This window comes from Felis catus, chromosome D4 (assembly GCF_018350175.1).
Source record: "Felis catus isolate Fca126 chromosome D4, F.catus_Fca126_mat1.0, whole genome shotgun sequence".
Classification (NCBI taxonomy): domain Eukaryota; kingdom Metazoa; phylum Chordata; class Mammalia; order Carnivora; family Felidae; genus Felis; species Felis catus.
The window spans coordinates 63,727,421-64,015,778 of record NC_058380.1 but is presented as its reverse complement, the minus strand read 5'-3'; the positions used below and the strand labels follow the sequence as shown (position 1 = coordinate 64,015,778).

Below are 288,358 nucleotides of genomic sequence, written 5' to 3'. Positions count from 1 at the left end.
ATTCCTTCATTTCATCATTTTGAAGGGAGAAAAGGAATTAATGAGGTAGAAAAAATTAAAATTAAAAAAATTAAAATTAAAAAAATATTAAAATCAAAAAATTAAAAATGCACAAAAAATCGAATAAATGATGCTAGATCCTAGGTGTGTTTTTGTCTGGGTGTTGAAAGTGGCTTGATAGATTAGAGAAAAAAGGTGGGGGGGGAAGGGAAATTGTTTAAAAATTTGAAAAAGTGAATACACTGTAGTAGACTAAAATAAAATGATGGAAGTAAAACAGAATTTGATAAAAATTACATAAAAGTAAAAAATATAGTAAAAAAATTAAAGAAAAAAATTTTTAATAAAAGTTGAAAATAGGGGCACCTGTGTGGCTCAGTTGGTTAAGCATCCGACTTTGGCCCAGGTCATGATCTTATGGTTCGTGAGTACGAGCCCCGCTTCAGGCTCTGTGCTGACAGCGCGGAGCCTGAAGCCTGCTTCAGATTCTGTCTCTGTCTCTCTGCCCCTCCCCAGCTTGTGCTCACTCTCTCTCTCTCTGTCAAAAATAAAAACTTTTAAAAAGTTGAAAATCAAAATGAATTTTTTCTCTTTCTGCATTCAAGAAAAAGAAAAGAAACGAAAAAGAGGGAAGAAAAGAAAGAAAATTGAACACATGGACCTGCTAACAGATTGAAATACAACTGAAATTACTTCGTTTTCCCCTAGAAGTCAGACTATGAAGTGCTTTATAGGCCATAAACCAAGGAGGCAGTGAGACTTGTGTTCTAGAAGAGGGAGGTTGGCCCATTTGGGTGGAGCTTACTGCAACGCCTCCATTCTCCACTAGATGGCACTGCTAGCCTAAGGGGGTGGATTGTTGTGGTGCTTGTAGGTGCATATGTGCATATGTGGGAGCAGTGAAAATGGCGTCGCCCAGCTACCCAGTCTCTAGCATCAGAACTCTGTTCTCCCAGATCAGCTATCACGCACCCGTCCTTTGTCTTCAGCTTTCGTCCACTCCCCGCTTTTACACTGTCTGTGACCAAGCTCCAGGTAGTACCCCTCTCCTGAGTTTGCCTCAGATGTGGCTGTTTTCCCTGGCCCCTTACTTCTGAGGGACTGCACCTTTGACCCGTTCTGCCTCTCTGCGGAGGGTCTCACCGAGCAATGGCCGATTGCTGACTGCACCCAGGAAAGTTCACGAGACTGTGCTGCTGCCGGTGCCCAGAGACTGCAGCAGGTGCCAGCCCGCCCCAGAAAAAGTTCACAAGATGGTGTAGCAGTAGCGTTTCAGGGATTATGGAAAAATCACAACACACATCTGGCACCAGGCTTCACCCTTAACAACCTTATTCCAGCACCAGTCAATGTGGCTGTTTTCTGGGGTCTGCTGGGACCAGGTGGCCTCAACATTCTCTACCAAATGTCCTTCCATCAGTGGAACTGCTTTTCCCCATGTTGCCCAAGAACCTCCCGGACCCCACTCTGCTCCTAGGGATTTGCCCTTCCCACGAGAGCACCTCCAGGTATCAAGCTGCAAAGTTGCAGATTGTGCGCTCCCCTTGTTTACAGTCAATGGGATTTAAACCCTCCCCTTTCTCCTTTCTCCCTTTTTAGTTTATTCCCTGTGGCTGTTTCCAGTTTCCACTTTCTCTCCAGCTGTTTTTGGGGAGGGGTGCTTTTTCCATATTCTCCCCCCCTCCCCGTCTTCATCCTCTCTCCGCCTGCAAAAGCAGCTCCCTGCCCTGTGCGGCTTCTCTCTCCCCAAGTTCACCTCTCCGTGCTGTGTACCTGCTGAATTCTGTGGTTCAGGTTGTGCATATTATTGTGTTAATCCTCAAATCAGGTTGTGCATATTATTGTATTAATCCTCAAATCAGTGCAGGATGGTTTAGTGTTGGCCTGGCTATATTTCATGGATGTGAGACACACAAAAAACTTCCATGCTGTTCCACCATCTTGGCTCCCTCCGATAAGTGGAATTTTAAATAGTCACTGGATAGCATACTTTTTTTCTTTTACATAGAACTCACTTTCCAATTTATAATACTTCATTGAAATTCCAAGTATCCCAGGGGAACTTTTTCCTACAGTTCATTCACTTTTCATTGATTTCATCTCACAGAATTGCAGTGAGGATTTGAGGAATAAATAGAAGAAAGAGGAGATTCATTGAAAATTAAATGATAGAAAATGTTCGTATGTCATAACATGTCACAATAAACTTATTAGATAAGGGTATTACCCTCATTAAAAATGAGAAAATGTGCATTCACTTGTATAGTACCATACCAATATATGAAATTATCATATTATACATAAGGATTTATGGGAGTCAGCATATAGTCATACTCATGACTATGATTTGTTATAGCAATGTAGTAAGGACACTTAGCAGGATCAAAAGGGGAAAAGACAAAGGTAAAGTGTGGAGCAATCCATTTGTAGACCTCCTATGCTTTCTCTCTCTCATAAGCAATTGCAAACATTGCACTCATAGCTGAGCAACAAAAATACAGCAGTAGTGTTTGATGTTCTGCCTAGGGAAACCCAGTAGAGATTCAGTGCCCAAGTATGCCTTGGGGACTGCTCATGGAGGTGCTCTCTGCCTAACACACACTGAATTTCCAGAGGAAAGCAGGTTTTTAGCATAGACCACCTTGTGTGTACAAATAGTTTAGGCACAGTCAGCCACCCTTATCAATTAGAAAAGGTTTTATATCACTGTGTGGAACCATCAGCCAAATCCCAGATGCTAACCAAGGGTTAACCTCATAAGCAGTCCTTTATAAGGGTAACAGTCTCAGGCTTACTACATTAACTCTTTTCTGCACACACCTTGATTTCTATCTAGTTTTCTTTGGCCAAGTATTCTTAGAATTCTTTGGATGCCTCCTATGTATTGAAAAGTTCAGTATGGTATTGTGACATTAGCTAAGCACTTTGGGTTATTATACTAGGTCTACAACTCCAATTAAATGTAGTATACAACTGTCTCCCAGCTAGCACCTCATACAGGTTTTCAAAAAAGCATAAGGGGCACCTGGGTGGATCAGTCAATTAAGCGTCCGACTTCAGCTAGAGTGATGATCTCACAGTTTGTTGGTTTCGAGCCTCGTGCTCGGCTCTGAGCTGATAGCTCAACACCTGGATCCTGCTTCAGATTCTTTGTCTTCCTCTCTCTCTGTCCTTCCCCAGCTTGTGCTCTGTCTCTGTCTCTGTCTCTCTTTCTCAAAAATAAACATTAAAAAAATTTTTTAAGCATAAAAGTATGAATATCTGCAAAAGTCATGATGTGAAAATACCCATCAACCTAAAATCCTATGCTTAGCTAAATTTCTTGCATTACAACGGGTGAAATAAGTGTTGTTTTCAGATTAAAGTAGTTTACTATACTACAGATTATACTTCAGGCACATCAATCAAGAAAACAAATGGGATGCAAAAAAAATTGAGTAGAATTATTTGTAAGCATTATTGTAATTCTTAATAAATAACAGGTGTAAACTACATGAAAATGGTGAAAAAATTATAAGTAAAATATTAAATTAAAAAAATGCAGAAGGTGGAAAATTATTTAAAACATTCTAGGGTTCTGTCACTTGCAGAAGTGAGAATAGAGAAATTGACTGGCTTTTTTTTGTAAAGCTATTAAGTTTTTAAAAAGACGTTATAGTGCTCACTACATAAATAGCAATGAAGGCATACTGTCCAAATCAGAAACACAGAATGGATGATAAGGAAAGTTTTGTTAAATCAAAAGATATTACATAACAAATAAAGAATGTATAAAAAAAGGGAGAAAAGCATTGAAACAAATATATTAATTTCAAACAATGTAATATATAAATTGAAGGCAAATGCCAAAAATTAAGAAATACAGTTTAACAGAAAAACATAAAACATATTATAGTGTGAATTGGTAGAGCCATTGTGGAGAACAGTTCCTCAAAAAATTAGAAATAGAACTACCATATGATCTAGCAATCCCACTTCTGAATGTATATCCAGAGAAAACGAATTGCTATCTCAAAGATAGATCTTCACTTTCATATTCATTACAGCATTACTCACAACTGTCAAGATGTGGAAAGAATCTAAGTAACCCCTGACAAATGAATGGGTAAAGAAAATGGAGATATATAATGGAATATCATTCAGTCATTAAAAAGAAGGAAATCCTGCTATTTGCAACACCATGGATAAACCTGGAGGACATTATGCTAGAAGGATGTCCAAATGAAAATGACTTTCTTCATGTAATCAGGAAAATTTAATGGGAGAAATCTTTACTTCTTATCAGTAAGTCATGTGTTCCCCCCAAAGCTTCAAGCTTTCTGTGGTTGGGTGATGTCATATGATTAGTTCTGGCTAAGGGATTGTGAAGAGAAATGATGACCTCAGTTGAAAGCATGCTTAAGAACCAGTGCACAACCCTCTAGCTTTCATTTTCCCTATCATGGGAACCACGGTATCCTCTTGTTGAGGAAAAGAAGCAATCCCAATTGCTGAGTAATAACATGGAAAACTTGCCCCAAGAGAGTTTCTCACTTTTTTTTAACATTTAGCCTGAATAAAAAGTAAATTTTCTGTTGTATTATACCTATGATGTTTGTGGTTATTGATTGCCATGTGGTCTAATCTAACCTAATCTTTCTAAATTAAGAGAATGGTTCTAGCTAATAAACCACAACGAAGACATATATAATTTAGCTTGAATAATGTGTCCATCTAGAGCAAATCATTGTAGCCACTGATATCTGATGAGCCAGATATTAGCTATGTACCTACTTTTGTGGAGGTGGAGACAGTCACATAATAAAGCCTGAAATGTATCCCTCCCAGGAGAAACAAGTCTTGTTATCAGAAGGAAGGGTTCTGATGATGGATAGGAAGTAACAGCAAATAACTACTATTCATATCCCAATTTACACTATTGCTATCAGCTGAATTGTACCACCTCAAAATTCATATGTTGAAGCACAAACCCCCAGTAACTCAGAACGTGACCGTATTTGGGAATAGGGCCTTTATAGTGGTGAGTTAAAATGAGGCCATTAGAATGGGCCCTTATCCAAACTTACCTGGGGAAGAGGAAATTTGGACACACACAGAGACAACAGGAATGTATTCACCCAGAGAAAGGTTCATGTGAGGACACAGTGAGAAGACAGTCATTTGAGAAACAAAGAGGCCTCAGGAAAAAGGAAACCTGCTGACACCATGGTCTTAGAAATCTAGTGCCCAGTACTTGAGAAAATAAATTTCTGTTGTTTAAGCCACCCGATCTGTGGTATTTTGTTATGGCAAACTAATGCACCTATACATAAAAATAACAAAATTTCCCTAAATAACTTAATGCTACTATCCCAAATATAGCCCCAAACATGCTCCGTAATCTGCCCTCTTCAAAGTAGACAACCCACATATCATCCATTTATTGTACCAGTTCCAAGTTCAAGAACTCTAGTTAATATATATTTCTGTAATCACTCTCAAGTGTTACTACCCCCTTAGAGTCCATAACCTATGGCTAAATGATAAGATTTACAGAGGAAGTCTAATAATCATGAATCTATATTAACAAACAACATTAAGATACACAAAGCAAAATACCTTTAGCATATATACTAAACCTGCTGATACTCAATAGCTACAGGAATCTTTAAATAATAAAAATAGGCAGAAATCTAGGTAACATAAATTATATAATATATATATGTTACATGTATTAAGACATGTATTAAATTATGGGCTGACATAATTAGGACATATATAAGACATTTATTAAAGCATGAACATTTCCAATACAATGCATTCCAAAAACCGATCACATATTAAAACAATGTTTGGTAATCCTTCAGATGGGTTTCAAATGTATTCAAATATTGATTCCCTCAGCTCTCTGGACAGGTTGGTGAACAGCATCATCTCTATTAATCTTGATGTGGCACACGATCATTGAAATTTACTATATATGCCACAATGTGAAAATTATTGAGAAATAACACAGAGAAAACCTCGGTAAATTCCAAATGTGTAATTGTTCAGGCTGCACTAAGTATAGTATAATAAAAATTGAAATGGCCATATTTTCTCAATCCTGAAGTCTATAAATTTTCACTTTTTAAATTTTCTGAAATTATGTTTTGCAATCACTTTTTAAAAGTTCTAGCTGCTGGGCAGAGGAATAAGTCATATATAGTGGTCAATTCTCGGGCATCTGCGAATTAAACATAGTTTTGAATTAGTTCTAAGCATAGCTGTCTTTTTAATTTAAGTATCTGTAATAGTAATACAATAGAATGTTAAAGTGTGACTCTTTCCATCTCAGTTTTACAATTTCTGGGCTGCAGTGCCAGCAAAGGGAACTTAAATAAAGCCCAACAGTCTCCGTGAGTTAGAAAAAAAAAAGTGTTAAAATGTTGGGGTGGCCAACATGGTCTCAGTTTGCTGGGCAGAATACCAGAAAGGACAGAGCTGCTTGCAGAAAAGAGAGCTGAACAGAGAGAGAGCAAGCTCAGGAGAGTTTCCCATGAGTCTTCAGCTGAGCAGTGATAAATATATCACTCTGAGGAAAATTACCAAAAAATTACCAGGAGGAAATAAACAATGGAAAAGCCATTTAAGTGGGTAAGGAAAAACATTTCAACAAATGGCATTGGAACAACTAGATAGCCATATGTGGGGGGGGGGGGAATGAACTCCTCAATCCATACCATAATCATATACAAAAAAAAACTTCAAATGGATTGCAGACAATATAAAAGCTAGAATGATAAAATGTCTAGAAGACAGGAAGAAATCCTACTCAGCATAGGTTTGGCAGAGGATTCATTACACAAAAGCACAAACTATAAAATAGAAATTTAAATAAATTGGACTTCATCAAAATTTTCAAAATTATTTTTCTGCCCTTCAAAAGATACTGTTACAGAATGATTAGGCAAGACACAGACTGGGAAAAAATACCTACTCAGCATATGTTCAACAAAGGACTTGTATTTAAAATATATAAAGAATTCTGCAACTCAATTATTTTAAACAATTGAACAAATACTTTACCAAAAAAGGGTGAGAGGTGGATAGCAAATCTATGAAAAAAAGCTCAACTTCATCAGTATTAGGGAAACACAGTTTAAAATACAGTGAGATGCCACACCTCACACACACTGCACAAACCTTGCAAGCATTAGCAAGGATCTGGAACAACTGAAACTCCCATATACAGCTCCTGGGAATCTAAACAGTGTTCCAAAATGCTTTGGAAAACAATTTGGCAGTTTATTTAAAAGTTAGACATACACCTACAATATGACCCAGCATTCTGCTCTGAAGTATTCATCTGGGAGAAATGAAAGCGTATGTCCACACAAAGACTTACACAGTAATATTCATGACATCTTAGTTTCTATTAGCCAAAAACTGTAGACAAGCCAAAATCCCTTCAGGAGTACAAATTATGGTTATCCATACAATGGAATACTATTATTCAGAGATAGAAAACAATGAAGAATGAACACTGCAAATGAATCTCAAAATATGCTGTGTTAAAGAAGCTAACACACACACACACAAATGATAAATAATGCATGATTCTGTTTATATAAAATTCTAGAAAATTAAAACTAATCCATAGTAACAGAAAGCAGATCATTGGTTTCCTGGAGAGGAGGGAGTGGAAAGGAAATGAACTATTGCAAATGAGCACAATGAAACTTTTAGGGAAGGTATATGGTTATTACCTTAATTGTGATAATGATTTCACAGGTGTATACATATGTCAAAACTCTTGAATTGTGCACTACATATGTGTGTATGTGTATACATACATATATATAATTCCATTTTCATATAAACTTTTTTAAAGGGTTGACAATTCCACTACTCATCTTAAAACTATGTATGAATACATTTGCAAACAATCCAAAATACAATACCAGCACTTAATCATTTGTTAAGGCATATGAAGTGTATTTTATCAAATCGAATTTATTTAAAGACTATCAGAATGATTCAGTAAAGCAGTTTCTTAGAGAAAAAAGTAAATCAGTATGCTGATAGATCCTGAGAAGACATTGGAAAATTAAATGTCATGATATTCTTAAAATCTTGTCTGAAGAAAAACAAATTCCAATCTCAATCTAAAAATCCACAATAATCTAAAGCCAAGTATAAATTCCAGAACATGTTAAAAATTCCAGTCATCCATGTGGGTAATCACATAATTTATTGGCTGTGCAATATTTTTAATGGTTATCATGTTGCACTCTTAAGGAGAAAAGAATATGTAACATTATTTTTTAGGATGACTTAATTATTTACTTTAAAAAGTAAGTAACCTAATTTCAAAAATCATTCAGTTTCTTTAGAAGTAACAAGAAGATTTCATAATATAGTTGTATACAAATTACATTTATACAAATTAATAGCTATGGTCTGTTGCAGCTTGCTGATGAGAATAACTGGTACCAGACTAGCACCCCACCCACTGTAAACAATTAGAATATTGCAAAAAATATATAAAAGCCTTTGTTTTAAGACATTGGATGACAAGGGCTGTGATCCCTAAAAAAGGGAACAAATAAAATGCACCTGTGATCTTGCAGGCTTTGTAGATGGAGGCACTTTCCAGATACCAGTATAATGAGGACAGAGAATTGCTGAAGAGACAGAGGGTACAATTTGGGAAGAATTACTGAGGATGTAGAGAGGGGACAACTTTAGAGAAAAACTTCAGAAATCTGCAAGTAATCTCTTTGCTGATAAGCTCATCTGACATGTCTTCACAATGGGTGCATTTTATTAAAGTAAACTATAACTCAATAAAGTTGACTTGAAAATCTTAAACTTTCTTCTATGCCAGCCATAATGTTTTACTCCACAAGAGATAAATTACAATAACCAAAACAAAATCTAAATTCTGGGAATCAATTATAGATGAGTAACATAGAATCTCTTTGAAGAAATATACCAAACATTTACTGAAATATAAAAGATGATCTGGATAAATGAAAACACATAGCATTTTCTTCTAATTGCAGTGTGCATATACCAATAGCAGTCATGTCAAAATATAATATTTTGTTCCATTTTAAATAAGAATGGCTTCTTATATGGCAGACATCTTTTTATTTCCAAATTGTCCTGCAAATTTACATTAACCAATATCTGCTGAAATGACCTTTCCAAAATGTACCTAAAAGGGGTCTTCGCAGGGTTTGTCTCATTTGTAATAGAACTTAGATATAGTAATTAATGTTGATACTGTAATTTAAAATGAAAATTGACAAGGCTAAGCCTTAGAAGTCACAAAATTTTTGACAGTTCATAGAATTTATGAGTGCATAATCTCATATTTAATCATTGTATAGCTAATGAATTATTTTATGCAAAAATTTGATTAAAAATCTAGGAGACCATTTTGAAAGATAAAATTATATACATTATAGCAAATTATTTATAATATGAAGTACTGCTTCTCCTGCCCCACCCCCCTTTTTTTTTATTTGTCATTGTTTTCTTGCCTTAAACTCAATGAAGTCTATTGGGTGAGCTTCTCCCAAATATTCACATCTTAAAATTCATCAATCCAAAAATAGCAGTCAGTCTTTTAAAATAGTCTAGCTTCATTACTCAAATGTGTTTCTAATTTGAAATTTCAAGCATAGAATAGAAATAATTTATTGAGGTCTAGTCACATGCAGGTTCTCAGTAGCTAATAATAAGACTGCATTACAAGAAATAACCTCAATATTTTATTATTCAGAGTTAAGTAGCATCAAATCTTAAATTTTTGGTGCATTGTAGGTATCCTCCCTTTATCACCTATCAGTGTGTCTATATGAGGTGTCAGCACCAAAATGAGACGGTTGAACTGCTTCCTTAAGAGGACTGACAGTGTTCAGATCTAGCAAGTGAGGCAGAAATGAAGTCTGTGGTGAAACATTGGGAGACTTCAGTTCCTATCAAGGAGAAGAAAAAGCAGACAATTTCAAGATCAAAAACTTGGGATAATCACAAGAGAATAAACGGACCGGTTCTAAGTAAATGTGCGTAGTCTAGGGGAAAAAAATGTTCAAATGGCATTATTTTGTAAGGCTTTTTAGAAGCTCCCTTCTTTAAACAATTCTGCCGTACATAAATAAACCATCTTCTGAACACAGAATTTAGCAAACAGATAACCTACATATATGCCTATAGCCCTATTCTATTGGAGTAACTGTAAACATGAGATAGTAGAAGAGGAAGAACAATCCAAATTCCAATATTTTTTCAATGTTGGCTTCTTAAAGGAGTGTGAATATTGCTTACATGATTCAATCAGGATAATCTGGCATGATAAAATAATAGTATTCATAAACTACTACAGAAAATTCATATTTAGTCCCCAGAAAATACAGAACTTCATTCATATGCAAAGAAATTTTTGTTTCATAGCCAGATCCTGGAGGTGCTTTCAATGGGCAAATTCATCTGTGGAAAATAAAAAGAAGATGATGTAGGAAGTGATGTACCAACCATATGCATTTATTTACATTTCTGCCATATGGACTGGATTTAAGCCCTCTGGGTTAAGGGTCAAAAGTTATTAGAACTACTGAAAGTTCTGCCTTTCAGATCAGAGGCACAAATATACCTACCAGGATTCAAAGTGTGACAGAGTGGTTCAACAAGTGCTTTTCTCTGTCTCTCCATGGAACCCAGGTTAGGCATAGGAAGAAAGGAAGCTTTGAACACATGGAGAGCAAAAGCAAGAATCATTGATGATTTAAAAAAAAAAAAAGATGATGAGACTTTCCTGAATGGCCTTTCAGGCGTAAGATTTAGAAAAGTAGTATCTGGAGCAGGAGAGAAATAATCTGTTCTGAGGTAGAAAAGAGTGCATCAAGGAACTGAAAGAATCAATTTGGCTAGGGCAGAGTGAGGACATGAATTCTATGAAATGAGATGTACAGGGTTGGCAGGAGTCAGATTACACAGAGCCTTGTGGCTTGTGTTAGGCATGGGTGCACAGGACAGTCATGCAGGATTATTTGCAGAAGTCTAAGGCTTACAGATATAAGCAGGAAATGTATATTATTTTCTTTTGTACCTCTTGCACTATATGTAAATACAAAAAGGAAACGTTCATGCCTCTTGGTCAATCACATACTTTGCTATTCTGAAAGGTATCACAATAGTTGTGAACTTGTTAATTAATTAAACTCCATTATATTTGCCTTATTTTAGTTATTTCCTAATGTACCTATAGGATACTCAGAATTATTAAAGTAGGTATAATTTCACCAACTTTGAAAAATCTAATAGAAATTAGTTAACTGTCATTGTAGCCTCTATCAAATCTTATCACTCCTTACAATCATTAAAATTCCAATGGTCCTTTTGTGTTTTGTGATTTAATAAGCCCTACTAAAATGCATACCCTAATTATACACTTCACCTAACTCATCAGTGTACATACTACAAGTGTTCATTCAACAGTCAGAGAATTATTTACTGCGGTCTTGAATTTATAGCCAAATAGCTACAATTTAAGGAAAGCAGTTCTTTGCAATGTATAATGTTAATGATGCATGAGAATGCTTACAGAGGGCTGAACTAATAAAATCCATTTCATATCAGCCCATTAAATGTGTTTCCTTGGTTCAAATTGGCAAACCAACCAATAGAAGAGAACAAAACAGAATAAGGAAATAAAACATCTTGAAACAATTGTTATTCTTTTAAAATAATCTTTTGTGGTTTTAACTTGTGTGCTCTACAGTGTGATTTTTATTGACACATATTTTTCTCTAGTGTATCACTAGCTGGTTTAATGTTATGTATTTATTGCTATTTTATAGCACCATTTCAAGTTTATAGAATATCTTCAGAATATGTATTTCATAAGTATAAGTATATTTTTCTTGTTAACCTTAAAAATAAAATAGCCAGTTATTTTACCAGCAAAATAAGTTTAGCAAAGGAACTACAGAGGACTGACAACTCAGAACACACAAGCCATGTGAAACCACAGGTAAATCTGAGTAACAAAGGAGGGGACAGTTACCTTATAGAGAAAAAGGAGGGAGTGGGAGGGGCTACTTTGAACTAAAGTCCATTAAAGGAAAAGGATTGGTAGGAGGGGTGATGATTTCTCATTGGCTGAGTTGTGGCAGCCTATGGCTAGGCTGATGCTGGACAAGAGAGAAAATAAACTAGTTAAAATTCACTTAAAATATCTGCATTTGTAATCAATACAGTTAAATGGGAGGGAGGAAACGGTTAGTGAATACTGATTTAGGAAATTAGGAACAATTGGTGTTGAAGAACTTCCCTCTATAGGCTGGTCAGAGAAGCCCTTTCCAACAAGGTGTGTTTTAATGTGAGGCTAAGAACAAGTGAGTCATTTGAAGAATGGGGTTGAACAGTGATATAAGCTGAGGGGAAAGCCCAAGTTGCAGGTGGGGGAAAGTCTTGGGCATGTTTGATGACCTACCTACTGATGTCCAGTGCATCTGAAGAGTAGTAAGCAGAGGAGAGAGCATCTCTGGAAGAGGTATAGAGGACCCACATTGGTTCCACCAGTTTCCTCACAACACCCACTTTTCTTCTTTCCTCTAGCTTGTGTTACATAATGTTACCTCCCTAACTCCTCTACCTTCCTCAGAGAGAACCAGAAAGAAAAGTCACTGTTGTGTCTAATTAGTTTCATCATATGTAAGTTCTATTTATACAGTCATTTGCACTTTAAAATATGTTGGGACAGGGGCACCTGGGTGGCTCAGTCATTTGAGCATCCAACTTCAGCTCAGGTCATGACCTCATGGTTTGTGAGTCGGAGCCCCACACTGGGCTCACTGGTGTCAGAGCACGGCCTGCTTTGGATCCTTGTCCCCCTCTCTCTCTGCCTCTCTCTCTTTTCTCTCTCTCTCTCTCTCTCTCTCTCTCTCTCTCTCTCTCTCAAAATAAATAAAACTTTTTAAAAAAATAAATTTAAAAACTATGTTCGGACATTTGTCCTTTCATTTGATCCTTATATCAACTTACTGAGGCAGCTGATTCAGGACTTCAAACCTTACACTAGACTTGATTGAACACTAGGGTACAAATTTTTATTGTTATGTATTTTTGTTATCCATTTTCTAACACTGGACTGGTCGGCCTCTTGTGTTTTCTGTATTTTGTTTTCATTTTCAAATGTAATTGTCTTACCTTGTAGTGCTCAGAGATTTCTACCTAGAGGAGAATTCCTGGTGTTATCACATGTCCTTCGGGGGCAATTTTCAACCACCACATTTGCTTGTCAGCTTGTTTTTGTGACTGTTTTTGACACTCACACACACAAAAAACCATTTTCATCACAGATAAACCCTTAAGATTCTATAAAAATTCTCTTAGTTTTACTCTGGAAAGAGAAGTTGTGAAATATTCAGTCATATCCTTAGCTGTTCTCATAGAGTCTTCAGTGTGTATGTCTAGAAGGACACCCCAGCATAGAGGAATTGCTCACACAGGACCACTGAAAAATAAAGCCCATGACTCTCAGCCTGCCATTGTGCAGGAAATTCTGTGCTAACTTGGGATTCTTCTTCATAATAAGCTCCCCAAGAAGATACAAAGTAGCAAAATCGAGCAATTGCCCTCATATTTCATAGGTCCTTACATTACTATGAAAAGTAATAGGTAAGAGTGGTAGTCATATAAGAACACAAGAACCTTCTGACCTTCCCCATGGTGTTTTAATATACTTGGGTTTGCTAAGTAGGAGAGGTTATTTTCCTCTTTGTTCTCATTCCTAGAATTCTATTATTTTCCATCTGGTAGAAGTAGAACCCTGGAATGTATATATTTACTTCATAGATAGGGCCAGTATATACACAATCATTCAGTCATTTATTTATTTTTATTGAGATATAATTGATATCTAACATTATATTAGTTTCGGGTATACAAGATAATGATTCAATATTTAAATATATTGTGAAATGATCACCACAGTAAGTCTAGTTAACATCCATCACCACACATAGTTACAATTATTTTCTTATAGTGAGAACTTTTAGGACCTATACTCTTAGCTACTCTCAAACATGCAGTGTAATAATATTAGCCATTGTCACCGTGCTGTACATTGCATCCCCAGGACTTATGTCTTTTATAACTAGAAGTGTGAACCTTTTGACCACCTTCAGCCATTTTGTTCTGTGTGTCTATGAGCTCATTTTTTTTTTATTTTTTATTTTTTGTTTCTTAAGATTCCACATATAGGTGAAATATCACTGTATTTGTCTTTCTCTGACTTATTTTGCTTACCATAATGCATCCATGTTGTTGCAAATGACAAGGTTTCTTCTTTCTTTATGGCTGAATAACATTCCTGTGTGTGTGTGTGTGTGTATGTGTGTGTGTGTGTGTGTGTGTGTGTGAATTCCACATTTTCTTTATTGCTTCATCCATTGATGGACACTTAGGTTGCTTCCATGTCTTGGGTATTGTAAATAATACTTCAGTGAACATGGGGGGTGCATATATCTTTTTGAGTTAGTGTTTTTGTTTTTGCATAAATACCCACAAGTGGAAGGGCTGGATAATATGGTAGTTCTATTTTTAATTGTTTGAAGAACCTTCATACTCTTTTCCATAATGGCTTTATTAATTCACATTCCCACAAGTCCATACCCTCACCAACACTTGTTATTTTTGGTAATATCCCTCCAATTGTGGTTTTGATTTTCATTTCCCTAATGATTAATGATGTTGAGCCCAATTATTCATCTACTAGTTGGAACCATTTTGAGTACCTTCTATTCTGAATCCTATTCAAGGTGCTGGGAGCACAAAGAAAGATTTATAAAGAAAAACACAGAGACATACTAGACAATAAGCTAAATAATTAAAACATGCAAGTATTGCATCCAAATAGGCAACATTTAAATTAGAATATAATAAATGCAGGGGCGCCTGGGTGGTTGGTTGAGTGTTCGACTTTGGCTCAGGTCTTGATCTTCCGGTTCCTGAGTTCGAGTCCTTCGGCCGGCTCTGCACTGACAGCTCAGAGCCTAGCGCCTGCTCTGGATTCTGTGTCTCCCCCTCTGTCTACTCCTCCCCCGCTCACACTCTGTGTCTCTCTCTCCAAAATAAACATTTTTTTTAAAGAATATAATAAATGCAGCAATAGTAGTATGCACAGGACAATTTGGGGTCACATGATAGTTGCCCTTGACCCAGAGTATCTGAACTGAATCCTGAAAGATGAGTGCAATGGACTAAATGTTTCCTCCAAAGAACAGTTATGTTAAAATCTTAATCCCCAATGTGATATTTGAAGGTGGGGCCTTTGGGAACTAATTCAGCCATGAAGGTCGAGTTCTTCTGAATGGGATTAGTGCCCATATAAAAGAGACTCCAGAGAGTTCTCTCACCCTCTTTCTGCCATGTGAGGACACAATGAGAAGACAGCTGTCTGCATCCTGGAAGAGAGCTCTCGCTATAATTTGACCATACTGGCTCTCTGATCTTTGAATTCTAGCCTCAGCAACTGTGACAAATTTCTGTTGATTATAAGCCACCCAGTCTATGGTACTTTGTTAGAGCAACCTCAGCTAAGACAAGTAACAGATTAAAATTAAATTAAAACACTTGATAGATTTTATGTTAAGAAATCTTATTAAGAAGAAGCAAAGACATTATATAAGGAGGCAAATTTCAGGAATTAGATTATCCAAGGACAATTTAATGACATACCACAATTAGCATCAGTGTCTAAAATAACCTTGTATTTTAATTTTTGCTCTTTTGCAGACTTTCAGGTACAAAAACATCCCTGTATATGTTTGTATGCAAGCAGCTCTGTCGAACTTTATAGAAAATAACTATAGTAAAAAAAACTTTTACTTTTGTTTTATTCTATCAAAAGTACATAAAATAAATCTTTTTGTAGTATCAAAAAAGAGAGAGAGATTTTTACCTAACCCTGCTGCTGTATTAGTTATCTAAATTTTACTTTGAAGGCAAAACCCAGAAAGTGGCTTCTTAGCACCAAAGTGCCCAAAATCCAATCTCCCTCTCTTCTTTCACCCCATAAACTTACATCTCTCTGTGTTATATTCAAATATTGCTCTAGGGAACACAATATGTATCTCTAACCTATCACAAACACACAAAATCTGCTTAGAGTTAATACTCTCCTCCATCACAGAAGATATAAAAATATTGCCAGACTGTGTTTTATGCTATTATTGTCATGTTTTCATTTACATTACTCATGCAGTACACTACACAATGTTGTGTTAATATTTCTTTCTTTAAGCATTGTTTTTTTCAAAACATTTACTAGTTTTGATAATTCAATCCTTTCTTGTATCTGATGTACTTTCCTTTAGCCCAAATAATTTTCTTTAGCACCTCATGTAGTATAAGTTAGCTGTCAAAGAATTGGGGTTTTTTTTATTTAGTAGTTTCTCATTTTTATTTATTTTTATTTTTCCCATTGTTTTTTAAAGTTTTTATTTAAATTCCAGTTAGTTAACACAGTATAATATTAATTTCAGGTGTACAATATAATGATTCAACACTTCCATACAATACCTGGTGCTCATCACAAGTGTACTCCTTAATCTCCTTCACCTATTTCGCCCATTTCCCACCCACCTCCCCTCCGACAACCATCATTTTTTTCTCTATAGTTAAGAGTATGTTTCTTGCTTTATCTCTCTCGTTTTATTCCCTTTGCTCATTTCTGTTATTTCTTAAATTCACATTTGAGTGAAATCATATGGCATTTTTCTCTCTCTGACTTATTTCACTTAACATATACACTCTAGCTCCATCCAGGTCATTGCAAATGGCAAGATTTCTTTCTTTATTATGGCACACACACACACACACATATATATACACACCACTTCTTTATCCATTCATCATTCTTTTTTATTAATTTTATTCTATTTTTTAATAGTGATGGTTTTATCAGTAATTTATTAAAAATGACTTTAATGAGTACAATAGAATGTCATGCTGAGTAATAATTATTCTTTTCATCATGAAATCAGTATATCCCAGTTAGTACCACTCTTTAGTATCCAGGCCTAGTATTCTTTGAATATTATTTAATGTTGGGGCACCTAGGTGGCTCAGTTGGTTAAGCATTCAACTTCAGCTCAGGTCATGATCTCACAGTCCGTGAGTTCGAGCCCTGCATCGGGCTCTGAGCTGACAGCTCAGAGCCTGGAGCCTACTTTAGATTCTGTGTCTCCCTCTCTCTCTGCCCCTCCCCTGCTTAAGCTCTGTCTCTCTCTGTCTCAAAAATAAATAAAAACATTAAAAAAAAATTTTTTAATATTTTTAATGTTTTTTTTTTGTCATTTTCCTCTGCTTTTTTTTTAATTTTACTGTTTATTTTTTTAAATTTACATCCAGATTAGTTAGCATATAGTGCAACAATGATTTCAGGAGTAGATTCCTTAGTGCCCCTTACCCATTTAGCCCATCCCCCCTCCCACATCCCCTCTAGTAACCCTCAGTTTGTTCTCCATATTTAAGAGCCTCTTATGTTTTGTCCCCCTCCTTGTGTTTATATTATTTTTGTTTTCCTTCACTTGTTCATCTATTTTGTCTCATCTATTTTGTCTCATGTGAGTGAAGTCATATGATTTTTTTCTTTCTCTGACTAATTTCACTTAGCATAATACCCTCCAGTTCCATCCATGTAGTTGCAAATGGCAAGATTTCATTCTTTCTGATTGGTGAGTAATACTCCATTGCATTATATATATATATATATATATATATATATATATATATATATATATATATATACCACATTTTCTTTATCCATTCATCCATCAATGAACATTTGGGCTCTTTCCATACTTTGGCTATTGTTGATAGTGCTGCTGTAAACATGGAGGTGCATGTATCCCTTTGAAACAGCACACCTGTATCCCGTGGATAAATGCCTAGTAGTGCAATTGTTGGGTCATAGGGTAGTTCTATTTTTAGTTTTTTGAGGAACATCCATCCTGTTTTCCAGAGTGGCTGCACCAGCTTGCATTCCCATAATTTTATTTTTTTAATTTACATCCAAATTAGCATATAGTAAAGCAATGATTTCAGGAGCAGATTCCTTATTGCCCCTTACCAATTTAGTCCACCCCCCCCCACAATCCCTAAAGTAACCCTCTGTTTGTTCTCCATATTTAAGAGTCTCATGTTTTGTCCTCCTTCCTGTTTTTATATTATTTTTGCTTCCCTTCCCTTAAGTTCATCTGTTTTGTCTCTTAATGTCCTCATATGAGTGAAGTCATATGATATTTGTCTTTTTCTCACTGACTAATTTCGCTTAGCATAATACCCTCCAGTTCCATCCACATAGTGGCATATAGCAAGATTTCATTCTTTTGGATTGCCAAGTAATACTCCATTGTATATATATACCACATCTTCTTTATCCATTCATCCATCGATGGACATTTGGGCTCTTTCCATACTTTGACTATTGTTGACAGTGCTGCTATAAACATTGGGGTGCATGTGCCCCTTCAAAAAAGCATACCTGTGTCCTGTGGATAAATGCCTCGTAGTGCAATTGCTGGGTCATACGGTAGTTCTATTTCTAGTTTTTTGAGGAACCTCCATACTGTTTTCCAGAGTGACTTCACCAGCTTGCATTCCCACCAACAATGCAAAAGAGATCCTCTTTCTCTGCATCCTCGCCAACATCTGTTGTTGCCTGAGTTGTTAATGTTAGCCATTCTGACAGGTGGGAGGTGGTGTCTCATTGTGATTTTGATTTGTATTTCCCTGATGATGAGTGATGTTGAGCATTTTTTTCATGTGTCAGTTTGGCCATCTGGATGTCTTCTTTGGAGAAGTGTCTCTTCCTGTCTTTTGCCCATTTCTTCACTGGATTATTTGTTTTTTGGGTGTTGAGTTTGATAAGTTCTTTATAGATTTTGCATACTAACCCTTTATCTGATATCTCATTTGCAAATATCTTCTCCCATTCTGTTGGTTGCCTTTTAGTTTTGCTGATTGTTTCCTTCACTGTGCAGAAGCTTTTTATATTGATGAGGTCCCAACAGTTCATTTTTGCTTTTGTTTCCCTTGCCTCCAGAGATGTGTTGAGTAAGAAGTTGCTGCAGCCAAGATCAAAGAGGTTTTTGCCTGCTTTCTCCTTGAGAATTTTGATGGCTTCCTGTGTTACGTTGAGGTCTTTTATCCATTTTGGGTTTATTTTTGTGTCTGGTGTAAGTAAGTGGTCCAGGTTCATTCTTCTGCAAGTCGCTGTCCAGTTTTCCCAGCACCACTTGCTGAAGAGACTGTGTTTATTCCATGGGATAATCTTTCCTGCTTTGTCAAAGATTAGTTGGCCATATGTTTGTGGGTGCATTTCTGGGTTCTCTATTCTGTTCCATTGATCTGAGTGTCTCTTTTTGTGCCAGCACCATACTGTCTTGATGATTACAGCTTTATAGTATAGCTTGAAGTCTGGGATTGTGATGCCTCCTGCTTTGATTTCCTTTTTCAAGATTGCTTTGGCTATTCATGGTTTTTTCTGCTTTCATACAATCCATTCATCATTCAGCAGACACTTGACCTACTTCCATAATTTGGCTATTATAGGTAATGCTGCTATAAACATCAGGGTACATGGATCCCTTTGAATTAGTATTTTTGTATTCTTTGGATAAATACCTGGTAGTGCAATTGCTGGATTGTACGGTAGTTTTATTTTTAACTTTTTGAAGAACTTCACATTGTTTTGCACAGTGGATGCACCAGTTTGTATTCCCACCAACAGTTCAAGAGGGTTGTTTTTGTTTCCCTGAAGATGTCTTTACTTAAAAATTTTTTCAGGACTTTAATAATGATGATCCATTGTTATCTTTTCTTCCTGCTTCCACTGTTTCTGGTGCAAAGTGAGCATCATCTGTATTGTCCCCCTGTAAGTAATGTGTTCCTATTAAACCCAGCCAGTCATTTGTTTTTATTTCAGTTATTAGAATTTCATTGCTAGAATTGTCACTTTGGGTTTTCTATTTTTCTGCTGAGAATTCCATCTAATTATATTTATGAGTTATGTATATCATTTTTAATTTCTTGAATATATTTATAATAATTGCCTTAATGTTCTTGTCTCTTAATGGCAATATCTGGTTACACTCTGTTTTGATTTCTATTGACTACCTTTTTTCTAGAATATAGGTCACACTTTTTATGGGTCTTTTTTTGTGTATGTCTAGTGATTTCTGATTGAGTAGTGAGCATTTTGAGTGATATGTATGAAGAGTCTATATTCGTTATGTACCAATAAAGAGTGAATTTTATTCTATTTATTCTCTCCTCCTTCAGCCCCTAACTCTGTCTTCTTCTCTCAAGCCAGTATGCCTAGGCTTTCTGCCCTCAGAGCTGCATTTGATTGCCAGCACCCTGCCCAGAAGTTACAAACACAACACTCACCTGCAGCATCTCATCTTCGAACAGTAGATGCCTCTCTGGTTTCTGCCTGCAGTCTGTTGTTTGCTAGTGTTTTCAAATTTCAAATAGGTTTGCTTTTATGATATTACTTTATTTCCCCCTGTGAGAATGTTGGTACTAACCAGTGACTCTGCCATTACCCTAGAAACTCTTTTTATAAATTATATATTTTTCATTTGATTGAATCTTGAATAATTTGAATTTATTAATGATGAATCTCCATTTTGTGTATATAATCAGTTAAGATTTATCTAGTCTTATTTTTTGTTTTTGTTTTCCAATCCCCTCCTGGTAGCTGTTAGCATCTTTTGCTCAGAGTGCCTCGCATTAATAAGTATATGATGTAAATGTAATTACCAATTCAGTTATCTAGCTTCTTTACTGTAGATATGAGATAGCCAGAGCTATGAGTAACCTAAGCAGTGAACTTTATATTTGTGCCCGTGTGTGTGTGTGTGTGTGTGTGTGTGTGTGTGTGTGTAAATTTTACCCACGTCTAGGTTCCTACTTTCAGCATTCTGCATAGATTAATCTACAATAATGAAACGCAATGTAGTTACCTTAGCTTCCTTCCTTAAGCTGGCCTGCATTATGTCAGGAATAAACTACCCCTGCCCTGTTGACTTGTGTTTGGATTTGTTACAGCATAAACCCTGACAAATCTTATTTAGGTTAAGAATTTTAGTTAATTTACACACTATAAATTTATCCATTTTAAGTGTGCAGTTCAGTAAGTTTTAGTAAATGTATAGATTTGTGCAACTGTCACCATTATTGTTTTAAAACACTTCCATCACCCCAAACTCTCCTTGTCAGTATTGTAGTCAATCCTCACTCCCATACTCAGTTGAAAGAAAACAAATACATGTCTCTATAATTATGAGTTTTTTAGAAATTCTGTTTAAATAAAATCGTATAGTATATAATTTTTATCTAGATTGTGTCACTTAGCAAAATATTTTTGAGAATTATTCATGTCATCATATCTATCAGTAGTCTATTCCTTTTTATTGCTGGGTAAGGGTATTATTTTATCATATGTATGTAATGCATTCACTAGTTGATGGAAACCTGGGTTTTGCCAAGGGTTTTTTGTTGTTGTTGTTGGTTGGTTAGTTGGTTTTTGGTATTATCATTCATGTTTTTAAATGTTATACATTCAAAATGATAAGAAGATGCCAGTGCTATCTTTGCAGTGTGATCCAATATCTTCCTTTGTGTGCAATTTTAATTTTTATACACTTATTTCCCCATAATGGAAATTCTTAAGAGATTTCACAGTGTAAGTACATCCATTCAGTTTCTTTAACTGATGTTTCTGAAGTGTAAATGATCCCCTTCCCCTCTAGGAAGAATTATAGTAAGTTTGTACACTTGTTTTAACATTTCAATATTTAAACCACTTGCAATCTGTGACAAGAATTTACTCTGCTATTTTTGAAAGTCCTTAATTAAGCTTTCCCCCAAATTTGACATGTAAAACTCTATATATCTTATTTTTCTATAATGTCATTAAGAGTATATAGGTCACAATCTGTTCTCCAATAACATTTAAAGAATATGATGCTAGGTGCACCTGGGTGGCTCAGTCAGTTGAGTCCAACTTCACCTCAGGTCATGGTCTCACAGTTCATGAGTTCAAGTCCAGCATGGGGCTCTGTGCTGTCAGCTCAGAGCCTGGAGCCTGCTTCAGATTCTGTGTCTCCTCTTTCTCTGCACCTCCTCCACTTGCACTTTGTCTCTCTCCATCTCTCAAAAATAAATAAACGTTAAAAAAATTTTTAAAGAATGTGATGCTCAAGCAATGAATTACTATCACTAACAAATTATGCCTGAAAGGTCTAGCTCGCACTAGTGACCATTAACTTAAATTAGTACTACATATCTTCTTACTTTTCCATAGACCCTTACAGTTTATGTTCTGCAGGTGGCCTTGCTTCAATCATACAAATGATTATCTGTGAGACCTTGCAGGGATAAGGGAAGTTTTAGAGATATACCATGAACAGGTTCATTAAGCTTTTACACAGGAGTATACATATTCCTTCCACTTACATTTTATTAACCCACATTTTATTGGCCAGAGCAAGTTACATGCCTGCTTTAATTAGTTGCATGATGTATAATTGCACCAGGGAGGACAGCAAATATTGAGAGCAATGGCATAGTATTTTAAACAGGGTAATGACATGATCTTATTTATATTAGGGGATGAATTGTAGGAAAACAAGAATGGGGGTTTCCTGGGTGGCTCAGTTAGTTGAACATCTGACTCTTGATCCCTGCTCAGGTCATGATCCCATGGACAAGATCCAGCCCCAAGTCGGGTTCTGTGCTGACACAGCAAAGCCTGCTTAGAATTCTCCCTCTCCCTCTCTCTCTCTGCCCCTACCTGCCACTCTCTCTCATGTGTGATCATGTGCATATGCATGCTTGCTCTCTCTCAAAGTAAATAAACATTAAAAAAAAGAATCAAACAATGAACTTTGATATATTTCAGAAGTCCATGAAAAGTATGGTCATGGCTTATACAGAGGTGCTGGAGGTGGAGAGAATTTAATGCATGGTAGCATCAATGTGACTTGCTAATGTGGAGGATCAAGGAAAAGGATAATTCAAAGATGACTCTTAATTTTTTTTTTGTTTTCAGTTATTTATTTTGAGAGAGAGAGAAAGAGAGCAGGGGAGGAGGGGCAGAGAGCAAGGGTGACAGAAAGAATCCCAAGCAGGCTCCGCACTATCAGCACAAAGCCCAATATGGGGCTTGAACTCACCAACCATGAGTTCACAACCTGAGCCAAAATCAAGAATTGGATGCTTAACGAACTAAATGACCCAGGTGCCCCAACTCTTAAGTTTTTAAACTTAATTAAAACTTAATTAGCAATTCATTTGAGAAAGCATATAATCCAGGAAAGATGATTCACTATACAAGAAAATGAAACGTTTTTCACAACTACTATAAAAAAGGTACCAAAGCATTAAAGAATATATAAGACCTATGCTATACAAAGTGATACAAGGCCAAAAAATATGAATATTTTACAAAGTAATTATAGTGCTAATAACACATAAGGAAGAACGTATTAAAATGGGGAAAATATAGACTAATAAACTTAAGGTAGATTTATGTGAATAATCTGAATTCATACTAGCAAATTAAAATCCAGGGGTGCCTGGGTGGCTCAGTCGTTTAAGCGTCCGACTTTGGCTCAGGTCATGATCTCGCGGTCCGTGAGTTCGAGCCCCGCGTCGGGCTGTGTGCTGACAGCTCAGCCTGGAGCCTACTTCGGATTCTGTGTCTCCCTCTCTCTCTGCCCCTCCCCCACTCATGCTCGCTCTCTCTCCCTCCCTCTCTCTCTCTCTTTCTCTCTCTCTCTCTGTCAAAAATAAACTTAAAAAAAATAAGACACACCAGTCTTTAAAAAAATAAATAAATAAAATCCAAAGAACCTTAAAATAATAATGTACAATGACTAAATAGTGTCTAATCCAACAATGCAGGTATGATTCAAAATTTAGGAAATCTGTAATAATCACAAAAATAGTTCAAAAGAGAGTATAAATCTTATCACCTCCTACCCCTGTTTGTCCTATGAAATTTACCAAAGTCTTTGTTCTTAGAATTTCTTCCCAGAATATTTGCCTAACAAGGTAGATAGAACAATGAAATTCAGCTACCTTCCACTCAATTTTCCTAGGCCAAATCTCTAGTGAGTAATTTATGTCTCAGTGATCTCCAGTCTAATTGACTCTCAGTTTAATGGGCCCCAAGCTTCTCCATGCAGGATTGATTACCTTAGAGTACTTCCACGACAAGGCAATAAGTGTTTCTGCGTTGTTTCATTTAACATTTTTTGCTACTTTTTTCCCTATCAGTAGTGGATGAGAAAATTGGAGATAAATATATAATGTAAATACTGAAGCCAACAAACAACTATATACAGCTATTGATGCTATTTGTTTATTCCTTTATTCATACATTCATTCACTCACATTTATTTATTCACACACTCAACGAATATTTACATTGTTCCTAATATGTTCCAAACAAAATGATAGGTTCTTTGAGTGACATTTCTTTCTTGGAGTGAAAAATCTTATTTTAAAGTTCTATGCATCTAAACATAGAGACATATTTTTTAAAAAGAAAAATAATAAGGCTTAAATTAGGTAGAAACAAAAATCACAAGATATTCTTGATACATAGATCAATAAATTGATAGAATATGGGATGTAATAACATAGCCAAGTGTTTGGCTGGTATCTTATAAGTGGACCACATAAGCACAACATGGGTATCTTGTACTAAGAGTAGAAAACAGAGAACAGAAAACTAGCTTAATTTCTTTGTATCAATTGTGGTTTCATTGAAAAATGGATGGGTCAAACATAAATTATGGCAATATATGGAGGGGTTAATAAGCAGACTAATTGTAAAGATACAAGGAGGATATAGGGAAAACACGAGATATATTGTAGCCTCTCCTGGGTCTAGAGACAGCGTGGTTGTTACCACCATTAGATCCAAGAGCTATGAAGAGAGGGCATTTCAAATAGTCTTGGAGAAGGGACTGTAAGAGGGAGGCAGCTAGCCTAAGACAACCCAACAGAGAGGATATTGGAAGAAAAAATACCCAGAGTTCACTTTCCTTTTTTTCACCACCAGTCTCCCATGGGGCTGCTCAGTAGCCAAACCTAATTAGACATGAGAACAAAAGTTGGTATAGTCACTAAGGCAGAGAAGAGGAGGGAAGGAGAAAATGGATTATTTCCACCAAAACCTGTTCAAATATGCTGTAAATTTGTAAATATTAAACTTGTAACTAAATACTATGATTATATTATCACAGTCATGAGTCATATCATACAGTTGAAAACTCATAGAGCATTTATATTATAATACACTAATATCTGTCTAGCCAGAACTTATATGACTTACTGCTGTCATTAGAGTATCATGTTCCCTTGCACATCTCCTACCAATAAATAGAAGCAGGTACCTCAGTACAGAGTCCACATCTACATCAGCAAAATATTGTCTTGATGACTCTGAGAATTCCACTGAGTGATACTCTTTGCTTCCACCTTATCTTGGGACAGAAACACTTCTCATCAGCCACCAGAAAGAACAAACAACTGTGCAAATGAGATAGAGACCTCATTTATGAAAATAGCTGACTGAGAAGTTGCCTCAGAGAAGAAACTCTCTGTCTCTGGTAATGCTAGAGTCAGAGGTGTCTATGCAACATGCCTAGGGTGTCTATGCAACATGCCTAGGACTGAGCCACCTGCTCCCCGTGTTGCCATTAGCCTAACATAAATCCTGCTCAGTTTGAGATGATTCTTAAAAGTCCTATGAAGAAAATTATCCATAGCCTATCCTCTTCAGCTAAGGATATCACCACAAAAAGAAAAACGTTTACTTTTACTCTGTAGTTTATCTTGGGCACAGTCCTACCCTGACTTTACTGCCTTCTAGGTGGAGATCCACTATTCTTCTTCAATCCATTAAACATTTATCTCATTTATTGAGATAGTTGAGGTTTAGCTCTACCATTTCACAACTTTTTTTATGTTTATAAGGCTTCTCTTTAGAAAACAATAATATCTATTTTCCTTGAAAAATCTGATAATACTCTAGAGACCCACCAAATGCAACTTGAAGTAATTAGTCAAAAATCCTATCATAACATTTTTCTCCTTTTTCATGCAATTGTTCATGAAATAGTCATTCATTTTGTTTTTACTCTTTGCCAAACACTGAGATGGTAGTTGGAGCCAGAAAAACATATTCCCTCTCCTCGAGATTTCAGAATACTGAGAGAGTCAGGCTTAACAAAAAGAAACAAACAAAAAAATTCTAGTAGACATTTGCCTCACTTATTTTTAACATGTGGTGGTATCTGTGGTTTTCTTGGAGAGGAAAAAATGCTGTCTATGGGAGTTTTCACTTTGCAAATGACAGATTAATTGAACCCTGAGGGATAGCATAGAAAGAATCAGAGATGGACAGAGGAAAAGAAGGAGGTAGTGGACTTATTACACAGGATTAGCATTTGAAATGCTTAGGGTTGGGACCAGGATGTAGCTGTGAGCACTGTAGCATAAGCTTCATCTATAGAATGACAAGCTGCAAGCCTGGATAAGTAGACAGGGAGGTGAGTCATGAAGGACCCTGTATGTCACTAATACTAAAAATTGCAGGTTTTATCACTGGTTTACCAGTATACATCTTTAAAGTTATATTCAAATAAAATCACATTTTATAACAGGAATAGCTTCCATCTATCATCACCAAATGAAATAATTGAGATAATTTCAGTTTAATTACATTCAAAATGGACAAATTCTAAAATGTCTCTATAATTTAATCTAATATCTATCTTTTAAATTAGCCTGTGTTATGGAGTCCAATGTCTTGAACGTATTAATTAAAATAATGGTAACATTATAAAATATTGAAGGTTGCAAAATGCACTATCAAGCCATTCCAGATGTATAAAATAGTAATTGTATGTGCTACAGTGGGAAAATGCTAATAGGAGCAATTGAATTTCCTTCAGCTGAATCATTAATAAAACTCTGCAAGCAAGTTAGATTTAAATATATGGTTTAATGGTGCTGATTATCTTTAGATTTGTGGTTTCTCCCTAATGATAAGAACAATATGTGTGACATTTTTCGATAATAATTATGAAAATATTACTAATTATTACTAACATTTATTGAAAGTGTCCTGCATGCCCAGCCCAGCACCAAGCACTTTCTATTACTTATCTCATCTCATTCTCATAATAACCATATAAGATAGGTACTATTATTAACTGCATTTTAAAGGGGAAAAATCTGAAACTTAGTCTAAATAAATTACCCAAAGTACTTTAGCTAGTCATTGTAAAAGCTCTGATTCAAAGTCATGCACTTCTGCTTTCTGAGGCCAAGATGAGGAAAAGACTTGAAGTAAGCTCACTTTTCCTTTATCTATAGTGATTCATTTCATGTTTTATAAAATATAGCAATCTGCTAAATTAGGAAAAAATAAAAAAAAACTAATACTGAAATCTGTTAATGTGAAATAATTTCTTCTTCCCCCTTAATAAATCAATTTTTATTCTGAAGCATGACAATTAATGAGGTTTATCATGGTATGCCTAACTATGGGCTGTTATTAACAGTCGTAAAATTATCAGGACACAGCATTTGACTTGATAACCTGGCATGAACAAATTTCCAAAGATTGATTTTTATGGTGCCTACATTAGTGCTCTCATTCATTTGTTCTTAGTTGGTTGACTGCTAATTCCAGCAAAAGAGAAAGAAGAAATTCTTAAGGCTGCTTTTCCCCCCTAGAACAATAAAGCTTTGGTCCCATTACATTAGCATGATGGAAGTCTTTGTGGCAATTTATTTATGCAAAGTTCATATTCCATAAAAATTGTTTAGGTTTAAAGCAGTTGTTATCACCAATTAAAGATGTTGTGTAATGGAAGGATGAATTAATTTCCTATTCGGACTTGCTTTTTAGAAGCAAAATAGGCATTTCCTATTACTGAACATAAGAAACTTGCTTCCCAAACATAGCTTACTTTTTCTAGATACAGATTCAATACCTCTCACAGCAAAAAATGTTTGAGGTTTAAAAAAAACTCATATGGATAGCCCTAAGAATATGAGGATGATCTATACGTAGGGGGAGGGAAAAACCATTTAATCTTGCCTACTGATATCATACAACAGAAGACAAGCTGTATTTCTGTGTTGCTTAGACTAATGAAAACATTTCCTTTTAAGAAATCATGTAAAGAGCTATCAACTGTTCCTCTGCCACAGCAGAAGTTAGAAATTTTTTAAGGTGAGTTTTTCTGCTATCAATGGCCTTTTAAAAAGGTCATTATGGGGCACCTGGGTGTCTCAGTCAGTTAAACACCTGACTCTTGATTTCAGCTCAATTCATGATCTCACGGTTAGTGAGTTTGACTCCCACATCGGGCTCTGTGCTGACAATCCAGAGCCTGCTTGGGATTCTATCTGTCTCCCTGTCTGCCCCTCTCGCACTCTCTCGCTCTCTCTCTGAAAATAAATAAATAAACTTTAAAGTAAATAAAAAATAAAAAAATAAAAAATGATCACAATGCCATTATAATCTTATACTTTGCTTACTGTATAAAGACTCTAAATATACAATATATTTTACAATATATACTTGCAACATTAATAAAAATAAAGAAGGTGTATACTTTGGGCAAACTCTTAATGCTCACTATATATGTGTTATTGGACACACACATTTAAAAAAATTTTTTTAATGTTTATTTATTTTTGACAGAGAGAGAGAGCATGAGCAGGGGAGGGGCAGAGAGAGAGGGAGACACAGAATCGGAAGCAGGTTCCAGGCTCTGAGCTGTCAGCACAGAGCCCGACGCGGGGCTTGAACTCACAGACCGCGAAATCATGACCTGACTCTTAACCTACTGAGCCACCCAGGCACCCCAGACACACACGTTTTAAACACATAAGTATTATGGATAATAAAAGGTTCCAGAAAAAGGGTCAGGAATCCAAACCAGAGGGATAAACATTAAGGTTGGGAATACAAGTTAGGGGCCAGGCTGAGAAGGATCATAACCTACTGGTTATGGTTTTCCTTTCCTCTCCATCTCAAATACCACATTATTGCACTCAACTGTAAATCCTGCCCCTACCCTCAACTCTCCTGCCACATACCCTCTGCATAAAACCAGCTACTGTCCTATTTTACTTTACAATTTTGGACTGCTCTAGATATTCATAATTGAGTATGTATCTCTTTAAATTCATGGCATTGAACTTTAGCTAAAGTCCATGATACTTCTTGAGAATCCTTTCTTGCTTGACTAGTCATTTTCATCTGCCATTTTCCTCAGTGATATCTTCAAATTTCCAGTGCTTTCTCAAAACTACCTCTCCAGTTCCTTACATGTTCAGGGTGCCCTGTAATTTAGCATTTGAGTGGATATGCTGTCCGATTATCTTGCCAATAAACCTATTTGCACAATCACATATTTACATACTTCCCCTCATTTCATCACTTCTGCCAAGGCCCGTGAATAGCATTCCTGGGCTTGAACATCCATTCTTATCATATACTACTGCTAAGAGGCTTGAGGTGTCTTCATGCAGAAAGCAGCCCTCTGAGAAATGATCTATCATTCTGGCCACCACCACAACACAAAACAAAAGAAACAAGGAAAACAAACAAACAAATAAAAAACATCATCAAGGATCCTTACTACCCTTTCCCTACCTACAATCACCCCTGCCAAACAAAGATCAAAACATGTCCTGAAAATGTGCGTCCCTTTTCCAGTTTTCATCCAGGTGGAAGCACTGATTTAGTAACACAAGTAGCACATGAGTCAAATAGGCTCAGATGTAAAGTACAGTCGACCCTTGAACAACTCAGGGGTTAGAGGCATGGACCCGCGCCTGTCCCCCATGCCCATGCAATCACAAAACTCAGTATAACTTTTGACTTCCTAAAAGCTTAACCACTGATAGCCTACTGCTGATCAGAAGCCTTACTAATAACATAAACAGTAGATTAACACATATTTTTAGGTTATATGTTTTATATACTGTATTCTTACCATAAGCAAAGCTGAAGAAAAGAAGGTGTTATTAAAATCATAAGGAAGAGAAAATGCATTTACAGTACTGTATTTCATTTATGGGAGGAAAAATGCATATGAGCAGACCTGTACAGTTCAAACCCATGTCATTCAAACATCAATGGTATTTTGTGTTTTGTTTTTCTGTCCACATTTGAAATTCATTTCAACCCATGATCTTAACAACAGGGACAAGTGAGTATCCCTAAAAACCATAAATCCAGGCAATGGATTCTGAAAAACAGTAATGAATTCTGAACACTCTAGGGCAAAGAAGGGCCTGATATGTACGAGAGGGATGAGATTGGCCCATGGGCAATAAAGCATACAGCCACTATCATCATGTGGAAAAACCAGGATTAAAGAAAATAAATTGCTACCAAAGAATCTGAAAGTTGTGGGCAGTGAGGCAGAAACTAGAAATGAAGAAATAAGGAGGAAATCACATACATGAAACCAGTGTTAAAAGGTGTTGGAATTAAGGGAAGAGAAGGGGCCTGGTGAGACTCCTCATGGTGCCGGATCACATGTGATTTTTCTGGGGGCCTCTGATTCACGCTTGCAGAACGAGAGACTGGTTGACCTATTTGAAAGTGACCAACTTAATTGCTGCCTTTTCTTTTACATTTAAAATCTTTGAAAATGGCACAGGTGAGTTGGGCTTTTAGTTCTGTTAATATCCTTCCTGATATAAGGAGATGTTAAGAGATCGCCATCCTTAATCAGCTTCCTACTGATACCACAGAGCTCATCAATTAGCCAAGGGTGTGTTCCCCTCAAATCCACCATGTGTTTTACTCCAGGTACCAGCCACCATTCTTTGTGTATATTCTCAAGCCATAGTGAACTGGGTTAGACTACTTGAGCTATGAGATAGCTTTTGTCTTGCTGACCTAAGACATCTATTTATTTATTAATTCAACAAATACATAAGGAGTGCCTATGTTTTTCTAGCTATTTTGTGTATGCTCAGGGTTACATATACAAAGAAAACATGTATAATCCCTGACTTCATTAAGGTCACAGACAATAAGGGAAGAGAGAAAGTTAATTGAGTAGATAGATTAGCTAGCCCTTTCTATACCAGTATGACCAGAATGGAAAGAATTTAATCCAAGTTGAGGAGCAATCCAGTGACAGTTTTAGTGATTCCCTGAGGTCTTAAATGAGGTAGGAAACATCCATCTGCTCATAATCACAATAATTTAGAGGTGGGGAGTGAGAGCCAGTAGAAGAAATAATCTTTTCCATATGTTAAATTACACTATATTATCTCCAGTGATAATTAGCACTAGTTTTCATATGATAAGCTTACTACATAGGCGAATCATATGGAAACAAATGTCTCTAAAACACCAGATAGTAGGTTTACTGATCTAGAACTGTAAGACCCAGATGGATTAGAGCCCTTTTTTTCCTCAGGAACCTGTGAATTGGGGAAAAGGGAAATGTCAATGCTCATCCAGATGAAATCCAAAAAACAAACTTCCTTTTCTAAAAAATAGGAAGAAACAAAAAAATTAAGCTTACTCCTATAGAAGAGATCGTTTTTCCTGAGAGAAGGAATTGGGCTGCCACCTGAGTAGGGGATTATAGTGGAAAAGGAGAGGGCACCTGAGGGGAGAAATCCAGATCAGGAGCAAAAATACTGCACAGATGATCTCTTCTGTTAGGGCTAAGTTGGGAAGTACTTTCCCTGGAGATTTTATTTGTCTTCCCGGTCTCTAGTTGCACTTTTCCTATCAGAGGTTTTTCCATTTCTTGTCTCCAAGGAGTAAGGGAATGCAATAAGGGTAATGTATAAATTAGCCAATGTGCTAGCCTTTATTCTTTATACCCCCTAACTCCCTTCTGAAAGTATTCAACTTTTTGGATTATCTCAGTAGTTAGATGGATTCAACTGATGTAGAGATTTGGGGTCAGGATTGTGAAAGGAGGGATGGGCACATACTGCTCAGTTTTCCCTTCAGCCCTTGAAGAGTCACTGGGTAAAGGAGCAGGCAACTCTTGGTGGATAATGATCCAATATCCTTGGAAATTATTGGTATCATGAGAAAAATTCAAGACCCAGAAAGTGCCAAAGAAATTCCAAGCATAGGGAATTATGTCTAAGTTTTATGACTTCTCTGAGTAAATGAAAACCATCCTTTGACAAGATAAAGAGGAGGAGCTGAGTAAAACTCAGATAAAAGGATAATAATTTCTTAAATGGTACTAATAGGGGAAATTGTGGGAAACATGAGAGCTCACAGTCGCATTCCAAGCTCATTTGGACTCTCCATTGTTTTGATGTTCTCTGATGCTGTCTATGTCAAATTCATGGCTAAATTCAAATCATGTCCATATGGTCCTGGGCTCTTTTTGTCTGGGACAGGTTTTAAAACAGACGCCAAGACAAAAAAAGGTGGAATTTAACAATCCATTTGTTGAGCATATAGCTGCTTAATTCTTTTTTTTTTTCCAACGTTTATTTATTTTTGGGACAGAGAGAGACAGAGCATGAACAGGGGAGGGGCAGAGAGAGAGGGAGACACAGAATCAGAAACAGGCTCCAGGCTCTGAGCCATCAGCCCAGAGCCTGATGCGGGGCTCGAACCCACGGACCGCGAGATCGTGACCTGGCTGAAGTCGGCCGCTTAACCGACTGCGCCACCCAGGCGCCCCTATAGCTGCTTAATTCTTGCTGAATAACTTTGGTTATGAATATATCTTGCCAGTCACAAGGTTTGCAGCAGAAGGGAGAAACCACACCTAAGAGGAAGGTTTCAGGGTGAGAACAGGAACAGATCCACACAAGTCTCTTCCTCTCCCTCCTAGAGGAGAAGGAGATGTCTAGAATAAAGTTTCCAAAAAAGGCATGGCCAATCCAAACCAGGAATCCTGTGGTCAAAAGCACAGCCTGTTTGATGAGAGGGAGGAATGGTGGTAGTTCTAGATAGTTCTAGAAAGTTCTAGAAAGCAGAGTTGCTGTGAGGATGGTAAAAGTACTATAATCAAAATCAATTATTCCAGATATCTTATCTAGTTGAGAAAGAACACGGAGGAGGAGGACTCATTGCTACTCTCCCAGTTCCCTTCTCCTACCCTCACTACTGCCCTGCTCTATTGGGACTGATTAGGGCTGAGAGATGTAAGAAGGAGGCAGATCTCCATTAAGAGTCAGGGCACAATTCAGGACTTAATGGTCAGAGAACTCAGTGAAGCTTCTGACCAGCCTATGGCTACCTCAGATAGTGTTTTAACCTCTGTCTGTAGACATAGAACATAGAAGATACTCCCAAATGTGGGAGGGAGGGAGGGAGGGAGGGAAGGAAGGAAGGAAGGAAGGAAGGAAGGAAGGAAGGAAGGAAGGAAGGAAGGAAAAGAAAGAAAGAAAGAAAGAAAGAAAGAAAGAAAGAAAGAGAAGGAAGGAAGGAAGGAAGGAAAGAAAGAAAGAAAGAAAGAAAGAAAGAAAGAAAGAAAGAAAGAAAGAAAGAAAGAGAAAGAAAGAAAGAGAAAGAAAGAAAAGGGAGAGGAAGGAAGGAAGGAAGGAAAAGAAAGAAAGAAAGAAAGAAAGAAAGAAAGAAAGAAAGAAAGAAAGAGAAGGAAGGAAGGAAGGAAGGAAGGAAGGAAGGAAGGAAGGAAGGAAAGAAAGAAAGAAAGAAAGAAAGAAAGAAAGAAAGAAAGAAAGAAAGAAAGAAAGAAAAAGAAAGAGAAAGAAAGAAAAGGGAGAGGAAGGAAGGAAGGAAGGAAGGAAGGAAGGAAGGAAGGAAGGAAGGAAGGGCAGGCAGGAAGGCAGGAAGGCCCGAATATATCTGAGGATTCCATGGGGTACATTTAAGCCAGGCCAGAGAATGGGAGTTGACTCACAGACCCAGTCCTTCTTTCTCCAAAAATGACCTCAAGCTTTTTCTTTGTGATATTTGTTATGTTTGTCATTTAGTTTTATTTTTTATTGCTTTTGTTTCTCATCAGTGGTGTTTTATTAAAATGACCGTTGTTTGCATGGAGTACAGGGGGAGGAGAGCTACTTAAACCAGGAACGCCTTTATCCTGAAGCTAGACCTCTGATTTTAACCGTGTTCTTGTAGCTCTCAAAGTGTTTCCAACAGGTTTCCTCCTTGAGGGATTTTACCCATAAGTCATCAGCTCTACATTATGGACCTGCTACCCTCTTAGCTACCTAGTGGATAATCTCAATTCTTTTTCTTTTCTTCTTCCAGATTTTGTGGCTCTATATTAATCATTAAAAGTGCAAAGTTCTCACCATTAACAATGTACAGAAATGCTTAAAACTAATTTAAGGGTTGGGGGTTTCCTAGGAGGATACATATGAATTTATAAAACCTCTGAAATACTGATCCAAATGAATCCACTTGGGGAAAGGTTTACTTTAAAATTTTTTTTGAGTTGTCTGTCCCTAAGGTAACTGGAATTTCTACATAAGTCAGTAGGAATTCCTCATGGATTTTGCAGTGCTTCAGTGTGTGTGTGTTTTTTTATTATTTCAAAGACAAACATTTCTCAATTCTGTCAATCTTTTGTGGTATAAGATGGCTTATTTCACAGATAAATTGTTATTGTAACTCACAGTGGAATCCAAAATAATCCAAAGCACAGTAGTAGTACAATCCCCTGGAGAACATCGAGCCAAATAAATCACATTTTGTAGCATTTCTCACTTCACCAGGGAAACATTTTTATCCAGGTGAAATAAGGATAAATACCATAGGCATTCATAATTCATAGGAGGACAATATGGGAACTAAGAAGGTGTGTACAAGAGAATTGCATGCCTTAGGTTGACTATGGAAAGCCCTCAAAGAAATTAAATTAAGAAAACTAAATTTTCCCCTGGGTAGTTATGTTCTAAGCCTTGGTATAATGGGTTGCATCACAGATATTCTTTTTAAAAAGGCATGCAAGGAGCAAGCAGAGAAAAATGATATTGAAGAAGAGCATTCTCCCTGGTGACAGACAATACAAGATCCATCCCAGAGTCGAAGAAACACTTGGTTTCAAAGAAGGAACACTTTCAGGGCGGTTAAGGAAGATAAAACCTGGAAAGGTCCACTGACCTTGGCAATTTGATAAGGGATCATGGGAATTAAGGCAAACTTTCTTCTTTCCCATAATCCCCTTGAAGTATCTCAAAGCAGTTGGTTTTGCAAGATCAAATATTTGGGTTTTTTTCTGGGCGCCTGGGTGGCTCAGTCAGTTAAGTGTCTGACTTCAGCTCAGGTCATGATCTCACCATTGGTGAGTTTGAGCCCATGTCGGGCTCTGTGCTGACAGCTCAGATTCTGCTTCAGATTCTGTGTCCCCCTCTCTCCCTCTCCCGCTCATGTTCTGTCTGTCTCTCTCACTCTCAAAAATAAATAAACATTAAAAAAATTGTTTTTAATATTTGGGGTTTTTTCTTCCCTAGCTAATTGATTTTACATATTTTCCTTTAAAAGATGCCTTTAGGCCTCAGACTCTTTTACTCTACCATGTGTAAAGAGCAGGAAAAGGAGAGGTTTATAAACACACACACACACACACACACACACACACACACGCACACACACACACACGCACACACACACACACGCACACACACACACACACTAGAGAGACAAAGAGACAGAGGGGAAGAGACAGAAAGAGAGAGAGACAGAGAGAAAGACAGAGAGAAAGACAGGGAATTTACTGCAGTGAAGGACCAGAATCTAGATTGTTTTAAGTAGCCTTCAACTGTATTAATTTTTTAAACATTTTTTTCCTTTTCCTTGGAGAATGGTGGAATATAGAAAAGCATATAAAGAAATATAGGTAAGTTTAATATGGGAGTGGGAAGACAGAAAATAAAGGAAACTCACATCTAATAGACTTCTTTTCCTGTGAAGTAGAAAGGTAAACTTCAGAAAATATGTAGTAGATGTGGGGTTTAAGAAAATAAATACGAATTTACTTAGTAATTTAATTTAGACTAACTTATTGAGGGGAATTATAAATGGAGCCCAACAGAGATAAATAGTAACATAGTATGAGTGTTTTGGTTATTCACAAATCCTTTATGTCACGGATGCAGAAGATCCCCCTGCAGTTGTATTAATATACGTCCTGATTACTATGTCAGGTTTATCTCTGAGCTGCATCTCTTGAAGGACTTTTTGAGAGGTTTGCATGATAATTTACCTGTAATGTAATATAAGCCCAAGTGGCAGAATGTCTGCGGCTGAAAGCTGACAGAGTAATGAGTAAACCATTTGTTTTCCAAAGATAAGCAGTGCAATTTTGGTAAATAGTTATGTAGGCTCTGAGAATGCATACCCCCCCACACACACACACATCAACTACACATACACACATGTTAAAATATGTGCATCCACAGTCTAAAGGTAAATAAATACAAAATAACATTAGCTTTAGAGTGGTTTCATTGAAATATAATATGTAGAAGAAATGGTTTAACAGACAGGCTCACTGTAATTTGTTCCAATTAGACCACATCTACTGTGGTCACTTCTGTGAGTCATTTTTGGAAGGATTACCAGAATAATTAAAACAACTGAGATCGTTTCCTTTCTTCTAAAAAGAAATTCATGGGGGATATAGTGGCTCTTTCCAAATATTTGAAGGACCATCAAATAAAGAAGAGGTAAGACTTACTTAGAGCACAAAATCTAGAAGTAGAACCAATGGGTAGAAGTTACAAGTTATAGTCAATACAAACTGAATTTTCTTAGACATCGTTGTTTAACAATAGAATGAAATTTCTTATGAGAAAGTCAACTCTTTGCAGCTGAAAATGAACAGGGGGATTGACTTTTTGCTGGACATGCTCTCATTAAAAGGATTTGTGGTGAAGAGAGGATTATTTGTAGGGAGATCCATTATAACTCTAGGATTTTGTGGTGATTATATGTGAAGCAGTACTATGTACAATTTCTGTGTGCATAAACAAATATATTTAAGTTTACTCTTAGGCCCCCTTGCATTCCATCAATAAATGAAATAACTTTCTTCAGTCATGATGAAGGTTCTGAACACCATGTTTAATAAGAGTGTCTTACATTTTTACAAATGGTGTTAACTAATCAAAGAGTAGAACTTGGCTGTTACTTCATTTTTAAAATTTTTTTAATTTTTGTTTATTTTTGAGAGAGAGAGACACACACACATTGTGAGCAGGAGAGGGGCAGCGAGAGAGGGAGACACAGAATCCAAAGCAGGCTCCAGGCTCTGAGCTGTCAGCACAAAGCCCAATGCAGGGCTTGAGCTCATGAGCTGTGAGATAATGACCTGAGGTGAAGTCGATGCTTAACTGACTGAGCCACTCAGGCGCTCCTGATACTTTTTTATTGAAGTACAGTTGACATACAATATATTAGTTTCAGGTGTATAACATAGTATTTTGACAATCATATACATTATGAAATGCTCACCACAGTAAGTGTAGTTACTACCTGTCACTGTACAAAGTTATTATAATATTATTGACTATATCGCCATGCTGTATTTTTCATCCCCATGACTTATTTGCTCCATAACTGGGTTATAAAATAAATGTGTGTTTAATGAAGAAGTCTCATATTGATCAAGTTATAAAATAATATTTCTCTGTTCTGCATATAAAACATTTGCCCATATTTTGAAATGAACTTTGTGCATTTCATTTTTAATAGATCCAGAATGGATCCAAAGATATATGAAATGTTTAATAAAAACTCACATTTTTCTTTATACCTATGGAATGTATTTTATATTAGAACACACATGAAAATACTACATGTCAAAGTTTTAAAACAGCTTTAAAAGTTACCTAATTTTTTACAGTAAAGGAGCTCATGAGTGGTTAAAACTCCTTTTGCTCCAAGATATGATAAATATCTAGAGAATCTCTTAAGATTTAAAAGTATATATATTTTCTAAAATGATAAACCCAATCAAGATGTTAATGAACCCTAATGATTATAGAAAAAACATGTTAGTAGAAACATTATTAAAATACAGGCTAACTTTATATTGTCACTTCAAGGCACAGAGTAGGGCAGTTGGACACAGTTGGAACCTACAGACTAAAGGTCTTAATAACATTGGGTGGACCAGGATCTTGAGGCAAAAAAGAAAGAGTGGGAGAAGGAAAGAGAGATGAGGAGGATGAGGAAGAGAGGAAGGGAGGGAGGAAGGAAGGAAAGAAGGAATTGAGACAGTGAGTACAGGCAGGCATTTTTATCTGAACAGCTCTGAAAAGAAAAAAAAAAATGTGTAGTATTAATTAGAGGTTCATAAACTGTGCTTCACTCTGGCCAACTCAGGTATGAGAGTGTAGCCCAGGATGTTGTGTATATCCTGCTTTTCACAGAGATATTTTTCATACTTTATCATATCATGAATGTTTTTTATGCTCAAAATATAATGGTCAATATGAGATATATTGACATTGGCCCTATCTTCAGAAAATTATAAACTAAGGAGAAAATAGAGATGAATATATGTAAGAACAAAAGAAGATGGGACATAAACATACATAATCTAACTCATTTCATTTCAAAGCTTGTGCTAAAATACGATTATTATTTTTAATTCACCTTATTTATCAACAGGACATGTATGCTAATGCACGTTTTTCATCACTAGAAAACAAATTAACCATTAAACCTATTGGTAGTAACAGGCGGTTAACTTACATTAAGTACTTCTTATGTGACAGAAACATTACATGCAGTTTCACATGGGAATCTCACAACAATTCCAGGAAAGGTAATATTAACCCCTCTGTTTGATGAGAAAATGAAAAACCTCATGATTAAGGAAAGTATAAGTTTATTCACCCAGCTGCAAAAGATTAGCAGCTGGTTTCAAATTACTTCAAGTGTGTTTACTCCAGTGCAAGGCGATAAACACTGATGCAGGCATTCTCATATTCCAGTTAGCGTGACCCTATATTTTGGCTTGCTCAGGGCAGTTCCCTCTCCGCCTGTCTTCCTTGTGTAATTATAAATAGGGCCACCTTTCACTTTCAAAGTGTGCCAGTTTGGTAACACACATATGCTCATTGTAATAATACTCCATATTGCTAGAATCCACATATTTCCCCTTCAAAATTCAGAACAGTATACAGGCCTTTCTGTGTGCGAGCACAAGCCCATGTGCATAGGCATGTGTGCCTGTGAGTGTGTGTTTCACTAAATTATAGGAAGGGATGAAAAATGACCATAATGTAGCAATTCTTTTGTAGAGTTGATGTTCTATTCCTCATTTTGAAGAAATGTATTTAATAAAACCTGAAATAGGAAGTAGATAATTATGTGCTGAATCTGGATTGCAAGTATAATCAACTTGAATAATTACAATAAAAACTTAGTGATCTGTCTATAAGATAGGCCCTTAATGGAATTCAAGAAAACTTTTTCGAAAAAGGTAGATTAATATTCATATGCCGGTCAAGTGTGTACAGCAGTCATATTAGGCCTACTGAATATTGTTTATTCAGGAAACGATAATGTTTATCCTCTAAATTTTGATACTCCAACATCAGATAATTTAATGTAATTGTTTTCTCCTTTAGATATATGAGTTTATAAGTAGAATGATAAACATATAAGTTGAAAATGACTGAATATACTGTACAGAATCAATTTTATAAAATTCTAGAACTCTAGAAAATACTAGACCAGTAATCTAAATATTTGTATACAAATGTTGAATGAAAAATATACAAAACTTAATTTATATATATATATACATATATGCTTAATGTAGTCTGTATATCTATAATGTACATAATTTTACTAAAGTCTATTAAATATATAATTTATAATACACATATATATTTCCCATATCAGCATTTCATATATTATTTGTATAACATGGAATGACAGAAACTAACATTTATCGAGCATTATATTACGTGCAAGGACTCTCCCAACTACGTTACATTTATTTTATTATCTAACCCTCATAATGACCCTGTGATTGTAACGTACTATTAAATTCATGATCTCAGGATTAGAAAATTGAGTCATTCCCCAAGATGATACCATTATTAAGTAGTAGGGCCTGGAATCAAATGTGAAATTCATAGACATATCTTCTAGCTTAAAAACTAGTATTAACTCCTGGGCACCTGAGTGGTTTATTCGGTTAAGTGCCTGACTCTTGATTTTGGTTCATGAGCCTGAGCCCTGCATCAGGCTCTGCACTGTGAGTGCAGAGCCTGCTTGGGATTCTCTCTCTCCCTCCACCTCTCTCTGCCCCTCCTGTGTTTGCCGCACATGTGCTCATATGCTTGCTCTCTCTCTTTCAAAATAAATAAACAAATTTTAAAAAATAGGGAGGCTTCTGGGAAGATGGTGGCGTAGGAGGACGCTGAGCTCACCGCGTCCTGACGGTCACTTAGATTCCACCCACACCTGCCTAAATAACCCAGAAAATTGCCAGAAGACTAGCAGAATGGAGTCTCCGGAGCCAAGCGCAGACGAAAGGCCCACGGAAAAGGGTAGGAAGGGCGGAGAGGCGGTGCACACTACACGGACTGGCGGGAGGGAGCCGGGGCAGAGGGGCAGCCCACCAGCAAAGCAGAACCCCTGAGTCTGGATGGCAAAAGCAGAGGGGCCAGAGGGAGTGTGTTCAGACAGAAAGTGAGACTTAACATCTGGAAGGTTATAAATGAACAGATCTGCTCGGAGAGCGGGAGGTCTGAAGGACAACTGGAGGGAGGGTTGTTGAGCCCCGGACAACAGAGCTCAGGATTGCAGGGAACAAAGGCGCTTGCCAGAGCCATCTCCCTCGCCCATCCCCCAGCCAAAATCCCAAAGGGAACCAGTTCCTGCCAGGGAACTTGCTTGCACAGCGCGCAAACACCCAACACTGTACTTCTGCGGATCCATCCCTCCGGCGGGTCTGACTCCCTCCCAGTGCCAGTGCTGCAGGGCCCCTCCTGAAAGGAAGCGTGCACCTTGTGGATCCACCCCAGCTAATACACAGGATCCCCAGCACCACAAGCCTGGCAGTGTGCAAGTAGCCCAGACAGGCCACGCCACCCCACAGTGAATCCCACCCCTATGAAAGGGAAAGAGAAGGCACACACCAGTCTGTGGGGGTAGACATCAGCTCTGACTGCGGCCCCACCCACCAATGCAAGTTATTCAAGACAGCACAGGGGAGGTGCCCTGCAGTTCCACACCACTCCAGGGACTATCCAAAATGACTAAACGGAAGAATTCCCCTCAAAAAACATCCAGAAAATATCGACAGCTAACGAACTGATAAAAAACGATTTAAACAATATAACAGAAAGTGAATTTAGAATAATGGTCATAAAATTAATTGCTGGGCTTGAAAACAGTATAATGGACAGCAGAGAATCTATTGCTACAGAGGTCAAGGGACTAAGAAACAGACAGGAGGAGCTAAAAAATGCTATTAATGAGCTGCAAAATAAAATCGAGACAACCACGGCTCGGATTGAAGAGGCAGAGGAGAGAATAGGTGAACTAGAAGATAAAATTATGGAAAAAGAAGAAGCTGAGAAAAACAGAGATAAAAAAATCCAGGAGGATGAGGGGAAAATTAGAGAACTAAGTGATGTACTAAACAGAAATAATCTACACATAATTGGTATTCCAGAGGAGAAAGAGAGAGGGAAAGGTGCTGAAGGTGTACTTAAAGAAATCATAGCTGAGAACTTCCCTGATCTGGGGAAGGAAAAAGGCATTGAAATCCAAGAGGCACAGAGAATTCCCTTCAGACATAACGTGAATCGATCTTTTGCATAACATATCATACTGAAACTGGCAAAATACAAGGATAAAGAGAAAATTCTGTGAGCAGCTAGGGATAAACGTGCTCTAACATATAAAGGGAGACCTATAAGACTCGAGACCGATCTCTCTACTGAAACTTGGCAGACCAGAAAGGAATGGCAGAAGATCTTCAATGTGCTGAACAGAAAAAAAATATGCAGCCGAGAATCCTCTATCCAGCAAGTCTGTCATTTAGAATAGAAGGAGAGATAAAGGTCTTCCCAAACAAAAACTGAAGGAATTCGTCACCACTACATCAGCCCTACAAGAGATCCTAAGGTGGATCCTGTGAGAGAAAGGACCAGAGACATCGCTACAAGCATGAAACCTACGGACATCACAATGACTCTAACCCATATCTTTCTATAATAACACTGAACGCAAATGGACTAAATGCACCAACCAAAAGACATAGGGTATCAGAATGGATAAAAAAACAAGACCCATCTATTTGCTGTCTACAAGAGACTCATTTTAGACCTGAGGACACCTTCAGATTGAGAGTGAGGGGATGGAGAACTATTTATCATGCCACTGAAAGTCAAAAGAAAGCTGGAGTAGCCATACTGCTATCAGACAAACTAGACTTTAAATTAAAGGCTATAACAAGAGATGAATAAGGGCATTATATAATAATTACAGGGTCTATCCATCAGGAAGAGCTAACAATTATAAATGTCTATGTGCCGAATACGGGAGCCCCCAAATATATAAAACAATTACTCACAAACATAAGCAACCTTACTGATAAGAATGTGGTAATTGCAGGGGACTTTAACACTCCACTTACAGAAACAGATAGATCATCTAGACACACGGTCAATAAAGACACAAGGGCCCTGAATGATACATTGGATCAGATGGACTTGACAGATATATTTAGAACTCTGCATCCCAAAGCAACAGAAAATACTTTCTTCTCGAGTGCACATGGAACATTCTCCAAGATAGATCACATACTGGGTCACAGAACAGCCCTTCATAAGTATACAAGAATTGAAATCATACCATGCATACTTTCAGACCACAATGCTATGAAGCTTGAAATCAACCACAGGAAAACGTCTGGAAAACCTCCACAAGCATGGAGGTTAAAGAACACCATACTAAAGAATGAGTGGGTCAACCAGGCAATTAGAGAAGAAATTTAAAAATATATGGAAACAAACCAAAATGAAAATACAACAATCCAAATGCTTTGGGATGCAGCGAAGGCAGTCCTGAGAGGAAAATACATTGCAATCCAGGCCTATCTCAAGAAACAAGAAAAATCCCAAATACAAAATCTAATAGCACACCTAAAGGAAATAGAAGCAGAATAGCAAAGACAGCTTAAACCCAGCAGAAGAAGAGAAATACTAAAGATCAGAGCAGAAATAAACAATATAGAATCTAAAAAAACTGTAAAGCAGATCAATGAAACCAAGAGACGGTTTTTTGAAAAAATAAACAAAATTGATAAACCTCTAGCCAGGCTTGTCAAAAGAAAAGGGAGATGACCCAAATAGATAAAATCATGAATGAAAATGGAATTATGACAACCAATCCCTCAGAGATACAAGCAATTATCAGGGAATACTATGAAAAATTATATGCCAACAAACTGGACAACCTGGAAGAAATGGACAAATTCCTAAACACCCACACGCTTACAAAACTCAATCAGGAGGAAATAGAAAGCTTGAACAGACCCATAACCAGCGAAGAAATTGAATCAGTCATCAAAACTCTCCCAACAAATAAGAGTCCAAGACCAGATGGCTTCCCAGGGGAGTTCTACCAGACGTTTAAAGCAGAGATAATACCTATCCTTCTCAAGCTATTCCAAAAAATAGAAAGGGAAGGAAAACTTCCAGACTCATTCTATGAAACCAGTATTACTTTGATTCCTAAACCAGACAGAGACCCAGTAAAAAAAGAGAACTACAGGCCAATATCCCTGATGAATATGGATGCAAAAATTCTCAATAAGATACTAGCAAATCTTATTCAACAGCATATAAAAAGAATTATTCACCATGATCAAGTGGGATTCATTCCTAGGATGCAGGGCTGGTTCAACATTCGCAAATCAATCAACGTGATACGTCACATTAATAAAAGAAAAGAACCATATGATCCTGTCAATCGATGCAGAAAAGGCATTTGACAAAGTTCAGCAACTTTCTTAATAAAAACCCTCGAGACAGTCGGGATAGAAGGAACATACTTAAAGATCATAAAAGCCATTTATGAAAAGCCCACAGCTAACATCATCCTCAATGGGGAAGAACTGAGAGCTTTTTCCCTGAGATCAGGAACCCGACAGGGATGTCCACTCTCTCCGCTGTTGTTTAACATAGTGTTGGAAGTTCTAGCATCAGCAATCAGACAACAAAAGGAAATCAAAGGCATCAAAATTGGCAAAGATGAAGTCAAGCTTTCACTTTTTGCAGATGAAATGATCTTATACGTGGAAAATCTGATAGACTCCACCTAAAGTCTGCTAGAACTGATACAGGAATTCAGCAAAGTTGCAGGATACAAAATCAATGTACAGAAATCTGTTGCATACTTATACACTAATAATGAAGCGACAGAAAGACAAATAAAGAAACTGATCCCATTCACAATTGCACCAAGAAGCATAAAATACTTAGGACTAAATCTAACCAAAGATGTACAAGATCTGTATGCTGAAAACTATAGAAAGCTTATGAAGGAAATTGAAGAGATATAAAGAAATACAAAAACATTCTGTGCTCATGGATTGGAAGAATAAATATTGTCAAAATGTCAATACTACCCAAAGCTATCTACCCATTCAATGCAATCCCAATCAAAATTGCACCAGCATTCTTCTCGAAGCTAGAACAAGCAATCCTAAAATTCATATGGAACCACAAAAGGCCCCAAATAGCCCAAGTAATTTTGAAGAAGAAGACCAAAGCAGGAGGCATCACAATCCCAGACTTTAGCCTCTACTACAAAGCTGTCATCATCAAGACAGCATGGTATTGACACAAAACAGACACACAGACCGATGGAATAGAATAGAAACCCCAGAATAGACCCACAAATGTATGGCCAACTCATCTTTGACAAAGCAGGAAAGAACATCCAATGGAAAAAAGACAGTCTCTTTAACAAATGGTGCTGGGAGAACTGGACAGCAACATGCAGAAGGTAGAAACTAGACCACTTTCTCACACCATTCACAAAAATAAACTCAAAATGGATAAAGGACCTGAATGTGAGACAGGAAACCATCAAAACCCTAGAGGAGAAAGCAGGAAAAGACCTCTCTGACCTCAGCTGTAGCAATTTCTTACTTGACACATCCCCAAAGGCAAGGGAATTAAAAGCAAAAATGAACTACTGGGACCTTATGAAGATAAAAAGCTTCTGCACAGCAAAGGAAACAACCAACAAAACTAAAAGCCAACCAACGGAATGGGAAAAGATATTTGCAAATGACATATCAGACAAAGGGCTATTATCCAAAATCTATAAAGAGCTCACCAAACTCCACACCCAAAAAACAAATAACCCAGTGAAGAAATGGGCAGAAAACATGAATAGACACTTCTCTCAAGAAGACATCCGGATGGCCAACAGGCACATGAAAAGATGCTCAACGTCGCTTCTCATCAGGGAAATACAAATCAAAACCACACTCAGATATCACCTCACGCCAGTCAGAGCGGCCAAAATGAACAAATCAGGAGACTATAGATGCTGGACAGGATGTGGAGAAACGGGAACCCTCTTGCACTGTTGGTAGGAATGCAAACTGGTGCAGCCACTCTGGAAAACAGTGTGGAGGTTCCTCAAAAAATTAAAAATAGACCTACCCTAATACCCAGCAGTAGCACTGCGAGGAATTTACCCAAGGGATACAGGAGTACTGATGCCTAGGGGCACTTGTACCCCAATGTTTATAGCAGCACTCTCAACAATAGCCAAATTGTGGAAAGAGCCTAAATGTCCATCAACTGATGAATGGATAAAGAAATTGTGGTTTATATACACAATGGAGTACTACATGGCAATAAGAAAGAATGAAATATGGCCCTTTGTAGCAACATGGATGGAAGTGGAGAGTATGATGCTAAGTGAAATGATCCATACAGAGAAAGACAGATACCATATGTTTTCACTCTTATGTGGATCCTGAGAAACTTAACAGAAACCCGTGGGGGAGGGGAAGGAAAAAAAAAAAAAGAGGTTAGAGTGGGAGAGAGCCAAAGCATAAGAGACTCTTAAAAACTGAGAACAAACTGAGGGTTGATGGGGGGTGGGAGGGCGGGGAGGTTGGGTGATGGGTATTGAGGAGGGCACCTTTTGGGATGAGCACTGGGTGTTGTATGGAAACCAATTTGACAATAAATTTCATATATTGAAAAAAAATAAGTTTAACTCCTAATTCTCCCATAATATTCTGAAGTAAAATAACTTTTCCCATTTTCCTTTCCAGCATCATGCTGGTTCCACATCCTCTGATCTATTCCTGTCACCCACTCTGGTCTGTACTGTATGTTATTACTCATAAGTAGAACCAATACTTCCATTGAGGAAGAGGATTTTTAGGTTAGTTTGTTCTCCTGTGCAATTTTCTTGAAGTTCTCATAAAATTCTCCCAATTTTATTTGCTCCTTGTCTTTTGCTTTACTAAAATTTTATAGTCATATATCTGAGCAAATATTAGATTTCAGGCAGTCTGGGTCATTTAAACATGTCTATTCTGCAATATTCTTGTTGCACCTATTTGGGAAAAGATTTTCCTCTCTCCTATGTGAAAAGACCATAGAGAGGACATGGTTTATGGGCTTCCTCACGGGGATGCTGTCAGATTGTGAGAAGTATGTTGAAAAATATCTTGCTCCATTACCCAGAAATAAATTATCTCCCATGACTTACTGCAACATGCTATTAAAGGTTTCTTGTAGTTACGATTAGCCTTGGCTTTTGTAACTTAACACAGTTTTAAACATAATGTGTTGGGGAATGGGGCATGTGTATATATGTGAGTTATACATAAGCAGTTACTGTATCTATTATTTATAACAATGAGAATCCTTTTTAGATATTAAATGTTTCCTGGAATCATATGATTACTCATGTCTCAGTTTTATGTGAGATAAGACAAAATTGGAAATAAGTAAAATTCTGCCAATTTTCAGACCAAGTAATTGAATGTACATGTTTTTCAGCCCATGCATTTAAAACATAGTATTTTAGGGGCACCTGAATGGCTCAGTCAGTTAAAAGTCCAACTTCAGCTCAGGTCATGATCTCACAGTTCACAGGTTTGTGCCCTGTGTCGGGCTGTGTGCTGACAGCTCAGAACCTTGAGCCTGCTTCAGATTCTGTGTCTCCCTCTCTTTCTGCCCCTATTCCCTTCCTCTCAAAAATAAATAAAACATATAAAAATAAAATAAAACATAGTATTTTATACTGAATGTAATCAGTATGTTATTTGCATTAACATCTATTAACATTTATATCTGTGTACTTCCAAAGATTGTCTAATTAGATGTCATGGAGAGGTAAGACCTCCAGATTTTTTATTCTTAAATATTTAATAAGAATCCTATTTTCTTGCTCCCCTGAAACCTTGCCTGTTTTCCTCAAATGGGCTTTCCATGGTTCTTTAACTCTGAATATGTAATTGCATCAGACAGGCCTATAGAGGAATGAGGCATGTACCCGGAGGATCTATGATGAAATCTTTTAATAGCAAGAGACACTTCTGGTGATATATTTGAAACCATCTCTAGTTTTCTGCTCAAAAAACTAAGTTATTGACACAACAAAAGGAACGTTAAAATGTTTGGGTTTTGTTTTTTTTGTTTTTTTGGTTTTTTTGCCAACTTGCTCAGTATCATTTGAGCACTACTAAATCAGATTAAAAACAGAGAAAATTCATTTCGACTAGGGTACCTGATATCAAATGTAACTCCAAAGTTTATCACAGAGGGGAGTTCTTTCTTGATGGAAAAATAGAAACAATAGTTACTCTTGTTCTCTAGGATGGCCATTTATGTCATTACCATAAAAATATATTCTAATTTTGAATCTTATTTTTAAAACAAATATTTGAAACATTACCCACTGTAAAAAAAAAAACCCTGAATACTCATTCTAACCTCTTGTGAGAGACACAAATAATATAAATTCTCTCCAATGAAGAGATACCGACTTCAACAGGTAAAGAGGTTGGAAGTTGCCATTCTTGTACTTAAAACAAGAAAAATCTGGACAACTGAAAATCACTGACTTTTCTTGGACCCATTAGAGAATTGAGGTTTCAAGGCAAGGTACCACTCTGAAAAAGGAGAGACAGGCACATCCAGAGGAACACTGGGGAGATCTGCTGACCTGGGGACAGAGGCTCCTAAAACCTGAAACGGGTAGGATCACTTAAATGGTAGTTTTAAAGAATAGTTGGAGGCTGAGTGTGCACCGACAGGGGGCAGGGAATAATAACCATTATGAAATACACTCAGTGACTTTTCTATAGCAAAAGCCTACACTCTGGGGGGAAAAGACTTTACCAGAGCCTTTTGCCAGTTGGGGAAAGGAAATTCCTCCCACTCCAGCCACCTCCAGGTTTTCTGTATCTCTTAAGGGGAAAAAAAATAGTTAACAGTGGTCAGGGGTTCAAAAACTAGATTGGGAACACAGCACTTAGGGAAATGAGGTGAGAGGGAGTTTTACCACTAGAGAAACACATGTGAGGGTCATGGCCCTGAGATACAGGCTCACTAAAAGATTTAATCAGAAGATTGCAGAACCCTCCCTCTCCATCTCACCTAACCACAATACCAAAAAGGACTGGGTATAATAATGGCAAATTACAACTGAAACTGGTGTGAGGCTCAGACCTTCTCTGAGGAGTACTTATGGAAGCCCGAAGTCATAAGGAGACAACAACAAACACACAAGATGATTTTACAGTCTCTGTAATCCCACCCCCTGGATGCTTGGGTGGCTCAGTTGGTTAAGCATCCAGCTTTGGCTCAGGTCATGATCTCACAGTTTGTGGGTTCAAGTCCCAGATTGGGCTCTGTGCTGATGGCTCAGAACCTGAAGCCTGCTTCAGATTCTGTGTCTCTCTGCCCCTGCCCTGCTCACACTCTGTCTCTCTCTCAACAGTAAACATTACAAAAAATTTTTCAGTCTCTGGAGCCTCTAGTTACAATAAAAATTTTAAATGGCTCAATTTCTAGCCAGAATTTATAAATCCTCATAAATAAATCCTCATGCTAAATGCCCATTTTCTTCAGTTCATATTACCTTACCCATTACAACGTATCTAGCTTTCAACAAAAAATTACAAAGCATGCCAAAGGCAAGGTAATATACAGTTTTAAGAGACAAAGCAATCATCAGAACCAGACTCGAAATGATACAAGTGTTAGACTGATCCGACAGGGAATATAAATGATCAACATGTTAAGGCTTCTAATGGAAAAAGTATACAACATGCAAGAACAGATCACTAATGTATGCAAAGTGTCTCTAAAAATAATAAAAGTAAATGCTTGAAATTAAAAAAAAACACCAGCAAAAATGTCCTTTATAATTTCATCAATAGATTCAAAAAGGCTGAGGAAAAAAATCAGAGAATCCCTAATTTGAAATGCAAAGAGAAAAAAATAATGAAAAACCAGAACTACCTTCCAAGAATGGTGAGACGGTATTTTTTAAAAATGTAACATACGTATAAGTGGAATACCAGAATGCGAAGAAATAACAGAGCACAAGAAATATTTGAAATAGGGGCACCTGGGTGGCTCAGTCTACTTAGTGTCCAACTCTCAATTTTGGATAAGGTCACGATCTCACGGTTCATGGGTTCCAGCCATGCATTAGGCTCTGAGCTGACAGTTGGGAGCCTGCTTGGGGTTCTCTCTCTCTCAAAATGAATAAAATCCTCAAAAAAAAGAAAGAAATATTTGAAGTAATATGGCAGAGAACTTTCCAAAATTAATGATGACTACCAAGCAATAGAATCAGGAAACTCAGAGAGCACAAAGCAGGATGCATAGCAGACAAACTACACGTAGACATAACATTTTCATACCAGTGAAAATCAAAGACAAAAAGAAAACCTTGAAATATGGTGCATGAGAAACTTTGATCAATATAAAGAAAGGAAAAGTATCAGAGAAGGAATAAATAAATAAAAAAGTATCAGAGAAGGATAAATAAAATATTTTATTTGTTATTTTTTTAATGTGTATTTATTTTTGACAGAGAGAGAGAGAGAGAGAGAGAGACAGAGCATGAGCGGGGGAGGGGCAGAGAGAGAGGGAGGCACAGAATCCAAAGCAAGCTCCAAGCTTTGAGCTGTCAGCACAGAGCCCAACGTGGAGCTCGAACTCACAGACCACGGGATCATGACCTGAGCTGAAGTCGGACGCTCAACTGACTGAGCCACCCAGGCGCCCCATGTTATTCTTAACTGATCTAAAAGTTAAGTGTTTCTTTAAAATTAATTGTAAGAATATATTAAGTGATTACAGCATATGGACACTTTAAATGATTGACAGACATAAGGAAGAAATGGAAGCAATTAGAAATATTTGGGTATAAATCTAACAAAGTATGAATAAGATCTGTATGTGGAAAACTGTAAAACAATAATGAAAGACATCAAAGAGTATCTAAATGGATATATGTTCTCTGTTTCTGAATTAGAACATGGAATATTGTTAAGACCTCAATTTTTCCCAAGTTGATCTAAAGATTCAGTATGGACACCAATCAAAATCTTAGCAAGCCATCTTGTAGATATTGACAAACTGAAAAATTTATCTGGAAACACGGAAGACCTAGAGCAATCAACAGAAACTAAAGAAGAGAACAGTTAAAGGACTTATACTGTGTGATTTCAAGGCTTAAAATAAAGCAACAGCAAATAAAGCATGACATATAAAATAGTGGGATGTAATAACCAGAATTGGACCCACACAAATATAGTCAATTTTTTTTGTTTTATTTATTTATTTTGAGAGAGAGAGAGAGAGCACAAGCAGGACAGGGCATAAAGAAAGGGAGAGAGAGAATCCCAAGCAGGCTCTACACTCTTAGTACACAGCCAGTTCAGAGCTTAAATTCATAAACTGTGAGATCATGATGTGAGCCGAAATCAAGAGTCACACGCTTACACAACTGAGCCACCCAGGAGCCCCTGTAATCAAGTAATTTTTAATAGAGGAACAAAAGCAATTCAATGGAGAAAGGATAGTCTTTTCAATCTTTGGTGCTATCCACATGCAAGGAGAATATCCATATGCAATGGTGGATATCCATATGCAAGGGGAAAAAAAAGAATCCAGACATAGATTTCACATATCACATAACAATTTACTCACAGTGCATCATTATAGCATGCAAAAGGATAAGCTTCAAAAAAAAACATAGGAGAACATCTTTTGTGACCTTGGAGTTTGTGGTAAGTGTTTAGATACAATATTGATACTATGATTTATGAATGAAAAATCAATTAAGTTGGATTTTATTAGCACTAAACATTTTAAAATGCATATCTGATAAGGGAAAAGTAGCTAACATATACAAAGAATTTATAAAACACAAAAAAACAAACAACCCAACTAAAAAATCAGCAAAATATTTGAAGACATTTGACCAAGAAAATATACAAATGTAAAATAAATATATAAAACACACTCCACATCATTTGCTATTAGGAAAATGAAAATTGTTAAAAAATGAAATATGACTCCATGTCATTTTATGCTACAGAGAAATCATTCATGAAAGGAAGAGTACATCAATGCAGCAAACTTTATTGTCTTATTTTAAGCAATTGTCACCAACACCCCAACTTTCAGCAACCTGATAAGTCAGCACCATCAAAATTGAGGCAACATCCTCCACCAGCAAAAAGATTATGACTTGCTGAAAGCTCAGATGATGATTAGCATTTTTTAGCAATAAAGTACTTATTAATTAAGGTATATACATTGACATTGGTGTTTTTTAGACATAATGCTATTACACACTTAGTAGATTACAGTTTAGCATAAACCTAACTTCTACATGCACTAGGAAAAAAATAAATTTTTAGACTAGCTTTATTGCAATATTCACTTTATTTCAGTGGTCTGTCACCAAACCCACAATATCCTTAAGGTATGAGAGGACCGATAAGCAATGACGCTCCAACAGTAACGTGTGCATCTAGAACTTAGAACTTATTTTCTAATACCATTCTCCAGTAAAAGAAATGGGGTCCTTGGAGATATGGCTGATTCTACCACTCAGGCAAGAAATATACATTGTCCTGGAGCACTGGACAGTAAGGAAGTGTTCTAAAATATAACAGAATAAAAACACTGGTTGGAGTATATAAACAAGACATAGTAATCAACAGAGCCCCAAGTGGTCAAATCTGGAACAGTGTAAGCAAAAATAAATAAATAAATATAGTATTGTATTATAATCCAAAGTATAAAATAAATATTCATGAGTCCATACCAATATAAATATATGATTGAATCAATAAATACTTGGAGCAAAAAATAGACAAAACCCCATGGAGAAGAGTGGCAAATGATTTATTTAGATTTTTGGCTCACAAGAAGGTGGAGCCTAACTCTCCACTTCTTAAGTAAGAGCCACACATAGTAAAATCTTTCCACAGAGTAGGGGACATGGGGAAAAGGAATTACTTTACAATGAAAAAATATAGCCAACACTGTCACAGCCTGCTGATCAAGGTTAACATCAACAGTGATAATTCATGTTGGCAGTGCATACCCTAGATATGATGTATTGAGAATGACACTTTACCTCTGTGGTCTTCCTCACAGAAAAACAATAAATCTAGTCTAATCATGAGAAAAATATCAGATAAATCCCAGTTGAGGGACAGTCTATAAAATATCTGATCACTACTCCTCAATTCTGTCAAGGGCATCAGAAATGGAAAATCTGAGAAATTGTCATAGTCAACAGGGTCTTAAGGAGACATGACAACTGAATATGTTATCATAAATGTTATACTGGAACAGAAATAAAAACTAAGGAAATATGAATACACTACAGACTTTAGTTAATAATGATGTATCAATATTGTTTCCTTTATGGTGATAAATATACTAATGTAAGGTTTCAATAGCAAGTGAAATTGAGTATGGAAACTCTCAAGTCATCTATGTATATATGGAAATTTTTGCCATGGTTTCCTAAATCTAAATCTATTTTAAAATTAAAGTTTATTACAAAAATTGTTTAAAGATACCCAAGAACAGCTTATCTTTTTTTCAAAGATACCCAAGAACATATCTGTATGTCAAAATTTACACTCAAATTACTAGACAATGATTTTGAATAAAAGGGACTATTGTCTGAATTCTAGTATGATAGATGTGGGATAGACCCTATTATTCAATCCTGTGCCCCCTTTTATATAAGTTATGAAGAAACTGAGCCCATGAGAAATAAAGAGGCTTGGGTCAAGGTCGTACTTTTTGTATTATTTCTATACAAAAACTGAATTCTTCAAGATGAGATTGTTACTTTTCACTTTTCCAAAACCCTCTAGTCTAAGAATTGCTGAAATACTTTTATTTTTTTCTGACTTGGACATTTACCTGAGGTTTACACTTTTATTTTATAAAGAGTACTTATGAAAATAAATTCTTAGAATAACTTTATTAAAGCCAAAATAATACTAATCATAAATTTGACGGTATTGCTTTCCAAAAAAAGGAATGTCTCCTCTCTTACTCCTTTGTTAACATCTATATGTAACTATACTCTATAAAATATTACTCTACAACTGTATATTTGCATCAAGAAGGTTTTTGAATAAATAATTCTTTCTCATATATTTGGAACTGTTGAAGTCTTTGGAATAACGTTTTCCCACTATTATTCAATTGAATTAGTTTCCATAAAGAAAGGATCTGCTTGTACAAAATTTTGAAAACCGAAACATATTAACAGCAGCCCTATAGCTTTATGGGGGCTTCCAAAATATTCTAGAGTAGCACGATTTTACAACATTTCTAGAAATCCTAATCTGTGATTTCAAATCAGTAAGGGGGTATTTTGAATCTACTAGCGGGTGAAGGTAAACAGAAAGCGTGTAATCCTTTTCCCCCTCTGAGGGCTGGGATTTTCCTAACTGCTGCTTTCTTTTGGCAAATGATGTAACAGTGCAGATATCTTCCTAGCTATATCACAGGGAAGAGATGACAATCCGTCATTCAACACTTACAGCGATACCTGCATATGTACAAACACAGGTGGGCAAAGAATTTAATTTTTTTTTAATTTTTTGAAGTTTGTTTATTTTTGAGAGACAGAGCATGAGCGGGGGGCAGGCAGAGAGAGAGGGAGACAGAGATTCCAAGCAGGCTCCAGCCTGTCAGCACAAAGCCCAACATGGGACTTGACCTCACAAACCCTGAGATCATGACCTGAGAGCAGAAGTGGGGCGCTCAACCAACAGAGCCACCCAGGTGCCCCAGAACTTCATTTTTTTAAACCATAGAATCATTACATGCTTTTAAGTCTAAGATGAACGACTGGTAGTGAGAACTGAAACAGTTCAGAAACTGAAAGCAGTTTGTCTGCCTTTCTGTATTTTCCTAGCATTTGCACATAAAATATTCCCGTTAGAGCAGTCTGCTTATGTTCTGTATGGAATTCTCCTACTGGGCAGAGGTGTGCGTGAAGTCTTCTCAAGAGGTGCTTGGCCTTCCTTTTCCATAGTTACCTCTCTGTATGTGGTTGCCTTCGCCTCACACACTGAGCATGCGTCTAATGATTTGAAGTTGGGAAACAAGTGTAGCTTCCTTCCCATCCTAAGTATAAGATACTGGAACTTCCCAGAAAGGAACATGGAGAGGCAGGTTCTTTGAGTTTCCATGGCATTTCTATGGTAAGAAGCGATGAGGAGATGAAATGTAATTTCATTGTGATACAAAACAAATGCATGTCCTTTACACTTACTTAGTCCATAAGTAAATCCTTTATATTATAAAGGATTGTTGTATGTGTAAAGAACAGAAAATAATTCATTTTTAAAGGGTTTTAAGTTTTGTAACTTTATGAGTAGGACCAAAAAAGATCAGTGTAGACATATGTTGTCCACCAGATGAAAATAGATTTTATAATGCAAACAGATTCTGAGTGATGGCATGATCTGTAATGATATTTTACCTGTATTCAGTTGTTTAACCCTGTCACTATTCCCGCAATTTCTAGATGAAGGAAACCATTGCATATTCCAAGCAGGTATGCTCACCGACATGATATTAATGAATAGTGGCACCATATCAGGTTTGGAGGAGGACCAGCCACAAGGAAGTTATTTATGTAACTTATTATTCCAGGCTGCAAACCAAGAGGCAATGGCTCTTTAACAGCCAGAGCCAAGAATTAGCAGAGCAAGGAATGTCTTCTTCCTGACAAATCAATAGTGTGAGGCTTTTCACTTCATTCCACTGGAGTAATTAAAACATTTGTATCCAAGGGGATCCATAGGACATGATGCATAACAAATTTTAGCCGCCATCCACCACCATCTCTAAACAGCACTACAGCCAACCATTTCCAGAAATTGCAGCCAAAAGGGACAAGTGAAACATAAAGCAGTGTTCTTCATTAATTCATGCAGAGGAGCTCTATAGTGATGGCATATGTTTCAGTGGTATATTTTCTAATCGAAATGCAGTAATCCATAAAGTGTCCATAGGAACAAGCAACCTAAGGTTTTATCGTATGCTCACAGAGAATTGTTTTCAGAGTTACGGTTTAGGAGGTTCACAATTTTGACTTCATGGGTTAAAGAAGTCTCAGCTGCTGTTTAACTGCATTGTAAATGATCAAAAGTAATAATGCACATAATTAAAAGAATAATGCAGATCTTTTCATTAAAAGGCCTTCTTTTCCATCCTGGTCATCTCCAGTCACTCTCCTTAGATGTAATAGTTTGTGTTTTCCTTATGCCAGTGGTTATTTCCATCTCTCTAAATCAGATATGTGTGTACAGCTCTTTATGGAGTTATTGATTTTATAAATTATGTGTTGCTTTCCTACTAGGATAAATAAGAATTTAGCTTAATTATACTTCTCTCTCCTTCCTTACCTTTTCTCTCTCTCAATTCTATATATGTCCAGATATTAGGAAATTGTTCACTCAAACCTTTATTCAGAAATGAGACACCTAATATATAAGCCCTAAAACTCTCCCTTATTATAGGCCATTTTCTTTTTCAGTTTGTTTTGAATAAGGTAAAATATTTTGAGGAAGAATATCATATGTGCTCAGTTGTCCAAAATGTTTAAGGAAGTCTGGTGTATAAGTAAAAACAAGAGGCAAAGAAATATAAGAAAAAGTTACTGACTGTTGCTAAATATGACATCAAAATATGTGTTAGATATCTTTATAAATATGTCTTTGAAACTCATTTTTAAGGCAATGGAAAATTATATTTTTATGAAGAAAATATTTCTTTAGAATTAATAAAACGCTTAAAAGATTATAATATTATATTATACAAATAGTACTTGAAATTTGGACTAGCTTTTCCAGTGACAAGATTATGTATGAATTTAAAAAGTGCTGCATACCAAGTCATTTAGATGGAATTGAGGATGATGGCTCTGAAAACCTATGCTAGATGATTTGAAAGTGGTTCTAATGGTGACAAAGACAATGTTGTAGAAGATGCAAGTAGAATCTGAATAAAATTTGAGAGTGAAGAGAGCAAATATGTATTTATATATTACATAAATGATTCTAAGAAATTAAATATTTTAAGAAATTAAATATTACAAGAAGAATTTGACATATTCACCTATAAATTTATTTGTAGTAAATCTAAAGAATTTCTCATTGTAAAAAAATGTGGGTTTACTTTATATTTGGGTTCTCTCTCTAAACATCTGCTCTACAACATAGTGCTGATAGTCAATAATGTTGTAATGTGTAAACTTCAAAAGTCATTAAGAGGGCAGATTTCTCATTAAGTGTTCTTACCACAGAGGAAAGGAAGGAAGGAAGAAAGGAAGGAAGGAAGGAAGGAAGGGAAGAAGGGAAGAAGGGAGGGAGAGGAGGGTGGAAGGCAGGCAGGCGGGGAGGAAGGGCTAAATAAATACATACATACATTTCTGTTTTAAATCACCAAGGGGGAGGGAGAGGAAGGGGGAAAGAAACTCATTTCACTCCTTAGATTTCCCCTAAATTAGAGCCCCAGCACACTCACTGAAGTTCTTTGGATTAGATCAATGCCTTTGGATCCTACTGGTCTGTCATGTTGATGCAAAGCAAGGGACTGCAGTTACTGGGAACCATTGTTAAGGAATCTATATACCTGCAGGCTGACCCCCTCTGCCCATAGTTCTGTTAATCCCGTTCCCTCTTACTAAGTTCCAGACACCCAGTCTGAATCCTGCTTACTTTTCCTGGAAACTTTAGGAAAAAAGTCTGATACACATATCTTGTCTGCCATTAGTCTTTGTCCTTCCTTGGTGAAACCTTCTTCAGTTTATCATTTATAAATGAGCAGTAAACATGCTTATTACCTAAGATCATTGTGAGAATTCCATGAGTATTCTAAATATAGTCCGGACCCAACACAGAAACTTTGACAAATGTTAGATCTCTTTCAACTTTATACTTTCTCATTTTTATTAAGAAACTCTATGGTACAGTCATTAAAAGTGGAGATCTATATGAGAAGACAGCTTTCATTTTGAATCTTGGCTCTATATTTTGTTAACTGTGTGACAACCACAAGTTATAAAATATGTCTAAATCAACTCTTGTATAAAATAGAAATTATAATAGCATCTCCCTCATAGGTTTGTTGTGAGAACTAAGCAAAAGTCTACACAAAATTTTGAGATATTCAGGTTGAGTATCTCATTTATCAAAATAGATAACACTAGAAAGATACATTTCATGGGCCAGTAAAAGTAGTAGTTGAGAATCTAATGTCCCGTTCTGAAAAATGAATATTTAATATGTGTCTTAGATACCCCATTGACAATATGAGGTAAGGAATTTGATATACAAGCCTAGAGTTCAGAGAACATTTAAACTGAAAGATGAAAAGTGTTTGACATCATCAGTATATAAGTGTTATTATAAAGCATAAGACTAAATGAGATTATCTGGGAAGAGTGTTTAGTTAAAGAAGAGAAATCCTCTCAGGATAGTTGGCTAGGATACTTTAGTGTTGAACGTTGAACAGAGGAAAAGTTGTCCCCTGAGAAGACTTTAAAGTAGCAACAACAACAACAACAACAAATAATAATAATAATAATAATAATAATAATAATAATAATAATAAAAGGAACAATGGAAGAATGTTACAGACTGCTTCAATCAGAATTCACTTGCAAATAACAGAAACCAGTCTATCAGTTTTAAGCAAATTAGAATTAAATGCAGGAAATTAGATGCTTACAAACTTGATGGCTGGGCTCGTCCTACAAAAATAATTCCCGGAACAAGGCAATTAAGGTTTCCTATCAAGGGAAGAGTTTCGGAGGTCATAAGAAACATATAGGCATGATCCTTCTGCTTCAGGATCATACTACCGTAGCCACAGATCAGTTGGTTTTATAGTCATGTTATACTGTGAAAAACCACCAGGTCAATTGGTTTTAGAGTCATGTTGCACAAGCAAAAAGAGTGCTTCATGCTCTATGCTTTGCTCCCTCCATCAATTTCAAATTTTAGACTCACTAGTGCATCTCACTGGCATTACTTAAATCTCTATGTCTGTAAATGGATATATACAGAAGTCTGGAAAATATGGTTTTTAGCTTTCTACCTACCTAGTACAGGAAGGTAAAACAGAAGACTATTGGAACAGATATTAAGGAGTAAATTTACTATAGGTATCAAAAGAGATGCAAGAGGAGAGAGCTGTTTCAAGAAGATGTGAGTAGTCAGCTGTGTGCAATTTTAGTAATAAGGCAAGTAAGATGAAAACAGAAATAGTAATTGGATTTGGCATCGTGTGAGGTTCTCAATGATCTCAGCAACAGCAGAGGAGGCTGAAAACTTTAGGGAGATGGAGTAGGTTGAAGAGTGAATAAAAAGAGAGGGAATTGAGACAAGAAGGGAAACAACTCATTTTCAGAGTGTCTTGTGAAAAGAAGCAGAGATATAGGACAATAGTTGGAGGTGAATGGAGAGGTCAGTGAAAAAGTTTTGTTGGTTTTGTTTTTTTTTTTTTTTACTTTTTTTAATGTTTATTTATTTTTGAGAGAGAGAAATAGAGTGCAAGCAGGGAAGGGCAGAGAGAGAGGGAGACACAGAATCCAAACCAGGCTGCAGGCTCTGAGTTGTCAGCACACATCTTAAAGTCAGATGCCACCCAGGCACCCCTTTGTTGTTGTTGTTGTTTTAATGTTTGTTCATTTTTGAGAGAGGATGAGTGGGGGAGGGGCAGAGAGAGAGGGAGACACAGAATCTGAAGCAGGCTCCAGGCTCTGAGCTGTCAGCACAGAGCCCACCATGAGACTCAAACCCAGGAACATGAGTCATGACCTGAGCCAAAGTCTGACCCTGAACTGACTAACCCACCCAGGTACCCCAAGTATATTGTTGGTTTTAAATAGGGAATATCGGTAAAATGATGTGAATAATTCATTAGGGAAGGGAAAATGATGTTCCAATGGAAGTAAGGAATAACTACAGGATAAAGTCTTTCTATTAAAGGATATCCTATTGATAACCAAAATCAGATCTTTTCCAAATAGAGAAAATGAAGGGAGAATGGAAAAAGGGAATCCAGAGTGCTTACAAGGAACTGAATATCATGATTGTGAGCTTGACTGGATAAAAAGAGAAATGAAGACAGAACATGAGGGATAAATAATAGAAGTTGAGTAGATGAGTAAGTTAGAGGTCTAAATCAGGCCAAAATATTTTGAAGTGGACCGACTAACATTGAGGATAAATGGAACTAGCCTGACTAATGTGTTTATGGCTAGTGGTTATGAGCAGGTCTAGGGCATGATCATAGGAATGTGGGGCTGAGGAGAGTTTAAGAAAAAGTTTGTTGGAAGTGAGGAGGTCATGAAACAGAGAACCAGGGGTAAAGTATGTGTTATCTTGACCTAATCACTAATAATAACAGTAACACAAATGGAGAATAAAATGCGGATCTGGGGAGGGGGGAAATACAGAAAACAAAAATATCTTTAGTGAGTGAGTCAAGATGGTTTAGAGGTCTAGACATACAGGGAGAGTAGTTACAATGAGAGTAGAATAAAATGGTATGAGCATCAAAGAAACTGTGATTTTGAACAAGGAAAGAGAAAATACATATATGCTGAATTTAGATTTTTTGTAAGGACTACAAATGATAATCTGTGTAAGGCACCATCTCGAACACACGCGTGCGCACACACACACACATCCACGACCCATGGATTGCACTGTTAACTAGAAAATCTCATTTCATGGCATAAATACAGGAAGATTCAGAGCAAGTAAAATTTGAGCTATTATATGTTACTTTGTAATAATACTTCTAACAAAGACAAGATAATCGAAGAATTTTTTAATTCTGAGTATTAGTTGGCATGCTTTCCTTCCTACAAGGAATTCCTTGATGATATTGACTATTTGACTGATTTCTATGTTCCCAGCAACTGGCACAATGTCAGGCACACTGAACCAGTATTTGTTGAATTCAGAGTCCACAGAGTATCAATTATGTGAAGAGATTCTTCTCAAATTAATGATGATATATGGGGAATTTGAGAGAGCCTAAATTAACCATTGTACAACAAGTGGAAAATGTATTATGCTATAGCAAATCACAAGAAACTTGAATAACATTTTCACTTATCAAGCATTATACTCTTTGTATTTCAGTGTCTAGTATATTTCCAATTTACTAAAATAAATGTGGATTGAAAATGTGATGTATTATTTTTGTGCATGTAATAGCAAATAATTATTATGCATATTTTCAAGAAAATAAAAAGATTGGACCCCACCTGACCCTGGAAATTTGTTCAGACAATCTGTGTTCATGGTTCATTAGTGATATGCTCTACCAAGCTGGTGAATAAATAATCATTTTCATTCCCTTTCATTGCTTCTCCTGCTTATGGAGGCCATTAGCAGATAAGAATGACATTAATGCACGTTTTGTATAATAAAAATTCCATGAACCTAAGAATCTTATTTTCGCTGTCAAGGGCCTATAACCACAGTAGGGGGATGATGAATAAGAGATAAAAAGCCAGAAATAGCAAAATTCAATACAATTTTTAAGTGAAGTGCAACCAGAAATGTGGGTAAAGAAATACAATTATATGCTAGCAGAAGGAGACTGCTGATAATTAAATATAAATGTATAATGCATATATAACAAATATACATAATACAGATGAATTGTGTGGACACAATATGCATGCACACTTATATGTGCTTATATATATATATATAATAGAAAGATATTAAATTATATTTTAGTGTGATTACATGAAGAACAAAATAATTTTCTTAAACCTTTACCCGACAGATTTTATGGATTTTTTTTTTTACCTTTAGATCTAGGTAAAGTTAGTTGGCACAGAGCAATTAATGTAAAGCAGACCATTTCAAAGCCTTACACAAATAACGCACATACAATTCAATAATGGCACAGATAACACTGTGCTAATGGAAATTACCTCCCTGATTATTGTCTTATTGTCTCTATTTCCTCTTATATTGGTGGAAATAATTGGTGAAGACATTGACTTACTCAAAAATAAATGGATCATGTCAGCTGTTGATGGCTTGCCTTAGTAAATGCAATTAGGGATATCAACTGCTTCCTCAATTCTATAAGAGTAAGAAACAGATTTCAACTAAAACGGTCATGTTGCAAAGAGGAAAATCCTATTGGCTTGGTAAGTGATATATTTTTAAATATAATGTACAGGAAAAATATCTTTGAAAAATATTTTTTCATATCATCATATTCAGCCACCTGTGTGATTATTTTGGTAAGATTAATAAGAAAAGAGACTGTGGGTTCCATGTTTACTAACGACAAGTATGCTCAGAGCTTTTTAGGATAGGACCTGAAACAAAGGCTTAGAGTCTAATAATGTGCATTGACTTTCACAAGGAAACGTCTTCTTAACACCACAACACCTTTGAAAGCTTGGAATAAGCCCCTGCTCTAAACAAGGAATCAAAACTAGCAAGCTTAGCTAAGTATACAGGATGGGCCCCAGTTGTTCAATTTTGTTTTAGGTTGGGGTTAAAAAAATGAATAAGAAATTGTGATTCCTTTGTGTTGGATCTTGTTTTAATGAAGAGCTTTTCAGGGGAAGTAAAATGACACTTAGGTTTCTCAAAAGAAATACAAAGAGACAGCTGATTTTTTTTAATGGCTCATAAAGATGCAAATGACAACAAGAAGAACCACTTGAAGTAACTTCAAAGCAATTCTTTTTCTGCCAAGGGAAATAAAGAACTAAAGCAATATTAACACAATCCACATTACAATGCCAACTAAATTTTATAGAAATGTCAAAATATTTGTATTTATTTCCTTTTTAAAAAAATGTTTGTTTTTGAGAGAGAGGGTGCCAGTGGGGGGAAGGGCAGAGGGAGAGGGGGACAGAGAATCAGAAGCAGGCTCCACACTGAGGGCAGCCTGTTCGAACTCAGGAACCCTGAGAGTATGACCTGAGCCAAAGTCAGACATTCAACCGACTAAGCCACCCAGGGGCCCCTTTATTTTCATTTTAAATTTGTAAATATTTTAATTATAGGAAGAATAATATAACAGGTACTAATGCAGTCACTATCTAAAAAAAACAAGCTAACATAATAGAAATTTTCCTTCACCTTTTTTGAAGGAAATATCACATTTTCTTGTTTCTTTTTGTTTCTTTTCCTGTTGATCTGTAGAGATTCTTACTATATTCTAAACATTAATCTTTTTTTCTTTATGTGTGTTGCAACTAATTAATAGTATTATATAAATTTTACTTTACATATTTCTTTTTTTTTTTTTAATTTTTTTTTCAACTTTTTTTTATTTTTATTTTTGGGACAGAGAGAGACAGAGCATGAACAGGGGAGGGGCAGAGAGAGAGGGAGACACGGAGTCGGAAACAGGCTCCAGGCTCTGAGCCATCAGCCCAGAGCCTGACGCGGGGCTCGAACTCACGGACCGTGAGATCGTGACCTGGCTGAAGTCAGACGCTTAACCGACTGCGCCACCCAGGCGCCCCAACTTTACATATTTCTAAATTTTGTGTAGCCAAATATTAATTATTTTCTTTCTAGCTTGTATGATTTATTCTTTGCTACTTGAAGTCATTACTTTTTAAAATGAATTTGGTATATTTCTCCATTTATTTAGATCTTTTTCATGTCCTTCAGTAAATATTATTGCTTCCTCTGTAATACCTCTGCACATCTTTGATAAATTTATTACTGGGTATATTATAGTTTTTTGCTCTCACGGATGGTATGTTTTAATTTGTGGTCTAATTTATATTTGTAACATAAGCATGTTGTAGATAGGAGTAGCAACCTTGCATCCAGGCACCTTGCTAACTTATTAATCCTAATAATTTATAAAATCTCTTGGGTTTTAGGAATAGAATATCATTCAACTGCAGATAATTACAGCTGGTCTGGTCCTTGATTTTTCAGCCCTAGTGACTTTTGTCTTTTTTATTACTGTGATATAATAACTTTATACTAGTTAATTCATTAATAATCATGAAATATTTTTATGTCATTATAATAGTAAAGTTTACTATAATGAAGTTCGATAGGAGTGGTAATGGCAGTAATTCTGAGGTTTTAACAGCAAAAGGGACTCTATCATTTCATAAGTAAGTGTCATGTTTTCTCTAGGCATTTGGAAGTTTCCTTTCATTAGATAAGAAAGGACCATTGTTTCTAAGTTTCCAAAAATTTACGATGATGAAGAAAAATCAGTACTGTATTGTAACAACATTTTTCTGCATTTTTTTGTATGTGGCCATTCACCTTTAATCTGTTAATGTGGTCAGTTACTTTAATAGTTACCATTAAACCATTTTGCATTTCTGGAATGAACTCTTAATAGGTCATGATGTATTTTTTGTACACATTTACAGATCAAGTGCATTAACATTTTTTGCCTATGAATTTAATTTCTTTTGCTGTTCCTATCTCATTTGTTAAAAATTTTATATTGGGCTTATATAAATAAAATATTGCCTACAAAACAATGCAGGTGAGATGTTTTTAATTATGTATTATTTGGGGTTTATATAAAATTAAAACATGGAATTTTTTGGATTGTAATCGATTTTTTAAGATTTTTCCATTTTTTGGATGCTCAACATTACTCATCATCAGGGAAATACAAATCAAAACCACAATGAGATACCACCTCACACTTGTCAGAAGGGCTAAAATTAACAACTCAGAAAACAACAGGTGTTGGAAAGGATGTGAAGAAAGGAGAACACTTTTGTACTGCTGGTGGGAATGCAAACTGGTGCAGCCACTCTGGAAAACAGTATGGAGGCTCCTCAAAAAAATAAAAATAGAAATACCCTATGACCCAGAAATTGAACTACTAGGGATTTATCCAAGGGATACAAAAATGTTGATTCAAAGGGGCACATGCACCCCAATGTTTATATCAACTGTAAACAATCACTATCAACAATAGCCAAATTATAGAAAGATCCCAAATGTCCATCGACTGACAAATGGAAAAGATGTGATAATATGTATACAATGGAATATTATTCAGGGATCAAAAAGAAGGAAATCTTGCCATTTGCAACAACGTGGATGCAACTGGAGTATATTATGCTAAGCGAAATAAGTCCATCAGAGAAAGATAAATATCATATGATTTCACTCATATGTGGAATTTAAGAAACAAAACAAACGAATATAGGGGAAGGGAAGGAAAAATAAGATAAAACCAGAGAGGGAGGCGAACAATAAGAGACTCAAATACAGAGGGTTGTATTTAACTGAGGGTTGCTGGAGGGGTGTTATGAGGGGATGGGCTAAATGGGTAATGAGCATTAAGGAGGGCACTTGTTGGGATGAGCACTGGGTGTTATATGTAAGTGATGAATCCCCAAATTCTACTGCTGAAATCATTATTACACTACATGTTAACTAACTTGGATTTAAGTAAAATTTAAAAATTTAGAAATTATAATAAAAAGTGGGAAAAGTCTAAAAAAATTTTCCATTTTTTAAAAACTGATTTGATAACATTTACCATTTCATCTATATTTTAAATCTCCTGGCATAATAAAGTTATTCAAAGCATTCCTTTATGATTTCTATAGATATGTAAGGACTCTGTTTTCATTATTAATATTCTTTGTTTTCATCACTCTGTTTTCCTGTCCAATATTTCTAGAAATTTATCTATGTTCTTAGTCTTTTTATACTCAATATTGTTTCTTAGCTTTCATTTTTTAATCTATTTATCTATTTATTATTGTAAATAATAAAGCTTGTTTAGTTTTCACTTTCTTCTTGCTAATATGTTTTTCCAGGGCTGTCCATCTCTTTCTGGTACATCACAAATCTTTAGTAATATTGCTATTGTCATTCAGTTCTATGTTTCCTAATTTCTGTATTTTTCCCTACAAATATGCATTCATTAAAAATATTTAATCAATTTTTATCTTTTCTCTTTAAGATAAATGTATGCTTTAGCTTGCTTTGAACTAGCCTTTTTTAGACCTTATTTTGTAATGGCAATATCAAGCAAAGAGACTATCTTTCAAAATCTCAAACAAAGAGAAGCTGAACATAATGCTTGCTAAACCAGAAAGAGTTGCACTTGCAAAGCAAGTCTCTCCAACACTGCAAGTACTGATTTTTTATAGGGTTGAAGTAGCAAGTTCAGGGACTAGTGGCCTTTGAGAAGCAATATTGTCCTAAACCTAAATGACTTTCAGCTTTGGAAGCCGTGTTACTGTTGTGACCTTGTTGTTGATGGGCTTCCAAAAGCATGGGATCTGTTTCTGATTGATTGAGATGAGTTTTGAAATTTCTTGTGATTACTTATTCATGGCCTGCAACTATACCCAAGGAACTCTTTCCTTTAGGAGAATAGGATTTTTTATCCTGAGAAGCACTAGCTTCTTGGTTAAAGAATCTTGGTAGCATTCAGGGGTGCCTGTGTGGTTCAGTGGGTTAAGCATCTGACTTTAGCTCAGGTAATGATCTCACAGTTTGTGAGTTTGAGCCCCATATTGGGCTCTGTGCTGACAGCTCAGAACCTGGAGCCTGCTTTGGATTCTGTGTCTTCTTCATTCTCTGCCCTGCTCCTGCTCATGCTCTGTCTCCCTCTCTCTCAAAAGTAAATAAACATTTTTTTTAAAAAGAGAGAGAGAGAATCTTGGTAGCATTCATAAATCAGTATTCTGGAATTTGGAAATTTCTAAAGGTAAAAGTGACTAAATGAGACTCACTGATACCATATTAGGAGTAAACTAGATATGGTTTACTAAATGGTTAGGATGTGGACATAGGCAGAGCAATAGTGATATATACTGGCAAAATTGTAGATATAATAACTTATCTAATTAACATTTAAGTATAGATATGTTTAATTAACTTCTGATTCTTCTTTCTAAAGATTAGTAGAGACACTCCAAAATAGCTATAGCAAATAGGCTTGTATTGACTTGATCCTAGAAAGACTTTATTTTCCCTCCTCATTTGCCAGTTAATGCTCTATCTTAGCCTGCTTAGTGTGTTTCAACATGATGACTTTCATGTGTCAAGGATAATTTAGCAATTCAGTGGACTTTTAATTTCTCAGAAATAGCTCAATAGTTGGAATTCAAATGCCCTCTATGCTAATTTTGGTAATAGCTGCTGTCTCTGGGTGCTATACAGTCAACCAAAGAGTCTTACCCCTTCTCCCCCCCACCCCCCTCACCACACACACACACAGAGCTTAGGGTCTCATCAAACTTAGGCAAGTTTCTTGGTTTTCAGGCTCTACTCTGCCTTTGTAGGGCAAGTGATAGAAGAATTTTTCAGAATTGGAAAAGAATTCTGGAAGAATTGAATGATCGATGACTCTTAATATTTCTTCCAATTCAACAAACTTGGAAAAGAAAAAAGATACATTAACTAGTGTAGAAGAACATGATCCAACTTTATGAACCATTCCTTGAGGAATCAGAATGATGGGCTTGAAGCTGGGAGCGGGGTTTCTCTCAAGCAACATAGGAATGATATTAATTCACTACTGACAGGTAACCTCACAAACATTACTCTACATATTTTTCACCAATTTACAATCAACAGTGCATAAGCATACCTATTTCACTGCATCTTTACAAACACTAGAAAGGATACCCATTTCTTTACTTTATGATATGTACATCCATATATACACGTATATACACATATATATAGATCTTATTAATTTGAGTATCGCTATGACTTGGTGACATGAGACATATGGTTGGAAAGCAGAATAGGAAGGTAACGTCTTACTGAAAGAGGATGGAGTACTTAAGGAGTGAGGCAAAGTGCCCCTGAATATCAAGAAGGTAAACTTGTATGGAAGTCAATACCCTAGATCACAAAGAGCACCACGAGAGGACGTGATTAAGGTTGAAGAGCAACCAAAGGAATATCACTGAAAAATTGTTCTTCAAATCTGGCAAAATGGAAAAGTTTGTGATGTATTTTAATATCAGTTATAAAACTGATATAGTGTGAGAAATTTGTGAAAATTCCGAATACGTGGGTATTTTATTCTGCTTAAGAAAACTATTTTAGGGGCGCCTGGGTGGCGCAGTCGGTTAAGCGGCCGACTTCAGCCAGGTCACGATCTCGCGGTCCGTGAGTTCGAGCCCCACGTCAGGCTCTGGGCTGATGGCTCAGAGCCTGGAGCCTGTTTCCAATTCTGTGTCTCCCTCTCTCTCTGCCCCTCCCCCGTTCATGCTCTGTCTCTCTCTGTCCCAAAAATAAATAAACGTTGAAAAAAAAATTTTTTTAATAAAAAAAAAAAGAAAACTATTTTATAATTACTTATTCTGCTTACAGTTTAATCTCTTGGGAAAAGAATAGGTAAATAAAATACATTCTGCTTAGGATTCAATTCTGAGCAAAAAAAAAATTATTTGTAAAATGTAAGTAAATGAAAGTTTGGAGAAAGTGAATATTTAATTTTATCCTTTGGGTTTAAGGAGGTAAGAAAGGCTAGAGATATTCATACATATATCTAAGATTGGAAAAAATGCTAAATACTCTAAGCAAACATAAAGATTTCATGAGAAAGCTGTATATATCTCACTGTTACACCAGAAATTACAGTAAAACATTGGATTGTGAATAACTTGTTCTGCAAGTGTTCTGCAAGACGAGCAAACATTTCTAATAAATTTTAACTTGATAAACAAGCAATGTCTTGCAATGCAGATAGTACATGACATCGAACATCACATGATCACAATTGAGCCAATGGTTCTTTAAGTTCACTTTGATATAGAGTTGCTTTGGATTATAAGGATATTTCCGGAATGAATTGCTGTGTTCTTTATTCCAAGGTTTTATTGTATTCTGATATTTCAGAGTAGTTACTAGATAAAATACATTGAAAAATTTGCAAAGCAATGTGTCACAAACAAATCCTCTTTGTTGTCATTAGTAATAAGACTTAAATGAACATAGTAAAATATTCAAACAGCTCAAAAAAATCATTTCTCACCATTTTTTCTAACAAGAAAAAATAAATTTTTGTGCCTTTCTAGACTGCCAGATTCACTTCTAAAGATAACCATTAACAAGAGTTTCTTATACTTTCTTACAGAAGGTGTGTGGGGATATCTAGATATTTATCTAGATACCTATCTATCTAAATATATGTATATATGTATGTATATATATACATGCAAATAACATTTGTCATTTTATGTTGTTACTTTGTTACATTATGTTGCCACAAGTAAAAGGTCACTGAATGTACTGTTCAATAGCTATTAGAAGGTAGGGTTATGTGTGATTTTAAGTACTAACTCAGGGCAACACAGTTGGTTTGGGTAGAAATCCAAACTCTGCCACTTGCCAGCTATGTATCCATGGGAAAATTAATTGCTCTGTGTTTCATTTTCCATATTTATAAAAACAATGTGTGGATGATAAGATAGTAGTTACTTCATAGGGCTGTTCTTAAGATAAAACGTGTAAATTCATAGGAAACACTTAGAATAGTGCCACATAATAAAAAAAATACTCAATAAAGATTAGCTACCATTGTAGTATTATCCTACTTTTCACACTTATTAATGTATCTTACAGATTTTCTCCTATTTGCACATACAGACAAATCTTTTTTTTTAAAGGCTACATGGTATTTTCTACTCTCTGATTACTGGACATTGTGGATATTGTGATGATCAATAAAACAGTATCATCATTAGATGTTCATTTTACATGAATGTGCAAAAATATACTTAAGATAATATTCTTAAAAGGAGAATTACCAAAGAATATAACACATACCATATGTGAAAATAACGGCCCAGAGTAGATAAAGAGCGACACCAATCTCTACAAGTTATACCTAATAGTTTATGATGTATTGGAAAAAGGATTGTGGAAAATACCATAAATAACAATTTTTTTACACTTATGTTTGGAATGCAGACCACAAATGCATAGCCAATGTTTGTGGTTGGTTCATGGTGACAAGTAGAAAAATGAATAGGAATAAAACACCTAATATCCATATTTTCCACCTCTCTTCTTTTTCAGGGATATGGCCTTCAGATGAAAAACCTGAAAACCTAAAATCCAGTATGTACAAAAAAGACAATGTGTACCTTCCTACATGCTTTAGAAACTTGTGGATAAGGTTATTTGATGACCAGTGAAAGCTATCTTGAGGTGAAAAATGCCCTGCATCTGAGATTGGAGGACCAGGTAAAAGTTTTCTATTTCTCCTAATGATCTGCTAGGTGTCTTTTGCCAAGCTAACTTTCTGAGTTTACTGTCCTCAGTTATAAAATAAAATACGAGAAAGAAGAAAAATAAGATGTATTGCCAAGGATGATTTTGAGAATTAAGTAAACGTAGCAGTCCACTTGATAAACAAGCAATGTCTTGCAATGCAGATAAACCCTTATCTGGGTTTTGCTTTCCGTGGTTTCTGTTGCCCTACTGAGGTCAACTGTGGTCTGATAGCAGATACTCCTGAGGTAGCATCACTTTCTGTTACAACATACTAAGTCCGTCACCTCCCTTCATCTCATCACACGGGCACGTGTTATCATCTCACATCATCACAAAAAGGGTGAGTGCAGTACAATAACGTATTTTGAGAGAGAGACCACATTTACCTAACTTTTATTACAGTATGTTGTTATAAGTGTTCTATTATTACTTATTGTTGTTAATCTTACCATGCCTAACTTACAAATTAAACTTTATCATGGGTATGTATGTATGTACAGGAAAAAATAGTATTTATGGGGTTTGGTTCACTCCACAGTTTTAGGTATCCAGGGAGGGTCTTGGAATGTATCCCCCATGGATAAGGGGTAAACACTATGTTTATAATTTTATAAATAACAGTTGTTACTGCTCATGATAATTTTGAAGACTAGGAGAAATGTCAAAATAATGGCTGCCAAAAGTACTCTTGATTTTTTTTTAAAAGCAGAGGGAAGTGAGGCTAATGTGTTAGTCTCATATGTGTATAAAAAAATCTCTAAATGAAATGTAATAGAGGTTTTAGAAAGACATATTGTGCATAAATTCACCTACACAAGTCATAATAGACTAGCCTCCTTTCCTTTTCTGAGAGGACTACTAGAATAATACACAGGAAATACGGTGTATGTAGTATATCTGAAATTTAGGAAGACATTTGAAAAAATCTCTCAGGATACTCTTGTAGACAAGATTAAAACATAGCTAGTTTACTCAGGAGTGACCAGAATCATATGCACAAAACAAAAGTCACTTGATAATCAGTGGAACAAGATAGTGACTTCTAAAAGGGTATTATTTTTATTCCTTTCTACCGGAAGTCATATCTGTCACTTCTTGGAAATAGAGAAAAATACATACCAATTGGGGAGCTGATATGAGAGCTTAAATGTACAGGAGGCCACGTCATTGAAAAACAGACTGCGGAGCCACAAGGATTCTCACATGCAGAACATAAAATGTGTCATGCAATGACACAGAAGATCAAATTAACAAAGAAAAGTTTATGATTACCACAAACATAAAATGTGGAGAGAGACAAATCAGCTGTGTCAAGAGTGCAAAAGGCAGGGATGCTATATGGCAGGGGAGGGTTGTGTAGGTAACCCATGTTGAATGGCTCTCCAAATGCTAACAGGCTGTGATACTACACCATAATAAAAATATAGTGTCAAGATTGAAAGAAATTATAGTCCCTTTCGATCTCAAGTTGCTAAATTCATGTGAGAATTTTTTGCCCAAAGCAAGAGACTGCATTTTCAGAAATACTGATAATCCTGAGAACGTTAAGATGGAAGAGAATGGAGTAGTGGGGATGTTAAAAGCACGTATGAGATCTACTTCAATGAACTGGAAATTTTTAACACAAAAACCTGAGAGAAAGATATTGGCTTTACTTAAATATCAAGAGAGCTACGGGGGAAAACTAAAAGGGTTATACATAGTCTATATACTATTACTGTGGAGAACAAGAACTTATGTGGAGAGTTTACAAAACTAAAATGAAAAACTCTTGCAATGGTTAGGATTATTTCGTAACTGGAAAGGGCTGCCTTTGAGTGATAATCTTTCACTGGAGTTGTTCCTGAGGAAGGGGGATAGTCACTTACAGAAGTAATTTCCATAAGGATTGGAACCCTCTTATGTTTAAGCTTGTATAGTTGGGTACCAACTACTTTCTTTTTTCTTCCTTTGTCTAGTTTTTAACTGTCTTTTTTCCTTGGCTTTCTATTTCCATTTTCCGTGTGCTATACTGTAATAGACTGATTTGAAACATATCATGCCAGTCTCATCTTTTATGATTCTCTTCCTTCAGCTCTTTTCTATTACTCTCTGTTAAGGCTTCATAAGGATTTATGTATTTGCCTTAAACTTTGCTGCCTACAGGCATATGCTTGTATCCTTCATCGATCTGTTGTTTTATTGCTAATAAGCCATATTTTTTAAATGCCAGATTCGACATACTTTTATCCCACTTTATAACATTTCTAGTTATTATTTGGAACACCACTCAATAGCTTACTTTTAAAGTTAACTATTATAATACAAGTATATGTCCTGGTGAACAAGACAAAAAATCTCTGATGTTATCATTGGATTGATACGAGTTCACATTCCTCTGTAGTTCATTTAGTTGATAATCTATTATTTGATGAAGATGAAAAGGTAGAAATTTCCATAATTCATAGTGTGCATGCTAATGTAAAATTCCTACATATTTTCATACACTATATATTTTTTAATTTTTTGAATGTTTTAATTACTTTTGAAGGAGAAAGAGACAGAGCATGAGCGGGAAAGAGCAGAGAGAGAGGAAGACACAGAATTCAAAGCAGCCTCCAGGCTCTGAGCTGTCAGCACAGAACCTGATGCTGGGCTCGAACTCACGAACTGGGAAATCATGACTTGAGCCAAAGTTGGACGTTTAACCGACTGAGCCACTAAGGCACCCCAATACACTATATATTTTTTAAGTTATGAAATTATTATACTTACAATGTTTGAAAATTCAAAAAGTATGAGCATAAAAATTTAGATTACAACTAAGAGATAAGTCTGCTTACTGTTTAATTATATTTTCTGCCATACTTTTTTCTATGCCTATTTTAACTTAATTCACACACACACACACACACACACACACACACACACACACACATGCTTTCTACTTAGTTGTTTTACCATTACATGCATATAATTTATCCTCTGCTTTACAACTCTTATAGACATCATTTTAATGAGTGCAATATATCATATATCTGTGTCATTTTTGCATTTAGGTTACTTTCATTTTTTATTATAAATAGTACATCTATGAAGAAATTATTGCATAACACATTTTATGTATTTAAAATTATTTCTGAACCAGAGTATGAAGATTTCAAAAGCATTCATGTGCACTCCTCTCAAAGTTAAGAAGGGTTGACCTGGAATGCTGATAAACTAGAAATAGTCCTGCATTTGGAATCAAAATACCTGGACCCACAAATCCAGTGTTTTAATCCATAAAATCTGGACAGTATTTGCTATACGAGAATTATAGTAATAATCAAATGAGGTAATATTTGTGAAAGTACATTGTAATAGATAAGTATAGATCATACTCCTAATTATTATTTGCAAAAACAAATATCACTTTGATGACCAATGCAGGTTTAAGGAAAATTGTTTGAAGACAAATCTATGCTATGAGAGTATACAGTTTTGTACTTCGTGCGTGACATTTCATACTGCAAATTCTATAAATTGTTTTCCTAAAAAAAGATGAAATTCATGCTTATACAAGATATTGATCCTCAGAGACCTACTCATGGGTTTATTACCTACTCTCTTTGCTTTCTGCTTGTCAGTTATATAAACTCAAATTGAGCAATATCCAATTTATAACATAATTATGAAGCTAATTTAATTAATATTTTGAAATTAAATTAGACTGTAGAAAGGAAGGTATGCAGGAGTAATTTTAAGTAACATTAGAAGATTCTTCACATAAAGGCTCTTTTTTCTTTTTTTTAAATTTTTTTTCAACGTTTATTTATTTTTGAGACAGAGAGAGATAGAGCATGAACAGGGGAGGGGCAGAGAGAGAGGGAGACACAGAATCTGAAACAGGCTGCAGGCTCTGAGTGGTCAGCACAGAGCCCGATGCGGTGCTCGAACTCACGGGCCATGAGATCATGACCTGAGCTGAAGTTGGACGCTTAACCGACCAAGCCACCCAGGCGCCCCATAAAGGCTCTTTTTTCAGCAGGTAAACTGACTCCCACCTATCCCCTAATCTTTATATGTACTAAACTTATAAGTAGCCTCAGATCAACTTTCCCCTTACTCTTACTGTATTGACCAACTCCCTAGGTGAGTTAGCACAAATGGTTGACTTTTAGAGTAGATTCTAAGAATCTGCGACATTATTCTTTACTAAGCTTTACTAATTGTTTCAAGAATAATCACAAGGCATGAGCAAAGCAGAATAGGATACAGGGTCACCAGTGCTGCTGCAATCCTGGTCCTTTCTTGCCCCATTAGATTGCTCTCTGACTCAGATGTAACATAATAGTTTTCAAAGTAATGTAATGCAGCCAAGTCACTTACATGAAAGGGAGCTATTTTGGTCTTGAAACATCTCCCTTTTATTCTCTAACAGAGAATTATGTGACATATTTGAGGAAGCTATGTCCCATAAATACAGAGATTCCAGGATTATATAGTATAGGCAAACCAAGATAGACCAAGTACATCTTCCTGGAAGCATTTCATACATGCACTCTCCCACTAGCAAGTAACAATAGTTTGTCAAAAGATCTAACAATAGCATATTTTCAAGGAGATTTGGCCATGTAGTTTGGTTAATTGGTTGGTTTTCCTGCATGCCTTCCAAAGGTAGAGAGTGATTGCCGTCCCGCTACTAACCATTTCCTGTCCTCTAGGTCTTAGCTTTGTATCAACATTACTTCATGGAGTGCCTGGGTGGCTCAGTTGGTTAAGCATCTGACTCTTGGTATCGGCTCAGGTTATGATCTTGCAGTTAGTGAGTTCAAGCCCTTCATCGGGCTCTGCACTGACAGCACACAGCCTGCTTGCAATTCACTCTCTCTCTGTCCCTCCCCCACAGGCTCTCTCTGTCTCTGTCTTTCAAAAAAAACACTACTTCAATAAATATTTATAGAATACCTGTGTTGCAGCAAAAATAATTCTAGATGATTGTGATATAAGGATAAACAAGGTGAGTAAGGTCTTTCCACTTGTGAGGCTTATATTCTAAGGGAAAGAGACAGGTAATAAGAAAGTAAAATAGATGAGATCATTGCAAATTATAATATAAGCTATGAATAAAATGAAATAACAGTGATATTAAAGAAAGAATGTGGGATGGGGCTAATTTTGGTTGTGAAGTCCATGAAAGCCTTAAGGAGTTGTCTTTGTACTCAAACTTTGATTGCCCAATATCAAATCAAGGGCCTAATACATAAATTGGAGCCCTACCTTTAAAGTTGATATAGTATTATATGTATGTGATGAATCACTAAATTCTACTCCTGAAACAAGAAAAGAAGGAAGGAAAGAAAGGAAAGGAAAGAAAGGAAAGAAAGGAAGGAAAGGAAAGGAAAGGAAAGGAAAGGAAAGGAAAGGAAAGGAAAGGAAAGGAAAGGAAAGGAAAGGGAGAAAGAAAGAAAGAAAGAAAGAAAGAAAGAAAGAAAGAAAGAAAGAAAGAAAGAAAGAAAGAAAGAAAGAAAGAAAGAAATTACCTGATATAACCCAGGTTTTTTTCCCCAAAGAAAGACTGATTTGAACTACAGTAATCCTAATTTCTGGTTGTGATCCTACTCCCAATATTCTGATTGCAAAGAGTCCTTATGCTGCTACTCTAATGTAATCCAAGAATTGCTTAACATCACTACTTCTGCTAAATCCCTAACAGTAGGCTGAATCTCTTGAGATGGAACTAGAGTTCATACACTCCTTTAGTTATCACACTTTGATGCTATTGACTCGAATTTCTACATACATCACAAACCCATTCATCCCTCACTACCTCTACCACTATTCTCTCTCATAGAGAGCGAGCCAACTCACTCTCATCTAGCACCTAACTTCTATCACCAGCTAGACTTCCTGTAACTGTGCTTAACTCATTAAACTCAGTTTCTCATATAGCTGATGAGTGACTCTTCTCTAAAAACTGTTTCTATTTGGGGAAGTTCAAATGTACAAAGTACACAAATTAGTATAATGAACTCCAAGTACTTATTAACAATTACACAGGTTCTTCCATGCTCTACTCAGTTCTTGTAACTTACCTGATAATTGTAAAATGACATAATAACATTTACTGTTATTTTTATAGAAGTGAAGCTCATGTATCTTTGCTATTACAAAGTTATCCTATTCCCTTTCCATTGCTTTGCCATTGCATGGTGCTTTATCAAGACTTCTGCTTTCAGAATCATCCAGGTGGGAAGCAAATCTACATGGGTGACAAATTCCAGGGGACACCCCAAGTGTTTAATTTATCTGAATATTTCCCAAACTGCTTCACTTTGGTTCCATATAACATTGAGGCCATCATTCTGAAGTTAAAGTGAGTGGTATGCCAGTTACCCCTGAATTCTCTATGAGTGGTTCCTTTAAAGGAATCTCTTAATTCTCTGGGGGCTTGCCCTTTACTTCCCCACAGGTATGAGAGTTATACTGCTCTCTACATCATCAAGGACAAGAAAGATAACGGTTCTCATGGGTACATTATTTTTTAAGCAAGTTACCATCTCATGTCAACTGTACTTTAATAAAAAACAAAAACACCCAACAGATTTGGAATACTCATGCCTCCAACAAGTTAAATAAATTAAGTAAATGGCATTAAAATAAAAAGAAAGGGCACCTGGGTGGCTCAGTCGTTAACTCTCTGACTTTGGCTCAGCTCATGATCTCACAGTTCAGGACTTCGAGTCCCACATTGGGTGAGCATGAGCCCCGCTTTGGGTGAACACAAGCCCCACTTCTGGTGAGCCCCACTTCTCTCTCTCTCTCTCTCTCTGCCACTCTTGGGTTTCTTTCTCACTGCCCCTCGCTCACTTGTGCCCTCTCTCTCTCTCAAAAAAAAATAAAAGGAAATAAAAGGAAAACAAAAGTTACCATCACTTCAAATATTTTTGAGGTGTGACTTTTAGCCCCAGATTTAAAGTTAATAGGATGAAAATTCCATAGCTATGAATAAAATTAAGTAATTAATTATGAATTCATAATTTATATAATTCATGGAAGTTATGTCTACAGTGTATTGTATTTACTTAGGATGAAGAATATCTGAAGGTATGTTCTAGTTAAGCTTTGCTAGTTCCTTTAAAAAAAGAAGATTTCTTTATCACTGGGCAAAGGGGAAAGGAAGCTTAGGGAGGTGAAAAAGCCAGAATGAATAGGATAAAATAAAGAAAAGGAAATTTAGTCTATCAGAGAAAAAAAATAGTGCACTGACAGTGAAATCTGACATGTTGTTGAGTAAGTCCCTGTGCACATAATGGGAACAGTATCTTCTGGGTAATTAATGGTAGTCTGATCTCATTGAAAGGGCATATAAATAGGAAACATGGAAAAAAGTTCTACTTTCAATTTTATTACCTATATAGGACTCCTATATGAAAAGGTCTTAGAACATTTGTCTGGGCAACATAGTGCATTTGACTGAGTAAAGTTATTTATCCCTGGTCACCTTTTCTAAACATGAAAAAAATATTTCTGTATCTTACTTCTGAAACCTAGCAAATGGTGAAAATATTTTTCTTCTTCACTATTTTTAAAAAGTTTTTGTTTTGGGGCGCCTGGGTGGCGCAGTCGGTTAAGCGTCGGACTTCAGCCAGGTCACGATCTCGCGGTCCGTGAGTTTGAGCCCCGCGTCGGGCTCTGGGCTGATGGCTCAGAGCCTGGAGCCTGTTTCCGATTCTGTGTCTCCCTCTCTCTCTGCCCCTCCCCCGTTCATGCTCTGTCTCTCTCTGTCCCAAAAATAAATAAACATTGAAAAAAAAAATTAAAAAAAAAAGTTTTTTGTTTTTACTCTGTTGTATTTAGCCAAAGGTGGGGGGGGGGGGGGGGTGGAGGGGAGAAACATAGATGAATCAATATTTTAAAGTGCTACCTTGTCTATAATAATTCCCTGACCTAGAAAACTAAATAATTTATCCATGACATTAATTAAAACTCCTTATCATTTGAAATGCTGTTGGATTATCTTCTTGCATATTTAAGAATAATAAGTTTTACTTATGTGTCAGTGAGAGTGGGCTAGCTATTTTAAGAAACAATACCCAAACCCATCTTAGCATCCTCTGCACAGTGAGGGTCTATTGATTCCACAGTGCAATATGGTGTATATTTGGCATGAGTGGATAAGAGTGCTTTATTCAGTGCAGTTATTCAGGACCCACATTCTGTTTATCTTTTGATGCTGTCATCTATAGAAGAAAATAAAGTAGATTGAATATGTAGAAAATTATTTTTCCCCAAGGCCTGTAAGTGGCATACATTGCTTCTGTCAACATTCCATTGACTTGAACTCTTCACATGGCCTAAATTAGATGCAACCGAATTGAGATTTGTAGTACCAAAAATGTTTCATGAAAAAAGCATTTGGTTCATAAAACATAAATCTTTAATTTTCAAATCTGGAGCCCTGTTCTCTAGTCAAGAGAGAATGGGCTAATTTTAGTAACATGCAGGTAGCAAATAAGTGCTTAGACTCCTAACGTTATTTTTTAACTTAAAATCACAAAATGTAGAGATTATGCTTTTCTTAAAATATTCTAATATTTTATTAAATGTGTATACATGGTCCCCTCCTTCTGCTGTTCTGCGCTTGAGTGTCAGCATGACCTGTGACTTGCTTCTAGAAAACAGAGTATGTGAAGTGAGGGGATGTATGCGATTACATGTAAGTGAATATGTAATCACATTACATAGGGCTGTTGCATCCATCCAATTTGCTGGCTTCTATCTCTCCTTTACAGGCTCTGAGGAAGCAAGTGGCAATGTTGGGAAACTTCATGTGGAAAGAAACTGTGGGTGGTCTATAAGAGCTGAAGGCAGCCTTTATCCCACAGCCAGCAAAAAACTAAAGCACTCAGTTTTACAGCTGTAATGCGTTGAATTATGCCAACAACCTGAGTGAGCCAGTCACCCCTCAGATAAGACAAAGCCTTGGCTGACACCTTGACCGCAGGCATTCAAAGGACCCAAGTAGTCTATGCCTGAACTCCTGACCCACACAAACTGTAAGGTTAATAAATATGTGTTGTTTGTTTAAGCTGCTGGGTTTGAGGTGATAGTAGTATTATGCAGCAATACGTCGCTAATACCCATGTCAAGGGCAAGACTCAAAATTTTACATAAATGAGGACCAAATACTTTGAGTAAGAGGGGGTGTTGTCCCCATTCTTACCCAAGAGGATTGTAGGAAGGAAAAACTGGCAAGGGATCAAAAAGTGAAATATTCATGCTGTGTGTCTAACTTTTCTCTTCAGCCAAGAAAAGAGGCTGTACTTTATATAAATGGAGTTTTTTTGAGAGCACAAAGAAGCCTTATCCTTCTTTCCTGCTTACTATCCTGTAAAGACATCACCTTTTAGTTTGTCTCTGCACTGTGCTCATTTAGCCATGAGGTGTGTGTGTGTGTGTGTATGTGTGTGTGTGTGTGTGTGTGTATGTAAGCAGGGGGAGAGGAAGGAAAGAGAGAGAATGAAGTGCAGAAACTTTTTTTTTTGGCACTTATGCTTGAACTGGATGAGCTTAGCAATTATAATCAACAAGGAAATAAATCTGCCTGATTTTGAAAGTAAACAGGAAGAAAGAAGAAAATTGTTCTTATTTTCAAGATGAAAATCCCTCTGTTTTTAATATTAGAACATTTGTAGAAACCTTTATGGATGTTCCTGGGTATTAAGGAAAAGATTCTCACTCCTAATGGAAGATTTGTATTGGTCTGTATTCAGCAGTAGAAAATGAAAACTTCTTTTTAATGTGTAGTTAGTAAATGAAGTGTGAAGCTTCCCTTTTAGATTAATGCAAAAACAGTTCTTAAGGCTTAGTGCCAAAAGGGAGAGAAATAATGAAATGACTCACATACAGCTTCTCCTGAAAATCAATGAAAGAATGGAGGTGCAAACAGTGCTAGGGAAATAAATAAGAGCATGTACTTTACAAACTTAGTTAAAAAATATGAAATTCGTATTATGGAATGAAAGCAGCTTCTTAATCTAAAAATTATCAAGCTTCAAAAGAGAAAAGAAAAAGGTTTTTGCTAAAGGGCATCAGGAAATAAACTGATCCTAGAGAAATATTTAAGTGACTTCCAGAAAACACTGAAAAGAGAAAATGTGTTAGAGGAAAGGTGAGTAAAAGAAGCTGTTTGTGCTGAATCTCCCATTGTTCTTGTCTTGCGCCCTTGTCATAGACTATAGACCCCATTTCAGGCTCCTTGCCTTTCTTCCAGTAGCTGCCACCACCAATTTGATCCTTCATTGTTCTGAAATCCCTAAGTCAGCTCCTGTGAGTGAAATGCACTCTTTAAGTATATCCTTTTTTTCCTGCTCCTAAAGATAAACACTAAGCCTTTTGTTTGCGGTTTCTCTCTACATGAAGTTTAGTTTTTCTTTACATTTTTATGGAAAGACAGAAGCTAACACAACTACAGATTTGATTACCTGGATGTAACACATAATCCTCAGCAGGCTGTATAGTTCGAGAGGTCTGCTAAGGTGACATACAAAATTTGAAGACTTCCCAAACTCTCCCCAGTTCCTTAGGAACCATGATGGAGTTCCTTCTCCACATGCTCTATCTCTATTCTGAAGAGCTTTTCTAGAATTCTTGACAATCCTCTTTCCTTTTCCTGAAAGTAATTATATTTGACCTCTCCATCCCTCTCTCACTCTCGCTCTTGCTCTCTGTCTGTAATGCCATGAATAAACAATACAAGGTCTGAAGAGATGGACTTGACAGCTAGAAGGATTTATTTTCCTGTTTGTATTTTTTTAAGGTACTTTTCTGTAATTCATCTCAACACACAGTGAAAATCACTGCTCAGTGCATCTGATATAGTCTTATCAATTTTGCTTTCTCTTTTTTTCTCATTTGGAGATATTTTCTCTAGCTCCTCCCTTTCTAATATTACCATTTGTTCTCTAGCTATCTCTAATCCATTCGTCTATATTCACTTTAATTATAAAGTGCTACTTTGCTACCTGTTTTTAACATGTGTGTGTGTGTGTGTGTGTGTGTGTGTGTGTATAGTTCCTTATCTAAGAATATATTTCTCTCATCCACCATCATTCCTAGTGCTTGAATATATTGTTTAAGTTGCATTATGAATATTTTTGAGTTTCCCCTTCAAAGGATATTTACTCATTCTCTATCCTTCTCTGTTCCCTGGAAGTATGACTCATGACTCATATGGACTCATTGCCTTTGGCTTTCAGTTGAGTTCAGCCAATGGGAGACTGTAGCAGGAGATCAGAAGGCAAATGGAGAATGAGATCTGATCCTGGCTCTCTGTCTACAAGGTCTCGGTGCTGGTTGAGCCTTTAACCAAAAGCCAGATGGCCTGTAACTTTGCCTTCCTCCCTGTGCTACAGTCACTCTCTATGGGTTCATTCAGTTTACCCATTCAAACTGGAAGTGATAATGGTTCTCCACTTTTTGCTAACCTGAGGGTGGTTCTTCATTCCTTTTTTATTTACCTCAGCCCGCCCACACCAGTTAAATTGTTCCTTTATTAAAATCTGCTCTAAACATCCTGTTTGTGCTATTTGTTTCTTACTGGGATCCTGACTAATATAATAAGTGGCACCAGGAGTCACCTCAGAAAACAGAAGGCAAACCTCTGAAAATACCCACCTTCAGGTGGGGGTAGGAGTAATATTAGTAATCTCTGGCATTAAATGGCATCAAAATTGGCAGCTATAACTGTTAGCAGCATAGGATAAATTTCAGGTGCAGAGCAAGATATTGGGAGATCGAGTGGCTGTGGCACTTAATTGCTGTGGTAATGATAGTAATTATAAAGTTTTAGGGTCATCTGGTAGCCTAGATATTATATACATTAAAGAGAGCAAAAAAAAGAGAGGGAGTAGGGAGAAAGAGAGAAAGGAAGGAAAGAAGGGAAGAAGGGGTAGATGGAGGGAATAAGTGGAGGAAGGAAGGAAAGAAGGAAGGAAGGAAAGAAGGAAGGAAGGAAGGAAGGAAGGAAGGAAGGAAGGAAGGAAGGAAGGAAGGAACTAAAATCCTTCAATGCCCGACTGAGAACACAGGTGGAAAAGCAGGGAGCATCTATGGAAGCTTAAAAAAATTTGCTCATCTCCTGTAGTCACAGAGACAATATACCTGAGGATCTAGCCCAGGACCCAAGTAGAATTGGAGACGTAGGTTAATGCTCTACCCTGGCCAGACTTTAATGCCTAAATAAGAACAATGTTGTGAAAAGAATGACTACTCTCATTGTCTACCAAATAATTTACTGAAGGAAATTTTATTTTCCCTTTTTGTGACTTTGTTCTCAGTGAAACATACTTACTAGGGAACACAGACATTGTTTTGACAAATTGGAAACTGAGACTGCTTCCTCACCATGCTAGAACCCTCAGGCTGCTGACCAATGAGCAAAAAAGGGGATTACCAAGGGGAAAGAGGATTTTTTTTTTATTTTTTTTCAACGTTTTATTTTATTTTTGGGACAGAGAGAGACAGAGCATGAACGGGGGAGGGGCAGAGAGAGAGGGAGACACAGAATCGGAAACAGGCTCCAGGCTCTGAGCCATCAGCCCAGAGCCTGACGTGGGGCTCGAACTCACGGACCGCGAGATCTGACCTGGCTGAAGTCGGACGCTTAACCGACTGCGCCACCCAGGCGCCCCGGAAAGGGGATTTCTGACACATAATGGGGGAAGACAGAACTATATCTGGAACCAGGAAATTCTCTAAAGTATCTCTTGGTACTCCATGTTCAGTAATAATGGTCAACGAGAAACTGCAAAGAACCTTTACAGATAGGGCCTCCGTAGACTCATCAGATCCTGCAGAAATGATTTGGAAACCTGGGAACAAAGAAGCTATGATTATCACCTTGAGTAATAAAAGATTTCAATCTCCCCACTATTGCTGATTATAAGGGACTTTACTATCCTCATTATTTTCCTTTATCCATACCCATATCTCTTTAAATAGTCCATTAAAATCTCCTCAAATAACTCATTTGATGGTGTCATCTGTTTCCTTCTTGGATCTAACTGATACATACCAATTTATTTAAATAATCTTCTGTTGTTGCACATTTAGATTATTTCCCCCAACCCATGTTTTAGATGACCACTATGCACATCTTAATAGCCAAATATTTTTTCTCCATTGAACCTAGGTTTATAGAATTAGATTAATCAGATAATAATGATATATTATTATCTTTGGTTTTTCATGACCCTTTTCATTTATTGAATTCACTTACTTATTTAAATTATTCATCTGGGGGCACCTGGGTGACTCAGTCAGTTAAGCATCCAACTCTTGATTTTGGCTCACATCATGATCTCACGGTTCATGAGTGTGAGCCCCGCATTGGGCTCTGTACTAAGTATGGAGCCTGCTTGCATTCTCTCTCTCCGTCTTTCTCTGCCCCTCCCCTACTCATGCTCCCTCTTTCTCTCAAAATAAATAAACATTTAAAAATAAAGTATTCATCTGTAAGATAATATTAGTGAACAATCCAACCCAATCCAACCCAATGAAGAGTAATTTAGAATAGTAAATTCTATTTACTACACTAAATTTACTAAAGAATTGTAATTCTAGGCGTGCCTGGGTGGCTCAGTTGGTTAAGCATCTGACTCTTGATTTCAGCTCAGGTCATGATCTCACAGATCATGGGATCAAGCCCTGCATTGGGCTTCTTGCTGACAGCATGGAGCCTTCTTGGGATTCTCTCTCTCCTGTTCTCTCTGTCCCCCCCCTGCTCATGCATGCTTTCTCTCTCTTTCCCTTTCTTTCAAAAATAAATAAGTAAACTTATAAAAATTTTAAAAAAGAATAGTAATTCTGAAGTGTATGTACAAATGTACCCCTCCCACATTCAATTCCTCTGTCTTCCCTGTGAAATTTCCCCAGAGGTAATCAACATCCTGAACTGTGTATTTATTATACTTACATGCCTTTAGTATTTATTTGTATCCAATGTCAAAATTATGTATTTAGTTTTATCTATTTTTGAATTTTATAAAAACAGTTATATAATCTAAAAATACAGGAAGAGATATATATCCTAAAAGGACACACAAAGGGTTAACAAATACATGAAGAGATGCTCAACTTCACTAATAAAGAAATGAATATCCAGACAGCATTGAGACATCATTCACACCAATTTTGATAGAGAAACATTAGGAATTCTGAACCTATCAAGAGACAGAAGAAGAGTTATGGTAACAATTCAAAGTCTTTGGAAAATAATTTAGCGTTTTCTTACAAAGCTGAGTGTTTCGATGCCCTGTGACCAAAACTTCCACTCATACATTTTCCACTCATACATATATTTGGGTAAACATTCAAAAAGTATCATGTACAAAATGTTCATTACAGCATTGCTCATTAAAAAAAGATGTAAATATCTAAGCACACATTGACAGGAGAGAAAGGATAAATGTGAATAAATCTGGTAAAGGTGTTCATTTCCCAGGTGAAGTGTTTCCATGTCTTTATTAATCAGGTTTCGTACCTGGCCTGAAAGCTAGATTATCTAAGGATATCCTGATAGATACAATAATAATAGTAATAATAATAAGATAATAATAATAACGGTAGGATAAAGAAAAAGGTGTGTTCTACGTCAAAGGAACAATTTATTTATCTAAAAACCTTATCTAAAAGGGTGCATTCTTTTTCACTGTCATCTGCCTTAAAAAAAATGAGATTTAGTGTCTTGTTACATTAATGTAGTTGTTACAACTACTAACAGACACAATGGTAATGGTCATATTAACATTAAATAAAATTTGATCTTTTCATTAGAAAAATAAAGCAGCTTAGGGATAAGTAGAAACATTATTATGCATTCATAAAAGATGTTCTTGAATGGCATAATGGATCCAAAACCTAGGCTATGATTACTGTTAGAGAAAGTCCTGAGAGTCCTGGCCTCTGAGTAGAAGATAGAAATGAGACTATATATGGTCCTGTGTGAAGGGCAATTTCTTTGGCTGTCTAAGAACATCCATTTATTTCTCTTCTGTCCATTATTAATACCTCTTCCTGACCATGCTCCACATCATGAGGGATGTAAGATATAGTACAGGAAAAAATTTATGATTTTTATTTATTTCAGCTCCTTCTGTTTTGTGTCCTGTCATGGTTGGTAGTATTGAGTTTGTTACTTCTAGATGAACAATAGCCCTTTTAGGATTCCCTGATGAGATCCTATACAGGACTTACACATGCACATCAACAATCCTAGTGTTCTGTAATAGAAAAGACCCTAGATTAGGGATGTCTTAATTTTGTACTAATTCTGAAATAAACAAAATGACTTCCAGCAAGTTTCTTCATCACATTGTCATTGTTTTCTTGTTGGAAAAATAAGAAGACTGTGTTCTGTGTCTGATAAAGATGCTTCCAGCTATAAATCATTGCCTGTAATTTTTAAACCTTCTTACTATAAACCCACTGTAATGGATTGAATTATGTCCTCTAAAAATTTATCTGTTGAATCATTATATTTATAATTCAAACTAATATAACACTGTATGTTAATTATACTTGAATATATATATATATATATATATTTTTTAAAGATTCAAAAAAATTCATATGCTGAAATCCCAACCCCGAGTACCTCAGAATGTGACTTCATATCCTTTATCTGGTCATTACCAAGGTAGTTAAAGTTAAGAAGACATCATACTAGGCCCCTAAAGTGTGGGCCCCTAAACTGATATGACTGGTATCTTTATTATTTTTTTTAAAACAAGTCATGTAAAAGAGACACACACACAGAGTTGATGTGAATAGACACAGGGAGAAAACAGTCTACATACTAAGGAATACCTATAATGACCAGAAGCTAGAAGTGAGCCCTAGAATAGGTCCCTCCCTAGTGTCTTATAGGGAATGTGGCCCTGCCAACAGCTTGATTTTGGACCTCTGGTCTCCAGAACTGTGAGATAATGAATTCCCCTTTTTCTACCCAGTTTGACGTATTTTGTTATGGCAGCCCCAGGAATCTAATACACCTACTTCTAGGCATCCCTTCCCTGACTTTTTTCATAGATCCAAAACCCTTTGCTCCACCAGCACTGTGCTGCAACCCACACTCTCACCAGGGCCCAGGAAAGGGAAGACCAAAACAAGAGGTTCTTCTACAATCAGTTTCTGTGAATGGGAACTGGATTATGTCACATATTCTTTCTTTGTATCTAATTAAATAAAATATATTTATTAACTGCTGCACCATAAATTATTAAATCATTAAGAAATCCTTGAGAAACAAATGCCCATTCAGCACCTACTATATGTCAGAATATCCCTATAGTAATTTGTTTCAAGGGTATTAACATAACATACACCTGTACACAGTGTGCCTAAGTATATATGCAAAGCTCAATAAATAAGTCAACATGTTTTATTATAAAGTTAAACATATTTTAATAATATTGTATAACAAGTATGACGGACATTAAGTATGTTTATTGCATGTAGGTATTGGGAAAATCTGGAAGACGTTGGCCTTCATGCCAGTTTCTCTCATTTCACACTGACTTGTTTTTCTTTTCTTTCTAGAAGACCATAGGATTGTGCAATATTTTATGGCCTACCTTTTTGAATTTTCTAGTTTCACAGTGTTAGTTTGGAGAAAGTCATGAATTACTGTTTTGGTTTGTCCAACTGAATTAGTACTTTTCCTATGGGACTAGAAAACTGCTTTTCATAACTACTGGGTCCTATAGTAGTTGAATTTACAGACTTTTGAACTCTTTAATATTATAGTTTATACTGATTAGCTATAATTTTATTTTTTCCAACTGAAAGTTTATGAAGTCAGCACTTAGGATATTGTTATAGACTGAATGTTTGTGCCCACCCCCCAAAAATCACATGTGGAAGCCCTAACCCCTAATCCCTAATGTAGTGGTATTTGGAGTAGAGTATTGGGAGGTAATTGGGTTTAGATAAGGTCTTGACTATGAGAAGTAAATGTCTGTTGTTTAAACCATGCAGTCTCTGGTTTTTGTTATAGTGGCCTAAGCTGACAAAGACAGGTATGTTGGACCTATGATATGTTATGTCACTAATCCCCAAAACTGTGCTGTGTGATTGTTAGGATCTTGCTTTTAAAAATAAACAATAAAGATCAGAAAAAATAATTAGCCCAAGGTTCCCCAGATCATAAGTAATTGAACCAGGATTTGGAATCCAGTCACTATAGTTTAATATACTTTTTGTTTGCCTCATCATAAGTGACATAACTATGTCACTACACTACTTTCAAAAGCAAAGTACATATATATATATATATATATATATATATATATATATATGTCACTACACTACTTTTAAAAGCAAATTATTTCATTTAGTTGGCTTATATACTTTTGGAGGAAAGTGATTATTATAACCATCGAAATCTTTGAAATATTGAAAATAAACATTACCACAATGATTCAAGGACCCCAGACTTGGAAGTAAATACTGGATTTACCTTTACTGCCATGCTGGGTATCATATCAAAAAAAAAAGGAAGTGTAGCTAAGGATCTGACTTCACTCTGGTTCTAGCAGCCCAATTAGCATTTCTTTCATTTTGCAACGTGTACAAATCTTACCTGCTCTCTCTGCCCTTCTTATAATACTTCTTTTTATTTCTCCTTAGGAAACATACTTGATTTCATTACAAAAATTTAATTTTTAAAGGAATAAATGTTTCAGGTACTTTCTGTCTAGAAATGCAAATTGGTTTATATTCAAAGATTTTAAGAAGCCAAGTTTCAAAGTCTCCTTTTAAACTGATCTGAAACCTGAAGAATGAAATTATACACTAGAATTTCTCTTATAAATGTGATCATCAAAGAAACCCATATGCTGTTTGGTTCCTATGTTATTAAATTTCATAATGGACTTTGAATGAAGAAGGATAAAAGTGAACATCATTAAAGCAGATGATTCATGCAGATTGGGTCTTTAAAGACAGTTACATATTGGTGAAAGATGTATCAAGATGTACTTATAAAGTAAAAAGAAATAAAAAATGTAGAACCTAGAAAAATGTAAGATTGCATAACCTAGACACCAATCTTAATAGGAAACAACCAATTACTTACAGTAATTAAATAAAAGAGGAAAAGATAGTAGGCATTTATTTGATAATGTAAAATGCCAGACACTGGGCTAAATGACAGACTAAACTTCAGTTATTCTGTCTTCATTATCTTCATTCATTCATTTGTTCATTCAACTAACTTTTATTGAATAATTATGGAGAAAGAGACAGTGATGCTAACCAACTCTTCAATTTCCTTTCCTAAATTTCCTAATCCCACTTGCAGTTAAGGGGAAACATGTGACTAGTTCTGACCAATTCTGACTAGTGCTGTGAGCTGAAATAACATGTGTTCCTTCTGGGCTAAGGCAATGAAAAGCCCCTGGGCAATTCTCAGTTTCTTATTTCTCCTGCTACATTAATCACAGAGAAGGTCTCATATTTGAGGTGATGGATCTACAATTCTTAAACAACCTGAATTGCTGAAACATTACGTGGATGACAACTGGCCTTGAGAGTTGCCAAATCAGCAGTGGACTCATCATGAGCATTAAGTGAAGGTTTTGTTTCAGCCAGTGAGATTTGGGGACTGTTTGTTACCATATACCAATTCAGTTTTTCTTAACAAACACCCATAATGTTTACTCAGTTATCTGACAAATATTATTGAGTACCTTCTAATTATCAGGCCATGTACTAGTTTCTAAGGATGTGGTGGTTAAAAAAAAAAAACCTGACATATGGAGCTCTTAATCTAATAGGATACAGATATTAAATAAGTTCTCAAATAATTGCTTAATATCCTATATCTCACTATTTTTATTAATTTGCTCCTACTAATTAATTTTATACTATTGCTCATGTAACATAAACCATGCCCAAATAAGAATATACCTTGTTCAAACCTCATTCTGCAAAGGAACTTATTTAACTCATATGCTCATTCTGACTATAAAAATCTTGACTATAATTGTCAGACATAAACATCAAGATCTATCAGATAACCATCCGGTTAAACATTTCTCATCTGAAGTTTTCTAAAAATAATACATGACTTTGTTTACCAAAGTCCAATCTTAGGCATTGCCTCCATTCGACAGGAGCATATTGTATGTGATACAGTTCTGATTTTAACTTCCACTCCTTTCTCTATTTACACATATCTATAAGTATTTATAGATAATGTGTGAATATTATATATATATATATATATATTCTTTTTTTATCTACATTAGCTAAATATGATTTGGTGTCTTCAGTTCTAACCTATTACCAAGTGGATCATTCAAGTTTCTTCCCTTGCTTCTTTGTAACCACCTAGTTCAACAGTGAGAAACCTGGCTTCCCCAGTCCACCATCCAGTTACTCATTTGGTTGATTCCAGCATACACATAAAGAGGTTTCAACATTGTTAGCCCAAGGCAAATAATTTTAGCAACTGGACTGTAAGACTCATGTACAATTTCCTTTGCATTAGTCTTAGTCTGTACTCATTTCCAAAATTGTTCTGATCAGCACGTTTTTTTCCCACCCCCTTCAATGAGATTGTTTCACAAATTTATAATACAGTTGGATCATTTTGTCACAGTTTACATTTCTTCCTGGTATAACCTAACCTTGTACATGTTTTAAATTTGTAGGTATTAAGTTTAGCCTTTTGTGCTCTAAAGTTCAAGGGATTTTGGCAAATGCATAGTGTGATGAATCCACCAGTAGTGTATCATACAGAATAGTTTTATCACCCTAAAAGCTCCTCTGTACTTCATGACTCAACCCTCCTTCCTTCCCAAATACCTGATAGTCGCTGATTTACCTACCATCCCTATAGTTTTGCTTTTTCAGAATGTCATGAAATGGGATCATACAACGTGTAGCATTTTCAGACTGGCTTCTTTCACTTAGCAAAATGCATTTAAGATTTAGCAATGCTTTTGTGTGGCTTGATAGCTCATTCTTTATTATAGCTGAATAGAATTCCATTGTATGAATGTACACATTTTGTTTATCCATTTACCTATTGAATGGCGCCTTGGTTGCTTCCAGTTTTTGCTGCTTATGAGTAAAGGTTTTGTAAACATTCACATGCAGTTTTTCATATCAGGTGGGTAAGTACCTAGGAGAACTATAACAGGAGTATAAATAAGATTATGTGTACATTTTTAAGAAACTGTCAAACTGTCATCCAAAGCAGCTGTCCCCTTTTGTATTCCCACCAGCGTGAATAGAGTACTATTTGCTCTGAAGCCTTATCAGCAATTGATATCATCAGGAGTTTTTGTTTCTTTTGTTTTTTAGATTTTAATCATTCTAATAGATGTGTATTATTGATTCTTAATTTGCATTTTCCTAATCACAAATGGCAAAAGACAGCAGTCTATAGCTTGTCTTTTTATTCTTTTAACAGTGGCTTTTGCAAAGTAGAAGTTTTTAAATTTAATAACAAGCAGTTTGTCAATTTTTTTTTCTTTCATGGAGCATGCTTTTGGTGTTATAACTAAAAACTCATCATGAAACCCAAATTACCTAGGTTTCCTCCAACTTTTTTTTGAAATTATATACATTTGCACTTTGCATTTTAGTCTATGGTCCATTTAGAGCTAATTTTTTTTTTCTTTTTGCTATTTATTTTTGAGAGACAGAGAGACACAGAGCACAAGTGGGGAGGGGCAGGGAGAGAAGGGGACACAGAATCTGAAGCAGGCTCCAGGCTGTGAGCTGTCAACACAGAGCCTGACGTGGGGCTCAAACCCACAAACTGTAAGATCATGATCTAAGCTGAAGTCGGATGCTTAACTGACTGACCCACCCAGGTGCCCCTAGAGCTAATTTTTGTGTAACATGTAGGGCCTGTGTCTAGGTCCCTTTTTAATACATATAGACCTACATCGTTTCAACATTAATTATTTAAAGACTGTTTCTCCATTGATCTGCCTTTGTGCATTTGTCAACAATTTATTATTTAGTGTGGTTTGGTTTCTGTCAATTCACTTCAGTTGATCTGTGTTCATGTTACCTCACCAATACCACACTGTTGTAGTTAATGTAGCCTTTTAGGAAACCTTGAAATTAGGTATTATGAGCACTCTAACTTTGTTCTTCAGTACCATATTGCTATTCTAGGACCTTTGTCTTTCTATATATAAATTTCAGAATCAGTCTGTATATGTCTACAAAATAGTCCTGGAGTTTTGGTTGAATTGTGCTGAATCTACAGATTAGATTGCAAAGAATTATTATACGGACAGTATTGAATCTTCCAGTCCCTGAACATGGAATAGCTCTCCATTTATTTCATTCTTTTTTTTTTTATCATTTTGTTTTGTAGTTTTCTGCATATAGATCCTACACATATTTATTTGGGTTTATATAAAAGTACTTTATTTTGGGTACTATTATAAACATTTTTTATTTCAATTTTCCAGTGTTCATTTCTGGCTTATAAGACAGCAACTGATCTTTGTGTATTAACATTGTATCCCACAATCTTGCTATACTTGTTTATTAATTCCAGAAGGTTTGGAGGGGTTTTTTTTGTAGTCTTTAGGATTTTCTACATAGACAGTCATGTCATCTGCAAATAAAGGCACTTTTCTTTCTTCCCTTACAATCTGTATAATTATTACTTTTCTTCTTGCAATTAGGTAGCTCTTCCACTATGATGTTTTATAGGAGTGGTGAAAAAGGATATCCTCACCTTGCTGACAGACATAGCGGGTAAGTGGACATCACATCATCATTAAGTAAGGTGTTAGCTATAGATTTTGACATTTTCTTTATTAGGTTAAGGAAGTTCTGTATTTCTGGGGTTTTTGATAATATTATCATGAATGATGTTCAATTTTCCTTAATATTTTTCCTGAACCTATTGATATGATTATGTTGCTTTTCTTATTCAGTCTATTACGATGAATTACATTGATTGATTTATGATTATGCAAGAAGCTTTGTAGTTCTGTAGTGAACCCCACTTAATCATGATATATTCTTCTTTCTACATAGTGTTGAATTCTGTTTGTTAATATTTTGCTTCTATTTTTGGAGAGATATTGGTACATAATTTTCTTATGTTTTTATTTGGATTTGATATTAAGATACTGCTGGCTTAATTAAATCTAATTAAAATTTCTGTTTCTATTTTCTATGAAAGATTATGAGGAATTAATTACAACTTCTTCTTTAAATGCTCGGTAAGATTTATCAGAAAAAAATCTGGGGGCACCTGGGTGGCTCAGTCAGTTAAGCGTCCAAATCTTGATTTCGCTTTGGGTCATGATCTCACGGTTCATGAGTTTGAACCCCATGTTGGGCTCTGCACTGACAGCCTGGAGCCTTCTTGGGATCCTCTCTCTCTGCCCCTTCTCTGTTTGCTCATTCTCTCCCTCTCTCTCTCAAAAATAAATAAAATATTTAAAAATGTATTTAAAAATATGTCCATGATACTCTCTTTTTTTTCCTCTAATTTTTATTAGTTATTTCTTCTGTTTACTGTAGCTTAATTTTCCCTTCCTTAAAATTTCATAATGTAGAACCTTAGGTTATAAAAAAAGAGAAGCTTAGGTTATAGATACTAGATCTTTCTTCTTTCTAATTTATGATATAAATTTTCCTCTAAGCACTGCTTTAGCTGCATCCCACAAATTTTGTTAAGTTGTATTTTTATTTTCTTTTAATTTTATGAATTCCTCTTGAAACTTTTCATTGACCTTTGAGTTATTTAGAAATGTGATGTATAATACCAAGAGATTTGGATATTTTCCAGCTGTCTTTCTATTATTAATTTTTACATGGAGTCCATGAACTGTGAAGATATATATATGTATATATAGTATGTATGTATTATATATACTGTGTGTATATGCATACACACACACATACACACACACACGTAATTTTATGTATTAAAGTATGTTTAATGGCAAAAAATGTAGTCTATCCTAGGAAATTTTCTACAAGAACTTGAGAGATATGTGTATTCTGCTGTTTTGTACATAGAGTATTTTATAAATGTCAATTAGATAAAGTGATTGTACTGCTCAGGTTGTCTACATCCTCATTGATTTTTGCCCACTTGATATATCAATTACTGATAGAGGAGTATTGAATGCCTCAAATATAATAGATAATTAGTCTCTTTCTCCTTTCAGTTTTATTAGTTTTGCCTCATGTATTTTGACACACTGATGTTAGATGCATACCTGTTTGGAATCATTATGCCTTCTTGGAGAAATGAACCATTTACCCTTATGCAATGCCCTTTTTTATCCATCCCTTTTAATCCTGCTTATTCTTAAGACTGCTTTGTCTGAAATTAATATAGATACTCCAGCTTTCTATTGATTGGTGTTGGCATGATACATCTTTCTCTATCTCTACCCTTAACTATCTGGGTCTTTGTATTTAAAATCAGTTCTCATGGACAGTAGATCTTGTTTTTGTTTTTGTTATTTTGTTGTTATTGTTCTGCTCTGACAAGAGTTTATAATAAACATTTTTAGACTACTCTATGCCCACCATCAAATAACACTATACCAACCCATGTGTAGTGCACGCACCTTATAAAAGAGTATTTCATTCCCTGATATTGCTGTCACTCATTTCACTTATCCAAATACTAGGGGCACCTGGGTGGCTCAGTCAATTAAGCATCTGACTCTTGATTTTGGCTCAGGTCATGATCTCACGGTTTTGTGAGTTCAAGCTCTGTATTGGGCTCGGCATGCCAACCTCATGGAGTTTACTTGGGATTCTCTGTCTCCCTCTCTCTTGCCCCTCACACTCTCTCTGTCTCTCTCAAAATACATAAGTAAATTTAAAAAAAATTCCAAATGCTGTAGTTACTCTATACATTTCTACTGTTATTTATTCAAAGAGTTATATTTAGGTAAATTAAGAATAAGAAAAATAAAATATTTCATTTTACATTCATTTATTTCTTCTCTAGTGCTCTTAATTTCTTTATGTAGATCCAGTTTTCTGATCTATATCATTTTCCTTCTGCCTGAAGAACTTCTTTTACCATTTTTTTAAGGCAGGTCTGCTGGTGTTGAATTCCCTGGCTTTTTGTTTTTCTGAGAAAGTCTTTATTTCTCCTCTACTTTTGAAAGATAATTTCAATAGAAAATTCTATGTTGGTAGTTATTTTTCTTCTTTCAACACTTTAAATATTTTACTTCATTCTCTTTTTGCCTTCATGGATTCTGATAAGAAGGTACTGTAATTCTTATCTGTTCTCCTCTCAATAGGTAAGATTTTTTCTCTTTAAGTTTTCGAAGACTTTTTTTTTTCTTTGTTTTTAGTTTTCTATAGTTCAAATATGATATGCCTCAGTGTGTATTTTTGTTTGTTATTGTTGCTGTTTTGGTATTCTCTTAGCATCCTGGATCTGTGGTTTGTTAGTCATTATGTTTTTCTAATATAGTTAGCAGACAGTGTTATATTAGTTTCAGGTGTACAATATAGTGATTCAACACTTTCAGACATCACCAGTGCTCACTCAGTATTGGCCATTATTAATTTTGGAAAGCTTCTGGCCTATAACACTTTATTTCCTGTGCTGCTTTCTCCTTCTTCACATTTGTGTATTCCAGTTATATGCATGTTCAACATTTTTTACATTATCCCAGTTTTTAGGTGTTAATTTTTTTTTCATTCTTTTCCTTTGTAATTCTCTATTGTCCTATCTTTAAATGAACATGGGGTGCCTGGGTGGCTCAGTAGGTTAAGCATCTGACTTTGGCTCAGGTCATGATCTTGCGGTTTGTGAATTTGAGCCCTGTGTAGGGCTCTGTGCTCACAGCTTGGAGCCTGGAGCCTGCTTCAGATTCTATGTCTCCCTCTCTTTCTGACCCATACCCCACTCATGCTCTGTGTGTGTGCATGTCTCTCTCTCTCAAAAATAAATAAACATTAAAAAAATTTTAAACGAACAGATCCTATCTTATTTCTGTTACAATGTTTATTTTATTTCTAGCATCCTTTTTCATTTCTTTTTAGAGATTTACTGGGTATACTGCCTATCTTTTTATGCATTTTTTTTTCAGTAGAGCCCTTAGCATATTAGTCCCTATTTCTTTAAATCACACGTCTGATAATTCCAACATCTGTATTATATCGAGTCTGATTCTGATGAGCTAGAAGGAAGGATCTTTCTGAGATCTTTGCTGTGAGAATCAGGAGCTTGTAGGGGACCTGGTTTGGGATGGTGGGGGGGGGGGGGGTGGGCAGGAGGGAACCATGGTGGGGTATCCCTTAAGAATAAGACTATAGCCCTCAGAGTTTCTCACACTTAGGCTTATCTGCACCTGGTCTCCACAATTCATCAAAATTACCAAATAAATGTTCCTATCTATTTATGGCTCAATGGCTTCTGCTCTAAGTAAGTGGATCTCAGTAGTGATTCTCTGTATTTACCCATCTCTCCATTTTAGGGTCATTAGTTCTCCCTGTAAACTCAATTCCCTTAGGAATCCAAGGAAAGTAATTTTCTCGTAAGGGTGTCCTGATGACTACTAATCTCTAGATAGCAGAGCCAACCTAATAATTTTTTTTAAAAAAGAAAATTTAAAATATATTTTATTTAATGAAACAGTCTTATAAAGGTACATCAAGGGGCACTTGGGTGGCTCAGTCGGTTGGGTGACAGTCTTCGGCTCAGGTCATAATCTCACAGTTTGTGAGTTGGAGCCCCAGTTGGGCTCTGTGCTGACAGCTTGGAGCCTAGAGCCTGGAGCCTGCTCCGGATTCTATGTCTCCTTCTCTCTCTCTCTGCCCCTCCCCAGTTTGTGCGCGCTCTCTCTCTCTCTCTCTCTCTCTCTCTCTCTCTCTCTCTCAAAAATAAACAAACATTAAAAAAAATCTTAAAATAAATAAATAAATGACTAAAGGTACATTGAAATGAATTCTAGAACTTTGATTCCTAATACAACAGACTACCTTTAGAAGACAATAGTGGCTAATTTATTTCTACCCCAACTTCATTTTTGTATATCATTTTATGTCATTGTATCATTATACAAGATTAGATAACTTTGTTATTTAATTTAAAAGTTGATCAAATTACAGTGGATTCAACCAAGACTAAATTTTAACTCATGGCTTTAGTTGTACATATTTCTGCATTATTCACCAAAAAGGGACAGATAATAGTTTTCCATTATATGATTCTTCGAAGGCTCTTATGCCAATATTTTTCAATAAACTTAATGCTAATACTCTTCTTTCCAAATGGCTGATTATTTAACCAGAGGGAAAGTATTAGATAAACAGCCTAACACTTAGAATTAGAAATTAGTATAGAATTAGAAATAATTGGGGCAGTAATTTTGAAAAATCAAGTTTTAGGTTACTGTTTCCAATATTTTCACTGGCATTAAGGAATCTTTATAAATTGTGAACCTCATTAACTAGGGCCATCTTAAGAGCACTCCAGGATTCTGCTTCGTTATTATGCAAGCAGCACAAAGATCAAAGAGGGAGTAGCCACCTTTATTTTAAAGGATGTTCTAAATTAAATCGTCTAAACTTCACACCAGCACATGTCCAGTTTCCCTAATTAGCATAACTATTTCTTTCTCCAGGAAACATTTTAGTAACGCTGGCTGAGTGCATTTTTCACATTCTGCATTTTAAAAATTGTACTTATCCTGACAACCTATTTTTGTGTTCATCTCCGTGAAGAAATCTTTCTACCTCCCTCTACAGACACACTAAATCTCAATGGCTTTCCTGTGCATTGATTGGGTATTTCCTTTACATTTATGTGGTCATTACATCATACATCATACAGCAGATTGACTTGGTTTCACTATCTTTTCATTTAAAGTGTTAAGAAAAAGAATCTGTTTTTCTCAGCGCAAAGGATGGATTAATTCACTTTGATTCAATCAGTTGTAGCCTTGAGGTGAATAATGTCACATGGTCTGAGGCTGTCCCTTTCACACCATAAGGAATCATCAGTCCAAGAGGTGGTTTAGATTGCAGAGGACAATGATGGCCATCTTGCTGTATACAGGGACTGAGAGCTTCTAACAAGTTGTTACAAGTAATTTCAAATTCTATAAAAGATGAAAGGAAAGATTTTCTGCAAAAATGGTATAAAGGGAACATTTTGTATTGTCTCAGAATTAAAGGTAGAAATCCAAAACCGAGTTTAACAAACTCTTAATTTCTCCCATATTCTAGAGACAGGTACCAGAAAGTTAAATGGTGTATTTTCTAGGATTCACTAAGAAATGCTCAAATTGATCGTTAAACTATGACTTTAAACCATTTATCAAATGGTCTTTAAACCATTTATCAAATGGTCTTTAAACCATTTATGAGGGGCACCTGGGTGGCACAGTTGGTTAAACATACTAATCTTGATCTTGGCTCAGATCATGATCTCACGGTTTGTGGGTTTGAGCCCCACGTCATGCTCTGCACTGATGGTGCGGAGCCTCCTTGGGATTCTGTCTCTCCTTCTCTCTGACTCTCCCCTTCTTGTGCTCACTCTCTCCCTCAAAATAAATAAATAAACTTAAAAAAAATAATTTTTAAGCCATTTTATGAAAAAGAGAGAGAGAAAACTATTTAAAATAGGTGTTTTGAAATAGGTAGCCTATAAGAGTCATGTAACATCATCCTAAGGAAAACTTACTGTCCTCTTAGACCAAGAGACAGGAAAGTCAAGAGAACAACTAGAGTACAAAATAAGTTTCCCTAGGAGAAGAAGAAATCAGCAGTTCATGCCTTGAACAGAAAACTGCTTGTTTAGAACAGTGGCTGATCGACACCATGTTTTTATTTGCATTGAGGCATAAAGAACAGAGTCAGAGAGACATCAGGTTAGAAAGACAGAGCCTGAACTTTCACAGTTTGACCTGGAAAGATTGTTTTTGTGGGTTTCCCATGAGCCACGTGAATATGTAATAATAATTGAGCATATAACCATTTGTCAGTTTCTGCACCCATAAAGGAAGAAACGTTCGGCTAAATTAAAATGACTAAACACGATTCACAAGCAGCTCTTCCAGGAATAGCAAGGAATGAAACAATGGGCACAGGGACGAATAGTTCTAATAAGCTTTCCCGAAGAATATACTTGTGTAACTATTTAGCATTTGGATGCCAGTCCCTTGGAACACATTGATACAGACTTCAAGAGTGCCACCAGATAACACGCCTCTGGTCTCTTTCATATAGTTCTATGTCCCCTTTACCTGAGCCCATAGAAGCCAAAAATAAAAACAACAGTGTGTGGAAGAAAGGGTTGGGTGGGGGGGAATAACAGAACAAATTATCTTCTTTCAAGTTTAGGTCTCTCAGGTCATAGTTTAGATCTGAGCTAGACTGGGAAGCAATGGTACAGGAGAAAACCCAATTTCAGTACAAGAATGAAATTTTAAACTCACTTAGAAATAAAATTCTTAGTACTTAAAAACAACTGGAAAGAAGGGACATTTGAGAGAGTATATTTGAAGGCAGTAAACTGGAGACAATAATAAAACTGGCTTGTCTATACCCCACTAAAATCAGACTGTGAAACATACCAGTTTATTATAAGAATAAGAATCTTGAAAATCAAAAGTATGTGGCAAAATAAATACATTAAAAATATGAAAAACATACAAACCCAATGAAAAAAATGAATAAATAACCATGATATATAAATGGGAAATGACTTTGAGTACACAATGGCTGTAAAATAAGACACAGAGAAAACATAGTTTTGGCTACCCAGCATTTAAACTATCATTAAAAGTTCAGTAAACATCCATAGATTTCTATTTTTTGTTTCTCAGTATCAAGTTACTAATTTTAACAGTATCATTAAAGGAAAAAAATTCTTATTTAAATGTCAGAAGTTCTTAGTCTGTATTCTTTAGTTTCTTAGATATGTGGTTTTAAAAAATCAGATGTGTGTATTAATTATCGGCCCATCATTTGCTTACAACATATCTTATTTGAATTTGCTCATTGAAATTCAGATTACGTGAATATGCCCATTTGTGTACTTTTGTCAATATATATGCAAATTTTACTCACCACCCCTCCTGAATCATTGATGTCAAAGGGAGTGTTACTTTGAATTAGTCAGCTCAAGTGTCTCTTCTCCCTCTCAGATTCCAGGCATTATCACAGGTATTTTATTGGTTCGGGGTTGTTTATTTATGTTCTTGGTCCTTTTGATGGGATGAATTTTATTAACAAACTTCCCAAGTTTCAGCTTCCTAGAATAACCTTTCTTGGTCATTGTAGGCAATTCTTAATGAACTGTTCACTTGATTTCTCGGAATTTTAATTTTAATTTTGCATTGCCCCCAACTTACCTCACTGGGAGATAGAGAGAAATAGAGAAAGAGAAAAGAGAGAGAAATAAAATCGATCCAGATTTATGCTTCAGGGGAACAACTGATATTAGAAATTTACTGCAAATTTTAGTGTGATTGTGCTTTCTTCTGGCAAGAATATCTGTTTTTCACAAGGTTCTCAAGAAAATGTGTGACTCAAAAATACTTAAGGATCTGTAGTCCATAACTATGTAGTCCATAATTTTTGTCCCTTGTGCTGTATAAATCAGGTTTTGTGACAATTTTATGAAATACATTGGTTAAGAAAGCATTGAAAATATTGATAGATATTTCTAAGTTGCTTTCAAATTGACAACCATACAAATATTTTTTAGAGTGCTTGTTGACCTGTCATCCCTAACCACTGGTTGGGGGTTATATTGAAAGAAAAACACAAGGATTTTGATAGGGGAATTCTTCCATGTTTATTTAAATTTTTATGAATGTATTCACTTGAGGATTAACATTTTTCCACGTCATTCTTGCCTCTCCTTATATACTATGTGTCCTCTGACCATTTTTCTTAGGCAGTCTGAATGTTTGAACTATTTAAAAGTGAATGAAAAAGAGTTCTATGAATGCGGCGGGGGCAGGGGGTGTGGGGGGGGGTTCCTTTTGATCATTAGTCATGATCCATGAGTCCAAGCTCTCTCATACAGACTCAGTTCTCTCTCCACCACTACTGTGCTGGCTACGGTTATGCTGAAAGAAAAATAAGCACCGTCAGTGCCCTAGAGATACAAAATTCATCATAGAAAATAGGTGCAGCCATTACAGAGTCTGCTACATAGTACTCAAGAAAATATACATTGAATGAATGATTTTTTTTTCTGAGCAGCAGTTTGTCTGTGAATCGGCGTAAGCCCAAGTGATAATATATTGTTCAGAAGATCCACTTCTTTTTTGTGTTCCCCCAGCACTTGTTTATATTTTGTTATATTATTCTCATATCTAATTTAATTTTATTGCACTTATTCCATTTTAAATTATAGCATTCACTCATTAATATTTGGCCTTCACCTTTCCATGTGGATCTAAATTTTTCAGGTCTGTAACTGTGACAAGCCTCATATTTGAAAAATCCCTCAAGTGTTAGGTCTTAGTTTATATATCTTTTAAATAATGTAAATTATCCATTCACATACTACTTTCCAAAAATGCATTTCACTTACTTTAACATATGTAAGCACTCTAAACTCTTGGGACAAGAAACCAACTAAATCTATAGTAATAATATCTGAAACAATAATATTGTAGAACATAGGTCAAAGAATTAAGTTTAGGAAGTATGTTCAATTAATGGGAGAGCTGGTAAAACCTCATTATATTCAGTGTGACTCTGCTAAGCATAAGGTTCATCTTTCGGTCATCTGTAAGAGATTTATTAGCCTTCTAAATTTTTGTATTATGATATTTAGTTTACAAGGACATGCCCAGGGACTTTAGTAATGGAAACATTTGTTAAAATTACAAACCAATAAAAAGGAGTACAGATGAATGAATCTCAAACTCATTTTAGCAGATGCTGTTTTTCTATTTATTAACTTTAAATGACTCTAATGCTGATTTTCTTAACAATTACAAGGTGAGAATATGTCAATATGAATGATAGAGCATTTGTGGTACCAAGTACTGTAGTGAGTTAAATGGTGCCCCCCCCCACCAAAAGACAGTTCAAGCCCTAATCCCTAGTACATGTGAGTGTGACCTTATTTGAAAATACAGTCTTTGTAGAGGTAATTATGTTAAGATGACAACATGCAAGATTAGAGTAGATCCTAAAGCCAATGACTGGTTTTTTTTCTAAGAGAAGGAAAGGGAGATCTGGACATAGACACAGAGGGAAGAAGGTCATGTGATGATGGAAACATGGTGATGGAGCTGTAAGCCAAGAAATGCGAAAGACCACAGGCAACTATCAGAAGCTGGGAAGAGGCAAGAACTTTTCCCTTGAGCCTTTGGTGGGAATATGGCTGTGCCAACACCTTGATTTTGGATTTCTAACCTCTAGAACTGTGAGAGAATGACTTTCTGTTGTTTTAAGCCACAAGTTTGTGGTAATTTTTATAGCAGCCCTAGGAAACTACTATGTATACCAATCGTACTAATATATATACTAAACGTAGATGTATTGTGTTCACACATATATATACATATCCTCAAATAGGAGGAAATGAATATTTTTATAAAAACAGGTATACACTGATAAAAATTAAATGGAAGTTCCAAAACATCAAAGAAAAAAGGTAGAAAAGATTTTTTTGTATAATAACTAACAGTATTCGAGTATCCAATATGGGCTATATATTGTGACAGGTACTAGGGATACAAAAGCCATGGTCTAGAGGTAGACAAAGATACATAAATACAATAAGTATGATTTCTTATAAATGAAGTGATGGAGGCTTATACTGAATCTTCTGGGAACGCTAGCACCGATCGCTTACTTGCAATGAGAGCAAATGAAGTCAAGGAAGATTTGCTGGTGACAGGGACAGGGAGAGAGGAATTTCTGAGCCAAATTATAAATAAATTAGCCAGGAAAGTGGTGTGCATGGAGAGTGGGGAGAAGGAGAAAGGCCCTATAATAACCCTGCAGGGGCACCCTACTGAGCCAAAAGCCAGGAACAATGAGCCAATAACAATGGTGAGATCCATGTACAGAGAATTAAAATTAAGTGTAGGGAGAGGGGATAGACAAGGCTGGAAAAGTAACTGGGAAAAGAATATAAGACTATAAACCAACTTATTAACAATGACATGGATTCACTGCATGGTTTATGGTTTGTTCTTAATTTCTTATATATACCAATTTTACAGTTTTAAAATCTCATACAATAAAAACATATTACCTATGAAATAATAAAAATAATTTAAATACAAAACATATAAAATATTATACAAAATTTGTCCCTTCACCAATAAATTCTGTGTGACCACTGAAAAAATATTAGAAGAATATAAATTTGCTATATGGTTGTCTTTTGAGTAGAAGGAATATGGGTGATTTTTCTTTTCTTATTTATGCTTTTAGGTTTTCAGAAGTCTCTGCACTGAAGTATTACTTTCATAATTAGACAGACAGTTATTTGTTTAAAAAATCTATAAGCATAATACCAATTCAGTGCCTAGCCACTGATTTAAGTGGGATAAGGTTTATTTTCTGAATATTTCTTGTTTAGCATTTTATCTTCTGACTGTCTTCAATGCTTGTCATCACTTCTGGTCATTCTTTATCTTAGTTTTGCATTTTTTATTTATAAAAAAGGTGCTAGTTACCTCATTAACATCTCCTCTTTTTACTCTGAATAGTAACATTCACATCTGACTCTAGGTTTCTCCCACCATGACATATCTAGATTCAAAAGCTCTATATACTTGTGTTGCTTTTTTCAAATCTTTTAATCTCTCCATCAAATTGCTCAGAACTCTTTTGACAAAGGAATGAAGATAACTGAATGCTGAATCTATTTCTTACTCATTTACTGAGTTCCAACCACAAGATGTAAGAATCTAAGTGTATTCCTTTCTGGATTTGCAAGGACCTATATTCTTATGTTGTAGATTATTATGAAACTCTTGACTTAATAGAACATTAATTTGTCAAAAATAACATTGTTTTTCTGCATCAGACAACACTGAATAGGCCAAAATACATAAAGTACCACATGGGAAAAACTATTTCTGAGGGAAAAATTATTTTTTTTCAAAATGCCAAAGGAAGTTGAGTTTGAAGTAGTAAATTACCCAGTCTAATGTCTGGTGCCTTCTCTGATTCACCATAATTTTGTTAACTGTAAGGATTGTTTTCCACTCTAACTTGAAGTTTTCAAAAATTTTCAAAGATTCATCTAGTTGTTACTGCTTTCAGTTATAGTTTTGCCATAAAATAAAGTGTTTATGTAAATAACACATGATTATGAGGCTCATAATCATGGCACCTGAGAAAAACTTTACATTATGTTACACAGAAATAGAAAGGTTTGGAATTGATTCTGTTCTCTTGTTCCTGGGCCTATTACTGGATTTCATTTGTTATTATAATTTTAATGTATATCTGGCTGAAAGAAGCACATGCTTGGAACATAGGAAGGGAATAATTAAAACTAGTGTACCGAATTACATTCAATATGATTTCACTCCAACAAAACTAGTGTTTCTTTAGAAAAAGATGCATATAGCAGGAAAGAATATCCAATGGAAAAAAGACAGTCTCTTTAACAAATGGTGCTGGGAGAACTGGACAGCAACATGCAGAAGGTTGAAACTAGACCACTTTCTTACACCATTCACAAAAATAAACTCAAAATGGATGAAGGACCTGAATGTGAGACAAGAAACCATCAAAATCCTAGAGGAGAAAGGGTTTCTGACCTCAACCGCAGCAGTTTCTTACTTGACACATCTCTAAAGCAAGGGCATTAAAAGCAAAATTGAACTATTGGGACCTCATCAAGATAAAAATCTTCTCTACTGCAAAGGAAACAGTTAACAAAACTAAAAGGCAAACGATGGAATGGGAATTTATAGCAGCACTTTCAACAATAACCAAATTATGGAAGGAGCCTAAATGTCCATCAATGAATGGATAAAGAAGTTGTGGTTTATATATACAATGGAGTACTACATGGCAATAAGGAAGAATGAAATCTGGCCATTTGTAGCAACGTGGATGGAACTGGAGAGTGTTATGCTAAGTGAAATAAGTCATACAGAGAAAGACAGATACCATATGTTTTCACTCTTATGTGGATCCTGAGAAACTTAACAGAAGACTATGGGGGAGGGGAATGGGAAAAAAAGGTTACAGAGAGGGAAGGAGGCAAATCATAAGAGACTCTTAAAAAACTGAGACTAAACTGAGGGTTGATTGGGGGTAGGAGGGAGGGGAAAGTGTGTGATGGGCATTGAGTTGGGATGAGCACTGGGTGTTGTATGGAAACCAATTTGACAATGAATTTCATATTAAAAAAAAGAAAAAGATGCATATAGTTTCTAAAGTACACATTAGCATAGGTTAAATGAAAATATTTCTTTTGTTTCTTTAAATTGCCTAATACACTGCCATTCCCTTCTGGGCATTATGTTTTGTTTAAATGCTTTTGCACTTTAAGTATGCTAAAGCTGTAGTTCCCTAGAGCATACAAACCAGTAAAATTTAATATTCCAAACAACACAATGTATACCTTCTAACCTACATTCTGGTAAAGTAGTTGTAAATACATGTCATGTGTTTTAATTTCATGTACTTTGATTTTAGTTTTTTAGATTTGTATCTGCTATGGGTTTTTTTTTATTAACCTTTTAAGAAAAAGACAAAGAAAGAACTTGAAAATTATGCCATCACCAGCTAGTCAATCTAATAAAAAAAATATTGATAGGTTGTTGAAGAGGGCATCTTTTGGGATGAGCACTGGGTGTTGTATGGAAACCAATTTGACAATAAATTTTATATATTAAAAAAATATTGATAGGTTGTACATTAGTTGAGAGATTGTCATACACTTGGCTGTTTTGATTTTATTTTTAAAGATGCAATTCTTTATTTAAAAAGTGAAAATTAACTGGTTTTAACCCAAAGAACAGGTCTTTAAAGTTATTTGAAGTACAGTATTTTTTTTACTAATTTTAACTTTTCCAATGCTTTCAAATATGAGCATATTGTAGTGGGAAAAAAGGTTAATTTAGAACACTGTCTAAATGAACCTTATTCATTCTTCAGAACCAAATTCAGAGATTTTTTTCCCCAGGAACTTCAAGTTTATTAAGGCAAAATAATCCTGTAGTTTTGATACATAGTGGCTGCAAGCTATATATCTAGCTTATGTTGTTCAGCTGATTTACAGAGAAGCCCAGATTCACAGTATGATAACTTATTCAACATTTATTAATTACCTACTATTTTAGGTTACTAAATATAGCACAATCAACAAGAGATACAAGGCTGTCAGGCTTGTCATAGAAATATTGGCTATCCATGCAATAAATAATAAAATATCATATAATCATAAGTTCTCTACAGGTACTGAAAATGCAGTCATGTAATTGTGATTGAGTTGTTTTCTCTAAGGACCTGATATTTAAATGAGAGCAAGGACTTAGCCATTCAAAGGACAATGGAAAAAGTTATTCCAGGCAGAGGGAAAACTTAATGCAAAAGCTTTGTACTAGAAAAAAGATCAGATATACAAAGAAGACCAGTGTTGTTGAAGTATATTCAGTGAGGGGCTGAACCATATGAAATTAGATTACAAGAAAAGGCAAAGGCTTTATAAACCAAGATAAAGAATTTGAAATGCATTTGAAAGGAATGAGGAATTAGCTGATTTATTTCTTCTAAGTACCATCTGGTTGCTCTGTGAAAGCCCATTTGAAAATTGAAAACAGAGATACCGGTTAGAAGTCTATCATAGTCTTTGGTGCAAGAGTAGACCAGGTCCAGAGCATATGAGAGGAGCTGGACAGAAGTAGATGAGATTGAGTATTATTTGGAGATAGAGTCAGCAAGACCTACTGATGAATTGGATATAAAGTTTAAAGAAGGAAAGGAGATGAAGATTTATTTTCTTCTGAAGCACATGAGTATATGCTTGTAGAGTTCACCGCTGTAAGAAAGAATCGGGGATAAAACAGGTTGGAGTGGGGCTGTAACAAGAATTGTGTTTTGACCATGTCAGTTATGCACTTTTCATCTCAAACAGGAAGGTCAAGCAGAAAGTTGAATATAGGGGTCTGGAGTTCCAAGGAGAAAACTGGATATGCATTGTAAATCATTGAAATATAGATAGTCTTTAAACCCATGGGACTGGATGAAATCTCCTGAGGAGATTACATGGATAAAAAGAAAAATAGCGAAGAGGGACTCGCATAAAAGCTTGTATTATTCTAACATTTATGTGGACAGCAGAAAAAAGGAAGCCAAACAATCATAATGGGGAATGGCCTTTAAGGTGAGAGGAAAGCTAGAAGAGAGAAGTATAATAGAAGTGCAGAGAAAAGTTGATTCAAAAAGGAAGAATGGTCAGTTATGTCTAATATTGCTGGAATTTAAGATATGAAAGGGAAACAAACATTGGGTTTGGTAACTATAGAGGTCATGGATGACCTTGACAACAGCAGTTTGAGAAGAGTAGTCATGATCAAATCCTTACTGGAACAGGTTGAAAAAAGAATTGAAGAAATAGAACTAATGACTAGAGATAATTCCTTCAAGTTGTTTCTTTTAGGAGGTGCAGCAGAGAAATGTGATAGTAATTGGAAAGGAATTAGGGTCAAGATTAGATGATATTTTGTTAGACTGTAGTTTTTATGAGTTTTATCATTGTTATTTAAGACAGACATTGTGAAAGCTTTTTTAGCTGTAGATAGGAAAGTTCCTATAGAAAGGGAGAAATTGAGGACAGAAAATAGAAGGGATCATTTCAGGGGAAAGAGCCTTGAGAAATCAAAAGGATTTAGGTCTGAAGTGTAAATAGAGGAGTTGGCTTTTGATATAAGTCGCTAGTATATTCATCATTTCAAGAAGAAAGATAGGTATAATATTCCCATGATATATTCAAGAAAAAAAGGGAGAAGAACGAGGAAGGGATTTATTTCACAAATCTCTGAATTTGTTTTCAAAAAGAAGCAGATAAAATGGAGTATTCAACTTTGCCCTACCAAATGTTGCAATCCTGAAATAGTGCTTGTAGAGTAAGAAGGTGAAGCCTGAACGAAAAGATAACAGTTTCCCCAAGAGCAAGGTAGTAGCTTTGTAAATTAAATCCTGGTGAAGACTAGGATTCTATTAATGTGGCTACAAAAGTGATCCATGACAATGAAACCACCAATGCTATAAAGCCATACAATAACAAAGGCAGTGAAGTAAAAGAAAACAAACAAGCCTGAGAAGAGAATTGTGAAATGTGCAAAGGCAGTAGTCACAGAACAGAACAGAACTTTGGCAAAGGAGCGCTTTTCATGGGCTCTAGATTAAACTCTCAGATAACAGATGAGAAAGAGAAAGCTTTATTTGCTTGCAGCAGGAGGGTCAGTCCAAAAGTAAGAATGTCTTCTGTCTGTTAGCAGAGGGTTTTGTTGTAGTTATAGTTTTTCTATGTTATAGGCACATTAGTAGGTCAGGAGAAAAGAGAAACAGGAGAGGAACATGGGCAGGGTAGGTTGAGGCAGAGATTAGTTAACAACCCTGGATTTCTAGAAACGGGTGACTTAAGGGCAAGCAAGTTTAGTCCAGGCCAAGTACATTCTGCAAATTCAGGTTTTTCAAAAAATAAACAAGCAATTTTAGTAAGTTCAGAAAAAATATACTTAGTCTCTGGTTTATCTATCAATTCTTTGTCATGTAATGGTTGTAGAAAGTTCTTAACCGTTTACATTATGAAGAGCAGTTGCTGGGAGTTGCTGAGGTAGTCCCTGGAGAAAAGTGATCTTGAGCCCTTCTAGGATTAAAAGGAAAGTGCAAAGGGCAACAAACACTCCTCCAAGACTATCACTATGTTCTCATTTTATATTTAGCCTACCTTGAATCATAATGATTTTTTTATTATTATTTCTCTATGGATTGAAAGTTTAAAATATAAGCCCACAAACAGGGTGACTGCTGTTTGTGGGCTTTTATTTGTATATTTTTATATGTATAAATACATATATATATAGGTTATTTTTACACATATAAATATATATGTATAATATATTATATATATTATATATATGTATAATATATTATGTATTTGTTATTTTATGTGTTATATTTATAAATATATATATTTATATCTTGCTGGCCTAGCATACTTGGTGACAAGTCAGTCCATTAAGGGATAAATTGGACTCCAAATGTAGAAGTTTTAAGAATGGGTATTGCCCTGAAAAATAAGATTACAGCCCTTCTTTAGAAGAAAATATTTTGAAATTAAAAAAGAAACAAAAGCAGTATTCATTTTTTCCATCATAAAATAATGAAGAAATATGTCTTCTGAGTGTTTGATGATTTTTCAGTAATAGCTAACAAGCCTCTTATCCATCATTTTTATTATAAGTTAGAATAACTTTATGAGTTTATAGAGGCAAAATGAAATGGATTAAATTCATGAAAATATAATATTGATTTCAAAGAAGTAATTATTTGAGAGTAATTTATTAATATATCAATACAAATAAAACTACAGATAATAAACAGGTCAGTTACCCTAGACATCAAAATTATAAATACGTTTTAATTATAATAACAAATACCTCCTTATCTAGAAAACAGTAAAAATTCCCTTGTTTTGGTCATTGTTTCTGTGAGATTTTGTTTCTTCTGTTATTTTGGCTTAGGTTCATAAATTTTTTCCTTTGGTCATACATCATACTCATTGTGACACTGGCTAAGTTGCTCATAGATTCTGCAGGCCTCTGTTCACCAGACTGTGAATGTTGGAGGAAACTTAGATATTCCTCTAAAGATATTTGAATAAGTGCTAGGAATGCTTTCCCTAGGCATGATTCAGAATGATAGTTGTCTGAGTCTCTATATGAATGCAGATGACTCTAAGCTCTATGCAACTAGTTCAGTGTCCAGGATAACAGGGCATTGTGATGAGAGACCACATAGTGGTGGGGGACAGTTAATAAGCAGAACTTTCCTCCACATTCTCTTTCCTTTTACATAGGTCCAAACATAGAGTTGCCAGGAGTGTAGCTGAGGAAAATGACTGGGACAATGGAATAGTGGTTGTACATTGGATAAGATGCCCTTTTTCTTCACCTGGATGCAAAATGAATATGGACATTTCTTTTATGCCACTGACACAAATTTTAGTACCACTCTTCTCTTTGTTACTGAAAGACAGAGAGAAGGAGAAGGAGAAGGAGAAGGAGAAGGAGAAGGAGAAGGAGAAGGAGAAGGAGAAGGAGAAGGAGAAGGAGAAGGAGAAGGAGAAGGAGAAGGAGAAGGAAAAGAAAGGAAGAGGAAAGAACAAAATAAAGGGAAAGGGGAGGAAGAAAGGAGAAGAGAAGAGAAGACAGGAAAGAGAAGCAAAGCGAAGAGAAAAATCAAGAATTATGGAACAAAAGCAGCTATGATTTGCAAAAGAGGCCTAGATATTATTTAAGGGATTTTAAAAACTAAAACTTTGACAGCATACCAAAGAGACAGTCTGTAGAAAAAACATTGCCTATGGAATCTTTAGGCCCAGATCAACTCAACCTTACCATTTGTTGATTGTATAACCTTACCTTAAGTGAATCATCTTATGTCTCTGAGATTTGGGGTTATTTTCTTTAAAAACTCATTGGAATATTTTGCATGGTTTTCTGAAAGAGTGGTTGTGAGAATCAAATCAGTACTATAAGATATGCCACAGGAACATATTGTGTTCTCTGAAAATATGGTAGAATATACTTGTATTATCTATTGCCATGCTAAAAATTACTGTAATATCTTGTGACTTAACACCAACAATAAATATTTATTATATTACATGGTATCTTTGGGCAAGAAATTCAGAAATAGCTCAGATGGGTGATTCTGGCTTACAGTTTTTCATACAGTTGCGATCAAGTTGTTGGCTGGAGCCCAAATCATCTGAAGGTTTGACCAGGGAAGAAAGATCTGCTTCCAAGATCTCTCACTAACATGGCTAGGAATTTTGTGCTGGCTATTGGCAAAAGGCCTCAGTCCTTGCCAGATGGACCTTACCATAGGAGTGCTGAAGCACTTTGCATAACATGGCATTTAACATGCCATCATGTTATGTATGATTACACAGGTCAGCCCTATACAGTAAGAGGAGGCATGAATTCCAAGAGGCAAGAACCATTGGGAGGCCTCTAGAAGCTGCCTATCACAGTATTCTTAAAAATGTCTGTGTGCTTTGAACTCTTGATGGGGTAGAATTTTAGCTCTGTTTTCAACTTGCTTATGACACATTAGTTTCTTGAGATTTACTTTTTCTTAAGGCTATTTTAGATATCTATTTTACTGAAAAAGTATTTTATGTAGATTTTCACATATACTATGTCTGAGGTTTCAAGGTGAGCAAAGTAGACCCAGCAATAGGCTACTCTGATAGGTAGCAAGAAAGAAAATAAAATACAAAAAAGGGGGTGGTTAGGCAGTAAGAAGGGGGGACAGGAGTGTTTATTAATCCAACGGAATAAAAAATGATCCAGGACACTTGGCAAGGTCTAGATACCCCTGAGACCAGGGAACAAAATGACTCCGTGCTGAGAGGGTACGATGTCATTCTAGACAACTCCAGCTCCTCGCGGAGATTACTTCCAAAATCCAGTGAAAAGTTGACGTTGTGGACAGAATGATGTAGTTGGAGTTGTGGAGACTACACAAATTCAATGGCAGGGAGCCAAGCAGGTCATACTTTACCTAATTTTCACATTGCAGCACTTCATTTGCTCAATTTCCCAAAGCCAGTTCCCTAAACCAACCTGTCTAATAGTTTTAGAGGCTACTACTGCCTAATCCATAGGAAATATCAGTGAGATCTCATTTGCCCCCTCCCCCCCCCCACTCTCCTTCAGCAAGAAAAGGATTTCATTTATTTCCCATGCACGCATTTCTTATGCCACTTTATTTTCAGTGTTCTGGCTGCTGAGGTAAACTCTAGGATTAAAATGGCACAGAATCCCTTCCCTAGGATTGCAAATTAACATTGATACTTAAAAAAGAATACTGCTTAGATGGTCAACTGAAGAGTGAATCACATTTTCATTGCCAGAAAAAAAAGGGTGTCCAAGTAGGGCTATAATGGTAGTTCTTCAATTTCTCCATGATTCAACATTTATTTATTCCATACCAATTATGTGTTAGATACTAGTCTACATGCCTGGACTACAGAACTAATTTTTAAAATGGCAAATACATATCTTATAGATCTTATATTCTTATATGAGAGATAATTAATAAGACCAGTAAGTAAAGTAGGGTAGATGGTAATAATTGCTGAGGGAGGAAAAAAGCAAGAAAGGGGGTTTGGGTGTATAGGAGGATGGCTGAAATCTTAGATGAGGGAACAAGGAGAGCCCTTACTGAGAAATTTGTATTTGAGTAACTACCTGAAGGACTTGATGAGAGTGAAAAGCCATGGAGACACCTAGGGAAAGAGGATTTCAGGTATATTATTGACACTCAGGACAGTATCACTGATTTTTAACTCCCAGATTCTGGTACAGTTTTCACACAATGATTCACCAATAAATATGTTTCAAATGAAGAATAACTCTCCACACAGAGGAGATAAATCTTTTAGAATATCATTAATTTTTAATTATTTTGTTTATTTTAGCAAATAAATCGTGCCCTCCTCAGAATGAAAACTTCTGCTAGAAATTATTCATAGTAGAGAGGAAAAGATAGCCATTTGTAGACTAGGGAGATAAGCTGGGGAAAAAATATGATTTGGTGGCACACAGAAAAATATAATCCACAGGTTGCTTGAAAGATAAATACAAAAGCTTATCTTTATGTCCTGATGAACCGATCTCATTTCACATATCTCTGCTTTCTAGTCTTTTTATCAAGGCAAATAGGATTTTTTGCTAGATTGTTCAAATATATATATATATATATATATATATATATATATATTTTTTTTTTTTTCTTTAGAAACAGTTTTACCCAGGGACAAACTTTAGGCAATGTTGGTTTATTGCCGATCAAGGAAAGTTTAGTACATTCACCTCTTGCCCTTTTTCACTCTGGCTCTCGCCTCACTTCCCTATTCCTATCTAACATACTTTCTTCCCCAGTAGCCATCTATACTGGAACACATTCCTGAGCCTCTCAAGTAACCCCTGAAAGTATCATCAATAACACTTAAACAGCTATTTCCCAATGATTGTTGAAATATCACAAGGACTTCAGAATGTAAGCGCTGGGAGCAACTTTTCAAATCACAACAGAAACTGTTTATTCTACTTCTTTTACCAACTGAATGTTACCGGAACCATTATACTTGCATAAAGCTTTACAATTTTTCAAAAAATTGTGCATATTTTATGTTGTGATTTGATTTTTACTACTTGTAGCTTTTTAGCATAAAACCTAAAGTCAGGATGTTGCACCAGAGAATGAGTTTGGGCGAGTTTCTCCCCTTCTGCACTATTGTAAAAGTGGGTCCCTCCTGGAATTGATTTATTTTGGGGGACTATCAAGGGAAAAACAATTTCTTTTTTCTGTTCAAATAATTTATAATTGTGTATACCATAAGTATACCTAAAGACACAAAATAGCCATATAGCTAGAAAATATAATGTGAGTCTGAATTATGTCCACTGCTATTGCTTAAGCATATATTTGAACTAGTTCAATGAACTACAAATTCATTTCTATGGGGAACTGAAGAATTTTCTGAAAATATGCCTCAGTGAAAATCCAAATCTTACACCCATTGACTGAATATGAGTTCTTTGGTTGTTGGAGAGGAAAAGCCATTATTATTTTTTAGTGAGAGAGAGCCATAAATTGAAATTGAGGAGGCCATTGCACTGAACATTCCATGGAACACTGGGGCATCAATATCACCAGAGTAGAGTGAAGTCTTATACAGAGACCAAAGGTAAGGTAAAAGTTTAATAGAGCTAGAATTACCTTTGGGTATATCTTCAGAAGACATCATCACTCAATAAGATCAACACACCCAGTTTTTCTTTCAGCATGGGAACAGACTGCTGTTTTGATCACCAGATGAATTAAAACCTATTATTCATGAAAAAAAAATAGATTTTTTAACTTTAGTATCACAGGAAAGAGGCCAAACAATGAAAGTCATGAGAATATATACCCAATAAAGATCTGTTAATATCTCTTACTCATGCTTCCTTCAGCATATAAGTTCACTGGGTGAAATAATGGATAGGATCACCAGCAGTTAATTTTTTAACAAATTAAACCTGAATATTTTCAATGTTTCAGTTCTTTCATCTAACAAATGGTTCTCAACCAAGCATGATTCAGCCCCTCTGGGCACATTTGGCAATGTCTAGATAACTTTTGGTTATGTCATGGTTAAAATCTGATAAAAGAATGCTATAATATAGGGAGGGGTGGGTAATCCCCCTCTTTATCATGAATGGTCTCCCCTGGTTTGATGCTAGGCTAGATGTCATGTATTTGCTCCCCATACCCACCTTCACCCTCTTGACTTTGTTCTCTGCCCACCTTTGCAAATCATCCCTTTATTTAACTCTCTTCAAATTATGCAATTTATGTATGTAATTTGTTTTCTTAAATCTTCTTAAATCCTGTGGAAAAGGTTTTGATGCTTAGAGAGAGAGATGAATAGTGTCCCCTGGAGGCAGTGATAATAACTAAGGGAAGAAAAGGCAATACTCCAAATGAACCACTGGCAGTGTCCTTTGAATTAGAATACACAGTAATTCCAGTTGTATCCAGTGACCCAGTAGGTTCAGGAGTCTAAAGGCAACTGAGTTGCAGCCAAAATAGTGGTATCGGTGGACCAGTCCAAATAAGTTCAATGTATGATAGGAGTGGCATTGCATAGAAGAAAAATATAGTTGCACCCTTGAAAGGGTCAGCGTCCCTACACAGGAAACATAATCAGCAAAGTGGCAGCAGAGATGGAGTATTGTGTGATACGTTAGAGAAAGAGGGAAAGAGCACGTGTGCACACCAGTGGGGGAGGGGCAGAGAGTGGGGGAGAGAGAGAATCTCAAGCAGACTCCACACCCATTCTACAACCTTGGGATCATGACCTGAGCCAAAATCAAGAGTGGGATGCTCAACCAACTGAGCTGCCCAGGCGCCCCACAGATGAGTGAATTCTAAGGTGATGATCAACAAGTGAGCTCATGTATACAATCCAAAGATTGCATATTACCATTACCTTAATCGATTAGAATTTTTAGTATGGTGTTTAGAATTTCAGTTTCGAGAAACACCATTTTTACCTTCATTATACATTTCTGAATGTTGCACATTCATTAATCACCTGGTCAATAAATGTTTATTAAACATTTACTATAGGGGCACCTGGGTGGCTCAGTCAGTTAAGAGTCCAACTTTGTCTCAGGTCATGATCTCACCGTTCGTGGGTTCCAGCCCCATGTCAGGCTCTGTACTGACAGCTTAGAGCCTGGAGCCTGCTTCAGATTCTGTCTCTCTCTCTCTCTGTCTCTCTCTCTCTCTCTCTCTCTCTCTGCCCCTCCCTGGCTCATTCTCTCTCTCTCTCTCTCTCTCTCTCTCTCTCACTCACTCTCTCTCTCTCTCAGAAATAAATAAACATTAAAAAAATTTAAAAAACATTTACCATATATCAACATAAAGTCAAGGCTTTGGGATATAAAGATCTTTACCACTAAGAAGCTGATAATCTAATAAATGAGAAACACAAATATACAAATAATTGTTACATAATAATATAATATTCAAGTATATTCAAAGTATTATGGATAAACAGTTTAATGGGAGGAGAAACTAGTATTTGCTGAATGGATATTCTGGTGTAGAGAATAGTGCTAGAATAATGCTAGAATAGTTATGGCACAATTTCTCTGAAATTAACGTGCCTACAGATTACCTGGAGATTGTGTTAAAATGCATATTCCAGGGGTGCCTGGATGGCACAGTTGGTTGAGCTTCCAACTTCGGCTCAGGTCATGATCTCACAGTTTGTGAGTTCAGCCCCACATTGGACTCTGTGCTGACAGCTCAGAGCCTGGATCCTGCTTCAGATTCTGTGTGAGTCTCTCTCTACCCCTCCCCTGCTCACGCTCTGTCTCTCTATCTCTCAAAAATAAATAAATATATACTTTTTAATTTTAATGCATATTCTGATTCAATAGATTTCAGATGGATCCTGAGATGCTCTAGTTCTGACACGTTTCCAGGTGATGTCAATGCTGATACTCCTTGGATAACACCTTGTGAAACAAGGATCTAAATCTTAGAACCATACCCTACTTTTTTACAGGAAGGCAGAGTAAGTCTCTGAGAGAGACTCTCAGAGAGGTTAAATAATTTTCCAAAAATTACATGAACTAAAACTGGACTGAGTTGAATTTTTCATGTTCTAAAACACAGGTTTATTCATTATACAAAGTACACAATCTTGAGTAGATTTTGGAAGGAAGGAAGGTGGAGATTTCCAGGTGGCGAAGAAGGATATAGTGTTTTCTAGGCAGCATATAAAAAATAATAGTAGTGGGACACCTGGGTGGCTCAGTTGGTTAAGCATCCAACTCTTGATCAGCTCAGGTCATAATCTAACTGTTCATGAGTTCGAGCCCCACGTGTGGCTCTGACAGCTCAGAGCCTCCTTGGGATCCTCTCCCCCTCCCCTCCGTCCCTCCCCCACTCATGCGCGCGCCCTCTCTCTCTCTCTCTCTCTCTCTCTCTGTCTCAAAATAAGTAAACTTAAACAAAAATAATAATAGTAGATATTTTATAGTCTGATGTGGTTGTAGTGGTATCTGAAGAGTAGAAGTGGATACAGTCAGAAATTAAACTATAAAGCTTGATCATACAATTAGGAGGGATATTTAACAGTACCTAGTAATGTAAGTTTGTAATTGAAATCGGTAATTGAAAGTCATTGAATATTTTTTTTAATAAACTCGTGACTTTGTTTCTCTAGGAATCTCAATCTGGATGATTTGGGATGTGATGGGTATTAGTCACTGGAGGTCTTAAAAAATAATTTCATTATTCTGTTATAATAGAAGCAGAAATGCCCTGAAAATAAAGATAAAATAATTTGAAAAAATATTTCGAAATATTAAGTGTTCCACTGCCAAGGTGAAAGAACCAAGAGGAGGAACAGCATTTGACAGGAAGAATAATGGGAAAGTTGCAGGCCATCAAGCCTCTGTGCTAGCTTCTGCAGATGATGTATGTAAGTTAAATGTTAGGTGGAATTTGCTATGCAAATATCTGTAATCAACTTGGAATCACACTAACAGCATCACCCCAGAAGAGCATTATGCTGGTTGTTTATTAGAACACACACATCTCTTGTTTGCTGAGTAGCAGCTGCATGATCTGATATTAATCCCTACTCGAAAAGCACGACCACTTCCTCTGAGGCCTTATCATTTCATTTAGACAGAAAGCTCATTGCGTCAGCCAACTACACAAATGGAAAGAATTTCTACAGAGAAGAGATAAAGGAGTCCAAGTTCTGGTGTGTTTGTTGGAAATTGCTGGAAAGCACGAGTTTTAGTCAGTTCTCTAAAATTGCAAAACCAGCAATACACTCTAAAACTGAGAGATAAGCATAGAGAATAGCTATATCAAAACTGAGTATCCCTACACTTTGGATACTTACCCCAAGGATGTGTTTTTCTTGTTCTATTATAATTCCATAAATAATTCTTTTGGAAACAGAATGAGAAAGCAAGCACAGCACAGCCTGTTTATTCCAAGATTGTGAGCAGATAGATTTTCCAATTTGAAATGCAAATGAGAACTTGTATAAAAGTAAAGGGACCACAAGGCAATGAAGCTGGTTAAAAAACCCAAATACTGAAATTTATATATTTTCCTCAGTGGAGCAGAACTCAAGCCCTCACTCAGCACCTACTTGCTTATATTGCTATATGTCATTCTAATAGATGTGGTGTTCTAGAGTCCCAAGCAAACTTAGGAGGCAGTGAAGCATAGTGGAAAGAGCAAAGGCTCCAGATTCATTTACTAGCTCATGAAAGCCTCACGAAGAGGAATCTAGCGTATGCTATATATCCTACACTGTATATCCTATCTATATATTCAATGTTACTAGTATAGACTGAATCATATTTGTACAACACAGTGACTGTGCATTTGTCATGTCACCTCCATGAGCCTTCCTCCCTTATAAAATGATGAAAATATAACCTGACAGAGTTATGATGTTTACTAAATGAGATTTAAGAGCACCCAGCACAATACTTGGCATGTAGCACTTATCTATATGTTAGTTTCTTGACACCTTGTATATTAGAAGCAGGAAATTGGAAGGCTACAGTGAAAGAGCTGCTGGCATGGGGAACAAGGATAGTAATGAGCCAGTAACTACAAAGAGAAAAACAGTGAGGAATAAGGTAGACAGGATTACTAAAGTATAGGATACATACATTTTAGGAAAAACCTGTAGCTAACATCACACTAAATATCAAAGACTGTTTGTTTGCCTCTAAGATCAGGAGCAAGACAAGGATGTCCACTCCCACTCCTTCTTTTCTACGTTTCATTGGAGGTTCTGGCCAGTACAGTAATGCAAGGGAGTGAAATAAGTATTGGAAAGGAAGAGGTAAAACTGACTTCATTAACAGACAATATGATAATTCTTGTAGAAAATCTGATGGAACAAAACCACTGAGTTTAGCACAGTTGTGAAATATCAGATCAACATACCAAAGTCAAATATGTGTGTGTGTGTGTGTGTGTGTGTGTGTGTGTGCGATGAGCAATTGGATTCAAATTCACAGAAAGTAGTATTCAAAAGAGTGTCAAAAATTATAACATCCTTAAGGATAAATATAACAATGTGACAACTGTACATTGAAAAATTACAAAACATTTTTGAGAGAAATGAAAAGAGGCCTACAAAGTCAAAGTCAGTTGTTAAGATGTAAGTTCTCCCAAATTGATCTATAAAGTTAGTACAATCCTAATCGAAATCCCAGCAGGCTTTTTTGGGGAAATTTAAAAGCTGATGTAAAAATTCATATGGAAAAGCAAAGGACCTAAAAAGCCAAAACAAATAGAAAGAGTAGGGGGAAAAGACCAATAACTGCCTGATTTCAGGGCTTATTATAAAGCTGCAATAAACAAGATAATGTGCTTTTATTATTGAGATAGAAAAATAGATCAGTCCTACCAAATAGAGCCTAGAAATACATTCACACATAGATAACTTTTTCAACAGAGACGCAAAGGCAATTGAGAGGAGAAAATATAGTTCTTTTTTCAATAAACTATGACACAATTGCACATTCCTATCCAAAAAAAAAACCCCCACTTTGATCCATACCTCACACCATATATAAAAATTCACTCAAAGTGGATCATGAATCTAAGTGTAAAGCTTATAAAAGCTTATAAAGCTTATAAAACCAAATGGGAAAATATTTGTGACTTGAGGGAGGCAAAGATTTTTTTAGATATGACAAGAAAAGCACAATCCAATCCAAGAATGTAAGTGAGAAATTGGACTTCATCAAAATTAAAACTTCTGCTTGAAAAATACAAATAAAAGAATAAAAGACAAGCCCAAACTAGGAGAATATATTTGGAAATCTGATATCTATCTGATAAGGTAATAGTATATAGAATGTATAATAGACCCAAAAACTCATTAATAAAAAACAACCACCTAATAAAAAAGTTGGCAAAGATTTCAACAGACACCATCAAGGAAAATACACAGATGGCAAATAAGCCCATGAAAAGATGCTAAAATTAAAATGATTGGTCATGCCAAGTATTTGCAAGGATGTGGAGAAACTAGAACTGCCATATACTGCTGGTGGGAATGCAAAATGATACAAGTGTTTTGAAAAACTGTTGGGTAGTTTGTTAAAAAGTTAAACATAGATCAACCATATGATCCAGCCATCCCACTTCTAGGTATTTTCCCAAGGGACATGAAAGCGTATGCTCATAAAAGGCTTCTATACAATGTTCTGTTTGGAATAGTCCAAAACTGGAGACACTTTAAATTTTTGTCAAAATGTAAGTAAATTTACAAATAATGATAATATTCAAAGGGATACTATTCATCAATAAGAAAAAATAAACTACTGAGGTACACCAATGTGTCAAAAGAAGCTGGACCAAAAGAATGCATATCAGGGGCACCTGGGTGGTTCAGTGGGTTAAGTGTCTGACTTCCGCTCAGGTCATGATCTCAGTTTGTGAGTTTGAGCCCCTCATCCAGCTCTGTGCTGACAGCTCAGAGCTTGGAGCCAGCTTCAGATTCTGTGTCTCCCTCTCTCTCTGCCCCTCCCCTGCTTGCACTCTCTCTCTCTCTCTTTCTGTCTCTCAAAATAATAAACATTAAAAAGGGGGGGAATACCATATGATTCTATTTGTATACAATTCTAGAAAATGCAAACTAGTCTATATTGCTATAGATAGAAAGCAATCAGTGGTTGCCTATGCATGGGTTTGGAGGGTGGGGTGGGGTAGAAGTGAGGAATATAAGGGGGTACAAGGAAACTTTGGTATTGACGATACATTCATTTTCTTGATTGTGATAATAGTTTCATATGTATGTGAATTTGTCACAACTTATCAAATTTCACATTTTAAATACTTGTGGCTATTTCATCAATTACTCTTAAGTATTCTAGCTCTTTAAAAGAATTCAGAATGGAGGATCAAGAATTACAGAAGGGAGAAAGGCAAGTTGCAATTTTAATGCTTACTTATTCTTGAGAGAAAGAGTGTGAGCGGGGGAGGGGCAGAGAAAGGGGAGACACAGAATCTGAAGCAGGCTCCAGGCTCTACGGGTGTCAGCACAGAGCCAGACGCGGGGCTCGAACCCACAAACCGCAAGATCATGACCCGAGCCGAAGTCGGACACTTAACCGACTGAGCCACCCAGGCACCCCCAAGTTGCAGTTTTAAACAGTTTATTCAGAAGAGCCCCACTGAGAAGGTGAGATTTGTGAAGGGCTTTAAAGGGGAAAGAAAGTTAGCGTGTACGCTATAGGGGCCCAACCAAGCAGAAGCCCCAGGGTGAGGGTGTGCCTGAAACCCAGTAAGGAGGAGCTAGTGTAGTAGAGTAAATCAGAGAGGTCCCAAATCACGTGTTGTCTTTACAGGGCATTTTAAGGATTATGGCTTTTACTAGAGGTAAAATGGGTAGCTATTAGAGGTTTTTATGCAGAAGAGTGACAAGAGTGACATACCTAAGTTTTAAAAGGATTTCTCTGGGTTAAGGATAACACTTAAGAAAACAAAAGTGAAAGAGAGACCTCTTAGGAGGTTATTAAATTAACTAAGGCAGAAGATGCTGGTAGCTTGAAACAGAATGGTAATATTGGAGGGGGTAAGAACTCGTTAGATTCTGGATGTTTTAAAGGTAAAGCAAACTGTTTTTCCTGGTGGACTGGAAGTGGAATATGAGACAAAAAAAAAAAAAAAAAAGGTTTACTTGAATCAACTTTTAGTCCTATTCTCTCTTCTCTGGAAGCTTTCAATTTTGTTCATACTCCTTTCAATGTAATATCATGAGCCAAACAATGACTAACCAGTTCAGCATAGAGGGACCCTCTTATATTGCTCATTCTCTGTGGATTTGGGCTAATTTTAGTGTTGTATCTTCACTGGATTGACCTAAAATGAAATTACAGACAAGAGACTATATCTGCTCATGTTTTCATCAAAAATAGCTTTCCAACTTTACTGTCACCTTTTGAATGGATTCCATTTATTGATGTATCTTAAAACATATATCTAAATCATCAAAACTAAACATGTTGTATAACTTCCATAAATATTATAAATCAACAATTCTTTTAGGATCTTGCCCATTTAAAAAATGCATTCTAAGTTTCTTAGGAAAGTTAGCTTTATGGTATTTCAATTTAGATATGTGTTGGGCAAGAAAACGTGTAAAAAAAGATATAATTATTTATTAAATGGTCTATAACTCAATGTTTTCTTTATTGTCTTAATTATGAGGAAGTATGAATGATTTTCCTTTAATGTAGGTACCCTAGTGTGTTTATTCTTTCATCACTTCCTTTTAATCAGTGTCCTCTAATGTGAATTTTATTTATTGTTTTCTTTTAAGTATGCCTTTCTCCCTTTTTTTAGTGAATTTAAATTTACCTTTTAAAGCAGGTGGAGTGTAAATAATAAAACAGACCTCTTCAAAAGATAACAACCCCCCCCAAAAAAAAACAGAAAAAACAAAAAAATTTCACTGAAACTACAGATACATTGAAGAGATTAAACGTCACATTATGCCTTTATTATTGCCAGTAAATTGCCAAAGATATTTAAGACCAGGTTATTTACTAAAGGTGACTACAATAGCTTATATCTTCTGCTTGGGTAATTTTTAAAGATATATATACTGAAGCCTACTGTTATTTGTTACTACTTTTTGGCAGAATAAAACTATACTGGCTTTCATTTCTGTTCCATTATTAAATATAGAGGGAACAGTTTCACAGTGACATTTATTTTTGGAAAAGTCTTATTTGCAGAAAGATCGAGAAGATCACCCAGTTCTTTTAAAAACAATTATTAGCACATAGTTAGCATTAAAGCAATGATTTCAAAAGTTGTCGTAGCTAGGAATCCTTTCATTACTCTCTTTCCCAGAGGCTAGACATTTCTTAACACTAGTCAACAGAACTTCTTTCTGATCAATATGAAAAAAAACAGTGTTGCTACACTGAGATGGCATTAAATGCAGGAAACTCAGAAAAATCTGACATTTTTGTCAGCCTGCCTTTTTATTCTGTTCAATGTCACATTTAGGTATTATAGTTGTTGATAGCAATGCACAGACACTTCCACCACACACACACACACACACACACACACACACTCACTACTCTGCAGACCCTGAAGATACCCTGGCCAAATCCTCTCGGTTCATCAGATCTCAGTGCAGCTGAAGTAAAAAGTCTATGCACATTACCAGCACTCCACTTCAGGAGCACCTCACAGTGCCCATCTGCCAATCTGCCTTGGAGCTTTCTCCAGAGTCATCAAAAGCCAATTAATTCTTATGTAGTCATGGCCCAGAGTGTGGGACAGTTAGTTCCTCCAGGGGCAAGAAGCAACCAGTGAGGTACCAAAGTGAGTGGATACTTTCTCAGCCTTCCTATTTTTGTTTGGGATCATTTAGAGGCAAAGCCTATCTGATTTTTCAGTGGAACCCCAGAAGGGCTGAATCCCAGCAGCAATTCTGGTGAGAGTCAGCTCAATATCACATTTATTTGGCTTTTTTCTATTATCTCATACTCCCCACTCTCAGTTTCACTCCTGGGAATCACCTCCCAAATAAATTGCACCCAAACCATTTCAAGCTCTGATTTCAGGGCAACCCAAATCATGACAACTACCTTTGTATGTTCTAAAGTATCGAGAATTCGATGAGGAAACACCTAATTAGATGATTCATATTTTTTAATACAAGCCATATGTTGCATACTTATAAATATTTTATATTCATTAACCCACCTAGTAAATCTGGGAGATTATTTTTTCTTTTGCAGGTAGATTAAGGGAAATACCTAGTGCTTTATTGTTAATTAGGAAAGTTGACTTTCAAACCTAGATCTATCTGGCTCCAAACAGCTATTCTTTCTACCATATTGAGTCTTAAATTATATTTTCGGTAATGTACATTTCTTTCTCCCCAATAAATGTTAATAACAATTCTTATGAAAATGGATAGCCAAAGTTTGTCTGTAATAAATAATCTTCAAAGATTGTCAGTGTCTGACAGCACCTCTCAGGTTACATTTCAAAGGAAGAACTTCCTCCTTTGAGGGGAGCTTTCCTGGTGTTTTGGGTTTTTGCCCAGCTGTTTTTGCTTGTACTCTGGCTTAATTCCAACTAACAAAACTTCAGAAGCCTATATAATTTCCCTTAAAACTGACTTAAAACATCTATTGTTCTGCTCTTCAAATCCTAGCGTGGCAGAATTTGAATCAGTTGAGCATCCTGAAATAGATTAAGGCATAAAGTCTTGGGATGTTGTACTATTAACATGCATGGTCTCCATCTTCATTAATGCAATGAGAATTTGCAAGTGGATTCAGTGCTTTGAGTTAGTGGTTTGATGAAATAGAATGAATCTGGTCTATCAGTTTGGATTAGGTTAAATGTAAGTGATTGAAAATCCCAAGTAGGAATAGCCTAAATAAGATAGAGGTTTATTCTTCTTCATGCAAAGACCTGTAGATACTCCAAGAATTAGAGGGTGGTTCCCTATCATTCCCATGACTCACCACCATGAGTGCCCAACCATGTTCAAGGTGATTTTTACATCATGGATATGATCATTATTTAAGCTGTAGCCATGATATTGTATATAATATCATATATGCAATACCTTTCATTGTATATATTATTATTATATTATACATTATTCTTTTCTATATTATATATTATTATTTAAGCTGTAGCCATGATATTATATATATTATATATACAATACCTTTCATTGTATATAACATGTAATTAGCATATTTTAACCAGTAGGAATAAAAGGAAGAAGTAGGAGATGCCCTTTCTCTTAAAGTTAGCTATAATGTAGTTGCACAGGACACTTGTTGACATCCCACACATCAGATCTTAGTAACCTAACCAGCCAGAAAATTTACTCTTTACATTGGGCATCCATGTGCCCAACTAAAACCAGAGGCTATATTACTAAGAAAAAAGAGAAAAATGGGTATTCAGAGGAACCTATTACCTGACACACATGGGTTTTAAAGTCAGACAAAACTGAGACCAATAACCAGCTCTGCCATTTATGACCTGAGTGATCTTGGTCAATATTTAACCTTTTGGAGTCATAATTTACTTCACCTTTAAAAATGGGGGTTGGGGGACTCCCGATTGGCTCAGTCAGTTAAACATCTGACTCTCGGGGCGCCTGGGTGGCGCAGTCGGTTAAGCGTCCGACTTCAGCCAGGTCACGATCTCGCGGTCCGTGAGTTCGAGCCCCGCGTCAGGCTCTGGGCTGATGGCTCAGAGCCTGGAGCCTATTTCCGATTCTGTGTCTCCCTCTCTCTCTGCCCCTTCCCCGTTCATGCTCTGTCTCTCTCTGTCCCAAAAATAAATAAACGTTGAAAAAAAAAAAAAAAAACCATCTGACTCTTGATTTCAGCTCAGGTCATGATCTCACAGTCGTGAGATCAAGCCCCATGTCAGGCTCTGTGCTGATGGCATGGAACCTGCTTGGGATTCTCTCTCTGTCTCTTTCTGCCCCTCCCGCCCTCTCAAATAAAAAATTAAACATTTAACCAAAAAATGGGAGTTCTGTGTTTCACCCCACAAGTTTCTATAAGGATTAAATAAGATAATGCATGCAAAATACCTTTCATTGTATATAACATGTAATTAGCCTTAAATAGAGAAAACAGAGAGGTGTTAGGCATATACTCTTCATATCAATCTTTTTTTCTGTACATTGCTTTGGTGTTTTAATTTAACTATTTTTTGATGGGGTGGGTAGAGTAGGAGTTTAAATTTGTTTTTGTAGGGGCACCTGGGTGGCTCAGTCGGTTGAGCATCTGACTTTGACTCAGGTCATGATGTTGCAGTTCGTGAGTTCGAGTCCCACATCAAGCTCTGTGCTGACAGCTCAGAGCCTGGAGCCCACTTTAGATTCTCCCTCTCTCTGCCCCTTCCCCACTCATGCTCTGTCTCTCTCTGTCTCTCAAAAAATGGGGGCGCCTGGGTGGCGCAGTCGGTTAAGCGTCCAACTTCAGCCAGGTCACGATCTCGCGCTCCGTGAGTTCGAGCCCCGCGTCAGGCTCTGGGCTGATGGCTCAGAGCCTGGAGCCTGTTTCCGATTCTGTGTCTCCCTCTCTCTCTGCCCCTCCCCCGTTCATGCTCTGTCTCTCTCTGTCCCAAAAATAAATAAACGTTGAAAAAAAAATTTAAAAAAAAAATGAATAAATGTTTAAAAAAATTTTAATTTGTTTTTGTTAATAAGGTAGTTTCAGTGTTTGAGGGGAAAAGAAATTAGGAAGTAAAAGATTGTTATTATTGTGAATAATAAAAACCCAAGTTATGTATCATTTTCACCTAAAGCCCAATTCATTATCCATGTGTTATTACACTAACAATAAATATAATGGACTTCAAAATTAAGAAATAATTTTATAGGGGCACCTGGATGGCTCAGTCTGTTAAGTGTCTGACTCTTGGTTTTGGCTCAAGTCATGATCTCACAATTCATGAGTTCAAGCCTTGCATCAGTGCAGAGCCTGCTTGAGATTCTCTCTGTCTCCCTGTCTCTCTGTCCTTCCTCTGCTCTCTCTCCCTCTCTCTCTCAAAATAAAAAATAAAACTGTAAAAAATAAAGGAATGATTTATTTATACTGTCTTCTTTATCTTTACCACACAAAAAAGTGTTAGCATCACAGTAATCTTCAAATATTACAAATAAATCAACTTCGGTACAGGCAAATTTGCAATCTTATTTGAGATCACACAGTGTAAATGGTCAATTGAACAAGGAGTATAGCAAGTGGAATTCACCTGAGGATGCCACTTAGTAGATGTAAAGGACTATTTCTACATTCAAGATCATGGCTTGACTGGTCTACTTGCAGGTCATGAGCCTTTTCACCCAACCCTACTTTATTGATGTTCAAGGTCCATTTGAGGACACAGGAGTTGAGGTGTGAGAGTTTGTAAAGAGACAATGAGAGAACCAATTTCATTTTCAGGATAGACTTCCTTCTGACCAAAAAAAAAAAGTGATGAATTTAAATTTTCACAATTGACAGGCTCATAGTGGCAAAATGATTTCACCATATGTCAAAATTTGTTAAGTCAACTCTTCAGATCTAGGTTGAGGTTGGACTAAAAAGAAAGTCTTTGCTTTATTTAGTATGAAAGTGTGAGAGAAATGATACAGTTACATAACCCTTTTTGTCTTATGTTTAATAAGACTTCGTATCATAAATATAAAATATTAGGTATAAATATACAGAGTAGAAAATCCTGTAAACTGTAATTTATTAAAAATATCATTTTGCTTTTCTCCTAATCATTTTGATGCTTATAATTTTCTTTAATTGGAAGATAGTACCTAATTTTCTTGTAATGAGGGATAAGAGTTGGCACAGCAGAAATTCAAAGAGAGAAAAATAATAAATAGCTTGTAAGATCCAAAATAAAACAATACACAGCATCAGAGAGATAGAATCTCCTAAATTTTATATAGCTCTGTATATAAAGAAATCATGGAAGACTAAAATCATAGTGATTTGCCCACAGTAGAAAGACCTTGGTCAAGAAGTTGGCTATTTTTATACAGGAGACTGTGATAACAGAAGAAACACAAGTCCGCGTTCATCTCCTTCAATTCCAGAGAGCAAACAGGAAGAAAGATGAAATCAGGAGTCCACATACTTATTACCTACCGTCCCTTAAATCTTCTTTACTTCCCTGACATCAAAACAGTTATATCAACTATTGTTTTGAATTCTGTTTTTGAACTTTGTATGTGATTATATACAAATTGTTATGAGCAACATAAAGCATTAGCAACATATAATTTAATTCAGTTTTTTAATGAACATATATTCAATTTACTGATAAAGATATTGCTGATGTACTTGGAATTTCCTACCATCTTACTATTTGTCCCATCTTTCCTCTGTTATCTCTTTCTCTCCTATTTTCTCTTATTTATCAAATTTTTAAATTAATACTACTATTAATTCTAGTAGCTTATGAGTTTTACATTCTACCAATAGTATCTGCCCCAGAGAGCTAAACATAGATGCTTGACTAGATTCTATTATATATGAGCACTATTACCGCTTCCTAGAGAGAGCAAGACATTTGTAAGACATTTCCTCAATATCTTCCTCCTACCTCTTAAGCTATTGTCATTAATTTTATTCTTCATAAATTTAAATTTCAGAAGAAATTATAATCATTGTCTTATAGTCAATAAGCATTTTGATTTACCAACACATTTACTCTTTCCATTAATCTTTATTCTTCCTTTCCTTTCTATCCTTCCATTGGGGTTCATATTCTATTCCCATTAGAATTTTATTTTGTAAGAATTTGGGGAGCAGGGGTGCCAGGTCTACTGGCTATAAATCTTCTTAATGTTTGATTACCTAAAAATATTTTATTTTGTCTTTATTTTTAAGGTTATTTTTTTCTGGTTATAAGCTTCTAGCTGTTAGTTTATTTCACCATTTTAAACACATCATTCGATTATCTTCTGGTTTCCATGGCCCTAGTAAGAAATTAGTTTTCAATTTTATTTTCCTTTTGAAGTTAATACCCCAGTTATTCAGTATGCTTTAGGAATTTGTGTGTGTGTGTGTGTGTGTGTGTGTGTGTGTGTGTGTGTGTGATCTTATTTTCAGGAAGTGTACTATGATATGCCAAGGTATGTTTTTCTTTGTATTCACTTTACTTGCAGTGAATAGTAATTTTTGTTTTTCATCACTTTATAAATATTTTAAGCTCTTATTTATTCAAAAGCTGCTTCTGTCCTGTCCATTCTCTCTCTTGTGGGACTCTAATAACACATATATGTTAGAATTTTTATGGAAATTTATATATTTCCTATACTTATTTCTTTATTCTCCATCATATTTTCCCAGATTTGATCAGAATTTTTTTTTATCAACCAGTATTCCAAATCATTAATCCTATCTGAATCTAATCTTATGGTAAATGCCACTGTCTGTGGTCTTAATTTCAGTTATTAAAGAGTATGCTATAATTATGATAAGTTTCTCTCCTTTCTATACATCTGGCCAGAATACTTATAAGTTGGTGAATACTATCATTGTTTCTTTTTTATAGTGTATTGTTCTTGTTTCATAGATGGAATATTTCATGAATTTTTCTGAGGGTTTTCTGTTTCCTCCACAGTCATTTGCTTGTGCGTATATCTCTTTCACATTACAAGACATTTGGTGATCCATGATCACTCATATTTAAGAAAAACAAAAAAATATGAAGATGAGCTTTTTATAGATTGGTTATATGTGTTGATCTTAGATACACAGGTATAGATCCAGTAACTTCTTAGTAGACCTATAAATTCCAGAATGTAGAGGTCCTTCATACAAGCTCTGTTGATTCTTTCCAGGTCACATTTTCAATTCACTTTGAAAACAAAAATTCATTTTTTTTGTATATTAAATCTATGGATTTCATTCTACTCTTATGAGTGGGCATAATATCTCTGCTGCATGCATAAGTGGAATTAATCCTCCTATCAGTTTCTCATGACTTATTCCCATTCTCCATTTTATTTGGTGCCCATAGTGAATTCATTCAAGAAAGTGGAAAATTCCTCTTGCTACATTCATCTTCATTAGAACAACAGGCTGTAACTTCCTCTACTCTGCTTTATCAATGTATACTTTCCAAAATTAGCAATAATTTTAAGCATTTTCCACCTACTTTTTATCTCCCTCTTGCACTCTTTATTTTGGTAAGTTTGTACCATTTTTACTCTTTTCTGATATGATTAATAGGACCTCAGAAAAAAGGTATATACACAATAGGTTGCTGGAACCCATTCAGCCAATTATTTCTTGAGTGTTCCATGGACCTGAAAATGGTAGCATATGACTAATCTTATAAATTTTATATTTTACTAGTCGAGCTGTTCACAGCTTAATTTTATGTGTAGGACCTCATAGCAGCTTATTTTATTCTTTGTGCTTACGGTGGGATATACAATGGGTGGATTCATTGAAAAACCTTATCCATACATTAAAATGAAAGCAGGCTTCAATAAAGGAGATTTCTACTATATGTTTTAAAATAACCTGTGCACGCTGGGTGGCTCAGTCAGTTAAGCGTCTAACTCTTTGGCTCAGGTCATGATCACATGGTGGTAGCATCAAGTCCCTCATCACACTCCATGCTGAGCAAGGAGCCTGATTAAGATTATCTCCCTTCCTCTCCCTCTGCCCCTCCCCTGCTTGCTCACTCATGCTCTCTCTACCACTCTCTCAAAAAAATAATTAAATAAAATAAGTAAAATATCCTGAAATTAGCTCTTTACTAGTTTAAAATGCCTTTAAAGTATTTTAATTTTTCTTAGTTTCAAAAACTGGTAAACTAACATACGATGTGATCTAGTAGCCAGCAGGGTGTATAACCCACCAGGGTGTATAGCCAGAGGGTGTATAGCCCACCCTCTGTTCTAGAATTGAAGTTATATGTTAACTATTTACTTCTGCTCCCTTTTATTTCAGTTGTTTCCTGGAAAACATAATGGAAAAGAAAAACTTTAACTCATGATAATAAATTAAAATTCCACTTATGCATGCAGCAGAGATATTATGCCCATTCATAAGATTAGAATGAAATCCAGAGATTTAATATACAAAAAAATGAATTTTTTTTTCAAAGTGAATTGAAAATGTGGCCTACAATTAAATTATAGAGAAGTTAGCTTAATATCATTTTGTAATATGATGTAGGATTGGAAACCATTTAATCCAAATGTGATTGAATAATTATTTTAAAATACCTTACATTTACATTATTTTAAGAAAAAATAAAAAATAAAATATCCTACATTTGAATGTGTGACCCATGAATCAAAGAGAATTTCTGACATAATAAATGCTTTTCTCATGACTTTTATTTTATTTTATTTTAGAATATGAACAAATACTACACTCTCACATGAAAAATACATATTGTTTTACACGAGTAGGAAAGAAACAGTATTTTATTTCCCAACCAGGAGTATAACTCTATAAGATGAAATACCAGCTTCAAGCCAAATACTTGCAAGGAACATATTTATTTACACCAACTTTCCATGTTAATGTATAGATATTCGCCTTTCCAGATGACTAGAAAAAAATTAATGCATTAGACTTTCACTAAAAGGCCAATGGGAATTGAAGAATTTTTCAGTAGTTTAGGTAATTAAGCCATGGAAATAATGCAGACCACATACAGAAGGGGTCCTCAAAGTTTGTGATTTTGAGTGCTTACCAGATGCCAAACATTTAAGATGCAGTATGAAACGTAATCATTACTACAAGCCTATGAGGTAGATAATATTTTGACTCATTTTAGAGACCAGAAAATGGGTAGGAAACGTTAATCAACTCAGTTGAGTTGTTGGTAAGGCACAAAAGCAGGATTTGACCTAGGATTGTCTCACTATAGAGTCAGTGTTACTAATAATTTATTCTATAATTGTTTTCAGAACATCTAACTAAAGGCCAGGCAATTTTTATGACGCTAGGATGCAATAGTAAATAATTCAGATGTAGTTCTTGACCCTCTGGACATTATATTCTTGTAATGAAAGTAGGCACTGAGTAGTAGAGAGGGATAACTCAAAGACAGCTTGCATGCCTCTGGCCTGAGCAACATTATTGATGGCCTAGGGTAGACTAAATGATCAGATTTAGACATGTTGAATTTGAGGTGCCTTCTCAAATCAAAGTGAAAATTTCAAATAGGATATGTCAGAAACTTGAAAGCTAGCTCAAAAGGTACAGATTTTGACATTTCCTGATTAATATTTAAGAGTATTTCACAAATGAGAAGTTTAAAATGCAATAAGACTACCTGTACCAGGGCTAAATGGGAAATCGTTATAGACCACAAAATGCCATAAAATTACAAAGCCAGCCAACAAGACATAGCCACAGGTAAGGGCTGTCAAGAGTAGCTACAGAGCTCTTAGCTTAGTTGGGTTCACCAGGTTTGGGAGCATTCATCTCAGATGCTCAGATAACAGACTTGAAATTGGCATGGCTCAAATTTTGCTTACTGACCGCCACACAGAATCTGCTGAAAGCATCACAGTACAACACCACATTTTGATACAGACAGAAATTGGCCGTCAGCAGCATTTTCACGTATTGAATAATAGTTGGGTATAGAGCCAAGAACATATTCTTGAACAATGCATGCATATCTGAACTAGAAAAGAAAGATACGTGAGCACAAAGAAAGTAGAAAACTATCAGCTTTATTTATTATAGTCTTGCTCTATGCCTGAGGCTAATTAGGCAAGTCTCACTTTGCATTAAGGTTATAAGAAGAACCTTCTTTAAAAATATAGATACTGAAACCTAGGGGAAAGAATGGGTTTGGAGCAGAGAGGACTAGGGCAAGGAAACAACTATAAATACCAACTTCCCATATTTACCTTCATATCCAGTGTTAGCTACAGTCAAAACAGAATCTTTCAGGGGGGCCTAGGTGGCTCAGTCGGTTAAGCATCCAGCTTTAGCTCAGGTCATGATCTCATGGATCATGAGTTTGAGTCCCGTGTTGGGTTCTGTGCTGACAGCTCAGAGCCTGGAACCTGCTTTGGATTCTGTGTCTCCCTCTCTCTCTGCCCCTTCCTCTCTCTCTCTCTCTCTCTCTCTCTCTCTCTCTCTCTCTCTCTCTTTCTCAAAAATAAATAAACATTAAAAAAACTTTTTTTAAAGAATCTTTCTAATTGTTTTTTAAAATGTGAAATCAGCACAACACAATAGTAGAGTTAAACTTGAAACTAAAGTTAAATAATTTTAATATACTCCTCTATTGACTTACACCATCACCTGCATTACTGCAGATAGTACGAATTACAGTATAGGCAATTGTTTTTCAAGAATTTACAAACAATTGCTTTGAAATTTTTCCAATTACATTAAATCCTAAGAAATTTATTTTTAAACATGTTATAAGCTGATTTCTTAGTATTTTGCAGTTTTTTCTTTCAGAACTATTTCTCTATGCTTATTTACTCATTAGTAAAAAAGAGTTTTCCAACCATACAACAATCTCTTTATTTTTGTCTTTTCTAGGCTATATTTGCATTTATGTATGTTCTAATTATTTATAAATCAATAAAGTTTATAGTACATTGCATTTGGACTAGGAGTCAGGGGTCCAAGTTGTAGTAATTGAAAAACAGTAGATAGTGCTTTAGAAAGTTAGCAGATATAGATTTAACTACTAAACCTCCCAAGTCTACAGCCAAACCACCCAGAATGCACCCGATCTCTTCTGATCTTGGAGCTAAGCAGGGTTGGGCCTGGTTAGGATGGGAGAGTAAGTCTCCTAATTACATGACCATGGAACAATTACTTATTATTCCAGAATCTGCAATAATAAAAAGGTTATAATAAATATAATAAAAATCTGGATAATAAAAAATGTGATAATAAATTTTAAAAAGGTGATAATAAAAAAAGGCGATAATATCTACCTTTCAGATTTTTTTTAAGAAATTAATGATTTAATGTACAAGTATTTGAAATGAAATCTGTTAAGTTCTATAACAAATAGGGTATTTTTTCCATTCATAAAATATTGGGGTCATGTCACTGAGATATGACAAATTATACTGATGAGTGCACCCATTCCCTCAATATAGAAATTCAATAAAAAGTATGTAATTAATTGTCAATACAAAGCTAATCTTGAAATAAAGGAAATCATCAGATAAAAATGAACAGGATGCCAGAATTAGAAGGGAGGAGCTGATCACAGAACATTTCCTTTGACCATAATGCAATGAAATTACAAATCAAGGACAAAATAATATGGGAAAAAGTAACTCTTACATTTGGAAAAGCAAACGGAAACACATATATGCACACACATGCACACACCCCTAAACAATTCAAGTATCAGAAAAGAAATTATAATGGAAACTGAATAATGTTTAGAATGAGATAGTAATATAACCAATATATATCATAACTTGAGGGTGCAAATAAAATGGCAAGTTAAAAAGAAGGCAATAACCTAAGAGTTTAATATTAGAAACAAATATTAGAAATAAATGAGTGGTTCACTCAGAAAGTGAGAAAATTAACAAGTAAGCCCCCTAAGGAAAAAGAAGGTAGAAAACAATGAAGATGATAGCGGGACCTAATGAAACAGAAAACAAAGGAACAATAGGAAATGTTTTTTTAAATCAAATTCAATAGACAAATATCAGTAGATGAAGTAAAAATAAGGATGCCGTAATTAGAAAGAGAACCTAACCAAAACATAGTAGGTAATCTTTTATATGACAATAGTATATAAACTGTAATCTAGTAAGTTTGAAATCAGATAAAATAGATAACTTTATATAAAATTTTAATTACATAAAAGAAATATGAATTAACCTCTAATGATAAAAGATTTTTTATTTTTTTAATTTTTTAAAATATATGAAATTTATTATCAAATTGGTTTCCATATAACACCCAGTGCTCATCCCAAAAGGTGCCCTCCTCAATACCCATCACCCACCCTCCCCGCCCTCCCACCCCCCATCAACCCTCAGTTTGTTCTCAGTTTTTAAGAGTCTCTTATGCTTTGGCTCTCTCCCACTCTAACCTCTTTTTTTTTTTCCTTCCCCTCCCCCACGGGTTTCTGTTAAGTTGTTCAGGATCCACATAAGAGTGAAAACATATGGTATCTGTCTTTCTTTGTATGGCTCATTTCACTTAGCATCACACTCTCCACTTCCATCCATGGTGCTACAAAGGGCCATATTTCATTCTTTCTTATTGCCATGTAGTACTCCATTGTGTATATAAACCACAATTTCTTTATCCATTCATCAGTTGATGGACATTTAGGCTCTTTCCACAATTTGGCTATTGTTGAGAGTGCTGCTATAAACATTGGGGTACAAGTGCCCCTAGGCATCAGTACTCCTGTATCCCTTGGGTAAATTCCTCACAGTGCTACTGCTGGGTATTAGGGTAGGTCTATTTTTAATTTTTTGAGGAACCTACACACTGTTTTCCAGAGTGGCTGCACCAGTTTGCATTCCCACCAACAGTGCAAGAGGGTTCCCGTTTCTCCACATCCTCTCCAGCATCTATAGTCTCTTGATTTGTTCATTTTGGCCACTCTGACTGGCGTGAGGTGATATCTGAGTGTGGTTTTGATTTGTATTTCCCTGATGAGGAGCGACGTTTAGCATCTTTTCATGTGCCTGTTGGCCATCCAGATGACTTCTTTAGAGAAGTGTCTATTCATGTTTTCTGCCCATTTCTTCACTGGGTTATTTGTTTTTCGGGTGTGGAGTTTGGTGAGCTCTTTATAGATTTTGGATACTAGCCCTTTGTCCGAGATGACATTTGCAAATATCTTTTCCCATTCCGTTGGTTGCCTTTTAGTTTTGTTGGTTGTTTCCTTTCCTCTGTTTCTTAATAAAAACCCTCGAGGAAGTCAGGATAGAGGGAACATACTTAAACATCATAAAAGCCATTTATGAAAATCCCACAGCTAACATCATCCTCAATGGGGAAGAACTGAGAGCTTTTTCCCTGGGATCAGGAACATGACAGGGATGTCCACTCTCACCACTGTTGTTTAACATAGTGTTGGAAGTTCTAGCATCAGTAATCAGACAACAAAAGGAAATCAAAGGCATCAAAATTGGCAAAGATGAAGTCAAGCTTTCACTTTTTGTAGATGACATGATCTTATACATGGAAAATACGATAGACTCCACCAAAAGTCTGCTAGAACTGATACAGGAATTCAGCAAAGTTGTAGGATACAAAATCAATGTACAGAAATCTGTTGCATTCTTATACACTAACAATGAAGCAACAGAAAGACAAATAAAGAAACTGATCCCATTTACAATTGCACCAAGAAGCATAAAATACCTAGGAATAAATCTAACCAAAGATGTAAAAGATCTGTATGCTGAAAACTATAGAAAGCTTATGAAGGAAATTGAAGAAGATATAAAGAAATGGAAAAACATTCCATGCTCATGGATTGGAAGAATAAATATTGTCAAAATGCTAATACTACCCAAAGCTATCTACACATTCAATGCAATCCCAATCAAAATTGCACCAGCATTCTTCTCGAAGCTAGAACAAGCAATCCTAAAATTCATATGGAACCACAAAAGGCCCCGAATAGCTCAAGTAATTTTGAAGAAGAAGACCAAAGCAGGAGGCATCCCAATCCCAGACTTTAGCCTCTACTACAAAGCTGTCATCATCAAGACAGCATGGTATTGGCACAAAAACAGACACATAGACCAATGGAATAGAATAGAAACCCTAGAACTAGACCCACAAACATATGGCCAACTAATCTTTGACAAAGCAGGAAAGAACATCCAATGGAGAAAAGACAGTCTCTTTAACAAATGGTGCTGGGAGAACTGGACAGCAACATGCAGAAGATTGAAACTAGACCACTTTCTCACACCATTCACAAAAATAAACTCAAAATGGATGAAGGACCTGAATGTGAGACAGGAAACCATCAAAACCCTAGAGGAGAAAGCAGGAAAAGACATCTCTGACCTCAGCCATAGCAATTTCTTACTTGACACATCCCAAAAGGCAAGAGAATTAAGAGCAAAAATGAACTATTGGGACCTCATGAAGATAAAAAGCTTCTGCACGGCAAAGGAAACAAAACTAAAAGGCAACCAATGGAATGGGAAAAGATATTTGCAAATGACATATCGGACAAAGGGCTAGTATCCAAAATCTATAAAGAGCTCACCAAACTCCACACCCGAAAAACAAATAATCCAGTGAAGAATTAGAGAAGACATCCAGATGGCCAACAGGCACATGAAGAGATACTCAACATCGCTCCTCATCAGGGAAATACAAATCAAAACCACACTCAGATATCACCTCACGCCAGTCAGAGTGGCCAAAATGAACAGATCAGGAGACTATAGATGCTGGACAGGATGTGGAGAAACGGGAACCCTCTTGCACTGTTGGTGGGAATGCAAACTGGTGCAGCCACTCTGGAAAACAGTGTGGAGGTTCCTCAAAAAATTAAAAATAGACCTACCCTAATACCCAGCAGTAGCACTGCGAGGAATTTACCCAAGGGATACAGGAGTACTGATGCATAGGGGCACTTGTACCCCAATGTTTATAGCAGCACTCTCAACAATAGCCAAATTGTGGAAAGGGCCTAAATGTCCATCAACTGATGAATGGATAAAGAAATTGTGGTTTATATACACAATGGAGTACTACGTGGCAAAGAGAAAGAATGAAATATGGCCCTTTGTAGCAACGTGGATGGAACTGGAGAGTGTGATGCTAAGTGAAATGAGCCATACAGAGAAAGACAGATACCATATGTTTTCACTCTTATGTGGATCCTGAGAAACTTAACAGAAACCCATGGGGGAGGGGAAGGAAAAAAAAAAGAGGTTAGAGTGGGAGAGAGCCAAAGCATAAGAGACTCTTAAAAACTGAGAACAAACTGAGGGTTGATGGGGGGTGGGAGGGAGGGGAGGGTTGGTGATGGGCATTGCAGAGGGCATCTTTTGGGGTGAGCACTGGGTGTTGTATGGAAACAAATTTGACAATAAATTTCATATATTAAAAAAATTTTTTTAAAAATTTAAAAAAAAAAAACTTCCATGACTACCTATGGTTTGTCTCAAGGGTCAAGGGAAGTTTTCACATTATAACATGTATTAACATTTACAATGAACTGATAGACTGAAGAAGAAACTATACATTTTCACCCCCAATAGATGCAGGAAATCCAAGCAAAACATCTCCTAGTGAAGAATAGAAGTGAATTAAAAAATGACAAATATAAATAAGATAAAAAAAGTAACAAGATAATTTCTGGAGAAGGAAGAATCATATTAGGAGAGTATTAAAAATAAAAAAGGGCTCATAGATAACTAATGCAGCCTAGATTTTTAAAGTAATAAATAATATGCCAACTTTTATACAAATAGCAGATTATTATGTTGTATACCTGAAGGTGATATAATGTTAAATGTCAGTTATATCTCAATTTTTAAAAGGGGAAAAGCTATATATACCTATTTGTTTATTTCTTTTAACTAAAAGAAACAGATAAAAGATTAAAGACTTAGGGAAATGATCACCTTCAGGGGATGAGTGAGGGAAGGGTAAGACTTCTCTAAGAATATCTTTTGTATAGTTTTCACTTTTGAAAACACGTTACTCTGTCACAAATTCTAAACACTAAGTCAAAATAATCAAAAGAACAAATCCAAAATATTTTAGAATACAAATAAAAAATCTTGTCTGTTGTCAAATTGTAACAACACAACATAGTAAGTTATTAAGCCACCTACCACAACATAGTAACACATGCCTATTTACTCTGACTGTACACCCTAATTGGAATATATTTTAAGGATAAAAACAACTCAAAGAGTTCTTTGACTTTAATTAATAGTTTTTTGTGGCTAGAGGTATTGGTATAGTAATTTTGTAGTTGTTTTATCAGTACCACAGGATTGAGCAAATGAGTAAATACATTGATAAAATCGGGGAGCCTGGATTTTCACTGAGAGAGAAAAGTTATCAGTAAGAAACGTAAGATGAGGAGAAATCTATGATATTGGATTTAAAATGGAGCTATTGGTATAAATTCATGAATACATATGATTTATATATATACACTTTTTCTCACTGAAAGGAGGTCTAGCAACATTGATATCCAAGTAGCACTATTTCCTAGTAAAGAAGTCCTTGGAGCATAGTTGATTCTAGCTCTGGGCTAGGAAAAGTGTAATACCAATTTAGTATATAGTTCTAGAAAATAAGGAAGAGTCTAAAGCCTAGTGGGATTATGTCAAAACGAAATAGAACCAAGCTTGAAGGGACTTGTGACAGTTCATTCTACTTGGGTGTATTTATCTTACTCTGGGTCCTGTAAGAAAAAGATATGACTAAATAAAGATAAAGAAACTCCTCAAACCATGCAAAACTTCCCCTACACTGAACTCGTCATTCTTTCACTGAATATCTAAATAAGTTTTCTGAGTAAAATACAGTCATCATTTTTCAGACTTCTTCCTGACTACTAGAGGCTGTAAACGTTCACATCACTTGACAAAGATACTCGACATCAGTGTGTCAGTGTCTCTGAACAATGGAGGTATTCCCTAACATGGTTCTTTTATTCAAAACTAAAGTATTCTGGGGCACCTAGGTGGCTCAGTCAGTTAGGCATCCAATTTTAGCTCAGGTCATGATCTCATGGGTTCGTGGGTTGGAGCCCCATGTTGGGCTCTGTGCTGACAGCTCAGAGCCTGGAGCCTGCTTTGGATTGATTCTATGTGTCCCCCTATCTCTGCCCCTCCCCCACTCACGCTCTGTCTCTCTCTCTCTGTCTCTGTCAAAATTAAATAAATATTTTTTTAAAAAATTTAAACCAAAGCATTCTACATTGAAGGAAGGAACTGTCAAGCTCACTGTTCCAAGGTTTATCCCTCTGATATGCTTCATTCTACTTATTATACTTTGAGGATAATGCAGTTTATGCCATAAATTTTTATTTTGTGCTTACCAGGTATATAATACTGGATTATATGCTTTATGAACATCCAAATGAAACATAAAATCTGTCCTTAACTAATCTGCAATTTAGCAGAAGATAAAAGACACAGAAGGAATTCTTACAAAAATAAAACAATCTCAATTGTGATAGAACTCAATAAAAAATCTTCTATGGAAAAGGGGGTTACAGGGGCACCTGGGTGGCCCTGTTGGTTACGCATCTGACTCTTGATCTCAGCTCAGGTCTTGATCTCAGGGTCATGAGCTCAAGCCACATGTTGGGTTCCATGCTGGGTGTGAAGCCTACTTAAAAAAAAGAGGGCTTTAAAACTGTGATGATAATAACTTTTTTAAATGTTTTAAAAATATTGAACTAGTACCATAAGCGGTATTTAATCTTGAGAGTTTAACATTTTGCATAGTTTACACATAGTCTTCCTCTGAAAGTAATACAGTTGTATCTTCCTCTGTATCTAATACAGTTGAAGCAGGAAATTGATGCACATTCAAATTGGGTATATGAGAAGTTTTAAAAAATCAATTGCAGGGGCACCTGGGTGGCTCAGTCGGTTAAGCATCTGTTGATTTCAGCTCACATCATGATCTCACGGTCATGAGATCAAGCCCCATGTTGGGCTCTGCACTGAGTGTGGAACCTGCTTGGGATTCTCTCTCTCTCCCTCTCTGCCAAACATGCTCTCTCTTTTTCTCTCTTTCTCTGCCTCAAAATAAATAAATAAACATTAAGAAATCAATTGCCAAATGTGTAAATAATTTAAGGAAAACAGCAGACAATATTCAGTGTATCATTACCATATTTGCCCCTAACATTGATGTATTGTCCTTTTTCCAAATAGAATTTTGTGTTCTCAAAATAGAAGGCACAAAAATTCCCATCAGCTAGCTACTCTGTTACTGTGAGATCATTTCAACGTGCCCAAATTCCCATCTGAAACCAAAAATATTAGCTGCCAGCCTTGTTTCTTTATATAAGGTAATGCAGGAAAAGTGCATAGAGGGAAGAAACATCATTAACATAAAACATGTTTTTTAGCCACTGCTTCTGTAACTCATGGTAAAGGTGAAGTTAATCATAACTATGTACTTCTACTCCCCAGTCCATGTAATTGTTAATCTCTCCCAGTATCTATCTCTAGTTTTCCACTGATCAGGGCAACTCAGAAAGAGAATACTAGAAGGTGTCTCAATGAATCTTCTGTTAGCTAGAAATAGTCTTCCTTGCTCCCGTTATATACTAGAAGCACATTTCCACCTGGTAATTAGAATCAATCACACTGAAGCCTTTAAGCATTGGTTCAAAAGAATGAGGAGCCCAAATTGGAAGATGGTATCCTCAGTTTGTAGTTAAGTAGAACCATGACTATGTCTGCTGGTTCCTCCTTTGGACACAAGGACCTTTATCCTCACCAATACCGAAAGGTATTGAGGCAGGTACCAAAAACCTTGTTTAGATATTTTCACTACTTGGTTTCCAACCTGTGTGTTCTAGCTATGAGGTAGTTGGTCACTGTTCTAAGACATTACTGAGCCTTTGAAGATAGCATCCATATCTCTCATGATATTATGTCCCAGCTGATGCCATAACTAAATCTTAAACAACCCATATCAATCTAATATCCTGTTACTCCAATGAATTCTATAATTGTGAGCCACTTCTGTAATTCCAGAGTATGCCCTTAGTCAGAGTCATTGTTGTATGAGATATCATGTCAATGGATAACACATTCTATAAGGTCCTAAATATGGTGCCAGTAAAAGGTTTATGTTTAGATAGCTAATATATACCAGGAATGTGTTTCTACTCTGTATAACATCACCATCCCTTCCACGATGGACAGTGTCTAATGTAACTATCATTTATGAGGGAACTCATTGGCATCCACAGGAAACAGTGACATGTTGTATGTAGATTTAGCCTCAGCCTCTGCTGATGGAAGTTTAGGCTCTCAGTAGTAGTAGCAGCCAAAACTGCTTTAGTTCCACTGGAAACAGATACTGATAAAATGGTCATAATGCCAGTGGTTTATCTAGGAGATACAGAAAAAACAAGCAGTGGAATGGTAAAGTGATACAGGGGAAACAAGATAGCCAATAAGGGCTGAGTTATTAAGCCAGTTAACACAATGAGCAAATGAGACTTAATTCAAGGGGAAACTGAGAAAAAGTGTAAAACACCCATCTCAAAACCAATCCATTTAATATATGGGAGCTGAAGTATTTATACATCAATTCCATTAGATGTCAATTGCAGTCTACTCCTAGTGGTATCAAGTCCCAGGAAGTTCCGGTCTGATGCATGAAAAGAAAGGGCAGAAAAACTGTTTAAGTGTGGACGCAGATGTTGGCAGTGTAAATGCATCTAAACACATGGAAAAGGTAGGGCCCAAGGCATATTGGCAGGGCACTGACAACAACTGCTGCAGCCTTAATCTCTGAGACTAGGACCACTTTGTGTATAGATTAATTGAGCAAGCATCAGAAGGCTGAGGTCAGGGGAGGAAGCTGACATTCAAGAATAACCTGTCGTGTTATTTAGAGTTTCACCTAATAATAGATGCACTCTGGTGCCATTTATGTAGGTCGGAAAAATGCCTAATCCAAGAGGTTCATTCGCATGCTTCTTAAAACCTTCTTGTCCTTAATTTTTCTCTCTTTATACCTTTGCAAGTTTCTCATTAGTCAACCAAACCATTAGCAGTTGCCCATGAAGCAGGGTAATGCATAACTCAGGCAGTAGTACTTTATACAGGAAGTAGATAACCAAATGTAACATCCAGAGATATCCCACAGGGAATCAACTCTTCTGGGGCAATTCTGGAGCAAAGATGTAAAGCATCGACCATATATTTCTGGCAGATGCTTGTAAAGCATACAAATCCATCATTTTTTTCCTACCCATTGAAATATGATAATGGATTCCTCAGGAAATGTGGGTTGAAGGAGAGGCAGTAAGGCAATGGGAGCAGGTACCATAGGAAGACGCATCTGCTTGTGCCATTGCCTGGAACCTCCTGGTCTTGCCACTGACTCCTATGAAGTATTTCTATTTTACAATGAAATGCAGACACATGCTCCAGTGCATATAAACTATATGGTGCAATGACTTAGTAAGATATATTTCAAGATGATTAGTTTAACTCAAATTGTTATTTGGTGTCCAACATCATGAATTCAGTCTTTAGTAGTCCCATCCACAGAAGCGGCTTTCAAATGGAGAATATGTTGTCTTCGGAAAATGTCATGACTTATTCCAAAACCCTAGGGATCTTACTAGTGATTGCCAGAGGCTCCATACAGCATCTCTGTTTGCCACAGACCTTTCCAGTGTATTGGGGTATGTTGAGTCATAAGGACCCAAGTGACAGGGCAGCTTGTAGCACAGCCTGGACCTGCTGTAATATTTTTCTTAGTCTGGCCCCACTCAAAACTGGCAGCCTGAAGGCAAATTTTGGCAAGAGCTGGAAGAGCCTACAGAGCTGGTAAGATGGCAGTCACAGTGTGGGGAGGTAACCCAGCCAATGCTCAGTGGATTTAGGGCATGTGATACTCATACAGCAACTTCTGCTAATCAACAGATAAGAACAGATGCACTACTACTATCTTTTCTAACAAAAAGCAAATATATTGTCAATTGAAAATTCCTCACCCAGCCTTCCAGGAACAGTTACAAGAGTTAGATTTTTTTTAATTAAAATTAAATACCACCACTACCAATAACAAAGACAGCTCTTTGGTAGCATTGCAATGGAGAACAACCATCCATCATCTTGAAGACCTGATGATCCAAGATCCAGAGGGGAGGCTAGGGGAAAGGAAACATACTGAGGTAGTGAAACTGAGCTTCTCCATCAGTTTTCCCTCAGGTCATATACCAATTAGAGATAATGGCATAGCTATCTTGTGTGGCCAAGGAGATGAAAATTGGAGCTGAAGGGTACCCAGGAGGTTGGCCCTTGTTATTTCCTGATCAGTGAAGATAGTAACTTTGTGGAATAAAAAGTCCTTGCTCCATCTCCATCAGTCAGGAATCAATGTATGAATTCTTGGTTAGTGTGTGTGTGTGTGTGTGTGTGTGTGTGTGTGTGTGTGTGTGTGTGAAATCATATTTTGAGAATGGGGAGGTAGCTATAGTGTGGTCCTTTGTCCCACACAACCCTGGGAGACACAAACTATCCTCTGACCTCCAAGGAGTCCTGCTATGACTCATGAAGCATAGAGGATGTCTGGATCTCAAATAATAAGAGGATATTATAAGTTGACATACAGTAGTCTCTCAAAGGTCTAGTTGTCTCCCTCTTCCCAGTATAAAGTCATCCTGGTAAATTGCTATAGGACACTTTTAGGAAGGTTCATACTATTCAAAGGAAATAGTTGACCTAAAGATATTGAAATGTAAAGGTTTATATTTTATTCTTTATTTTTTAAATTACAACATAATTAAATTTACTTTTTTACATACAGTCCTATGACTTTTAATATATGCATAGATTCGTGCAACTACTGCTACAGTCGGGATACAGAACAATTCCAAAAGCCAGAAAGCTCTCATACTATCCGTTTGTAGTCACAGCAACTTCCCAATCCTGGCAACCACCCACCTGTCTTCTGTTACCATAATTTTGTCTTTTCCATAATGTTATGTAAATAGAATCATACAGCACGTACGTCTTTGAGACTGTTTTCTTTCACATTGCTGAATGTCTTTGAGATTCACCCAAATTGTTGTATGTATCAATATTTCCATTCTTTTTATTGCTGAGTTGTATACTGTGCCACCATCTGTCATTCACCTATTGATGCCACTGGAATTGTTTCCAGTTCTGAAAATTATTAATGGAGTTGTTAAAAACATTTGTGTATGGATTTTTTGTGTGAAAGTAAGTTTTTATTTCTCTAGAGTAAACATTTAGGAGTAGGGTTTCTAGGACACATGCTAAGTATGTATTTAATTTCATGAGAAAATGCCAAATTGCTTTCTAGAGTAGCTATAACATTTTGCATACTCACCAGCAATGCATGAGACTTATGTTTGGTCTACAAACTTGCTAGCATTTGGCATTGTACTTTAAATTTTAGCCATTAAAAAAATTTTTAATGTTGATTTATTTTAGAGAGCCGGGGAGGGACAGAGGGAGAGAGGGAGACACAGAATCTGAAGCAGGCTCCAGGCTCTGAGCTGTCAGGACAGAGCCAACACTGGGCTTGAACTCATAAACCCCGAGATCATGACCTGAGCCGAAGTCAGACGCTTAACCAACTGAGCCACCCAGGCACCCCAATTTTAGCCATTTTAATAGATGTGTCTCATCATGGCATAGTTTCAATTTACATGCCCCTAAAGGCTGATGGTAGTGAAATCTCTCATATACTAAGTTGCCTTCCATATAGCCTCCTTTGGTGAAGTCTCTAAGCCTTTATCCAATTTTTTTTAGATTCAGTGATATTTTTTCTTTCTGTCAAATATCTTTAGATTATTTTATTCCAGATTTAGATTTTCATTTTAGATTTTCATTTTAGATTTTCTATGTATGCCTAGCATAAGAGCAATCAGAAGATAAAGATGTTCTTGATATTGGTGGCCTTAATGTGAGACCACAAGAAAGCAACTGAGAAAAGAGAAAACTTCATTTGCTGCAGTTAACATGGAGTTTACATGTTACAGATACTCAAATAGGTTGTATGGACAAGATGCAAAGCAAATATTCTATTTATTCTCAGAAATAGACAGGCTATTGTAAGAAAACATAGAAAAGTGCATTCTGTGAGCTCAAGTTTGGCCAGGGAAAGAAGCATGTTAAGTAAGTTATAGAATATAATCCTTGGTTTCAAGGTTAGTCAGAAAAACATGGGTGCTTTAGGCCAGAAGCTTGTATTTGTTAGGTAGATGTCACAAAAGAAATAGTTTTGGGATATATAGGGGTTACAGAAAGCACTTTTAACTCTTTACGTAGAAAACTGGCAACTGATTGTTTTAAATCTTATAATCTGTGACCTCAAGTTACTATAAATAACTAAAGATTAGTTCTATAATACCTAGCTGTTAATAAAGCCATCTCATTATTTCCTTCCAAATGATTCCTGAAGGACTCTAGCACACTGTGTATTTTTCCAGGTTAAATATTATTTGGTTCATAAAAACATCTCTCTTTTCTTAAAGTATAAACTAGCAGAGCATTTTCCATCTTTCATCAGTTTTGTTTTCATCTTTCATCAGTTTTAAAGTCAAGATGTAAAGTGGATAAAGTGATTTATCATTGTTGTCAGTCTGTCTCTTTTCATCTGTGAAAAAGAACTTCCACCATAAAGGAAAATTTATAGCCTTAGGTTGGTTTTACAAGATCATCTTTGTTTCATGAACTATTTTATAATTACCCAGATAAGCCCTACATCTGATTCTTTAAACAGAAACTACTATTTTATGCTTTATTTTGAAGAATCAATTAAATCTCTGGGGAATATACATTAGAGCATAAGAATTAATCCAGTTTATTACAGAATAAATCAACCCACCAAACATTAATCTCCTGGATTCCAGACAAACAGTACAGGGAGCTATTAAAAACAACAATTAAAAAATGAGGTGTAATACTGTAGTTTAAGACAACTTCAAAAATATAAACTTTTCTTACAGAAAAATGAAACAACTTTTTTTAGGCAATCTGCTTCTAGGGAAACTATTTCCCAAATAACTTTAAGGAGTTAAATCCAAAGTTAAATAAGAAATATCAACAGGACCTGAAGAGGGAAGATAACAGTGAGGGAAGCTATTTCAGAAGAGCCTGAAATGAGGAAAACATCATCAAAGGATCCTAAGTAATATGTGCCAGAAATGACTTTAAGAAAAATAGATAAATAAAGCAACAGTGATCTTCCTATGTGAAAAAAACTCAAGCTTACCAGCCAGAAAACATTCTGTTGGAATAGGTCCTGGCTGCATAGACCTAAGAGATAGGATTGTGAAGAGCTTGGCTTCTACCAGCTTGTGATAGATCCTTAAGTGCCATAGCTGTTTTGTTTACAGGTAAAGTCCAGGTAATCAGAATGTAGTAGGGATTTGGTTAATATCTGTTTTATGAATGACAGAGTGAATCTACTGAAGTTGAAAGATCTGAGATTTCTCCCAAAATTACTCTGCTCTATACTTGTATTTAAAAGCAAAGTTCTGTTGTTCACAATAAAAATATATTGTAGGCAAAATGAGAGAGAGAGAGAGAGAGAGAGAGAGAGAGAGCATGCACGATATTGAAACAGGAGGCACATTAATCCCACAACCCAGAGAGCCCCTATACTCTGGAGTCCGACCCTCCCAGGGTCCCTCCCATGGCAGGTGTTCACACTGAGGAGCAGGTGCTGGCAGTACAATTAGAATTGAGCACAAAAATGATAAAATTTCCATAGTTTGGAACATTACATGAAAACAGTAGAAAAGGAAGATCTGTGAAGTTAAAAACATTACCCTGAGGTTTGGGACAACTAAATTGGCATAAAATTTGGGCTCAAAAACTAAATTTACATAAAAATAAACAAGAGAAAAAGTATCAAAGCCAAATCCCATGCCAAGTTGATGTAAGAAAAAAGAAAATAAGGATCAGGATAACATCCCTATAGACCAAATAAGACCTGACTACAAGGTAGATTAAAATGTAACCTTCTCAGGAAGTCTGGGTGGCTCAGTCGATTAAGCATCTGACTTCAGCTCAGGTCATAATCTCTGGTTTGTGAGTTAGAGCCCCGCGTTGGGCTCTGTGCTGACAGCTCAGAGTCTGGAGCCTGCTTTGCATTGTGTGTGTATGTCTCTCTCTCTCTGCCCTTCCCCTGATCATGCTCTGTCTTTCTCAGTCTCTCAAAAATAAATAAATATAAAATTTTTTTAAATTTTTTTTAAAAAGTAACCTTCTCTTTCATGGCATTAAGAAAATAATACAAGAGATGAAAGTACAACAGCAATCAGAATTGGAAAACCTCAGAAATGTTCAGAATTTAAGATAGAATTATAAAGAAAAGGAAAAAAATCAGAAAATGAACTCAAACAAGAAGAAACACAGGACTGAATACCCATTTAAGAAAAACATTAAAGTAAAAAAGAAGACATATTTAAATCAGAAAGAAAAAAGGTAGAAATGTTTTGAGAGAAAGTGGCAAATATTTAAACATTTAAAAAAAATTTTTAAAGGGTGGGGGGCGTCTGGGTGGCTCAGATGGTTAAGTGTCCAACTTGGGCTCAGGTCATGATCTCACAGTTCATGAGTTCAAGCCCCACATCAGGCTCTGTGCTGACAGCTCAGAGACTGGGGCCTGCTTCAGATTCTGTGTCTCCCTCTCTCTTCCCCTCCCCCGCTTGCACTCTGCCTCTCTCTCTCTCTCTCAAAAGTAAATAAACATTAAAATCAAAAAAAGAAAGTGGCAAATATTTAAGATAGAAGTTCTTGACTAAGAAAATCAGTTTTAAAAAAGTCAATTTCATGCAAAGAAATAGCAACCTCTAAAAATTGTAATTTCAAACAATTTCTAAAATAAAAAGTGATTTGCTGAGTATACCATGTGCTTCAGAGTATCAGTCCAGAATGATGAACAAGACCTATTCTGGTAAAATTCTTAGATTTAGAAAAAAAGAAACAAAAATGTCCTCGGAAATCTAGGAAAAAACAGTACATGACATACTGGGAAAGAAAATTAATTATTTGACCTTTCAACACAATGTTTTATGTCAACAAAAAAAAAAAAGCAAAAACATTTAAGAGACTCAAGGAAAGAAAATATGAGCCAAGTATTTATAGCCATCAAAACTAACTTTCTATAAAGTGTACAAACTGTTATCAACATATAAGAACTAGTAAATTATTTTTCTTATGAGAGCTTCCTGAACAATCTGCTAGGGAAACAGCTTCAAATAATCAAAATGACTAGAGAGACATTGACATAAGGACTGATAGTTCCTCTTAGAACTAGGACTAAATAAAAGTATAAGGGAGAATGTATAGTAATCTTGAAAACTGCCAAATGTAGGGAAACAGTCCTGCCTGTGATTAGAAGTCTAGGAATAGTATCCCTTGGTTACCAAATAAAGAGCGGATGATGTTGTGGAAATGCTGGGGTTTGGTGCCGATGGCCAAGAAAGAATTGTTGAGACATCTTTGGTATAAATAAAAAGGTGGTTTTGTTAAAGCACAGGGACAGGTCCCATGACTGATTATATATCTTCAAGTTGGGAGGGAGGTAGGGATAGCATAAGTCTCTAAGGAATCTTGGAAGCAAGGTTTCCAGGACCCTGACAGGGCTAGCTTTTGTTAGGAAAAGGTCATTTTTACTGTTTAGTAAAAACTTAGTCATGAGACCCTTCAGCTGTGTAGCAGTGAGCCATATGCTCAAAGGATGATTGCCAACATTTGGGGGTTAGAGTTAAAGGAAGTTTCTGAAGGAATTTTTATATGTTAAAATAGACTTACAGGATCCAGGAGGTCAGGATAATGTTAGGCTAAGATTGCCTTTTGCCCTTAGCAAAGTGTCAGCTTTGAAGCAACTGACCTCCTGGAGGAAGGCCACTCTGCCTGTCTCAAAGCTTGTCAATGGGGCTGTAAGTTGTAAGGAAATTTAATTTTTTCTTTTGCCTTTGTTTCCCACATCAGATGAGGTAAATTATGTCTTTATAATGATTTTTCCACTTAATAATTTTTTTAAAATATTGATAGAATTAGAATGTGACTAATTCACAACCCCAGAGACTTAATAGATCTAAAGGTGATCAGCAGCAGCTTCAAGCATGATAAAATTTGAAATTATCTGACACCATGCACGTATCAATGAAGCAGTACATCACTCCTGATAGATTTGCAAAAGGAATCAGAGATTAATTTTAAAAAGCCTCTGGATCCAGCCAATACAGAGGACAGAAGAACAAATTAAAGTGTACCAATAATACGCAACCTACGAAATCCAGCCAGAAAACTCTGCAGATCAAAATGCTCTCAGGATCTTCAACATATACATTATAAGGAAAAGAAAACACAAGGCACAAAAGGAAACCTAAAGAGTGTAAGAGACTTACAAGATGTGTCAAAATTCCTTTGTATTTTTGTTTGTTTTAAACAGCAATGAACATCTGAGTGATAAAACCAATAAAGATATAAGGAGGTGATTGCTATAAAAGTCAGAATAGTGGTTATTTATGGAGATGGAGGGCTTTTGATTGAGATGGGGCACGTGAAGAATTCCTGTGGTGGCTGTTTACAGAGGCAGTCAACCTACAAAAACTCGTTAAGCTGTACATATTTCATGGGGTTTCCCGTATTTGCACTTCACTGTAAAATAAAAATATACAAGAAGTTAATTTCAAATGCACCTAATCTTTTAGTGTTTGGATATACAATATTTTATAACTACACATCCCTCTTATTAGGTATTTAAGTTACTTCTACTTTCTTACTAGGTAAATAATGTTGTAATGAACAGAATTTGGCTAAATATTTATGTACATCTTTAATTTTATCTTTCGCATAAATCTTAGAAGGGGAATTGTTGCATCAAAGGAAATCCACATTTTATGGGTTTTGATATATGTGGCCAAAACGCATTTCAAAAAGGTGGCAAATCCTTATTTTACAGGCTGCCACCACCCATTGACTTGCTTCCATTATTGATTATATTTCTGCAAGTTTGATTTTTAAAACATTCTAATTTTAAAACATTAAAAACATTACCGAGTTTCAGTTACATGGATAGAAATGCCCAATTATGAAAAAACGACTTGGGATAAATCCAATAATACATGCCAGGTGCATCCAGTTGTGTTATTACTGCTATTTGTATTAATTCAGAGTGTAACAAAAACTTCAACAATGATATATACAAGAAAATCATTCAATCTATTTTAATTTCAAACACTTAGAATAAAACGTACTTTCTGCTATTTAGGTCAATTGCAACTATTATGCTAAATGGACCAACATAAGAGACAAAGTAACCATAAATTCATATTTTAATAGACTTGTCTCTACAATGTCAAAATGGCCTTATGTGGATTCATTGCTCTAGGAAAATAGGGAATGAAAGGAACAGCTTTTTTCAGACTTGCTAGAGTCTATGTAACTGACGACTGATGCCCATATTGCTGACAACTCTTGTCTAAATGATTTTAAAACCAGCTCTTAATTTTTATGGAGGGGAAGTATTTTGCCTTTCTATACTCATAGAAACTAAAATTTACTTTGCGATGGGACTGCAGGTTAGAAACCAAAATTAACCCTATAAATATTAGTGTGTGTTTGTGTGTGTTTGCATGTGTGTGTGTGTGTGTGTCTGTATCTTCTGTTTCTGCCTGTAAGCCATTTCCACTGCCTTTTGTTCCTAAGTTGTAATGCAGGGTCCCAACAGTCTGAGAAAACCAACTGACTAGTCAGGGAGTCACAAATGAATGGCTCTATCACCTACCATGTGACATTCCCTCGGCATCACTGATTCTTCTTCTGGTAAAATCACTGGGCTCCACTCTCCCCTTCCCATTCTGACAATGTGAGTATCACTCTTGTTTCAGTTGGATTCAGTATGGAACCAGTCCATGCACTGGATGCTACCTCCACTCCCACCATGTCCTGCCATTCCACCCTAACATGGATGTCCATGATGGACACTGCTTTGTTTCTTGCTAGGTTCAGCCACGCCCCCTAGCCACCACCACTACTCTAGACAGAGATATAGCTTCCAGTAAGTTACTCTAACTTTGCTAAACAACTACTACTACTGCTGAGTTCCATATTCTGTGCCATGTCAGGACATCATTATTGTCCCCTACACATATGGCACATACCTGCCACAGAGGTACTGTACTCTTTATACCACTGAAACTGCCCAGTGCTCTGTAGGTTGTGGTGAAGTGGATGTGATTGCTTCTTTCTTGTTTGTTATATACTTCTTGACAAAGATACTAACGCTGTGACGTGTGCAGCCTACTCTTCTATTGACAGCTTTGTATAATAGATTTTCTAGCTTGTGCAATGCATTCCTATGTGCTTCTAATAGATATCCATGATCAGAGAGTGAAGAGTAGACCTAGTGACCCCAGCAGAGTTGACTCAAAAATCTCTCTTCCCCCAAACCACCACGTTCATTGAGTCATACTTAAGATGAATTCTCTCATAAACTGGTTATCAGTCTTGCAACTCAATAAGCATCTTTTAAGCTTTTAACCAATTCCCCAGACATATACAGATATGTCTGAAGCCCAGAAATGAAGATGGTATGGCCTCAAGCTGAGACTCTTGTTACAAGTTATTAATTTAGCTATAGGTCAGATAGGATGAAGAATGGATTAACTGAGTTTAATTGAGCCACACACCTTATCGTCCACCAGTCAATCTCTCCCTCCTACTGTGTTGGGTTGGCCTTGTGCAAACACTCTCTAACTGTGGACTAACCCAGAAATGTTCTCACTTAGTGATCCCATGAAGCTTACCCAGGATCTGAAGAAGAATTAAAACAACTATTACCAGATTAAACTAATAATAAAATGAGTAAAAGTTTTCATGCTAGTTCAACAATAATTGACAATCAATCAGCTTACCTCTCAGTGCTACCATGACATTTTTACTTTTTCTCATCTACTTGTCCATTTTAGCTGAAAGCCAGTTACTACTTAGAGAGTATTATATATGTCCCCGACTCTATCTCTAAATATGAGAGGCAAGAACTAAAAGAAATAGACATTAAACTGTATAAGAGTAAATCATCCCTTAAGTCTCATGGTTTCAAATTTCTATGTGTGTTTTTAGCTTTTTCTTATCAGTCAATTCCAAATTTCTGTAAGACTCTCTCTTTCTCAATCCTCTCTCCCTCTCCCCACTTCTATCCTCTGTTCCCTTGAAATTTGGAAATTTCAGGAATATTTTGGCACTACTTCTCACAATTATTTTAAACAGCCTTACTTTAGGCTCTACTCTCTCAACAAATGATTATTATCAGCATTTTTACCAAAGGCTTATTTTCTTGCGCATTAAATTTGAACCGTAGGCAACATAGTTTTCAGCAAGTAAATAACTTTCTCCTTTAGAAAATATTAAATATGACTTTCTTATTCAAAAACATTAGAAAGCCTGATTTAAATGGACCTGACTAAAAGGAGATGTTTTTGCCTCACATCTCTGAAAAGTTCAGTTAATATCACCTCGAGGAATGGCTAGATCGTGACCTAAACTTACTGGGCCTATTTTCCCTAGAGTGGCTACCTTTATGATAGGCATTTGTACCAGCAAGATGGCTGCCAGACATTCCAGGCTTATACTCAATACTTCTAGAAGCTCCAGGGGAAAGTATGTATGCCCCTTATAACTATTTCAACAGTTGGCCAAGATTGAGTCTCGTTGGGTCTAACTGGTAACGTATCCATCACTGTTACCATTAAAGTAAAATATCTCCAGAAAGCGGATAATTCCTCAGAGATCAGAATGCCATTAATATATGGAAGGTGATCAATGCTGAGAAGATGAAAACAACAGATATCCATTGTAAAGGATACCTAATATTTCCATGTCATCATTTTACGGGGAAAGGAATGAGTGGTGAAATACATAATTGGAGTGCATGGCAGGAATCTTCACCCTCTATAATGCACTATCCAGGCATTCATAAAACCTCCATCTACTCCAAGAAATCCACTGAGCAGTATATAAAAATAATTCTGAAATATGTGCAAGCAGTATTAGTTCTTGCAATCTCCTCACTCTGAGGTATCCTGGTTCATTTCTGGCCATCTTGTTACTGACTTTCTCTCACCCTTGGTGCATCTGTTACCAAGTGTTGAACTGAAACCCAGCCACTCCACTCTGTATCTTTGTTCTAAGACCTTTCTCTCCATATTCCCACTTATGTTTCCTCTCCTAGCCCAGCATACTCTTGAGTTTATTAAAGAACCTTCTAATTGTAGCCCCCGACCTCTCACATCGGAATATTGCCCTTACAGACAGCCCTATTTGGTAAACAGTCAATCCAATTTTTACACACTGTAATACTTTTGAAGTGAGATCAGCTTAAAGTGTTGAGATTTTCCTGATGAAGAGAATTGAGGTTTAAGCCCAGTACATGTGACTTGAGAGCAAGTTAACCCAGGAAGGAAGTGGTGCCTTTAATCATACGAAGGATATATGTGGCAAGGGAGTCAGTGGCTCCAGTTACGTATCTTGCAAAGAGTCAAGCATTTTACCATTTAATCTTTTGTACTTTCTGTAGACAATGCTATCCCAAAGCGTACCCATCAGGTATCTATGGGGGATACCTGAGAGTGGGGGACGTAACTGAATTACATGCAGAATTTTCTTCCCCCTCCATCCCTTACCAACAGTTGAACCAGTGATATGGAGCAGTGCTCTCCAAACCTGAAATATTTATCTGGAGTTTATTTCAAATGTGGACTTCTATACTCCAGCCAAGATACAATAAATTGAAATTTCTGATACCAGCATTTTTAAAAGCTCCCTGGATGATTCTGAAGATCAGCCAGGTTTGGGAATTACTGGGATGCAGCATCTGGTCCCAAAGCAAAAGGAGAATTAGAACTCAGTGAGCGTATGCTCCAATTGAACAGGCAGTTGCTTATCACCCTCTTGCTTGCTTTGAATCAAAAATAACCCAAGCGTTTCTTCATTTGGGGTTTGAGCAGAATGCATCAGCAGAGCACCCACTCTGCAGAAGCAACACATTCAAAGGTCCTTCATGGATGGATTCACTTTAATAGGAAAGCTGTTCTCTGTGCAGGTGACCAGCTGGGTAAACCCGCCACCACACCATTCTACCAATTATCATGATGCCCTATTAAAAAGTCAGGGCAGGGCAGGTCCCCGTTTGAAGGAGGCCGTAAAACTCCTTGTGCAGTGACTATTAATTTCGCTTTAGAAGTTTGTTGGTTACATACAAAAGCTAAAACAAAAACTAGAATATTCCACCCAACAGAAAATAAGCTCGAGCAAATCAAGCTCTTTATGTGGTACGGATTAAACTACCAGTGTACATTTTCGCTTTTCCAATATTTATTTTTATTAACCACTGTTCACAGCCTCTGAAACATTAGAACATTTCTACCTTTATAATGTGAAAATTAGATAACCAGAAAACAACCAGAATACTATAAATGCACATTTAATGAGGTATAAGGCAATTCAAAGTTGACATATAAATAAAAATATATCCCTGTGCATACTCGTGAAATGTATGTACATGGAGTGAAACATAGAAGGTCTCTTACCACCTGGAGTTATTACTGTACTTTCCTTGCTGCCTCTCCAGCTATTCGACATCTGTTCCTACAACAGCTTCAGTGCCTGTAGACAGAAGCCTTAGCCACCCAAGGTCTGTTACAGCTTTGCCCTGCTACATCTGCAATCCAGACCTCGCTGCCAGCCATCAGTCACCGGGCTTCTGCTCGTTCCTGTGGCCTCAAGTATCATCAACACTAAAAATCTTTTTCAGCGTTATGTTTAAAACAGCAAGATAATTAATAACACTTTTTCCATTGCCTATCGAAGGTAACCTCCCAAACTGCAAACCCTTGTCTACATTTTTCCTCTCCCCTCTTCTCATCCCCACCCTGCTCAGTGGTACTCCTCCTTTATTCCACACATTGTGGAATCCTTGTCCATATTTAATGTATTTATTTACTGTCCTTAACTAAGACTAGGCTCTCCATGAAACACCCAGTTTTTCCAGATATCTCCAATGAAATTTAACCATTCTCGAACTCTGCATGGACCTCCGAGTCAGAAAACGAAATAGGATTCCCTTTTTTCCAAACCTGTTTGCTATAGTTATACTCTACTCTCATGTAAATCCCAGCTCCTTGGAATGCAATTGAGCAACACTGGTCCCTCCTTGTCCCTGATACTTACAAATCTCGTGATCACTCCACATTTTTTTAAGAATTTATATACCATAATTAATTCCATGTATCTATCCCAATTCTAACATAATTCTGAGTGATTTCAAAGTCCATATGAATATACACAGACCTGGTTATTCTTTAACTTCTACTCTAATGATCTGCACTTCCTCTTCAGTTTAGTTGTGCATCCTTGTCATTAATTACAATGGTCCTATCTTTAAAAACAAAACAAAAAATAAAGGGGCGCCTGGTTGGCTCAGTCAGTTGAACATCCGACCTGGGCTCAGGTCATGATCTCACAATGTGGGTTAGAGCCCCGCGTCGGGCTCTGTGCTGACAGCTCAGAGCCTGGAGCCTGCTTCAGATTCTGTGTCTCCCAGTCTCTCTGTGCCCCTCCCCTGCTGGTCCTCTGTCTCTCTCTCTCTCCCTCTCAAAAATAAATATTTTGAAATAAAAATTAAAAAAATAAATAAACCAAAAAAATAAAATAAAATGGTCCCATCTTTGAAATATTGAATTTCCATAGTGATTCTAATACTATTTACTCTCTTGGTACTTTGTCTACGCTATGACTTTCATTCTTAATCTTACTTTGACCTCACCAAGATTTCTAAACCATTTTTGTTATCATTTTCTACCATTATGTCACATCCATCTTGGGTTATCTTCCATTGGTGGTGTAGGCTTGATGCTTGATCATCTGAAAAAAATATTTTATAAATCCTAAATGCATTATTGCATAACCCTAACAAAACCCCAACACTAGAATAATCCTGAAGTCTATTTTCTCCACTTATAATCCTTAGTAAGGCTGGGGAAAAAAGGATACAACCAGAAAGCCTTTTATCATTACAAACCCATATATATTTGGATATACATATACTACAGATGATATATATATTTGGGTGTGTATATATATATATTTATATATATATATATACATATATATATGTATATTTTATATATATGTATGTGGATAGACACACAGTGATTTTATGTGCCTATATATAATGATCCCAAAAATTCTTCACTTTTTTAGGTTATCTTCAAATTAGAGAACAGCATTTGGTTGACTGCATTTTGCTGCTTCCAAAGATTTGGAATGCCATGCACTTGGTATCTTAATTCTACTGGAACATGGCATAGAGAGTCTGGGTTATTACTGTGTTCACCGAAGTGGGTAAATCAGAGTTATCAGAGTTATCAGAACATGTCCATGAGTAGTTAGCACTCAAGAAAGCATAATTTATTTAAGTGGAATATATGGCAAGCAGTTAAATACAGCTGGTACCACCGGATTATAATGCAAAAAATAAAAACATAAGTACCACAACAAGAGACTTTAATGGTCATGTTTTGCCCTTTCCTATTCTATGTTCATACCATAATCAACTTAGAACAGAAAAGAATAGCTAATTTTGAATTGTCTGTAAGTAACACGGATTATTGTCACTCTTGTATTTTTCTGTTTCTGGAGTGCAATTCACAAGAAATTGGGCTTGGTTACTTTGGATGCTTGCCTCATAGAACTATTTATGTTAAAAGTCACAGCACCCCCCAGGGCTACCATCTGCTCTTTCCAACAGCTCCTTCTAATTTATTTTCACTTGCTCCAAATTTCTTATTATAGTATGAGTTTTGTCCCCAAAATAGTATCTGTATCTCACCTGCTACAAGTCTTCTTCCAGTTCCCTGAATGGGGGAAGAGATGCTCATTCTAGGTGACATACAGTGTTATCACTGCAAGAATATTTAGTTTTTGTTTAAAACAATGTGTATCTATGATAAACATTTATTTTAGGATATGTGTAATAAAGATAGTAGAGGAGGAATAATGGAGAGGTGGGAACAAGAGTGGGAGATAGTCAAGACTGGGGAAACTCAGGTACATCTTAAATAGTGAAAAGGTTTGATAAATCAAAGACTGGCCATAAGCATATATTGACTCAACTTCATACCATGCTATTTTTACTGTACTTTTGATTAGGATAAATATGTTTATCTACATTGTTTCAAAGATGTGTGGCATATAATTTTCAAAAAATATATATTTATTCAATGAATGATTTAATGGGTAGAAGATGGGGTAGGCATCAGTCAAATAAAGGACATTTGTCCTAATATGAACCAAACACAAGCACTGGCAACCAGGACACTTGGTGTAATTTCAGGAAGGACTTACCTCTATAATCCTGACTAACAAAAGACCTTCAGAATGTTAGCAGCTTATAGACTCAGTCCCATCAAGACCACAAGACCAATAGGCCTACAGAGAAAAATGAAAAGTGAAATTACCAAATGTTAAATATTTATTTTTAACTTGTTTCAGGTTAACATACATGTGTATGTGTAGTATGTGAAATTGAATAGCAAAATCTATCTGAATTGCTATTAAACACATGTGGGCACATACACATGCACATATATACACGAACATAAATTCATTCTTTAGTTCTATATTATAAACATGTGAAGGCAAAGATTGATGTGATAGGAACGGGGAAGGTCAACTACGGGGAAAAGGAAACAACAAAAGCATCCATATCACAGATAGAAAGGTAGATTAGAACAATAAAAGAAGCCTTCACATCTATAGTCAACTAATAGCAGAGATACCTCCCCTCCCCATAGTCCTTGTTGGAGTCATAGAAGGGTTTTGTGGACTGGTTTGAAGAAATGACCTCAAGAGGCAATAAGAGAAATACTAAAGTCCCCAAGGATAGAGAGAGAAGGTACAAATTAGGTTCTTTCCATCAGCTAAATTAGGAACAGTTCAGCAATGAAAAATCACAGTTTGAATGAGCAGGTTAAGTAGCTGGTGATAACGACACGATCTGTAGATTCTTAGAAAGGTGTAAAGACAGCAGTACGGTTGAAGTGGTTCTGTTTGGTAAGGTTCTATACACACAGCCTGTTGTACACAATGGCTGGTTCTGGGAAAGAAGGGATCAACATACCCTGTTAAAGATGTGTCCAGAATGGGTTTCTTGAAAGCTGTTCAAGTTAGTATCTTCAGTGAAATTCCAGGAAAGTGGCAGTTCTTATACCGTAAAGCAGAATGGCCCTCCCCATGCCATTCCTGTCATCTAGCTTATCCCATGGCTGTATAGGGGACCCCAGGTGTACAAGTTTTCTTTTGATGCTGGCAAATTACTACCAACTTTAGAGACTGAAAACAATGCAAGAAATCTCACTTGGCTAAAATCAAGATGTCAAAAGGTCTACATTCCTTTCTGGAGGTTCTAGAGAAAAATCTTTTCCTTGTCTTTTTCAACTTCTAGAGGTCGCCTATAGTCCTCAGTTTGATCTTCCAAATCCCTTTTTTTTCTCTCTTCAAAACCATAAATGCTGCTTCCCTCTGACCTTTCTCCAGGGATCACCTCTCTGACCACAGCCCAGAAAGGTTTTCTGCTGTTCAGGATTTGTATGATTAGATTGGATCCATCTGGATAATCCAAGCTAATCTCCCTAACTCAAGGTCCTTATGCCTTCTGATAGTTTCAAAGTCCCTATTGCCGTGGAAGGTAACATTATCACAGTTTTGAGGGATTAGAATGTGGAGGTCTCTGGGGGCCATTATTCTGCCACAAAACAAGGATATAGAATATCAACAGATACAACAGAGGCAAATGGGCTTTCAGAGACAGATGTTAGAAAGAAGAAATGCTCAAGGCACAGTGGCACACCTACATAAGGTTCAACATAGTTATTTTTGATAATCAATCTTCCTATAGCTTTGTGATAAAAGATATGAGATACTGGTATTTAAGATGTTACTAGGAGTGCTGGGGAAAAATATAAGCCCATGAAACCAATTACCTGGAGAAATTCACAAAAATACCTGCACTGAAACAGGTGCTAAACAAAGCCAGAGACAGGAAAAAAATTCACATACATACTACATAGATCCAAGAGACTCAGTAAAATTGATACAATTCATACTCCACAGCCCCACATATACATATACAACTGCAGAGAGGCACAAAAATTATCCCTCCTTTTTCATATAACTTTTTATTAATGTTATTTTTAATGGCATAAAGTCTTTGTAAATCATGTATTTAGATTGCATATTTTCATATGTGCTCCATCGGCTAGATATGATAAAATAAAAGGTAGTGTTCAAGACAGAATAATATCTTTATACTTTTTTTTAATGTTTATTTATTTTTGAGAGAGAGAGAGACAGAGTGTGAGTGGGGGAGGGGCAGAGAGAGAGGGAGAGACAGAATCTAAAGCAGTCTCCAGACTCCAAGCTGTCAGCACAGAGCCGGATGCGGGGCTTGAACTCACGAACTGTGAGATCATGACCTGAGCCGATGTTGGACACTTAACGGACTAAGCCACCCAGGCGCCCCTCTTTATACTTCTAAAGTATGAGAAAAGTTAGAGATTTCTTGCAAACATGTTAGTGCTTTATTGCATGATGTAATTCCCCTTGTCAAAATTTGTTACTAGACCTAATTTAGTTACGTTCTAGTTGCAAATTGCAGTCCTTTTATTCCAGTTCTTCTGACTCGCTAGCTATGTCTAAACATGCAAAATAGAAAAAAGAATTGAAACCATTATGCTAAGAAAATATATATCTTTTTCATCTGAATTAACCAAATAATTGAGGCCAAGGGTTTCAAGCATTCATAATTAGAACACTTTCTCAAGTCTTTAAACTTTCTGTGCATAGAGACCATCTCAGGAAAGCTAATAATTTAGTCAATTTCAATATCAGTTACATTCTTGAGTATTTTTTATCTTCTGCCTTGAAATGTATTTGTAATTTGATGTGTTTGGTACATTATCCTTTCTGTACATTAGGAGGAATGTAACGTAGGAAGGAGACTTACATTTGTGGCAGGCACATCAGGTACCAGTCACTGGGCTTTATGCTTTTTATGCATTTGATCCTTACACTAATAGTGCAAGTGTTTTTGTTTTTATTTCACATAAGAAAAAATATAATTCAAGCACAAGGAATTTAAACAACTTGTTTAAGATCACGTAGATAAGTGGCAAAAGTGAAATTGGAACTTTGATTTGAAAAACAGAAGTATATTATTTTTCAGTACGATACACTGCTTCCAAAACTGCATCAATCTGAAAGGTACAGCAGAGTCAGAAGAAATATAAGGCAAAATTCTAGGATCAGTTCTCCCAACAATGTCCCTGAAACGATAGCCGCTTCCAAATACTTCCCTCTGATCCCAGAGTGGCTCATGATGTGCTCACATGTTCCCAAGAGAAGTAGTTGCCATCTTCCATTACTTCCAGTGATTTTCCTGTGTTTGCCACCAAGGTCATCACACTACCCAAAAGGAGACCAAACGTCCCAACTACTCCCGGAAAGGTACACCTGTAAGAAGGCTTCTTGTTGTCAGCTCTCCATTACTCCCCACTGATCTTCCACAGACCCTGACTCTTCACTGGCCCTGACAGAGACTTGCCTCCCTTCTGCTTCAACAATTACTGTGCAGACACGACATGGAGAAATGCCCTTCCTCTCTCAGCACTGCCCTGGGTCTCTGTTTTATTACAGAAACTTTCACGTCATCACTTTCTGTTTCAGTCAGTCTTTATTGAGGTCACCTCTCCTTGAGACTTCAGCACTAGTCCAGTGGCAAAGATGGCCTAACATTTTCCTCAGCTTGACTAAACTCTACACGGTTTTCTTCCTGACCGAGTGCCCCTGCCCTCCCTTTTCTTAGAGCAGTTACTTTAGAAAACTCTCGATTGTGAATTATTTCTCTTCTACCCTGAAATGTATGTAAATCTCCCAGCCTCTTGCCAGTTTTACAACCCAAGAAATGTCTTTCTCAAGGACCCGGGAACCATCTCTTTGAAATGTTTGAAACGTCGAAGGAGATAGCTTCAAATCTCCAGTCTCTGTGGGAGAAAGGGAGCCTAACTTGGGTGGGTGCCAGTTAGCACACACAGATGGTTTAATAGCAGAGAAAAACATTTGCAAACTCAGGAATAACTCAGTGTGCTCAACACATCTCAACACATTGGTCAACACTGATTGACCAATCCCCTAATGTCCACCAGTGCCTGTCCACCGGCTCACCCCAGTGCTTAACACCCTCATACCTTTTTTGTTTCAGTGTGGTTGAGTTCAGGCTTTCTTCCCTATTGCAATAGTCTTAAATAAAGTCTTCTTTGCCTGTGTAAATTTATCAGTGCAATTTTTTTTGACACCAGTGTGGAAGCTGGAAGACAACCTCAGTGTCTCAGAACAGCATGTATCAGACACAGGTGCCCCATCTCTTATTATGCACCTCCATCTTCCCTTTCCACAGGATGAGTCCCTTCCCCCTTTGAGGACCTTCCAATGAAGGGAAGACCCTTCTATCACTGTAGCTTTGATGTCCTGGAAGCCCACCTCCCATCAGAATCCAGTCAGGTGACCTTCCTACAAGATTATGTAGTTAAACATGTAAATCAGTTCTCGGTCAGCTGATGCAGTGAGCACTCAGGACAAGCCTTGACATGGACAGATTTATCATAAGTATGCAGCTTAGGCGCTCACTCTGGTAACTCTGCTATAATAGTAAAGAGAAACCCTTTATTAGTCAACAAGCCTTAAGCCAGGAAGATTTGTATATAGTGTTTAATTTGGCATAATAATATATTCAAAATACATTTTTTATAAATTTTTTAATGTTTATTATTTATTTTTGAGACAGAGAGAGGGAGAGAAAGTGAGAGGGGGAGAGACAGAGAGAGACAGAGACACAGAATGCAAAGGAGGGTCCAGGCTCTGAGCCGTGAGCACAGAGCCCCACCCGAGGCTCGAACTCACGAACCGTGAGATCATGACTTGAGCCGAACTCTGACGCTTAAAAGACTGAGCCACCCAGGTGCCCCAAAATGTATTTTTTAACTCACCCAAACCATTATCACACAAAGAAGGACAGACAAAAATCTTCTGGCGTGGCAAAGTACAGTTACGCTGTTGGCCGCAGACGTATGAGATAAAGACATTAATGTCTTTTCCTTCCCAATCTGTAATACGATGTTATACTCATTCAGAATTGTCTGTAATAAAATACCATATCGTCCCTGTACAGTATCTACCAGATATTTGCAGAATACAAAGCTCTGCAAATAAAATAGCATTCAGAGATGCCATGACACAAGAGGTACTTAATTTTTGTGACACCTCACAGCGTCTTTAACATTATTCATGTCCAGGCATGGTACATAATGGTAATCTGTTATGAAGTCAGTTCTAAGTAGTTTAAATCTGGCCAGTTTCGAGTGATAAAGAGATAAATGCAAATGACTCACATTGCACATGTACTTCTAACTCAACATGGCAAACGTGCCAGTGGTTTATGGTAATCATAACTCAACATCTCTTTGTTAAAAACATTATCATCAACAATATAAAACACTTGAGCAACTTAAAACTGCCTTGTGCCTGTAGAGAAACCTCTATTGCTATCTGCTTGGATATGTTTGTCCCTTTATTTATCTGTTGATTCAGAGAAACAAGTAAAGCAGTTGCTGTCACGAACAAGCCAGTTTGGTTTTCTACAGGAAATATGGCCTGGCAGCTTCAATAAAAACAGAGGCTTCCAATTAACTCTCTCTATTACATGGAAAGAGTAATCTTTCAGCCAAGCCCACAATAGAGAGAAAGAAAGGCAGACAAGAGAAGAATGAAAAATAAGGGAGAAAACTAGACAGCATAGTTCTTAACTGTGACTGCACATTGAGAATATCTGGGGAGCTTTCAGATTATACTGAATTCAGGCCCCACCCCCAAGGAGTTTAACTTAATTGGGATGGAGTGGACTCCATGTACAGTATTTCTTAAAACTCCCCAGATAATTTTAATGTGGAGGCAGGTTTGAGAACCACTGAAATAGAGGAAGTCTATGAGCCATGAGAAAATCCTTGATTGTCTATTAATTTACAAAAATATTACTTGATAAGATTTCTTAGCTATTAGGATTTTATGAATGACACAGCAATCTAAATGAATATATTAGCAAAATCAGAGTTGAGGCTCTAAATGCCAACACCAAAATGGCACAAAAAGCCTCTCACTTCATTTGAATATTAAAAAAAAAAAACTATGAGCAAAGCTATGATTCTTAATCTGTTTGGTTTCAAGGGAAACATATGGCCAGGATATAGAAATATTATAGGGGTGCCTGGGTGGCTCAGTCGGCTGACCATCTGACTCTTGATTTCGACTCAGGTCATGATCCCACAGATTGAGCCCCAAGTCAGACTCCAAGCCTGCTTGGGATTCTCTCTCTCTCTCTCTCTCTCTCTCTCTCTCTCTCTCTTTCTCCCTCTCCCTCTCTCTCTCCCTCTCCCTCTCCCTCTCCCTCTCCCTCTCCCTCTGCCTCTCCCTCTGCCCCTCTTCCCCACTTATGCTCTCTCAAAAGGAAGGAAGGAAGGAAGGAAGGAAGGAAGGAAGGAAGGAAGGAAGGAAGGAAGGAGAAAGAAAGAAAGAAAGAAAGAAAGAAAGAAAGAAAAAGAAAGAAAGAAAGAGAAAGAAAGAGAGAGAGAGAGAGAGAAAGAAAGAAAGAAAGAAAGGGAGAGAGGGAGGGGGGAAAGAAAGAAAGAAAGAAAGAAAGAAAGAAAGAAAGAAAGAAAGAAAGAAAGAAAGAAAGAAAGAAAGAAAGAAAGAAAGGGAAAGAAAGAGGGAGGGAGGGAGGGAGGAAGGAAGGAAGAATGCTTTGTACTTGAAAGAGCAACACAAATTTTTTGCCTGCCATTTAAACATTTCGGATCCCAACCCAGTTCTTCCTCACCTCTAGTTGTTATCACTGTGCAGATAATTAGCCTGCAGTTTATATGAGCCAGACAAAAATACAGAATTCTATGTTTATTTGATCCAACCTGGTTTACTTTTACTATTTGTCTTAATTATTAGGGCTGCTTTAACAAAGTACAGGAGACTGGGTAGCTATAAACTACAGATACATTTCTCACCATTGTCAAGGCTCAAAGTCCAAAATCAGGGTGTTAGCATGGTTGGGTTCTAGTGAGAGTCCTCTTCCAGGTTTTGGATTCAGCTAGAGAGCTCTCTAAAGTCCCTCTTACAAGGGCACTAATCCAATTTGTGAAAGCTTCACCCTTATGACTTAATTACTCCCCAAATGCCCCACATTTAATACCACCACATCAGAGAGTAAAATTTTAACACATGAATTTTGGAGGGATACAAGCATTCAGTTTATAACACTATTTTAAGAAAACATCCTCATTTCCACCCAGCTATGTGAGAAACATATCAGCGTCTATGGTAGGCAGAATAACAGCTCCACAGATGTCCAAGTCCTGATTCTCAGAACCTGGGGATATGTTTCATTACACAGCAAAGGGGTATTAAGGTTTCAAATGCAATAAAAGTAATTAAGGTTGCTAATCAGCTGATATGAGAAGGGGAGACTATCTTGGATTATTCAGGGGAGTTCAATGTTATCACAAGGATCCTTACAAATCAAACAGGAAAGCAGGGGGTCAGAATCAGAGTGATATACTGTGAGAAAGATTTAACAGATCATTACTGGCTTTGAAGGTGGGAAGGGGCCAAGATCCAAGTCTTTAATGTCCTTGACTTCTGACAATCTGCTTAACTGTTTATACTTAGTTACTTAGCTTCCATTTGGACACCTTGTCCAATTTTTCTTAGCCTTGGACTTCAGCTATTCTGTTGATTTCAACTCCGTTTATTTTCTCTGCTTGGAAACTTATATAAATTACTCTTTGGTTAAAAAAAAAACAAACTTTCAGCTGAACCTAGCCCCCAAGAATACCCCTAACAATGATCTGTTTAAAGAGGTATCTTACAGGCACACACATGATCTGTTTTAATTTTTCCAAGCAGAACTCAATCACTATATTCAAACTGTTTGTGAAAACTAAATTTTACAAAGTGAGTAATGCAATATTTTGTGAACAGAACATTCAATAGCTGATAAATCTGAGATTTTTTAATTCCCCTTTCACTAGAAGAGAAATAGAATACAGCTGGCCAAATGATAAAGTAAATCAATCTGCCATCTACTGGTGTCCAATGAAAACTACAGGCATGAAGCCTTTAATTCAGAGCACTACATAGCTATAGTATAATGTTTAACAATAAAAGCAAATTTTCCCCTTTTACCATTTCATGAAACATAGTAACAACCAATGTATTTTTGTGCCACATTTTTATGCCACAGATTCATTTCCCTTGTTTCAATTGCCAAACCCTAATTATGACAGCAGGAACTGCTTAAGTTCTAAGATACATAATTAAATTATGTTTATAGACCCATTTTAAGACAGGCTATGTTCAATATTATTTCTGTTCTTACTGCATGAATCAACATCTAAAAAAATCTTTTAAATGCAATATCACTCTGTGTACCCATTCGTACACATCCTTCACCTAAGCACTTACATGTTCATACACACACACACACACACACACACACACACACACACGCACAAGCAGTTTGCTTCCATGTAACCTAAGTGTCCTAAATCAAAACTACAGATCTTCTGGTGTCTTGCCAAGTAAAGGACATCTTGAGTATCATTGCATAATAAAGATCAGCCTCTGATAAATAAATTATACTAGAATGATAAAATCAATCCCAATTTTGACATTTATGTATTTAGTTTTCACTGTCACTTTAGGAATATGATGGCACTGTAGTCATTTTTATAATAATTTACTGCCTCAGTTCTCTTTGATTAACCTTTTATTTCCTGAATTTCTTTATACCTTTCTTTTTGTGGAAGAACAAACCAGAAAACACTCTATTGCTATAGTTTAGAATGGGAGCCTCCAGCCAATAGAGGACGTTGATTCTATTATTATAGTTTACCCTTTGTAAACCAAGAGACTGGAACTTGGTAGGTACACATGGGGAGGAGCTACACCACCATGTTTTGACCAGTGCAGAAGTAAGTCACTCCATATACAGAGGACACATTACAATGAATATTATCAGCAGCCTTTGCAGGCTGGAAGCTTAAATCTCAAACTAAGAATTTTCTAGGTTGTTCAATAGTGGGTCTAAATGCAAGACCTCAAAACACTGGAAAGAATTGTGAGAAATTAAAATTGGCTACCATTCTCATGTGGGGTAAATCCTGGGGACATGGATGCCACCCCGTTGCACGTTCCCAGAAATGCAAAGCCACCTAATTGAGACAACTAAAATCTGGAAGTTGGTTTGTTACAGCACTTCACTTTACCTTTGGGAATAAATGGAGAGATTAAAAGTCAAATGGGGCTCCAAGTTTCTTCAGTGGAAAGATTAAGAAACTATAGTCCCAGTGTGAAGATTGTCAAAATTTTGAAAAGTTTGCATGCACTTATATCTTATTACCTAGTTGTGACTAGCAGGGAAACCTTTAAAACCAATTTTTTTTCAGTCCTGTGTCTCCTTTTTACCCCATTCCTCTGTCTTTAGCATCCCTTCTGTATATTTTATTCAAAGAATTAAGGTAATTGAGCAAGAAGTAGAATGCCAAGTAATAAATATAGAAGAAATAATGGAGGGAAAAAACTATCAATGTCTAGAAAAATTAGTGAGGAAAGGTTTGATGAGAAACAGAGTATTTACATAGTCTCAAAAAATCTCTCCACAAACTATTTATCAACTACAAAGGGAAGTATAATACAGTTACAATGGAGAAATCTGGCAATTACCATTTTACCCAAGTAAACAAAACTGACATCACCAATATTAAGACGATATCACGTAGCTCATGAATATGATGCACTGAGGATACAATAAATATCATTTCTGATATCCATGCCAAAATGTATAGCCTGAATTTAATCATGAGAAAATATAAACACCCAAACACACACACACATACACACACACACACACACACACAGGGGCCTGTATTCTTCATAAATGTTAAGATGGAGAACAACAGAGACTAAAGAGACATGACAACTAGGTACAAGACGTGATCCTGGACTGCACGCTTATCCAGGACAAAGGTGGTTATAAAGGGCATTACTGAAGCAATTGATGAAATATGGACATGGACTTCAAATTAGATAATAGTGTTGTGTCACTGTTACAATTGTTGATTTTGATAACTGTACTTCAGTTATATGAGAAAATTTCTTGTAAAAAACACATGCTGGGGTGTCTGAGTGACTCAGTCCGTTAAGAATCTGACAATGGCATGATCTCACGATTTGTGGGTTTGAGCCCTGCATTGGGCTCTGTGCTGACAGTGTAGAGCCTGCTTGGGATTCTCTCTCTCTCCCTCTCTCTCTCTTCCCCTCAGCCTCCTCTCCCATCTCTCAAAATAAGTAAACTTAAAAAGAGAACATATGGGGGCACCTGGGTGACTCAGTTGGTTAAACATCTGACCCTTGAATTCAGCTCAGCTCATGATTCCAGGGTCATGGGATTAAGCCCCACATTGGGCTCCATACTGAGCATGAAGCTTGCTTAAGATTCTCCCCACCCCCAAATAAAAAAAGAAAAAGAAAAGAGAACATTTTTGAAAGTTAAAAAATGAAATGTGCTATACAAAAGAGAGGCATAACTATAGTGGAAATGTTAACTTTTGGTAGATTAAATAGATAAATATAATTAATAAGGTTTATGTAGCTAATATAAAATATCTAGGGGCAACTGGATCTCATGGTCTGTGAGTTAGAGCCCCACCTAGGACTCTCGGCTATCAGCATGGAGCCCATTTTGGATCCTCTGTCTCCCTCGCTCTCTGCCCCTCCCCCACCCTCAAAATAAGTAAACATTAAAAAAAGAATATATATATAAACTGCAGGGAAAATATGCTCTTTTTTTCAATTAAACATGAGACACATATAAAAATTATAATATGTTAAACCACAAGGAAAATCTGGGTAAATTCCAAATGAGCAAAAATAAGGACTATGTCTTCTGACAACAGTGAGAAAGGGCTAAAACTAAAAAACCGTTAATATATGTACTCAGAGGAGGAGCCTGCCTTAGACATATTACTTACTAGACAAAATCGGTCACTCACTGTTGGTTTGCCAACTGACCCCTATACATGGAGGGCAAGGGAAGAGTCAAGAAAGAGGCAGGTCACTCCAGATTGGTAGGTAGCCAGTTTAAAAAGCAGGAGAACTTACTTATGAGGCATATCTTAGGCAGCCACAAGATGAATAGATCTCTGCACCACCAGAAACTTAAAAGTTTACATAGAGGCTTAATGGGTTTCAGTCACATACCTAGTCCATATGGTCCCAACAGCACATTGCTCTCTCAAGGCTGCCTTCTTGAAAACGGCTCCCACTGTGGGAACAGTGGGTAGAACATACATTCCAAGGACAGGGGAGGCTGTGAGGAGCCTCCCAGATCCAGGTCACAGGTCAGCCAGTGGTCACATCGTCTCTATATTACCTCCTCCGACAATTACAAACTTAAAAGTTAGGATCAGAACAAAAGAAACCTTTGGAAATAGAAGTAAGGAATTATAAAAGGTAAACTTAGAAATGAGAATGGCCAAACAATAATCAAAAACAATTTAGAATTATGAGGCTTTTTTTACATTATTTCCCTGTTAACCTATTAGAAAACCTTCCAGTTTAAACATCGAGTCACCCTGAAGATTGGGAACCCCCCCCCCAAGAAAAAAACTGCAGTGTGATCCTAAGCAATTTAACAATTAGTAAGGATATGTGACATTCATGCAACATTGGGAGAAAATAATGGCATCAACTATGCATAAATGCTAGGAAATGTAAAATGAGACACATCAGTCCCAGGTCATGTTCTTTGCTGAGCATGTTAGGACTTGTCAGATTATTCAGTCCAGGAATTTGTATCCTATAACAACAGAGAGCAGAGCGAGCCATATTCATCAGCCCTCTCTCTCTACTTGTGTGTAATGGGACATTTATATGCAACAACTGATCGTGTCAATGGCAGAAACTATGTAAGAGATAATGTGATCAATCCCAGTATCTCTAATTAGTGTTCATATGGGCTTCACTGTGGCAAGAAAGCCCGGGAGAGGGCACAGCTGGTAGTACTAATTACAGTTAAGGATCAAGCAATTAAAATAAAATGATCAGCCTTGTAGAGGCCAAAGCGTAAGGATAACGGGAAACTAGCAGAGTATCTTTGCTGTAACATTCTAGAGGTGTTTCCTCAGAAGAATAGAGAGAGAGTCGAGGCATTCTTCTGTGGAGGGCTCAGACAAGAGATAGAAAGAATATTGTTTATTTGACTTCTGAACTTTTGGGGAGCAACATTTGGGAAGTGATCTTGGACAAAGGGACATAAGCATCTTACAAGGAAATGAGCTATGTTATATAATTTTTAATAAATTACCTCTTGAAAATTTTTCTCTCTTCACATTTGGTCTAATACTCTTTGGGAAAAGGATTCTGTATCAAAATTTGATTGGGAATTTCAAGCCCAAAAGATGAGGGCCTAGACTTTTAAAGTTCAAGTGATTATTTCTCCCTCTCCTAAAATCTCACCCATAAATCAGTAATTGAATCAGAAGGTAGTCTTCAAAATCCTGGAAACTCATTTTTCTGATGTCTAATGCAGGCAAATGTACAATTTATATGGTGGAATAAATTAAAATTAATTTATCTTTGTTAATTTAAAGCACATATATTTTTATAGATGCTAGATATAGATAGATAGATAGATAGATAGATAGATAGATAGATAGATAGATAGATACAGACCAATGAGAAGAATATGGAATGCAGAGTGTAAAAATTAATGTAGCCCTAAAACACTGTTTGAAACTTTTTGGACATATTTCCTCTCTGGGAATCCTGAGATGGTGCTGATGTATACTAGAGGTCTCTTTTCATTGGGCAGAGCCTTTGACAAAAACTATCAAGTATAGCCAGGTCCCTATATACAGATGAAGATACTCTAAAGAAATACAGTACATTAAACTTGCCATTTTATTGAGCATTTGACAGTGGATCAAGACCTGTTCTAGATGATTTTCATACATTATCAATAATTCTGATGACAGTCCTGCAAGATAAGATTTATGTTAATATTTCCCAGGCATTAAAATAAGTTAAATGACCTGACTTCATAAGTGGCAGAGCTGAGACTGGGTCCCAGGTTGACTTGACTCCTGCCATCATACCCGGAGGACTCTGTATAGCTGGCCTCACTGATACTCCTTAAAAGAGAAAAAAAAAATCATCTTGTGTCCCAGACACGTGAGAGGTTGCAGGAAAGGGATAGTCAGTGAACATGTTCAGTTGGTCATGACCACAAAGAGAGTTTTGTAAAAGAAAATCGCTTCAGCATCCCTTCCCAGTGAATTAGTCTCCATTTCAGACTCCTGAGAACTAGTCTAGTTTTTTAACAGAAGAAGAGGTAACCATAGGTAATTGCATTTGTCAGTAACTCTAAACTGGCCTCCCATTCACTTTTTGTGCTCCCTCAGATAAAGGGCAGTAGATCAGAGTGAACTTGAAGAAAGCCAAAACCTTGGGCTACCAGCAGGGACCACCACTTACAGGGGCTACAGCCTAGAGACAGAAAGACTGATTCTAGCCCAAGGTATAAGCTCAGCAGTAGCACAAACAAAAGGCTCCAGCTGCTGACCTGAAACAGGCAACTGGGGGAAGGGTAGACTGCAATAAGGACGAAATCGAGAATATCCAAAGTTAGTGTGGAGTTAGGACAGAGGAGGAGGGAACACAGGCCTTTGAATGGACCTCTCTGCACAAATATCACTGCTCCCATAGTGCTGGAGAAAAGTATCTGCCTCCATTAAATGAGCCGAGAAGGGTGGGGATGGACTTTTCCTCTTGGCTACACATCACCTAAACACAGGGGAAAAGACACACGGCTGCCAGGAATCTGGCTTAAATAAAGTCCCAGGAAATAACAATATCTCTTTCAAAGCTCTGTTCATATAAAGGCTTGTGCTTCTTGTTGTGCTAATCAATCCTTCAAGTTAGTGCCCATATATCATTATAATAGAGCTATTCTAAACTGAATCCAATATGGTGACATGTTTATGATTATTTTATTTACTTTACAGAACATTATGGAAGGTGTGTTTATTTTGTACTGCTATTAGCAAACTGTATTGCCACAAATCTTTAGATAATTCTTCCTAAACAAGGCAGCAAACTCAAAAGCTATAAAGGAGGAAAATGAACAAATTTGACTACACTATTTTTTTATATTCTGTATATCAAAATATACCATAAAGCAAGTGAAAGTTATTGCAAGTAGGGAGAAAATATTTGTAAAACTTGTAATAGGCAAGGAATTAATGTCCGTAATAGGAAAAGATACCGCACAGAGTATTTAAGAAAAACACCCAATCAAAAAATAAATTATTAAAACAGCCAAGTGTCTGAAGAAGGAAAGCAAATAGTAAATAGGCACATTAAAGGAAGCTCACAATAATAGAACGTATAAATTAAAGCAATAATGAGAAAACATATTTTACCCATTAGGTAGTTTTGACCAATAGAGTACCAGAGAAGTAACACAAAGCCAATTCCTGGCCTAATCTTTAAGTGGATGGCGTATTAGTCAGGTTTCTTCAGAGAAATAGAAACAATAAGATGCAAAAATGTAAAGAGATTTATGATGAGGAATTGGCTCACACTATTATGGAGACTGAGAAGTCCCCGTCTGCCATCTGCAAGATGGAGGCCCAGGATATCCAGTGGTGTAGCTCCAATGCAGACCCAAGGCCTGAGAACCAGAGGAGCCAATGTTGTAAGTCCCAGTCTGAGTATGAAGGCCTGAGAATGAGAAGCACTAGTATCTGGGGACAGGAGAAGACGGATGCCCCACCGAGTAAATTTACCCTTCCTTTGGGTTTTTGTTCTATCCTGGCCCTAAGCACATTGGAGGATACTCACCTGCGCTGTGTGGGCAGATCTTCTTCACTCAGTCTCCGGATTCAAATGCTCATCTCTTCCAGAAACACCCTCAAACACCCTCAAGGCCCAGAAATAATGTTTCACCAGATATCTGGGGATCCCTTAGCCCAGTCGGGCCGACACATAAAATTAACCGCCACTGATTGGCAGGTTATACCTTAGTCTCTTTAAACCCTGACTGCCATTTAAGAAGTCCATCCCTTTGCTGGAGAGATGACAGGGAGAGGCCCTGAAGGAGAGGTCCAGCGGAGTCAGTCTTCCACTGTCCCCACCAAGGTGTCAGGTATTTGAGTGAAAAAAGTGGGACTATCAGACCCAACCAGCTACCCAAGTGACACCAATCAATGTGCTACAGAAAAATTGCCCAGCCAAGTACTGCCTGAATTTTTGACCCCAACACACACACACTCAACTACATACATGTATATCATATAATAAAAATATATTTTATGTATTTATATATTATATATTTATTATATTATATATAATGGATATGGATATATATGCCATTCCATTTTTGAAGTAGTTTATTATACAATAAATAACCATAATAGATGCCAACCATTAAACAGTTCTCTAAATTGAGAGGCCTTTTAAGATTCCTGAAACAAACAGCCGAGAGACCAGAGAAGAATCAAGAACAAATGGCATCAAAGACAAGACAGGAGAGAGAATATCAAGAGGAAGAGTGAGGGTAAATAATATATCAATAATAAGGAATGCAGAAAAATGTTCACAACATATTGTAATTAGAAACTCACTACCAACTTTAGTGGGATCAGCTTTGGCCGGGGGGGAGGAGTTGGGGGGGAATAGTAGTAAGCTAATAAGTGAGTTAAAATCAGGCCATTCATTCCTAGGTTTATATCATAGACAAAATTTCTATATGTAGAATGTACATAGTAGTGGTGTTAATCTGGAGGAAAAAAAATGGAAACAACTCAAATGTCCATTGGCAGAAGAATAGGTATAAAACCTGCTATATTCAGCAACAAAATAGAATATAGTCATATGCAACATCATGGATGAATCTCAGTCACAGAAGCAAGTCTCAGAAGATTGTGCATAGTATATAATCTTTTTGTAAAAGTAAGAACTAAGGGCTCCCAGGTGACTCAGTCAGTTAAGCATCCGACTTCAGGTCATGATCTCGTGATTTGTGAGTTCAAGCCCCACGTTGGGCTCTGTGCTGACAGCTCAGAGCCTGGAGCCCATTTCAGATTCTGTGTCTCCCTCTCTCTCTGCCCCTCCCCTGCTCAGACTCTGTTTCTCTCTCTCCTTCAAAATTAAATAAACATTAAAAATATTAAGAAATAAATTAAACTAAACACATCATATTTATGTATGTCTATAACATGTATGTATGAATGTATGCATATAATAAAAAAACCAAAGAATGTCAAACAGAATCCTGAATAATGGTCACCTTACAATGAAAGTCAAAGTAAAGTATATACTTTAGAAAATAGAATGATATTGATAACATTCTGCTTCTTACATAGTTGATGGGTTTGTAACTTGCATATAGGTCTCATATATTCTTATATATGTATCAAATATAACATCGCAACATTTATAGGAAATTTTTTAAAATAACAGGGATAAAATGAACGTAGCTCAGCATTCACTTTTCTAGGAAGCTTTGATAGGAAGTCTAGAGATGGACCAATGTTAGAGGGGAGGAAAAAATATTAACATACAATCTTCAGAGGGAAGAAATGTAAGCATATTCCTAAACAATACAGGGAAAGTCATTTTTGAGAGATAACGCAAGTATACTTGAGGGTGTGGGGAAAGAATCATTGACTTCATGTCAACACTGACTAATGGGGCCTCTGGAGATTCTGCTGACATGTCACATCCCACTGAAACTCGAGGTTGCTAATTGTGAATGGCTATCATTTGGCTATTATTTTTTACTATATCCCTGTATCAATTTTTTGTTTAATAAATTTGCAAGAGTCTTTAGAAAGAAAAGGCATTTTGCCGTTCTGCTATAACTTACAGGAAAATGCTAAACACACACTATTTACAAATCTGTATTTAACTTTTGATGGACAGGCAGAAATTTTCTGACTATCAGTCAAATAAAAGAATATGTTGAAAAGAAAATGGATTGTTTCCCATATAGAATTACATTCAGATATGTACCAAGGAGACTAACAGTTGCAATCCACATGGATACCCTTCAGCTTCTAAGAGAACTCCAAAGTATTTTACTTTCAGAAAATACAGGGGAGGCTCTTTAGCAAACACCACGACCTTCCCCCAAAATATGATGTGAAGATGTTTCTGATATCTATCATGAGCTTTATGGCAGTACATCGACCAAAACTAATTTACCTGGCTCTTAGGGACTGAGCCATCATCCACATCATACACTTTGGGGAGCTATTAGACAACTCTTTTTACTCTGGGATCAAAAGCAAAACTTTAGAAGCAAATATATGTAATTTAATGAACACTAGCACCAGTGTGTTTCTGAATTTGTTCCATGCCTGTCCTGTCCTTGGTGTTTTGCTAGATACCGAGCAACACGCCCTTGAATAGTGGATTCATCTTCAAGGAGAGATGGCTCTAACAATGTAACCGGCTATTGAAGCAACAGCTGAAGAGGAGGTCAAATCTCAGAAGCCTGAGGTTAGTAATTCTCTTTTATCTGCACTCTCTATTCTCTACCTATTCCTTTTCTCTTTTGAAATAGAAAGCTTTTTTTTCCTCCTGAGGTTTGAAATAATGGGAAAGGGCAGCTTACGCCTTGATAATGGACCAGTGAAAAAAAATTCATTTATTGCCACTCATTCCCTTGAATCTAGGACCAAAATAGAGTGGCCCCTGATGTCTGGGAGCATTCAGGCTATTGGGCTATCGGCTGAGGCACTTGGGGGTATGGCTGTCTGGGAGAAATGCAGGCAACTCCAGCTTGACCATTAAAATGAAGTGAACTGTGGGCAGAGAATCAGTCAGTCATAAGGCAAAAGATCAGGGCTAGAACATTTGAGCAAGATTCTAGGAAGAAAAGTTTTTCTCACAAAACCACCGTTTAGCCTTATGAGGAAATGAGGATTTGCAAACATCCACTCAAGAATGAAAATTCCAAGTTACAAAATCAGGAGTGAGGTGAGTTAAATGTATACCGGTGTGCTATTCCTATACTGTTGGATTCTAATGGCACTGCGATCCAAACATAAATGAGTCCCAAAAAACCTTCTGTCTGCATTGACTTCTTCTTGAATTGGAAAGGTCTGAATCTATCTGTCCCATATATCATGGTTCCAATTTATTTTTAATTGCACATATATGACATCATCAAGACTTAATCCAATTTGAGCTCTGGAGTTTTCAGGGATATAAGCCTTCAGCTTTATTAATAAGCCTCAATATTTCTGGCCTGGCAAAAAAACTACCTGCATCTCTTTGTTGGAACAACATCCGGAGAACATGGAAATGTGAACGACGGCTCAAGAAGGCGCTTGACTTTATTAACAACGTTATATCATGCCTAACACTTGTAAATCATTCCTAACATATACCAGAAAAAAAAAAGAACTCATGCTTCAAGATATAAGATCTGTGCCTGAATTGGAAATAAATAGCTCCGTAGCCTGCTTCCAGACATGTCCTTGTATTTATACAAAATTGCTTGAGTTGTTTCAGGCTTCTGGGAGTTCACCTCTGCATAGAGCAGCTCCTATCCTCCTACAGCACCTCCCTCAGCTTCCATCTCTGTCACTGAAATGGAGTGAAGGACCCTAAAAATAGCAAGGCCTTTGCTCAGACTTGAAGTCTGATTATAAACCCGACTGTCTTCAAGTGACTTGTTTAATAAGCCTGGAACTACTACCTTTCTCAGAAATGTGTGAAAGCCTGATTTCCATACCCCCAAAAGATACATCTAAACAACCAAATCTCTGAACAGTTTTAAAGTAACATTTTTACTTTTACATCTTAAAATCGGATAAAACCCAAAGATTAAAAAGTAGTCCTAGATTTAGGATGTGGGAGTGGAGAGAAGTACAAGATTCACCCAGGGAGAATATAGGCCTATCCTGGTTAAAATCTAATCAGCGGTATGCCCTTTGGGCAAGATGGAAATTTAGTATAAGAAAAACTAATTTTTTCTCCCAGAGCAAGAAATGTTTTTTAACATGATTTAGAAAGTTATCTAAAACAGAGAAAAAAAATAAGAGATCTTTTTAAAACATCTTAGCTTCAAAGATTATAATAACTTTCTAGAATTAAAAACAAAAAGTCCTTCTAAGAAATATTTCTTTATATTGATACTATTTTCATTTGCTTTGCCTTTTCTTCACAGTAGTAAAAAATGTAGCAACGCATAGGGATAGCTGTTTACCCTAAAGCCTGCTCAGGATTGTCCTCAACCACAAAGTCTAATCCAAAATCCTGTTTTATTCAGCATTGTAATCCCATGTGGCCATGTGTCAAGTATCGATTTACTGCCTCTCTGCTCTGAATGTACTCTTCAGTATATGTTCTGTGATAAGCAGTGGGGTCCTCTGCTTAAATAATTTAACTTTTGATGGGCAGGCAGAAATTTTCTGAATATAAGTCAAATAAAAGAATATGTTGAAAAGCAAATGGATTGTTTCGCGTATAGAGTTACATTTAATATGTACTAAAGAGACTAACAGTTGTCAATTCACATGGATACCCTTCAGCTTCTAAGAGAACTCCAAACTTCTGCTTTAAATGGGCATGATGCCAAACTCATGTAGAGGTGCTTGAGGAACACTGCAAGAGGAAGAGTCTCCCCTACATTTTTCATTGTGGGCTGGAGTTCTACGTTGGAAATATGAAAATATCCAGTGGAAAACTCCCCCAACCATAGACTAAGCCATAGTCCCTCTATGACCTCATAGCCTCAGCCTTGAGAAAACCCACAGAAAACAGAGCTACCAAGTAGTAGACATAGTCTTGGGGTCTCTTGGCCTAGTTGGCATAAGACACCCCTACAGGGAAGGATATCTCGCCTCATGGTAGAACATAGCCTGTGAAAGCTGTAGCTATGACTGCAAATAGTAGTACGATTCCGATGTTTCACGTTTCTGAGAAGGTGATGGCAAAGGTCTGGACGTGGTCAAATAACTTGTCGCTGGGCTTATTCTCTATGCTAAGTCTCCACACGCAGGCAAACAAGGTGCAATTCAGTCAATGGTCACAGGACATATACTTCAACCTCAACGGCTTCAACGGGACACGTATACGCACACCCACGTGTACCTGTACACGCGTTACGCATGTGCTTCAAAGTATGCTTTGAAGGCCACTTTGCCCCCACTATCACGCTTACACCACCCATCGCTGACCAGCTGCTCCCCCATCTGCACTCTGTAGTGTTGCCTACTGCCTGCCCAGCAACCCCAGCCTGGCTCCAGCCTGGCCAGACCAGCCAACTTCTCTGTTAACTGGTGGACTAAATCACACTCTCTCCAGCTAGATCTGAACCCCTTCCAAGTCTGTGCTTCCTTGGGTACTCTGCCGCAGCTCTAATATACCATATAGAGTTTCCTTGTATCTCATAGTTACTCTTTTCTCATATTTAATACTTGTTTTTATTAAATTTTTCCTGCTTATCATACCATCTGCTTTCTATCTCCTGATTGGACCTAAACTGCTACATCTATAGTAGAACTCAGTGAGAACTCAACAATAAACTAAAACTGCCTCTGGGCGTTCTAATTCTCTACCCATTTTCTATTTCTTATTCATTTTTGTGTCATGTTGTGACCTATTCTCCCACTAAATAATCCCATATGTTGCATCAAGATTAAGCTTGCTGGAGCATAACTGACCATACAAATACTAATCTTTATTGAGTGCATATATGACCAATACTATTTTGGATGCCTTAAATATATCATTATTACCTTTCACAGCAATTCTGAAAGATAGATATTATTTTCCAATTTTTTTTTTTTTTTTTAATTTTTTTTTTTTCGACGTTTATTTATTTTTGGGACAGAGAGAGACAGAGCATGAACGGGGGAGGGGCAGAGAGAGAGGGAGACACAGATTCGGAAACAGGCTCCAGGCTCCGAGCCATCAGCCCAGAGCCTGACGCGGGGCTCGAACTCACGGACCGTGAGATCGTGACCTGGCTGAAGTCGGACGCTTAACCGACTGCGCCACCCAGGCGCCCCTTCCAATTTTTTAAAAAATTATAAAATGAGGCTCAAAGGTTAAAAAACTTGGCCAATATCACATGGTTTTCAATTACTGTAACCAGAATCATAAACATGCTTGATTCCAAGGCTGATGCTCACTCTATTCATGTTTCATGCATCTCTCTGCTTTAAAAGCATTTACTGATGTCCCATTCACCCCTAGACACAGGGCAACTACAATCTTGATTATGAAAACTTTTCTGATTTCTCTCACTCAACTCTTGCGGTGTTTTTTAGTAGATACCTCCTAATACCAATATGCCTTGAATTATATCTATTTATGCCATCCATGCACCTTGGATTCTAAGATGATAAAGAAAAGAAAAACATTTATTTTTTATATTCTATTCTTCCTACCAGAACTCTCAGAATATTAATATTCCCAAAGACAAAAGAAACAGCTTTGAGGTAACCAGAAAGACAGATACTCAATTAAATAGGTGAAAATGAATGCAAGATGAAAATGTCATAAAGTCCAGAAGTGGGGATATAGAAGTATACTACCATAGATTCTTATGTTACTTGTGAAGTTGTATTGTATCACTTAAAGATAGACTGTACTGTAAACATAAAACAAGCATTGAACTAAAGAAACAGAATTATAAGTAAAAAGCCAAGCATAGAAATTAAATGGAATCATAAGGGGCGCCTGGGTGGCTCCGTCGGTTAAGCCTCCAACTTCAGCTCAGGTCGTGATCTCGCACTTTGTGAGTTCGAGCCCCGCGACAGGCTCTGTGCTGACAGCTCGGAGCCTGGAGCCTGCTTCGGATTCTGTGTCTCCCTGTCTCTCGGCCTCTCCCTGCTCATGCTCTGTCTCTCTCTGTCTCTCAATAATAAATAAACATTAAAAAAAAATGTAATGGAATCATAAAAAATACTCAGTACAAAAAAAGGCAGCAATTCAAAGATTTAGAAGTAAAAAAGAATCTTAATTTGTTTTACATTGTCTTACATTGTGCTATTCTTGTATTTATGTCCAAAGCTATAGCTTAAGAATTTCCATTATAAGAACATATTGTACTAATTGCTTTATTGTAGGTTTATTCCTATTCTATTCAGTGGAAGGGACATGATCTGTACACTTCGTGTGTTTGCATAAATATCCATATTCTTAATTATTGGAGAGATGAATAAGAAAAGTAAGACCTACACAATAAATGACAGAGGACATAGCACTCAGAGTATAGAAAAAAATATCTGTCTGTTTTGTGTTCAGAACACAATTCAAAAAATTTGTGGCAGGAAAGATAACAACTAGGGAAGTTAGAGAATGAAGATCCAACATAGAGATAAGTTCCTTAAACACATGTTAGATAAATGCATCAAAGATATGATAGTTATTCCACAATGAAAAAAAAAAGCCTATTTTATTGTAGGAAGAGCAAATATTAGGAACTTATCAAGTAACCAACTTTATTGTAATATACGAATTGACTTGAAACTTTAGCAAAAGTGTTAAAACCTCCATCAGCAATTTTGCATTTGCCCACATCTTACTGGTTTTGCTTTATGGTTTTGATGCTTTAATATTTGTATACCAGTTTAATATCTATTAGTCTTAATCTTTAAGCACTATCAAATAAACTTCATTTTGTTGACTTGATGTAATCATGGCTTCACTTTCATACATTTTTTTTATTGCATCCAAACTGAAAAATAAAATGCTAAATACCATGGGAAATATCATTTGAGACTAAGATCATTTTCTACATTTCAGTTACTTTTAAATGTAATTGCTGGGAATTGATACAGATATGTAAAACATATAAATAATAATAAAATTCAGTAGGCAATTGCCTGAGTGTTAAAGCAGAAAAAAAAGTCTTAAGAGTTCGATAATAGCTGCAGTGGTTAGCAAATGTAATGTAAGGAAGGCAAGACTCAAGTGTGGATTTGAAATATAAAAGAGTAGAGAGGCATTTTAAGAGGGAGGCACAGTGATAACAAAAGCCTGGATATGGAAAAAAACTGTCCTTCATCAAACACCGATTGAGAACATATTATGTGGCAGGCACTATACTTATGTGGTAGAAAAACAGGAACCTACAATCTATTATTGGTAGTGAAAATTGGTGGTTTTACTTTCTGCCTTACCTGATCATAGAGCCTCCATTCTGTGCTGCCTTCAGATCATGTGGTTCAGGCTGGTTTGAGATCACTTCATCTCCAATTCCTGGGACAACCATAACCAAGTCGTTCCATAACATGGAAATTATTGAGAAGAAATTTTTTGCTAAATATTTTGCTAAAATTTCTGAGAAGGAAGAATTCTCCTTCTGTAAGAAATGCTAAGCTGGGAGTGTATAAATGCCTGGTGGCCAGTGTTCTCCATGAAGAGAGAATGTAAACAAAACCCACAAAGAAGAAAGTGGAGCCAAAACAGATATTTTTTAATCACTTAAAGACCTGGATCCACCTGTGTCTGAAAAGCTACCCTTGATTTTTTTTTTCATCATGTGATCTGTTAAATTTCCTTGATTTCCCCCATGCAAATTTTAAATTGGAAGTCTGGTTTTTGCTACTGAAATACTCTGATTAATTTCCTATTATGTTAGTCTAAGGAAAAGAAGGCAATGAATGTGTCTGGCTGGAACAGAAGGTTTGTATTAGAGAACAGAAGGAATTGATCTTGAAAAGGCAGGTAGCAAGCAGAGGTTAAAAAATTATCCTTATGGCTAAGGAAAGGACGTTTTATGATCCCCTGAGACTGTGGAGAGTACCAAAGTTAAATTTAGTGGGATTCCCAGGTATAACTTCAATTTGAGTGTGATCCCCAAATATAACTATTATTTGCCTCAGTATTAAGGCCATGAAACCACTACATCTCAGTAGATGTTAAAGTTAAGTCAGGACCTATGCTGTAGGGTTATAAAAGGCAACCTGTTCCCTTTCGTCTTTCTATTGTATAAATTCTTTTAATGAATTTTGGATTTCCAATTGGATGAAAATATATAAATAAAAATTAATTATCCTTAAAGAGTTTGGACCCACTGGAAATTTAACAAAATTACAGGATCATTTTAATAACATAATCTAAAATACTGTGGCAAAATGATTGAAGAAGACATCAGAACAATGATGCTTAAGCTATTTCCAGAAGTGACTCAACAGTACTTTTAGGCTGATTGGAATTGGAAGTAGAAATGAGGAAAGAGTCAAAAATGATTCCAAACTTCCACTAACTGAGACAGTAGTACAGCATCCACAGAATTGGGAGGTCCAAAAGGAAGCCATATTTGGGGAAAAGTACCAAAGTACAGTGAAATGTCTGTTTGGAAACATCTGTACAGAAGATATAAGAATAACATTGAAGCTTTGTTAAAAGCCACTTATGAAGAATATATTTGAAGTAAAGATTGTGTTTATATTTCCTGCAGAAAATGTGGAAAGAGATGAGCAGTATATTTGAGTGATAGTATAGTTTGTTTTCAAACTGGATACTTTTGAAAGTAAAGCAAAGCACTCAAAACCTGTGCCAGGTAAATAGAAGTAAATCAGAGTGCCCCTGGAAAACTGGGACACACAGTAATCCCAACTTCAATAGAATTAAAGTGAATAAAGACTTCTATTTCCAGCAAAGATAGAGTAGTGCCATTCCTCCTAGGTGTTCTCTCTGACAGCTAAAATCCATAGATACAACATGGGGCACCTAGGTGGCTCAGTCAGTTAAGTGTCCGACTTCGGCTCAGGTCATGATCTCATGGTTCACGAGTTCAAGCCCCATGTCCAGCTCTGTGCTGACAGCTCAGAGCCTGGAGCCTGCTTCAGTTTCTGTGTCTCCCTCTCTTTCTGCCCCTACCCCACTCATGCTCACGCTCTCTCTCTCTCTCTCTCAAAAATAATAAACATTAAAAGTATAATAATAATAAAATAAGATCCATAGATACAACAAAACAAACATAAGAAGACCCTGAAAGGTGGAAAGAAGACAAACTCCACAACCCCCCCACCAAACAAAGGCTTCGAGAAAAGCCTATTCCCCTAGGCCAAGGGCCTAGAAAAGGATGGCCTAATAAGAGAAACCTTTGTTTTTGGAAACTGCTGCCAAATCCAGCCAAACACAATGGGAAAATCACACTGTTGGCATGGTGTGATCAGGAAACTTAGTTTTCACTCCATCTTCCTGCCCCACAGAAGAAAGCAGGCAGCCCTGATTCCCAGGGACTTAATCTTCCATCCCCTGCCTGGTTCCTCCAGGCCTTCTCTGCCTGGGTGGTGTCTATAAATTTAGGGTGGAACTGAGCACAGTTCCACCCTGTGCTTGGTACATAATCCCTGCTTGGTAAATGCAGGCAACTCTGATTCCTCAGCAGAGGAAATACTTGAGATCGGAGCATGGAACTGACTTTCTATCCCCAATCCATCAAAAATAAGTAGTGATTAGATTTTCTGCCGGGCAGCAGGGTCCAGCGGCATGGTCATTGGGAAATTCTGCTAATGGAAGACAAACGAGGAAGCCACAGAGTCAGAAAAAAACTTTTTTCATAGACATATGTAAAAATAAGCATACAAATGCAAAAGCTAGACAGCGTGAAAATAATGAAGGCAGTGTAGATAAGCATGACCACGAATGGCCATATGGCTGAGGAATGGTGAAATCCAAGGTGGGAGCCAGTGGGGCTTCCTCTGAGAAAAGACAAGTGCCTTTCATCTCAATCTGTGAGAAGGAGAAAAGAATAACAGACAAAGGGAGTGGGGGCAGAAGGCTATATTTTGAATGGTTTCACCCTCTTAATTAGGCAAAATATCTTTACAATAGATGTCTCATTTTGTGAGGAGTGTAGGATAAGAATTTTTTTTCTCTGCTCCAGTGTTTCTTTGGGGACCATGTTCTTAATGGTTTGCTGACGGCTGACTCCCTGATTGCTCTTTCTCCAGAGGGGGAAAAAAATGAGTAAAATTAAGCTCTTGGGAAAACCCTAATGGTGCATCAGAACTGCACTTTAATGTTCCAATAATTAGGAGTGATTATTTCTGCATAGTTTTAGCCTGAGAACTATTTCTTTTTTGATGGTCAGAAGCAGCAGCCTAAGAAGTCCTATTCTATAGCCTAAGGCGAAAGAAAGAGAAAGAAAGAAAGAAAGAAAGAAAGAAAGAAAGAAAGAAAGAAAGAAAGAAAGAAAGAAAGAAAGAAAGGGAAAAAGAAAAATCTGGGTGAAGAATAAGTTTTACCTACAGAAGGCAGGATCACTATGCTGGAGGTATCATATAGGCAGGCCCTCGTCACCAGAGAAGTCAGTTAGGTACCTGCCAGGCTCACAGTTTGAAGCTGTTTCAATATTGGCTGTTTGAGACAATGATCAAGTATTTGTATCCATTTCTTCCTTCCTCATAATTACATTTCATTACAGTACAAAGTCTTTGAAGGGAGACTCATCAATTGGATCAAAACTGTCAAACTGATCTGACTAAAATTTTGTCTCCTATTGCTATTCAGAAAAAAGCTTTCAATCTCCACTATTTTGTACTAAGCCATGTTATAGCCAGCTGTCTTCTCTTTTTAAATTGGATTACCTGGTGATAATCTGATTTCTCTTATTTTCTTATAAAGCTTTTTACCTTTCTTCTAGATGATATTACAGCTCTCCAAAATTTTAATATTCACCTGATCTAGTCATGCTGGCAATATAAGAAGATGCAGGCTATATACATATACATATACATACACCCATATACCCTTGGTTATGCAATGGATATATAATATATATATGTGCAGAGAGACAGAGAGGGAGCCACTGACTCCTCTGAAGTCTGTAATTAATGTCCTTCTTCCACCCTCTATCAACCTATATGAAAGCTTACATTGTGAAGAGGGGGTAAATCGAAACATTTTAAAGAGATTTTTTTCTTATTAATTATATAATTTGGGGCCAAGATGTAGTTCTTTGAGTTAAGTTCAGCTGAAGTATCTCATTGCCATTTTTAATGGGGCTCTGTGACTTCACGAGAACAATAAAACCTCCCAAGCTGCTACCAGTCATGTCAGTTTTTCTATTTCTGTATCAGTTGTGCACACATGTGCCAGAAGCCACATAGTAATTTGAACAAGGAAGCTTTCATATAAGGAGCTATTAACCTTTTACAAGAAATTAAGAGACAATAAAGAAAAAATCCCCAAAATACTCTAGGGCTGAGGAAATATACTCAAGAAAGGAACAAACTTGGAAATGGAGGAATGAAGTTACTCCTTAGGGTGGGATTCAGCCCTCACTGAAGAAGGTAAGGTTGCAGCCTACTGGATAACAGAGCATATTTCTGCATTGTCCTGGGCTAGAGCTTGTTCAAAGTCAGCAAGCCAGGGGTAGGAACAGAATCATCTAGCAGAGTGCCCACAAAATTATCCAGGCAGCTGCATGTTAGGGTTGCTGTTGAGCTTGTTGAGAAGCCAGTCGGAGCACCAATTGGCCTTAACAGAAAGCTACTAGCGAGCTGCCTCAGAGAACTCACCAAAAGACCATCACTAGGAGGGCTCCAGAAAGCAAGCTGGGGTGCCCTTGGAATTCCCCCTGTAGAAACCAACTGTGGTACCCACAGAACATTCCCAAAAGCTGAGGTGCCACCAACCTTGCTTCTAGGAAGGCAGCTGTAGTGTCTCTGAAATTCACAAAACCACCTGCAGAACTCATCAAGGAGATAGAGTGATCTTCATTGGATGTCCTACAGGCAGGCCTAGCCCTTTACAAGCAGTTAGAAGCAAAGCACGGCAGACCTAGGAAGAGAAGCCCCTTCCTCCTCCAGTGTCCCTCTAGAGACTTTTAGTAACAAAGATTAGCATTGTGCCAGCTGGTGAGAAAGAAATGTTCCAGTATTATAAACAGGGCAATGAAGGGTAGATCTGGAGCTAAGAGGCAATAAATTTATAACTGGCACAGCACCCAAATGAACAAACTAGTAATACATTCACCTTCACTTAAGTCATCAAGATTCTGCTACGTACTGTCTGAAAGAATATGAGCCTCCTGAAGAATAGCAATGTATAAATTTCACAGGGTTAAAATGATGCTACTTTCTAAGAGAACTGCAGGATTTAGCTCACCTTTGATGTTAAAAGGCAAAAACAATATCCTTTCCATAACACAACTCTTAAAACAGTTGTGGTTTTAGACAATTAGGATATTGGCAATCCTAAGACAAGTCTAGTGAAATAATAACATCCCAATTATCTAACAAGAAATCAACATTTTACTGTGATTTCCTGAAATGCTCCTGTGGGCAAGTAAGTCCATAGCTATTTGCAAGAGTTCAAGCCCCAGCAAGTCTGGAATTGACCTGAATTGTTCTGCTAAAATACCTGCAAGGCACAGTCCCTGACCAAAGCATGAAAGATGTTGATTTATAGTATTGCTTTGTAACCATGAGTCTGAGGAGTTTCAGGGCCATTCATACCGCCTTGTCAGCTTTGTTTATTGATAAAAGTGAAATCGGTGATTTACAGTTGATCTTAGTGAGACCCCTGCAGCCACGGGGTGGGTGTGGGGTGCTTTGTTATTATGGCTGGTTATATAATAAGAATATGCCTACCTGACCAACAGGCTATGAGAAATCCTGGCTAAGACTCCATTTGGAGATCCTTGGTTCCAAGGTATTCTGTGCACATGTCAGTGCTTTCTGGTCCAAGAGAGAAAGTGTTTCCAGTACGGCTCTTACAGAGGAAGGCAGTTGGAAGTCACATCTGGCTTCTTGGGACCCCTTGCTGCCAGACAGCCTTTGGCAGGTATGTGTATCCTTACTTTAATAATGTTGTTGTATTGAATCCTTTTATTGAAACAAAGCATAGATTTATAAGCATTGTCATTTTGGGCCCCATCTTCTTTAGCATACATTCCCTAACTACCATTTTTAGTGTAGCAAGGCTTTTTTAAGATATAATAATTGCTAAGACTCACAAGGTGAGTGGAAAATGTTCCAGATGTAGAATAGGTTTTACCCTAGAGAGAACCACTGGGAACTGTTTTGTAAAGACTTATTTTTTAAAAGCCTCAGAAACTTTCCATTTGGTACCTCCCCTCTTCCCTTGCTTGAAATTTCTCTAGATTTGACAGCTATTAACAGGATCCTACATCCCATCATGTTGCCTTTAATATTTCCAAGCCAGTAAGTTTTTGTCATTTTTATAATGAAACTCAAATGATGAAATGTGTTGGCTCTGGGCTGCATTTTTCCTTTTTTTGAAAAGCCAAATATTGAGAATAGTTTACAACAAATGATACATTTTTCATCCCGTTTTTTTGTCTAGCATAGGATATTACTATCACTTTATCTCCTTATTCAATGGCTGAGGAATCCATTGGATTTGCTGGGTTTTTGTGAAGGATCTTCCCCTTCCAGTAAAAGCCATTCATTCCTCCTGCACAGATATGTCCTTTATTTTGCAGAGGTTGTTTCTTAAAGCTCTGATTGTGAATGTTTAATGTAAATTGGGATAAAGAGTAAGGTTTTGGACATTTCCCAACATATTGTTATTTTAACAACATTCAAATATTATTTATCTTCTTTAAAAAGTAGAAGTACAAACTAAGGTTTTGTTTAGGGCTTAAACAGACAGTAATCATGTTTACATTTTATGTAACGTTTATGTGATTAATATATTGGGTGTAATTTTTTACTAGTTATCACAATCTAGCCAAAGGCGTGTCTTAATTTCTAAAATTGCCAACTATTAAACCCACAGATCCTGCCACTCTACCCCACCTTCCATTTCTGATGTGATAGCCTTGGGCGAAGAGTCTAGTTAAGACCTATCCCTATTTTAGGGACTCCTGGGTGGCTCAGTCAGCGAAGCGTCTGACTTCGGCTCAGGTCATGATCTCGCGCTTTGTGAGTTCCAGCCCTGTGTCGGGCTCTGTGCTGAGAACTCACAGCCTGGAACCTGCTTTGAATTCTGTGTCTCCTTCTCTCTCTGCCCCTCCCCCACCCACATTCTGTCTCTCTGTCTGTCTCTCTCTTAAAAAAAATAAACATTAAAAAATTAAAAAAAAAAAAAAAAGACCTACCCCTATTTTGATGGATACCATCTGGAAGGAGAAGAAGCACAATCAAAAAAAGGAGAAGTGGTCACGTTGCATAGCTTTTTTGTTTAGATGATTTAAAACCCAATGCACACCTCTGAGTTTTCTCAGTAAAATCAAACCAAGCAACCTAAGATAGGGACCGAAAATCAGTATGGGTCCAAGAGAGATAGAAACATCACCTCTATCTCTAGTGACTTCTTTTACCTTTAGACCAAAGCAGGAAATTAGGATGAGGGCAAGTGGGGCTATTTCTACTTTTTTTTTCCATTTTTACCAGTAAATAGCCCCCATTCCTCTTTTCAATTTTTTAAGCTTATTTAATTTAGTTGAACCATGAGGGTGCAAGCTAGAGAAAATTGAAACAGGCTCCCTATAAATTAAGTGAGCCCAGGAGCCATACCCAGCACATTTCAAACTGTTCCTTTAAGTGAAGTTGTTACTCTAAAATATTTCTATTTTATTAAATTTTAAAGGATGGTGTTTGCCTTGCAGAAGGTGAACTTTCCTGACAGAATTTATAAACTGCAAATATATGGCAAAATCATTAAGATAGGTATAATTAGAGATGAGTATACGTAGTTGTATAAAGATGTCTTTAAAATAGTTGCAAAAATCTTTCATCTCTAACTCCATCTCTCTTAAACAGAAATAGTCACTCAGCAAATATTTCTTCTCTATGACTTTCCTGCAGTGTAGCAGAAAGACAAAGCTTAATTGATAGGATTGGCAGTCTTTGAACATAGATATTCTCAGTGGAAGACATTTCTTTGATTACCATATTCAGCTTGCTATCCTTAGTCACTGGGCATAGATGTAAAAGGAAAGAAGGGATGAGTTAGCAAACTGAAAAATTAGCCCAGACTTTAGATTGCACCAATCTAGGTATAAATCCCAGCTCCCAGCTGCACCACTGACTGATTGTATGAAATAAGTTACTTGAGTTTTTTGAATCTCAGTTTTCTCACATAAAAAGATGAAAATGGTATTGTGGTTATTTTAAGAATTTAAATGATGCCTAACCTAGGGCCTCTAGCATCAGACATATTTAAATCATTGCTGATACCATCGTTATACTTATTATATGGCTTATCTGAATTTTAGGCATAGATTTTTTTTTTCTCACCAAGCCTCAATTTGCTCATCTATCAAATGCTGATATCAAATTGCTTTAGACCTGTGATCATGGTCCTAACCAGAATTGGCATTCTTGGAATTGGTGATATTTTCCTCCTATTAAAATTCAATAGGACAGAGGTCCTTGTCTTTGCACAAAAGTATGACTTGGCATTGTCTTTGCTATGTGGAGGTAGCACTGGGGTCTCACTTCCCCAAGTTCATAGTTACCCCTTAACTCATCTCTTAGAATATCTCTCAATACGAACGGCTAGCATGATCAGTGTGGCTGTAAAAAACATTCACATTTGAGAATCAATAAAGAAAAGGTAAATATGCTCAATTATACATCAAATATTATTATTTACGATGCTTAAGAAAGAGCACATACACATTTTGCACATTTTTATAAAGAAATGTGATTGTTTAAAGCAAGCAAATTATGGGGGCGCCTGGGTGGCTCAAAGTGTCTGACTCTTGATTTCAGCTCATGTCATGACCTTGTGGTTTGTGAGTTCAAGCCCTGCATCAGCTTGGGATTCTCTCTTTCCCTCTGTCTTTCCTTCTCTCTCTCTCCCCCTCCCCTGCTTGTGCATGTTCTTTCTCTCTCTCAAAATAAATAAATACACTTTTAAAAACGTTTTTAAGTAAAATAAAATAAAATAATAAAACAAACACATTATATTGGAGTGCTTAAGAATTTAAAAGACAAGTTAATGGATTTATTACAGTTGGAATTTCAAACCTATTAATATTAATCAATGACTTTGGAACAAATAAAGGGGAAGATAACAATTAATGAGGTCCCTACCATATACCATGCAAAAATAAATACCAGACACAGCAATAATTAATTTTCTTTAAAAACTTTTAAAAATGATAACATAGAATATATTTTTAAGTTTTGCAGTGAGAAAGACATTTCTTAACATATTACTAACATCAGAAATAATATAGGACAAGACTAACAAATTTGACTGCCATTGCCCAAGAAGTTTCTCTATAGCAAAAGATATTCTAAAGACAGTTTAAAAAGACAAATGACAGATTTTGAAAATACATTTCAATGTACCATACAAAGGGTCAATATCACTTTGGATGAGGTTATGGTAGCATTTTGAATGCATTGAATCCAGACATATCCCAAACCAGTGCCAACCCAAGCCACTCTTACCTTCACACAGGAGGTTTCCAAGGAGGCTTACAGAAGCAACCAAAACAGAACTCAAGTCAAACTACCATGTAATAACTGCCAAAATCTATGCAAGCAACTAATATTCCAAATGCATTAAAAGTTGATTCTGGATACAAGCCTTGCTCTCTAATTCTCACCTTTCAACACTCCCCCTTCCTAAATAAACAATGAAGAATATTCTCAAGAATGCCTACGTAGAGCAAGCAAAGTGACCAGGCCTTAAAAATGTCCTTAACTTGGTTTATCAGTTCTGCCACATGGAACCCAAGCAGGAATGGCAAGCATTTGGCCATCTTGGCCTCAGTGCCTAAAACTGGAAGCCCTAAAGAGAGAAGGGAATATGGGTCTCTGTGATTTTAAAGATACAATAGTCTTACCTAGTTTTAATGGTGACCCAACCAATGATTCAAGCTTGAGGAAGGAAATTCTTTGTCAGAAAGACTAAGCAGAAATCCAAGAATTCATTTTGAGAACATTATAAACACCTTTGCTCTCACTAAATTCTGAAACTACCCCTAATCACAAAGCGAAGGAAAGCTATTAAGAAAATGGCCCTGGAATTAGAAGTCTTCTCCAGCATGATTAATTGTGTGACCATAAGTATATATCTTGAACTCTTAAGCTCATTCCTTTACCTGTTAATTTGAAGTAATATTCACTTTGGGTTTGTAGCAAGCATTAAATGAGATAAACTCAGAAAACTCTAATTTATGCTACCTTATACTATGGTAATTCTCACTGAGAAGTAATTCCAAGTTGTAGGTTTAACCCAGTGCCTAACACAGAGTAAAAAGGCCAGTAAATGTTATATATTTTAGTCCTCTGTCATTCTTAAGAAATATTAAATTTCTCAGCAATATCTTTTAACTACCACAACGTTAGTCAACCCAGCATATCCAGCTTTTATGCTAACAAAGAACCTGACATGGTGGTTGCTCATGGTGGATGCTCAGTACATTCTTATTTCATCAATGAATTTTATGTTCAAATCTTGTACAAGTGACTATCAGAGGTGAAGTCATTCAGCAAATGTTATGAAGAAAAAGTCTTTGACTTCCTGGTGGCTTGTCATTTTTTATTTAATGACTTGTTTCCAAGAAGTAAAACATTTTCTTTGGAATTTAGTGCATTGGCTTTTGGTCCAGATCCTTAGAGAACTTTTATAACTATTGAACTGACTGACTGTTGGATAGATTCGACCTCATCTTTTGGTCCCACCGTTCATGCTCCGATCAGTCCTGGGAGTGCTATGAACTACCCAAAGTCGAAAGCTAACGCTAAACTCTCACTAGAGGCCACTGGACATAAGCTGTAGTCTTTTTGGAGAAAACTGGATTGACAAATTTCCTTTGGACAAGATAGCTTTCAAATCATTTCCAACTGTACCTCCTAAGGGCTCCCTAAGAGTTTTTTTTTTCTATCTTCTACTTTTTATACTGAAATTAAGGTATAACTACTTTTAATTTAACTTGCAACTGTATTTGCATGGCACAGAATTTAAATCTCTATAGCTTCAATCTCCCTCACAATGTAAAGTCTGCTATTACTGGCTAAGGGTTTTTACAGAGAGGAGGATGGAAAGGGTAGAAGACTGGCTTAATCAATTTACCTGTCCACATTTCACTACCAGGCATGATCAAAGCTACATAAAACCATCATCCAAAGTCACCTTATTATTCTCCTTGTGTTCCTAAGATTTCTAACCCATTATTTGAGAAAAAAATTGCTTTGAGAGCATATTTAAATATATTTTTATTCCAAACTTGGATCTTGGTCAAAGCTAACCCATAGAGTGGATAAACCCTGGTAGAGCAAAGAGACGAAGTCATTCTCTGTTATAGCTCATGTTATACTGCATTCCTGCAAGTAACAACAACAACAACAAATGGCAACTTCACTTAATGTGTGACTATACATCTGAGTCAAATGAGAAACACATCAGTCCCTCACACGGCAATAAAGGGCTAAGCTATGTTTTATTACACGGACATAGCTCTATTTTAATTTAGAAAGAATATAAAGATGGCTGACTCACAAAGGTTTCAGAGCGTTAATATTTCATTCCTTTTTAGTTACTACAGAAACTTAAAATCTGAAAAGTCAAACTGTCAGTGAAGCAACACATTCTTTTCTTATTCTTTCATAGCTATTTTATATTAAATGCATCTCACGTAGCAAAGCTCTTTTTCTCCCCCAGAGAATCTGGCAGCCACAAGACTTAGCTTTACCAGCATCTGTGGGTGTCTCTGAGTAGCAGTCAAGCACTCTGAGAGAATAACGGAGAAGTCACTGACATTTTCTAGAAAATCACTCCGGCAGCTCATCAAAAAATTGGCATAAAGAAAATTAATTTCTGAAATCTTTAAAGACTTTATTTAAACTCATTTTTGGAGACCAAAGGGAAATCATATTTTTAAAATCTCATATAAATGAGTTCCATGGTCCATTAAAATCTTTGTGCTGTTGTATGATTTTTTTTGTAGTAAAACACATTGCTCATGAACCTATTTCCACTCTATGAGGCCCTAAAATTAAGTATCAGAAAAGAATAGAGGGGAAAAAGGAATTGACATTTGTCAAGTACTGATGCTTTGTCAAGATCATAATTCACTGTATACGTTATCTCTTTTCGTCTTCATCACAATCTTTAAAAATGTTGTGGCAGCAAGTATCGTGGTAGAGACACAGGCTTTAGAGTCAGCTTCTTTGTGTTCATATCCATTCACTAGCCAAATGACAGTCAAATTCCTTAACCTCTCTGTTTTTCAGTGTCTTCCTCTGTAAGTAAGAGTGCAATGTGTCATAATGTTTTGAGGATTTAAGTAGGTAATGGTGATAATATTCTTAGCAGAAGGTAATGCACATAGCAAATACTCAATATATGGAAGCAAAATAAAAGAGCAGCGCTATGGTTCATTTAACAGATTCAAAAAAATTTCAGAAGGGAAATAATTTGTCCATACCACAAAGGTAGATATTAACGGGGCTATAGTTTAATTTTTATCTCTCGGATCCCAAAGCACATGGTCTCTCTGTTACAAGATTACTCTAAGAATTAGTACATAAACTTTCTACAATGAAAATCAAAGGAAATGTTGTGAAGGACTTGAATGTTTGTGTCCCCCTAAAATTCATAGGTGCAAGCTGTAATTCCCAGCATTATGGTTTTTGGAGATGGGCCTTTGGAAGGTAATTAGGGTTAGATTAGGTCATGAGGGTGGGACCTCCTGATGGGATGAATTGGTTTATAAGAAGAGGAAGGACAGGGATGGCTGGGTGCCCTTAAGAATCTGACTCTTGGGGCGCCTGGGTGGTTCAGTTGGTCGAGCGTCCGACTTTGGCTCAGGTCATGATCTCGCGGTCCGTGAGTTCAAGCCAAGCGTTGGGCTCTGCTGACAGCTCAGAGCCTGGAGCCTGCTTCGGATTCTGCGTCTCCCTCTCTCTCTGCCCCTCTCATGCTCATGCTCTGTATATCTCTGTCAAAAATAAATAAACATTAATTTTTTTTTAAGAAAAGAATCTGACTCGATTTCAGCTCAGGTCACGATCTCATGGTCTGTGAGTTTGAGCCCCGTGTTGCATTGTGCACTGATAGGACGGAGCCTGCTTGGGATTCTCTCTCTTCTGCTTTCTCTGCCCCACCCCCGCTCATTCTATTTCTCTCTCTCAAAATAAATAAATAAACATTTAAAAAAAGAAGAAGAAAAGGAGGAAGGAAGGAAGGAAGGAAGGAAGGAAGGAAGGAAGGAAGGAAGGAAGGAAAGGAAGGAAGGAAGGAAGGAAGGAAGGAAGGAAGGAAGGGAGAGCAAAAAGGAAGGAAGAGCGAGAAGGCAGCCATCAGCAAGCCAGGAAGCAAGCTCTCTGGGGCCCTGATATCAGATATCCAGCCTCCAGAATTGTGAGGAAATAAATTCCTATTGTTTAAGCCACCCAGTCTACAGTATTTTGTGATGGCAGCCTGAAGTGATTAATATACATGTTTTAATTCTATTTGGGAAAAGAGAAAATACTGTGTGACTATTTCCTGCCCCTTCAATGTCCCCTTTTGTTTATGTATGAGATGAATAATGCAGGTATGCACTCTCTTACCCATCCATAGCTCATAGGAATAATTGGAATGCTTCCTGCAGAGAAGGGTAAGTGGGCAGACGAATGAAGTTGAAATGTCACATAGTACAATGCAAAGAGTCCATGAGCTGGGTAGCTGCCTTAGATGGGGCATGGGCAAAGCAGGACTGTGATTGACATATTTAGTTCACAGATGCTTAACAGAGGTTAGTGACTTGCCCATGGTCACACAGCTGTTACATGACAAAAGAAGGATTTGAAAAGCATCATGAATCTTGCATTCTAAGCTCTAGGTTTAAAAAATAATAAAAGCTACACTCTTAGAGTCTTGTTTTTAATTACAGTAAAAAATGTCTTTGTTCATGTGCCAAAATATCCAATCAAATCCATTCAAGAAAACCTGTTTTTATAAGATGTAATCCTAGTGACATAGCCTAGCTAGCCCATACTGCTTTCTTGAAAAGTGTCAATTAATGATTGTCTTATATGAAGCTTTTCTTATTTTTATTTAAAAAGATGATCTCAGCAATTATTATAATTCCTTTTATCCCAGAACATATCATAACGTTTCATGTTTCTTGCTTTTGCATATGGAAGGCCACTTCCTGGGATATCTTCTAGCCTTCCTTCCTTCTCTGTGTGGCAGGCAGCTTGTTACCATTTTAAACCTCAGTTCAAATATAACTTCCTCCAGTAAAATTTCCCTGGCCAACACCCCTGAATTAGAAATTGTTCCATTCTCCAGGAACTGTCTGTTCCTTGTGTATATTTACATTGCAGCGATCATACAGTGGAATAATTTATTAAGATGTCTGTCTTCCCTACATGTTGTGCATGTAGGTACTGCATCATAGTCATTTTTTTATTGTTGTGTTGTTGTTGCTTTTATTTTTTCCAGGTTTGTGTTTATCAGACATGACCAGGTGAGGGATGCTGGTGTGGCTCAGTTGGTTAAGTGTCCAACTCGATCTCAACTCAGGTCTTGATCTCAGGGTTGTGAGTTTGAGCCCCATGTCAGGCTCCACGCTGGGTGTGGAGCCTGCTTCCAAAAACAAAACAAAACAAAAAAGAAAGACATGACCAGCTGAATAGAGTACTGGCTGGGAAGAACCATCACACTTTAAGCCAATTGAACTTCTACTCATTCACTTTTGCATTCATTCCTTCACTCATTCATCAGTTATTTATTGAGCCCTTGTCATATACAGGAACTGTTACAGGAACTGGGAAGAGAACCTCTTTGCTTCTTTGCTCACCTGTACCCTCCTCATTTAATTTCCAATCTGATCTTGTTTGTAGGCACTTTGTACCACATTTATCACACAACCTAGAACATTACAGGTAACCAATAATTCTACTTCATTGAGTTACACAAAAATACAGAAAATGAACATCCTATTTAGGGTTGTTTAAAAAGACACATTTCCTTGATGGGAAGTCAAGAGATAGATTTCTGCATACAGTCTACTCTTTCAATGATTGCAATAATAATATCTTAAGGTTTTAAGATTCATATGTTCAGTTTACCGGTCATAAATTTCACTTTATAATTGGGTTCTTATACCTACAATCAGCCATTTATAAATAAAAATACTATAGTAAATAGCTATTTTGAATCTATTTGTATTTACTCCATAAAAGTCATGCTAAACCTATGGCTCTATTTACATTCTCTTAACTTTAGATAATTCTAAAGTGATTAGTCCAAAGGTAGATTATTTTAAAGATTTACGTTTAATATTTTCCAATTAACAACCATTCTGCCAGGGTAGGAATAGTTATTCAATGTAGTTCTCTTTCCCTCCTTCGTAGTATTTTTGGTTTACAAACTATATTTGAAAAGCATTTTTGCCAAAGATCACCAACCAGACAAACAAATTTGTGGCCTTTAAACTTAACCGCACCCTCCAGCTTGTGCTCCCCAAGCAAATAACAAAAGGCAGCAGAATCATCCACAAAGCTAAGATGAAGTCCTCTCAAGCCCATCTGACATTCCAGTGCTCAGACAAACCAGAAATACATTTGTGCAAAATTGCAGAATATTTGTAACCAGCAGGACTTTCTTTCAAGACTTTCATTTTATAGAGACCTCTGATTCCTTAAAAACATACATCTGCCTTTATTCTCCTTTCAAGGCATCATTGTTATATTAGACGTCTGCTTAAAAAGATCCTTGGCACTGTTTGGAAGGTTTTTCACTTTGTCTGAATTGCATTTCTCTGACCTCCCAGTGGTTCCACTATTTCACACAGCTGGCTCTGCCCTCTATGTTCCCTTAGAGTGTGGAAATGGAAAAAATATAATGGTCATACAGGTACAGGAGCCTCACTGTGAAAATTCTGGTTGTTCTCACAGTATTCATCAAGACAAATTGGTTTTCTGGCAGGCTGTTCTTAAAAGTAGACATTAGTACAGTTGCTGGTGTGTTTGGGTAATTTTTCATTTATTCCTATTTGTTTTTACTCTTCCTTGATTGACAAGTTCTTCAGTTTATTTATTAAGTATACATGGTCTTAGAAATGGAAGAGTCACTTCTTAGCCACCCCTAGTCTATAAACTACTTAGTTATAACTTCACTTCCGTAATGTCGCTGATTATGTTTTTGGCTCATTATATAGTTACTATTGATTGCGTATTTTAGGAAACTCATCGGCTCATGCCTCTGTCTAATGTTATGAAATCTAGTGGCAACTGGACAACTTTAGAATTGACTCCTTTTTCATATCTATTCATTCAATCAGTCATCCATTCAGCATTTATAAGGCAACATTATCTTCAAAGTGTATATTAAAAATGAGAAAAATACAGTTTTATCCTCAAAAACATAAAAATATGATGATTCCACCTGCGAGTGACTATTCTTTGAAATTTTCATCATTTAATTGGCTTAACTAGACTAAAATATATTGTTCTTTAGGGTTTAAGTTCAAAATAGAATCCTGACACACACTACAACATGGATGAACCTTGAAAACATCATGCTAAATGAAAAAAGCCAGTCAAAAAGGACCACACATTATATTATCCCATTTGTATGAAATGTCCAGAATAGGCAAATCCATTAATATGGATAGTAGATTGGTGTTTGACAGGGCTGGGGAAAAAGAGGAATGAGGTGCAACCACTAATGAGCATGAGGTTTCCTTGTGGAGTGATGAAAATATTCTAAGATTAAATGGTTAAGATGATCACCTCTGTGAATATACAAAAAAACACAAAACTATTGCATTGTGCACTTCACATGGGGGAATTGTAAGGTGTATGAAATCGATCTTTATAAAGCTATACGACACATACACACATACATATTAATGTACAATGGTGAATTTTTTAAATATTTTAATGCTAGGCTCTGACACTTTAAAAGTTTTAAAGAATTTCAAAACTATTGTGAAATAATTTTATCTATGTGGTTAGCCAGGGAAACTGACAAATTCCATAATTCTATAATGAAATAATGGAAAATAAGGTCAAATACTTTGGCTAAGTTTTTATATTTAAATTAAGTTTAGTCACATGCTGTAGATATCATAATTAGGCTAATGTCTAATTACATAATTATGTGTCTTTCTTATCTAAAAATTTAAAAGAAGATGCTAATCCTCGCTGCTTGACAAATTATAAAATACCTCTTTCACTTATACCTGTTTCAATAGCTTCTCGAAACTATTTAAATTTGTTTGTGACCACTGGCTATACAAAATGCCAGCAATTGTCTAGAAAAGCACAATTATCTAGAAAAGCAAACCAATAAGAATATGCATACTATTTCTGAAGTTTTTAAAATATAAAAAAGGCTCTATTTTATGAGAGTTTTGTTTTGCTCTGTGGACAAATGTGTAACTAGTTACACAAATAGCCCATTCATGTATTCCAGCATTTATTTATTCATACATGCTTTCTGCAAACATGAGTACTGGCTATGTCCCACACGTTGTCTACTACACTAAGGAATTCAAGGTCAAGTCACTGTCCTTGAGACACTCACAGTCTAGTGAAACTATTGCTACTAAATGAATTAGTAGAGATGAGAACATAAATGTCAATGCTAGTTGGAGAAAAAAGACATGTGAGTATATCCTATTATTGTCTATCATCTTCAAAGGACATTTCTAAGAAAAGTATTTCATACTACATACATAAAAGAGACAAAGCCACATCAGAAAGGACTGGTAATCAAGATACAAGTTATCTGTCAATACAAAAAGTTTCACTACTTTGAGCACTGCCCTTTGCTCTCAGTAGCTCTCTGAGGTAAAGAATGCACATGACTAAAACACAGAAAAAGGTCAGAACCCATATTTTAATATTAATATTTAATATTTAGTTCTACCTTGAATTCTAGAATCCTATTTCTTTTCATTTATATCTTATCTAGGATTATAAACAAACTCTAAGATTTTTTTTTTTAATTTTTTTTTCAACATTTATTTATTTTTTGGGGAGAGAGACAGAGCATGAACGGGGGAGGGGCAGAGAGAGAGGGAGACACAGAATGGGAAACAAGCTCCAGGCTCCGAGCCATCAGCCCAGAGCCTGACGCGGGGCTCGAACTCACGGACCGCGAGATCGTGACCTGGCTGAAGTCGGACGCTTAACCGACTGCGCCACTCAGGCGCCCCCAAACTCTAAGATTTTTAATCTTCATAGAGTTATAAGTATCTGGACATCTGTAGATAAGCCCACTGGCCAAGTGGCTTTAAGCCAGACCGTCAGCATTTTGAGTCTGGATTATCAAAACTGCCTGTCTTTCTCATTGTTTTTCTATAAATAGGGAATTGTTTTCTTTCCATGTTGCTTTCAATATTTTTTCTTTGTTTTTAGTTTTCAGAAGTTTAATTATAATGTGTCTTGGCAAAGATTTCTTTAGATTTATCCCATTTGTTTAGATATCTTGCTAAATTTGGGAAGTTTATAGCCATTCTTTCTTGAAAACATCATGCTAAATGAAAAAAGCCAATCAAAAAGGACCACATATTATATTATCCCACCCCAAAGTGCCTTATTATAACTTCACAAGCTAGAAGTCTAAGCTCCCCACTCAGCCTTTTTTTTTTTAATTTCAATACAGTTTTATTTACTTATTTATTTATTTAAATTCAAGTTGACATACAGCGTAGTATTGGTTTCAGGACTAGAACCCAGTGATCACTTACATACAACACCCAGTGCTCATCCCAATAAACGGCCTCCTTAATACCCATCTCTTATGTATTAGCCCGTCCCCCTGCCCACCTCCCCTTGAGCAACCCCAACTTATTCTCTGTTTTGAAGAGTCTCTTATGGTTTCCCTCATCCTCTGGTTTTATCTTATTTTTCCTTCCCTTCCCCTATGTTCATCTGTTGTGTTTCTTAAACTCCACATATGGGTGAAATCATATAATTATCTTTCTCTGCCTGACTTACTTCGCTTAGTGTAAGCAAACTCTAGTTCCATCCACATTGTTGCAAATGGCAAGATTTCATTCTTTTTGATCTTCAAGTAGTATTCCATTGAATATACATATACCACATCTTCTTTATCCATTCATCAGTCAATCGACATTTGGGCTCTTTCCATAATTTGTTCAGCCATTATTTCCTGAAGTACTTTGCAGCCTTGCCCAATTTCTTCTCTCCTTGAAGGACTCTGATGATACCTGTGTTATAACTTTTGTTATGGTCTCACACGTCTGAGACTCTGTTCTGTTTTTCAGATTGGATAATTTCTGTTGTTCTGTCTTCCAGGTCACTGATCCCTGCACCCTCTATGCTGCTGTTGAGTCCCTCCAGGGATCTGTATATTTTGATGTATTTTCAACTCTGTTTTTCATTTAGTTCTTTATATCTTTTCCTTGCTGAGACTTTCTATTTCTTTGTTGGTGAGGTGTTGAAGTGCCTTCTTATATTTTTAAAAATATTTTTAACATTTATTCATTTGAGAGAGAGAGAAAGAGCGCGCACGCGGGGGGGTGGGGCAGAGAGAGGGAGACACAGAATCTGAAGCAGGCTCTGGGCTCTGAGCTGTCAGCACAGAGCCTGACACAGGGCTCAAACCCATGAACCACAAGATCATGACCTGAGCTGAAGTTGGAGCTTAACTGACTGAGCCACCTAGGTGCCCCGAGGCACTTTATTATACCTTCACAAGCTGTAAGTCTAAGCTTCCCACTCAGCATTTGTTGTCATGACTAGAGATGGGGCCCAATTTTTTCTGTATTTTTTTTCTAGAGTACAGTGGTTATTATCTAAATATTTTCTCTCTTTCTAGGCCAGTACTTTCATGGTCTTCTGGCTAGAGAGAACACGGTTCTGTTGGGTACTCTTTTTTTTTTTTTTTTTTTTTTTTTTTGGTTTTTTGGTTTAAGAGAAAAGGAATGACTGTACCATGTTCCCAGAAGCAGAGGCCTGAATTACTAAAATATGTTGAAATAACAAAAGCTTGAGAAATTTGAAGAAACTAAATGTGATTTTTCACAATTATAGGGGGAAATTATTTTTATACAGTTTTTCTGAAATTTTCTGAAGACAACACTAAAGCTATTGGGTTTAGTGAAAAACATACCAGGCTGAGACAAAAATGGTATGGACTAGGTTCAACTTTCCCACCCAAGAAATGACTGCATTTGTATTATAATCCCTAGATATCACTCCAAATATATGGCCTAAAAAATATGCCACATAAACTCTCTATGAAATTAGAAAAACAGAAAGAGAACAAGGGAATAGACAAGCCAACCACACCTATAGTAGCTCCACACAAGGTGACAAAAAAGATTTGTAATAGAGAGTTGTATTGTCCCATCAAACAGCAATAGACAAAAGCTAAACCAGATGAATGCTAAGTTTTAATACTCTAGAAAATTTTAATGTACATTATCACTACCATTCTCCAATTTTAAGCCTTATGCTTGTGTTCAATGACTGCAAATGGAGTGGTTAAAATGAAATTGGTCAAAATGTTAAGTGAGTTAAAAATAAATTTTCCTCATCACTGGTTTTTATATAATTGTAATGTTAAAGTAACTTGAGACAGTTACAAAATGACTTCTATAATTTAAACATTTTCCCATTCTTCAGAATTTTGGGAGAAATAAGAAATTCCTTCTTGCTTTGAATTTCTAAATAATTTTAAAGGTACTTTAGCCAGTTAAGTGTTCTTTATTTTTTTAGTCATTCCCTAATGAAATGGTCAGCTTTCCTACAGTTGTATATCAATTATCATTAAACAACTTAGTTTGATTTTCTTTTTCAGTGAACAGTAGTACTTTTTAAACTTTATGTGCTTTAATGTGATTTTGTCAAGTTGGTAAATGTATATCTTCTAAATTATTTTGATTTCGTGAATTTCAAGTTAATTTTTTTTTTTTGAGAGAGACAGTGGGCACAAGTGAGCAAGGGTGAGAGAGAGAGAGGGAGAATCCCACAAGGGGCAGAGAGAGAGAGAGAGAGAGAGAGAAGGAAAGCTCACCTGGGGCTCATGTTCTACTCGAAGTGGGGCTTGTGCTCATCTGATGCGGGGCACGAGCTCACCCAATATGGGACTCGAACTCATGAACCGTGAGATCATGACCTGAACCGAAGTCAAATGCTTAATGACTGAGCCACCCAGGTGCCCTCAAGTTAATTTTTAAGCAACAAGGCCAGCTTTCCATATTAGACTATATTTTTACGTATTTTTTTAAATTTTGTGCTTACTTTTAAGCAGTTTTAATATGAAACAACTGTTGTAACTTCAAGAGTGGTAATCAGCCCCATTTGATATCTCTGTGCTGTAAGACTTGAATCCACAGTACAGAGCATATATAATCTCAGTGCAGACTCCTGGAAGAAAATTATGCTGGGCTTGGATTACACAGTGAGGTAGGCATGTTGTTTTATCTTCCACATCCCTTCCTCAGTGGGATTGTGAATACATGAGCGCACCACACTTTCGTGGTAGATGAACATAACACACAAGAAGAAACATAAGTGCTTCTGTGGGGCTTAGTATTGCTTATTTTTAGCTTATGGTTATAATTTGAGTTCCAGAACTTGCAATTGAAATTCCTGACAAATACTTCAATAATGTGAAAGAAAATGAATTGTAAGATGCCAACAAGAAATGGGGCTGTCATGTAGCCAGCATCATGTAGGTCATAAAATGGTGAAAGAATCTAAAATCACTGAAGATAACCAGTCAAACTGAATTGGTGGATAAAATGCAATTCATTTGCACCTTCATATAAATTATTAGAATTCATATAAATTATTAGAATTCAAAAACATTGCAAATTCAGGACATCCATAACTGGATATAGTAAAATTAAGAAAATAGACTCGAGCATTTTTAATAAAATAGAAAAATATGCATAAAGATTAATAAAGTTCACCAAACTACCTAAAATTATTAATCTGTTAAAAAATAGTGACTATGAAAGGGCATATGGGTATGAATGGATGCAGACATATAGATATTTCTCAATTTGTTCTTTTGGTGCACTCTTGACCCGTTTGTGGTTTTCTGTCCTTTTGTTGTTGTTGTTGTTGTTGTTGTTGTTCTAAGTTGCCGTCCTCAACATTGCCTTCCAAGATAAAGTTGTACATATGGATCGATGTAGGTATTATTTTCCATCCAACAAAAGTAACTGTCAGCACAGGAACAGTTTCGTACTCAACCATTTAAAATAGTGTCTAGCACCACGTAAGTGCAAAAACAGCCAAGGCAAGAACTGACTGCATCTCATCTGATCAGACTAGTACAGCCTGTGGCTCCTGAGTAGGTATTAAACCTCTGCCCTGGTTGCAGGGTTTCCTTGAGGCATTAACCTACCTGTACTTCTGGACTAGCGATGGACAAGTTGAGCAAGCCTCCCAAGGCTTTGGAGAGGCACAGACATGGCTGAGTTGGGATGCTGTCAAAGTGCTTTGAACTTTCCACCACAGATGCTGCTGAAATTTAGACACAGGGCTCTAAAATGTCCACAGTTGGAGAATAAAAAGGAGGCAAAGCGGAAGTGCAAGAACGAATGTTTTGCAGTGTGATCCTGGGGCAGATAAAACTAAAGAGGATTATGTCTGGCTCAATCTGTCTGCATCTGTTCGTGAGGAGGAAGAGGAAGCTAGGGAAAGGAGGAGCAGCAGGGCATAGTTCTTTTATGTGAGCTCTGTTCACATAAATATGTAGATATTTATATACATATATATGTGTGTGTGTGTATATATACATATATATATATAACTTAATATATACATATTATAGGCAAATATATGTATAATAGGCAAATTAAAGATGTAGGACATTGCATCCTGGGAAGGAAAATTGAAAAACTACTCTCAGATGCATGTGGGAATCTTCCACTTGCCATTTTATGAAGGTGAAATATATTTTCCTATAACCTTTTCCTTTGTCAAATATCTAAATAGTTCTGCACCTCTGGATGTGTATCACAACCTGCTTTTAGGGATTATTCTTTCAGTGCTTCTTATCAAACAAAAAGTAATCACTAACACACAGGTCTTTGCACTGGAATAGCACTGGAAACACTGTGGACAATCAGGCCACTTCTGTCAAGTCCAGAGTAAGTTATGTGACATATTCCCTCTCACCACAGCTGCCCTGAAAGAAATGTTCAGTAACTTGGAGGGGACATGACAAAATCATTGCAATAAACAGTTTGGTGAGTCCCTCCTCAGTGATTTCTCAACATTTTATCCATGTCTCCATTGTAGCACTTAACACAGTCCACAGAAATGCATCTTGTTACGTGTCCAACTCTCCAGAAACTAGCAAGCTGCACAGTAAGACCGTATTTTATCCACCTCTGTGCACATAATTCCCAGCACGTTGCCCAGTGCAGAGTGGATGACTGATACAAATTTGCTGATTGACTAGGCAAAGCATTTTCCAGGTTAACATTCCCTGATTTGTGTCAAATAGATCAATACTGACATGGCTTAACCCATCTGAGATCTGAACTTGGTTGTGCTACTACCAAGCAGGTAACCTTGGAGAAGTCAAAAACCTTCTTTCAATCTCTATTTTTTTTTCATCTTTATAATTAAGGGGGTTGAGAAGATGATCCCTAAGGGAACTTCAAGCTCCTGCAGTCGATGATCTGTGTCACAGCTGTTAGCTCATTAGAACGCACTGAAGGAATTCTGTCCCCAAGTCCCTACCTAGCTTTCCAAAGCACCTTTGCATATGTACCCTGTGACTAATGGTGTGTTTATATGTAAGTGTGTAGATATGATAAAAGAGAAATTAGACTTTTAAATCAGGAGTCTAATAAGGAGGTTGGCACCTTTGTTCTCTTGAAGTTGTAAAAGCTGGTACCTGTGTTTTCTTTGGAAGCTTTTTTGTCATCTCCCTTAATTTCCATTTCAATTTCTAATCTTTGGTTTCAGGGATCGAGGGTTGCTTATTAACCCGCCAATAGCAAGAAGCAGCATTTGTTTTAAAGCACACTGTTTTTGCAACTCCAACTTCTAGTTAAGCAATAAACAAAAAACCTACAAATTTAATTCATTCTCTCAACACACCTCCATGGAGTCAGGCACTATACTAATGCTAGAATCAGGGAAACAAATTAGAGATGTCTTAATGAGCTAAGAAATAAAGTCAATGCCATTCATGAAGAGCTAGGGAACTAGAGAATTTTAAGAGATGAATGTTTATACTTGGTACTGCTTTCCTCATAGGTATTCTAAAGAAACAAACTAGCAACCAAAAAAGCAAATGCAAATAAAAATCATGGAATCTATGTTCAGAGCAAGGCAATCAACTGAAAGCTATAGTTTGATGGATTGAAATCTTTGAAGAATGAAGAGAGGGATTTTTTTTTAATTTTTTTTTTCAACGTTTATTTATTTTTGGGACAGAGAGAGACAGAGCATGAACGGGGGAGGGGCAGAGAGAGAGGGAGACACAGAATCGGAAACAGGCTCCAGGCTCTGAGCCATCAGCCCAGAGCCCGACACGGGGCTCGAACTCACGGACGGCGAGATCGTGACCTGGCTGAAGTCGGACGCTTAACCGACTGCGCCACCCAGGCGCCCCGAATAGAGGGATTTTTAAAAACAAACCTGAGGATAGCAGTTAATTTAATTTGGTAACCTTATCCCATTTTGAGAGGTTCCTAAATGCTTTTTTCAAATTTGTATGCCAAAAGTATACTTGAATGACTTGGCCTTATAGAGCATACACAAAATCCAGCTTAGAATTTCAGTCTTTCAGAGCACTAACAGAACTTAATACACACATACGTGTAGCAGTATCTCAGGGTCATGACTTAGGCTAAAGTATAAAAATATACTCACTTTACCACAAGGATGAGGAGGGAAGTTTATATAAACTGACAATAGTTCCTAATGATGTTATTGGAAAAAATATAATGGTAAGTCACAAAGGAGAAAATTCAGAAAGGAATGCCACAGACCCACAGGTACAATTTACATTACAAGAACCGCTGTTGGAGAGGGGAGCCACCTGGGTTCAGTTAAGCATCTGACTATGCTCAGGTCATGATCTGTGAGTTCCAGCCCCACACTGGCCTCTGCTGTACGCAGAAGAGCCCGCTTCAGATCCTCTGTACTCCTCCCCACCCCTACCCTGCTCACGCTTTCTTTCTCTTTCTCAAAAATAAGCACTTGAAAAAGAAAAAGAATAGAATAGAAACGATCAGGCAACAACTTGTATGACTTTCCAGGGAATTAGGCTTAGCAAATAGAGACGTTACATGCTGTACTATTCCATATATACAACATCCTTGAGAAGACAAAATTGTAGAGCTGGAGAACAAACTAGTGGTTTTCAGAGTAGGTGTGGGGGGAGGATGAGTCGGAAGATGAGTGTGGTTACAAAAGGGCAATAGTAGGGATCCTTGTAGAGATAGAACTGTTCGGCATCTTCAGTGTGGCAACAGATACACAAACACACGTGATAAAACTGGAGAGCACTAAGTATATGCACACATGTGCACGCGCACACACACACACACACACACACACACACACACACACCAGTACATATAAAGTGGGAAATCCGAGTATCTGTGGATTTTATCAATGTCACTTTCCTGATTGTAGTATTAGTCAGTAGTTATGCAACATGTTACCATTGGAGGAAGCTGATTAATGGGATTTCTCTGTATTATTTCTTACAGTTGCATGTGAATCTACGTAATCTTAAAATTTTTAATTTAATTACAAAAGTCAAGAAGAAAAGTACAGACAATACATTAGAAAAATGAGTCAAAAAGTGTTGAACAGGCACCAGTGAACAAGAAGGAAACTCAAATGACAAAATTTACAAAATAACTTTATGTAGTTATTCAGCTCATTGACAACCAGGAAAATTAAAATTAAAATCACAATTAGATACAACTGCACAGATTGGCTAAAAATTAGAACATCTTATATAAGTAAATGGTGGTAATATTGGAACAATCACAAGTCTAATCCAATGCTGGCGGGAGTAGAAATGAGTATAAGAATCTTGAAAGACAAGGTAACATTTTCTAATGAAATTGCAGCCAGAAACTTCATGCCTAAGTATTAGAGAAATGCTTGCATATGTGCCAAGATGCATGCTCCTAAGAATATTCACAGCTCCATAGTTTGCTTTGGACAAAAACTGGAAAGAACTCCAGTGTCCATTTACAATAGAAAGGTTAAATAAATTGGAGTATATCAAAACAATGTAATTCTATGTAGCAACTCTACATGTGGAACTCTATATGTATGAGGTATAGCCACACATACCAACATGGATGAATCTATGAATAAATAAATATATGAGGAAATATTCAAAAAAAGTCAAATGAAAGTTACAGCATCGCTAAATATTAAACATTTTAAACTATATTCCTTTCCGCACCCACCTACACTCTAAGAAAATATCAAATGCAAATGAAAATAATTAGGTACCCATAAACACAAAAATTTTTTATTAAATGGTGCATGGAAAATGAATAGCATAAATAATTGTACCCTTTGGTAAGAATAATCTACATTGACAACTTTGGCCTTTGTTCTTCCTCATCTAGATAATTTATTTCTAATATTGAATTTTTTTTCTGGTACCATAGTAAGTACTTCATAAGTATTTGTAGAATAAGTATGTTTTTATTTAATTTAAAAAATTGGGGGCGCCTGGGTGGCGCAGTCGGTTAAGCGTCCGACTTCAGCCAGGTCACGATCTCGCGGTTCGTGAGTTTGAGCCCCGCATAGGGCTCTGGGCTGATGGCTCAGAGCCTGGAGCCTGTTTCCGATTCTGTGTCTCCCTCTCTCTCTGCCCCTCCCCCGTTCATGCTCTGTCTCTCTCTGTCCCAAAAATAAATAAACGTTGAAAAAAAAATTTAAAAAAATTGTATTTTACATTTTTCATTATACCTTTAAATTGAAACAAATTATATTTTTATGCTTTAACATGCATAAAGAAGAGATCAGAATAAAATACACCAAAAGTGCTTTCTTCTTTTTTGGCATTCTGGCATATTTTACATTTTCTCATTTTCTGCATTTCCTTTTTATTATTAGAAGAATAAACAGTAGGAAAAAAAGCCATTTGAAAAATTAAACTGAAAGTCAAACTTTAATGGTCAATTTAAGCCATTGAAAATATAAACAGGTTAGGGGTGCCTGGGTGGCTCAGTCAGTTGAGCGTCCGACTTTGGCTCAAGTCATGATCTCACACTCTGTGTGTTTGAGCCCCGCATTGGACTCTGTGCTGACGGCTGGGAGCCTGAAGCCTGCTTCAGATTCTGTATCTCCTTCTCTCTTTCTGCCTCTCCCCTGCTTGTGAGCTCTCTCTCAAAAATAAATAAACATTAAGAAAAAAATTTTTTAAATTAAACAAACTATCATTTTGACTGTTTATTACCAGGGTCTTAGGAAATGCGACCTCACTGATGTTAGATTGGTTTTGTTTAAATTGATTTTGTTACCACAGGTGCCTGTGGTATTGCTACATAAAATGAGACTTACCAGTGGAAACAGATACTCTTTAAATTATTCAATTACAGTTTTAGCCTTTGCAATTCAGGTTGGGAGTCAAGATTGGTTACTGTATTCAAGTGTTTGTAAATCCTTCTTCCCACCTCCTGCCTTAGTCCACAATTTAGTTCTGCATTAATTCTTCATGTGACAATTATTTGTGCATTAAATTTTCATAATTTTGTAGACTAAGGATGTATGATTTGTCTGAAAGTCCCCATTTCCCAAACAACAAAAGCTAATGTAGTAGCAGTAAGATCTGTATCTCCTGAATTCTCTTTATTTTTTATTATACTTTTTTTAATTTTTTTAGGGGGAGGGTGAGGAGAGAAGGAGAGAGAATCTCAAGCAGGGGCTCAATCTTGTGACCATGAGATCATAACATGAGCCTAAACCAAGAGTTGGATGCTTAACCAGCTGAGCCACCCAGGTGCCCCTTTTTATTTATTTTTATTCATTTTTTATTTTTTTATGTTTATTTATTTTTGAGAGAGTGGGAGACAAAGTGCGAGCAGGGGAGGGGCCAAGAACGAGGGAGACACAGAATCCGAAGCAGGCTCCAGGCTCTGAGCTGTCAGCACAGAGCCTGATGTAGGACTCGAACTCATGAGATCATGACCTGAGCCAAAGTGAGATGCTTAACGAACTGAGCCACTCGGGCACTCCTATTTATTCATTGAGAGAGGGAGAGAGAGAGCACAAGCAGGGGAGGTCTCCTGAATTCATATAATCCATGTGTGTATGGCCTCCCATGGCCACTCTCTGATTTCAATCTGCATCTGTCTTGAAACAACACTCATTACTGAAATGAAAATCACTTTCCAAGGTGTTAGTGAGCTACATAGACTCTACTAAAGGTTACATAGAAGACAGAGGCATGGGTGTATATGTGGCAAAATATAGCATTTTTACTTTGATGTGAGGACCTTCACTGGACATCTCTTCCAAGACTATTTTCTTCCCCACTGTACTGGCTTCCAAATCGCTTCAAATTTCTCTTCCTCTGCAGGCTCCTTCAGCCTCCGTGACTGCTTCTCTCTTCCGTTACTTTCCTTTTCTTAACCAGAAAAACCTATCTGTATCTGATCCTCCAAATTTGCATCACCACACCAATCATTTATTTTTTTTCAATATATGAAATTTATTGTCAAATTGGTTTCCATACAACACCCAGTGCTCATCCCAAAAGGTGCCCTCCTCAATACCCATCACCCACCCTCCCCTCCCTCCCACCCCCCATCAACCCTCAGTTTGTTCTCAGTTTTTAAGAGTCTCTTATACTTTGGCTCTCTTCCACTCTAACCTCTTTTTTTTTTCTTCCTCTCCCCCATGGGTTTCTGTTAAGTTTCTCAGGATCCACCTAAGAGTGAAAACATATGGTATCTGTCTTTCTCTGTATGGCTTATTTCACTTAGCATAACACTCTCCAGTTCCATCCACGTTGCTACAAAAGGCCATATTTCATTCTTTCTCATTGCCACGTAGTACTCCATTGTGTATATAAACCACAATTTCTTTATCCATTCATCAGTTGATGGACATTTAGGCTCTTTCCATAATTTGGCTATTGTTGAGAGTGCTGCTATAAACATTGGGGTACAAGTGCCCCTATGCATCAGTACTCCTGTATCCCTTGGGTAAATTCCTAGCAGTGCTATTGCTGGGTCATAGGGTAGGTCTATTTTTAATTTTTTGAGGAACCTCCACACTGTTTTCCAGAGTGGCTGCACCAATTTGCATTCCCACCAACAGTGCAAGAGGGTTCCCGTTTCTCCACATCCTCTCCAGCATCTATAGTCTCTTGATTTGTTCATTTTGGCCACTCTGACTGGCATGAGGTGATATCTGAGTGTGGTTTTGATTTGTATTTCCCTGATGAGGAGCGACGTTGAGCATCTTTTCATGTGCCTGTTGGCCATCCGGATGTCTTCTTTAGAGAAGTGTCTATTCATGTTTTCTGCCCATTTCTTCACTGGGTTATTTGTTTTTCGGGTGTGGAGTTTGGTGAGCTCTTTATAGATTTTGGATACGAGCCCTTTGTCCGATATGTCATTTGCAAATATCTTTTCCCATTCCGTTGGTTGCCTTTTGGTTTTGTTGGTTGTTTCCTTTGCTGTGCAGAAGCTTTTTATCTTCATAAGGTCCCAGTAATTCACTTTTGCTTTTAATTCCCTTGCCTTTGGGGATGTGTCGAGTAAGAGATTGCTATGGCTGAGGTCAGAGACATCTTTTCCTGCTTTCTCCTCTAGGGTTTTGATGGTTTCCTGTCTCACATTCAGGTCCTTTATCCATTTTGAGTTTATTTTTGTGAATGGTGTGAGAAAGTGGTCTAGTTTCAACCTTCTGCATGTTGCTGTCCACTTCTCCCAGCACCATTTGTTAAAGAGACTGTCTTTTTCCATTGGATGTTCTTTCCTGCTTTGTCAAAGATGAGTTGGCCATACATTTGTGGGTCTAGTTCTGGGGTTTCTATTCTATTCCATTGGTCTATGTGTCTGTTTTTGTGCCAATAGCATGCTGTCTTGATGATGACAGCATTGTAGTAGAGGCTAAAGTCTGGGATTGTGATGCCTCCTGCTTTGGTCTTCTTCTTCAAAATTACTTGGGCTATTCGGGGCCTTTTGTGGTTCCATATGAATTTTAGGATTGCTTGTTCTAGTTTCGAGAAGAATACTGGTGCAATTTTGATTGGGATTGCATTGAATGTGTATATAGCTTTCACACCCATCATTTAAAATTGTTTTAAAGTATGCAAAAGGCCAATAACCTGAGGATAAAGATTAGGCGTGTGTGTGTGTGTGTGTGTGTGTGTGTGTGTGTGTGTCACACACACACATGCATGCTCACATGTGCAAGCAGTTAGGAAATATATGGTAGTTAACAGATTCTCCATCCTCAGAAAAGGAAGTGGAGCAAAGGGCACTATTTTTTCTGCAAAAAGGTTTTCCTGTCCCACTAAGCTCAGTTTTGCCTTTATGATGCTTCTGAAATTGGGATGCACCTTACAGTTGATATCTACATTTGCTGTGAGAGTACTCTGTCTTTCTACAAAACTTTGACCCAGATTGGTAGCCATCCCACAATATACAGTATCTTGATATTAAAGAATACGGTATGTGTTTGTTTAGATTTTCTTTATTACTTTTAAAATTATGTTACAAAAGTCATACTAACTTATTGCATCTGACGATATAACTACAATGATAAAGACATGCAAAAGTATGTGAAGAAGAAGTTCACAATCTCTTCCTAATCTCATTCCCCCTCCTGAGGTTACCAACATTAACAATGTGCTGATATCCTTTCACTGAAAGGCTTAGACATAGTGTATGTACCTGTGTAGGGTTTTGGTTGTGGTAATTTTTACAAAAATAAAATCATATTATGCTACTTGATTTTCTTACTTAAAATACGTCATGAATATCACTTACAGCTTAGTAAATAAATCTCTAATTTATTTTTAAATGCCCTTGGGGTGGGGCACCTGGGTGGCTCAGTTGGTTGAGTGTCCAACTTCAGCTCAGGTCATGATCTCACGGTTCGTGAGTTCAAGCCCCGCATTGGGCTCTGTGCTGACAGCTCGGAGCCTGGAGCCTGCTTCAGATTCTGTGTCTCTCTCTCTCTCTGTCCCTCCTTCGCTCACACTCTGTCTCTCTCCCTCTCTCTGTCAAAAATAAATAAACATTAAAAAAAAATTAAATGCCCATGGGGTAATCCATAGCCTGGATGCATCAGAATTTCTGCAGCCATTTTCCCCAGTCAAATAATTTCCAGTTTTTCTTTATTTCAATTTCCAGCAGTTTTTCAATACATACTGTTGTACATGAATCTTCATGTGCTGGTGCATTTATTTCAACAAGCTAGAGCCCCAAAGTGGAGTTTCTGGATTAAATGAGATGTGAGGTGGCCCACTTCCCTACACCCTCACCAGGGCTCCTATCATTGCTCCTTTTAATTTTTCAGTCTCATGGATGAAAACGGTCTCACCCTAATTTTCATTATCTTCACTACTAGTAAGGTTAGGCATTTCTTCAGACATTTCTTGGCCATTGGGCATTGTACCCTCTCTCTAGCCTTTGTACACACTGGCTGTTTTTCTGTTGTGTTTTCTTTTTCATGTAAAACAAGTTATAGTATCTCATTACTAATTAGAGGTCTTTACTCTTTGTTAGGCATACATGTTGCAAATATTCTTTGGCGGTTTACCATTTCTGGTTGGTCCCAAGCTGTATTACATATTTTTAAAATTTTTATGTCATCAAGTATGTCTATCTTTTACTCTTTTGTTTAGGAAGCTATCCCTCACCCTGAGATTATAAAGTCTCCTAAATTTTCTTCTAATGTTATTAGCGTTAAATTATTTTATTTACTTTTTTGTCTTATTGAGGTATAATTTACATAGGACAAAATTCACTCATTTTAAGCATATAGCTTGATGAATTTTTATAATGGTATATAATCACATAACCTTCACCAAAATCAAGCTTTGGGGCACCAGGGTGGTTCAGTGAGTTAAATGTCTGACTCTCGATTTGGGCTCAGGTCATGATCTCACAGTTCCATGAGATCGAGCCTTGCATCTTGGGATTTTCCCTCTCTCCCTCTCTCTCTGCCCCTCCCCTACTTGCACTGTCTCTGTCTCTCTCAAAATAAATAAATAAACTTAAAAAAATTTTTTTTAAATCAAGCTGTTGAGCACATCCACTATCCTAAAATGTTTTCTCATACCACTTCGCAGCTGATGCCCTCTCTTGATCTTTGGCCACAGGCAACTACTAGTCTGCCTCCTCTTTCTATAGCTTTACCTTTCTAGAATATTGCACTAATCGACTCATGAAGTATGTAGTCCTTTATGTTTGTCTTCTCTCACTTATATGTTTGAGATACCTCCTTATTTTCACGTATATTAAAGTTTAATTCATTTTTATTGCTGAGTAATATTCCATAGTGTGGATAGTTCACAACTTGGTTATCTATCTACCAATTAATGGATATTTGACATTACTACTAATTTGGGGTTATTACACATAATGTTGTTACTACATTAGTATAGTATTATTATAGACTGTATGATTATTGTTTACTCAAATGTAAAAGTCTTTGAGTAAAAAACTTTGTATGGACATAACCTATTGAATTTCTTTTGTGTAAATATCTAGATGTGAGATTTGTGGTTTATATGGTAACTGTATGTTTTACTTTATAAAATACTGCCTTAAGGGTCTTCCAAAGTAGCTGTGCCATTTTGCATTCACAACAGAAATGTAGGTTTTGGTTTCTCCACATTCTCCCCAGCACTTGGTGTTGTCACACTTTTTAATTTTAGCTATTCAGATGGTGTACAGTGATCTCTCAATGTGGTTTTAATCGAATTTCATGGTGACTAGTGATGCTGAGCATCTGTTTATGTGCTTTTTTATCATTTATAGATGAAGTGTCTAAGTCACTTCCCCTTTTTGAAGAAACTGGGTTATTTTCTTATTAAGTTGTACCTGTTCCTTTCATATTCTGGATGCAAGTCCTCTGTCAGAAATATGTTTTACAAATATTTTCTTTCAATCTATGGCCAATCTTTTCATTTTCTTAACTGCACCTTTCAAAACACAAAAGTTTTTATTTTTTTTAATTTTTTAATGTTTATTTATTTTTGAGAGAGACAGAGACAGAATGGGAGTGGGTTAGGGGCAGAGAGAGAGGGAGACACAGAATCAGAATCAGTCTCCAGGCTCTAAGCCGTCAGCACAGAGCCCGATGTGGGACTTGAACTCACAGAGCCATGAGATCATGACCTGAGCCAAAGTCAGACGCTCAACCGACTGAGCCACTCAGGCGCCCAGATTTTTATTTTTATCAAAACATTTTATCAATTTTTACACTTTGGCCTTTTGTGACATGTTTAAGAAATATTTGCCTAGTCCAGTGTCATAAAGATTTTATGTTTTCTTCTGAATATTTAATAGTTTAAGATCTCATGGTTAGATCTCTGATCCATTCTGAGTTAATTAGTGTGTATGGCATGAAATAAGAGTTAAAGTTTATTTTTTCTATACAGATAAATTTGGTTGTCCAAGCACTATTTTTTAAACTCTTGATTCATTTGGAATTAATTTTTATGTAATATGAGACAATACTCTAGCTTAATTTTTTTTCTAATATATAGCCAATGGTATCAAAATTTTCCATTCCCTAAGTCACCCTCTACTTACAGTATGGAAATATTATATTTGTAACTTTTAAATTCCCTATTCATAATTATAATTATTTTGAGACTTTATTCTCTTCCACTGATTTATGATAATAGTCCAAAACAGAATTCTTGGTTATCAGCACCTTAACTTGTTTCTCTTTTCATTTTTCCTTGTTTCAATAAATGGCACTACCATCTACCCAGTTGGTCAAGCCAATACTGTAAGTACTAGCCTTTATTTCCCTCCTTTCCTCACCCTTGTAATCAATCCATCACTTTTCCCTTTATATTGTAAATGTATCCACTTCATTCCATGTCCGTTGCTAACAGACTCATCCAGGTTACCACACCCTTATCTCATACCAGGTTTTTCCTTGCTCCCTAACTCTGTCCACATCAACCAGCTTTCCGTTCTTTGACCATCCAGGTTTGTACCTATTTGACCTTGCCATTTCCTCTGCCTACGATAATCTTCCTTCATCATAACTATCTCGGGTCTTGGGTTAAATGATAACTCGGATCTTTTTAAATATCTTACATGCAAGGTCCCCCTGACTATAATTCCCCTATGCTAGTTTGAGTTTCAGGTGGGTACTCACCCAGAAATTTGCATACTTAATAAGATGCATATCTGTAGCATCTCCTGAGATCACTAGATCTTTCCTTTCTTAAATGATTTCTCCCCATCTTTGTAGTCTGAGCCAGAAGCCAGCCCAGGGTTATTGCTTAGGGACAAAGAAGAGCAAAGGATTAGCTTTGGTCAAACTGAATGCTATCCAATATGGTGCTCATAAAAATGTGGTGCCCTGTGCCTTCCAGAATGTCACAAATTTCCAGTAAGAGGACAGCTTTGGGCTCACCCTCAGATGAGGAGTAGAAGGTTCTGGGACCACATGGCATATATCTAAATAGCAGTCCATTCTAGAGGGACAGTCACTTGGGTCTTGGAAAGCATACCTGGAGAAGTGAATGCTGCTGACAAATAGGACCTTCGCACTTGGAAGGGTCTCTTCTATGGGCCTTGAGCATCATCCAAAGAGAAAGATTACACTCGTCTGGCTTGCCCATTCTACAGGTGTGTGTGTCTGTGTGTGTGTGTGTGTGTGTGTGTGTGTGTGTGTGTGTGTCTTTACTCATTCTGGCTCTACTTCTCCAGGTCCTGTGTATTCAATATATTCAGTGCCACAGCTGCAGCTGCCACTGCTCTTGTTGCTGTGACAACTCACAGCAATTGTTGTTGTTCAATGTGAGATTGAGCCCTGGGGTACACCTTGCCCACCAAACCACTCCCTCAAGCTCCAAACACCATTTGACTCATTTTCCATTACAATCATCAGAGGACCTTTAACAATTCTAAGGGAGTTATCACTTTCTTTCACATCCTTTCCCAGATATCTGATTTTGCAATTCAGCTCTCCAGAGGAAATTCAAGCTGCCTCTTTAATCCTTATGAAGAGAAAGTGTGAATTTTATCCTAGATTCATCATTTTAAAGCTGATGGGGATCTTGAATACAATCTAATTATATCTTCACATTTTACACATGAAAATTAAAGTGTCTGATGTGCCTAGAACAGGATCTGGCATGTGTGGTAATCATTCAAAAGCTTGTTCAAAGAATGAATGAAGTTCAAGGAATCATGACTTCTCCAGCATCACAAAAGTCCGTAGGAGAACAGAGATTAGAATATAGATTTTTCTCATTCCAAAATTGAGTCCATTTATAAAAATAAATTGATCCTATCTATTTATTGAAGTAATCTAAATAAAATACTTTTATATTTTAAAGATTTGCCGTAAAGCTGTAAGTCTTATAGTAATACCATTATTGAAAGCTACAAGTAGCCTTGAAAACAAAGTTGTCTATTTCTCAGCCTAGTAAAAATAAAGGCACATGCAATAAGTAAAGTACATGCAATGTGCTTTAAATATCTTTATTAAGGTATAATTGATATTCAAAAAACTGAACATATTTCATATATACAATTTGATAAGTTTGGAGATATGCATATACCTGTGAAACCATCACCACAGTCAAGGTAATAAACATATCCATCACCTCCAAAGTTTTCCTCCTGAGTTGTTTTTGTTTGGTTGTTTGCTTGTTTTGTTTTAAGAATACAACATCAACTCCACTGTCTTGGCAAATGTTTGGTTATACAATACAGTGTTAACTATAGGCACCATATTATACATTAGATCTTTAGGATATATTCATCTTGTAAAACTTAAACTTTGTAGCCTTTGACTAATACTTCCCCCATGTCCAGCTGCTGGAAACCACCATTCTAGTCTATGCTTCTATGAGTTTGACTATTTTAGAATCCTCCTACAAGTGATGTCAGGTAGTATTTGTCTTTTGTCTGGTTCGTTTCACTTAGCACAACATCCTTGGTGTTTGTCCATGCTATTGTGTTTGGCAGGATTTCATTCATTTTTAAGGCTGAATGATATTTCATTGTATGTTTATACCACATTATCTTCATCCATTCATCTGTTGATGAACATTTATTTAGGTTGCTTCTACAACTTGGCTATTGTGAAAAATACTGCAATGAACATGGAAGTGCAGCGATTTCCTCTCAATCCTGATTTCAATTCTGTTGGATATAATTTTAATTTTTTGAGGAACCTCTACACTGTTTTCCATGACAGCTACACCATTTTACATTCCCACCAACAGTATACAAAGGTTCCCTTTTCTCCACATTCTTGCTAACACTTACGTTTTTGTTGTTGTTGTGACCATCCTAATAGATATGAGTTGATATCTCATTGTGGTTTTGATTTGCATTCCCTGATGAGTGACATTGAGCATCTTTTCATATATCCACTGGCCATTTGTAGGTCTCCTTTTGTGAACGGACTATTCAAGTCCTTTGTCCATTTTCCTAAGTCAGTTTTGATTAAGTGTTTTCCTCATGACTTATTATTTTAAATGCACATTTCCTGCCTTTCCAATCTCATTAACTTTAATTGGCTAAAACCAGGATAAAATCTTCAAGTTTGACAGATTTTTTAAAAGCCACAACAGAAACAATAATTGAAATGCACATCACACTGATGTTTAAATCAAGTAGTTTCAATAGTAGCATATGTCTAATATCATGTGATGCAAGGAGTGGAAGGAACCACTTTCATCCAAACCGAGCTATCTTTCTTAGTCCATGTAATTGTGAAATGGTTTTCATGAAAGAATTTGAAAGAAGTGGCTAGAAAAGAAATACAGTGACTTTAGAGCCAGAGTCTTGGAAAAAATTTTTAATTTGATAAGGAGTATAAAAGCACCCATCCCCAAAATCAATTCAAAGTTCAAACTAAGAAATTCTCTACTTTGTAGAAGAAAGAGCTTTAAGTTCAGTTTTTTTGCAGCCCAATCATTTGTACTAAGAAAATCCCCAAGAAGTGTCATCAGAAATGTATGTTTGTGAAGCTGGCTCTGTAGGACAATGTGAAAGACCATCAACTTAGTGTTTGCCAAACCTGGCTTGCTTTAGAACCACCTGTGGCCTTTTAAAAAATATGCATATTCTTGAGCTTCAAAGAAAACCCACCAAACCAGACTGTCTATGAGACCCAGAAATTTGTTTCAGTGAGCTTTTCTGTGCTCTTCTGCAGCCCAGCAATCTGGGCCACTGTCTATTAACCTATCTTTGGCAAAATAGTTATGTCTTTATGTTGTGCCTACAGACAGTTGAATTTTCTCATGAAAATGTAAATTTCCCACACATATGTGGACTATAGACCTGGAATACTGCAGGAAAAACTGTCAGGTCTTACCTCAACCTGTCCCTGAGAAAGAACCATAAAAATGGTGTGCTTGCTTTTAACCTAATAACTCAACATTTGGGTAATATTTTAATAGTTATATTATTGTTTTGCACTGGAATAGTTCTGTGGAGAGGCCACAAATTATTATCATTCCCCATCAGCAGGGAGATAATTTTTCTAAATGTAGTGAATATTCCAAGTATCACTCTAGGGAACAGAAGATCCAAGATCGGAAGATAAGGACTTAGACTGGTAGCAAGATGGGAACCCATCATTCTGCATCTTGTGGTTGATAGAATCTAGATGATAAGGAGTAGCAACCCTCTCCCAAGGAGCCACTTGGGTTTAAAGAAAAAAAAAGCAGGCTACTACCACTCATGGGCAGGTTAGGAATTCGGCAGGGATGGATTGTGTGCTTAAAAACAGCTGTGGTGATCTGCAATTACAAAAAACTTAGAATGCCATTTGTAGAATGGGCCATGTCTCTAGACCCATAAATTCATCCTCTCTATGGTGATTCAGAGAGTGAACTTCTTATCTTGACCCCAAATTTTAAGAGGACTTGTTGATTGAACTTACACTGCCCCTACACTGATTTTGAGGCTGAAATGCTACAATGTATCTTACTCCCTGATTTGAACTGCAGTAAAACCCAATGGCCAGGGCTAGAACCAGTTTACATCGATCCATATCCTGACTCCAGACATAAAACAACTTGAAATAATATAATTTTATACACTGTGTATTGTGGCAAGTCCAGACTATGAATAGATTTCTAATATAATGAAAAGTGATAGGACTTTGTGAAACAAGCAACCTTGTAGTATCAATTACATTTTTTTTTTTTGGCATTGATTTCAAAAATCCAATTAATGGTCAAAGATGTTTATCATTCATATTTGTCCAGCAAGAAGGCCTACTTTCATCCTGAAAGGATTGCTGGCTTGATTACAAAAATATTGTCCTTTTATTACCTAGGACCAAAGGCTTTTGTACTTGGCATAAATGCCTGACTATAAAAACTACTATCGCATTAAAAAGGTGCCCATTGTCAGAGTATCTTCTATATTCACTTTTTTTATTAACATAGAAGCAAAACAGCATGATGTACTGTACTCATGTACCTAAAATTACAGTGAAAACAAGCTTCACATTTTCTCCTTTAAATATGTCCTTTAAGATAAATCTATATAAGTCACTTGACAATGACAATCGTATTGCCTCTTAGAAATAGTGTCTTCCAATTTCAGATAGCCTTCAGTTTGTGCTTAGAAATAAAGTAATAAGGACTCAGAAGTTCCTCTTCAATTGTTTCTTGATAGTTAAAAAGTAGGATTTAATAGCAAAGTAGCTATTGACCTTGTCAAAGTGTGACGATACAGATGCCCTGATTTTGTGGTGCTCTGAGATCTTATTCAGGGGTTGCTTGTAAAGGTTTGGGTTCATCTGGTTAACTAATGAGATTAATTAATTACCCAGCAAGGGTATGATTCCACTCATGATGCATATGCTATTCAGAAATGTCCTGGAAAGATCACCTCTATTTTGCTTCCAGGATAAAAGAGAGCTAAAGATTGCTAAAAAGAAAGAGGTCCCTTTAAATACCCAGGCCGGATGGGAATTCAGGCATCATCCAGAGTCAGTCAGATACAAATAGGACATTGGCAACTTACCAAAAGATATTCAGGATCACCACATTGGCCTTTGTTATCACATCTGTTAGTTAAATTTATGGAAAGACTGCAGTGTGCGATCCCCTTTATTTTAGCTTCTTTCTCATTTCTTTCTTACACCTGAGTGGACAAATTAGATCTGAGTGATTTGAAGAAGTGTTCATTAAACAACATTATTTCAAAATATATTTTTAATAAATTCTTACAATGGATCACACTTTCAGAAACATTTGTATATATTATCTCATTAATGCTCTTAATAATTCTGCACGTTGTATATGATCATTATTTGCATTTTATAGCTGAAAAAACTGAGTTTCTAATCCAGTTAAGAGAATATCATTTGTACATGTCAGAAACTATGATTTCAAACCAAATGTTCTAGCCACATTTTTTTTGTATTTTTACTGTAATACAAACTTTAAAAAGTTGTTTAAAAAAATGATTATCTAAATCTATTTTTCCCTTGTAAGTCACATGCTCTTTTTTTCTAGGTGGTCCCAAAGCATATTCTCTCTTCTTTTATTATTTTTTTTAAGGTTCAACAATTTTATTAGAATATGCTTTGGTGCTGATCATTAAAAGTCAATATTCCCAGGCACACACACATATTTTTCTCATTATATAGTTAAATTTTTTTTGTTGTTTAATCTTTGGGAAGTTTTACGCCACAGGTTTTAGTATGTATTCTATTTTCTTACTTTGGTTTTCTTCTGTGATTTTGTTTATCTATATTTTTAATTTCTTGTGTCTATTCTCAGTATCTTGCCTATTTTCCTCTTAAATCTTTTTTTAAATAAATGTTTATTCATTTTTGAGAGAGAGAGTGAGCTGTGGAGAGGCAGAGAGAGAATGGGACAGAGGATCCCAAGAGGACTCTACACTGACAACAGGAAGCCTGATGCAGGGCTCAAACTCACGAACTGTGAGGTCATGACCTGCGCCAAAGTCTGCCGCTCAACCAACTGAGCCACCCAACGCCCCTCCTCTTAAATCTTTTTACCTCTCCCTTCAATTTTTATGGGTATTTTAAATTTTCCTGTGTTTACTTTTTATTTGTCTGAAGGCATTAATTTGTTGTTGCTGTTGTTTTTGTGTTCTCTCAACTTTAATATTCATTTCTGAAATATTTTTCTATTGTTTCTAATTCTTTCTTGAGTTCTGTGGTCTCATTCCTCAGTCTAGTTCCAATTTATGTCGTTCTTCCATGTTTATATTATTTTATTAATGTCTTAGTTCATTTTAACACGGTAGGTTATAGTTTCAATCTATTTTATGGGCATGTCTTTCTGGCATGCTCTCCTTGTCTGTAGGGATATTATTCTGTACTTTATTCTTTTATTCTTGTAATAACTTTGCATAGGATTTGATATCTATGCCTTTCTTTTTTTCATTTTTACATGAAACTAGTATTTCTGAACTCTATAATAAAGCTAAGTTCAGGAAATCTTTTTTATCTTTCCAGAAGTTCTGCTTCTGATGTTTTTGTACAGTGTTCAGCAATATGATGGCTGGCTTTTCTGTGACATCCTGGTTCTTTCCCTCCCCAACTTTGATCTGGATCTTCTCTCTTGTTCATCTCTGTCCTGCTCAATTTTGGCTTCACTTTGCATCACTGCTCCCCAGAGTGGGACCTTGTCCCAGAAGGAAGCCTTTGCAGATCAGTTTTGCAAGTGACTGGCATCTGGATGCTCCGTGTCCTCCAGGTCTTCTTACTGGGTCCCTCCACTGACTACATACTGGAGAGGGCCAACCGCCAGTGTTCGCTGCTGTCTCCAGTCAGTCATCTGTGGTGTTCACTGAATGCATGTTGGCTCTTTTGAGGTCTGCTGATCTTTTATCAAACACTGTTGTCATGCCCCCCTCCACCCTCCCACCCCCGCCCACGGGACTGTAACCAACTGCTTGAATATGGGGATTGATGGGGATGCCTTTTCACCTAGTTTGGTTGTAAATGTCATCTATAGATATTGTGTTTTGCTATCTATTTGCCCTGTCAGTTTTTCTGGAGAGGTGGAAAAGACATACCATCTTTGTCATTGCCATCTTCCCAGAATCTCTTTATTTAACAAAAATTATAGTATCTAGAGAGAAAAAAATGCACATAATGTATAACTTTATGCATATATTTACAAAGTGTGTTATCAGTACCCAGATGAAGAAATACGTCATCAGCTGAGGATTGTTAGCGTATTCTCCCATTTTTTTTCCTTCTAAATCTGAATTTTTAACAATCTGAAAGCCATATACTGAGAAAACAGAATATGGATTGAGGCAATTATGGTAAAGTTACATAGTCAATAAATGTTTTTTTTTATGTTACTATTCCTTCATTTAAAAACGCATATGTATTTGTACTCCTCTGTCCCCAACTATATCACACTTACACATGGAAATACTTGTGCTTGAGCTTATACAAGATGTTGTAAATTAAATTTCAGGCCCCAATTTTTCATCCTCCCATTATTCACATCCTCAGCACATAACTTTGGAGTCCATCCTGCTTCATGTGTGAAGGACACATATCTCTTCACCTTGACTTTAGCCTTAGCTATTTGACTTACTTTGACCAAAGAGGATGTTAGTTCACAGGCCACAAGCAAGAGTTTAAAATGTCCTCTCACACTTACTTATATGTTCCTTCTTACACTCTGCCATCGCCCTCTTACTAGTCCACTGGGCTCAGGAGGAGTGTCAAAAACATGTGGAGCAAAACCATCCCCAACGACCTCCAGTGTGAAACAGGCCATACCAGCTGACCTGCAAACTCAGGAGGAGAAAGAAGTGCTTAATGTAGATTACACTGAAGATTTGAGATGATCAGTACTGCAGCATTATTGTAGGAAACACACAATTCACATGCCAATATGTTGGAGTTCTCAAAGACAGTTTATGGTGGTTGCATGATAGGATTGGTTGTTTTTTAAAAAATTACCGAAATAGGTGCTGCTGCTTATACCCTTATGGTTTCTTCCCAGTTGCTTTAGTTGTTTTCCATTTTTGCTTTAGTTGGATGTTATTTAACTAAGTTCTTTTCTTTTCTTTTTTTCTAATACGTTTTCTAAAGGCCATACATTTCATTCTGAATATTTTGGGGGTTGCGTATCACATTTGTATATTCAGCTTTTATTTTTCTCATTTCTAAGTAGTCTGTAACTTTTTAACTTTCCTTTTTAACATGGAGATTAAGTAGAAAAGTTTGTGTTTAATTTGCAAGTGTTATTTTGCCTTCTTCTTTTATTTTTTTTTCTGATTTTTGCCTTTAATGAATTCTTGTCAGATAAGAATGAATGAATGAATGAATGAATGAATGAATATCTAGTTCTAAATGAGAAAACAGCACTGTTCTAGTAGCTCCAACCTCAGTTAAATGTTATTATTCTCTGACTCTGAATCCATGACTCTGAATTCTCAGACACTGATAAAGTAGAACTCTCTTATACTACCCAGTTAGAGTTAAACAGTCATTTAAAATCATTTTAAAATGCTATACTTATATTTTAGCTTAACATAAACTACATAAATATTCATCTGTTCCCCTTGATGTTTTTCTAGCTTTATTGAGATATAATTGGCATATAACATTGTGTAAATTTAAGGTGTGAAATGTTTATCTGATACACTTATATATTGCAAAATGATTAGTACTTCCATCATGTCACACAATTACCTTTTCTTTTTCTGGTGAGAACATTTACGATCTACTGTCCTAGCAGCTTTCAAGTATATGAAGCAGAATTATTAGCTATCATCACCATGCTGTGCATTAGATCCCCAGAATTTATTTGTCTTATAACTGGAGGTTTGTACCTTTTGATCAACCTCTCACTATTTCCCTGAACGCCTAGCTCCTCGTTACTACCATTCTACTCTCTGTTTGTATGAGTTCAGCATTTTTGGACTCCACCTATAAGTAGAACCACACAGTATTTGTCTTTCTCTGACTTATTTCACTTAGTGTAATGCCCTCAAGGTCCATTCATATTGTTGCCAATAACAGGATTTCCTTCTTTTTATGGCTGAATAATATTCCATTGTATGTATATACCACATCCTCTATATTCATTCATCTGTAGACAGACACTTAGGTTGTTTCCATGTCTTGGCTGTTATGAACATTGGAGGACAGATATCTCTTCAAAATAATAATTTAATGTCCTTCAGATATACACCCAGACATGGGGTTGCTGGATCATATTGAAGTTCTATTTTTAATTTTTTGAGAAACCACCATACTGTTTTCTGTGGCAGCTATACCAATGTATATTCCCACCACAGTGCACAGGGGTTCTCTTTTCTCTACATTCTCACCAAATACTTGTGATCACTTGTCTTTTTGACGATAGTCATTCTGACAGGTACAAGGTGATATCTCAGTGTGGTTTTGATATGCATTTCCTTGATGATTAGTGATGTTGAGTTCCTTTTCATATATCTGTTGGTCATTTGTATGTCTTCTTTTTTTTAAATCAGATTGGGGTTTTTTGCTGTTGAGTTCTAGGAGCTCTTGATATATTCTAGATATTAACCCCTTATCAGACATATGATTTGCAAGTATTTTCTTCTATTCTGTGACTTGCCTTTTCATTTTGTTGTTTATTTTTCTGTGCATAAGCTTTTTAGCTTGATGTAATCACACTTACTAATTTTGCTTTTGCTGCTTGTGTTTTTGGTGTCATATCCAAAATATCATTGCCAAGACTAATGTCAAGGAGACTTTTTGCTATGTTTTACAGTTTCAGGACCATAGTTTTGTTTAAAGTCTGTTTGGTCCAGTGATGAAGTTCCATTGCCATATTTTGCTGAATTGCACAAACAATGCATCATTTACAATTTCTACATTCTTTAAAGTGAACGAAGAACTTAATGATACTTTTGAACTAAAGAAAAGTTTTCTGTAATTTTCCAATATTTACACCCGTATTGTCCACACCTGATTTTTTAGGGAGCTGACTTTATTGAATCTTTCCAAATCTTTAATTTATTTTTTAAAATATTTTAAGGATTTTTAACCTTTATTGAGGTATACTTAACATACCAAAAATTGCTCATATGTTATGTGTACATTTTGATGAGTTTGGACATATGCATATACCCATGATGCCATTACCGTGATAATTTGCTTTTAATAAAACCTGTACTTTTCCTTGTGCAATCATATATTATCCATTAATTATGTTATGGAATTAAAATAACAAAACAACCAGAGTAAATAGGTTTGTGAACAAACACAATTTCATCATGATCAGTCAACAGCCTAAATGGTGGGGGTGGTAGTGGTGAGCATGCAGCCTGCTATCTGGAGCATCCATCAGTGCATATTACAGGTGGATGGGATAGTCTAGGTTAATCTAGAAATTCAATTGAGTGGAAGTCAGTTAAGACATCTAGAGGCCGGGATTTTTGTCTGCCTTCCCCGCAATTCAATGCATTTGACCAAGTGGGTCCTTTAGAGAGACGGACATCCGTACTAAGAAGTTAAGAAGATTTTCTAAGGAGCTGATATGGAAAAGGAAGACTCTTATTTAGGGCACCTGCTATCAACCAGGCTATTCCTTTGTTTTGACCTTTTCGTTTTCCCCATAAGCCTCCAATAAAATGTAAAGCAAATGAAAAAAAAAACTTAAGAAATAAAATATTAAATATTAAAATGCTCACATAATGAATGTTTCATTGAAGGTCAAGAAAAGCTAGACTTCTAAACTGAAAGCAATGAAAAACTTCAAGATAAATGGAACCAGAGAGTGCCTGCAACTTGACCTATTTTGCATGAGGGTGCTTAAAAGGATTGTTCAGAAAATAAAATTAAGAAAGGATGCATCCCAGGCAGAGACCTCAAGTGAAGACTCAGGTTTATCACAAAAGACCCAGGCCAGAGCCTAATAAATAACCTACTTTTTTGAATCGTAAAATATTTTGAACTATTATGTATGTTTGGGACATAGTAATAATAAAAAACAGACATGATGTGTGCCTTCAAGGATTTATAACCTAGTAGAAAGAAAAGGCAAGCTTAAATCATTATGTACAAAGGAGTAGTATAGGACCTGCCTTACAGCAAATGCCAAATTGGCCCCCTTACATTCAAACTTGAATGTCTAATATGGATAACTGATATGCAAAATATTTTAAAAGAATTATCCAAAATCATATACACAGATCTCTTTGAGGAAAGATTAAAAGCCAAAAATAAGAGTATTTTGATTCTGGGTGCCTAAATTGAGCACTCCAGTTCTCCAAAACTAGTGGGTCTTCTGTAAGGGACTTCAGACCTCTAAGACTTCGTGTGTAGTAAAAAGTGTCCTTGAGCTGTTTTTTTTTTAAATTTTTTTAATGTTTATTTATTTTTGAGAGAGAGAATGAATAGAGTGCACGCAGGGGAGGGTCAGAGAGAGAGGGAGACACAGAATCTGAAGCAGGCTCCAGGCTCTGAGCTGTCAGCACAGAGCCCGACATGGAGCTCTAACTCATGAACTATGAGATCATGACCTAAGCCAAAGTCTGACGCTTAACCACTTAACTGACTGAGCCACCCAGGTGCCCTGAGCTGTTTTTTGTAAAACAAAAGACTTTTAAAACTATGCGCTTAGCCTCAGTAATACAAAGACAATGAAAATCCTTCCTTCAATTGGACTTTACTTTATTAAGGATCTGATTCAACCAGAAACTGATTGGTACTGATGGTTTTTATGAACTACAAATAGAAAGATAAGCTTATTAACACTTAATAAGAGCAGTTTGGGGATAGATAAGCCTTATAAAACATGAGGTTTAAGGAATAAATAATTTAAAAAAACTTGAGAAACACTACAGTAGACTAACTGTAGCTTTACTCAGAATCACAAAATAGTCTATATAATCATTTTGTAAAAATTTATCTCAGTGGTAGATTTCTAAAGCACACCCTGTGTACAGTTAATCTTACTTTTAACAACTACAAACTGGTCTCTGAGTCTGTTATATATAATAAAACAGCCCAGGAATGAGAAGGCTTCAAATATTAACGGTGACCCCCACCCCTACAAAGAAGATGAAAAAACAAAACAAAACAAAACACAGGAAGGAGAGGAAGAAGGAAAGGAAGAAAAGGAATTTTCTGTTCTTTGCCTGGAATGATCTTCCTTTTCCCAACCATGGATCATCCCTTCTCACTTTTCAGGTATTGGCTTAAATTCCTGTCCTCTGAGAGACCTTCCCTGGCCAACCTATCTAAAGGTACTTGCTCCACTCTGCCCACCCCTTTCCTTTCTCTCCTATAACCTTCTTTATTAACTTAATGGCTCTTATCGCAGCCTGCAATTATGTGGATTATTTATTAGCTTGTTTGTATATTACCTGATTTTCCCACTATGTAATGTAAGCTCTGCAAGGAGGACATTCTGTAACTTATTCCCCTATTTACTTCCAAAAGCTAGTGGGTGCTCAATAAATATTTATTGAATAAATAAATAAACAAGAACCAAAATTTCTGCTTGGAGATCTGCTACTCTGCTAGATACTTTTTATCTATATGTCATCTTATAAGAACTCTGCTAAGTGTCAACTACCTTGCTTTAAAAATGGGGGGGGGGGGGGTCGGGGCGCCTGGGTGGCGCAGTCGGTTAAGCGTCCGACTTCAGCCAGGTCACGATCTCACGGTCTGTGAGTTCGAGCCCCGCGTCGGGCTCTGGGCTGATGGCTCGGAGCCTGGAGCCTGTTTCCGATTCTGTGTCTCCCTCTCTCTCTGCCCCTCCCCCGTTCATGCTCTGTCTCTCTCTGTCCCAAAAATAAATAAACGGTGAAAAAAAAAATTAAAAAAAAAAATGGGGGGAGGGGACGGGTCTAGGTGGCTCAGTCAGTGAACCCACCCACTTTTGATTTTCACTCAGGTCATGATCTCAGGGTGCATGGGTGCCGTGCTGTGCATGGGTTCGGTGCATGGGTTTGAGCCCTGCCTCGGTGTGGACACTGCTTGAGACTCTCTCCCTTTCTCTCTCTCTGCCCCTCCCCTACTCATTCTCTCTCTCTCTCTCTCAAAATAAATAAATATTTTTTAAAAAAAGGAAACTGAGGCTTAACAGAGTATAAAACTGGCTTTGCCAATACCAGTTAATGATGAGCCAGTGATTCAAATAACTTTCTGTCTGCCTCTGAAGTCTATATTTAAATATAGACTTTTAGCGGAGAATCTCAAGGTACAATTACCTCATCTGTATTGTACATGTTTGTGTGACAAGAAAACACAATCTCCCTTAACGATTTGTTCCTCATCTGCTATGGCATTTTCCATGCTGAATTATAATGGGTCTTGTTACCTGGATGCTTCCTCCCACAATCTCAGCTCCTCAAGGGCAATGAATTATTCTGTGTACCAAAGAGCTTCCACAATGTTCAATGGCATGAATGAAATGAATGGGTTGAGGATCAAGGTCATATTAGCTTTTCAAAGTAAAAGAGAAAATCAGGCTCTTTTTAACAGGAAGAATTCTGGGAGAGATGGTGGTTTTATGCACTACAATATATATTCAGTGACATACAGACTTTAGATTATTTAAAACTTTGGTGAATTTGTTATCAAAATTTTAACTGAGGAATAAGAAATTTGAGTTTAAAGAAAAGTTAGGTGGTTTGCCCAAGGTCACACAGCACTTTTGCATTTAACAATGAGCCTAATAGTCACACAATAAGGAGGGACCTTGGGTCAAAACTAAGGGCATTATGTTTTAATTACTGCCACTTAAAAGCAACAAATAAATACTATGGTGGGGGACTTGGGGGAAGAGGTATTATGTGGACCAGCATTATCCCTCAGACTTCCATTTACATTTACTAAGAAATAGAAATAGGAAAAACCTAGTTTGGCTCAAGAGCCTATGTTCTTAATCCCTACTAATGATAGCCAATACTTACATAGCATATACAATGAGCCAGGTATTCTAAATGCTTTACATCTACTGACTAATTTAAGCTCGTAACAAACCCAGGAGGTAGGCACTGTTACTATCTGTACTTCATAGTTAAGAAAGCGGCACAGAGAAGTGAAAGCAACCTGCCCTGTAATGCGGTTGGTGGTTGTTAGTGGTTAGGAAGTTGGTGAAGCATCTGGCTCTTTGTTTTGGTTCGGATCATGATCTCCCGGTTCGTGAGTTAGAGCTCCGCATTGGGCTCTGTGCTGATAGCACAGATCCTCTGTCTCCCTGTCTCTCTGCCTCTCTCTCTCTCTCTCTCTCTCTCTCAAAAATGAATTTTTTTAAGTAAAATAAATAACTGCTGGTGTAAAAATATTCATAAAATCATAAACCTATGACTTGGATATTTACCTGAGTGCTTCTCTAATCCAACTTGCTCTCTGACATTTGTGTATGCTCCACCGTATCCTGACAAGTGGATTTCCAGCCTCTTCTAGGTCAGCCTCTAGTGTTGGCTGATAATTAACATGCACCTTAAGAAACTGTGGAAAGTCTACCCATGAACGGAGAGGTATCATCTCCCCTGTATTCCAATAGAGGATGACTACAACCAAAATCAAGTGACTCATTTTTAAAATAATTTCACACTGTGCAGATGCTGTGAGATAGTGGGAAACTGGGCTTGCTCAAAGCAAATTATTTTTTTAAAATGACCCTTCAGGACTCATTATCCAACCACCTAAAGAAGTGGGTGGAATGAAATATTTTAATCACAATAATTAATATCATTGAAGTGTCGGGATGCCTGGGAGGCTCAGCCGGTTAAGCGTCTGACTTTGGCTCAGGTCTTGATCTCACAGTTCGTGGGTTGGAGCCCTGCACTGGGCTCTGTGCAGATAGGATTCTGTGTCTCCCTCTCTCTCTCTACCCCTTCTCTGCTCACGCTCTGTATCTCACTCTCTCAAAAATAAATCAACACTAAAAAATATATATTTTAAAAGATAATTGAAGTGTCTGCTTTTTTTCTGACAATGAGGAAAAGGTTGTTGTGTTTTTCTTTTTAAAACTGGTCTTGTGATGGCCCCTTAATTGTCCCTTTCCCTATAGAAATGGTGACTCCTTCCCCATTGCCTCCCAAGTATCCTGTATGTATTTCTGCTACAGCAACTTTAACAATTAATGCTGCTTATTGTTTATCTGCCTGCTCCTCTTTGCTGTTCCTATTTTTACTTTGTTTCCCTGGCATCTAACTCATTTTAGGAACATCAGGTTCCTAAAAGAACTTAGAATCTCTGAACCAAAAAGTAATTTTATAATACCTCAAACTCTTTACTTCATCTTTTACTCATTAAAATAGACATACGGGAATAATTCCTTTTTTAAAAAAAGTTTCTCCTTTTTTAACACTCTCTTCACTCATCTTGACTACTTTCTTATTTCTCAGACGCCCAAACTATCCTGGAAAAAGCCATCCCTCAGTCCCTTTCCCCAGAGCACCTCTAGGCCTCTCCTTTCCCTTGCATTCTGATACTAAACCACCAAATAACTGATATGGCAGAAAAGGAAGCTTCTTAGAGAGCAGGAGACTGAGGGAGCCAACCCAGAATCTCCTTTCAAGTGCAAAAGGAGGGAGGAAAGGCTGGTAACCATCAAATATAAGTAATTTGATCCCATGATAAATATTTGTTAAGTGGAAGGGAGGGAGGAATGAGGTTTGGAGGGAGGGAGAGAGGAGGAAAGAAGAGAAGGAGAGAAGGAAGGGAGGGAGGGAAGAAAGGCAGGCAGGTAGGTAGTCTAATGTATTTGGAGGGTAACTTTTATCACACCCTAGCCAACTTTTATGTCAAAAGTTTGACAACTTTCTTCTGCAGGTCCCTTTTTCTTTTCCTTTTCCTGTCCCCAAACATTACCTATTAGTTATTTAATGTGGTCTATAGCTACTGTCCTTCCATATCATTGGCTTGAAACAGACTCAAAGACTTTAATGAGAGGTTATCATGGAACTATTTTAAGACTAATTCTAAGTGGAGAATAAAGGTCATAATACCACTGTAGCAGCTAAAAGCACTTTTGCTGACATTATCTAATTTCCACAGAACTCTAGAGACAGAGGCAATTATTTTGATTATGCTTTTACAGATAAGATGTTTTAGGCACAGTGAGTAGAATAATAGAGGTCAATCATTGCTTGCACCAAAAATAGACTTATATCTACTAATATTCAGGGGAGACCTATTTGGATGATAGAACTTGGCCTTCACAAAAGGATCTTTTATTACCCTTCTCTTGCCAATACAGAAAAACCGAGACTTAGATGTTTTCATTAATAAGTTGAAATAGTTGCACTGTGTAAGACACACATCCTGGAATTAGAGATTTCCCCACCCCTCCCCCACAAAAAAGAAGTGCTATCTCTGAACATAAATAGTTGATAGCCAACATTTGTATGACAGCTTTATTTAAAATTTTTTTTTTCAGCGTTTTTATTTATTTTTGGGACAGAGAGAGACAGAGCATGAACGGGGGAGGGGCAGAGAGAGAGGGAGACACAGAATCGGAAACAGGCTCCAGGCTCCGAGCCATCAGCCCAGAGCCTGACGCGGGGCTCGAACTCACGGGCCGCGAGATCGTGACCTGGCTGAAGTCGGATGCTTAACCGACTGCGCCACCCAGGCGCCCCTATGACAGCTTTATTTAAAAGAAATCCTATATAATAAAAAAGATGCTTATTTTTATTTAAAAAAGCTCTTTAAATTGCTGATTAACTCAAATTAGTGTAAGATTCTATTACTTAAAATGTTATAAACATATATTATTTTACATATTACATTTTATTTAAAAAGTTGATATCTGAATCACATATTCTTTTCAATGTTGTTTTTTTTTTAATTTTTTTTTCAACGTTTATTTATTTTTGGGACAGAGAGAGACAGAGCATGAACGGGGGAGGGGCAGAGAGAGAGGGAGACACAGAATCAGAAACAGGCTCCAGGCTCTGAGCCATCAGCCCAGAGCCTGACGTGGGGCTCGAACTCACGGACCGCGAGATCGTGACCTGGCTGAAGTCCGATGCTTAACCGACTGCGCCACCCAGGCGCCCCTCAATGTTTTTTTTTTAAATTTTATTTTTGAGAGAGAGAGAGAGAGTGAGAGTGTGTCAAAGTGTAAGCAGGGGAGGGGCAGAGAGAGAGGGAGACACAGAATCTGAAGCAGTCTCCAGGCTCTGAGCTGTCAGCACAGAGCCCAAACTTATGAACTGTGAGATCATGACCTGAGCTGGAAATCAAGAGTGAGATGCTTAACCAACTGAGGTATCCAGGCACCCCTGAATCACATATTCTTATTACAATTCCCACTGGAATACATTTGAGAAGTATAAAAAGGCCTTTATTTAAAATTCATCTAGACCATTTCCCTTGAGTCATACTTCAGAATCTGCTACTCCATTTAACTTCATATATTCATTCTAGTTATTTTCCACATGAATTTCTGCCCTGCTGACCCATTCTGAACATACTCCCCAGTTTAATCTTGAATGAAAAAAAAGGATTAGGGTGCTAATACTTTACTTGGGAAGTGGAAGCACACGGTGGCATGAATAAGAAAAAAGAGGAAGTGAAGCAAGGAAAAGGGGGTATAATATGATACCATGTGTTTTGCAGTGTGTTATCACACCTCTTTCCCTTCACAATACCCTACAAAAGGACCCCACAGGTCATTCAACAGACATGTCCACTCAACATCCAGGAATTCTCCAGAAGGGTTTCAAAGACAAAGTCTTAGGGAGTAGCCTACAGAAGAATTTTGCTTAGCTCCTTTTTGTCTCACATTTCACATTGCTCTTACTGTGGAGAACTAACTTCCTGCACTTTTAGGTTCAATTACCCAGTCCCTGAGACATCTCAGGAAGCCAGAACCCCTGCCCCATTGTGTGGTGATTTATCCAAGCTCAGAAATGCGGGGACTATCTAGTGTGGGTGAGAGTGATGATCAAGAAAGAAAGAGACAGTGTGAGGAAGCATACAGCGTTATGATCCTAACAGCGATACCTAGGACATAATTATGATGGGCACCTACTTGCTGAAGACACTACAACTCTTGAGCAAGAAACACTCTGGCCTTTCTCAGCTGGGCAATCAATATGTTTAGTGATCAAACAGGGATCAGACAAGAATGTGCTGGAGGTCAGATCCTGACTCCTAGCTAAACCTAAGAGAGCCATAAATAGAAACAGAGGCAGAGTACAAAGTCTTTAGAGAGTACTAAAAGTTGAAATTGAGAGAACCAGAAGCAAACACCAAAGCCAGGGTCACAAGTGGACTCAAAGTTTGTTGATGAAGCCCAAGCCCAAGACTAAAAACAGGAAGAAACAAAAGTGCAGCCACAGCAGAACAGAAGGAAAGTAAGCAGAATCCCAAGCAATTGCTTTGAGAGTGCTAAGAAGATGGGACTTACCTTTATATGCCGTTAGGCATGTGACAAATGGGTAGGCAGGTCTCTCGTAAGAGTGTGTGCCATCATTGCAAACTGTGGGAATGTATGGGAATGTAAGGCTTATAAAAGCTTCTGAAAATAAACTTTATGTAACCTAATTGTCCCTTGGCCATGCCAGTCTGACAACTAAAATGAAGTCACATTTTCATTAGTAAGCACACTATTCACTTAGTCAAAATTTTGTATCAAGAGCCTATACTGGTCAAAGAACTGTCGTTAGGACCCCATTAGGTGGTGCTTGTTTAAATAGTAGTCATCACCCTGCCTTCGTGGATTTTTAGTCTGGTGGGGAATGTAGATAACTAATGAACAAATATGTATTTATCATTGTGAGGTACAGTGAATTAAGTGAACAAGGTGCTGTGAGGCAGAAAACTACTGTTGTCAGGGAAGACCACTTTTTAGAAGCTGCCAATTACGCTGAGATCTGAAGTGTGAGGAACAGAAAACTGAGCTAGTGAAAGAGCCTCCTGTACAGAGAGAACAGCGTGGCCCACTCCCCAAAGCTAGAATAGGATTGGCTTGATCAGACAAAGGAAAGAATCCAATTTTATTATGAAACATAATAAAAGGAGAAACCTGAAAGGCAGATGTGAAGGGCCTTGTAAACTTTGATTAGGATTTGAATTTTATTTTAACTCCAGTGTGAAGTCATTGATGGGTTTAACTATTTCAGTTGCAATGACTTAAAGCCCTCTCCTGCTTAACTGCGAGAAGCCCCCAACAGGTTGTCCATATATGACCAAGAATCCCTGGAGGGCAATTAAATATTCCACAGATACATCCTGTTGTCACCTACTGCCTTGACTCCTGTCCTGCTGCAGATCATGGACTGATGGGCTAGGATTACCATCTCCCTTCAGTGTCTACTATTCTCCTTAATACTGTTTGTCCCAAGCATGAATAGCACTGCTAACACTGGCTGAAATCTTAATGAACTTTACTGAAAGTTTGAGACATGAAAGAGAAGTAGAACCCAAAGAGTAACTTATAACCACTACTAGATATATATCTTCCTAATGCTCATAGGACCAGATCTGTCCTTGGGTTTGGACAGCATCACATGGACCCAGACCATCCCAGACAGTCTCCATGACACAGAGAGGCCAGATTACCCTCATTCTATCCCACCCTCACCCCCATTCTTGTTTTCTATCCCAGGATCAGTCTTTTTTAAGGATTACACAATGAATTACCTTCAAAGAAAAAGTTAACCTGGAAGGACTTCCCACCCACGTGGGTGAAAGTCATCCCTGTGATCCTGAGCTATACTAGAACCCAGTAATCCAACATCAAGAAAGGCTGAATGCACACAGGGATAATGCCCATCGGGATAACATGCCAGTCTAGTTTGAGCTTATATAAACTAAGCCTCATTCTTTTCTATAATTCAAGGTAAAGATTAAGCTTGCTACATATCCTTGTTTTAGGATCTCTGTTCATATGATGAAACAGCAGGTTGCAGGCATAGTTCATTCTGGATCCATATTTAAAGGAGACATAATTCTCTCAAGGATTCAGCCACAGCTATGTAATCCCATCTATCATGTGGACCATCATTATGTTACCACAAAGTAGTTTACTTCCTTCACATCACAAAATCTGCAAGTCTGGATGTCTCCATTCCACTTTTGCATACCCAAAATATCTCTTTGGCTCCTTTGAAACAAAGGCATAATTTGCACCAAAGGTAAATTCAAGTCTGTACCCTGAGCAGTACAGAAAATGCTTTAAACCTGAAAATATCCATATAGTTTTCTTCCTTTCTAGCTTGCAAAGAAACAAAAAACAAAAAAACCCTCTTGCATTTGACTTCTCACCAAGAATGTAAGCTTGTTTAGATTGAAGTCACTGCAGTAACACAGTTCTCTTCAAACTCTGGCTTCAAGGACTCCTTGAAGGGCTCTCAAGGACTACCACTCCTTTTGGCCCGACCCTTGTTGCAGACCCTTCACTTTGATTCAAGTTCTCATTCTTCACCCACCCATTGGAACTATTCTTGCATCTTAAGGAAGACTGCCCTGCCTGGCTCTCACAGCAGCCCCCCTTGTCATGGAGCTCTCAGCCTGCTCCCATGATGATGAGATCCAGCTCCTGAGACCCCAGCCTAATTTAGAATTCTGTTCCCTCAACACCCCACCTTCCAGCATCACTTAAGAGATAGACTAGAGCTACTATTCTCGAGAAGTTGAAGATTTCAAGAACTCCCCTGTGAACTAATGCTGTGATGCATACTCAGCAGTGTATCTAAAGCCAACATAGCTCAACTCACCTCCACTAGGGTTCAATGGATTGAAACCTGCACATTTTATTAAGTGTGGGAAGAGAATGTGCTTAAAGCTTCTAATGCCAACCTCCCTAGCCTTACTTACACTAACCTTTGTCTCCTCATCTACTCCAATCTTTGCCCAGTGGCCATTGATGGCTAACATTTCATTCCAGAGCTACCTTTTTTCCACAGCTATTCTAATAGTGCCCTCCAGTGGCAGATGATTCAAATGACAATTAAAAAAATCATACCATAAAGGGTCAGCTAATTCAGTATCTACCCAGTGCCTAGGGGCTCTCCCTGATATAATCACCTCAGACCTGGATACTTTCTAGTTCTCTGTCTTGCAAAGATATATGGATACATGAAATAAGGATAAGACTACAAAGAATGAGTCAGACATTTTTCAACTGGGAAATTCACTGATCAAAGACCAATGTATCTGTCAGATAGTACTGAGCAAACCATATCATCAATAATGCCACTGCCATTAGCCACAGACATTGATAAGGGGAAGGGGGAAGGCCTGTAGCTCCACCTGTCATATAGTTATGACTTCTTATAGAGAATCTGAAAGAAAATGGTCTAGTTCTGTGGTCTCAATTCTGGAATGCATTTAAATATGGGCTCTTAACACCTCTTCCTTTGTTATCTAACCTCTTTGAAGATAAAAAACGAAAAGACACTGAGTTCACACTTTCTAGGCTAAGTTCTATTAACTACTCTGGGGTGGAGAAAGGAGGCTATATAGAGTAGACAGCCAGTATGACCAATTCTGGCTCTACCCAGGAACCCACTGCCCTCTCATCCCATGTCATAAAGCATAATGAAAGGATTCTCTTCATACTGATGTAGTATAGCAGGGGCATGCATTTATGTGAAAATAATTATGGGCTCAAGTGTAGTGAGCAGCCTTATAGACTAAACAAATTATCATTTATGTGCAGTTCCTCACAAAACCTAGAAGGGCAAATATTGCCAATGGCCCCCATTTTTGTTCCCCATCCTATTTGCCACCTCTATGCCATGAGTTCCAGATAAATACACCATCTGTGGAGAAGATGTATCAGGCAAGGAAGTTTAAAAAAAAAAAAAAGGTGTATCAGACAAGGAATGAAGATGTATGAGACCAGGACAGGTGATTATGATACACAGTCAAATTTGGGAAGCAATGCAAGCTATCCTCAAATACCTTCTTACTGTTTGGAGTCCTAAGATGCTTATGTGTTATGGTTTAACTATTCTCTTTAAGTGAAATTTGTGTTATTTCCAATTTTTCAATATTAAAAAAAAACTCTGCAATTCAGTGAATGACTTAGAGTTGTATTTCTTTTTTCTTTGGGGTAAATTCTCGGTCAAAGGATAGGGACAACTTTAACCCTTTTTGGATAATACTTAATTGTTTTATAGAAAGACTAAATCTTCTAACAGTACCACCAGCAGTAAGTATACTGCCTAATCTCCTATCACCATTGGATTTTATCATGAACATTAAATTTTGTGAGTGTAATGGTTATGTAACAATACAGTCAAACCGTTTTAATTCACATTGCTATGATAGCCCTGCAAGCTTCTATGTGATGGAAGCCTTCTGAATATCCTCAGATATAAACATCTAGGCAAGATACTTCAAGCCAAATATTACCTGGCCTAGTATATACATTTATGTAGTCTTGTGATAATAGAGGTTATTCTTTTCTAGGACAAAGGTATTCAATGAATATGCAATGAATTTGAAGATTCTAAAGGGATTTGTTTTGGGTATTTTGGGAATTTCCTTATGTCAACATTCTTTATTATTATGATAGCAAATTAGGGAAAATCAAACACATTGGTTATCTTTCAACTTTTGTGATCTCTGATGAATAGCTAGAGGGGTTTTTTAAAGTGCAAATTAAGGCATTTTTTAGAGAGCTGAGTGGGTTTAATAAATCTATTTAAAGCTATTTTATGATTCCACCAGTGCAAACAATAAATGAGACCAAGGTAGAGTTATAACATGCAGGAATCTTGTTTATGCCTTTGGCTGCCACTAAAATCTGAGGGAAACACAAGAGTATAGTCCCAAGGTCTTTTCGTAAAGAAGAAAATTATGAAAAATTTCAGGGTCATATACCCATGGCTGTGAATCTTTGGTAATGGGCTGGGGCAGGCCTGAAACAGTCCCTAGGAATACAAACACTTTTTCTATTTTCTCTCCTGCTATTATAACAAAGAAGATGGAATAAGAAATATCCACTAAACAAATATCCCCAAAGTTTGCATATAAATAAATTTCAATGCAAACCACAAGTACATCCTTGATCTGCTCTCTCCAAAGTTTCATATATATAAACAAATGAGAAGGCACATTCATAAATGTGAGTGAGACAAAGAGCTTGAAAGGATACCAGATATATTGGATGACATATTCCAGATCCCAAAAGTTCCCATTTGGACCCTAAATGGGAAAAATGAGGCCAGGGGTCAGGCATCTAGTTCAGGAGGGGGTTTGGGGAAATGGTATATGCAATGAACATTGTGAGGCAAAGGATCCCAAGATACCTTTGTATTGCATGCCAGCCATGCACAGTCTCCTGTTTACTGACTTCAAGTTATGCTTATTGAGAGCAAGCTCATCCTCACACCTTTCTCCTTGCCTTCTCTCAGGCATGTTGGAAGTACCACACACTGTTTTCTGTCTCCCTGAAATATAACAGTATCTTTTCTTATAGGCAAGTATGTACTAAAGAAGTTGACTTTGCCCAAGGGGAGATACTGGCTTTTTCCCTTGAGTTCTGGAAGGTAGTTAATATCATACTTGATAGGAGTGTCTTTGTTTAGGTAAGGGCTGGCCACACTGTATTTTAGGGTGTGGCCACAACCAATAGTCTTAAAGTGGCGGGGGGGGGGGGGGGGGGGGGTGTTAGATATGCCAAAAACAACCATATGATATAAGGTAGGGGCTTTGGGTTATTCTGTATCAGTCAACCTGGAGACTGAGTTCAACCAATCTCCAGGCAATCAGTCATGCCTATATAATGACACCCAAATAAAAGCTATGGACTAAAGCTTAAGATAGCTTTCCTGGTTGGCAAAACTTCATGCATATGCCACATATTGAGGGAAAGAAGGTGATACTTCCTAACTCCATGGGAGAGGACAATGGAAGCTTCTTCATAATCCTCCCAGACTCTATCCTATGTGTCTCTTCCTATAGCAGAGTTTTCCTCCAGCCTCAGTGAGATGTAATTGACATATGACATTGTACAAACTTGAGGGGTACAACATAATGATTTGATATACATATATATTGCAAAATGATCACCACAATGAAGTTAGTTAACACATCCATCACCTCATTTTCATTAGTTTTCATTTTATCTGTATCCCTTCCCTGTAATAAACCGTAACCATGACTATAATAGACTTCAGTAAGTTCTGTGAGACCTTCTAGAAGGTTATCTGACCTAAGAGTGTTTGAGAAAACTTCCAAATGTGCAGCTGGTGTCAGAAGTGAGGGCAGTCTTGTGGACTATGCCCCTAAACCTCACAGTTTGGTTGACACTGGGTAGTAACATATACATGTCTGCTATGAAATATGGCCTCCAGCCCAGCGACTGTGTGCCTGTCCAAAGTGCTACTTTATACATGGGGGTCAATTTACCCTACTTTTGTGCAAAATCTAAGTTCACTGCATTGATATGAGGGCAATCTTCTTATAGAAAAGAAACCTAAAGGTTTTTGTTTTTTTCTTTTTTGAAGAGATGAAAATTCTTTGTGTTTTATAAATTTCACTCAGATTTTTGAAATTATTCTGTTTAATGATTAGGAATAGAACTGTGAATTCAAGTAAATTCCATCCTAGGTGCTAATTGCAGTTGGTCGGTAATCTCTCTCACACAGAAATGTATGAAAAGTATTCTACAGTGATAAAACTCAGGCACTCCACTTCCTAAATGCTGCTTCATTCTCCCAATTTTCTCATCTTCCTGACCTATTGAAATAGTATTTTATCTCTTCCAACCTATGTTCTAGGTACCCCAGAGATTCTTTCATCTATTAAATACTCTTTGATGGGAGATAAGCCTGAGGTCAATTTCATCAGCTCTGATTTTTAAAAAATGAAAATTTGACCTTTTTAAATGAAAGGCCTCATTCTGCTCAGCAGAATTTTTATATTTTTAGTTTATGTCTATGGTGGTATTTAATTATTTTTATTTATGTAAAATGATCACCATTCATATCAGTCAGCTTCAGCTGCTACTGCTGCAGTACTGCTAATGTTAAGAAGGGGAAGGGGGGGCGCCTGGGTGGCTCAGTCGGTTGAGCATCCGACTTCAGCCCAGGTCATGATCTCGCGGTCCGTGAGTTCGAGCCCCGCGTCGGGCTCTGTGCTGACAGCTCAGAGCCTGGAGCCTGTTTCAGATTCTGTGTCTCCCTCTCTCTCTACCCCTCCCCTGTTCATGCTCTGTCTCTCTCTGTCTCAAAAATAAATAAACGTTTCAAAAAAAATTTTTTTTAAAAAAAAGAAAAGGGGGAGGGAGAAGAATCATTTAAAATCTCAGAGAGTTGTATTTATTTCTAGCTCTTGTTACATGTCCACTGTGGGATGGCATAATTCTGCTTTATAACTTCTTTGGATACAGATTAAAAGAGCACACCCCTGCTCAGTTTGGGACTACCAGTTTCATGATAAATGGAAAAGAAAACATTGTGAGACCATGCAATGACTTCTAAAGTTTCTGCTTTGAAATTGCTTACATCACTTCCATTTACATTCAATGGACCATATCTAGTCACCAGGATAAGCCTATTCAAGGGATCAAAGTCCCAAAGTTCCATTCAATCATAACATCATACTCAGAGTTCAAGATTTCATGATAATCTTTTCATTAGAACTGGTTGTTTCTTCTCTTGATTCAGAGATCTGTGATCTGGAAAAAACAACTTGTTTGTATCCTACACACCCAACATACAATGAAGGTAAAAAGTCCTAGAAACCACAATAAACACTTCCTTTTGGGAAGGAGAAGGCTTAACGTTACTCACTATTCATAGCAGTTTTGAAACCCTGCTGAACAGATACCAGAAAGTCCCCTACCTGGGTGGGGAATGCTGCCTAACTAGGTCTCAATTCTGCTTCCTACAGTAGCCTGCAATCCATTGTCCTTCCTGACCATTATGAAAAACAGCATGGCAGTTCCTTAAAATTTTTTAAATAAAACTACCACATGATCCAGCAATCTTACTCTCAGTTCTATACCCAAGGAAATAAAATCTGTCTCTCAAAGAGATATCTTTACCCCCACATTCTCTGTGATAGTGATTATGATATGATTATGATAGCCAAAATATCATATGTTCAAATGTTCATCGACAGATAAGTGGTAGAGAAAAACTGTGGTATGTACATATATAGAATAATAAGAAAGAAAGAAATCTTGTCATTTGCTACAACATGGATGAACATGGATGACCTTATGCAAGTGAAAAAAGCCAGACACAGAAAGACAAATACTGCATGATCTGACTTATGTGTAGAATCTAAAAAACTTGAACTCTTAGAAACAGAGAGTACAGTAGTGGTAACCAGAGGCTGAGGACTGAGGGAAACAGGGAGATACTACTCAAAGGGTACAAAATACCAGATATGCAGGATAAATAATTTCCAGTACAGCATGGTGACTATAATTAAATAATATAGTGTTATACATGAAATTTTCTGAGAGTAGGTCATATGTGTGTATATTTATATATGTGGATGTGTGTGTGTCAGGGGTGCCTGGGTGGCTCAGTCAGTTGGGCGTCTGACTTCAGCTCAGGTCATGATTTCATGGTTCATGGGTTCAAACCCCACGTCGGGCTCTGTGCTGATAGCTTGGAGCCTGGAGCCTGCTTCTGATTCTCTGTCTCCTCTCTCTGCCTCTCCTCTGCTCATGCTCTGTCTCTCTCTCTGTTTCTCAAAAATAAATAAATGTAAAAAAAAAAATTAAGTGTGTGTGTCATATGTGGATACATGTATATATGTGTGTGCGCATGATATATGTTATATATAATAATAAATATATAGTAAAGGATGGAAAAGCTATATTTATGCCTATGTCCTTATCAAAAGGCTGAGTTTTGGGGCGCCTGGGTGGTGCAGTCGGTTAAGCGTCCGACTTCAGCCAGGTCACGATCTCGCGGTCCGTGAGTTCCAGCCCCGCGTCAGGCTCTGGGCTGATGGCTCGGAGCCTGGAGCCTGTTTCCGATTCTGTGTCTCCCTCTCTCTCTGCCCCTCCCCCGTTCATGCTCTGTCTCTCTGTGTCCCAAAAATAAAATAAAACGTTGAAAAAAAAAATTAAAAAAACAAAAGGCTGAGTTTTAATCAGTCTTTTTTATTCACAGTTGATTCTATTTTATAGCCCAGGTTGAAAACCATCATTAATGGTCTGTTAAATTCAGCCATAGTAACCAGGAAGCACTACTGACACACTGTTTCCTACATCTCTGCCTAAGGCCTTGAGGTCATTTGGTATTCCGCCTTCCAAGTTATTGTAGCAAACCTTATATTGAATATCTCACCACTGCAGAAGTAGGGCTCCATTTTTCTAGCTTCAATAGCAAGTTCTTCACGATCTACTGCTCACCTAAAAGCCAATACCAACTCAGTTTTTGTTACAGCAGGTCTATACTTGGTATACCAAGAATTGACTTGGTCAGTTTAGGCAAGACATATTGTGGGAATAAGTGATCCAAAATTCTCATTGGCTTACAATAACAAACATGATTTCTTGTTCACCCTTCATGTCCATCACAGGTTAGCTTTAGTTCTGCCTCACAACATGTTCACTCCAGGACCCAGGCTGAAGGGGAAGCCCAATCCACACATCCAGGCCTCATGGCAAGAGGAAGAGAAAGATGCGCAGAACCATGCAATAGCTCTGAAAGCTTCTGGTGGAAAGAGGTATGTGCCACTTCTGTTCATATTTCATTTTCAAACAGTTACAAGGTCTACTCTTCTATCATATAGATCAAAGAAAGATAACCTTCCTACTGGGAGAAGCAGTAAATACCTTCAACAAAACTAAATCTGACATACCATTATTCATAGATAAGGCATTTTTATTTAATCATTGACTGTGACAGTGACATATGATGGATGTTTGGAATACAATAAAATATGCAACTATCCCCTTTTAATTACTAAGGACCTTCAAGTCATATCACCCTTGCTAGTAGGTAAACAAGTATAGAGGACACACACAGATAACTTGGTCTCTCTGACTCCAGTCTCATCCTCCTCCAATCTTGCTATAAGCACTTTTTATTGTTGCACAACAAATTACCACAAAGTTAAGCAACTCAGGATAATACCCATTAATTATCTCACAGTTCTGTAGGTCAAAAGTCTTGATGGGTCCAGCAGGGTCCTCCACTTAGCATTTCACAGGTCAAAATCAAGATGTTGGCCAGCTGAGCTCTTACCAGAAGCCTCCGGAAGTAATCCATTTCCAAGATACTCAAGTTATTAGCAGAATCCAGTTCTTTGCAGTTAAAGGACTGAGGTCACCATTTCCTTGCTAGCTGTCAGTCAGGAATTCTCCTTTAGCTCTCTGGAGTTACCCACATTTTCTCACTTCATCCTCTCCATCTTCAAAACAAGCAACAGCACAGGGAGTCCTTCACATGCTTCAGATCTTTCTGACTTCCTCTTCTGACACCAGCTAGAGGAAACTGTGCTTTTAAAGACCCATGTGATTAATCAGCAAAACTAAAAGGCAGCCAACAGAATGGGAGAAGATATCTGCAAATGACATATCAGATAAAGGGTTAGTATCCAAAATCTATAAAGAACTTATCAAACTCAACACCCAAAAACCAAACAGTCCAGTGAAAAAATGGGCAAAAGACATAAATAGACAATTTTCCAAAGTAGACACCCAGATAGCTAACAGTCACATGAAAAAATTCTCACCATCACTCATCATCAGGGAAATACAAATCAAAACCACAATAAGATACCACCTCACACTGTCAGAATGACCAAAATTAACAACTCAGGCAACAACAGATGTTGGCGAGGATGCAGAGAAAGAGGAACCCTTTTGCACGGCTGGTGAGATTGCAAACTGGTACAGCCACTTTGGAAAACAGTATGGAAGTTCTTCAAAAAATTAAAAATAGAACTACCCTATGACAATTGCACTACTAGGTATTTATCCAAAGGATACAGGTATGCTGTTTCAAAGGGGCACATGCACCCCAATGTTTATAGCAGCGCTATTGACAATAGCCAAAGTATGGAAAAAGCCCAAATGTCCATCGGCTGATGAATGGATAAAGAAGATGTGGTATCTGTATAAATATATATATATAATGGTATATTACTCAGCAATCAAAAAAATGAAATCTTGCCATTTGCAAAAACGTGGATGGAACTGGGGTATATTATGCGAAGTGAAAGTAGTCAGTCAGACAAATATCATATGACTTCACCCAAATGTGGAATTTAAGGTACAAAGCAGATGAACATAAAGGAAGGGAAACAAAACTAATATAAAAACATGGAGGGGGACAAACCATAAGAGACACTTAAATACAGAGAACAAACTGAGGGTTGCAGGATGGGTTGGGGGAGGATGGGCTAAATGAGCAAGGGGCATTAAGGAGCACACTTGTTATGAGCACTGGGTGTCATATGTAGGGGATTAATCACCAGATTCTACTCCTGAAATCATTATTATATGCTAGCTAACTTGGATATAAATTTTAAAAAATAAAAATAAAAAAGACCTGTGTAATAAGCTCAGGCCCACCTGGGTAGTAGCCCTATCTTAAGGTCAATTGTGCCATATAACATAATGTAATAACAAGGATGATATCTCATTATATTTACAGGTTTCAGGGATTAAGGAAGGAATCTTTGAAGGCCATTTTAGAAACTTTACTTACTATGGCATCCTTTTGCAGACTTAAAATATGCAAAATGAATTGTAAAATGACTGCTTATATTGAATTAATTTTTTTTCAATGATCTTTAATGTCTCACTAAAGCTAGTGAGATAAAATCCAGATTATTTTCCCTGTTTTAGAAAAACCATCACATACTACTTAGACCAGCTACTGCATAACTTAACCTGTCACTGACTTCCAAAATGAACTCTTGATTCAGGGTGGTAAATTCTCTTTTGCAAATTCACGTTGGTTATTTCTACCTTTATTAGTTTGTTAGGGTGTTATTTTGTACGTGTGATATTCTCCTACCTTCTCTCCATCTGTTCAAGTTGTCTGATTCCTTTAAATGGAAACATAAACTTTATATTACTCATTACTTCAACATAAATTTATTGACTGTATAGCAAATGTCGGGCACTGTTCTAGGCTTAAAGAATTCATGGTAACCAGTGGAGATAAGGCCCATGCCCTTGTGGAGCTTATATTCTAAGGAGGAGAGACCAAAGTCCTCTCTAATCACAAAACCATGGCAAATCTTTCCTTATCAGACTGAAGTGTTTAACTGTGGCACTTACCTGATGCATTTTATACCATGGATTATATCATGTGCATGTTTCCATGCCTCTACACTGTCTACCCAATGAGATCCTGACCTCCTGCTAGATATGTATAGTATAATATTCTCCATAACTCCTAGGATTCTGCATTGAGGATTGAAGTAAGTATTTACTCATTGAATGATCAATTCCTGTACTCAAGTCTGGCCAAAGATTGAAGTATTTTTTCCCCAAGAGCCACAACTTAAATCTCTTTGCAAACATGTTTTTAGGGGGAAAAATTCAAGAAAGTGGAATACTGACTAGAGGACAAGCAGTATCAGGAAGAAAAGTAGAACTAGGATCAGTTTTCTAAAACATCCATACCCTATAGAATCGTCTTCTGAATGGTTTAGAAGTGTATCTGCTCCCTGTGACAAGGAAGTTCAAAACTAAATATTGGAGGTAATTAAATATTACTTCTACCTGGCAGAGCATCTGTAAGAAGACATTCTTACAGGATGGCAAAGTAGAACTATTTAACATGTGAATGAGAAACTTGGCGTATATCACTGAACTTCAGAATATTTTAAAATTGTGCAGTATTGCTCCTCTGTATAGAGTTCAAGATGGTAAACTGAAATCACGCCAAGACCATAAAAGAAAAGGGAGCATTAGCAGAAGGTAGATTTGAACAAATTTCTGGAAGATGGGTGTTGGAACATTAACTAATGAAGCAGAGGAAAGAATGCTCTAACTTCAGAATTTGAAGAGAATGCAGCAAAGAAGCATTTATTCAACCAACAAAGCCCTAGAAAGATTATCTTGACATTCTCAATACAATGTGGAGCAGGAGTTAGAAGTGGGACTAGGAAGAAAATTAACTTACAGTCCATATAACATGTATAGAACTTCCTTTCCACCATCTTTAATCCCTGCTCACCAGCATATAGTAGATAATCAGGCATATGGTTCTGGCATTTACCTCAATCAAGATAAAGGGATGGAAGCAGAGTTCTTTTCAAAGGAAGAACTTTAAGAAATTAATTAATAAAGTGTCTAGGGAGAACTCTGTTATTGAAAATAAATGTCTGAGAATCAGCATACTTTTGAGGGAAAACAATGTATGGCATAAAAAAGAAGGACCAAAACAAACAACAGAAGAGGAGATGACCCCAGAGTAAATAGAGATAAATCAAGGAAGAAAAAAGCAATTTAAAATATTGTAATTAGTATTCTAAGGAATAGCCCAGACAATATGATAGCCATAAATCATGAACAGGCTGCCGTGGAAAAAATAACAGTAAAAGAAACCAGAAAGACCTCTTGGGAAATTATAAAATAATATTAATAAAATAAAAATTTCAATAGTCAAGTTGGGAAATAAGATTAGGAAAACCTCACCAAGAATGGAAAGAAATGAAAAATATAAGAGCCAATTTGAAGACATACCAAACCAAAAATATCAGTATCTCTACCCAAGTAATAGGATTTTCAAAAACAGATTACAGAAAGCCTAGAAAAGAAAAACAAATTACTAAGTAAATAATCAGAATTTCTCAATGCTGAATTCCTGTGTCTTCAAGATGAAATGAAGATACCAGCACAGGAAATAAAGATTCCCCATCCAGGACCATCATTGTGAAATTTGAAAACATAGCAATAAAAAAATCCTAAAAAAAAAAAAAAAAGAAGAAGAAGAAGAATGAGGCACAAAGGTATTTTGTTACTTGCTTAAAGTCTTCAGGGTGAAGGGTAGCAGAACGTGCTACCCCAAAATATGCCACTTTGGCATGTGGAGCTGAAGGCAATTAAGACTCAAGAAAAGCTTTTTACCTCTTGTCTTAACTGCCTAAAAGAATTTAGAAAGGAGGCCTACATCAGGAAGAGTGTCATTACCAGAAATAACTTTTCATCTAAGAAACTTTTCTGCATGACACTGCAAACATTTGTTTATCAAACGTTTCCTCTTCTCAGCTTCCTGTGAATTGCCTTCCTCCTCTTTGGAGCCCCAGAGCTCTGTAACTTTCCTTAGTTCAGGAGGGTATATAAGCCTCAATTGCCTGGCTGCCTTTGAGTGTCCTATCTTTGTGAGGCTCTCATATGTATAAAATTAATGTTTCTCCTGCTTAAATAATAATATAATTATTAGACCAGTCAGAGAACCTAGAAGAGAAGAAGGGAAAGTTTTTCCTCCCATACAGTCTGGCACCCTTAAAGGGATTTCTAATGGCTGGATATTACTTGTCGGGACTGACAAATGTCTTATCTTGATTATTGTGGTAAGTTTCACAGGCATATATAAATGTCAGAGCTTATATATCATTATATATACTATTCACATGCAGTCTATTGTATTTCAGTAACACCTCAACAAACCATTTCATACATTCACACCACACATTTTTTAAAAGCATGATGTTATGGGCTGCATTTATCTTCCCCAAATTCATTTGTTAAAGTAATAACCCCGGTACCTCAAAATGTGACTGTATTTGGGAATAGGATCATTAAAGAAATAATTAAATTCAATGGAGATCATTATGTTGGGAAAATAAGTTATGCACCATAAGATGGCCTTCAGGACTAACATAAGCTCTAGTCCCTAGCTTAGAGACTCTTCTTCCGGGTTCTCCCTGTTCTACATGCTCCGCGCTAAATTGTCACGAATGCAGAAGGGACAACACCATAAATTACCCCTCCCGCTTGCGTTCGGGGCTCAGACCTTGGGAGAGACTATCTTCTCTGAGCCCATCCATGTAAATAAACCTCTGATCCACCAAGATCTCTGAGTGCCCCTTGGTTTCTCCGCCAGCGATCCAGCCTGGTTCTGTAATAATTAAGGTGGGGCCTATCTAATATGACCGGTATTTTTATAAGAAGAAATTAGGACATACTGATAAGAAGAGATTATATTCACAAGGAAGACCATGTAAAGACACAGGGAAAAAATAGAAGAGGCCTCAAAAGGGAACCTTCTACCTTGCCAACACCTTGATCTTACTCTACTAGTCTCTAGAACTGCAAGAAAATTAATTTTTGTTGTTTAAGCCATGCAGCCCATGGTATTTTGTTAGGGCAGCCCCAGCAAACTAATACATCTGGTTGGACTTTATATAAAAAACACATGCTCTCCATGTGGGAGTGATTTATTTTCTGTCTAAATGAATGATTTCCTTTGCTTTTTTTTTTTTAACAATAATTATGTGTTTCTGTTATAATTATAAAAATAGCCATAAAATGTTATATGGAACCATTCGTGAAATTCAATCTGAAAATCCTAATAACAAAGAAGCCAAGATGGAAAATATCCCATTTTCTTATTGTAAAGGAAGAATGTTTCTAGTATAGGAGAAAACATGGTAATTTTAAAAAGACAACTTAAAGAAAATTGGCAAGTATACTTTTGAAATCTTTCTATAAATATTCAAGAGGAAGCCTGCCGACTCTAAATTGCTGATACTGCTGTTTCAAAGATGCCTGCAACACAGGAAAGACTCAGTGGAACTATAAACGAGCTGTTCATTAAAGATACCTATGTAAATTACAAGACAAAAGGTAATATTCAATATAAAATGCTCCTATTTTTTTCAGAAAGCTTCACAAAATGAGTTTTAAGTTGGCAGTGATTACCAGCAATGTTTTTGTTAGGAACTTCACACAGCTTTCTTTTATTCTTAATTACTTTTGTAACTACCAACACTTATTCAATTAGATATGTTAATAGTCCCTGGATTTCTGTACACCTGTTTCTTCCAGCTGTCTGCAAGGCTGGTTCTTCGACAACTGTATGGAATTGGTAGTTCCATTTCCTACCATTAAAATCACAGGAAAACAAGTCCTAGGATCAGTATGGAGTGAAAGAGCCTAAAATAAAGACAAAAGGCAGTTAAGTATGAATATTCTTGCAATGAAATTGGTGTTATAAGTATAAATTCTGGGATTCACAGACAGAAAGGAAGTTTCCCTTACTTTGTGTGTGTGTGTGTGTGTGTGTGTATATATATATGGTCCAGGTTGTAGAGTTGTTTTGGCTATGAAAATTAAAGCAAAAGTTAAGTACTTAAAAACTGAGTCACTTATAATTGGTTAAGATACCTATCAAAAATGCTTTCCAGAATACGCTTTCCCCCATATTCCTTAAAAAAAAAATACTTACTGTGTACCTCCTATGCATCATAATTTAGGATATAGTGTCTTTAGAGAAGTAATTCAGTTAAAATGAGGTCACTTTAGTGGGACCTAATCCACATGACTGGTGTCTTTATAAGAGAAGACAGACATCCATATACACAGAGGAAAAACTGTGTGAAGACTTGGGGAAAGTTTCCTATATTCAGGGAGTACAGCGGTGAAGACAATGCCCCTGACCTCATGGAGCTTATAAGGGAGTAGGAGGGACTGATAAATTCAGATTAGTTGAATGTTATGAAGATGATATAATAGGGTAAAATTACAGAGAGGAAATGGTTTGCACAAGAGAAATGCTATTTTCTGAAGGTGGTTAGTCTTTTCAAAGGGGTAATATTGAAATGAGATAAGATCTTTAACTTATACAACCAAGAAAGATTAAGGAAATAATTATTTTACCCATTGTTGGAGAGAGTGCTGCATAATAGGCACCATAAATTGAAACAAACCATATTAAGAGAACATAGGCACAACACATTTTAAATGCACATAAATTAACCTACAATTATATTTGTGGGATTTTATCTAAAGTGTTTGCACCAAGAGTTTTTCCTAAGGTTGTTCATTGCACAATTGTCTATAGTAATAAAATTTTGAGAAAAACTGAGTTTCAACTACAGAATACTTACTAAATACATTTTTAAAATATGATACATCGGCAAAATAGAATATCCTGCCTTCATTAAAGTGATGTTATACTGTTTCTGATGCAAGGAGGCAAATCTTCCTCTCTCTCTCAGACTCTTTCATGATACGAAGGGAATGTTTAAAAGGTATAAGCCTACAAATAGGAAAAGAGAATAGCCAGCAATAAACAATGGGAGGTAAATGGAAGAATCTCAGTAGATGAGGCATATCAAAGGAAGCCACAGTCTGGAACTCATGTGCTATGAACATCAGTAAAGAAAGAAGTTGATCCACCCAGCAAGTACAAGTATGGCAAAAGGAAGAAATAGTAAAAAGGGCCAAAAATGGCAGATGAACTCTGGAGAAGTTTATGCTCCAATTTGTCCCTCTCCCTTGCCTGCCTCTAGTGGCCTGAAACTTTATGCTCAACCCCAAACAACACCTGGAAAAACCTAAGGCAGCTAAGGCTTATGGTTGGTGCCATAAGATAAACACTTCCTCATTCTATTATATGGACATACTCTGACCTAATACCCAGTTCTGCCACTTACCCCAAAGAAAGTCTGGCAGTCAATAAACCATAATTAGCAGCATAGATCATGCAGTTGGACTTATCATCACCTAATTCTAAACATAAGCAAATGAGACATTTCCAGAAAGGCTACAAGATCCAAGAGAAATACCAAGATTTAAAAACAAAAATAACCTGGGGCGCCTGGGTGGCGCAGTCGGTTAAGCGTCCGACTTCAGCCAGGTCACGATCTCGTGGTCCGTGAGTTCGAGCCCCGCGTCAGGCTCTGGGCTGATGGCTCAGAGCCTGGAGCCTGTTTCCGATTCTGTGTCTCCCTCTCTCTCTGCCCCTCCCCCGTTCATGCTCTGTCTCTCTCTGTCCCAAAAATAAATAAACGTTGAAAAAAAAAATTTAAAAAAAAAAAACAAAAAACAAAAATAACCTTTGGAAAAAGTAAGAGAAATAAGAAATTACAAAGAAAGAAAGACCTTCAAGTTAGAGTTCTCAACAACGTTTAGGAAGATATCACTTCTCTAAAATAAAACATTACATTAAACAAGTCAGAGAATAAGAAAGAATTCTTGAAAATTAAAGAGTTAGAGTTGGAAGAGAGAACCACTTAAACATACTGCCCTGCCATCCCAGTTCCAATCTAACTATCAGCCTCTTGAGTGCAGAAAATGCCAGAGAAGCCTGGGCATTATAAATAAGTTCTTGGGCTCTGCTGGGGTCTGGTTGGAGAAAACAGATCTGCAACCTATGCCCCGCAGGATGGAGATGAGCCAGGGATGGCACCAAAAAGCCCAGGGACATGAAGTACAACACCTGGTAACATGAAGAGATGTGCATCCCCTGCCAGCCAAGGATCCCTAAAAGGAGAGGAATTCCTGAGGAACTGCGTGGAAACTAAATAAGGCAACTGAGTTGACCCTGGCCATGAGGCTGGTAAAATTTTATCCAGCTCAGTGCTTCTCCAAATTAGAAACATCTGGGAAGCTTGTAAAAATCCCATTGCCCAGACCACATGGCCTACCAATTAAATCAGAGTCTCCAGGGGTGGGATAGAATCATTAGTATTTTTGAGGTTCACTATGTGATCTCAAAGCACAGCCAAGTCTGAGAACCAGTGCTCTAGCTATTTGCAGCAGCACCAACAGTGGGAACACCTGGGAATTTGTTAGAAATGGTGAATCTGGTCTTATTCCAGACTTCTGGAGCCAGCATCTACATTTCAATAAGATGGCCAAAGGATTCACCTTTACATGAAAGAATAAAAAGTTCTGCATCTAGCCCAAGGACTAGAAATCCAGACCAAATAAACCAAGGATGGAGACTAGCCATTACTACCCAATGCCTAACTGGGAATAATACTCCTAAGGTAATTCCCATGTGCACAAAGATTGAAGACCCCTGCCCTAGACATTGCAATTGAGGAGACAAGAGCAGGAGAAAAGTTTTCCCTTTGGGACCCAAATGGGATATTGACAGATTATTTACTGCTTTATCATTGGCCCTCAGGGAAATGCTGCAGTTCCTGTCTCACCATAAGGGTAGACTCCACATAAGACAGGCAAGGAGCCCCATGCCCAAAAGATGAGACATGAGCAGATGAAGAAAAAAAAGACACATCTATAAGGCTTTAGCCAAGCAGAACACCCAGAATAGGCAGCTTCTAGAAAAATAAAAATATTTTTGTCAACAAAAACATTTTTTAATGTTAGATTTTAATAGATTAATTAGAGGTGATGTTAGCTGTTGAAATATATGTCCTTGACTTTCTTATTTTTTAGGTAATCTCTATGCCCAATGTGGGGCTTGAACTCATGACCCTGAGATCAAGAGTGGCATGCTCTACTGACTGAACCAGCCAGGTGCCCCCAAATATGTGTCCATGAATATAAAGTATAAGTATATAAAGTATAAGTATCTCACAAAGAGATGGATATCATGAAGTTAGAGACATAGATGATGTTGTGGGTTGAATTGTGTCCTCCAGAAAGATCTTGAAGTCCCAGCCCCATACCTGTGAATGTGACCTTATTTACAAATAGGGTTTTTATAGATGTAAGCAAGTTGAAATGAAGTCATGCTGGATTAAGGTTGACTGTAATATGGTGACTTTATGTCCTTGAAAGGAATGAGATATTTGAAGACACAGGGAAGGCTCAAGGAAGAAGGCCATGTGAATAAGGAGACAAATTGGAGTTAGGCTACCACAAGCCCAAAACCATCAAGAATTGCCAGGAACCACCAGAAGTTGGAAGAGGTACATGAAATGATACTTTCATTTTGGACTTCTAATTTCCAGATCTATTGTAGAATAATATCTATTGTTTTAAGCCACCAAGTTTGTGGAACTTTCTTACAGAAGCTCTTGGAAACTAATGCAGATGACAAATCCAGAAAACCCAACATATAAATGGAAAACTAAAATAGCAACTAACAGACAAAAATTTTATTTCCTTGAGTTTAAGAAATTTTTGAAGCGTCAGATTGAAAGGTATCACTGACTTCCAGTACTGACTATAAAAAACATGTACCTAGACATATATATCCTGGCAACAAATTCCCTTTCCAAAGATAAGCCCTCTTTTGCAAAAAGGAGAAATTACTAACAAAGTAAAAAAACAATTGGACTTCTCGTCTGAAAAACCAGAAGCCAGAATTTATTGAACTAGTATCTACAGACTTTTAAAAGACTGCAATGTAAGAATCTTATACCTAGGCAAGGTATAAATTTTCTCACCTGCATAAATCCAAAATGTATAAATAAATGAGTACATGTGAGGTACTATATCTGAAGCACATAATGGAGAATGGATTATAACAAAACTGCCAATGAATCAGAATACAGACTTTAAAATAAAGATGAAATCAAGAGACTGCAATGGTATACATTGATCTTATAACTGTATAGTTAAATTTAAATGAATAATGACAGAGTGGGAAATAGATATGTACACAATAGGTTATGTATTTTAAATTTTAAATAGCATGCGATGGGTGCCTGGGTGACTCAGTCTGTTGAGCATCTAAGTCTTGGTTTCAGCTCAAGTCATGCTCCCAGGATCATGGGATCCAGCCCCACATGGAGCCTGCTTAAGATTCTCTCTCTCTCTCTCTCTCTCTCTCTCTCTCTCTCTCTCTCTCTCTCTCTCTCTCTCTCTCTCAAATAAAAAACAAATAAAATAAATAAAAATAAAATAGCATGTGAACCTACTGGTATGCAGATCTTTGTACATGTCTGTAAGGCCACATATTTAGATGTAGTTTTTGGCTGCAATGGATTCAAAGCTAATAACTGTTTATTATATTCCCCCCACACACTTATAAATTCATTATTTTTATTTCCCCCTAGGTTAGAGTGTCTTCAGAACGTTTTTTCTTTCCATGTTAAAGTTATAGTGATAACTTTCTATTGCTTTTACGTTGAAGAAAAACTCTCTGAAATAGAAGTTTTTAATTTGCTTTGAAGTCTTGTTCTACTCTTTCTAATATCTTTTGTGACTGAGAAGCAACCATAAGTTTGTTTTCCCTTTTAGAAAATGCGTTTCTGCCCCTTCTACATACTTGTACAATTCTTTTTAGTTTTTGAAATATAGTAACCTCATCAGAAGAGAGCTCAGTGTTGGTTGCTTTTCATTAATTTTGCCTGACACATGGAGAACTCTGTAGGTAGAGAAATTAAGGTCTACCCTCAATTCAGGACATTTCTTTTATATTTAATTTCTACTGTGTTTTATTCTTTTTCATTTTTTCTCTATTCTATTCCCTTTCCTAGGAACACAAAGTATATGCACATTGAATCACCAATATCTCATTCTTCTCTTTAATCTTTTTTTTTTCTTTTGAGAGAGAGAGAGAGAGGGAGAGAGAGAGAGAAATAGAGTGCACACACATGAGCGAGGGGAGGAGCAGGGAGAGGGAGAGAGAGAGAGAATCCCAAGCAGGCTCAGCGCTGTCAGCGCAGAACTCAACATGGGGCTCAATCGCACAAACTGCGAGATAATGACCTGAGCCCAAGTCAAGAGTTGGACACTTAGCCAACTGAGCCACCCAGGTGCCCCTCTTTAATCTTTTTTGTTATAACTTTTATAAAAATCTTGTAGCTTTTCTTTGGTTCATGTTGTAGGTAATTTTCTCAACTATGTCTTAATGATCCCATTTTCTGCAGTGATGACTTTTCTCTTTACTACTTGGAAGGCTTTAATAATATTATTACTTTTATTAAATCTACTTCTTTAACACGAATCTCTGTGGCTCATTATTTAACATAACACTCATGTTCATTTCAGACCCCATGTTATACTGCATATTAGTCCAAAATAGATAGCACCTAAAATTTGATTTTGTTTTCTTGGGTAAGTCTTTAAATATATGCTCTTCAACTAAATTTTTCACACTGGTTTAGAGTGTGTTAATCCCACTGTATTCATAGAATAAGGGTTGCCAGTTTAGTATAATGGGTTGAGAGCAGGAGGGTTTCTGTTGGCTCAACTTTCTTGGTTTTTTCCTAACATCTTGAAAAGTATACTCCTAGAAAGTAAGCTAGAGGATGATCATGTAGGTTAATGTTGTCACCTTAAATCATTCAGTGATTTTTAAGAGCATGGGAAAGAAGTTAATACTATAGGAAGTTGTAGTCAAAATATTATCTTTCCAAAAAGCACTTTCTCTACATCTGTTGAAACCCATTGCATAAAGGCCAACTCAGCTAGGTTTGGAGAATTGTGGGGGGTACTTGGTTCTCTTTCACTTCTAATTCAGCTGGCCATACAGTCAGGGGTGTGGGTGTGGAACCCCATCAGATTTCTTTCTATGTGATAAAACTACATGTTTTCTTCTTAATACTTTTACTATTAATGACATAAAAATGTTAAATGAGGGGTGCCTGGATGGCTCAAGCAATTGAGCAGCCAACTCTTGATTTCTGCTCAGGCCATGATCCTGGGATAGTGATATTAAGCCCTGGATCAGGTTCCACAGTGTGGAGTCTGCTTGGGATTCTCTCTCGCTCTCTCCCTCTCTGTCTCTCTCCCCCACTCATTCTCTCTCTCTCTCTCTCTCTCTCTCTCTCTCTCTCTCTCTCTCCCTCTCCCTCTCCTTCTCCCTCTCCCTCTCTAAGATAAAAATTAAAATATTAAATGACTATTTAAGTAGATATTCCCCTATCCTTCCAATGACTCATCCTTGTTTCCAGACTTCAATCTGAATTAGTAGATGTGACAGCAAGCAGACTCTAAATAGGGCCCCTAATGGCCCCTATCTCCTGGTATTTTTGCCCAGCATCATCCTCTTCCCTTGACTGTGAGTAGGATCCATGACTTGCTTCTAATAGGATCCATAACTTGCAAAAACGAAGGGGTGTCATGCATGTGATTACATTATATTAGAGTGCAACTTTTCTCTTGTTAACAGACTCCCGCTGCCTTCGATGAAGTGCGCTGTCATCTAGAGAGGCCAATGTGGCAAGGAACTGACAGTGAAGAGCTGAGGGCCTCAGTCTGGGAGTCTGCAAGGAACTGAATATTGTTACAACCACATGAGCTTGGAAATGGATCCTTCTCCAGTCGAGCCGCAGGTGAGACCCTATAGGACTAGACAAAACCTTGATTGATGTTTGTGAAAGACCCGGAAGCAGAAGACCCAGGTGAGCCATGCTCAGATTCCTGGCCCACAGAATGTACATTGTTTAATGTCACTACATTTGTGATGATTCGTTTTGCAACAATAGATAAATACTATGGTGGGTTTCCTTCTCAAATCAGAACATTGCTATTGGAAAAAACATTCCAGACGAAAACAAATTATTTTGACTGAGTTATTGTTACCTTGGAATCTAATAGATCTAGGTCAAGGGGGGAAAACCCCCAAATGGATTTTCTCAATCCTCCCCATAGCCTATTCATATCTCCAATGCCTGTACCATCCCAATTAGGAGATATTGGTAGAATTTTCCAGAAATTTTTCCACCTGCTTTCCACAATGAACTCATAAGCTATCTTTGAAACATCTAGTTCCCTAGAAGCAGAGACTTACAAGGGGATTATAAAGCGTTTTAGTGTATGTTTTCAGGAGAAAAAAAAAATGAGGAAAGCAGGAGAGAGGAAAGGAAGAAAGCTAAGCAAGATATGGTCTCTCAGTTGGAGAGTAACTTTAATTTTATTCCCTTAGGAATCTTTGGAGCAAAAGCTGCACCTCAGAACTGATTCCAACTTTAGGCAAGAAGCCCAGTCTTTTGCCCCTGTACTGATCAGTCTTTGGTTGCTGGCTATCCTGAAAAGTCTGGAGAGATTTGGATGGACAGGCTGAGTCCATAGCAACCAAGGCTGACGGCAACCGGAGGAAAGTTTCACACACTCAGTGAAGGGCAGGGAGCCAACTGCATTCACCAAGAAAGGTAAGTTGTGCTCTGCATCTAGGCATCATCTTTGAAAGTGTTCTAAACTATTATATCTGACAAATGGTCTTGAAATGTTTGTAATTGGCAGTATCTTTAGTTTCAGTACTGCAGGCATTTTCTTCCCTATCTCTTTGGTCAATTTATTAAATTAATATGTGAAAGTTTACAAATTTGCTTTTAGCCCACTATCTTTCCAAAAGTTTCAGAGTTTATGAAATGCGGTAAACCCATGTGGTTAATTATTCATGCATTCTGCATTGGTAATACTCTGAATTAGCAAAATCTGTAGTTTACGTGAAGGACCTGTCGACCATTTCTTACCCCACCCCACCCCCCAACATACCATCTGTCCCACAGAACTCGTGAGTTAGGGATTCAGTCTTACTGCTTCTGGATAAAAAATAACTACCGTCTCACTCAGACTGCATGTTTGTTGGCCCCATTCCCGCCTGAGTTAGGGGCACAGTGACTTGAAAACAATCCCCACAGCTCAGGTTATCCTCTCACCATGCCGCGGGGGTGGTTGGCAAGGTTTTTCCTGTCACAGCTGGTATGATCCTGAGTTACTCAGCCAGAGGAAAATTGCCTCCTAATGGAACCCTAAGCCCTCCATTCAATTTTCCCTTAAGGTCTGAAGAGAGCAATCCCAAGAACTCATGCTAAGCAAAGCCTCTTCAAAAATTATGGTCTGTGCTCATTTGAGAATCAGAAATTTTCAATTATATAGCCTCCCAGGATACATTTTAAGGAAAAACAAAAGACAATTGTTTTTGCTCACTTGTTAAACACTAACCATTTTGTTCCTAGCTCCATTACTTTTTTTTTTAACTTTATCCCTTTTATGCAAATAAGCAGCCCATTTTCAATCTTCCTTGAAATAAGAAATGTAAGCTCTGTGTATGGGAAATGTGTAGTTATGGAGTTTGCTTTAAAAATTGTCTTTGGGAGCAACTTGAAGTTGACACTTCAGAGTTTCAGAAGTGCTCTCACATCCATTGCTTCATTTGACAGGTGTTATAACCCCCAATTTACAGACCAGAATTCAGAGATCACCTAACTTTTAAAATCGTGTTGCTAAGAACAAACAGAACTGAGACAAGAACCAAATTTTCTGACTTAAGTCAGATGCTGTTTCTCTTCTTCCATGCTGCCTTTTAACTGTCAGCAATAGGCATTCTCAATTTCTTTCTTGATCCTAGGGATACTTGCTTTATTATTATTTTTCACTCAGGGATTCCACAAACACACAACAGGACTTAGTAACGCCCCATTTAGTGTCATTCAATATTAGCACTCCCTTTATGTATTTCCACATTCTCTAATGAGGACGCTGCCTTAATTGTCTAATCCAGACATGTTATTTTACCAGTGCGACTCCAAGATGTACTGGTGAGTCCCGAAACTGGCATATTATGGCAGTTTATTTGAATTTTATTGTATCACCCTTATGCTTTATTTCTACTGCATTTCAAAGCAGTCCTTAGCATGCGTAATATCACTTAAATAAGACATAGTGCTGCAAAATGAGAGTTCTCTAGATATCCCCTGTGCAACCACAGGAGGCCCCTTCCAAACCAAAAAGCTGTGAATCTTATCTGTGGTTCTGTTGTAAATTTTGATCCGGAGGCATGTTTAATAGCTTTTCAGTGACTATTGTAAAGGGAGTATTTACTTGAAATGATGTCTGCTTATATTATTTCTTTCCCAAATTGCTCCCAGCAACTAGAAAATCTGCTTGTACCTCTCCATCAGTAGCCTCCCTGGAAAGGAGACATTTTCTGTTTGTATACTGCCTGAAGTATTTGATTTTTCTTGATGATCTTTAAAGTTCAGCCAAAAGGACAAACAGCACATCCAATGATTCTCAATCTTTTCACCACTAAGGATACTTTTATTACTTTGCTCCTTGATTTGAAATATTTCACCTGCCAAACTTCACATTTACAAGGAATTCATTACTTTCCCATTTTTAGTACCATATATATATATAAATATATATATATGGTACTAAAATGATAGCAAATGCACAGAGCACTTGATATGCTGGGTGCTGTTCTAATGATTTGCATAATTAACTTCTTTAACTTTCCTGACTCTATGGGAGATGAATACTATTATCTTCATTTTGCATGTGCTGCACAGAAAAGTTAGACAACTGGCAGGAGCTGAGAGAGCTGAGATTTGAGCACAGGCATTTTAGCTCCGGAACCGATGCTCTTAACCTCTGCGTGTGCTGTTTCCCATTTGTAGTGTCTAATTAGCAGAGATCTGTGAAAAGGTGTACCTCTTTTACTTTCAGAAAAATGGAATCAGGAAAAGACATGACTTCCTCCAATGGGCAAACACCCCAGGTGGAAAAACCATTCTCCTTGGAGTCAGGTTACTAGAATCCAAGTTCTCCCTTCTCCCTTTGTCAGCTTTATACCTGTGTGGACATCTTTTATGTTGCCACGTCTCCAATTCTTAGTGTGAAATTAAGGATGTGAAGATTTATCCTGTCTATCTCATACATTACTTCAAAAAAAAAAATCCTTCGTGATACAATCTACCATGTGCCAGGCACTGTTGCTGGATATTGGCATGCAGATATGAATGAGGTGAAACTATTTCCCTGAAGGAATCCAGTGTCTAGAGTGGAGGTACAGAAAAGTAAACACGTGCACACCCAGTGTGACGGGTTGATGCCATAGGAGTTATTGAATACTAGGGGAGAGAAAAGGAAGAAATGTGTCCCATTTCTCCAGAGTGGGCAGGTAGGGAAGGCAAGGTCAGGAAAACATCATGGAAAAGATGATTCCTGAAATGAGTCTTGAAAGATCAGGAATAGTTCACATGGCACATAATTGATGGGGAAACAGGATATGTGAAAACATGAAGATACCAAAGGAAAAGATATGCTCTAATTTGGAGCACTTCTAAAAGTATAGAAGACACAGCTCCTGGGCAGTTAGCAGGAGGGGAGATTGAATCACATACAGAGCTGGAAGATAGGTGTGACTAACAGGACAAAACGTTTTATAAATTCCAAAGCATGATATAAATAGACAATAGTATTTGGGATCAGAGTCTATACTGACCGTTCAGCGTTTTTCCTGAGTTGCATGATACCAGCTCATGCACAGCCCTGGATCCTAGAATTCAAGAACCCTTTAAAGAGCTCTGAAAAGTTTATTCCTGAGCAGTAATCCAGAAACACACAAGGTGTTGAAACCAAGACCTTTTCACCCCTTCTCATCCAGAATTTCAAATGAAATACTGTAGTTCTCAGATAGAGGCTTTGCATCTAGAGAAGTCAAAACTGTGCTTCTGACAGAGCTTAGAGAAATCACAGAAGCCTAAAGGATTCTAAACAAAGAATTCTGGTCGTATCATTTTGGGAAGACATGAGGGCCCGAGACAGAGAGCCTCAATCATAATTGCTTCAATTTTCTATTTCGCTTTGCTTTTGTAAATGAGGAAGGAAATGATGAGCAGAATAATTTAACTTAGGTCTCCTGAAAACACATTTATTCTCCCTTCTCCCATTTACTCTTCGTTTTGCTTTTGGAGAATTTCAGTAAAAAAATAGGAATGTGCATTGTCTAGGGGAAATTGCACTGGTATAATAAGTCCATGAAATTTTCAATGGGGCACAGGTGGGACGAAGACAGCTGTTGCCCATTTAGGCAAACGTGCATGTTTTTTAAGAGGAAATTATGTATAAATTGACCAAAATAACAGCTTTTCTGAATAATCGAGGTAACTGACACCATTCTACTCATTACTTTGTTGGTGTAAGCAAAAGTTTTGTAGACTTTAAAGATGCTACCATATTTCTTTCACCTTCACTCTCTCAGGTGTACAGGGAAGATGTTGGTAACCATAACTGCACAAAGCTCATATGGACCTGATCGTTCCATTTGCAAGCAAACGAATAAGACCTTCAGGAAATATTAGGTTGTTTTGTTACATGTATAGTCTGTGTTACCTGATGTCGAATATCAAATCCGTGTTCACGGAGCAGAAATTACCTGTAAGGCACCAAATTAGGTTTTAGGTAGCAAAAGAGAAGCCCTGCATCATTGTAACAGCTTTCAATTAAATTAAGGATAAATGCGCAACAAGTTTACAAAATTCACTGGTACCCTAAGTTGGATTTGGAGAGATATATAATTTTTTAACTAAGTTGATGTTTATCTAAAGCCCCAAGCTGTTAGTAAAAAGTATAATGCTAATAACTTTTATTCCTATCCAATTTAAACGTTAGTCTAAACTAATATTATAAAGAGCCTGTTTAGGTAATTTTAAGTATATTCTAAGTAAATATATTTGATTTCTCAGTTTCCACTTCCCAGTTTCTTTCCCCAGGATGATATGCAGTCTACAGGAGGAGGTTTGGTATGACCAGGCTGGCAGGGCTGGAGAGACGTAGTAAAAGGGACCACTGACCTCATGCTTGTCCTCGGGCTTGCGCTGGCTCTCACACTCTGACGGGGGCTCACCTTCTTGCATCTGCAACTGTTGGTAGAACTCTCGATCTGGATTCTTTCAGTTTGGTGGGGCCTGCTCTCTATCACTGAGCGAGCCAGCTCACAGGGCCTCCTTCCACCCAGCCCTCACTGCAGCCCATACCAGCCTTCTCCAGGGCCTCCCTTGTCCTGCCACACAGGCCTATTGCTCCCCCAGCTTCGCATCAGTTCCACGCAAGAACCTCAGAGGTCCCTGAGGCTCCCACTCACACCCCACCAGCTCACCTCCTGACCACACTGTGCTCTTTGCTCTATGTCACTCTGAACTATCTCAAACATTTCCCTATGCCTGAGCCTTAACGGGAAAAGAGAAAATCAAGAGACCTCTCATTCCCAACATTTATGTATTAAACATGGAAAGATGCTAAACAGTAGCTAAAGAGTTTTTTGTTATGATCTGTTACCATAACAAAAACAACAACAAAAATGTTCCAGAACTCAAAGGTGCAGCCCTAACTCTGTTCCTTCCTCCCTTCTAAGATCAAGAGGTCATTTGCCCACATTCATTGAATCCACTCAAATCATGCATGACAGATGCTGGTCCAGGCCTGGCATCTCAGAGATGAAAAGCAGCCAGACCATCATAACAGAAGGGCCTCTCTAACAGAAAGGTAACAGATGCCATCATAGAACACAGAAATCTGCTGCGATGGAGGAAGCACAGGGCACTGGAGAGCCCAGAGGAGGACTCCTAGCCAGACTGGGGAGGCCAGGAAAAACTTCCGGTAAACCAACGCCTGAGATGAGTCTTGGAAAAAAGCAGGAATTGTCTAGAAAACAACAGCAAAAACACATAGTGCATGAGAGGAAGCAGCCCATAGAAAGACAGGGAGGTGTAAGAGCGTGTGGCTCATTAACGGAACCACCAAGTTTCTTGGTGTGGCTGTCCTGCACATATCACACGTTCATCTTTCCTGTCCTCTCCTGAGAGCCTTTGATTTTGACTTGATTTTCCACAGCTATGAACAAAGGCTTAACTGCAAAGGAGAAATGAACAGGGTCATATGCAGTGAAAAACTTGTAGATGGATACCTTTTGGAGATGAAAGCAAAAACATTTTACAATATTTCTTAAAAGCATATGATTTCGCTTCTAAAGATTTCAGGCTTCCTCTTGGTTTCAAACAGCAGAATAACTGGCTATTGTTACTGGTTTCTTCGTCTTTTTTTCTTTTTTCTTTTTTTCCCTGCCTATCTAAAAGAATTTCTTCTAATATTTTCCACCCATTACAGAGTAGTGGGAAGGTACATCACACAGGAAAATTCCAGAATTTACAAATGCCATAGTAACAAGGCAGTCTACCTAAAGAATGCATTGTTTAAACTATATAAGAACTAGAAAGGAATAGCCCTGAATATTTTTGTCTTTTTCCCATTTTTATGAAAATGAGTATTCTTTAAATAAATGTGCACATCCCGCATTTATTTAGGCCATGTAGAAATAAATAAATTAAAGACAATGATGCCAGCATGGGGGAGCACTCCCAGTACAACACAAAAATATGTTGAGAGGTTGATAAATCAGTAAAGGTGGAGTATATTCCTGAGGCGAAATTTCTAGGACATTATGCTAATTGGAATGATTTTCTTTATAATGGATGAAGTTTACCTCTAAACTCAGAACTGCAAATGTTTATGCAGCTCACTAGAACTACCAAGATTGTCTATCTGTTCAATCTGAGAGAAAATATTTAAAGGAAAGGTAAACATATCCATCCTAAAATACGTTAAATGTCATGTCGGTCAAGATAATTGCCCCTGCTAGAATGGCATATAAAAAAAGTTTAATTTGAAATCTTGAATCTTTCCCTGCCTGCTAAAAAAAATAATAAATATTTATCCCCAGCATTTCTACATTTTAGAGAAAAGAACTCTATGCTTCCCCTTCAGTGTCCTCATCAACCTCTTTCTTCAAACCAGTAGATTTACAAAGTACTACTCATTCTTCTTACCATGTAATTAGCTGTGATTTCCTTCAGGGCTGAAGTTCTTAAGACATCCCTTCTAACAGAATTAGCTTGGGGTATATATAGAGGGGAGAGAGAGCAGGCTGAGAGAGTGTTTATGGAGTCAGAGAGCTCCTTACTAAATTGACATGATTGTTTCAACACCACTACTCCAAAGGTCCCAGTGTAGAATTTGCTCCATGTTTCTTTTTTCTTTTTTAACTTTTTAAATGTTTATTTATTTTTGAGAAAGAGAGAGAGAGAGAGAATGTGCAGGGGAGGGGCAGACAGGGAGACACAGAATCTGAAGCAGGCTTTAGGCTCCAAGCTGTCAGCACAGAGCCCGATGTGGGCCTTGAACTCATGAACCATGAGATCATGACCTGAGCCAAAGTTGGATGCTCAACCAACAGAGCCACCCAGGCACCCCTTCACCCAATGTTTCTAAAGGATTGCTGGAGCTAGTGTCAAAAGATCAGTTTACAAGAACTTTGAAGTCTCCCTTACAAGGCTTTATCCTCAGAATAGAGCTGCAATGGCACACAGGCTGGATCCAGGAGTGACAGGCCAGTGATAGAAACTGGACAAAGAGGGGAGAGGATTTTAGGCCCAGAACAGTGCCTGTCCCTGAGATTATTTTCCGACCCAGCCTTGATAGCCCAAAACATGAGTTTGGGGCTGAGAGCCAAACAGAAGACCCAGAATCACCATGCTCCCTAAAACACTGAAAATGGGGCACCTGAAAATAGTCAGCTAGGCCTCCGACTTCGGCTAAGGTCATGATCTCATGGTTTATGACTTCAAGACCCACATCAGGCTCGCTGCTGTCAGTGCAGAGCCTGCTTCGGATACTCTGTCTCCCTCTCTCTCTGCCCCTACTTTGCTCGTGCTCTCTCTCGCTCTCTCTCTCGCTCTCTCTCTCAAAAATAAATAACATTTAAAGCATTTAAAATGAAAGTTACTTCCTGCAGGATTGTGCTAAAGTTTTCATTCGTTTGACAGGAAGCTTACAGATGCTTCCCTTGCACTGACAGGCTCCACATGGCATCAGCACCCAATGGTGTCACCAGCAGTTGCCACTGTGGGCCTGTGGCAGAAATGAAGAGTTGTCATTTCTACCCCTAGACTTAGCCTTTGCCTGAGTGCCAGAGCTGGGGTTCTCTTAGTGGAAGTGACCTCGGTTTTCTCACCTCCAGTCCTTCATGTTTCTTTAAGGATATAACAGACATTTAGGGTGACTGAAGACATCATGACCACATTATTCCTTTCAGCATGTCATTCGTTACTAAGATATATGGGAAATTTTTGCTTTGTACCTGGAGAATGTAGGAGTTTGCTTCAGAGAGAAGCAGTGAGAGGAGAATGACAAGGGAAAGAAGAAGTCCCCAGGGGGCTCCTAGGCCTGAGTTTACTGTCTATTATTGGAAGGGTGGAAGACTGACTGTCACAGACCTGTCTTCATGAGGTTTTAGTCAAGAGGGTTGGCCAGAATTGTATTCATCCACTCAGATGAGACCTAGAAACAAGGAGAGCTGCTTTAAAGGCGCTGATTATTCAGGGAGGTCATAGTCAAGGAGCAAATAGATCTTCCTCCTTCATCAGTTTGCATGGGACTCAGAACAAGTCTGGTCCCCTCAGGACTGGATGGTCTTAAAAACAACTGGAACGGACATCCTTAGCAAGTACACTGGGGTTCCCAGGTGAGGCAACTGGCAACATTGTAGGTTCTCTGGGCCACAATATTAGTGGGTGACAGCTGTGAGGAAAACAGAATACAGAACAAGAAAGGACAGCCAGCATGTTTGCTGGATGCAGGTGGCTGCAACCAATTCATGATGGGTACAAACAAGTCCACTTTCAGAAACTCTCGAAATAACTCCTGTCTGAATGAAAACTCTGCGTAAGAAATCGGATTTTCTCGGGGTGTCTGGGTGGCTCAGTCAGTTAAGCGTCCAGCGCTTGGTTTTGGCTCAGGTCGCGATCTCACGGTTCATGGGTTCAAGCCTCATGCTGGGCTCTGCACTGACAGCAGAGAGCTCCCTCTCTCTGTGCCCCTCCCTGACTCATGCTCTCTCTCTCTCAATAAATAAATAAACAAACAAACAAATAAATAAGAAATTGGATTTTTTTTCTCTCTCTCAGTCCCCCATGTCTGGCACTCCATAAATATTTGTTTGTTGTGGAACACATTCAGGATGCTTTCAGGAAACTGATTTCCAGTAATCAGTTCAATGAGTACTTAAGCTAGCATCCTTCGATCATTTAAATATTTGTGACATAACTTTGTAGACACGAAGGAGTGGGTGATATTTATTTTGTGGACAGAACAATTTAGTTTGGGTCACTCTGTGCAAGAGGCTTTTCTCTTGGGGATAGGGAAGGGGGAGAGAGGCAATTAGGGCAAAAAGGGTGGGTATGATTTCTGCAGTGGCAAATCCAGGAAGTCTGGGCAGTAGTTCGTTTTTACGTGTTAGAAGGATGCTCTCTTGTCTCCCTTCAGCTTCGTTGATCAGACAAGAAATGGCTGTGGGCAGCCTCAGGGCCCTGCAGAATTGAGCTGTCCTTGGTGCGATTCTCAAATACCATGACTTGGTGACTGCAGCAGTGCCCAAACTTTCCTTTGAATCAAAAATTTCCTCACATCAGCCTGTGCCAAGGCTCTGATATTCCGGCATCAGGCAGCCTCGGCGTAAGGTGTCTGTTTAAATTCAAATATGTTACCTTGGAGGAGTAACATATTAATCCGTCAGTAGCCATTAATACGACAACACAAATTAGTTTATCAGTCAGCCACTGGGTAAGCAGTGCCTCAGGGAATGGTATGTAAGGCAGATTTGTTACTTTTTCCCCATCTTAGATTATGATTTATTATATAAACAAAAATTGCAGCAGCAATAAAAAAAGTCTAAAACAAGGACCAAATTCTCCCCATGTTCCTACTGTAGTAACGTACTAATTGTTTTATCTGGGTTCCCTTTCAGCTCCTATTCAAATTCAAAAATCAGCTTTAATTCAAGCGTTTCCCATTCTTTTCTGAATAATAATAGCTAGCATTTATTAAGTGCTTACTGTGTGCCAGGCATTGTCCCAAAAACACTTAAACAAATTAAATCATGTCATCTTAACAACAGCTCATGAAGTAGATACTGTTTTATCCTTATTTACACATGAGGGGACAGAGGCCCAGAGAAGTTAAGTAACTCACAGAAGGCAGTAAATAATCAATTCAAACTCAAGCATTTGGCTTCAACACCCATGCTTTTCACCCCAGAACCAAGCATCCCATTTACCAGTAAGGAAACTGGGGCATCATGTAATTAACTTGCCAGTAGTTCCTTAAACAATATGTGGTGGCACCAGAGTTTGAGCAGACCGCCTGGTCCTGAGCCCACCCTCTTAACTGCACTGCACAGATGATTGACGCTTTACCCTAGCTGATTCAGCCTGTGAACGAGGTTGACATCATTATGCCCATTTACAATTTGGGGGTTCAAGATGACTGATTAGTTTGTCCAAGGGCAGTTCGTAAATGACAAATCCAGGTGATAACTCCAGATTTTCTGACTTTAAGTTCAGTACTTCTTTGTTTACATTCCTTTTTATCTGCCTCTTATTGGCAATCAACTTTTTCAACATAGTTTAAAAAAACACATGATCTGTATATTCCTATTTTATTCATATAATGTAATTCAAGAGCACTTTCCCTTGTTACTAGGTGGTTCTTATAATTATCGTTGTGTTGGCAGCCCAGGAGTACCCTGAGGTTATGAATCATAATGTACTAAAACACCCTGGCTGAATTTTGGGTTTTTGTTTTTAACAATATATTTCTGCTGTTACAAGTAAATGTCACAATAAAACAATCTGTACAATATAATTTTTTTTTAGACTCTTCTTTCAGGAAAGGCAATGTAACAGCATCTCTCATTTTGTTTGATTTTCCAACAGTGATTCAACCTTATGCAGAAAACAGCATCATCTCCTTACAGACAGCAATAGCAATAGACACTTTCCCAGTAGCCCCTGTAAAGTGAGCTGCCTGGAGAGATTTGGATTTTTCTGCTCTGTAGCTGCTTCAGAGGCATTCAGCAAATCAAACTGTGCCACCCATTTGGTGGCAGAGTTACGATTAGCTGGAACATGGCCTTCTCCTTTTTGGTGCCAGCTTCCCTGTGGCTTCTTTGTGCAAGGACCCAAGCCTGAATCTCAAGAATAATTGTCAAGGCTGGGCTTTGGATCGATACTACCTCTGGGAATAGGAACATACTCCTTGGAATTGCCCGAAGCCCCCAGCACCTGCCCTAACTGTGCCTGCCCGGTTGGGCTCAAAAGCACATATGCCCAGTAATTAGTTGGGCATCTCTCTTAATATTGTCACCAAGACAAAGTAAATTCTTATAAGTCTTGCCTCATCTATCTTCTAGAATATAAATCCCTTAGGAACAGAAACTATATCTTGGTTGGGTCTTATTGTGGGCCTTTTACATAGCTGATATGCAAGTATTAATTGATGTCTTCATATGTTGCTCAGGGGGTGTGCCTTATGCTTTACAGTTAGTTAACTCAAACAACCACTTTCCCTAAAATGAAAGATTGATGATTATGGGGAGATTTTGTGTACTTTGGATTGCATTGCAGAAGTAATCTATTTATGCTAATTATCCTTTCTCATTCCATAACATTTTCACTAAGTGAAATATTGATTTTTAAAAATAAAAATAACCTTGAAAAAGTGATAGGTAACATATTCTGCACAGCGTTGATAAAGAATTATTTTTGATTAATCTCACTACATAAATAGGTTGAAAAATACATATTTTGCAAAGGTCTATTTTTTATACATTCTTCTCAGGGTTATATTTTTCTGGAAGCACTCTAACTTAGAAAAAATAAGGTCATCATAATGTCTTATTCCAAAATAAATTATTAAGTTAAAAAAAATTGGAGTTAAAGTGTCGATGCCAGGATAGAGGTAAATATTCATCCATCTCAGCCACAGCCAGGAGCTTTCATTATTTGATGCAAAATATGAGCCGAGTTCTTGAGAAAACCTATGTCTTAGGGCTATTTGTGTCTTTGCCACTTTGAACATTTTCAATATTTAATTATGAACTTTAAATTTGCTTATCTCACAACTGTATTTTGTGTAGCAACTAAACATGAATTGTAACCAGCTGGGAGGTAAGAAATAGAAATATACTGTGAAAACCTCTGAATATAAAAATATCAATACATCAATGTTGATGGTCAATAACAAGTGAGCTAGAAGCTATTAAATATTACTGTTAGATAATTTCTCAAGTTCTATAGCTTTCATAATCTGTAGAGCAAAAAACTCTATCATAGTTTTATCATGCTGTAGAGCATGATACTTCTGTCATGACCTAAATTTCAAATTCTATTTTCTAGAAAATAGAAAAGAGGGGATCAGTTACAGAAATAGTTAAATCATCTCTAAGGCTTGCCTCTGGAATAAAATCCCTGGAAGTCTTCTGTTCTTTTCCAACTCTACAGTATATTGGGCTCCCCATGATAAGCCCATAGGGCATCTGAATAGCTGATCAGTGATAAAATGCAATGGTTTTCAAACTGTTGAGAGAAAGTGTAGGGTTCTGTGGAAGTACATCACCAACTATGACGACAGCAGAGGGAGGTCAGAGGCTCAAGGATCCGAGCTCTCCCACTACTTTCCACCCAAGTGGTGCCTTGTTTGTCTGTTTTATAGGTTGTCTTTCCATCTGAAAGTTCTTTCTTGGGGGTTCACAGGGGATAAAACTGAGTTCCACTGATAAAACTATTGTTACAATTTAATGACGATTTCATAATCAAAGTAAAGAATAGGTCAAGTCAGTCATTTATCTTTTTAACTTCTTTTGACATTCTAGCCAAAACGTAATTTTAGTATAGACTTAACTGGCTACTTAAATCAACCCTCAAAATGAAAAAGGGACTAATAAAGACCAAAAAAAAAAAAAAATACATTTGTATCTTTAAGTAATTTAATATACTAAGAAACAGAGATAAAATTGAAGAAGACTAGCAAAGTAAATCAAGCTGTAGGGAAAGGGAAAAGAACATAAAAGCTAAAAGTCCAGGCCTCGCTCAAAGCTGTTCAGGCTAGAGCATCAGGGAAAGACTAAAAAACTATATAGGAAAAGCAAAGAGAAGCTGTGTTTCAAAGACATGTATTCATCAGTTTGTAAGACATGAATCTAAAATAGCTAGCAGTTTGGTTCTCAAAGATCTCTGAATCATTCACAGCTACTTGGGTGAGTGAGTCAGGATCTCATCATGAGACAGGTGGAAGGGAAAAACCCAGCCAATGTTTTCTCTAGTAATGAATGAGATGTGGCAACCGAGGGAAAGTGAAACATACCAAGTGGGTGATGTCGGTTAAGACACAGAATTGGCACAGAATTTCAGTACTCTGACCAGGTCTCAGAGATTTGGCGTTATCAGTCTGTGAAAAGGGAGCCCCAAATTTATGCAGAAGGGAAAGTAGACTATGGTGAATACACAGATAAAAATAATGTGAGAGGACAAGCAACCACAATCGTAGCTGATGACATTATATTTCTAAGTGACCAGACCAAAGACAAGGCATAGAGTGGCCTTCTTTGGCCATTGTTTGGTACAGTCTCATTTCCAAATCATGTGTAGTCTTTATAGTTCCTAAGGACAAGAATTAAAATATTCATATATATTATATACACATATATTATATATATTATATACATGCATACATATATATTATATTTATTTACATATATTATACATATATATATAAAGAGCTAAAAGTCTAAAGGAAAAAAATGCAAAAATATGCTTTCACTTTAAGCTTTGATTTAGATATTTAAAGTGGAAAATGTTATTTTTTCAACATTGATTTTGGCTCATGACACCAAGATTTTTCATAGATCTTGTTCAGCTGAGATGATAAACTAAAAAAGAAGAAAAGAGGCTTAACTGGGAAACAAGACTCAAAGGAGTATAGACTGTAATAAAGTGTGAGATTTCCACAGGAGCCAATGTTTCCCTCTGTCTGGTAGAAACTCCAGTTTATTCTTTCATCACATTATTCCTTCAACAAATATTTACTAAGGCTTTGCAATGTGCCAAGCTATTCTAGGTCGAGGAAAATATGATGAATGGCTTTATTGTCTCCACTAGAGAAGAGGAAAGTAATATAGTTGGAAACCTTTCAACCCCCACTCCTATCCCACCTTCTTGTAGGTTTCTACAGTTGTTTATGATATTTTTACTAGTATTTATCACATACTATTCTTTTAAGATAGTTATTTTTGCATGTGTTATTTCCTGTTTTAGATCACAGACACCTTAAAGATACAAACCTTGTCATGCTACTTGGGCCCTGATATGTTGCCTTCTACACAGCAGGTATTCAATGTGTATTTAGAGAGTTAAATGTTTAAAAACCATAAGGGTAGATATCATTTAAATTTTCATAAAACATACCTTCAATAGTGAATGTAGAGCAGGCAGAGGATGAACTTTCATTTACTTGCTATTACACTAGGACATGCTTAGTGTTACACAGTGCCTTTCCTCAAAGAGCCATCATATATTTCAGTTATTTTCACCAGTGGCCTCAAAGATGAGTAGAGACAGGTATTACTAACTCTACTTTAAATATGGAACCGATCAGTAGCTGAAATCATACTAAATATCATTTATTTCATAGAAAAGAAAACCAGGTCAAGAATGCAGTTTTCACACCACATACTTCCGTATTTTTTTTTTCATAAGTGTCCGTATCTAATGTACTTGGCCAGCCTCTCTCTCTATTTTGGTCATTTAGGCTGGTTATATAGGGAGACAAAACCTCACATTACTGTTCACACACCAGATAATTCTTGCCAAACATCTATTCAAACAATCAGAACTGTATGTCAGTGAAGATCACTTGAGAGATACTTAATGCTGTGTTCAGAAAAGAGATGCTTACACTGCATACACATGTGCCAGATGGTGAAAACATCACCTATTCATCTGTTTATACAATACATATTTTAGAATATTTAAAATGCTTATTATCTGCGAGACACTGAGCAAAACTTAATGGAGTTTACAATGTAGTGGGGAGATAAAATAATAAGCAAGCAAACCCCACTAATGAATTAAAATTATTAAATACAAAATGCAATGAAAGAATCAAATGCAATACTGTGATAGAGAATAAGGTGGAGAAGGAACCTGTTTAGAAAGTGTAATTAATCTTCATATCACTCTTAGGAAGTGATAATTAAGGAGCCAGCCACTGAGAAGGAGCCAGCCATGTGAAATTCCAGAGAAAGAGCATTTCATAAAGAAAGAAGAGAATGAAAAAATATTCTGAAGTGGGTGAACTTTAGAACTTAGAACTTTAAAGAAGAAAATGGGAGTGAAAGTAAAAGGCAATATCACCATGGGAATGCAAGCTGGTGCAGCCACTCTGGAAAACAGTGTAGAGGTTGCTCAAAAACCAAAAATAGAACTACCCTAAGACCCAGCAATTGCACTACTAGGCATTTATCCATAGGATACAGATGTGCTGTTTCGAAGGGACACATGAACCCCCATGTTTATAGCAGCACTATCAACAATAGCCCAAGTATGGAAAGAGCCCAAATGTCCATCACAAATGTCCACACAATGGAGTACTTCTTGGCAATCAAAAAGAATGAAATCTTGCCATCTGCAACTACGTGGATGGGGCTGGAGGGCATTATGCTAAGTGAAATTAGTCAGAGAAAGACAAAAATCATATGACTTCACTCATATGAGGACTTTAAGAGACAAAACAGATGAACATAAGGGAAGGGAAACAAAAATAATATAAAAACAGGGCAGGGGACAAAACAGAAGAGACTCATAAATATGGAGAACAAACTGAGGGTTACTGGAGGGGTTGTGGGAGGTGGGATGGGCTAAATAGGTAAGAGGCAGTAAGGAATCTACTCCTGAAATCATTGTGGCACTATATGCTAACTAATTTGGATATAAATTTTAAAAAATAAAAAATAAAATTTAAAAAAAAAAGGCAAAATCACCAGAACATAAAGATGTAAATTAAAATTCTAGAAATAAGCAGGGATCATTCCATACCAGGCCTTTTAGGCCAATATATGAAGTTTGGGTTTAAGTCAAAGTGCAACGGAAATCTATTGAAATATTTTCAAGCAGACAAGTAGCAAAATTTATTTTTGAAAGATCATGCTGGAGGCTACAAGAACAATAGATTGCAGGGAAGGGGTCAGTAAACAGAGTATTACAAAAGGAAAACTTGGGAGACTCTTGAAGTAGTTCCAAGTAAGAATATATTTATATGGCTTAAATGGAAGTGCTTGTAGTGCATGTGGAGAGGGGAAAAATAGGAGATGTAATTTGTGAGTAAAGTATGCAGGACTTATTAATAGATTGGAAGTGAGGGGGTTGCAAGAAGAAAGAACTAAGAATTTTTCCCAGGTCTCAAGAATAAGCAGCTGAGGAGAAAGGATGTACCATTTACTGACATGAAGAAGACTATGGATAGAACAGAATCCCAAGATAATGCTAAATATGGGATGTTTCTAAAACATCCAAATGGAGATGTCCAATGGGCAGTCATGTATGTATTGGAGGTCTAAGAAAAGGTTGGACTCAGAGGTATAAATCATAAATCACCAGTGTATGGATGGTGGACATATATAAGATCTACTGAATAAGGCCTTTGGGAGGCGGGGCTGGGGGTGGGGGCAGGGTCTATTACCAAACACTGAAAAGTTCAAACACTTAAAGCTCAGTACAGACAGGAGGAATCAATAAGAAAGGCTGAGAAGAACAAAGGGATAGGAAGAAAACTACGAAAGACAGATGTTACCAAATGAGAGAAGGATGTTGTAGGAGGATCCTCAGTGTCAAAGTAAAAGGAAGACAGAAAGCATAGACTAGATTTCACAACATGGATATGCCAGAGGTCCTAACAAGAATACTTTGGGGAAAATGTTGGAGGCAGAAACCAGATTGGAGCAGATTTGACAAATGAAGAGCTCCTGACACAGCACTTAGAGAACTCTTTGGAAACGCTTAGCAGTAGAAGGGCCATTCATGCATTTGATTCCTTTATTCGTGTTGCTCATTAAATTTATTAAGCAAAGAATATCTAATTTTAGCAATGAAATTTTCTGATGATCCCTTCAAGATATATGAGTTGCAAAATGTACTTTTAAGTAATGGAATCACTTGATCTGACATACAGAATTGTTGCCATTTAGCCAAATAATTGTAAAAGAATATCCAAAAAATGATCATTTTGGTTTCAAAACAGTTGATCTTAGGTCATTTTTCTGTCAGTAGTTAAAAGAAAGGACTCATTGTCTACTGAGAAAATTGCTAGCCTATACTAATAAAACCTTATGAAAAGATAAAATACATGTACCCCTTTTTATGTCAGTAACAGAAAGCATATATACAACTCAACTAGGAGTTTCTTGGAGTCACTGAGGAGCACAGTAAGTGCTAAGCTAAAATACTTGTTCTCGAGATGCTTAAATTGAGACATGACATAAGCACTTTTCAATTATAAAGCAGAATCAACATGAATGATCGTTTAAGATCTGTGAGAGTTTGAGGAAGCATGAAGGTACATTCCTTATGTGTTTAAATTTAAACATATATGTTAAGCACCAAAATTTTATGGATATGAGCTTTTATATAAGCTTGACAAAATTATGGAATATGAGTAAAATAGATGCTTTGTTGAGCCAGGGATGTATTGTGGATGTTATAATGAAACCTCACTCTCTTATAAAAAGATATGATTTTCCTGCCAAGTTGTGCCTTTCAGAAGCATATTGATACAGTATTTTCCAACATTTCCTTTTTATCCAGATATATAAGTATATATATAAGGGAATATCACCTATTACCACAAAAGGAACAAAATTAAGTCTTATTAACAGTTAGTCTTTCAGGTGCAAGTGACAGAAGACATAACTCAAAATGGCCAGCGGTAGAGGTAATCCCCCTGAATCACGTGACAAAAATGAGAGATGGGGTCTTTGCAAAGTGGAAAATGGATAGTATGATGTAAATAAGAAAGGTTCATTCCAACAAGCATGATCAAAGCCACATTATTTCTCAAAGCTTTCATGGATTGTAGAGATAAAGACTAGAGAATAAAAATTATCTTTTCATTAGTGTAAATTACTATGCTAAAATGCCTTATCTAGGTCAATTCCTTTTGGAATGTAAAATTTTCATTTTCCTCTTTTAAAATTATTTTAAATATGTTTACTGAAATAAAGAGATTTCCTACTGTTCTAATTAGCTTCTCATGCGCCTCCCCAGAGACTTTTTCTGATGTATAAACAAGTGTAATACATGAAAGGTTTACCTATATATTTAGAAATAATCACCATAAATCTGAATTTCTATCAGGGAACTAAAACTATATGTAAGTTACTCTGACCTATCTTTCTTATATATGTAATGGGTTATCTACTAGTTAGTATCTTTCCTTCTTTTGTTGTTTTTGTTTTGCTTTTGTTTAGAGAGAGAGAGAGAGCATAAGTAGGGGAGAGGGGCAGAAAGAGAGGAGTAAGAGAATCCCAAGCAGGCTCCATGTTCAGCATAGAGGCTGACATGGGACTCAATCCCACAACCCTGAAATCAAGAGTCAGATGCTCAACCAACTGAGCCAACCAGACACCCCTAGTTAGTATCTTTCTAATTAAATGATCTTTCAAATTCTTCACACTGTTAAAGGTAGAATTCCTAAGTCTAGGAATACAGGTAGAATACAACACAGATTATATTTTTATCTTTATCTAAGAAGGCTTGTATTAGGTAATCCAAGAAAATGAAAATCTGTGTGAGATGTGTACCATATTGATTTTACAATGTATATAAGAAAATCCTTATGTGTGTGTACATATAGTGTCTTCTCAATTTGAAAAATATCTCTGTATGACAATCTTTGTACTAAATGATGAATGAAGAAGATACTTTTTAATTTCAACATATACCATCTTTAGATTTTTTTATTTTAATTCCAGTACTTAACATACAGTGTTATAATAGTTTCAGGTGTACAATGTAGTGATTCAACAATTCTATACATTACTCAGTGCTTATCATGACGAGTGTACTCTTAATCCCCTTTACCTACTTCACCCTTCTCCCCAGCTACCTCCCCTCTGATAACCATTAGTTTGTTCTCTATAGTTAAGAGTCTGATTTTTAGTTTGTCTCTTTTTTTCTGTGTTGTTTTGTTTCTTAAATTCACATGTAGGGGAAATCATATGGTATTTGTCTTTCTCTGACTTATTTCACTTAGCATTATACCCTCTAGATCCATCCATGTTGCTGCAGATAGCAAGCTTTCCTTCTTTTTTATGGCTGAATAATATTCCATTGTGTATATATATATACCATATCTTCCTTATCCATTCATCTATTGATGGACGCATGGATTGGTTCCATAATTTGGCTATTGTAAATAATGCTGCAATAAACATAGGGGTGCATATATTTTTGAATTAGTATTTTTTTATTCTTTGGGTAAATACCCAGTAGTGGAATTAATGGATCATATGGTAATTCTATTTTTAATTTTTTGAGGAATGTCCATATTGTTTTCCACAGTGGCTGTACCAGTTTGCATTCCCACCAACAGTGCAAAAGCATTCCTTTTTCTCCATATCCTTCCAAACATTTCTTGTTTCTTCTGTTTTTGATTGTAAATATTCTAACAGGTGTGAGGTAATACCTCATTGTGGTTTTGATTTGCATTTTCCCGATGACTAGTGATGTTGAGCATCTTTTCAACTGTCTGTTGACCATCTATATGTCTTCTTTAGAGAAATGTCTGTTTTTGTCCATTTTTAATTGGATTATTTGTGATTTGGTGTTGAGTTATAGAATTTCTTTATATATGTTAGATACTATCACTTTATGGGATATATCACTTGCAAATAATTCTCCAATTTAGTAGGCTGTCTTTAGTTAAGTTGTTTTTCCTTTACTGTGCAGAAGCTTTTTATTTTGATGTGGTCCCAATAGTTTATTTTTGGTTTTGTTTCTCTTGCCTCAGGAGACATATCTAGAAAAATGTCAGAAATCACTGACTCTCTAGGCTCCCTTCTAGGATTTTGATGGTTTCAGGTCTCACATTTAGGTCTTTAAACCTTTTCAAGTTTATTTTTGTATATGGTATGAGAAAATGGTCCAGTTTCATTCTTTTGTATATACCTGTCCAGTTTTCCCAACAACATATGTTAAAAAGACTGTCTTTTTCCTGTTGCATATTTTGCAACCTTTGTCAAAGATTAATTGGACATATAATCTTTCTGGGCTCTCTGTTCTATTAATCTATGTTTCTATTTTTGTTCCAGTACCTACTGTTTTGATTACTACAACTTTATAGTAAATCTTGATATCTGAGATTATGATACCTCCACTTGTGTTCTTTTTCAACAATGCTTTGGCTCTTTGGGTTCCTTTGTGACTCCATACAAATTTTAGGATTTTAGTTTGTTCCAGGTCTATGAAAAATGCTGTTGGTATCTTGATAGAGATTGTATTAATTATGTAGATTGCTTTGGGTAGTATAAACATTTTAAACAATGTTTTTCCAATCCATGAGTATGAATATCTTTCCATTTGTTTGTTTGTGTCATCTTCAATTTCTTTCATTAGTGTTTTATAGCTTTCAGAGTACAGATCTTTCACCTCCTTGGTTAAGTTTATTCCTAGGTATTTCATTACTTTTGGTGCAATTGTAAATGGGATTGTTTCCTTAATTTCTCTTACTACTACTTCATTATTAATGTATAGAAATGCAGTGGATTTCTGTACATTGATTTTGTATCCTACAAATTTTGTATCCTGCTGAATTCATTACCAGTTCTTTCAGTTTTTTGGTTGAGTCTTCCTGGTTTTCTATATAGAGTATCATGTCAACTGCAAATAGTGAAAGTTTTACTTCCTCTTTACCTGTTTAGATGCCTTTTATTTCTTTTTGCTGTCTGATTAGTGTAGCTAGGACTTCTGGGACTATGTTAAATAAAAGTGGTGAGAATAGGCATCCTTGTCTTGTTCCTGACCATAGAGGAAAAGCTCTGTTTTTCCCCATTGAAGATGACATTAGCTGTGAGTTTTTCATATATGGCCTTTATTATGTTGACATATGTTCCCTCTAGATCTACCTTGTTGAGGGTTTTATCATGAATGGATGTTGTACTTTGTCAGATACTTTTTCTGCATCTGTTGAAATGATCATATGGTTTTTATACTCTCTCTTGTTGATGTGATGTATCACATTGATTGATTTGCAACTATTGAACCACACTTGCATCCTGGGAATAAATCCCACTTGATCATGATGAATGATTTTTTTAACATATTGTTGCATTCGGTTTGCTAGTATCTTGTTGAGGATTTTTGCATCTATGTTCATCAGAGATATTGGACTGTAGTTCTCTTTTTTTTGTCATGTCTTTATGTGGCTTTGGTATCAGGGTAATGTTGACCTCATAGGATAAATTTGGAAACTTTCCTTCCTCTTCAATTTTTTGGAATAGTTTGAAAAGAATAGGTATTAACTCTTCTTTAAATGTTTGGTAGAGGGAGCCTGAGTGGCTCAGTCATGACTGACTTTGCTCATCTGACTTTGGCTCAGGTCATGATCTCACAGTTCATGAGTTTGAGGCCCACGTCTGGCTCTGTGCTGACAGCTCAGAACCTGGATCCTGCTTCAGATTCTGTCTCTCTCTATATATATCTCTCTCTGCCCCTCCTCTGCTCTCTCTCTCTCTCTCCCTCTCAAAACCAAATAAACATTTAAAAATAATAATAAACAAATAAATGTTTAGTAGAGTTCACCTACAAAGCTGTCTGCTCCTAGACTTTTGTTTGTCAGGAGTTTTTTTTTATTACTGATTCCACTTCTTTGCTGATTATCAGTCTATTCAAGTTTTCTATTTCTTCTTGTTTCAGTTTTGGTAGTTTGTATGTCTGCAGGAATTTGTCCATTTCTTGTAGGTTGTCCAGTTTGTTGACATATAGTTTTTCATAATATTCTCTTATAATGGTGTGTATTCGGTGGTGTTGGTTGTTATTTCTCTTCTCATTTGTGATTTTATTGATTTGAGTCTTCTTTCTTTTTTTCTTGGTAAGTCTGGCTAGAGGTTTATTAATCTTATTGATTTTTTTTTTCAAAGAATCAGTTCCTGGTTTCACTGATCAGTTCTATTGGGTTTTTTTTTTTTTAAGTTTCTATTTTGCTTATTTCCACTCTAATATTTATTACTTTCTTCACTGGTTTGGGGTTTTGTTTGTTTTTTCTAGCTCCTTTAGGTGTAATCTGATGGTTGTTGGAGATCTTTCTTACTTCTTGATGTAGGTCTGTGTTGTTATAAACTTCCCTTTTAGAACTTCTTTTGCTGCATCCCAAAGATTTTGGACTGATGTGCTTTCACTTTCATTTTTATTCATGTATTTTTTTATTTCCAATTTGATTCCTTGGCTGACCCATTCATTGTTTAGTAGCATGTTATTTAACCTCCACATATTTCTGCGTTTTCTGGATTTTTTTCTTGTGGTTCATTTCTAGTTTCATAGTGTTGTGGTCAGAAAAGATGCATGGTTTTACTTCAATCTTTTTCAATTTATTGAGACTTGCTTGTGGCCTAATATGTGATCTGTTCTGGAAAATATTCCCTGTACATTTGAAAAGAATGTGTATTCTGCTATTTTAAGCTGTTCTGAATATATCTGCTAAATCCATCTGCTCCAATGTGTCATTCAAAGCCACCATTTCCTTGTTGATTTTCTGTTTGGATGATCTATCCATTGATGTAAGTAGGGTGTTAAGGTCCCTTACTATTTATGTATTACTATTGATTACTTTTTTTAGGTTTGTTGTTAGCTCCTTTATGTATTTGGGTGCTTCTGTGATGGATGCATAAATATTTACAATTGTCCCCTTTATGACTGTTTCTTTGTCTCTTATTACAGTCTTTGTTTTAAAGTCTATTTTGTCTATTGTAAGTATTGCTACCCCAACTTTTTTTTACATTTCCATTTGCATGATAAATGCTTTTCTCTCCCTTCACTTTCAATCTGCAGGTGTCTTTAAATCTGAAATTAGTCTGTTGTAGGCAGCATATAGATGGGCCATTCTGTCACCCTGTCTTTTGATTGGAGCATTTAGTACATTTATATTCAAGTAATTATTGATAAGAATATACTTATTATCATTTTGTTACTTGTTTTGTGTTGTTTTTGTAGTTCTTCTCTGTTCCTTTCTTCTCTTGTTCTCATTGTTTGATGGCTTTCTTTAGTGATATACTTGAATTACTTTTTCTATTTTTTGCATATGTATTTACAATTTTTGATGGTGGTTATTATTAGGCTTATACATAATGTCTTTCTTATACAGGGAGCAGTCTATATTAAGTTGATGGTTGTTTAAGTTTGAATCAATTCTTTACTACACTTCCCGCCATGTTTTAGGTATATGGTGTCATACCTAACATCCTTCTTTTTTGAATCCCTTGGCTGATATTTATAGATATAACTTAATTTTACTGCTTTCATGCTTCCTACTTTTCTTACTATTATGGTCTTTCCTTTCTACTCAAAGAGCCCCCTTTACATTTCTTATAGGGCTGGTGTCATGGTGATGAATTCCTTTAACTTTTTCTCTCCTTCTGATCTGAATGCTAGCCTTGCTGCAGATTTTTTTTTTCTTTCAGCACTTGAATATATCATGCCACTCCCTTCCGCCCTACAAAGTTTTAGCTGAAAAATTCCCTGATAACCTTATGGGATTTCTCTTGTACATAACTGTTTTCTTTTCTCTTTCTGCTTTAAAATTCTTTCTTTATCACTACTTTTTCACATTTTAATTACTAGATGTCTTGGTGTGTACCTCCTTGGGTTGACTTTCTTGAGGGCTCTCTATGCCCCCTAGATCTGGATTTCTGTTTCTTTTCCCAGATTTGAGAAGTTTTCAGCTGTTATTTCCCCAGGTACATTTTCTGCCTCCTCTTCTCTCTGCTCTCCTTCTGAGATCCCTATAATGTGAATGTTGTTATGCTTGATGGTGCCACTAAGTCCCCTTAGTCTATTTTCATTTATTATTTTTTTTTCTCTCTCCTGTTCAGTTTGGTCACTTTCCATTACTCTGTCCTCCAGGTCACTAATTGTTCTTCTGCTTCCTCTAGTCTATCTTTATTCCATCTAGTGTATTTTTAATCTCAGTTATTGAGTTCTTCATCTCTGATTGGTTCTTTTTTTATGTTTCTGTATCTTTGTTGAGGATCTCACTGAGGTCCTCTACTCTTTTCTTGTCTGGTGAGTATACTTATGGCTGTAACTTTAAATTCTCTATCAAGCATATTACTTATCTTGATTTTGTTTAGCTCTCTTGCTGTGATTTTGTCCTATTCTTTCATTTGGGGCTATTTCCTCTGTCTCCTCATTTTGTCTACCATCTGTATCTATTTCTGTGTATTGGGGAAGTCAGCTATGTCTCCTGCCCTTGAAAGTAGTGACCTTTTAAAGAAGCGTCCTGTAGTGCCCCTGCATTGCAATGTCCTCTGTTCTCCAGAACCTGGCACTTCGTAGGTGTCTCCTATGTGTATTGCATGTGCCATACTGTTATGGCTGAGCCATGTTCTCCTTCAATCCAGTTGTATGCAATGGCTCTCTTTGCCTGTTGTGGGCAGGGTTCAGTCCCCGTGTTGTTAGTGGGCCAGTCAAGGGCTACCTTGGGCTTGAGTTGAGTCATATCAGGTGTGCCAGAGATGCAGTAGCATCAAACTGCAAGGTGTTTTCCCTGTGTCATCCCTTGAGAAGCTTTCATTGGTGGACGGGGCTTGCAGTCACACCAGATCCCTGCCCTGAGCCCATTGCTAGGTCCAGTCAAACAAGCATGTGTGATTACCTTCCCCTGTCCTTGGGGCAAGGATCACTTTGGAGTGTCCCGGCCCTGCCAAAGTTTATTGCACACTGCCACGCTTGTGGCATGGCTTTGGATATGCTCAGGCCAAGGGTGTATTGGAGGGGGCAAGTCCTCAGGAGAGCACAACAGGGCAGCACTGGTCTGCTGTGGGAAAGGAGCTATAGCTTCCCAGGAAAACTCCTGCCCAGGCTGAGATGCGGGGGACATTTCCACAGGAGAACATGAGGGCAGGGTTTGTGGTGCCAGCGAGGTGGGAGGAGACCTGCAGCTGCTGGAGAAAACTCCTATGGAGAAGAGGGCATTTCTGCAGAAGAATGCAGATTGGGGCATACAGTTGTAGCAAGGTTTGCAGAGGTCTGTGGTGGAAGGAGACTTGGAGCCAAGGCCACGATGTAGAGGGCAACCTGCAGAAGTGCAAGGAGGTGAGGCACACTGTTAGCAAGTTAGCTGGAGAGTGTGGGAGCAACACTGCTTTTGGCAGGTGGGTGTGTGTTTATCCTGGGGATGGGGAATGGGAAATGGTAGCTCCTTTGTTCCTGTGAAAGTCTCCCAATAATCCCTGCCCCTCCAATACATGCTCCTAGATTAGTAAACAAATCTCCCTTCCATATACCCCAGGTGTTTTCCCAACTGCCACTTTTATGCTGTATCTCTTTGGGACTGTTGGTTTTGCTATCTCTTTAAAGGTGGGGACTCAGTTTCCTATTGTAGTCCCAGCTCTCCCAGAGCCAAGCATGCTGATTTTTAAAGTTCCAGGTATTAAGCCTGGATTAAGCAATACTAGTTGCTGGTATTAAGCCCCACTGATTGTTGCATCTCTCCGGTTTTCAAAGCCAAACGTTGTGGGCATTTGTCTTCCCCATGTCCGTGTAGGATACCCTTGCTTGGGGTATGTGGCTTCAGGATCTGCTTCTCTTCTCTCTCTACATCCACTGTGTCCCTCCCTTCCTGTGACAGCCCCTCAGGTCTGTTGGACTTTCAACCCCATCTCTGCTCTACCTACCCTCTTCAGTGTGGCCTCTCTCCACATCTACCTGTGGAGAGTTTGTTCTGGCAGTCCTCCTGTCATTTTCTGGCTTCTTTACACTGACGTGTGTACTATCTGGCTGTATCTGTGGGAAGAGGTGAGCTTAGGATTTTCTTACTCTATGTCTTCCCACTTTCTCCCACCATTTTAGGGTTTTAATCCCAGAGATTATATCCAGTTATTTTTTTTAAGTTTATATATTTATTTTGAGAGAGAGACAGAATGAGAGAGGGGAGGACAGAGGGAGAGAGGGAGAAAGAGAATCCCAAGCAGGCTTTGTGCTGTCAGCACAGAGCCTGCTGTGGGGCTCGAACCCATGGACAGTGAGATCATGACCTGAGCTGAAACCAAGAGTCAGATGCTTAACCGACTGAGCCACTCAGGTGCCCCTCAATTTCTTAAATCAACTAAGTTTGAATAACTAGCTCATTTCACAAATAGGTATCAAAAAGATATGCCAAAATAACTTAGTATTTGTAAAGGAGTGTTTGCCAGGATGTACAATCTCTGTTTGTAAAATACATACTATTTTAATTAAAATACTCTGTGGGCTCCAACATAATTTCTTTTACTTTTAAGATCTGTGGGTCCCAGAAATTGTGGGACCTTTTCTGAGACGTCTGGACTCTCAGAGATCAACATGAAGAAGTCAAATCAGAGAATAAATTCATCAGGCAAGGCTAGACACCCATGGGTGACAGCTTAATATCTGCCTGAATTGCTATTATAAAGAGAAATCAGAAGCTGAATATGGTTATTTGGGAGAAGGAGATGGCTAAAAATGGTATGTCAAAAATCCAGAAAAAATAATTGATCTTTTGAGTCAGGAAAGTTTAAGATTCAGGATGTGGCCAGGGGGTGGCCTCCACAAAAATGGCAAGTAGTAAAGGCAGACATCCTTGGTCAGAAGAAGCTGATATACTATGAAGCGAATGCAATCGAAGGGCTGAAGGGCTCTTTTTTGCACAAAAACCATCCAAAGCCTAGGCAAATCCCCAGCACAGTATTCACATGCTTCTCTATTTTTGTAAAATTTTCGCAAGTTAGACATTTTAAAAGTAGTCATTAAGACCCTGTCTCTCTGCTCTGGCTTTCCCCCTACTTTGCCTTTTATCTGGTGATATTAGATCAGCTGTGGCCACTTTGGAGCTCCAACTAAAGGGATATTTAGTGGTTACATTTAGCTCATGTATAAAGGAGACTTGATGTATAATTTTCCCAAATTTGACAGCTACTAAAAATGTACATAACATAACCAATAACAAGTTGTGAAACTGATAGAAACTTTTCTATGTTATCAATAAAAACAAAAACCCAAATTCTGTGCTTCTGGTCATGGCAGAGTAACTGGCTTCAGACTCACCTTGTCATAAAAAACAACCATATAGCTGGACAAATATGCGACACAACTGCTTTCAAGCATTAGACTACCATGAGGATTGTAATTCTTGAGAGAAGGAAAGCACTAGGGGTGAATCCCCCTTTTGCCCTGGATTTCTATCAGAGAGCATTTTCCCTTCCTGAAGCAGGGAGTTGAGGCCCAAGCAGAAAGCAATGGTCTCGTTGAGCTGAAGAGACAGATTGGAAAGTGGAGTGCTAAAGATGGGTAGACTTTGCCGAGCAGGCCACAAGAAGGGCCGGAGCTGGAAGAGGCAGGTCTGGCGTCCCCATAGATCCTTGGAGGGGGCTGGGCTGCACATGTGCAGAACAAAATTCCGCACTAACAGAAAATAGTGGCTCCGAGGTAAAACTGAACTGAGAGGTCAGAATATTGTACAGTGGTGGGAAATGTTGAGTTCTCACCCAAAGAGTTGACAGACCTTGCTAAGCATCAAGGGCATTCACTTGAGACCTTAAAAAGCTACACATAAGAGCCGTGCTCTAAGACAAAGAAGAAAATACTCAAGAAGAGCAAAGTATACTATAATGCCAGGCCCTAATCCATATGTGCATTAAACAAAAAAGCTTGAAAGTGAAAGAGGAGTGTATCTCAGTAGGTTAGCAAAGCACAGATACCTGGCATCAGTTAGTGTCAGGAAAGTCAGGGTTCAGCTACCAGCAGAATAGGCTCTGACCTTGAGAAAAGCCTGAGAGAGAGCATGCTAGCATCCCAGGACCTGAGGAACATAACATCAAAACAGGACCCCAATTAAGAGAACTTGGGCACATGTAAGGAACAGACCAACAGCAAGACGGACACTTCTGGAGATAGAATGACGTACTTCCTGTCCCTAAGCAGAGTTAGTTGTCGGAATTATTGGGCAGGACCAACGCTGCAGATTAGAAGCTAAGTGTTTCCAAACACGAGGACCTGAATAGTGGGGGGAAATGGGGAAATCATACAATCGGTGAAGGGAGAAAGCTTGGTGACCATAGTAAGTCTGGGTTTGGAGGAGACAACAACGGCCATCTCTGGATGGAAGAGGCCTAAATGCCATGAATGGAGAAGAGGCACAGTGTAAGCCCAGCTGGGCAGAGGCTGTGAGATCCTCTGATCAGAGAGGACAGGCTGGAACTAGGAAGGCAGCTTGCCTCCAATGCGAAATTGCCTTGAGGGAACCATCCTGAGTTTTCTTTCTGCTGTTTTGAATGCACAGTCCAGTTCCTAATTAGGACCATGTGTCACTCACAGACCAGGATAACAGTGACCATTATATGCTTCTAAAATTACCAACAAGTGTGTATGTGAAAGAATAGAGTTGCTTTCCCGAAATGACATTGACACTCACTAGACTGACATTGTTAATACAGATCAAAGAACTAATTAACAATCAAAGAGAATATTTTTGCCACACAGAGAGCAGTCTAAAGCTGACTGCATCTGAACACCTTGGCAGTCCTAGGAAATCAATCATTAGGAATCTGCTCTGGATCCTTCAGGCCTGAAACAGCCGCCAGTGATAATTATAAGAGGCTGACTGGACTGAACAACCCAGTCAATCTTGCTAAAGGAAAGAATAAGCCAATCTTGGTAACTGGAAGTTCTGAAATGCAGGACTTGCTCGTTCCTTTCGGTGGCAACAGAGGGTTTTTGTGTTTATTTCTGCAAAACCTGGGGAGAAATGAGAAGCAAAAGTAAGGGACAAAACCATTGTAAAGGAGTAGATTTTATGGACAGTTACAGATGAAATGGTTGTGTATGTTAAAAACACAAGCAAATGAACTTTGTAAGATCATCATCAGGATGGCTAGATACAAAAATGCATACAAAAATCAATACCCTTCTAATGTTAATGGGTTTATTTCTACCAACTGCCCCCACTCACTGCCTACTCTAGAATTTTATACCCAGGTTTTTATTATTACATTTTAATAATTTATACTATTAATCCTCCCTTTAAAATTTGCTTTGAAATTTATATTTTGATTATTATTGTAATCATTATAATTACTTGCATTATTCATTGAACTGATGTTACTACTCCCTGCCAGTGCTCCTACGATATAATTTCACCATTCTCAGTGGCTCTTTATTCAGATTCATCTTTTTGTCAGAGAATATCTCTGAGCAATATCATCAGGGATGGAACTTACGTACTACATCTCATGATTTGTGTATTATACAATGTCTTTTTGTTGTCACTGTGCAAGAAAGGCAATTTCCCCGCATGTGGGATCTTTAGTCACAATATTGTCATTGTCTCCCTCACCACTTTAAATATTGCTTCTAGCATTGCCATCTAGCAGTGGCGACATCCTAGATCCACTTAATTTTTTTCAACACAAATAATCTGATTTTTCCTACTTGGATGTTTGTAAGATATTTTTTCTTCATCCTTGGAAACTCCAACCTCTCAGCAGGATGCACCTAAGTATTGGCTTCATTTCATTAGCGCTGCCTGCTTCTCAGGGAGACTCTTCATTCTGCAAACTCAGCACTTTTCTTTTAGGAAAGAAAACGTCTAGGAAGTTTTCTACAATTGCAACTTTGGTTGCTGATTTTTTACCGTGGGTGCTGCTATCTCATTCATTTATCTGCAATGTCGGTTCTCCTGAATCTTTCACATGCCGTCTTTGCTGTCATCATCTTCATATCTTAATTCTTTCATGCTGTATCCTGGAGCAGTTTCTCAAATGTGTGTCTCACATCACTGATTCCCTTCTCTGTGGTGTCGGTTTTTATCTGGATTATAGTCAATGCACCTTTTGCTTCTCATATGGCAGTTTTTACTATCATTTTAATATTTAATTACCTTGTCTGCTCTGTTCTCATCTCGGCCTCTTGCCTTATTTCCTCTATGTTCTTTTTGTTTCGTAGCCTTCACATTTTGGATTATTGAAATTATGAAACAATAGCTTTAAATTTTATCTCCATGTACTACAATGTGTTATTGTCATATTTGCACAGTCATCTTGAATGTTCTTTTCCTTTCGTGCCACAAAATCTGTTCATAGATCTCATGCTGGTATATATTATTTTCCTATGTACTCATCTTTGAAATCAGACATAATATTTGCCTATAGTGGGGATGGGGGCAGGAGGTCTTCATGATTCCCTACTATTCACCTGTTTGCTCTTAAAATCTCCATCTCAGATGCTGTTAATCTGGAAACCCCAGCCGATCTGCACATCTCCTTGGTGCATTCTAGCACTTAGCAATCACTTATGTAGTGTCTCAGCTGGATCAAGAAGGGGGCTACCATTCCTGTACCTGGTCAGCCAGATGTGTAGATGGACACATATTCCTGCACAATCGGTGGCAGAAAATAACCCAGTGCTAACAAAGAGCAACCTGCCATGGCCACCCTTTGTAACTAACACCATCAGTCTCAGAATGAAAAACATCATTGACACTTCTTTTTTGCCCCAACCAATGTTAAATTATTAAGAATTTTAGACCCTCAACGGATATAAAAAGAGAAGCTCACTGGGAAGATTGATGTAATAGTAGGGTGAATTGGCCCCAGCTACCTCTGACATTTTGTTGTCTAAGATCTTATATCTTTGTTATAGATGCATTCAATGAGGAGAATGGAAATCACTCATGCTTTGTCTGACTATATTGTGCCCTAGTGCCCATGATGCTAATATAACTGGAAATCTTTCCTGGTATCTGGTAGAGAATTAGCCACATATTCCTAATTCTGCATGTTGTTGCGAATGTATATATTTCTGTGACTGTGGCAATATTTAATTGGAATTTGTGACTATATTTAATAAAAATTAATTTGTAATTATTTGTAGTTAATCAACACTGTAAGCCACTAAGAATGAGACATGCTCCAGACTTCTTCCTCGCTTAAATTCTTTCTCCTTCTTACTCTGTCCTGCACATGTTGGAAAGAAGAATGTTATGACTCTGATCAGAAACAAAGAGAATGATCCGACTATCATTGCTAGCAGAAGTAACTATATATTAAAAGGTCTCATGCATGTACGGTTAAAGCCCCATTCTCCCACTGCTGGAAACGTAGGGTTCCCTAAGAGCTTGCCTTCCCTGAAAACTGCCCTGTCACTTCTCTCTTTCTTCTATCCTTTCTCCAACTTGCCAGGAGGTAGTGAGACCCAGTCTGCTTTGGACTAGGGAGGGGTCCTGCCAGCAGAAGCTGAAAAGCCCATGCTCTAGCCCAGTTTTCTGCATCGGTGGATTTGGGCCACAAACCCAGTTGATGACGTAGAGATAGTTCATTATGTCTTTATAGCTTTTTAAAACTGTACAAAGAGGAGAAGCAGTGATTTGAAGCAGGACAGAGCCGTTCTTTGGTCTTCGACCTAATTTTATCTAATATGCCTTAATCCATTACAAATTTAATGGAGACAAAGCAAATAGTCATTTGTCAGTTGCTTAACCCAGCTTGTATTTGTACTAATTTAACTCAAATTTGAAATATTAGAAGGAAGTTCATAATATGAAATGTGACCAAGAATAACTTCTATAAGGAGCCACACGATGGAAGGCAACCAAGATGGAAGGCTTGTATTAATTAGTTTTTCATTGCTTAAATCTTCAAAGAAAATATTTTTTTTATTGACCAAGTGGAACTAAATTCTTCAAATTCCATCTCAATCCTCCACCAGCATAATGACAATTTTGTCTTAGCTCTTCAAATAATACATTTATATATACACATTTTTATCTTTCTTCACATGATTTTTTGACAATTTTTTAATTGAAGTATAATTAATATACAGTGTTATATTAGTTTCAGGTGTACAATATGATTCGACATTTCTATACATTACTCAGTGCTCATCATGATAAGTGTACTCTTAATCCCCTTTATCTATTTCGCCTATCCTCCCTCGCCCCCCACCACCAAATCCCCTCTGGCACCCACTAGTTTGTTCTCTGTAGTTAAGTTTGGTCTTTTGTTTGTTTGTCTCTTTTTTTCTATTTCTTTCTTTCTTTTGTTTCTTAAATTCCACATATGAGTGAAACCATATGGTATTTGTCTTTCTCTGACTGACATTTCACTTAGCATTATACCCTCTATATCCATCCATATTATCACAAATGGCAAGATCTCATTCTTTTAAATGGCTGGGCAATATTCCATTGTGTGTGGAATATCATCCACACCATATCGTCTTTATCTATTCATCTATTGGTGGATACTGGGGTTGCTTCCAAATCTTGGCTACTATAAACAACACTGGAATAAACATAGGTGCATATATCTTTTCAAATTAGTATTTTTTTAGTCTTTGCGTAAATATATTTTTAATTTTTTGAGGAACCTCCATACTGTTATCCACAGTGGCTTTATCAGTTTGCATTCCCACAAAGAGTGCACAAGGCTTCCTTTATCTTCACATCCTCGCCAACACTTGTTATTTCTTGTCGTTTTGATTCTAACCATTCTGACAGGGGTGAGGTGATATCTCACTGTGGTTTTGATTTGCATTTCCCTGATGATTAGTTATGTTGAGCATCTTTCACATGTCTGTTGACCATTTGTATGTCTTCTTTGGAAAAATATCCATTCAGGTCCTCTGTCTGGAACTCTTTAATAGGACTATTTGTTTTTGATTTTGGTTTTGGTTTTGGTTTTGGTTTTGGTTTTTTTTTGGTGTCAAGTTGTAAAGTTCTTTATATATTTCAGATACTAACAATTTATAGGATATATCATTTGCAAATATGGTCTCCCTTTCAGTAGGTTGCCTTTTTGTTTTGTTGATTTTTTCCTTCACTTTGCAGAAGCTTTTTATTTTGGTGTAGTCCTAATAGTTTATTTTTGTTTTTGTTTTCTTTTCCTGAAGAGCCATATCTAGAGAAATGTTTCTACAGCTGATGTCAAAGAAATTACTACCTATGTTTTCTTCTAGTAGTTTTATGGTTTCAGATTTCACATTTAGATATTTAATGCACTGTGAGTTTATTGTTTTGTATGATGTAAAGAAGTGGTCCAGTTTTATTCTTTTGCATGTAGCTGGGCAGTTTTTTCAACACCATTTGTTGAAGAGACTGTCTTTTCCCCATTGTATATTCTTACCTCCTTTGTCATAGATTAATTGAGTGTATAATTGTGGGTTTTCTTCTGGGCTTTCTATTCTGTTCCATTGATTTATGTGTCTATTTTTGTATCTGTACCATACTGTCTTGATTACTACAGCTTTGTAATATATCTTGAAATTTGGGGTTGGATGCCTCCAGCTTTGTTCTTCATTCTCAAGATTGCTTTGACTATTTGGAGTCTTCTGTGGTTATGTACAAATTTCAGTATTATTTGTTCTAATTCTGTGAACTCAGATGATGATTTTTTTTAATGTTTATTCTTTTTTGAGAAACAGAGAGAGAGAGAGAGAGAGAGCAAGTAGGGGAAGGGCAGACAAAGAGGGAAACACAGAATCTGAAGCAGGCTCCAGGCTCTGAGCTGTCAGCACAGAGCCCAGTGCAGGGCTTGAACCCACAAACTGTGAGATCATGACCTGAGCCGAAGTTGGACACCCAACCGACTGAGTCACCCAGGGGCCCCCAGATGACGATTTTTAATAAGCATAGTCTCTCCCACTCAAAACTCCAATTATATCAATTATATATACAATATATAATTATATAATTATGTATAACATATGCACACACAACCACCACCAATTAGAAATTATTACCAGAGTTATATACAATGCCCGCATACAGTTTTAGGTGT

At 36.9% G+C, this 288,358-nt stretch overlaps 1 long non-coding RNA gene across 1 annotated transcript; it reads left to right on the top strand.

Annotated features, from left to right (window-relative positions):
* The first annotated feature begins 69,619 nt into the window (after window positions 1-69,619).
* On the top strand, window positions 69,620-241,401 carry LOC123381567. The gene is made up of 5 exons (XR_006588714.1): window positions 69,620-69,785; window positions 91,496-91,568; window positions 173,375-173,490; window positions 184,568-184,749; window positions 240,438-241,401. It is a non-coding gene; the product is annotated as an uncharacterized LOC123381567 (long non-coding RNA).
* The last annotated feature ends 46,957 nt before the right edge of the window (window positions 241,402-288,358 follow it).